Below are 288,358 nucleotides of genomic sequence, written 5' to 3' on the forward strand. Positions count from 1 at the left end.
GGGCATGTATCAAGGATTACTATACCCTGCTTCAGCTTACAAAGGATATAATCCTGACACAGTCGAGTACGGAGGGCATGGTTGAGGGGGAGGAGGTGCTGTGGGCAATACACACCCTTCGTCACTCTTCAACTCATACTTTCAGTTTTGATCTGCTCCTCCTCCTCAAGCATTTTTCATAAACTGAGTATGCTTAGCCTGCTCTATAATTTCTTTCCCTTGTGTGTAGCATGTACATATGTGTGTACAGGTTGAAGAAGATGCTTTGAGTGTGTCCCTTCTTTGGGCCGTTACTGGACCATTTTGCCAGCCATGTCTTTGAACCATTGTACGTGATATTTCAAAATCATTTTTTTTATATTGGGGAAGCAACTTACACAAATGAATAATGGGGGTGTCTACCATTGTAATAATAAAAACTGAATTTACCAATGATTTACAATACTCACTGTTTCAACACCCTTGCAAAGTTCTATCCACCCCTCTCACCCCCTCACCATTCTGCACAATAGTGACACAATATCCCTCCTAACTCACACCAACAATAAAGAACCTCAATTTATTCCATATTTACCTTCAAACAATCCTAACTGTTACTCTACCAACACAAAAAACACCTCTACCATCCTACAATACATCAAAACAACATCAACAACAATTAATTCCAATAAAATCAATTCTGCACATCTATCTTCCCTTTATACAGGGTATTTCCTCTTATCTCTTTGCTACCCCCGAAGGAGGCTGGGCTTTATGCCCTGCCATGTGGCCTTCTCCAACCACTGTCTCTCTTCTTCAATGCTCTCTACTGACTTAAAAAACGACAAAAAATACAATGCCATCCTCCGCAGGTATTTTTCATGCACAGATATACTCATACTCGTACGATTCTCAAGGTCTGTCAACATTGAGCCTCCTCTATCTGCCTACTTCTGCCCTCTATGCCGAGCATGCCACCTGCAAGACTGGGCAGGACTTTGCTGAAACTGGGCTCCTGTCAACCTCGTCTTTAGGTGCAAACTTGAACCACTCCCTGCAAGAGAACTACACTGTCCGAGGGAGTCACAGCAAGGAATCTTGACCCTCCGCCAGACACTGGGTATCCCAAATGTTAAGATAGGCCCAAGCATACCAATAAAGGAAAAAATAAACAGAGTAACTCCAGGTGCACCAGAAAACCCAGCTTCATTCCAATACAGACGGCTGCTGGAAGAGCGTACAATGACAATCTTAAAATGGCATTAGAAGAAACTTTTTAAAGGAAAGAATTGGCATATTGATGTCATTGTTTTATAGTTATCTATAAAGTAACCTCTTTATAATTGGTTCTTCTACAACTAATAACCCCTGCCTAAGTTCAGCCCTCTACAGATAATACATATACATCTATTGTGCTATTGGTTGGCATTCTACTACAACTGTTGATAAGGAGCACAATCTTGGTTGGTCGATTGTGTGTTCATCCAACCTTGAACACTTTTATGCAGTGCCAAATTACATGGTGAGGAGGGAGAGATGGATGAACTGCTATGAACCAATTTAAGGAAGCTACTTCCCTCTGTCCCCCGTCATGAAGTCTTACCCATCTGTTGGTTTGTGACCATGGCATGTCATCATGACGTCTGGATGCGCTAACGAATTGGCAGGTGTACTATCTAATTGGGCCTGGAATAAATGCCCATTGTTCAGATCATGTGGTATAGGACCACTGTTCAGAGCTGAATTTCATGTATTTACTGGATTTTCTGCCATCCTCACGTGTATGTGCATTCCTTTGGCAGCCACTTGGGGTGTTTTATATTTATTTGATATGTGACCACTTGGCACAGTAGCTACTTGCACCTGGCATTCAAGGATGTGTGTATTTCTCACTGCTACCAATTGAAACTAATTAACCTAATAATTGTATGCTGCAGGCCCTGGGAAATGTTACCTGGTGTAGTTTCAGCTTGCTAAGAAGAACTCCACTCGGTGCACTGACCTTGGTGTCTGTGGCTCGTCTGAACATTGTGGGGCAGGAAACTTGTTTTAAGAAATTTTATTTCAGACTGCATCTTTTCAGAATTGTGGCCTAGCAGAATCTGGTTGGAGCAATGCTGGTACTTCTGTTCATTCTCATGTTGTTTGCTTTGCTCCTTGCATGTTAGTGTTATTCGTGTCTACTGAAAGTGTTCTTCGTGTCTACAATTTGTTGCCGTTTAATTGTTTCCTACCTGGGTATGCAGCATCCTCCTACAGATGGGAATGCAACTATCTGTCACGCTACTTGTGTTGCACAACCTATTCTACTTTTAGTGGTGGCTATGTAACCCTCAGGGTTTGTTACTTTTTATAGGCCTGTTCTCAGCTTGTATTTTCGTCCATACTCAGGAACAGGGGGGAGCGTGGCCAGACCTGGTGCAACCCTCATCTCCATTATGTAATCAGGGTGTGCATGCATGCTCTGTTCCGTTTCGGCCATGGGTATTGAATATACTCTTTGGGTTAAACAAAAGTAATATAGCTGCAATCCAGATAAAACTGATTGGTACCTCATTACTGGTGTATGCCCCATGACAGAGTATTTTAGGAGCAAATGCTAACTGGGTCCAGAACATTCTGATGGTTCTCCAAGGGTATTGTGCAAAGAGCAAGACATGTGTGAACAATGACAAATCATAACATCTGCATGTGCTAAAATATGATGAAAACATTAAGGGGGTAATTCATAGAAATTGGCACACAAGTGGCGCACGCGTCTGTCGCATGGAGTGCGCGTGCGGCAGTCTGCCCCAGCCGTGTGCGCCAAAACCCTTTTAGGCGCACAGAGTATTCATGGATTAAAACATCCATAAGCAGCCGTGGCGCAGGGTGGCGCAGCGACTCTGCAGCAGCTCCAGTTACGCCCCAAACCCTGCACCGTGTGCCAAAGAAATTGCACAAATCCATCACCTGGCACAAAGGCTAGTGGACCAGCATACAGCCCCCCCAAACCACGAAAATGTGTGTAAAACTCCCCACGCATGCCCCAGAATACACATACCCCGCTCGTGCCAGGCCCATTGCGTATAAAATTCCCCGCGCACCCCACGGAATACACGTACCCCGCTCGCGCCAGCAAAAACACGTGTAAAACTCCCCGCGCACCCCTCGGAATACATGTACCCCACTCGTGCCAGCGAAAACACGTGTAAAACTCCCCACACACCCCTTGGAATACACGTACCCCGCTTGCGCCAGGTAAATTGCATAGAAAAAGCACCCGCCTGTGGCGTGGGCTGCCTGTGGGGCATGCCAAGGATGGATGGCCTGTCTGTGGGGAATGGGGAGGGTGAGTGGGCTGCCTGTGGGGCATGCCCAGGGTGGATGCCCTGCCTGAGGGGCATGGGGAGGGTGGGTGGGCTGCCTGTGGGGCATGCCCAGGGTGGATGGGGTTCGAGCGTGTATTTGGGGGTTCACTGGAAGTTTTACACGCGATAGGCCTTGGGTGAGCGGGAAACGTGTATTTGGGGGTACACAGGGATTTTCACACGTGATGGGCCTGGCGCGAGCAGGGAATGTGTATTTTTTAATTGGTGTGCAGGGAGTTTCACACGCAATGGGCCTGGCGCGAGCGGGGAACTTGTATTTGGGGGGTGCGCAGGAAGTTTTACATGTGATTTGGCATTGTGGGCCCTCCCGGGTGTGCGGTTCCCCCCTCCCCATGCCCTGCAGGCAGCCCACAGTAAGGGTTCTCCCTATACCGTATCTGTAATTGATATGGTATCAAAATCTCAAAGAGCACCTGATCCTCTGTATCATCGTCTTCAAAGAGCTTGTCATTAGTCATGCCACATAAACAGTGTGTTGAGTCCAGTGCTATAGCTGTGCGGCAGCTAACACTGTCCTTGTCTGTCCCATGTAATACTACTCTGTCCTCTCACACTACTGCTGCTTCTAAATGTATTGTGATGACCTCCCCTTCTGCCACATCTGTGGGCGCCTCTGCTCTGAACAAAAAAATCTGCAGGTAATTGCAACAATGTATCCCATATCCACGAAAGCCATCCTAGCAACACTTGTAATCCATAAAGGAATAGTTCTGAGTTTTGGGGCATCCCCACAAAGCTTTCCATCATCGGAACACTTGTAGAAACTCTCTTGCATTTGCATAATACATATCTTGTGTTGAACATATTATCCCTTTCTCTTTAAATTAAATTGTTATGCTTAATTTGGCTCTCCCCAATATGTTATCCAGTGTTTTGTCCAATCGCGCAGACATCGTATCCTCTCCCACTGCTACAGATCCATTGTGCGTCCATTGTTATTTGTGACAGTGGTAATCCTCCTTACCTGAAATAAGATCTTGGTGCCCCAGTGCCAACCAAAAAGGAAAATGTCCTATCCCCTATTGTCACCCCCATATGTAGTTCCTCTTGCGGGCCAGGAGTTAATGATAGCACTGGACACTTTAAGGTTCTCTGTTGGGTGTCCTATTGTGGGTATATGCTCTTTCCTGGTCCTGTGAAGGGGTTCCCCCCCACCACTGTCACACCCCCTGTCCTAGATACTGTAGTTTGAGGCAATATATTTCTGTCCCACTGCTGTGTTTGCATTTGTGAAGGATTGAATGATTGCTGTGGTTGTTGTGCTTGATGTATCTGTAACGTGTGCTACTGTGGTGTCTGCTGCTGCATCTGTGGCTGCATTTATGGCTGTGCCGTTGTTACATCAGTTGTGGGAATGGTTGCGGCTGTGTATATTGAAATGTGCCATATTCCTGCTGTGTCTGCACAGAATATTGCGGGGGGAATACAGAGCCCCCTCTTGGACTGGGTTGTTGCTATTCCTCCGTTCACTTCCCCTCGACTCCTACATGCTGGTGCATAATGCCCTATCTTCTCACTTGTCCTACACTGCTCCAAAACCTACAAATCATGGACCAGCTGTGCCAAAACCTCCTCCATATCAGCTTCCAAATCCATATCTTCTTCCCTCTGTGCATACCCCCTCCCCTTTGGATATTTACCTTCCCCTCTTCCTCCAGTATATCCACCCACCCCCTGCTGTTGATATTCCTGTTCATTATTTTCTCCTCCAGCATTCTTGATCATTGTCCCTTCTAACGTTACCTTTGATAATTTCTTCTGCACCAATGTGTCCTCCTCTATTAGCATGTCCTCTACCTTTATTCTTTCCTTTTCTTGACTCATTCGACAATAATTGACAATTTTCAACTTTATCTCGAGCCATTGCTTCAGATCAACCCCTACACTTTTCTTCTGCTGCTTTGGAATTTTGTTGGGGAGACCCCCACACAAGATGTAGTAAAATATATGTATATTTTTGTCCCAGCCTTCTTTTGTTTCTAAACACCACTTCTCTTGCATTTCTTGTTCATATGCTGGTGGAGCCTCATTTATCTTCATGTTGCATGTCATGATCATGCTCATGTCTGATGTGTCTGGGTATTGCTGGGTAATGGCCTCCACACGTCCGATCTACAATTGCTAAACAGCCAACCATCATGTGCATTATTTTGCGCAGTTTCACCAGATTAGCCTGCCCTTTAACTTACATCGGGCCTCATTACGACCCTGGCGGAAATCGAAAAACGATGGCGGAAATGCAATACCGCCATCGAATAGCGCTCGGTGCGACTATGACCCGTCACCGCAAAGTACGATGCCATTAGCGACACCGTAGTGAACGCCAACGCTAACTGCACCAAGTACGCGCGCGCGCACCATGCCAAACCGTAAATACCACCATGGCGCAAGGGTACGCGAATTCCGACCCTAGCGGACATGTACCTAACGCCATCAAGCACGGCGGAAAGTACCATTCCGCCATGGTGAGAAGTACGGCATCGCGAATCAACCGTAAACGGCCCCACTGAGTGCCTGTACACCGCTCCCTGGCCACATAGTACAACTCCCCGTAGGTGCAATGAAGTCACAATGCAACCAGTGAAATGTACAAGTCACCCATGCATGCCAACGAACAAAAGAATCTCAAGAGGGGCCAATGGGAGCTGCAGGGCACAGATGGCACGAATACAGAAGCCATTCCAATGGACATGACCACAGTCCCCCACCAAGAAACGCACGCAAACACAGGCACCTGTGACCAGCAATATTCCGAAAATCACATCATTCCACCAGTCCACCTGGCTGACCGGCATCTGTTACACAAAACCTAATCCCCCGCCCCTGAGCATGACATCATTCAAACAGTCATATTGGCAGCCCTCATCCCTGACCTCACTGGGCTTCGTAGGCAAACGCGCCCAGCACAGTACCACGCAACTATACTCCGAAGCTGGAACCCAATGCAGATCTCCTCACAATACATCGCTCCCCAAATAGGAATATGCCACAACACTTGCAAAGAAGAACGCTACACGGCCCATATCAGAATAGAAATTTAATGCACAACAAATACACCAAGCCCATACAGCCATTAGGCCATGAACTCCAAAACACATTTCACCATTGTGGGCTGCATCCGCAAGAAATGACCAGCTACTTCTTGTGTGATGCCCTGTTCCTTCATGGTACACAGACCACATTCTCGTACGAAAAGGCAACATGGAAGCGCACAGAACCGCAGGGCCGTCCCAATGGGGAGGCACTAGTCCAGCTGAAAGGCCAAAATGTTGCTCCAAGCCACTAGTACTGCGTAAGGGCATGTGGCCCATTGGCGATCGTCCCATAAGATCGTAATGCTGCTCCACTGATTAACACGAAGCAGCAGGTGTCGGGAGTAAAAGCCATCTGCAGGAGTGGCATACAGATGGCAGTGGCAAAAGGGGAGGAGATACCTGTCAACCAAAAGAAAAGAAAAAGAACAGAATGGCCATCAGAACTACATTCGAACAACTCACTTCAATGATCACACTAAATCCACAGCCATATGCATGCTAGCCCACTCCAAAGGATCATCACCACCCCAAAACCACTTGCGACTCATAACTATCTATATCGAGGTGTAAACACCATCACAAACGAGTGTACCTGTGCATGCGTCTGTGAAAACAGAATCCATCAGATGGGATTGGTAACGTGCATGGACACAAGTGTCTGAGGGCGCGTCGAGACAGGGAGGGCTCAACAAGGCCAGATAGACGATGGTCCCACTATGGCAGCCCTGCATCACATAGCGCAGGGGAGGCGGACAGATTCCAAGAAGCCCTGTACATGGCAAACACTGTATCAAATCATCTGTCCATGCATCCATTCATCATTCCCTCATCCCGTAATGATAACGCCTGTTTCCATACTCACATAACATGTGAGAATTCCATTGAGTCTGTGCGTTATGCAGCCTGCAAAATCCACTGTGCCCCAGCCCGTAATTCCAGTGTTGTGAAGTAACATGTATTTGGGAACGTCCGGCCTCACCGTCCACTTCGCTATTGCGCATCCCAAACTATTCATATCAATCATTGCATCCTCGCCATGGCCCCTGTCCCAAGGACATTGAACAATAGAACGTTATATTTGCAGTCAGACCTGTGGGCATCTCCTCGCCGCTAGCTGATAACCGAAAGCGCCGCCCTTCGAATTCCTCATTTGCAACATCACGTCGAAAAGGCATCTGTGGCCGCTTGAAATCACAAATTAATCCATCTAGTGCGGCTGTGTGTGAAAATGGCAACTGCCTTCACTCACAAATGGGACGCCCCGCCCGTCGTTGCAACTCGGTACAGTGATGCATGAGGGTCCACCGTTACTCGAGTACTACGTTCCACTGACCCTTCACAAGTCTGTTCGCGACTGCAAAGATTGTATGTGAAACAATGGGACCATAGCCGAATGAACATATCAACCAATATTACACGGCCATCGGGTACAAATACATGATTGCAATAGCAAGATGCCATTCCTCGAATTGCAGCGTTGTGTGCGGGACGTGCTCGGCCAAAGGGGAGAGCAGCTTGCACAGGTGGAATGAATCACCACAGGTGGAGGCCATACAGCCTGAAAACACATAAATTGCACACCCAGTCTCCTCCCACAACCACACCCACTCCGAAATGCTACCGGCAGGACTCGCGATGTTGGCCCTGGGGGACCTGATAGCACTGCAAGTACTCCAACTCCAAGAAGAAGACGAACACCAACTACAACCGGCCGCACGGAGGAGACGCAGGAGGAGGAGGAGGGCAAGGCAGGGCCAGCAAGGGCCGCCAGCACAGCCACTACCACCACGGAGGCAGCCCGCAATCCCACGCCTCCGAGCACATCCGTTCAACCTCACTGATGAGCAGATCCACACCCTCTACCGTTTGGACCGGGACACCATAGCCGCCATTGTGGACATGACACAGGCTGACCTTGTCAGCATGATAGATAGCCCAACCGCCATCCCACCCCTACTGAAGGTGGTGTCTGTACTCCACTTCCTGGCCACAGGCACCTACCAGCACACAGTCGGACAGTTGCATGGCATTTCTCAGCCACTGTTCTCACGGACACTATTGCAAGTGCTCGATGCCCTCCTGCAGCACGCAGACGACTACATCTCTCTACCACGCTCGGAGCAGGAAATTACCAACACAAAAGTGGGATTCCATGCACTTGCCGGCATACCGGGTTGCCTTGGTGCCATCGACTGCACCCATGTGGAATTGGTCGTCCCACATGCCATGGAGGCCCAGTACCGCAACCGAAAACAATTTCATTCTCTGAATGTACAAATGGTGTGTGACTCCAACAGGATCATTACACATTGTTGTGCCCGATTCCCTGGATCAACCCATGATTCTATGGTCTTGAGGAACTCAACAATACCACGCTACATGGAGCGACACGCAGGTTACAGATCCTGGCTACTCGGTGAGTCTCATTTCATGCATGATGATGTGGGGTATGTGATGCGGCAATGACCTGGCAGGAAGGGGGGGGGGTGCGTACGTAGCAATGGCATTCCACATAATTCGTTTATCGTCCACATACAGGTGATGCCGGATATCCACTGAAGAGATGGCTCCTCACACCAGTCCGGAACCCACGGGACCAGCATGAGGAGGACTACAACCATGCCCACTCACGTACCCGTGTAGTCATTGAACAGGCATTCGGCCTACTGAAGACTCGTTTCCGGTGCCTCAGCAGGTCTGGCGGGGCACTCCTGTACCGCCATGAGAAGTTTGCAAAGATGGTGATGGTATGTGTCATGCTACACAACATGTGCGTACGTAGAAATGTGCCCATGCCCCCTGACGCAGAACTGCAAGCACCTGAAGATGGTCATGATGAGGGTGGGGATGTGGCAGCACCTCAAGGAGTCCGCGAGGCACAGGAGGGCCGTGACATTCGTCAGCATCTCATTGATGCATGCTTCTAGCACTCACGCCTGGTGGCTGATACATGGACACGGGACTCGTGGCACTGTGTGTGTCTGGTACATGCACAATATGGACTGTACGCCTATGATGGCCTAGTACACAAAGATCATTGTCCACACATCTCATTGGTTGATCGTGCATTGTTTATGGCATATGTGATATCATGTTGAACACCCTATCGACCCGCCACCCAAGTGAGCCCAACACACCCCCTCCACCCTCCTACCTCCCCCCCGAACACCAGTGTCCAAAGATGCTCATTGTCAGTGGGCAGTCGCTATTGCAAGCCCCCTCTGCGGGTATCAGGGGCACCCCTGCCTGTGGAGTGCAGGTTCCTCCCAGATCTACGTTGGGGGCTGCCCTGGACGGAACTTGCAACGGATGATGTCTCTGCCTGCTCACGTCCATGCATGTCCCTAAGGGTTTGTGAGAGCTCAGTGAGCACACGGCGCACTGCGGCAAGTTCGGCACATACGTCTTTGGACGTCGCATGCAGTTCCCCCCTCAGGCTCTCGGTGCTTCTCTCCATTTGGACTCTCAGGCTCTCGGTGCTACTCTCCATTTGGACTCTCAGGCTCTCGGTGCTACTCTCCATTTGTACTCTCAGGCACTCGGTGCTACTCTCCATTTGTGCCCTTAGTGTCTCTGTACTTCTCTCCATTTCTGCCCTAAGTGTCTCAGTTGATGTTTCTATGTCTGCCTTAGTGCCCCCACATTCATCGGCATGGTCCTTGAGGAGCGTGGCCAGTTGCTGCTGTTGCACGATTAACTGGTCGAGGGACTGTTGCCTCTGCTGGGCCATGGCCATTTGCGGTGGTGTCACAGAGTGGCTGTTCGCCTCATGTTGCCCTGCCACAGGGCTTGTGGGGGATGGCCAGTCGTCGTCTTGTGGGTGCCCCTGCGTGGTATCCTCATGGTGTACGGGATGGAACAGACAGGGTGCCTGTTGATGTTCCCTCCTCTGTGCTGCCACCTGATTTGTGCTGCTGCCGTGTCTTGATGCGTGCAGCTGAGGTGGAGGGTCTTTGGCCGTTGGTCTTGGCCCTCTTGCAGGTGTGCTGGTAGGGGTGTCCTGAAGCTCGTCGTTTGGATCGGACCCTGTGGTGGAGTAAAGGAGGGCGAGCGTTATTAATGGGTCTGTGGGAATTGGAATGGCAATGTATCACATGCATTGGGGTGGTACCTGAGGGTGATTTGGGTCGGGGCCTTGGAGGTGCTTTCATTTGTGTGTGGAGTGAGGGTGCAGTTGTTTGGCAGCCTGCAGTTAGGGTGTGCCTGCTGCACGTGTAGTGGGTGTTTTTGGGGTTTTTAATTATTTATGTATTTATTGTGAGTTTTAAAGTGCGCTATCAGGCCAATGTGTGTGGACGTTCTCCTGGCCAAGTGTTGCTGTTGCGCTATGTGGACACATGTGATTCACATGATTGGACATTGTGGATTTGGCATGGTTTTATTTGGGCCACCTACCGGATTCTCCGGATGTCTGCACTCCTTTCTCCATCCCTCCGACTCCCTCTATGCTCTCCATTCCAATGGTGGAGGCACAGATTTCTTCCCAGGGGGTCAACTTGATGGGTGATTCCGATCCTCCCCCGGTGGCTGTGGCAATGTTGCGGTTGGCAGAAAGTATGCTACGGACGCGTATCCGCAGGTCGTCCCATCGCTTTCTGCATTGCTGTGGGTTGCGGGGTGCGGTCCCCACCGCACTTACCCGCTGTGCCACCAGGGCCCATATGGCCTTCTTGTTCGCAAGTGCCGTCCTGGTCATTTGCGTGGAGAAGACGGCGGCGGCATTCTCCTGGAGGGTCTCTGTAAGCACAGTGAGTTCCTCACGGGAGAAGTGGACCTGCCGCTTGCGGTCGCACGCTTTCTTCGCTACTTTTCCCATTTTTCTTGGTTTCGCTAGGGTGGATGACGGGTTGGGATGTGTCTCAGGGTAGTGTTTTTAGTGGTTGTGTGGATTTTGTGGTTTTATAGGTGTACGGCGTGTTGTTTCCAGTTCCGGGCCCATGTTTTTACTTCCGTTTCCGTATATTTACGGTCACCGTACTTTCCGGTTGGCGCTCACTGCGGTGTCCGCTAAGATGGGTGGCGGTATTGCACCTAGGGCGCCGTACGGCGGCGGTGTGGGCCGTTTTGGGGTCATTTCCGCCATCGCGGACTTTGCATTCCGCCATGCCGTGGTGCTCGTGCCCGATGGGTCGGAATGGGCCGCACTTTGCTCCATCGTGCAATGGCGGAAACGCTATTTACGCTGTGGCGGTCCGGTCAGTCACTTTCCGCCAGGGTCGTAATGAGGGCCATCATCTGTTTGTTCTCCCAGTGTCGATGCAAGTAAACTCTTTAGCTCCCCTACCGCTGTCATTCCTGCCATCCATTATTCAAACTCATAAATCCATTTTCCTGCCACTGCCATCAACAACGGTAAATTAGACATCAAATTATTTTTCTCTGTTTGTGGCCACAGTATATACTCAGTGCCCCCCCTGCCCTTTTGGAGCAATGGTAACTGCGCTGTCCCTGCCCTGCATTTGGGTGCAGCCGGGAACTTCATCCCTTTCGATGTTACCACCATGCAGATTGCTCGGCAGCCTGGCAAATTTCTCCATTTGTTCACATATGCTGTTTTCGTTCCTGTATTTATTGGGAGAAGCACTGGGGCCCGCTCAGTATTCGCTTGTCATCCCGCATATCTATTAGTGGATAGTCTGGTGTTTTGGTTGCTCCTGTTTTAGAAGTTTGTGTCTCCTCTTTCTCCTCCTCTTCTTCATCTACCCACTCTTCTTCTTCTCCCTCTGCCTCTTCTAACAGTGCGTTGTTTCTGCCTCTACTCACATATACTCCTCAATCTCCTCTATTATGTTTCTTCTGATGTTGTCAGCAACTCCTTTCATGCTCCCTTCCCCTTCTATATCCTTTGTCACCCTTTTACTGATGATGGCATTTACCTCCCTCCTATACTCTTCTCTCCTTCTCCCCTGTTTGTCCACTTTTTCCAAGACCTTGACATTGATATCATCACTTCCTGGTCCATCTATTTTAAACACTATCGTTCCTCCTACCCATTTATAGGGTATAAATGCTGCTCCATGTTCCCCTCCCTTTATGCTTTTCATCCCTTTCAATTGCGCTTTTGCTTCCGTGAGCTGCGCTTCTAACCTGCACTGTTTATTTTTCTACTTATGACTAATGTGCATTTTATTCCACTTTCTCTTTCCTTAATATAACTTTCCAGCTCTGTGGGCATGTATCAAGGATTACTATACCCTGCTTCAGCTTACAAAGGATATAATCCTGACACAGTCGAGTACGGAGGGCATGGTTGAGGGGGAGGAGGTGCTGTGGGCAATACACACCCTTCGTCACTCTTCAACTCATACTTTCAGTTTTGATCTGCTCCTCCTCCTCAAGCATTTTTCATAAGCTGAGTATGCTTAGCCTGCTCTATAATTTCTTTCCCTTGTGTGTAGCATGTACATATGTGTGTACAGGTTGAAGCAGATGCTTTGAGTGTGTCCCTTCTTTGGGCCGTTACTGGACCATTTTGCCAGCCATGTCTTTGAACCATTGTACGTGATATTTCAAAATCATTTTTTTTATATTGGGGAAGCAACTTACACAAATGAATAATGGGGGTGTCTACCATTGTAATAATAAAAACTGAATTTACCAATGATTTACAATACTCACTGTTTCAACACCCTTGCAACGTTCTATCCACCCCTCTCACCCCCTCACCATTCTGCACAATAGTGACACAATATCCCTCCTAACTCACACCAACAATAAAGAACCTCAATGTATTCCATATTTACCTTCAAACAATCCTAACTGTTACTCTACCAACACAAAAAACACCTCTACCATCCTACAATACATCAAAACAACATCAACAACAATTAATTCCAATAAAATCAATTCTGCACATCTATCTTCCCTTTATACAGGGTATTTCCTCTTATCTCTTTGCTACCCCCGATGGAGGCTGGGCTTTATGCCCTGCCATGCGGCCTTCTCCAACCACTGTCTCTCTTCTTCAATGCTCTCTACTGACTTAAAAAACGACAAAAAATACAATGCCATCCTCCGCAGGTATTTTTCATGCACAGATATACTCATACTCGTACGATTCTCAAGGTCTGTCAACATTGAGCCTCCTCTATCTGCCTACTTCTGCCCTCTATGCCGAGCATGCCACCTGCAAGACTGGGCAGGACTTTGCTGAAACTGGGCTCCTGTCAACCTCGTCTTTAGGTGCAAACTTGAACCACTCCCTGCAAGAGAACTACACTGTCCGAGGGAGTCACAGCAAGGAATCTTGACCCTCCGCCAGACACTGGGTATCCCAAATGTTAAGATAGGCCCAAGCATACCAATAAAGGAAAAAATAAACAGAGTAACTCCAGGTGCACCAGAAAACCCAGCTTCATTCCAATACAGACGGCTGCTGGAAGAGCGTACAATGACAATCTTAAAATGGCATTAGAAGAAACTTTTTAAAGGAAAGAATTGGCATATTGATGTCATTGTTTTATAGTTATCTATAAAGTAACCTCTTTATAATTGGTTCTTCTACAACTAATAACCCCTGCCTAGGTTCAGCCCTCTACAGATAATACATATACATCTATTGTGCTATTGGTTGGCATTCTACTACAACTGTTGATAAGGAGCACAATCTTGGTTGGTCGATTGTGTGTTCATCCAACCTTAAACACTTTTATGCAGTGCCAAATTACATGGTGAGGAGGGAGAGATGGATGAACTGCTATGAACCAATTTAAGGAAGCTACTTCCCTCTGTCCCCCGTCATGAAGTCTTACCCATCTGTTGGTTTGTGACCATGGCATGTCATCTTGACGTCTGGATGCGCTAACGAATTGGCAGGTGTACTATCTAATTGGGCCTGGAATAAATGCCCATTGTTCAGATCATGTGGTATAGGACCACTGTTCAGAGCTGAATTTCATGTATTTACTGGATTTTCTGCCATCCTCACGTGTATGTGCATTCCTTTGGCAGCCACTTGGGGTGTTTTATATTTATTTGATATGTGACCACTTGGCACAGTAGCTACTTGCACCTGGCATTCAAGGATGTGTGTATTTCTCACTGCTACCAATTGAAACTAATTAACCTAATAATTGTATGCTGCAGGCCCTGGGAAATGTTACCTGGTGTAGTTTCAGCTTGCTAAGAAGAACTCCACTCGGTGCACTGACCTTGGTGTCTGTGGCTCGTCTGAACATTGTGGGGCAGGAAACTTGTTTTAAGAAATTTTATTTCAGACTGCATCTTTTCAGAATTGTGGCCTAGCAGAATCTGGTTGGAGCAATGCTGGTACTTCTGTTCATTCTCATGTTGTTTGCTTTGCTCCTTGCATGTTAGTGTTATTCGTGTCTACTGAAAGTGTTCTTCGTGTCTACAATTTGTTGCCGTTTAATTGTTTCCTACCTGGGTATGCAGCATCCTCCTACAGATGGGAATGCAACTATCTGTCACGCTACTTGTGTTGCACAACCTATTCTACTTTTAGTGGTGGCTATGTAACCCTCAGGGTTTGTTACTTTTTATAGGCCTGTTCTCAGCTTGTATTTTCGTCCATACTCAGGAACAGGGGGGAGCGTGGCCAGACCTGGTGCAACCCTCATCTCCATTATGTAATCAGGGTGTGCATGCATGCTCTGTTCCGTTTCGGCCATGGGTATTGAATATACTCTTTGGGTTAAACAAAAGTAATATAGCTGCAATCCAGATAAAACTGATTGGTACCTCATTACTGGTGTATGCCCCATGACAGAGTATTTTAGGAGCAAATGCTAACTGGGTCCAGAACATTCTGATGGTTCTCCAAGGGTATTGTGCAAAGAGCAAGACATGTGTGAACAATGACAAATCATAACATCTGCATGTGCTAAAATATGATGAAAACATTAAGGGGGTAATTCATAGAAATTGGCACACAAGTGGCGCACGCGTCTGTCGCATGGAGTGCGCGTGCGGCAGTCTGCCCCAGCCGTGTGCGCCAAAACCCTTTTAGGCGCACAGAGTATTCATGGATTAAAACATCCATAAGCAGCCGTGGCGCAGGGTGGCGCAGCGACTCTGCAGCAGCTCCAGTTACACCCCAAACCCTGCACCGTGTGCCAAAGAAATTGCACAAATCCATCACCTGGCACAAAGGCTAGTGGACCAGCATACAGCCCCCCCAAACCACGAAAATGTGTGTAAAACTCCCCACGCATGCCCCAGAATACACATACCCCGCTCGTGCCAGGCCCATTGCGTATAAAATTCCCCGCGCACCCCACGGAATACACGTACCCCACTCATGCCAGCAAAAACACGTGTAAAACTCCCCGCGCACCCCTCGGAATACATGTACCCCACTCATGCCAGCGAAAAAACACTTGTAAAACTCCCCACACACCCCTTGGAATACACGTACCCCGCTTGCGCCAGGTAAATTGCATAGAAAAAGCACCCGCCTGTGGCGTGGGCTGCCTGTGGGGCATGCCAAGGATGGATGGCCTGTCTGTGGGGAATGGGGAGGGTGAGTGGGCTGCCTGTGGGGCATGCCCAGGGTGGATGCCCTGCCTGAGGGGCATGGGGAGGGTGGGTGGGCTGCCTGTGGGGCATGCCCAGGGTGGATGGGGTTCGAGCGTGTATTTGGGGGTTCACTGGAAGTTTTACACGCGATAGGCCTTGGGTGAGCGGGAAACGTGTATTTGGGGGTACACAGGGATTTTCACACGGGATGGGCCTGGCGCGAGCAGGGAATGTGTATTTTTTAATTGGTGTGCAGGGAGTTTCACACGCAATGGGCCTGGCGCGAGCGGGGAACTTGTATTTGGGGGGTGCGCAGGAAGTTTTACATGTGATTTGGCATTGTGGGCCCTCCCGGGTGTGCGGTTCCCCCCTCCCCATGCCCTGCAGGCAGCCCACACCACAGGGGACTACCCTACAACCCTCCCCATGCCCTGCAGGCAGCCCACATGGCACTTGTGAGCCCTGACTCATGTCCCCCTGTACACCCACCCACCCAGCAGTGACGGGCACCTGCCAGCAGGCTCCGACTCATGTCCCCCTACACCACCACCCACCCAGCAGTGACAGGCCACCTGCCAGCAGGCCCCGACTCATGTCCCCCTGCACCACCACCAACCCAGCAGTGACGGGCACCTGCCAGCAGGCCCTGACTCATGTCCCCCTGAACCCCCACCCACCCAGCAGTGACTGGCACCTGCCTGCAGGCCCCGACTCATGGCCCCCTGTACCCCCACCCACCCAGCAGTGACGGGCACCTGCCAGCAGACCCGGACTCATGTCCCCCTGCACCCCCACCCACCCAGCAGTGACTGGCACCTGCCAGCAGGCCCGACTCATGTCCCTCTGCACCCCCACCCACTCAGCAGTGACGGGCACATGCCAGCAGGCCCCGACTCATGTCCCCCTGCACCCCCATCCACCCAGCAGTGACGGGCACCTGCCAGCATGCCCTGACTCATGTCCCCCTGTACCCCCACCCACCCAGCAATGAAGGGCAATGCCAGCAGGCCCCGACTCATGTACCCCCACCCAACATGTCATCACACTCCAGACCCATGGGACTTATGGCCACCCAAATCCCACCCCAGGCCACTCCAGTCCAAACACCCCACATTGAATTCCCAAATTCATGATAGAACATACATAACCAGCATTCCCATGAATAAATGTCCCTCAGACCCACCCAACTGTGACACATGACTGTGAAAAACAACATTGTGACATGCACAAAACAAATGATACACAAGTATAGTATAGAAAAAAAGTGTATTGAAGAATCATCAAAATGAATAAAACAAAATCACACAATAATAAAAAGAAAGAATCCAAGTCTGGAACTCCAAAAATGATTAAAAAAAATAAATTCTGCAACCAATAAAATCCAAAGTAAAATGGCTCCTATGGGTCTGTCCATAAAAAAAAAAAAAAAACTCAGAGTTCAAAAAAAGCAACGTATTCCACCATGGGTCGAAGAAAATTAAATCCACATTGAAAACTATTTACAAAAGAACATCCTAGGGTCCATGAGCCCAACAATCCAAAGGAAACCTACAAAAAACCCAACCCAATTAATAAATATATACAAAAAGGTGGGGCATAGTCCATGCGCCCCAAATGAAAAAAAATAGAAAAGGAAACTTACACTGATGAACTCTATACAATGGCGGCGGGCAAGTCCAATGGTTCACTTGTTGATGTCCCAGGCAAGGGCATCATCGTACTCCTCTTCAACGTCCTGGAGGCGGGCCTCTTCCCTGGCCCCGAGGTCTCGCAGGAATAAAGCCATGTCCACCTCCAACTCCCTGCGAATTTCCTTGAGGCACTAAGCCCTCCTCAACGCTCTGCACATGGAGTTCTCCACCCTTACCATAGTGAGCCGTGCCTCTACCGCCCGCCACCGCTCTGCATCTATTTGCCGGCCCAACCGCTGCCACATGGAAGACACTCCCAATCCAGGGTCCTCCTGCCCTCTGGCCGATGCCTGCCCCTGCGATGTTGATGGCCCCGAGTCATCATTGCTCCCACCTTGAGCCTGCTGCTGCCATGCATGTGCCCTGCCTGTTGATGCCTGCATGTCCTCCTCCTGCTGGTGTCCAGTTGTTGTGGTGGTCACCCCTACTGGACCTCTGACTCCCGACTGTGGCAGGCATGTGTCCTCCACCAGCCTGGCCGCTGGGTCATGGGTAGCTCCACAGGGTGCCCAGGTGATACGTGTCAGGAAGATGGCACAGAGGATGACTGGCGCATAGGGGGTTCAGTTGAGGAGGGGGGTCGATAGAAGGTCCAGCACACAGAGGAACCCAGCACCAGTGATCCCTCCTAGCCAGTCAACGCGGTCAACAAGGCATCTGAAATAATGTGCAGCGTCCTCACGAAAACCCTGCATGTTATCCCGGATGCCAAGTTGACGCAACGCCACCTCAGCCAGGACAGGCTCAACACAGTCCCAGATTGCCACGTCCGCAGGGAGAGGAAGGCCAGTTGTTTTAGCACATGCCCTCACTGAAAACGGGTCTGGACGAAGGCATCCCTGCTGGTGCGGGATAATGCAGTCACAGGATCGGGGACAGGATTACACACAGGCACCTCTGTGGCTGTCTGTGCTGCCTCCTGTCACTGCCCCTGGACTGCACCACTAGCTCCAGTGGAATCCCCCCTCCACACCGTGTGTGTGGCCCTTCCATGGCCTCCTCCTCAACCAAACCCTCCACCAACCTGGATGACTCGGTGCCATCTTCCTCCATAGGCCCCTGTGGGGTCTCAGCTGCCGAGAAGTCCACCTCCGACCTCCGCCTCTTGGACCTACCCTAGGCAGCTGTGGCCATGGACACGGCACCAGACCCCTCACTCCCCGACGAGATGACAACATGGGAGAGGAGCTGGGCCTTGCGTGTCCGGATTTACACACACGGATTTGGCGCAATTCCCGGTGGAAAAATGTGCAGGGCCTTCCATGAATCGCACGCGAGTGCGTGCGCTTGCTTTTTCACGCTTGCGCCGGCTTGCGCGCCGAAATTTTCGGTGCACATTTCTTCCATGAATCGGCCCCTCAATGGTGTCTTGGAAAACAAATATTGTAGTGGAATAAGACTAGATGCGCCTAGATTTCAGGTTACATTCAAAAGTGTCCTTAAAAAGACTTTAGAATGAAAAAACAAAGCAAATACTACCAGCTTACATGTGCCACTAGCTTCAGGAAATGAACTACAGCGTCACTAGTAAAAGTATACAGGGGCAAGGGCCATCACTACTGTATTTATGAAATGTGGCATCAAACAGAATCAACAAATATAAAATTGCAGTATGTGCTGCCTTGAGTTCAAGAAAAGCATGGCAACTCAACACATCAGGCTGAAAATAGGCCTGTGATCCTTTGGCTCATTAGCATGGCAGACCCACCTATATTTCTGTCAATTAATATAGCTATCTTTCACTCGGCACCCCTGATGGTTTATTTCAGGCAGATCCTGTTCTTGTTCCCCATTTCAGGTTTAGAGTGTTTTTCAGTGGAGTATATGCATTGAACCTTGGGTAGGGGACGTGCCCCATCTGGGGATCTCAGCACTCCATAACATAGGAGAAAATGGAAGGAGAGTTTTCAGAATGATCGTAAATATCTCAACATGAAATCCATATGTAAAGACTATCTGGCGAATGATCAGAAAATGAAAGGGCAGCTACAGTATGTGTTTATGTTTGCCTAAAAGATGTGTGTTACTCTTATTTAATCAGTTGAATACATTAGAGATATTCAGATCCAGAAAACAAATTGCACATGATCAACGAATTATTTTACAATGCACAAGTTACATTGAAACTTTAAGGCCCTTTTAGTGGTTTGACTATAAACTAAGTTGAAATGTGAATTATTACCTTCAAAAATAATATCGTAGGAGGAAGATGTGGCACTAGATGTAAACATGTTAATCGTAATTAATTCTGAAGCTAACAATCAAATCTATTCTTTTACGAGGATGTGGGCAGCAGTAGAAGGGAACATTTGAATCAAATGGTCTCTTTATCAGATCAAATTTGTTCAGAAGAAATTATCATTAAATTAATCATATATGCAAGGGTACTGTGATGATAAGGAATTGTGTAAAGTTAGGTTTGAAATGGTATTTAAGCTTGAAGGTGCCATTGGGCCTCATTACAACTCTGGCGGAAGCCGTGCCGCGAATGGGCAAGAACCGGGTCATGCTGAGCTCAGCAGACCCGGTAATTGTCCATTTGCGGGCGCCGGAATCAAGGGCTTCCCGATCCACATTCTGCCCCATAGGGCTGAATGTGGATGGGGACGTCGGATGCACCGGCACATTCAGAGTTGTGCCGGTGCAGCCGACGTGCTCTGCTTGCGGGTGCCGTTACACCCACCAGGAAAAACCTGGCGGGTAAGACGGCACCCGTGAGCAGAGCTCATAGTATGGCGGCCCGGGAATTACGGTACCAGCATGCTTACCGGTAGAGTAGTTCCCAGACCGCCATGCTCGTAATGAGGCCCATAGAATGTATAAAAAGGGACATGCTTTACACACAGAATGTAATGAATTTGATAGAAATTACATGTATGTGTGTGGCTATGGGAAACAGGACATTGGAAAAACAACAGGAGTGTAGGTATACACAGGAAAGATTTCACATGAGATGTATAATTGGACTGTGAGTACAGCCACCAGACATCTTTAATTTATGTTTTAAAAGCAGTTTGCCTTTTCTCAACATGGTGTCAATGTACCAAACAAATTGAAAACCTGTGGCCAGAAAAGCATGCAACAGGACAAAAGAAAATCTATTTTGAAGAACGTGCCATTCGTTTCCAAGAAAGCAAATGAAAACGAATGTGTAAAGCAAAGCGTGGCCTGTTTAACTTCTGGGATGTACACGGTTACACCTCTGAAGGTCTATTCAAATCCAGTGATGCGTGCAGGACAGGCATGTAGGGTTTCCATCTTTACCTCGCGTCATGATCAGGGTGTCCTTTAAAAATGTCTGCAGGCATGGAGGCATGGAGGTCACCGGAATACAAGGTGGCAATCTTAATATGCTGAAATGTGCTCAATACAGCAGTGGATACCAGGATCTATGCATGGAGAAAGTTACATCTAAGATATCCAATCATGTGCATCCGGAGAAACCTTTTGAAGAGTGTTGCATGAAAGGAGACCTTGAGTGAAATATAGGATTATGTGTGATTTAATGTAGATTGTCCCCAGGCTTTGGCCCTCGTGAACTGGAGTTCACTGGGCAATATTTTTGCGCAAGGGTTGCAACAGAAAGAACCAGGATCTGGGGCCCCATGCGTGGGTTTTCGGGATAGGAAAAACAATCCTGAGAATTGCCATGCAAAGGGATTTCAATATTTTGTACTAGGGCATCATTACTGGTTTGAAGGTATACTGCTGGTAAATCTTGTGGGATACCACCAAACGGTAATACCATTACCGGCATTTATATACAAATGCTGTGAACGTAAATTAATCCCCATTCCATGAAGTCCCATAGGACTCCATGGGGGGATTATTGGTATTACTGCCACTGGTAATACCGGTGCTGGTAATACCAGCTATTTCTTGCTGGTGGGGCAGGGGAATTACCTCCAGCTCTTGGCTGCCAAGCAAGCCCACTGGCAAACTTGTAGTGCTCCAGTGCGGAAACATGCCGGTAAACAGAATTACTGTCATTAAATCCACACCGGCATACTTATGTATTTCAAGTTTGACCTAATGCACGCAGCACCTTTCACCAAAAGCACTCCTCATGTTTCAAAACTATGCATATTACATTTAAATATGTACACGTGTTATAAGGAGTCATGATAATTGTTTTTTAAACACATTTATATTGTGTATAGTTTGTTAAGAACTTTTCACAACATACAACATTTAACTATAGATGCATCTAATATAATACACACACCTCTAAATTGATTCTAACAAAAGTTAAAACATTCAATTAAACGGAATTCACATTTTATGACCACAATAACAAAACGTCTTAATAAATATATATGTACATAAAATACATTTAAAATACATATATATATATATATATATATATATACTTAAAACCTTTGTTCTCATCTTAAACTCTTCAAATGAATTCCCTTTGCTACTGCAAATTAGCTTACTTTTCACAGGTTCAACTGTCTTCAAATATCATGTCCAAAACCATTAATTCAAGTATATCACAATCTTTGGCCACAAATGTTAAATTGCAATGCGCATAGGGGTAGGGTAATTGTTCAGGCAATAATTCCAGAATTATTGAGATTTAAATCGCTTCATAGTTGTGTATGAAGTTGCCCAAAGTACACATGTAAAGTGAACCCAGTTTCAGGCCCTCTGTAAATACGTGTTTAGAAGTGTCAAGTGTGTGGGGCACCTTGCATAATAGACAACATCTCTGATGCTGTGTCAGTTTTAACTGGGGACTGTGACTTTCCAACAGCGGTAGCTGATTTATAGGTAATAGCAGCCTTCACCTGCGTACTGCAGGATCCGGGCACTGTAATAGATACAACTGATATTTCTTATATCAGTGTGTTACAGTCACCACGCTCACATAGATATTTACCTTAGATAGATGCAGATATTTGTTACTCCAATCCCATCTATCCAGCCTTCTTTTGAAAGCATCCTTTAGGAAGTTGCAGCTTTTCCCCCAATCAAAATGTGGGGTACAATGAATACACTTAAAGAGCTCAAGATTTAAATCTTGAAAACTCCTGCTCTTGACAACTGGCTTATCTTCATTATTTTTGCCAGTTTTTTGCCAGTACAGGGAATTTGGGGCAAGCTCTGGATTTACTAAAAAGGCAGAGGTGGAGGTGGATGGGGGAATGCCGCTAGTCCATATAGTATTGCCTTGCAAACTACTGGATCCAATCCGTGAGCTGCCTTGCTTTACTAATTATCCTTGCTTTTATATCTGCGCAATCTGCAGGGTTGTCATGTGAAGGCCCAACTTAGGATAGGAGTCAGCATAATCAAGGGCACCTAGATTTGTTGACATTGGACCACATTACGAGTTTGGAGGTAGCCATGCCATCATTACCGTCCGGGTCCTGTAAAAGGGGACTTACTGGGCCATTCCGACTTTGGAGGGCCCGGTAATTCCCTTTCGCGGGACCCAGACGCTGTACATCCACATTCCATTTGAGCCCCAGTAGGGCTCAATGGGAATGGGAAGGATGCTAACAACAGGCCCGTTAACAACGTTAGCATCCTGATCTGCTAGAGGGTCCCGCTCTGCATGTCTGGTCTGGCCAGGCGTACAGAGCGGGACCGGCTGCAGAACTCATAATGTGGCGGCCCAGAATGAACGGTGCCGGTCCCTTATCGGCACCATTCATTCCATGGCCGCCACAGTCGGAATGAGGCCCATTGTCCCCTTATTAACGTTCTTAGCGGCTACCATCATGACTCTAGTTGTATCCAAATTAATAGTAAGATCATTTTCCGGAGCATACAGTCCCAGTTCATTTAACATGTTTTTCATACCAGTGTGGGTCTGATCAAACATAACCAGGTTGTCAAACTATAGCACTGCAACTATTCACATGTGACCAATTTTCGGCAGGCAATTTGCTTTATTTCCCAGTTGTGTAGCTAAGTCAGGTAAATATAAGTTGAATAACAGGGGAGCAAGCACACATCCTTGCTTGACTCCCCTGTTAATTACCACAGGGTCAGACAGCAGCCCTTCATTATCTAACCAGACATTAGCCTGGTTTTACTATGTAATTAGACAATCATGTTCAGTAGCCAATTTGGCCATCACAGCTGTATTGATATTGGCTCTGGTCCAACAGAGGCGATTACCTGCATGGTTTATTTCAACTTCGCCTATGTTAGTTGATTTTATGGGTTTGGTGCCTAAAGTCAAACTTAAGCTAATGATTGCGTGATCACTATAGCAATATAAGTAGACTAAGGTACATCCAATTGTAAATTACACTGTTATTTTAAAAAAAAAAGTAAGCAAGTAGTTTTGTGCCCTATAAAGCATGATGTCACACCCTGGGTCCATTACACAAGCCCAGAACTCTTAGGTGATTCTTAATATTCGTATAACATACACTTTGGCAGAATGCGATTCTTTATAATACCAAAAGCCACCCAAATAAAACCTTTCTGTTGTTACCCAACACAGCATTTTAGTGGGACTGGACTTCGTTAGAATGTTCTAGATGAGCCATCCGTTGAATTAGTCACGTGTTCTATCCCGAGGGATAAGCCCAACTGAACCTTGGGTGGGTGGGTCATCACATTAATAACTGGCTCTGTGTCTCCAGGAGCCAACACTGAACAGAAGATTGGATGTATCTGAAGCGAGAGATGCTGAAAGTCTGCCTTGCTACATTGACTTGTGTTGAGCATTTCTTTAAATACTATCAAAAGGTGCACCTGTAAAATACAGGTAGTTAGTTACCTTTTTACCTGAGAGACAGACCAGATAAATTAAGCTGATTTTCCCCAGGAACTTTGAATCCATATTAAAACTGCTTATGCAAGGATGCGAGAGACTCCAAGGACTGGGTTCTGCCTAAGCTAAGGATGAGCTACGGGCGAGAAGCAGGGCAGATCCATGCATCATGTGCTAGGGGAAAGGCCCAAAGGGAAGAGGTGGATGGCGGGTATGGAGTGCAGCGAAACATTATATCTCGCGTACACTATGATGATGTCAAAGCTATCAGATTTCAAAATAGAGTACAGCAAGGACATGACCAGATGGCCAAAGGATGGTCAAAGGGTAAGAATTGTTAGAATGAAATGTGAAAAAAAGCATCAAGCTGCAGAGGTAATGCAAGGAATATTAATGCAGCCTTGCAATGCAGGGCATGCAGAAAAAGAATGCTGGTGCAGGGACACTAAGAATGAGAGATATGAAAGACCTACAAGAATTGAAAATGCCAATTCGCCTGGGGTCCTTAGTGTAGATATTCTTTGTCCTACCGTCCGCAGGGTAGGTTTAAAAATATATAAAAATGCCATCTGATTTAAAAATCCATGCCTCTTGGTTTTTCCTGTGCTTATGTTATCGTTAGAAAAACAGCCCAAACATAGTTGATATTTTACTTAAATTCATCTTTACAACATCCTACCAGAACGTTTATTTACTTGAAAATTTATAATGACCATAGTCGTTGCACTGTGCATGCACTGAACAGACAGTCTTCAAACCGTGTCTCCCCACCAAAAAGGTGAGGGACATTCATTCACTTTCGAGTTTATTTCAAAACAAGTGCAAGAGAGAAGGGAAGCGTATACAGTGAAACAAAAAAACAACATGACATGCATTTCATATTAGATATATAACATAACATAGATTTATCTTTAGACACTAGAAGAAGAAGGATTCATCTGGAACCTGGCTGGGAGTATACTCCAACGTCATCTGTCATAGAGGTGAAGACCAAGACTTCCAAGGAAAAGGCAAGAGCGTCCCGAACCATCCTAAGGGAATATTTGTGATGACCTGCTGCCAGGAAACGGTCTATTGTAGTTGAAATTACTGGTAGGCAGGAACCTGCTCACAGAAAGAGACAGAAATCTGTAAAAGCTCTCTGCAAACATTCCGGATTTGGAAGTGCAATCTAAAGGATTTACCATACCTCTGGAGACTCTGATTGGGGTTCCAGTGGCACCCTGAAGTCAAGAACCAGCTCTGGACCCTTTTTTCAGCTTGTATCCATCTTTGATTTGGCTCAAACTTCTCAAGGCACTTTGAGCTGCTGCAAGTAATCAGAACTGACTTTGACAGTCACCTTTTCAATTCATATTCAATCCATCTTGAAGCTGACTTGACCCAGTGGACGTCATCCACACTCCCCTCTCGATGCAACTGCACCCACTAGAAGCAATCATCTGCCTGAACACCACCCTCAACCCAGCAGAAGTCATTGGCGCATCTATCGCAACATGGCTAGATGCGCTGGAAGCCCTCGTCTCACCCCATCTCAACACCACTCAGTGGAAGACATTGACTAGTCAATCTCGACCAGACATGACCGACTGGAAGAAATCATCTCAACTCATTGCGATGCTGATTCTGCCTTCTGAAAGCCGTAGTCTTGATCTGTCTTGATGTTGACTGCTGGTAGCGATGGAATCGACTTGTCTTAATACTGTCTTGAATGGTGGAAAAGCACCTGGAAGCTCAGCTCAATGCTGTTGAACCCTGGAACAAACGTTTAATGGTTTTGGAAGTGTTTCGATCAACTTGGCGTACCTTAATTTGTAAGACCCCTGCTCCCTGTGTCTTTAAAGACATCTTCAGTCACCTTGTCATTGCTCAGACCTTTCAGGATTTTGCAGCATGAAATGGCAAATTTTGCAGCATGAAATGGCAAATATTGCGGCACAAACCTTTATTTATTGCGGCATTTTTGCAGGACATGTTGTATTAACTGGAGGGTGTAAGATTGCCACATTGCAGGAAATAGGCAGAGTGCAAGGCAACAAGAGAGCCAGGGTATCATTATTATGTATATTTTGTATTAATTTAAAAGGAAGAGTCCCAGAAGTCTGTGGCTTGGCAGAACCGTGTTTGATTTGGCTACATTTCTTAATAGTATTAGCTAAATTGATCATTATCAATTGTAATGCTGAACATATTCCCCTTTAATGATCTCCAATCCCCCAAACCCCCACACAAATCTCTCACCAACACACATCTCACCAACTCTCCATCACAACTTACATTCCTTAACCTCTCACTCTGCCTTACAAATATGTGCTGTGTCACACTCTCAAGTCACAATTTGCACTGCCCATCCCCTGCCACACTCCAAATCATACTCCCAACTCACACCTTACACTCTACAATTCCTCCCGCAATATACAGTCCTTCATTCTTTTGTGCTGCTTCTGCATCTTGCATCCTTTCTCCCATTCTATCGCACTCTTCGCTCATTCTTGTTCCCAATCTGCAGCTCACTGCCTCTTTCTGGCCAACCGCTTCCTTTCTGCTTTCTGGCTCACTGACCACACACTCCCTCTACTTTATGTACCTCTGCTCGCTCTCAGATTTTTGGCCCACCGCATCACTGCTTCCTCTGCTCTCTTGTGCAGCGCTTCCTCCTCTGACCCACTGCTGCTTTCTTGCCTATCACTTAACATCTCAACCATCAGTCTCCCTCTCTCTCATAGTGAACCATTTTTTTAATTTTTTTTTAAATGTAGATTTTGACCCAGTTCCTCAAATAATGGGGCATTTAAAAAAAGAACGGAGGATATGCTATTTTTAGACAACCCATTTTTGGAAAAGAGCAGATCACCTTATTCTCAAAGGTGACCGGCGCATTTCCACAGGTTTGAGCTGTAGCGCAAATTGTGTGCTGGCCAGCTGCCTTGAATGGTGTTCTGGGTTGTTTGACCGAAGTGTAATTATTTGCAGCGGAATTGACCGTAGTCAATTTCGCTGCAAATTGATTTGCATTTCAGCCAAACAACCCAAAATGTACCTTTCACCACCACCCCACTGCCTCCCCTACTTAACTGCTTGGTCGCTGCCGCTTCCCCTGCAACCCTGCGGTGCCAGAACCGTCCCTCCAACACGGGTCGGATCCGATTCCGCAGGGTCCCTTTTTCGTTATTTTCTTTTTTTTTCTGTCCCTGCCTCCAATTTTGAGGAAAAAGGGGAAAACACTTCTGTAACCACCCTAGACCACAAATACTGAACATGGGGAGCATGTGACACCCCCGCAACACATGTTCAGTATTTATAAAAATAGATCGAATAGTACTGGACGAAATAGGCCAAATTGTAACATTCTATTGATTTTTGTCATCAAAATGGGCAGTACTTTGAATAGAATCGCTCTCCCGACAGTGTTCTGCAAGCTCCTAGCGCCTTTCACAGGGACAGGCTCTCCAGGTCCCTGCCGCTGTAAAATGCGACCCAAAAAATGCATTTTTATCCTGTTTGAGGAACAGAAATGCAAGCGACACAGCAGCGGTTCATACTTTAAAAGAAATGCATGTCAGGGTCAAGAAAGACCCTGTCATGCAGTGGCAGCCCCACATCCCGTGCGCGTCTGGTTGCCTACAATTTCTGCACATTTAAAAGTGCATCTTGCTTGGAAATGAAGGATGCGCTTTTGAATTGACAGAAACGCCACTTTACTTGATCAAGGAGGTGAAAAAAGCCATCTGAATGGGCATGCATATAAAATGTGCCCATTTATGTGTTCCTTGTGGATTGGGCTGTACTTTTTTGGGGCGCAAGTAATGAGATGTGTTAGCGCATTTCATTTCTTGTGTAAAAAAAAGTTGAGAACCTGGCACCCTGAGTATTATTTTTTTTAAAACAGTAATTTTTGCAGATTACTTAAAAAAAATGTAAAAAAAACACATTTTTTTAAAGATGCTGTTTTTGCACAAAACGGCCGTTTTTGCAGCATTTTGCGCAAAACAGCCATTTTGGTGGCATTTTGCGGGATCGCAAAATCGCAATAAGATGGAGGGTCTGATTGCTGCTGAAAGTATTATACGTGCAGCCCTATCTTCAAATCCAGAATTCCCCTTTTGTCCAAAGTCTGCATTTTTTGCATAGGTAATTAAAATTTGCATTAATTGTGATGCATCCTCTAATTTAATTCAAGAATCTTATTTGTATTGAACTTAGGTTGGACCTCAATTATTTTGATGCCACAGGACTATTGTTATTTTGTCTGCTCCTGTACTGGCTCACACCTCTCAGGATGCCGTTGAGTTGCCAAAGACCTGAAACAAGGTACTTTCAACCAATAAGGGGCAGAGCTTTCTTCTGCCTTGGACTGCTCCTTCTTTACCTCAGTGGTTTAGGTCTTTGGAAAGTGCAACTCTCCCAACAGAGGTCCAATGAATACTTCCCAGCTGTTGTTCCTGGGTGAGCCAAAGACGTGGTGTGATACCCCTTCTTTTAAAGTTAAATGTGGACATCTAATTGGACAAAAGCTAGTCTGCCTTACTGGTCCAATGCCTGTTCTTGAAAGAAGTGAACTTTGCACTTCTGACAACACACCCAAAGTGCTTTTTGCTAGAGGAATTTGTGATACACGAATGAGAGGCAGAGAGAAATAAGATGGTGGAAATGTCCCTAAACTGTACAGATCTCTCCCTGTCTACACTAACCCCACCCCTCCACTTCTGGTGTGAGGCCCAGCCTTTTGTGAAGGGGAATTCACCTTAATTCCTGTTCCCAGATCATCCTCCTTTGGAGTGTCTGTGCCCCGGAAAGGGTGTTAGCTGCCCTCACCAAGGCACTAAGAGAGGCAATCTCCCAGACTACATTTATGCCAGGAGGGCAACGCCCAGCTTGTCTGGGGAGAATGTGCAGAACTCTTCCACAGCTGAACTGGGCCGACAGGTTTTACATATGTGTGCTATCACTTTGATGGGGCTGCAGTGATTACGAGCAGTGCCTTGTACTATACCCTAACTCAGGATTGGCTTATTTGAACGTTTTACCTGCCACCAGACGGGCTACTTATAATGATCACAGTTTTGGTACACGGGTGCACAGCCCCTGTGCTGCAGAAACTAGGCTATTGCAGCAACTGCAAAAAGGGCACCTGTGACCTCTCAACCTGCTCTGTGCCTCTGGTAGAGCAGGCAATGCCAGTCAGGATACTGGTGCATCAGGACACATGAGGACCAGGGTGGAGGTAGTGAGAGCCATCATATCCATATTGTTAATGGTTGCTCAGAAGTCAAGCTCTCTGTAAATGCATACACACTTATAAAAGCAGAAAGCCAGAGGATTGCTGGAAACCACCAAGGGAAAGATGGACCGGAACTGGAAAGAGGCCTGAAGAAGTTACTTGATCTGCAGAGTGAACGAGAGTGGTGTCTAAGCCTTGCTTAGCAGAAACAGAGTGAACCACTGAGGCTGAGAAGGAAGAAGTGTTTTAAACGTTATGTGATATCAGGGAGGAGCATGGAGAGCAGGGACAGCATCAGGGCCTTTCAACTTTTTTAAATGAAAGGAGAATCAGGACGCCTCCAGCAACTGCTCCCATGTTGCCAGTCAGCACTGTGTTTTCTTTGCTGACAAAGTAGGGTCTAGAGCTCTTAAGTTGGCATGTTGTGCTGGCTAATGTATGTACCCCACCAGTGTCTTAGCTGTTTTCGCTCTAAGCAGGGGCCCCCCAACCATCATGTTGAAATTGGCCCCAACACATCTTCAGGGGGCCTGGTGGAGAATTCATACGCATGAACATGTACGAGGGACAGAGGCATTTTTACACGGTACAACGTGTACCTTATGGAGCAGTCAGGCAGCTCCCTAGCCTTCCTCCTTCATGGCGCATTACACACTGACCTCAGGCAAGCAGCACTGCACACGCAAACACAGCCGGTGGAATGGGTAGTAAGACAGAGAATAGGAGTAAAGGGTGGGTGATGAGAGGGCACAAAAAGGGGAGAAACACAGAAATAGAGGAAAGAAGTTGGCCAGTTCGGGGAATACATTAAGGTATAAGTGGAAAAACATTATATAGAGTCGCGCAGGTGCATTGTTCGAGGGGGGGTATGTTAATATTTGCTAGACATCTGCGTGAGTGGACGAGCACAGTGCGCTAGCCCAAATCAACCAAGGGCATCTTGGGGAGGTAAGCGGGTTCTCCCCTCAGAACATTTTTTGATTCATGGGTTTACATGTTGCATTATACAGAGCACTTTGAAAAAATACATTGTGTGGAGCCTCTGCGTTTTGCTTTCTCTGAACTGCATTTTATGTAATATGTGTTTCGCTCATCAATGATTCTCGTTCTGTCTAATGCAGCGAGAACCCTATTCTTCTGATGAAAGGGAAATAACCTTATGCAGCTAAACACGTGAATTGAACTGCTGCGCAAGTGCTGTACGGGAAAGAGATGGTCCACTTTAAAGTATGTGACAGTCATGTAACTTTTGAATGACACATGCACAATGCTGACGTTTTGGGGAGGCAGCGTAAGGCTAATGAGCCAGGACCCCATGAATGACAGAGTATTGGCCACTCCTGCATGATACACACGTAGTCATTGGCTCTAGCCGTGTTGATGGAGGGCTGGAGTCTGCAGACGTCAGAATGATCAGCACCCCCCATACCAGAAGTGCAATTTATCATAAAGGAAATTAAACGGTGCATTAGGGTGAAGGGTGAAAATAAAACAAAAATCATATACATGTCTGTAACTAACAAACAGTAAAGCATTCATTTAGGACAGCAGCATCGTATGCAGCTGCTGTACCAATATACAGGGAATACATAGAATTACGCACAAAAGTGGCAAACGCGGCTGGCGCACAGTGTGCGCGTGCAAATGTCTGCGCCAGCCGCGTGCGCTAAAATCGTTTTCCGCGCATAGCGTATTCATGGATTTTAGCCTCCAAAACCAGCCGTGGTGCAGAGTGGCGCAGCGACCCTGCAGCAGCGCCAGTTACGCCCCCAAGAACGCCCTCGCGCAAGGAAAAGCCATCAAAATTCCCAATTCAGCGCAAAGTTTACAGGGCTGCCAAACAGCAAACGCCAAGCGGGGAACGTGTATTACTGGAGTGCGCATGAAGTTTCACACGCGAAAGGGCCTGTGCGAGTGGGGTACGTGTATTACTGGGGTTCGCGGGAAGTTTCACACACGATTTCAGCAGGGTACGTGTATTACGGGGTTCGTGGGAACTTTCACAAGCGAAAGGGCCTGTGCGAATGGGGTACGTGTATTACGGGGGTGCGCAGGAAGTTTCACATGCGATTGGGCTGGGTACGTGTATTTCAGGGGTGCGCAGGAAGTTTCCCACGTGAATGGCCTCGGTACGTGTATTTCAGGGGTGCGCGGGAAGTTTCACATGCGATTGGGCTGGGTACATGTATTTCAGGGGTGCGCGGGAAGTTTCACACGCGATTGGTCTGGGTACGTGTATTTCAGGGGTGCGCAGGAAGTTTCACACGCGATTGGCCTGGGTACGTGTATTTTAGGGGTGCGCAGGAAGTTTCACACGCGATTGGCCTGGGTACATGTATTTCAGGGGTGCATAGGAAGTTTCACACACGATTGGAGTAGGGTACGTGTATTACCGGGCTGCGCATGAAGTTTCACACACGATTTTGCTGTCAGAGCGGGGAACCCGCATTTCGGGGGTGCGCGGGGAGTCCTACACGTGAATTGGCAGTGTGGGTCCTCCCAGGTGTCCCCTCTACCCCCTCCACGGCCCCTGCAGGCAGCCCACTCCACAGGGGACTACCCCGCACCCCTGGTCATGTCCCGCAGGCAGCACATCCACCATGGGCATGCCCCCCAGCCAAGCCACATGTCACGTTGCAATATGATCACCAACTCATGTCTCCCAGCACCCCCACCCCCCAGCAGTGCAGGGCACCTGCCAGCAGGCCCCCACACATGTCCCCGAGCACCCCCACCCCCCAGCAGTCAAGGGCACCTGCCAGCAGGCCCCCACACATGTCCCCCAGCACCCCCACCCCCCAGGAGTCAGGGGCACCTGCCAGCAGGCCCACACACATGGCCCACACACATGGCCCACACATGTCCCCCTGCACCCCCACCCCCCAGCAATCAGGGGCACCTGCCAGCAGGCCCCCACACATGTCCCCCTGCACCCCCACCCCCCAGCAGTCAGGGGCACCTGCCACCAGGCCCCCACACATGTCCCCCAGCACCCCCACCCCCCAGCAGTCAGGGGCACCTGCCAGCAGGCCCCCACACATGTCCCCCTGTACCCCCACCACTCAGCAGTCAGGGGCACCTGCCAGCAGGCCCCCACTCATGTCCCACACATGTCCCCCTGCACCCCCATCCCCCAGCAGTCAGGGGCACCTGCCAGCAGGCCCCCACACATGTCCCCCAGCACCCCCGCCCCCAGCAGTCAAGGGCACCTGCCAGCAGGCCCCCACACATGTCCCCCTGGACCCCCGTCCCCCAGAAGTCAGGGGCACCTGCCAGCAGGCCCCCACACATATCCCCCAGCACCCCCACCCCCCAGCAGTGCAGGGCACCTGCCAGCAGGCCCCCACTCATGTCCCACTCATGTCCCCCAGCACCCCCACCCCCCAGCAGTCAGGGGCACCTGCCAGCAGGCCCCCACACATGTCCCACTCATGTCCCCTTGCACCCCACCCCCCAGCAGCGCAGGGCACCTGCCAGCAGGCCCCCACTCATTTCCCACTCATGGCCCCTTGCACCCCCACCCCCCAGCAGTGCAGGGCACCTGCCAGCAGGCCCCCACTCATGTCCCCCTGCACCCCCACCCCCAGCACATGGGGGCACCTGCCAGCAGGCCCCCACACATGTCCTCCAGCACCCCACCCCCCAGCAGTCAGGGACACCTGCCTGCAGGCCTCCACACATGTCCAACTGCACCCCCACCCCCAGCAGTCAGGGGCACCTGCCAGCAGTCCCCCACACATGTCCCCCAGGACCCCCACCCCCCAGCAGTCAGGGGCACCTGCCAACAGGCCCCCACTCATGTCCCACTCATGTCCCCCAGCACCGCCACCCCCCAGCAGTCAGGGGCACCTGCCAGCAGGCCCCCACACATGTTCCACTCATGTCCCCTTGTACCCCCACCCCCCAGCAGTGCAGGGCACCTGCCAGCAGGCCCCCACTCATTTACCACACATGTCCCCCAGCAGCCCCATCCCCCAGCACTGCAGGGCACCTGCCAGAAGGCCCCCACACATGTTCAGCACCCCCACCTCCCCATCATTGACAGGCACCTGCCAGCAGGCCTTGACACATGTCCCCCAGCCAACACGTCATCACAATCCAGATCCCTGGCTCTTATGGCCACACAAATCCCACCCCACAGCACCCCAGTCCAAACAACCAACCAAGCTTTACATCCACTCCAAATAGAAATCCCCATTATATGATAGATCACAAATAAGCAGTATGCGCATGAGTACAAGTCTGTCCGACCCACACAATGGCAACACATGACTGAGAAAACCCACTTTGTGACATGGATGAAACCAATGAGAGAAGACCACACATTGAAGTAAGAAACAAAAATGTAATCAAGTCAAAATGAAGGGAATGAAATAAAAACACACAATAATGCCAATAATAATGAAAATGCAGCATGTCCCAAAAAATGATTAAAAAAAAAAAGAGAATCCAAATTAATCCAAATGAAAATGTGTCCAAAGTCACCGTCCAACAAAGCAAATCCAAAGGGAAAGAAAAGCGTAATATCCATTGCTCCATGGTGAAGAAAAATAAAGATGAACGAGAAAAATCCACTGTAGAACTATGTACAAATAGCAAATCCAGGGTCCATGAGCCCAACGACATAAATGAAACCTACAATGAAACCTACCAAATTACTAACTATATACAAAAATGTGGGGCATAGTGCATGCGCCCCAAATGAAATAAAAAATAAATGAAACTTAACACTAATGAACTATATACAATGGCGGCGGGCAGGTCCAATGGCTCACTTGCTGATGTCATGGGCCAGGGCATCATCGAACTCCTGTTCAATGTCTTGGAGGCGGGCCTGTTCTCTGGCCCCGAGGTCTCGCAGGGATAACGCCATGTCCACCTCCAACTCCCTGCGAATTCCCTCGAGGCACTCAGCCCGCCTCAGCACCCTGCGCATGGAGTTCTCCACCCTGACCATCGTGAGCCGTGCCTCCTCCGCCCGCTGCCGCTCCGCACCTGTCTGCTGGCCCAACCGCTGCCACACGGAAGACACTCCCATTCCAGGGTCCTCCTGCCCTCTGGCCGATGCCTGCCCCTCTGATGTAGAATACCCCGAGCCATGATGCCTCCCACGTTGAGCCTGCTGCTGCCTCTGACGCAACTGCAGCTGCCAGCACGACGGCATCGAGGCTGATGGAATCCACCGACGCCGGTGTGCACGTGCCCTGCTCGATGATGCCGGCACATCCTCCATCTGCTGGAGTCCAGTTGCTGTGGTGTCCACCCCTGCTGGACCTCCGACTCCCGACTGTGGCAGTAATGGGATTCCCACCGAGCTGGCTTCATTGGTCAGGGCAGGTGTTACGCTCACCTGACTCCCACGGCAGCGCTGGCCTGGTTCGCGCTGCTGTGACCTCTTCTAAGGTGATGTGCAGGGTTCAGAAGACGGACTGGACCGGGCCCCCAAATCTGGCTTGCCTGGCTCGCAGAAGTATCCTGCTGTAGGCGAAAATAGGGGATTAACTGTCTGCGGGGTAATGCAATCGGCCTCCCACTTTCCCCTCTCACCCTCCTCGAAACCCTTCTGTGATTTCTCGTGGCGTCTCACCTTAGGGTCTGGAAGGACGAGCTCTCCATCCTGCTTCTGATGCAGGGGCGCGTTGGTATCCAGTTACTGCACTGGATTTTCGGATTGGTGAGAACCAAACTTGCTTGGCTTCCAGGTACGTTTTTTGATAAGAGGTTCCCCTTGTGTCCATGCATTAATGTACTAATGCTAGTGTCTTTTTCCCCATAGAGGCCGGGCTACGGAATGCCGGGGAACAGGCACCGACCCGAGATGAGAGGTGAAATCCTTGTAGAAATCAGGTAAGTCTTTAATGAGCGTTTTTTGGTAATGTCTTTTCATTCGCTCATTAACGCTGATGTCTCTTTTTCCCCTTAGGGGCCAGGGTCTGTAAATGCCAGGATGCGGCGCGGACCCGAAATGAAGAGGGAATGAATCAACAGGTAAGTCTTAACATGGAGATTTAGCTTTCCTTATTCCCTTCTCTCTCTCACCTTTTGTTCTGGTCTTTTTCTCCCTAGGCGCTGGGGCATGACTGCGAATCCGGATGATCCCTGCTGAACATGGAGGCGCCCTGTAAAGGTGAGTGGAATGCGGCGCTGCAGCGATCGACGCGATGAGCTTTTTAAATTAAAGTCTTCCTTTTCAGGATTGTCGGCGAGATGTCTCTGGGATGCAGATTTAGCAGGTAAGGACTTTTCCTTCTTCTGTTCTCTTCTTCTCTTCCTTTGCAGGTGATCCAGGATGCTGGCAGGCGTGGCAGAAGTCAGGATGCAGGAGCAGACACGGTGAGCGTCCAGCTGCTAGATGCAGAACAACGCGAAGCAGGTGTGGCTGTTCGGGTGGGGTATAAGTAGCCTTGGAAGAAGTTCCAGGTATGTATCCTTCCTCCAATCAGGTATGTATCTAAATTAGTCCCACAGGTAAAGTAGTTCCTTTCAGGCCTAACTTGAGGCCAGGATCCTGCAGCATGGTCTGCATCAGGTAAGTGCACCCAAGCACTCCCATAATGAGCCTGGCACCTATGGCGCCAGGACTGATGTCTTTTATGAGCCTGGCGCCATAGGCGCCAGGACACTGTCCAAAGGGCCCCTATATGGGGTTGCTGGGTCCTTCCTTGGGGACTGGATGTCCGCTTTCGGGGACGCAGGGCTTGAACCGGCTCCCCGGGAGCGGGCATCATGACAGCACTCCCCCCCAAGGCCCCTCCCAAGGTTGTTCCCTCCGGGGGTTTTGGTTTGTCTGGGAAGAGTCGGTGGAATTTCCTGACTAATCGAGGTGCATGCACATGGTCGCTGGGTTCCCACGACCTCTCCTGAGGTCGGTACCCCCTCCAATCAATTAGGTAGAACAGTTTTGACCTAAACATTTTTGAGTCTAAAATGTTCTTCACTTCGAATTCGGGCTCCCCATCTATTAGAATAGGTTCTGGAAGTTTGAGTAGTCGGGTTCCGGGTACCACTGGTTTCAGAAGTGACACATGAAAAAGAGGGTGAATTTGCATACTAGCTGGTAAATCAAGTTTAACAGCCACTGGGTTAATTATTGCCGTAATAGAATAAGGTCCCAGATATTTTTGGTTAAAAGTTCGAGGCCCTTTGAGTGGTAAATGTCTGGTAGCTAACCACACTTGATCCCCAATCTGATACGGAGGTGCTTCACTCCGATGTAGATCAGCATTCTCCTTGTATTTTCTCTTGGCTTGTTGTAAATGCGTAGTTGCCTCTTTGAAGGCTTGGGTAATTGTAGAATGCAGATGTTCTACTGCAGGCATTCCGAGGTTCTGAGGTGAGTCAAGGTTTGAGGTTCGAGGGTGATGCCCAAACAAAGTATAAAAAGGACTGTGGCCAGTTCCAGAGTGTACCGAATTATTATATGCGTATTCGGCTATCCAAAGAATGTCTTTCCAGTTGCTTTCAGATTGCTGTAACATACACCGTAAATGCTGTTCAAGGGTCTGAGTTGACCTCTCGGTCTGACCATCGGTCTGGGGGTGGTGACTGGTCGATAATCTTATGTCGATCTGCGCCATTTGACAACATTTGCGCCAGAAGTTGGAAATGAATTGACTTCCCCAGTCAGAGATTAGTATAGATGGGAATCCATGTAGCCGAACAATATTTTTGAGGAATTCTTTGGCTAGGACAGAAGCTGAAGGTAAACCTTTCAAAGGAATAAAGTGGGCCATTTTGGAAAACAAATCCACAATTACCAGAATAGTATTGTACCCCGAACAAGGAGGCAGGTCTTTAATAAAATCCATTTATAGGGTGTGCCAGGGTGCTGGTGGTATGTCTAGAGGTTGAAGGAGACCGGCTGGTCTTTTCTTTTGACTTTTATTTTGGGTGCAAACACCACAGGACATCACAAAAGATTTAACATCTTTTCACCAAGAGGGCCACCAAAATTGTCGTTTCACCTTTTCCTCTGTCTTGGCAATACCGGGGTGTCCCTCTGTTAATGTATCATGATAACCGGAAATAACTAGTTCGTGTAATTCCTTATGTGGCAGGAATAAGCGTCCTTGGAAATAAGGTAAACCATTATCTATGGTAAAGTCTGATCCCTTTTGTATCCATTCCTGTAAGGTTGTAGGGTCCAGGAGTTGTTTCACTCTGGCTTGAATGATTTCAAGCGTCTGTAACAAAGTCATGCCTAGAATCCTCTGTTCGGGAATTATTGGTACTGGTTCTGAGTTTGCATCAGATTCTCCCATTCCAATTCGGGATAAGGCATCTGCTTTGCCATTCTTGCAGCCAGGTCAATAGGTAATCACGAAATCAAATTCAGCGAAAAACAAAGCCCATCGGAGCTGCCGTGATGTCTGAGCCTTGGCGGTTTTCAAATACTGTAAATTCCGGTGATCAGTGATCACTGTGATGGTATGTCGAGCGCCAAGCAGATAATGCCGCCAGGCTTTAAAAGCGGACTTAATGGCTAACAGTTCTTTGTCCGTGATTGCATAATTAACCTCGGGTGCCGAGAATTTTCTGGACCAAAATGCTACGGGATGCAGTTGGTTGGTTTCGGGATCTCTTTGGGACAGGACAGCTCCCATGGCTAGGCTGGATGCGTCAGTCTCGACGACATAAGGGAGATCTGGAAGCAGGTGTTTCAATATAGGTGCGGAGGTAAACTTAGCTTTTAAATCCTGAAAGGCCTGCTCGGCTTCTTCAGACCATTCTTCATTCAAAACGTTTATTTTTCCTCAAGAGTTCAGTAATGGGTTGTACCACGCGTGAAAATTCCGGGATAAACCTGCGATAGAAATTGGCAAAGCCGAGCATGCTTTGAACCCCTTTTACAGAGCTAGGTGATGGCCTCAAATGGCATCCACTTTTCTTAAGTCCATTCGGACTCCTTTGGGTGTCAGGATGAAACCTAGAAACTCGACTTCTGTGGTATGGAAAACACATTTTTCCAATTTAGCAAATAGTTTGTGTTGGCGCAGTTTTTCAAGTACTGCCCTGACGTGTTTTCTGTGATCAGATTCCGAAGAGGAGTACACCAGAATGTCATTGATATATACGACAACGCAAACATCGATGAGTTCCCGAAGGACATCATTCATGAAGTATTGGAAGGCAGCCGGCGCGTTACACAATCCGAAAGGCATCACGTGGTACTCGAATAATCCGTATTTAGTACGGAAGGCAGTTTTCCATTCGTCGCCTTCTTTAACTCGTACCAGATGATAAGCCCCCCAGAGATCTAACTTGGTGTATATGCAAGCGTCCTTCACCTGGTCAAGGAGTTCAGGGATCAGAGGCAGAGGCAGAGGATAACGGTTTTTAACCGTTATCTGGTTCAATGTGCGGTAATCGATACAAGTTCTAGGGTCGCCTTCTTTTTTGGGCACGAAGAACAAAGCCGAGGATGCCGGGGACTTTGACGGGCGAATAAAACCATTAGCTAGGCATTGATCCAAATATTGTCTCAAATGCAGATTCTCAGGTTCGGTAAGGGCATAAATCCTGCTACAAGGGGGTTGTGCACCGGGCACCAGATCGATTTGGCAATCGTACGATCTGTGAGGAGGTAACGTGTTGGCCTGTTCTTTTTGGAAGACGTCATGAAAGTCTTGGTATTCCAGAGGTAGTTGCATGGAGGCAGAGGTTACAGATGCTAGATTAATCTTCAGGTTTTCTGGGTAGCAGGTTTGTGTACAATCCGGGAAGGTTATTCTCTTAGCTCGCCTATCAATTCGAGGATTATGTGTCTCTAACCAAGGGATTCCAAGAATAACCTGAAACTGTGGAGCCTTGATTACATCAAACACAACACCCTCCCGATGGCCGTCAGGACCAATAAGAGTCACCTCAGTAGTGGAATGTGTTACCGGTCCAGAGGCAATTTCAGTTCCATCGACTGTGGTGATGACATCTTTGCTGGTTTTAGGACGGAGAGGGAGGTTAATCCTAGAGACCAATTCACAATCCACATAGTTTCCAATAGCCCCACTATCGATGTATGCCTTTATTGCATGCAACCGCTTAGGCTGTTCTGGATCTACGAGAACCATTGGCACAATGAAATGCGAGGTCTGAGAGTTAGTTTTCAAGCTCGGCAAGCAGACCCCTACACTTGTCGGGCGGAGTCGTTTCCCAAAACAGAGTCTTCATGGTTTTTATCAGCAGCTCCTACTGCCTTTCGGGGCGGTTTTGCCGGGCAATCTCATAGAAAGTGTCCAGAATTCCCATAATAAAGACATAATTTTAACTGCCGCCTCCTTTCACGTGCCTTTTGAGTTAAGGGTCCTTTAACCCCTCCAATTTGCATAGGCTCAGAGACATCAACTCCCTTGGGATTAGCATGGGTCTTGACCAACACCCGGGTCTCAAACCTGGACCGATCTGTTTTTCTGTTTTGAAGTCTGTGATCCAATTGGACCACTAAGTCTATATACTCTGTGCATTCTTGGGGCGGATTTACAACTTGGGCCAAGACATCTTTAAGTTCTCCGCGAAGGCCTCGATAAAACAACGTGACTCTTTTATCCTCTGGCCATCCCGTTTCCACAATTAGTCTATTAAAGGTTGCAATATAGGATAGGAGGTCCTGATTGCCCTGTCGCAGGGATAGAAGTTCGTCATCCAGAGCCTGCCCCTGAGGGTGTCGAGCAAATAACCTTTCCATGCTTGCTTGAAACCTTTGAAAATCACGGAGAATCGGGTCATCTTGAGTAACCAGTGGAACTGACCAATCGGCAGCGCAGCCGCTGAGATATGACAATACAAAGGCTACCTTGGTCTGATCATTAGGGAAGGCCCCAAGTCTGCATAGGAAGTGCAAACGACACTGATTCATGAATACGGCGAATCGTTTGGGGTGCCCAGCAAAGCGTTCGGGTGGGGCCAGCAGCATGTTTCCAGGTAGATTAATCTGCACAGGGTTACTGGAAACCACAGGAGCGTGGTTCCCTCCGGAACCGGGTAGAGGAGTTTGCCCAGCTTGACCTTGCAAAAGCTGTCTGGCCAGGTCATCAGTTCTTTCCTTTGATATTATTAATTCCCTCCTGAGGGCATTAGTCTCTTGACGAGCGGCATGTACTTTGGCCCGTAATTCCCCCAGTAATTGGGCCAACTGATCAGTCTCAGAGCTTTCCATAGCGCCTGGGTGGGAATTTGTAGGAAGGCTTCGCGTTCTGTTACGCTCACCTGACTCCCACAGAGGCGCTGGCCTGGTTTGCGCTGCTGTGACCTCTTCTAAGGTGATGCGCAGGGTTCGGAAGACGGACTGGACCGGGCCCCCAAATCTGGCTTGCCTGGCTCGCAGAAGTATCCTTCTGTAGGTGAAAATAGGGGATTAACTGTCTGCGGGGTAATGCAATCGGCCTCCCACTTTCCCCTCTCACCCTCCTCGAAACCCTTCTGTGATTTCTCGTAGCGTCTCACCTTAGGGTCTGGAAGGACGAGCTCTCCATCCTGCTTCTGATGCAGGGGCGCGTTGGTATCCAGTTACTTCACCGTATTTTCAGATTGGTGAGAACCAAACTTGCTTGGCTTGCAGTTAAGTTTTTTGATAAGAGGTTCCCCTTGTGTCCATGCATTTATGTACTAATGCTAGTGTCTTTTTCCCCGTAGGGGCCGGGGTACGGAATGCCGGGGAACAGGCACCGACCCGAGATGAGAGGAGAAATCCTTGTAGAAATCAGGTAAGACTTTAATGAGCATTTTTTGGTAATGTCTTTTCATTCGCTCATTGACGCTGATGTCTCTTTTTCCCCTTAGGGGCCGGGGCCCGTAAATGCCAGGATGCGGCGCGTACCCGAAATGAAGAGGGAATTAATCAACAGGTAAGTCTTAACATGGAGATTTAGCTTTCCTTATTCCCTTCTCTCTCTCACCTTTTGTTCTGGTCTTTTTCTCCCTAGGCGCTGGGGCGTGACTGCGAATCCGGATGATCCCTGCTGAACATGGAGGCGCCCTGTAAAGGTGAGTGGAATGCGGCGCTGCAGCGATCGACGCGATGAGCTTTTTAAATTAAAGTCTTCCTTTTCAGGATTGTCGGCGAGATGTCTCTGGGATGCGGTTTTAGCAGGTAAGGACTTTTCCTTCTTCTGTTCTCTTCTTCTCTTCCTTTGCAGGTGATCCAGGATGCTGGCAGGCGTGGCAGAAGTCAGGATGCAGGAGCAGACACGGTGATCGTCCAGCTGCTAGATGCAGAACAACGCGAAGCACGTGTGGCTGTTCGGTGGGGTTTAAATAGCCTTGGAAGAAGTTCCAGGTATGTATCCTTCCTCCAATCAGGTATGTATCCTTCCCCGACCACGCCCGGATGGTAAATTAGTCCCACAGGTAAAGTAGTTCCTTTCAGGCCTCAAGGAGGCCGGGATCCTGCAGCATGGTTTGCATCAGGTAAGTGCACCCAAGCACTCCCATAATGAGCCTGGCGCCTATGGCACCAGGACTGATGTCTTTTATGAGCCTGGCGCCATAGGCGCCAGGACACTGTCCAAAGGGCCCCTATATGGGGTTGCTGGGTCCTTCCTTGGGGACTGGATGTCCGCTTTCGTGGACGCAGGGCTTGAACCGGCTCCCCGGGAGCGGGCATCATGACAGCAGGTCCACAGGGGGCCCTGGTGGCATCTGGGCCGGAAGACGGCATGGAGAACGACTGGCGCATAGTCTCCACAGAGGAGGAGAGGGCCGCCAGAGTGGCCGACACATGTACAAAACCCCCGACCATGGACACTCCCAACTGGTACACGTTGGCACGCTGCTCTTCGTGATGACGTGCATGCTCCCCCCGGGAAGCAGGCACGTCATCACGAATGTCACGCGTGCGCAAGGCGACACCAATCAGGACCTTCTCCATACGGCCAGGGGTCCCCTCATCCGCAGGTAGAGAAGTGTCAGATGACATGGACATCCCCCCTACCTGTGGACGGGCCTGGGATGGGGCATCCCTGCTGGTGCATGGTGGTGCAGTCAAGGGTCAGGGACAGCAACATGCACAGGCCCCTCCACAGTGACCTGTGCTGTTACTGCATGTGTTTTGCCTGCACTGACCCATGTGTTGTGGAGGGACATGATGGAAGTGATGTTTGACAAGGGACTCTTCAAACATACAATGCTGGTTTGAAACTCACATGCATCATGTGTCATGCCCATCACATGCACACACTTCACCCTAATTTCATCCATCTGGCCTCGTACACCCCAGACGCAGTGGATACAAGGATGAGTAGGCTGCATCAGTGAATCTGAACATTGTCACAGACATGTGTCATGCATCCATGGCATTTCCAAGTCACAGACACGCAAGTCAAACACCATACATGTCCATGACAGCAGCACCCATCTCTCACACCCCATCCATGTCCAATAACATTCCCCATGCTGCTCCGCATGTTGCATTGTAACCCATGCATCAACCATGTGGTTCACACATTACTGGTCTCACATGCATGACCATGATGTGCCTGCACACACACATACGTACATGGCCTATGTAACACATACAGGCAAGTATCAGAAAACCGGCACCCTGCAACATGCCCTGTCTCACACAGCAATGCTTGGCAACTTACCGCTCAACTCTGGACGGGTCTGCCTCCGAAGGATCTGGGCGTGGAGCGCCGGGGCTAGGCGTTCCAGGAGCCTCATCTGGATGGTACTCATGCTGCCCCGGCCCCCCTCCATGAAGCGCCGGGCCTAGTTGAGGGTCCTGGACCTGAAGTCCTCCCAGCGCTTCTTGACATGATGGAATTCACAGACTGCCACCCCCTCTGCGTTGATGGCAGTCACGATGTCCGTCCAGATCCTGGTCCGTCCTTCCTTGTCGACGCGCGACCTTCCGAAGAGGGCTTCATAATGCCCCAGGACATGCTCCACCAGGACACCAACTTCGGTGGCAGTGAAGCTGGTGGCCCTCTGCCTCTCTGGCTGGGGGTTGCCAGTGCCGCCAGATGATGTAGTGCTGCACATGGCAACCCCAGAGGCAGGAGTGGGTGGGCAACTGGGTCCTGGGGCTGGGCTGTGGAGCGATGGAATCCCAGTCGGGAGTCTTCGGTTCCAGTAGGGGTGGTCACAGCAACAGCACCCCTGGCTGACGTGCAGGCAGCAAATGGCAGGGCACGTGGGCAGCAAGCAATCAGGCAGCAGCAGATGGCAGGTGGGAGCGTGCTCGGGGCTCTGGGGGGCATTAATTCTGCCTTCTGGGCAGGAGCGTGGTCTTCCGTGTGTGAATGCGTGGCCAGCTTGATATGGAGTGATTTGGCACATGAAAATCTTGCACGTCAGCGTGTAATTCGAGGAAAGGCCCTTAGCGCATAAGCGCATCAGCGCATGTAGGCAATTTCATTGGACCAAAGGCCCATTGCGCGTAAGCGCGTCTGTGACGTGACGCGTGCGGGTGTTTCCCTCATAGCACATGATGACAGAGCACACATGGAAAAGCTGCACATCCGAGTGTCAGCGCGTGTAATTGGAGGAAAGGGCACGTACACGCGTAAGTGATGTGTACGTGTGGGCCGGTTTAAAAGGTACGTGTAGGACGCCATTTCCTTGTACATGCTTTTTGTGGAGAGCGAGTGGGTGGATTCTGTACTTCTTGTCGGTTCACACGCGATTACTTCACAGCGTCTCAAGTTCGTACTCCCTGTTACCTCTGACAGCTTTCATTTTTCTGCTTTTTTTGGGCCTGTTTCCTCAAACAGTGTTCACTTCTCCTTTTGTCCTGTCTCCTCAGACAGCGTACAATTCTTCTTTTGGCGGGGATGTTGCCAACGCGCACACGTGCATATTTTTCACGTTCTTGTTCCAGGCAGACAGTGAGTTCCGCACGTACTTAGCAACTGTGCTTGCCGCATGAGTCGCGTACCCCTTCAGAGGTCATTGTAGGCTGCGTGTATCATGCGTACGATTATTTTTGTGTTTCTGGGTGCCACAGCGTAGTGCGGGTTCATTTTTCCACACACGTGGTCTACGAGGGGTTGCTGGCACATTTATTTTTGTTTTTGGGCTGCCTGTGCGTTGCGTGACCCCTCATCTTCCCCCAGGGATCACAGACAGCCTTGTTAGAGCACTAGGGTACGAATTCCATCTAGTACCCTACCCCTTTGACCCCCAATTTCCCAGGACAATAGTTCACTGCTCCTCCCATACGCACAACAACATCAGTGCCATGGTTGGGAGGCGACCAAGCGGTAAGGGAGGCAAAGGTGGCCGACCTTCAAAAGGTGGACGTGGTGGGCACGGTAGGGGACGTGGCCAGGATTTGCAGGGTGCCCCTATACCCCCATGTGTGGAGGACCAATCAGGGACACCCATGACCCCCCTCATGGTTGAGGGAAACATGTCTGAGACCATCCCAGCTCAGCCCTTGTTGGACCAGCCCATTGTGGCACCTGACCTGGCACAGGATGACTCCCTGGCTGACTTCCAGGTCAGCAAGTCTAAGCCACGTGTGGCGGTGCATGTTGTCACCAAGCCACGTGGATCTGGGGCAGCTATGTCATCTGCTGCCCCAAGTATGCAGGGTGGTGAGGCTGCAGGGGCAGCTGCAGCTCCATCCGCCCCAGCTCTGACTCTCCCAGCCAGGAGAGTGTCGGCCCTGGTCCATCATAGTGATGTTCCCCCTGCCAACATAACACTTCAGACAATGCCTGCACCAAGTCCTATGGTCAATGTGCATTCGCACACTCCAACAACCCAGTCCACCAGTGATTCTGCCCCTACTGACCAGAGCGGCGTTAGCCACTCTGGCTCCGCTCCACCTTCTAAAAAGAGGAAGAAGGGTGCTCTGGCACTACAGGCTGAGACCCCAGGCACGGCTACACACTCCGGTACCTCAAGGAAGCCTTGCTTCAATGATTCGGAACTTAATGCACTTGTGAGCTATGTGTTGCAACATAGCTACGAAATGGTGGTGACTGCAGGGTCCAAGACCACACCTGGTCAACGTAAGGCACACTGGCAGAACATCGCCAACCACATAAGTGCCCTTGGATTTGTGAGGTGCTCAGCTGATGATTGCTACAAGCGGTGGAACGACCTGAAACGCAGAGCAAAGGACAAGCTGGCCTCAAGTCATGCCGCTACTCTGGTGACTGGCGTTGGGTCTCCACAAGAGGACAACGAACTCACTGAACATGAGTCTGTTGCTGGGACCTTCGTAACAGAGGAACAAATCCGAGGTGTGGGAGAACTACCCGATTATGACACATTGTCCGGTGAGTGCCCATGCGTGTGTGTGTAATGCATGTGTATGTTGTTTGGGTGACGGGTTCTGATTGAGTGCCAGGTGAGGGTGTGTGTGACTGAGTAGTATGGGTCACTGATGTGCTTCATCCAAAACATTCTGCGGCCTTGAATTTGGGTGTGACACTATCCCTTCTGCCCACAGTAGTAATTTAGCGCAACATTACGGCAGTTGCCCTTGAGGTGGCATCATGCAACAACATTGTTTGTATTTTTCAGTGTTCTTTCAGGCTGATTGTTTCAATTCTCCCACTTTTGCAACACATTCCTCAGCCCTATTGTGACATATGTGACATGCTTCTGTCATTGAAGAACCCCACATTGGCCCACAAGTTGAATGATTTGACCATTCAGGCTGAATGAGTATTGTCATGATCACATGATGTTTTGGGCCTGTTTGAATGTGGAACATGCTAGTTGTTTCCTGTCATGTTGAAGTACACAACCATTGATGTGTACATGGCCCTGCAATCACTGTATTTTTGTACACTGGATGTGTTGCCGTGTGTGGCACATGGCGTATCTTTTCACACTATGTGGCATTTTTCATCTCTTCATGTCCATCCCACATGGATGGGTGACAGTACTCATTCACTGACATATGGATCTACTTGTGGAATGTACCATGGCTATGGTACATGCCATCTGTGTGATGGCATGTGTCATTTATGTGCATAGGACATGCCACTCACAGGCCAATGTGTGATGGCAGTGCTACCCAGCATGCAGCAAATGTGTTGCTCTTCCATCTTGATGTCATCAGTGTCAGACTTTTGCCTCCCATTCCAACTCTGACAGTGCATGCATGGGAGGGTTATAGTCATGTGGGACATGTGTAAATCATGTACTGGCTCTGTAGCTTGTCAGGCCTATTTGTGTGCTATGGTGCTAATGCCTGTTTCCATTTTTTGTCTTTCATGTTTTTATAGGGGATGACGCACTTGATGCTGTTGAGGTTGAGGAGATGGTGCAGACTCAGGAGGAACCTGAGGCACAACCGGCCACCAGTGGGGGACGTGGTGTGGTGGTGGGTGAGAACCCACTCTTGCTGCAGATGATTCTGTCCAGGGGTGTCTCTGGGTGCACCTCCCCAGACCTCTATTCAGGTGTTGATTCGGATGATGAGACATATGTGGCGTTGCAGGTAAATGTTTCTGGAAGGGGTTCTGTTCTGTCCAACCCACCTGCACCAGGGGTAGAACCCTCTATGGGGATGTCAGTGTTGGTTAGTCAGCCTTTGGCAGTTACGGGTGCAGGGTCACACTCCACAACATCTGATCCTGTTCCTGGGCCAGCAGATCAGAGGGGGAATGCAGTCCTGCAGCCTCAGGCAGTGCCGGAACAGCAAGGCTCAGATCGCCTTGCCCCAAACAGGTGTGGTGCCCGCCGACGCGGCGGCCGTACGCCACCAGGCAATACCGCATGGGAACAATCCATTTACGGTATGGCAACCCAACAGGCAGCATCAGTTGAGATGATGGCTCAAGCAATGGAGAGGGTGGCCACTTCCATTGTCCCCCTTGAAAGGCAGATGGAGCTACAGACTCCATTTGCCAATCACACAGGGAGGACATGTTGGCGTCCAACAGGGACAGACGGGCGGCACTGGAGACTCTATGCCAATCGATATCAATAGAGTCCCAGGGCCACAGGGAAGCCCTGAGGGTAGAACTCCATCACCTCAGGGAGACTCTTGTTGACCTTGAGACTTCCACTAACTTGAGGACAGAACAGCAGCTGGAGCGGCTCACACGTTCGCTCTCAGCTGAGATGCAGGCAATTCGGGAGGAGATCCGGGCATCACGTCAGGTATGCATGGGGATCTCCGCACTATAATCCTCCAGAACGAGACCTTCCACACCCGCATGCTTGCTTCCATGGAGGACCATACCAGGGCTTTGCGTGGGCTGCCTCCCATAGCACCACCACCTCCTGTGGCAGAAGCAGAGGGTAACGAGAGCGACAGCAGCAGTTCTCCCACATTGGCATAGCTGTGCAGGCCATGAGCCCATGGAGGTGTTTTTTTTCCCAACATCCACACAGGCGGCTGTTGGTGCACACCCTGTCCTCGAACCACCTGGGTGGCCTCTTCCTCCGGCCCCCATATGGCCATCTTTGATTTTTTATTTTTTATTTTTTATTTTTTGATTTTTTATTTTTGATTTTTTATTATTTTTTAACGGTGTGTTGCCTTGTGTGGCTCCCGTGGGCATCCAATGTATTCCGGCTGGGCACATGCATGCCTGTCCTGAGTTTGGGTTCGATGCTTGGGTTCCTGAGACACACACCCCTCCTGCTTCCCGTTTCTATGGGCTTGCAAAGGGTGTGACCAAGTGACAGTGATGTACACAGTGATGTTGGGCTCCCATGAGCTGTGTGGGCAATCTGTAGTCAATACTGTGTAGACATTCCTTGTGTATATTGTTCTTGTATTGTACACTGCATGTTGGAATTATGTATGCTTCTGCTTCCATGTCTACCTCTGAATTTGCAGGTTCATTCCTCATGTCTTCACAAGGCCGTCTACTTTGGAGATGGAGTTCATGTTGTATGCAGTACACAGACAAGTTTTGAAGCCTGCAAGACTACAGTCGGAAGGGGGCGATGTGGTCTCATATTCAGTTTGTAAGACTATGACTACTTTAACTTAGTACTGTCATGTTTTAGTGATGTTTGAGCTTGTGTAGCTGCATTGTATTGTTGCTAAGTATTTGGTCACTTGTGTTGTTAGTTCCACATTACTGGGAGCATATTGTGTGTGGCCAGTTTCCATTAGGGACACTGTAGTTTGTGACACTTGTGTCAGGTTTTCGGGATTGCTTTGTTTGCTCTCACATAGCATGACATGCCATGGTGTGTTGGGTGGTGGTGCTCGGGAGGGGTTGGGTGACATGGCACTGTTCTCATGTTGTATTTTGCAAGGGGGTAATGCATTTAGTAGCATATGTGTCTTTTGATGACACAGCATTGGTGGTGTTTCTGTAGGTAGGGATGCACACATTGTGACACTTCCAGGTGACCAATCTCAGGCTGGTATGGTTGTTACAGTTCACTGTCCCTTGTGTCATCATCGATTGTCAGCTGGTATGTGGCAGGGCTGTGTGCACTCCACAGGGGTGTGATTCTAAGTGAAGTAATTAGCCACCAGCTGCGTTCGTGCTGCCTCACCCCATGCCCTGTCCCCTCCCATGAGCAGCGGGCGTGCATTTGGTTGGGGATGTGGGGGCACCACCATGTCCACGGGCAGACCCCGTCGTGTTGCAACGTTGTGCAGGACACATGCTGCCACTATGATCCTGCACACTACTGGGGGAGCATATAACAGCTGCCCGCCAGAACGGTCAAGGGAGAGAAAGCATGACTTGATGTTAGGCGGAAACCTGTGCACTTCCCTTTGGGACCACTGCAAAAGATTTAGGACTACAGGTGTTGGCGGTGAACCCACTTGGTAGCAGTCTGTACCACACAGATTCACTTGGTAGCTGTGGCTGAGCAGTCAGACTTCTCTCAAGAAAAGTTGAGCAGTATGTGGAGTATACAAAATAGGGCAATTCTTCACAGCAAGTCAAGCAAACACGCAACAAGGCTTAGTGTAAAGATATCAAGGTATTTATTTATAACAAAACATCTACGAAAAACACTAAAGCAAATCACGGCAAACAAATCAAACACAATTACTCTACGAAGTAGAAAACGATCAATCCCCCTAGCAAAATATCGACAACTCTAGGTTCTACTGGTACCACTTATTTTCAGACAGAGGTGTATACCTCAACCTAGATGACACTCGAATATTAGTTAGGAAGGGAGAGAAAAAGATAGGCAAGTTATGAAATCAACACAGTTCAATCCTACGCAGATAAAATGCAAGGCAGGAAGGCAAGAATCACAATAGATCATCAAGTTCAGAGGCCAGGCCCACTCAGAGAGAGGCAAGGCGCAATGTCCCAAAAAGTCTCTAGTGGAGATGCGTTCAAGTCTTTTTAGCAAATTGTTATCGGCAGATCGAACCAGTTCAGAACAAATAATGAGCAAAGCTTGGAGGCGACCCAGCGGAACGGAGAGGATTAAGACACCTCACTCGAACCGAATGAAAGGGAAGCCAGGCGGACATGGTACCTTGTTGTGGAGGGCAGCTCCGGCGGGGCAGTTGTTCCTGGTGGTGGATGCACGTCGGGTCTTTGCCAAGAGTAGAGCTGATCTCGTCGTCGAAGGAAAGTGAAGTCCGGTGCACCACCAGGGAAGAGACCAGCCGCGGAGTGCTCCATCACAAGGCACCACCTGTTGGTCGCGGTACAGGGGTAGTGGCTATCCGGTTGCCGAGGTGCTCTGCACGGGCAATTCGACCACTGCGTCCTGAGGCGAATAAAAAGCAAAAGGGACTGGTTGTTCCCACCAGTCAGGGGAAGAGACTCTCCGGCAGGGAGATCTCCTCTGTCGTCGGGAAGTGGTGAGTCGGCTCAGCAGGGCTCCACCGGAGGTGTCGTCGTTGCAGGTCGGCTCAGCGTTACCCTCGTTGGATTCTTAGGTCCTGTGGCGACTTCTGAAGATCCAGTCCCAAAAGCCCTGCTTTTATGCAGAAAACCCCCATTCATTCAGCCTAGCTGTCAATCAACACATGCTAAGTGGTGAGCGGGAAGGCTCACCACCTGGGCCAATCACTCCAGAGTGCGACCGGAATTGGCAAGGCAACTCGGTCCAGGGTGCATAAACCCTCTCCCACACCCCTGTGGTAACCCAGACAGAATGGCACCACTTTGGAGGGTCTCTGTACAGAGGCCCGCCAAAAGTGGAACAAAGGGATCGACCTTTGGTTTAGGAGTCACAGAGACGAACTCAGACGCCATTTTACAAACCGAGTTCTGGCAGAAAATACCACTCGATAAACTTATTTAAGATAAGTAGATCGGTGGTACGTCAGAGATTAATGAGAAAAAGTATCAATCTCGAACAATGGGACGAATCCCATAGGGTTATGTTCGGGGTCGAACATAACAAGTAGTTGCCACTGCCACCAGCCAAAACTCGACGAGGGGGGACGGGACAGTGCCCCCCTTGAGTAACAGATCCAGGAGTAATCGAATTACCCCTACTAGTACGTCCACAATAAGATGGTTGGTACTAGTTCTGTTAGTAAATTTAGGTCTAGTAAAGCCAATGGTGACTTTACATGCCCGGGGAGACAGTAGTCAGTCCCCGGGTATGGAGTCTATGGTGGGGGACCCGCTAGGGCGCCCCCGTGTTACGGCACGTAGGGTGCGGTGTAACACACATAGAAAAACATATGAGACCCTATGGAGTAAAATACCCCATAGCCTATCGAACACATTGACATTTCAAAGGAATTACACACATACATGTCCAAGAGTGTGAGAAAAAGAGTCTCACTCTTGGCAGGATGGAAAAATCCAGCAAAGCTGCTGGGGGACTCACTAGGTTAGGAAATTCAGCCTAAACCGAGAATTCTCCCTAACAGGGGTGCAAGGGGACATGAGTGGGACATGAGTGGGGCCTGCTGGCAGGTGCCCTGCACTGCTGCACTGCTGAGGTGTGGGGGGGCAAGGGGACATGTGTGGGGGCCTGCTGGCAGGTGCACCTCAGTGCTGGGGGGTGGGTGTGCAAGGGGACATGAGTGGGCCCCTGCTGGAAGGTGCCCCTCAGTGCTGGGGGGTGGGTGTGCAAGAGGACATGCGTGGGGGCCTGCTGGCAGGTGCCCCTCAGTGCTGGGGGTGGATGTGGAAGGGGACATGAGTGGGGGCCTGCTGGCAGGTGCCCTGCACTGCTGGGGGGTGGGGGTGCAAGGGGACATGAGTGGGACATGAGTGGGGGTCTGCTGGCAGGTGCCTCTCAGTGCTGGGGGGTGGGTGTGCAAGGGGACATGGGTGGGGGCCTGCTGGCAGGTGCCCCTCAGTGCTGGGGGTGGGTGTGCAAGGGTACATGAGTGGGGGCCTGCTGGCAGGTGCCCCTCAGTGCAGGGTGTGGGGGTGCAAGGGGACAAGAGTGGGACATGAGTGGGAGCCTGCTGGCAGGTGCCCATCAGTGCTGGGGGGTGGGGGTGCAAGGGGACATGAGTGGGACATGAGTGGGGGCCTGCTGGCAGGTGACCTGCAATGCTGGGAGGTGGGAGTGCAAGGGGACATGAGTGGGACATGAGTGGGGGCCTGCTGGCAGGTGCCCTGGACTGCTGGGGGTGGGTGTGCAAGGGGACATGAGTGGGACATGAGTGGGGGCCTGCTGGCAGGTGCCCATCAGTGCTGGGGGGTGGGTGTGCAAGGGGACATGAGTGGGGGCCTGCTGGCAGGTGCCCCTCAGTGCTGGGGGATGGGGGTGCAAGGGGTCATGAGTAGGAAATGAGTGGGGGCCTGCTGGCAGGTGCCCATCAGTGCTGGGGGGTGGGGCTGCAAGGGGACATGAGTGGGGCATGAGTGGGGGCCTGCTGGCAGGTGCCCTGCACTGCTGGGAGGTGGGGGTGCAAAGTGACATGAGTGGGACATGAGTGGGGGCCTGCTGGCAGGTGCCCTGCACTGCTGGGGGGTGGGTGTGCAAGGGGACATGAGTGGGGGCCTGCTGGCAGGTGTCCCTCAGTGCTGGGGGGTGGATGTGCAAGGGGACATGAGTGGGGCCCTGCTGGCAGGTGCCCTGCATTGCTGGGGGTGGGGGTGCAAGGGGACATGAGTGGGACATGAGTGGGGGCCTGCTGGCAGGTGCCTCTCAGTGCTGGGGGATGGGTGTGCAAGGGGACATGGGTCGGGGCCTGCTGGCAGTTGCCCGTCAGTGCTGGGGGGTGGGTGTGCAAGGGGACATGAGTGGGGGCCTGCTGGCAGGTGCTCCTCAGTGCTTGGGGTGGGGGTACAAGGCGACATGAGTGGGGGCCTGCTGGCAGGTACCCCTCAGTGCTGGGGGGTGGGGGTGCAAGGGGACATGAGTGGGACATGAGTGGGGGCCTGCCGGCAGGTGCCCATCAGTGCTGGGGGGTGGGGGTGCAAGGGGACATGAGTGGGACATGAGTGGGGTCCTGCTGGCTGGTGCCCTGCACTGCTGGGAGGTGGGGGTGCAAAGGGACATGAGTGGGACATGAGTGGGGGCCTGCTGGAAGGCGCCCTGCACTGCTGGGGGGTGGTTGTGCAAGGGGACATGAGTGGGACATGAGTGGGGGCTTGCTGGCAGGTTCCCCTCAGTGCTGGGGGTTGGGTGTGCAAGGGGACATGAGTGGGGGCCTGCTGGCAGGTGCCCCTCAGTGTGGGGAGTGGGAGTGCAAGGGGACATGAGTGGGGGCCTGCTGGCAGGTGCCCTGCACTGCTGGGGGTTGGGGGTGCAAGGGGACATGAGTGTGACATGAGTGGGGGCATGCTGGCAGGTGTCCATCAGTGCTGGGGGATGGGGGTGCAAGGGGACATGAGTGGGACATGAGTGGGGTCCTGCTGGCAGGTGCCCTGCACTGCTGAGAGGTGGGGGTGCAAAGGGACATGAGTGGGGGCCTGCTGGAAGGTGCCCTGCACTGCTGGGCGGTGGTTGTGCAAGGGGACATGAGTGGGACATGAGTGGGGGCTTGCTGGCAGGTTCCCCTCAGTGCTGGGGGTTGAGTGTGCAAGTGGACATGAGTGGGGGCCTGCTGGCAGGTGCCCCTCAGTGCTGGGGGGTGGGTGTGCAAGGGGACATGCGTGGGGGCCTGCTGGCAGGTTCCCCTCAGTGCTGGGGGTTGGGTGTGCAAGGGGACATGAGTGTGGGCCTGCTGGCAGGTGCCCTGCGCTGCCAGGGGGTGGGGGTGCAAGGGGACATGAGTGGGACATGAGTGGGGGTCTGCTGGCAGGTGCCCTGCACTGCTGGGGGGTGGGGGTGCAAGGGGACATGAGTGGGACATGAGTGGGGGCCTGCTGGCAGGTGCCCTGCACTGCTGTGGGGTGGGGGTGCAAGGGGACATGGGTGGGACATGAGTGGGGGCCTGCTGGCAGTTGCCCTGCACTGCTGGGGGATGGGGGTGCAAGGGGACATGAGTGGGGGCCTGCTTGCAGGTGCCCTCCACTGCTGGTGGGTTGGGGCGCAAGGGGACATGAGTGGGGGCCTGCTGGCAGGTGCCCCTCCGTGCTGGGGGGTTGGTGTGTAAGGGGACATGAGTGGGGGCCTGCTGGCAGGCGTCCTGCACTGCTGGGGGGTGGGGGTGCAAGGGGACATGAGTGGGACATGAGTGGGGGCCTGCTGGCAGGTGCCCTGCACTGCTGGGGGGTGGGGGTGGAGGGGGCATTGCGTTGGTGATCAGTAGTGCAAGCTGACATGTGGCTTGGCTGGGGGGGGCATGCCCATGGTGGATGGGCTGCCTGCAGGACATGACCAGGGGTGCAGGGTAGTCCCCTGTGCTGTGGGCTTCCTGCAGGGGCCGTGGAGGGTGTAGAGGTTACTCCTGGGAGGACCTGCACTGCCAATTCACGTGTAGGACTCCCCTGCACCCCAGATATACACGTACCCCACTCGCACAGGGTCTGTTGCGTGTGAAACTTCCCACGCACCCCCAAAATACAAGTAGCCCGCTCGCCCAATGCCAATCACATGTGAAAATTCCCGCGCACCCCAGATTTACACGTACCCAGGCCAATCGCGTGTGAAACTTCACGCGAATCCCATGAATACAGGCACCCTACCCGCACAGGGCCTATCGCGTGTGAAACTTCCCGCGAACCCCAGATTTACACGCACCCCGCTCGCCCAAGGACAATCGCGTGTGAAACTTCCCACGCACCCCAGATTTACACGTATCCAGGCCAATCGCGTGTGAAACTTCACACGAACCCCAGGAATACACGCACCCCACTCGTACAGGGCCTATCACGTGTGAAACTTCCCGCAAACCCCAGATTTACACGCACCCCGCTCGCCCAAGGCCAATCGCGCTATTTTTGACACAGAGGGTGTTCGTGTTTGTCGCATACCCCTTTGCAAGTCATTTGTCCTAGAGGGCCACAGTATGGGACAATCATCAGAGCTGTATATACGTGCTTTTTGTTAGCGCACATTTTGACTCACATTTTTTTCATGTGCAGGGACGCTACTGCCTGCCTTCGTGTGGCGGACGTGTTTAGGCCTGTGCATGTCTTCGCCCGTGCACTGGTTTGCCCTATTCGATTCCATGAATATGTGTTGCAGGCGAGCGTGTGGGCATTCCGTGCACTTGCCTCCTGTACTTCCCCCGTGACGCCCACATTTTCATGCGTTGTTCCTCATTCCGCGTGTCACGCCCCGTGTTACGCCTGCTTTTGTTATGTGTGCCGCGCTATGTGCGCTTTCGCTGTGGTTGTAGCGCACGCCGTTAGATGACCTGTGCGCCGGCGTGCGACACGCAGATTCTCAGCGCACATCCCAGATTTTACTCGCACACGGACTTCCATGAATCGATGTGCACGTTTTTTTCTGCGATTTTCGCACTTGCACTGCGATTCGCACGGTTTCGCACGCTTGCGCGGGAATTTTCAACGCACATTAATTTCATGAATCGGCCTGATAATGTAAATGTACAGAAGGGTCTGAAACAATTCTCTGGGCCGTTGTGGATTCTCGTGTGCCTGTGGCATCAGTAAGAAGGCATTTGCTTACATATGCGAGTTTATCACTATTTTGAATGCGAGCGGATGACACAAATGACAGATCGCAGCTTCCCAGCAAACCCTGTGTTGTTCTCATGTTCTTTTAAATACACTTTGTGAACATACTGCACAGTATGGAAGCTTTATCCAGTACTGAAACGGGATGACTCTGTAAACAAGCACTCGTCTGGGAGCAAAGGAGTATGATTATTTGTCGAAAGCAAAAGAAAGTGTCACTGTGAGCTCAGAATTCTCCATGACTGTCTTGACCAGTGGTCCATTTTTAAGAAGCACTGACCGACTCAATGTGTGTGTTTTTTCCTTTGTAAATGTTGATGTAGATAAATATTACTGCATAAGTGAGCACATGGGTGAACGGGTAAATGTGGTTGGAATAGTGGTTGCATTATTAGATACATATGGTTGCATGTATCGTTGGCAGGATGGATGATGGATAACATTGGTTGTATGAATGCATTAATACAGTTGTATGGGTGGATACGTCACTGTTTGTAATTAGGAGAAGAAGTTGCCAAGATCTTTGGGAGATTATCAGTCTTTAGGTCTCAGTTCAACAAACTTCCAAACTCTGCTTTTTCTGTGAGATGGTACAGAAGCTACATAGATATCTTTTTGGCAAGCACAAAAACCCACTGAGTTATCTTTTCACAATTGAAACCTAGGCCCTCCATGCTGTGGCATTCGCATGCACCTACTGAAATCCTAAAGCTAAAGGGTCTGTCTTCGTGCAGAATTCACTTTCTGCAGGAATTGGTGGTAATGACAGTTTACACCGCTCACACCACAAGCTACATTTTCTCTGGGAACATGAATAAATGTACTTTATAGACCGGTGCCAGAGAGAACTGTGGGATGTTTCAACCCACTAGTCCAGGCCCTGCAACATTCCTGTGCGCTGCTTGCATCAGGAATATCAGAATGGCCGCTGGAGAGCATTTTGCTCGCTAAAAATCATCCCAAAAGTGCGCAGTAAAAATTTGAAAAATAGGCTGCCATCCACTTTTGCCTATCTCTGTGTTAACACAGGAGACCACTGCCAAAACCCATCATTTGGCTGCCCACAGAGCAAGGCGTATGGCAAAAGAAACACAGAGCTGTGTGAAAATCTGTTTTTCTTGGTTGTCAAATTTGCAAAAATCATGGCTCACAAACTACCCAAAAGATCCAACCTCCTGTTGGGTGTTGAACATCATTCTACTTCAAGAATCCACATAAATATAATGTCAGCAGAAGTATATGTTATCTGAACAAAGTCCACTTTTGAAGATGGTTGCTGGAAAGAAATCTGTCAAAATGGGTGCAATACTGTTACTCGCCTCTATCAGACGCTGGCGATTTCTAAATCTGACAGGAGAAACTTGTGTCTCAAAAAGCTAAATATGCCAAGGAAGAGACTTCCATCAAATGCGATATAGGGTGCCACACATTGATTTTCATGTTGAAAAAGACTGGAATTGAAGATATGTTTGTTTATTTTAAATGTGTAACTCTAATTTTGCACAAGGGACAATGTTAAAATGGACTACAAGGTAACCTGATTCAGATCAACTTCCAAGAGGTTTCCCACACCTAGCTTCAAACACATTCCACACCTTCTTCCTAAACAAAGGAATCTTTTCTCCTGTACTCTGCTGAATATCTGACAGGCAAGTGTGAAAGGAAATGGGAGGGGCACTCTGGCATGTGGCTCTGGGAAAGAGACAATTGAGCCCTTGAACTGAATGGAAATGCTTATTCGGGTGTGACTGACATCAACTACCCTGGCAGGAAGACAAGCCATGTGACTCTCTGACTCAGCCAAGCTTTGGAGGCGGGCCAGACTGAAAATGTGGATTTGAAATTGGACTAAATATATGTTTAAGGAAAAGAATTATAAAATATTGTACCGAACTGACAAAAATATGAAACTTCGAGATTATTAAAATGAAAAATTCACTCACAGTTTAAAACTAATCTGGAAACTGTGCGACATTCAGCGACTGAACCACAAAATGTTTAATATTGTAGCTATTGTGATTATGCTAGGAACATAAAAAAAATTACAGGAATATGCCCAGATGGTATGTGCATGTATGTATAAAAAATTGTACCGATCCGAAAATGAGTAACCAACCAAAAGCACAAAAAATTGTCATTTATGAACCAAAACTAGTAGGAAGATAAGATTTGGACAAAACGTACCTTAGGCAATCTGTGATGTGTATATGTATTATTAACAAGTTGTGCATATTGAAATTTCTTGGGGGGAAAATAGATTTTCTGGGTAAAAGCAAATGGGAGGTTCTTCCCTAGATTGTAAATGGCAGCATCACTCTGACACATGATGACACCTCATGACACACTGCTCCTTTCTCAAATCAGGGGACAGGGAAGTCTCTGACCTATCAGATCCTTAGAGAGTTGGGCATAGACAATCAGCCTCCCCACCCACTTTGGAAAATGGATAAATAGGGACTGCTGAGGACAGGAAGGACACACACTTTTTCACTCAGCAACTGATCCACTGGCGAAGCACCCTGCAGGAAGATCCAGACTTCAGAACTTAGATCCAGACTCCAGAACTCAGATCCAGACTCTATAACCTATATCCAGACTCCAGAACACGGAAGCAGAGGCCTAATCCAAAGAGCTGAAACCTTTTCAGCAGACCTTTAAAAATCTTGCAAACCTAATTTAACCCCTAAATTCCACGGGGCCTAGCCTAACTGATCCTACAGCCTGGCTGACCTGTTTTGCTGCTACTGGCCAAGAACCGTGCTAGAACCCAAGATCCAGATCAGTTCAGCAGAGCTGTAACCCAGAACCCGTCAGATCCAGTCCAAGAAGCCGTGCAGTCCAGAGTGCCTTGCTGAGAGCAGAACCCAGCGCCTGAGACTTGTTCGGTGGTGAGCAGAGTCCAAGCCAAACCTTTGACCAGATCTTTGACAGGTCCATTCCATTTTAAACCAGAGTTGTGAGTATTTAGCGTAGAACTGTCCATAGTCATCTCTTAGTTTAAAGTAATCCATCCAACCCATTCCAACATATCCAGAGTGCATTGTAGAATCTATTTTGTCCATTCTGAATCCTTTCTTATCCATCTAATCCTGTGATAATTGTTAGTTTAAGCCAACCTGTCTGTAATTCAAAGCGCAATTTCACTAGAAATCTTGACTCCTTTTGAGAAAAATTGACCTGTACTAAAACCACTGTAACTTTTGAACCGTACGTGCTAGGAAAATTGAAATGTCATTTTGAAGCTAACATCCTCAGCTTTCAAACAAACCCAAATAAACAGGAATTCCTTATAGTTTTTCCATAATCACGTATCCCGGACGTGGAAAAGTTGCAGCGAATTTGCATTTGGCTAAATGTCACCACATGTAAAAACAACTATTTCTTGAATTCAACTTCTGAATTTCGTTTTCCATCTGCTAACCATTCAACAATCATTGCTAGTGTTGACCTGAACCAATCCAGAGCAACTCTCACTAGTTCTGAATCTCATTTAGCAAATTAAAATAATTTTAGCATTTTTCCCATTCAATTCATATTACATTTAAAAGCAATTGACCTGTTTTAAAATCATCCTGTTCTCTCTAAGCTTGCTGGGGGGAGGGGGATCGGGATTGAAATTGCAATTGTTGATTGTTATTCCTGAAACCTGTGTGCCCTCATTCCATATCTCCATATTGCATATTAGGGGGGATTGAGTCATATCAGGGGGAAAGAGTGATCGCATTGTTTTGATTGAAGTCATATCAAGTTTCATTTCTGTGCTGCATTAATTTCCTATCCTTGCATTCATTGAACCCATCCAAAGTTATTTTCTGCTACATTATTCTTCCTATTTATACTCCTAATTGATTAAAGAGAATGTTGATATTGTAATATTACCCATTGCTGATCATTGCATAAATATTCATTAGTGTGATATTCAGATATTATCCATATTTATAAAAGTGATATATATATATATATATATATTGTTCAATTCTTCAAATAAATCTTTTAATTTGCAAAACAAACCTATTTCTTGGTTCAGTGAGATCGGGGGAATTCAAAGAGAGCGGCGTTATATAAGGGTACATCATCCAGAATTAAAAGAACTTTTGACATAAAAATATATAAATAAGGGTTTCCATTGGGCATCCCATACTAGGTATTGACTTAGTTGGAGTGCTGGATTGAAATCACTTACAGATTGGGGGCTAGGCCGGGATTTCTGGATTAGCTATACCACTTATGCAGCTTAATACAGTGTGCTAACTGACAGGATACATAAATCCTGTTGGGTTACCACGCTGTGTTACACTGTAAAAACACCCCTCATAAGGGAACGCTCTAAGGAAACGGTCTGGTTTGCAAAGATAATATAATAAACTTCTGTAAGTCAGGAAGGAAATTAATATTTCTGAAATGGCGACATTGGTAGACATCAAGATAGCTAGAGAACACATTTTACATAAGTTATTTGTGAGAGGTGAGTGGATTGAGCAGGACCAGAATGTGTGGTTGCAGGCAATCACACAACAGATCACTTCAACAGGGTTAGATATCTGGAGAGATCAGGGTCCCTTGCATGTGGCCCTGAGTGAACTGTATATGGCCCCTAAGGCCAAGGATGAGCAAAATAAGATTGCCAAGATTGCGGCATATCGATATTTATCTGTGGGAGCCATAAAGGACAAATATGCTGAAGGCCAAGATCTGGCAAGTAGGCAACTGGCATTAGAAAAGGCCCAATCTGATCTGGACTCTTCTGAGCAGAGGCTGCAGAAGAGCCAGGAGTCAGAAAATGAAAGCAGACAGTATATAGTCAAAATAAAAGAGGATATGGGTATCCTGCAAGAGGAAAAGGCAGAACAGGATACCCGAATTCTGGCCTTGCAGAAGGAGTACCAAGAAAGTGTGGACTCTCTACTGCAGAGCCAGAAAAAGCTGGAGCAACAACTGGATTTCAACAGGGCATGTGCAGAGCAGATAGTCACCCTGCAAAGCCACCTAGATAAAGAGAAGGCAGAGAAAAACAAATTAATTCTGAAAGACCTGGATACCCAGGCAGCATTTGATGAAGAGCGCCAGAAAGCTCAGGCCCTTCAAAGACAGAGGGACGACATGGTGGCACAGAGGCAGGCTCTTGCTCTGGAAAGGGACACCTTATGCCAGGAAGTCTGTCACTTAAAAGGGAAACTGGAAGAAAATCACTTGGCCATCCAGGGAGTGGGTGACCTCCAAAAAGAGCATGATAGATTGTTAGAGCACACCAGGAGGGTGGAAGATGCTCTGGCAAGGAAGGAGCAGGCCAGTGTCATGAGCACTGCTCCCGAGAAGCCAAGTCAAGCCCAGCATCCCCGGAAGCAGGCTCACGACCCTCGTCCCCGGCTCCAGCAAACCCCTATTGGGGCCCTTTGGACCATGTCCTGGCGCCTCTGGCGCCAGGCTCATAAGGAACCTCAGTCCCGGCGCCAGGGGCACCGGGCTCATAATTCTTGCAAAGGTGCTTGGGTGGACCTACCTGTAGCAGACCATGCTGCAAACTCACCTTTGCAAATGCTGGCAGGATGAAGTCCCCAGCCTTCTGCTGGGAGAAACTATTCCCGGAACTGGGACTACTTTCTTACCTGGCTGGGGCTGGTGCCACTCCTTAGCTCTGGAACACAGGAACTCTTTTACTTGGGCGAGGCTGAGGAAGAAGACACCAAATCACTCCAACACTATTTAAACCACACCCGATTGGGAAAACGTGCTTCGCGTTACTCTGCATCTGCAGCAGGACACTCACTGAGTCAGCTCCAGCATTCCAGTACATCTCAAGCTTCAGCTCAGCAACCTGTGGAAGAAAGACACGAGAACTATACTTACCATCCAGGAATCCAGACACCGGCAGAACCTGCAAGCAAAAGAAACATAAGGTTAGCAAGTTGCAACACGTTCGCAGCCGCGCTCTCTTACCTGATCCATCTGTGCTTTCACAGATTCTTCGCGGCTTCTCTTCAGCAGCCTAACAGCACCTGTAAAGACAAAGAACATTGTTAAGTAGGAATCGGGTGAAGGCGGCCGCATTTACTTTTCTTACCTGCTTTTGTGCGCGTATTACGATCTCTTCAACCGCAGCAGCCCGGCACCTGAAAACAAGAAAAGACATTATTTAAGTGCCATTAAAGACTACAAGAAAGCCTAACACTTACGTGTTTCCCCACGTGCATCCACGACTGGGGAAAACGCCCGCAAGGTCCCGACACCTGCAAATAAGAAAAGAACATTGTTAGAGGTGCTATAATAAGGTCACAGATCATTATACTCACGTACTTTGCACGTGCAACGGCAACGGACGAACAACGCCCGCAACATCTCAAGACCTGAAAACAGAAAACAAGGGACATTATTGAGGTGTCATTGAAATTCCCATACCTACGTACAACCGCACGTGTCGCGCTCTCAGTGACCACGCCCTCAGCATCCAGGCACCTGAAAAAGACAATGCAAAGACTTCATTAAAGGTGCCCATCTCTTGAAGACTATAAACTCTTTATACCTATTGGCATCCGCTCGTGCAGTAACGGTGGCATCACCTTTTGGCATCTCAGCACCTGTGCCACTTCTAAGGCCACAAAAGACTTTGAGGACCTCCAGTGACGTAACTGGAACCCACGCACCCCTGCATAAGTCGCAGGATGGAGAGCCCAGCATTTATACGCCTAAGGTGAGAGCTCACCAGGACATTGGACTTTCGGAGAGTTGGCGATTAGTGAGGAGGAAGTCCAGCCAAACGGTCATTAACCCTTTTTTTCTTCCGCCTGCAGAAACCTTACCTTGCAAGCCAGACGGTCAATAAGAGGAAGCCCAGTTCAGAGAGTCATCCGAGCTCTACGCTTCTCAATTGAAGAGACTATAACAGTTCAGCCGGGACCAGCGCCTCCGTGGGAATCAGGTGAGCGTTACAGCCAGTATGGACAGGACAAAGGAGGTAACCCTCCTGCAGCAAAGACTGGCCCAGTACTGAAAGACAAACCAGGAAGCACAGAGAGAAAATGTGGCTCTCTGTGAGAAAAATGATAGGCTCCACAGGCAGGTAGCCATGCAAGAGAGACTGATAGAGACTAGTAAGGCCTTGATTGAGGAACAGAAAGCTCAGGTTCTTGCATGGCAACAGGGAGCAGGGGCTGAGAGAGATGAGGTTCGCTGGGAAAGGGAAACACCTGAGCATAACCTCAGGAACCCTGGTACCAGAGGCCTTCATCTCTCCCAGTCCCTGGACTCTGCCACCCCCATGTCCACTGGCGCACATGAGCCCAGGGCCATGGGGATGGTAGATTACTATCCAGTCAGAAGTTTGGAGCTCATAGACCAGCACCTCCCAGGAATGGATGGGCGGGCAACTGGGTATGGGTACCCAAGCACTGTGAAGTTTAGTGGGGAACCCCATGAGAGCAGGCCCACTAAGGGCATCTTGAAAACCTCTGCCCAGATAGGACAGTGGGGGGGTACCCATGAAATCCTGGGAGCAAGGAGGAATCAGAAGACTCCTCTGAGCATCCCAGGACACAGGAGACTAGGTCCGCACATTCTGCAGCCATTCCCAGGCTCACAGAATACGGGAGAACCTAGAAGACCAGACGGGCACCTCTGGGAGCAGTGCCTCTGAGTCAGAGGATGACTGGACCAGGGTTACCCGAACCAAGAAGGCAATAAGGCAAAAAGGGCCTTGCTTAAGGACCCCTTGAAACAAATCAAGGCCATAAGGAGCGTCATCACGCCTTATCATAAGAACACTAAGTATTCTGTTTGGGAGCACTTAGAGCTCTTTGAGCAGATGATGGAAACTTTCCATTTGAAAGACAGCAGTAGCTGCATTCAGTATGTGAAATGGACCTTCTCACCAGAATACTCCAGTTTCTTTGCGGGGCTGGAGGACCAAGATCATTCAAGATGGTCCACATATAGGGCGGCCATCTTGAAGCATTTTTCTGTTCACAGAAATCCCCAAGAGGCTCACAAGGCAGCCTACAACTTGCAATGTGGGGAGGATCAGGCCCCACAAGAATGTGTGCAGGAGTTAAAGTGTGCCTTTGCGCAGACTACCAGAAGGGTGCGCACGGACAGCAAAGAATTTGTTAATACTTTTTTCCATGATCTACCAAAATACATCATGACCCAGCTAGTGAGAGATTTTCATGAGAAAAGATCACTAGACTGGGTCATTGAACAGGCCACCCGAATCAATGAGGTGCAAAAGCCCATAGAAAACAAGAATGCTCAAAAAAGCGCCAAACCAATCAACACGCCTGCTGCTTCTAAGGTGGCAGAGGTAAAGGTTGCCCCCGTTTTGGATTTGGAGATGGGGGGCCTAAAAACCTGCCTGCACAGCAGAATAATTCCAAGCCCAGAAGGCCCTCAGGCCAGTAACAGACAGGGAGTCAAGGTGGTAGGCCCACAAATGGGATCGCTCACTCCCCTGACTATGTAAGTCCCCGCTACAAGGGGAACAGGCCCATCCTGGGTTATGTGCGGACTTCTCCAGCCCCAGGGAGGGGATCCAACCAAGCAGCACCTAACCCAGTGAACTTCCCTTCTCACTTCCCCCAGGAGGGCAGAAATTCCCCAAATCCTGGGCAGAACTTTTTCCCCACGTACCCACAAAACCTCCAACCCCAGAACAATCCATCCTTCTTTCCCCACTTTCCTGAGCCCAGACAACCTAATCCAGGAGAGGGGAGGCCAAGGGTGGAGGGGCACCCAAATCTTCCCAACCCGGGGTATTACCAGAGAAGGGATAGCTACTCTTCCCGGTATCAGCCCAGCAGAGAAATGATGACCCTGTATCAGCCTGAGCGGGTTTCACAGCTAGGGCGCCAGGTCCAAAACATGGCACAGGACCTGGGTCGCATTCTGAGGGCTCAGCAGAACCCTCAGATGAGCATGCCGGCCAGAACGCCCCAAGCTCTGGAATTGGTGCTCCAGAATAATGACGGGGCAGCACCCCGACAAACCACCGTTTCCCAGGGAAGAGGCACAACGGGAAGGGGGTGTAAAGCCTTGGAGGAAGCTTCCTTCCCCACTTGTAGAAAGCCCTTGGAAACCCAGGAACTGCAAACAAAATCTCCTGCCCCAGAAAGCCTGCCACCCAAGGAGCAGAGGGGACGTAGGAGAAACAAAGGATACAAACAGACCCATTTTGAGGAGGAGGTACAAATCTTCCAATTTGAAGGAGAGGGGTCCTCAGAGGATCCTGGGGAAAGGATCTTCTCCTTCAGAGATGGGGGAACTCCTCCCAAGGAAAAATGGGTCCCAAAGGATTCAAATCCAGGCTCGGTAGATGTGGGGACTGAGCTAGTGCCACCCATCATCCAACCCCAGAACCAACAACATGAAAATCCCCTGGTTAAAACCCATCCTGGTCAGTGCATCCAAAAAGGGGGGGCGGCCCAGAACCAGGGGAACTCAAACCTTCTCCCATCTCTAGTTGTCACCTTTTTCTTGCAGATTCCCAAGACTCTCCACAGAATTCTGCCCAAATCTCCTCTCTCTCAATGTCCAAAACTCAAAAACTAGCCCACCAGCTGTCCGAAAATGTGTATTATCTGTGCCCCCTTGTGGAGAAGGAAGGAAGATACTATACCCCAGTTCAAGTACAGGGGCAGGGTACAATTTTGGCACTGGTGGACACTGGATCCCAAGCTACCCTTCTGTCCAAAAAGACCTTTGATTAACTGAATTCAGGAAGTGGGGAGAAATACCAAATTGCTCTCACCTCTCTTCCTGGACAACGTCAGAACTTTGACGGGAAGGAAATTCCCGTTGAGGGGACTGCGGATTTGGACATTAAATTTGGGTGACACAGATGAAATACCCGGTCATAGTTGTGACTCCAGAGGGCACCCCTTGTTTACTAGGGAATGACCTCCTGCGAAGGTTGTCACCCCTAATAGACTGAGTAAACAAGGTCCTCTGGACCCAGACTAGCAGACCGAAAAAGTTAAAACAGAGTGTCAAACATGTTAGTTTAAACGGCACATGCCCCATGGTTGAACAAAAATTTGGCTAAGTAGAATTTCACTTCCAGACAACCAAATTCCAGACTTGACAGTAATAGCAGTAGGACAACAAACTGGTGATGGGGGGGTCATCTCTATTTCTGAAAATCAACCTTCCTTCCAGTGTAAGGTGGTATTCCACACTGGAAGGAAACACTCTGAAATTCTTTACCAATCCACAATCAGCGATTCCCACTCCTATAGTTCAGAAAGATGAGAAATCAGCTCAGAGCCTTGCTGATATTCAGCAAATTGGAGAGCAGTTGTATATCCCTGTGCAGTTGAATGAAGGGAAGGACTCTGTTCTCGCCCGAGTGTGTGTGAACAACGGTAAGAGTTTCATCAGCGAAGCCATGTTCCGCCAACTCCCAAAAAATCCAGCCATTCCCACATTTAGACTGATAGACACATGGCAAATGGATCTGGAAACACCCAATTCCAAACATCTCCTTCCAAGCAGGTGTATGCTCAAAATCTCCATAGGCAACAAGAGCATAGTCCATAATTGTTGGGTCATGCGAGACATCACTGCCGCCTTTTACTTAGGCGGTGACATTCTCAATCGCTTTGCCATCGGTTTGGACCTAATAAACTTCAAAGCTTGGCCCCGATTAGTGGGTAATCCCATGGGCTTTGATGACCCTGAGAAAGCATTTAGGTCAGCTCAACTGCTGCCTTATGCAGTTGAAATTCAGATTGGATAGGAAGTCACCATCCCAGCAAGGACCTGACAATTCTCCCTGGAAGTGAAAGTTAAAAGAGGACAGAAATTGAAAAACCCTGATGCCTATATTCATCTAAATGCTTCTCTCCAACAGCAAGGGTTGGGGGTAAACCCAACACCACTAGTCAACATAGAATATGACACCATTCCAATAGAGGTGGATAACAGCGACTTAAAGAGTATCACTCTAGCCGCAGGCACCACTATTGGAATGGCGGTTGATGACCGACATTTTTCCATTGATTTAGGCAATGAACTGTTAGGACCAATCCCTAAGGACTGTTTTGACAGTGACAGTGATGACAACACAACACCAGACAGGATCTTTACCCAGCATGGGGGGGAACTTCCTGGTGTACACTTCCTGCCCTTATGGTAAGGAAGATGTGACTTGTGACTTTAGGAGGGAAGAGGTGATTTTCCAGGTCCGTGAGGACTGCCTTTCCCACCTCAAGCCACCAGTCGAAATCAGCACTTTGACCAGGGACTTCTCCACCCAGCTTGAGGAGGCCGCTGAGATAGCGAAACCAGAGTCTTTCCAGGCTTCAGGCAGATGGTTGAAGAGAGAGTCAACCTAGCTGATGCCTGTTTGACTCTGGAGCAGAAGCAAAAGTTGAAACAAGTTTTCTTGGATTTTCAAGATCTTTTTGCAGTGGACTCATATGACTGTGGTCGCACCGACATCCACACAACAACAATTCCCCTGGACCCTGGCATGACTCCAGTGTTTGTGAAGCAATATCGCTTGCCTCTCGCATCAATGGAGTCCCTTACTGAAATAATTAAGAACCTTGAGTCCTGTGGGATAATACGTCCAGTTCACAGCACCTTCAATAATCTGGTGCTGGGGATACTGAAGCCAAACGGCCAGTGGAGACTCTGCGCCGACCTTAGGGAGCTCAACAAACGGCGTCCATACTTCCTGATGGCTTTTTCCATACATTGACCAAGGGCTGTCCCAGATCCAGGGGTCACAAATATTCACTGCAATAGACTTGACCAATGGTCAAGCTGGCTTTTACCTTTGGGGGGCAGCAGTAAACATGGACCCAGACTCTCTTCGGATACATCAACTCCAGCAATGAATTCAACAATCAACAATCTAAAATGCGAGAGAAATTCACTGCACGTGGATACAAGAAGGTAGAACTCGACTTGGCGACTCAAAGAGTAGATTCCCTAGACCGTGATACCCTACTGACGAGTACGTCTAAACCCAAGAGAGAACTTAAAACACCAGTATATGTCTCGAAGTTCTCCATCCAAAGTACCAAAATAAAAAACTCCATCAAAAAACATTGGAGCATTTTCAAAAATGATGTCAGGGTACATAATCTTTTTGAACAACTTCCAGTTTTCGCCTACCAGAGAAGCAAGAACCTACAAGACCAACTGGTCCACACACGACCCCCCTAAAGGAACCGAGTACTCTACGCACAGGAACGTATCCTTGTTTACACTGTACCAATTGTAATCTGGTAATCAAGGGCAACACTATATACCATCCTAGAACAGGCAATAAGATTTTTCTAAAAACATTTGGAACCTGTGATAGTGTGAACATTATATATGGTATCAAATGCCCCTGTGGGAAGTATTATGTTGGACAGTCCACAAGATCGGCCAAAGCACGGTGGAACGAACAGCGTTCTTGTATACCTAACTGTAACCCTAATTCAGCAGTGGCACGACACTGGCGGGATAAAAGCCATGATTTGAACCAAATCAGGTTCTTGATCCTGGAAGTATTGAAGAAAACCAATCCACACCAAGATTTGGGCCTGTGGCTCAATCAAAGAGAAACCTTTTGGATAGACAGACTAGGTAGTCTTTATCCGAATGGCCTGAATGAAGAGATCAACTACCATTGTTACATCTGAGTTGTTATGTTCCTATGTTTTACTCTTAGCGGTTCACTAGCGAAACTTTGCGAGTCAATATATTAATGGTACGAACATTGTGATCTGTCACCTGTACACCATTCTATCTGGTACATCAATCTTTGTGGTGAAACATTATATGTCCTTTGCATTGAGTAGTCTTGACTTCTTGGACGTTTCAACCTTGGCCATGTTTGGTATGGGTTGCTTCCTCATAGATTTGAGGGTATCCATGTTGTTCCATGATATTTGCACATATATTTGCCTTGTATCCTTATAATCTTATGTATTCTTACCTGGATACTGTTGTCCCCCCTCCCGAACTTCTGTTTGGGACCCAAGGTAGCACTTGTTGATGCTACCATTTGGGACCAGTGTCCATAGGTATTCCACACTCTGATGATTAATTGAAGGCATGGTCTTAATACAACTGTGCAGCACTATAATTGCTCCTTATATTTACAAGTTTCTTGTGTACACAAAGATGCGTCATTTAATTTTGATCTATTTACTTCTTCATTACTTTATTTTGTTATGCCTCTTTGCAGATATTGTCCTTTTTGTATATAGTATGTTTTCTATGTCTATTGACTATTTTTTTAATTTTTAATTTTTATTTGTTCTATGTTCCACAATAGCTCATTCACACTCACTAGCACTCATAATTAGTTTGTTTGTTTTCTAATGGCCCCTTAAGTCTCGCAACACAGTATACAAACCGCACCGCGCTTTTCACTAGATGGACACGTCACGGATTGCGGTCACGTGTCTATTTAAGCTTAAGTTCCCTAGGCAACGCTGTAAACTGGCGATGCGAAACGGCGCACTACTGCCACCCGCATTTCCAGCCTCTGTGCACTCGCAGCTACGCGAGCGCAGGTAAGCACATTGCTTCTTGTCTCCTTGACATTTTCGGATTCTCGTCTGATCGGATCGAGTCCCTAGACCTCTGATCCCTCGTGAACCGGACATTTTGTCCTTCTTCTTACTACTGACTACCACAATCCCCGTAGGTAACTTCTAATTCTTCTCTTCACATTGTATATATTTATCTTTCTGTTTTCCCACTATTCATTTTACTTGTTCATCTCCTTTTCCCACTATCTCTTTACCGCGTCCTGCATTCCAACACGCTCTGGTATGTGACCTATTATATATTTTTTATGATTATGTCTTGATTTTGTATTAATTGATTTATGCATGATGTGTTATATATTTCATTGTTTGCCCTTCTGACAATTATGTGATTTTATCAACACTCCGTTTATTTTTGTTACATTATGTAATACAGACTTGCCCTGATGAAGGAGCGTCTAGCTCCGAAATGCATTGGCACCATTAGTTGATTGTAACTGTGGGAGATGGTAGCCGGGTCCTGACTAAGACTAAATTAGTCATTACCTTTAAATCTTTTTGCTTTATAAACAAATGAGACCTTGATTCAGACTGGTGATTTATTCTACGCAACCACATTTTTTTTACTAAAGGAACCATTATTACTGAAAACAGTATCATCCTTGTAAATCACACTGTCCCTTATTTGGGACAATATACAGAGAGTGGCTACGTGGTCAGGTTGGTTTACCTGGTCTATTCGGACTTTTTGTGCATCAAGCCATCCTCACTGCTGTCCAACATCAACTCCACAAACTGGTCATAATCACAGATTCGGATTATGTACGGAACGGGTTCGTGGAGCACCTGGTTAATTGGAAAACCAGAGGCATGTTATGTGCTACTAACAAACCCTTGAAGCATGGGAAGTTAATCCAAAATATTGATAATCTGGTCACCTCAAATGGGATGACCATCCACTGGAAAAAGATCAAGGGTTATTCTAAAGTAGAGGGACCAGACAAAACTGGAAATGATTTAGCTGATCAGCTGGCCAAAACCGGAGCCATCCAAGGGGATCTAATTGAGATCGAGTCCCTGTTGGGGGAAATCCAGGTCTGCTATCACTAGGTCGCAGACAAATGCTCACAATGGTCTCTCAACTGCACAATGGAGTACGGAGACCCCAGATGGTGATTTGGTACAGCTCAGAAGGGCGATCCAATAGTTGTTAAGTTTTATCAACACATTGAGGACCCTGAGAAATTTCCCTTTACGGATAACGATTACATAGGGAAAGAGGACCTCAGAGTGTTGATGAAATGTCCAAAAATGTTCAGAATCCAAGACGGTTTGTTGGTAAGGAAATCCCTAGCTGGACATGATCAGTGCCTCATTCCGAAGCCTGATGTTAAGTCACACCCATGATGCGGCCACAGCCGGTCATAGGGGGTTTCATACAACACTTGAAATCTTAAGAGATGTTGCATACTGGCCACACATGGGGCAGGACCTCGACCAATACTTGAAGGGGTGTCTTGTGTGTGCACAATGTCAGCCAACATCCCTCACACACCGTGTGCCTCTCCAAAAGAGGTGGATGACACTGCCATGGTCACATTTGCAAGTCGACTTTATCGGGCCCGTGATTTACTCCTCTAGGGGAAACAAGTACATGTTGACCGTGGCATGCTTGTTTACTAAATGGGTGGAATGTCTCCCGGCCCCAGACTGCAGGGCAGAAACAGCAGCTGCCCTGATGATCAACCACATCTTTTCGCGTTTTGGGCTACCCCAAAGGATCGAGTCAGACAGAAGTAGCCATTTCACCAGCGAAGTAATGACAAAGATGTGGGAGATAATTGGGGTTAAAAGAAAGCTACACATTGCTTACCGGCCAAACCTCTAGTGGTGCAGTCGAGAGATACAACAGAACAATTATGAGCATATTAAAAAACTTTGTGGCAGATTCTGGGCCAAGTTGTGATATTCGATTACCTCTTGTCGTAATGTCCATCGGATCTACCCCTTCATCTGCAACTAAAATGTCACGGTTTGAGCTGATGACTGGAGGCTGGATGGTGTTTCCCCAGCATCTGCTCTATAGAACCCAAGAGCAGACATTGATCAATGCCTCCACAACTCATGAGTATGTTGAAAATCTGAGAAAACACCTTCAACATACTTTTGCCTATGCTCGGCGAAATCTAGAAAGATCAGCCGACAGCATGAAGGCCCACTATGACTTGAAGACTACCAGAAAAGAATACAATGTACGAGACCGGGTCTACTTATACAATTTCCAAGGGAACCAGGCCAAACAGCGAACATTTTTGCCTACCTGGAGGGGTCCTTTTGAAATTTTAGACAAAATCTCACCAGTCGCCTACAAAATCTGCACCCCCAAAGGCAGTTTGGCGGAGGAGGAAGATAAGTGGGTCCATATTAACCAACTAAAGTGCTGCCATCCTAGGCACACTCTGCAGCAACTGGAGGAGTCTTCTGGAACCCCAGAGAGGGCCATTCCAGATCCATAAAATTCCAACTCTAAAAAATTCCATATATAGTCTATATAATACAATAATAAAAATGTGTCCTGATTTATCAAAATGTGTGTGTCCGCCCCACTACATTAATAGTGGTGGGGAAATGTCTATGAATATGTTTTTGCTTTGTCATCCTAGGATTGATAAACCATGGAGACAGAAACCAAGGAGGACTACCCGGGGACCAGGAGCAAAGATCCGAGGGGCCCGGAATATCACCGAATACTCACATCAGAACTGGCGAGGAGAACCGATCGATCCACCCCTGATGGAGGAAAAGATGAAGAACCTTGCCATTTGTGGAACCAGAAGAGATGAAACTGACATCCCAGTCTTGCAAATTCCTATTGATGGAAGATCAACGCCAGATCGCAACAGGGGGGGCTTGTGGGATGTTTCAACCCACTAGTCCAGGCCCTGCAACATTCCTGTGTGCTGCTTGCATCAGGAACATCAGAATGGCCGCTGGAGAGCATTTTGCTCACTAAAAATCATCCCAAAAGTGTGCAGTAAAAATCTGAAAAATAGTCCACCATCCTCTTTTATCTATCTCAGTGTTAACACAGGAGACCACTGCCGAAATCCATCATTTGGCTGCCCACGGAGCAAGGCTGATTGCAAAAGAAACACAGAGCTGTGTGAAAATCTGTTTTTTCTTGGTTGTCAAATTTGCAAACATCATGGCTCAGAAACCACCCAAAAGATCCAACATCCTGTTGGGTGTTGAACATCCTTTTTCTTCAAGAATCCACATAAATATAATGTCAGCAGAAGTATATGTTATCTGAACAAAGTCCACTTTTGAAGATGGTTGCTGGAAAGAAATCTGTCAAAAATGGGTGCAATACCGTTACTCGACTCTGTCAGACGCTGGCGATTTCTAAATCTGACAGGAGAAACTTGTGTCTCAAGAAGCTAAATATGCCAAGGTAGGGACTTCCATCAAATGAGATATAGAGTGCCACAAATTGATTTTCATGTTGAAAAAGACTGTAAATGAAGATATGTTTCTTTATTTTACATTTGTTACTGTAATTTTGCACAAGGGACAATGTTAAAATGAACTAACCTGATTCAGCTAAACTTCCAAGAAGTTTCCCACACTGAGCTTCAAACACATTCCACACCTTCTTCCTAAACAAAGGAATCTTTTCTCCTGTGCTCTGCTGAGTATCTGACAGGCAAGTGTGAAAGGAAATGGGAGGGGCACTCTGGCATGTGGCTCTGGGAAAGAGAGAATGGAGTCCTTGAACTGAATGGAAATGCTAATTCGAGTGTGAATGACATCAACTGCCCTGGCAGGAAGAAAAGCCATGTGACTCTCTGACTTAGCCAAGCTTTGGAGGCGGGCCAGACTGAAAATGTGGATTTGAAATTGGACTAAATATATGTTAAAGGAAAAGACTTATAAAATATTGTACCGAACTGACAAAAATATGAAATTTAGAGATTATTAAAATGAAAAATCACTCACAGTTTAAAACTAATCTGGAATCTGTGCGACATTCAGAGACTGAACCACAACATTTTAAATAATGTAGCTATTGTGATTATGCTAGGAACATGAACAATTACAGGAATATGCCCAGATGGTATGTGCATGTATGTATAAAAAAATTGTACCAATCCGAAAATGGGTAACCAACCAAAAGCGCGAAACCAAAACTCGTAGGAAGATCAGATTTGGACAAAACGTACCTTAGGCAATCTGTTATATGTATATGCATTATTAACAAGTTGTGCATATTGAACATATGTTTTTTGGGAAAAATAGATTTTATGGGTAAAAGCAAAGGGGAGGTTCTTCCCTAGATTGTAAATGGCAGAATCACTCTGACACATGATGACACCTCATGACACACTGCTCTTTTCTCAAATCAGGGGACAGGGAAGTCTCTGACTTATCAGATCCTTAGAAGTTTGGGCATAGACAATCAGCCTCCCCACCCACTTTGGAAAATTGATAAATAGGGACTGCTAAGGACAGGAAGGACACACACTTTTTCACTCATCAACTGAGCCACTGGCGAAGCACCCTGCAGGATGATCCAGACTCCAGAACTTAGATCCAGACTCTAGAACCTAGATCCAGATTCCAGAACTCGGAAGCAGAGGCCTAACCCAAAGAGCTGAACCCTTTTCAGCAGACCTTTAAAAATCTTTTTTAAAACTGATTTAACCCCTAACTTCCACGGGGCCTAACCTAACTGATCCTACAGCCCGGCTGAGCTGTTTTGTTGCTACTGGCCAAGAACTGTGCTAGAACCCAAGATCCAGATCAGTCCAGCAGAGCTGTAACCCAGAACACGTCAGATACAGTCCAAGAAGCCGTGCAGACCAGAGTGCCTTGCTGAGAGCAGAACCCAGTGCCTGAGACCTGTCCGGTGGTGAGCGGAGTCAAAGCCAAACCTTTGACCAGATCTTTTATGGGTGCATTCCATTTTAAACCAGAGTTGTGAGTATTTAGCGTAGAACTGTCCGTAGTCATCTCTTAGTTTAAAGTAATCCATCCAACCCATTCCAACATATCCAGACTGCATTGTAGAATCTCTTTTGTCCATTCTGAATCCTTTCTCATCCATATAATCCTGTGATAATTGTTAGTGTAAGCCAACCTGTCTGTAATTCAAAGCGCAATTTCATTAGAAATATTGACTCCTTTTGAGAAAAATCAACCTCTACTAAAACCTCTGTGACCTTTGAGACATACATGCTAGGAACGAAATGTAAACATCAATTTGAAACTAACATCCTCAGCTTGCAAACAAACCCAAACAAACAGGAATTCCAATTCCTTATTGTTTTTCTGTAATCGTGTTTCCCACACGTGCTAAAGTTGCCACGAATTTCCATTTGGCTAAATTTAACCACATGTAAAAACAGTTATTTCTTGAGTTCAACTTCTGAATTTTGTTTTCCATTGACCTGAACCAATCCAAAGCAACTCTCACTAGTTCTGAATCTCATTTAGTGAATTAAAATCATTTTAGCATTTTTCCCATTCAATTCATATTACATTTAAAAGCAATTGACCTGTTTTAAAATCATCCTGTTCTCTCTAAGCTTGCTGGGGGGAATCAGGATTGACATTGCAATTGTTGATTGTTATTCCTGAAACCTGTGTGCCCTCATTCCATATCTCCATATTGCATATTAGGGGGGGATTGAGTCATATCAGAGGGAAAGAGTGATCGCATTGTTTTGATTGAAGTCATATCAAGTTTCATTTCTGTGCTGCATTAATTTCATATCCTTGCATTCATTGAACCTATCCAAAGTTATTCTCTGCTACATTATTCTTCCTATTTCTACTCCTAATTGATTAAAGATATTGTTGATATTGCAATATTACCCATTGCTGATCATTGCATAAATATTCATAAGTGTGATATTCAGATATTATCCATATTTATAAAAGTGTGATATATACATATATTATTCAATTCTTCAAATAAATCTTTTAATTTTCAAAACAAAACCTATTTCTTGGTTCAGTGAGCCGGGGGAATTCAAAGAGAGGGGCATTATATAAGGGTACATCATCCAGAATTAAAATAACTTTTGACATAAAAATATATAAATAAGGGTTTCTATTGGGCAGCCCATACTAGGCATTTACTTAGTTGGAGTGCTGGATTGAAATCACTTACAGAACATCTCTGATATGTGTGCACATTGATGAACGTGACTGTGCATCATCAGTCTTGCTTTGGTTGTGTACACAGGAAAGCATTGTGTTGCGAACACTAAAACCTGTTGCCCCATAGAACCTTTTTTATTCTTCAGGTATAGTGGCTTGGGGTTGGGGAGGAGGGTGCAATGGTCTACCGTGATTGGGGTCTGAGGGGGTCAGTGCAACAAATAGTACACCTGCTGCTCCTGTTGAAGGGAAAATATTTAATGGAAGTATAGTACCAAGGGCATAGCCATATGATCTGCCTGAAGGGCATCCAAGAAACACATAAGCATGATTACGCCAGAAGAAAGGTTGAGATGCCAATAGAAACAGATGATCAGGTGTCCCTGTAATAGTGCGATACACTTTCTAAGGCAGGAACTGGCATACGTACAGGCTAATAAGGCAAACATTCAGCTCAGAAGCAGCAGGAAATTAAAAAAAGAGCTGATGTCCTCGTTTAGTTCTAATTTACAAACATGACGTGTGTTTTCGGGTGCTAAAAAAGCTCAATGCAATGTCGTCCGACACACACATTAATGAACAATGCAGCAGGGAAACAAAACATGTTTTTAAAGTGACTGCTGTTGGGACTGAGCTTTCAGCAGGATTCAGAAGTTCTGCATGACCGAGAAGATGGCATCGCGCCCAATCCGAACATTCAAGAGGTTGGCAGAGAGCAACCTCTCTCTCACCAGACCTAAAAGCCGAATATCACAGTTAGCAGGGTTTAGTTTGACTTCTAATGAAAGAGAGATGAATGTATAAAAAACGAAATATTGGGGCTCATTGCATGTTTGCCGTTCCAGAACTTAAGTGCTGGTATTTCCATATACTGCCATTTTTCAGGACCAGCAAACTACAAGTTTGCCAGTGGGGGTTCACTGATTTACCTCCAGCCAAGAGCTGAAAATAAATCAGGACTTCACTGGCAAAAAAACAACCAGCATCTCCCCCCATTGAATGCGGAATAACAGCCGTTGCCAGCACCTGGAATATACTGCAATTACCGGAATATCAGTCGCAGGTAACAGTATGTCTATTTCCCAGTATCCCACCAGAATTACCGGGGATATCGGGAAACCTATAATAATTGCCATTGTTTTCTATCATTCTAAAACAGGTGTAACTTAATTAATGCTACTTCTAAATGCAAGTTTTGTGCTGGTATTTAGAATATATCTTTTGCTCAGTCAAGCAGACCATTGTGTATTGGCCGTACAATGCCAGGCTTGCTTCAACATTCCTCCAACTGGTCCGCTATAGCCCTTAAAAACACAGTAGAATTACCCTACTTTGCAACATTCAAAGTTGGCTATAACAAGAAAGCAGCTCACATCTGACTATTTATTCTTTGGATCTGAAATGCCAGGAGAGTCTGAGCTCCTTGTCTTGCATACTGATGATAACAGCCACTTTTGTGGATATGATCTGATAGGTTATTTATAACGTGCTTAATACCAATAGGTTTCAAAGTGTGGACCCAGGGATTGAACCTGTGGTGTTTGTGTTGTCTTGCTTCTAAGGCAATCACATTGCCCCTGAGCTATCCTCCCGAGAGGATGTGAATGTGAATTGGGATGAAATTAGCACTACACAGACTGGATAGGCAGGTTGCACTGCTAGAAAATCTACCTGGGCAACATACATTCTTGTCAACTAGTCTTTGGAGAGCTTTTTGATTTTAGTAAAATCACTCAACCATTAACCCTCACCTCATAATACCCAACACACTTCTGCCTTGGCAACTCACTCCACTCACCAGCTACTCTCACATAATTCCCACCATTATGTCCACAACTCTCCTAGACTCACCTATCTCCAGTCCCCACATGAAACACTCCCTACCACTATCACTGAAAAGGCTTGAACAATGAGCCCTCTCCATCCTGCCCATGAGTGACAGACAGTATGAGTTGGCCTGTCCCAGATGTGGACATTATGAATGAACTACATATGTGCACTGTGGAATTCCCGTCTGAAAACTCCAACCACATATGTGCAGTAGCTCTCTGGCTAGGCTGAATCTCATGTATCAGAGAATGAGGCCACTGGCCATGGCTACAAGCCATAGACTGTGGCCCATGGTCCAATTATGTGGGCATAGGGCCACAAGGCCAGGTCACAGGCCTTGCCCAATGCCTACTGCGGGTTGATTCATGGATTGATTCCTGGGGCAGGCAACATGGCTGAATCCCATGCCCCAGGGAGTTTGGCCATTGGCAATGGCCATAAGTCTTGAACAGCACATCCCACAATATTGCCCTATTGCTAAGGCATGAAAAATGATACTTTGCTTAAAGCGCTAGCATAAGAATACAGCATTGATCTGTTCTCTAATTCTGCCCACATGGCAGAATTTGAATCTCTCATATTACCTTCAACCCCTTACAAAATGGCAGATTTGCTCAATCCAGGAGAGAAAGCCTTTGGCCCGACCTGCCTCCGAGATGGTGCATGCTAATTGGTGCAGCCACCTTACTTCTGCCCAATCACAGCACCAGCAGGCGTAAGCCGGCCCATCTCCTCGAAGGCCCGGCTCTCAAAGGCCCCTGTCTGTGCCTGTCCATGCCAACAGTGCTCCAGCTGTGACTATGTTTTTGCAAGGAGGAACCTTTGCCGCGGCAACTTCACAGCACCCCACAGGTCCCTGCAGATTCCCTTAACCTTTGCAACAGAGTCTTCATACACATGGAACATTTGAACTTCCAAAAGGTCACCTAAGAGAAGAGACAGTGAGTGCAACATTAGTGATTGCAAGTGCTAACTTAACGAGTTTGTCAATTGCTGCTTATATTTGACAATATTGTCGACCTTGTTCTTTCCTGTATTCAATGAGAACAACTCAGACCTGCCTACCAAGAACAGAAATAATTTATGGCATTGGACCTCAGACTTTAATCTGTTTACTAGTGTTAAAACAGTCACACAGCTTGTTTGCTTTTAATTATTGCCGCTCTACGCCATGAGATATTGCACATGCTAGCATTAACAATAACGTTGCCGTTTGCGCAGGCACCACCTGCAATCCAGACCTTGCTGTGAGGAATAGCATGATACACTACGAGCCTTGACCTGTATTATTGCCGGCTCACCACGGGGCCACAGTCCTCTAGCGCTGCCCACGCAAGGTTAACGTGATATTATTATGCAATGCATGCCGCATTATGGTATTAGCTGTGTTTGTATAGGCAGTTGAAATATTATGTAATGTAAGCTGTATCATTATATTACCCATGCATTGATAAGTGTGCTAGTTTACAACCTCCTTTGTACCTAAAATATGCTAATACACTGCCAATATAGCTTACAATACCAACCAGGCTGTTAGCAACATAAGCATGGGCCTTGCAGAGATAATAGTCATTACTACTTGGATCGCTAATGTTGTGGGCTGTGCGTTGAACACCTGACACTATTACACTAGCCCCATCCAGGTGATTTCACTCCTGATCAACAGACGGGGAGACGACAGTATAAGATGGAGAGCCCAAGCATTAAACCTTATGCTAGTATCTGCCGGCACCACTACATGGCTAATACCCACATCGTATCACTAACCATGTCCACATCACTACCACCAACACACACCATAACACCCACTAAATACCTCCCTGTGCTTCAGTATGAAAATACCACAACTAACATAAAACAAGGGACCACACTGATTACCCATTGCCCTTTTACTCCCAACCAATGGATTCTGCAACATACCACTTGGCCTACACCTAATCAACCATGCCCAGTAAACATTAGAAACTCTAGACTAGGATCCTGACTAAAGAATGGCCACTGACCTATCACACAATAAGATCAAGTACAAAGGACACCACCACTAAGACAAAAAGAGATGACCACAACCTTTACAAAGTCAGAAGTAGCTCACCTATTCCCGCTAGTAATCCTCTACATACAGACACCCCCAACCCGGATGTCCCATTAATTAAGGTGCACTAATTAATGCAAGATCACTCCCGACACATGCGTTAGATATTGCAGACTTTATTGTGACTAACAAATTGGACTTCTTAGCAATTTCTGAAACCTGGCTCCACTCAGCAGTACCAGCTCTCTTGTTAGCCATACCTGAAAATTACACCATTCTCAGAATGGACAGAGAAGCCTCTAGAGGTGGAGGAGTAGCCATCATTGCAAAAAATCAGCTTGGCTTAAGAGAACTCCCAAACAAGCAGTTCCCTTCAGGAGAACTCCTGTCCTTCAAATTACCTCTTACTGGCTCCCGTTCCTTGACAATCCACCTTATGTATAGACATCCAGACCCAATATCCTCATTTGAGGAAGATATCACACAACTCCTCACATGGAACACTAAACCAGGCTCCCAAATCATGCTGCTGGGAGACCTAAATCTTGGCCTCAACGACGCCAACAATGATAATGCCTTAGCGTTAGCTAACACGATTACTGAGCTGGGATTTTCGCACTGCATCACCAACCCTACTCATAGTAAAGGTAGAACTCTGGATTGGCTAGTGGACCTAAATTGTGAGACTAAGATTCTTTCCAAAACACATTGTGCTTGGTCCGACCACCACATTATTGCCTTAACCATTCAGGACAACCCTCTCCTAGACTCTTGTGCCATACAAGGACCATCAACTCTTACTGAAATAAATGTACCATTACAGTTGACAGATTACTGCCATTATTACACCCAATTACCAAAACCCACAACTACACTAGAATGGATCCATCGGCACTGGTAGAGTTACACAACCACACCCTTCTTCAGGCTGTAAAGTAGTACCTCTAAAAATGTGCAAAGCTAAGCCGCTTGCACACCTTAACACTTGGAGCACCTCCAACCTTAAAACTATGCATACCAAAAAAACAGTAAAGGCAAATTGGTAAAAAACTCCAATAGTCCTGCACAAAGAAAAGTTAACTACCGCTTCCAATAACTAGAAAGCTGCCACCCTCCAAACAAAAAGTGACACAACAATAGAATTACGAATGCCAATTCTGGTATGAAAGAGTTGTTTACCATCCTTCGAGAACTAGAATCTCTTGTACCTCCTCAATAATCTTGTACTAAAGACTTGGCCTGGTGTACAAACATTCAAAAAGCATTGCTGGACGAAATTTCACTTCTACGAACAAAAATGTAAGTACAATATGTAAGCTTGTCATTCGATATCTAATTCCCAGAGCAAATTGACTACTCTTCTAAACCCTTCACTCCATTTGAGTTTGCCCCTGTCTCTGTAAAGAAAGTAAAAAAAAATAATCACTAGTCTCAAACCATCCAGATGTCAAGCAGACATATGACCAATCGTAATCGTTAAAGAGGCAGTGGAGGAGCTTGCTCCATTCATCATCTCCTTAATAAATGCCTCCTTTGAAACCAGCACTGTCCCGACCAACTTTAAAGATTCTTGGGTCCTACCACTACTCAAAAAATCTACCCTTGACCCTAGCATCCCCACTAGTTATCGGCAATAACAATTGTACCATTCTTACTCAACATTTTGGATAAGGCGGCATACTTGCAAATTCAAAGCCATTTGGAATCCAATAATCTCCTGGGCCTTCGCCAGTCAGACTTCAGACTGGGTCACGGTCTGAATCAGCCCTTACAGACTTAAAAATCCAAACGGATGAACTAAAAGTCAAAGGTATTCTAGCTCTCTTCCTCCTACTTGACCTTTGAGCGGCCTTTTGCTTGGTCAACCATAAAGTCCTCTGCAAACATCTGACCTCTGTGGCCCACTTATCATCTAAAGCCTCTCTATGGATACAGTCCTTCCTCTCAGCGTAATGTGAAAAATCTACAGGTGCTACAAAATAATGCCTTTATGGCAGCACTCAATATCCAGAGAGCCAACCACATTACCTGAGCAAGACAAAATGTCCACTGGCTTCCAGTTCAGGATAGAATCGCCTTCAAAACATTATCACTAACACATAAGTGCCTCTCAAACTCAGCCCCAAAATATCTTGTGATCAAATTCACAAGAAATCAGTCTAACAGACTGAGCAGGTCCACACATGCTCGTCTTCTAAAACTTCCTAGATTTAAGCTACAAAAAGCAGGGGGCAATAGCTTCCGGTATTTAGAATTCCATGTCCATCGATCTAAGAGCCAAACTGTCCTTCTGGATTTTCAGCAAAAAACATGAAAACCTTGCTCTTTGCACATGTGCGGGAATGTCTCTCACACTGGTATCCTTTTTTTGCCTTGAAATGTCTCTTGCTATTTGTACCACTACTGCAATGAACTGTCCCTACTTTGTAACATGATCATAACCTTCAAGTAATGCGCCCAGATACGTTTGGTTTAGGTGCCCTCTACAAATGAACAAATACATAAATAAATAAATAAAGTGTCCCACAGTCTCATTATGGTATAGAGGGCACTGATCCAGACCACAAGCCAGGTCCAATGGTTATCCAGGGTGGGTTGGTGGGTTCTGGGGCATGGCTGAACCTCATGTCCTATGCATTTCAGCCATAACTTGAATCCAAAACATCACTTGCTCAAAGTTACCAGGGTCAATGTGTGCTGGAATTTTATAGTTGTTTCATATATGTTAAAGAGCAATTTTTAATAACGTACGTCGAGTGCTGGAAAATAATGAAACATCTTCAGTTATAGAAAGTATTGAAATTCACTGAACACATTTGTTGAAGGCGCATTGTGGCTAAGTTGCTCTGTCCAATTTCTAGTGTAGATTGCGTGGCGGGGCATGCAACATGGCTGGAGCCCATGCCACAGGGATTGCCGCCAGTAAGCAGGGCTTCAAGTCATGGGCAGTGGCACACACTTCCATTATGAGAGTATAGTGGAAACTGGATCAGTCCAGTTGATACTGAGGGTGTTTAGTTGGGCGTGGGGCCATGGTCAAGCCTAAATTCAGCCATAACTTGAATCACCAGCATGTGCTGCTCAAAATGGCTTACATCAGAATGTGCTGCAAAAATTATGTTTGTTAAAGAAGTGTTATAGTGTTAAAATGTAAACAACGAATAACTCACGTACATTGCTGGATCATAATGAAACATTTTCATTTACAACAACCCTTGTTAAAGGGACATTATAGTTAAAATGCTCTGATAAAAGAGATCAGTGAAAAATCTTTGTTAAAAGGATGTTATGGTTACAGGATAAAACCAAAGAAATCCACCAGTTGTGGGCAGTTATGAAACCATAAATCGCTCAGTCATCATGTACTGCCCAGACTAAAACATAGGACACTTAAGATGGGATCACAAATGGCATCATTGATAACATCATCACATATCCTACAAAGTTATTTTTGTCTAGTGACAGTAATACGTTTAAGCAGAACACCTAACCTGGAGGTACTGCACTCAAAACATGATAAACATCCTTTAGACAATGCATTTTGTATACTTGATATGCATGATTACGGACTCCAATCTTAGTTTTATACTCTGGTCATTGTATTTGTTTTGCCTTTACTAAATATTACCTGTCTGTGGATCAGATGTTTATGCATTGATGCTCTAGGCATACTCTCTATATCCATACATGTATACTTAGGCCTTTTTAGAATTCAGGAAAATTTGGTTTAATGTTATTTCTGCCCCTCGCCCCCATGTTCCATTCCCTTTTAGGGGTTTATCCCAAAATTTTCAAAAAGAGAATGTCAAGTAGATGGCAGCACTGACCTTGCTACTCATGGATTCCTATAACAAAATAAAACAATATTAAAAAGGAGTGTGGAGACCTGCCTGATGAGAATGATCATGGGTCAAATACTCTCCTATACCTGTACAGAATGTCATCAACTCAAGAGAGTCTACAACCATGTTTTAGCTCACTGCACCCTTAAAAGACCAGAAATATCCATTTGCGTATCAGTCTGGTGACATCCTCAATGGCAGTCCAGCATTGAAGTGCCATGCAATTCTCCTCTGAACAAGATTACCATCAGCAAACCCAGACACGTGTTTCAGCCTTGCTGGGCCTCCTCAGTGAGGTGAAGCTGAGGTTTTCTAAGACACAGTGAGCAAGGGGTCCACGTCTGAATTAAACTAATTCAAAAGGAGTGTGGCAGCCCTTCTACTAAGAACGAATATGGGTCACATAACCAGTTCTATGGAATTTCTTCCACTCAGCGTTGCCACCTAATGGAAATGTTCATTCATTTTCGGGCGAAAAATGATATAAACTGACATAAACCGCATTCTATGTTCCCTTAGTCATTATTTATTGTCTGACCAATGCATTTTTATAATGTATATTTTTGGAGTTTAATATTGTATTCCCAAAGCTACAGGGATGAAAAATATCAGTTAGCAAATTGTCAGAGAAGGTCCAAGTGGAGTATACAGTATACCTACCCGTTGACTCCATGTTTAACGTTATTCAAGATTCTGATAGGCTTGGACTGATAATTCTACTGACCAAGTCTACCAGATTAGGAATTCTTCTATGGTCTATGTTGCAGCCATTCCGTAAGTTAATGCATTTCTGATTGCTTATTGCCAACAGAACTTCAGGAGACAATTTGTGTAATACACAGATTTTTCAACCGAAGACAGATATCTCTCAAAGATGCAGAGAAGCTCTAATGTATACCACCTTTATTAGCAATCATCAGTGCAGTATCATCTGACCCCCATGCAATGACACCTTTCGAGTACATTTAGCAAACACCCTCAATATTATGGTTGGTTTAAAAAAGCATGAAAAAATCCTCTGACCTGAAATGTTAGAGTAGAATAGGTTATTCCATGACCCAGTATCCATCACCATAGTACACATGCAGTTCAGAGCCACTGAGCAAATGGATCTGCGTGAAAATATCAAGGTGCTAAAAATCGTGGCAGAATAGTGTGAAGTCAAAATGTTCTAATTACTCAAAATGTCGAGTCCTGCATTTTATATTCCCTACCTGTGACCCCCACTCCCTATTTACCTTGTGTTCCACATACCTGACTTCGCTACAGACTCCACTCGCCCTGCCCATCCCGCTGCGATGTAAGTTTCTTACCCCTAAAGTGGGTAGAGACCTGCCTTCGCTACAGACTCCACTCGCCATGCCCAACCAGCTGCAATGTAAGTCTCCTACCCCTAAAGTAGGTAGAGACTTTTGTCGCAACTTCCTGTTTTTTTGTTTTTTTTTTTGTTTTTACTTTATTATTCCCCATTCCACACTTTGAAACGTTTAAAGTGGGGACATCCCTGCAGCCCAGGATCCCATTATACCGAACGTTGGGGAGAGGGGACACCCTTGCAAACCCTGCTCACTATAATTCAATTCAGCTTTTTCATTCGTGCCGAATGTGCATTAAATGAGCATTCAGCATTGTTATTCAACAGTTTCGGTTATTACGAAGAAAAGCTTCGTGGGCATTCACATTAATTCGAAATCATTTATTTGTTGCTCCAGAAAATGGTATTTCTCTTATAGAACAAAGAACAGTAAAGTTAGGTTGTGTTTTAAAAAGCCTGTAAAACATACATCCACCTGAAATTTGAAAACAAAAGATTCAATTTGAGCCAAGTCACACATGCCACCTAGTAACTATCACTGAAATGTCTTGAGTATTACATCTACAAGGCATTGTGGGTATGCAAACAAGCTCAAATGCTATCAATTTACTCCAGAAAATTCTTTGTCTTACAGGGCTGTTCTACTTTATACATAGCTTAATCAACCCAAAACAGACATGTTTCAGACTGCTGACAACTTAATAAAGGTGTCACACTTACTGGAATAATTAGTGTACTATAGTCAAACAGTTTTGTGGATAGAGGGTGGAGGCATGATTAACAAACACCAGTAAACTTATGGTGGGTTTAAAAAGGCTTGAAATACATGAATGTGAAGGTAGAATATTCCATTGGAAACAAGTCAAACATGCCACAATACAACTTAGTAATCATCACTGGAAGTTCACCTCGTGTTCAGTGCCATATCAGCAAAGCATTGTGGGTTTGCATATGAGCTCAAATGCAAGGCTTTTACTCCAGAAAACTGCCTTTATCGTATTGGGTAGTGTTACTTTGTACATCCCTTAATCAAATAGCTTAAACATAGTTGAAATAGAGCTGGGCAGGCTACTTGCATCCAACCTCAGTGGACACTAGCAAACTGCTGCTAGCCATTCTCCATCCCGTGGAAAAGCTGATTGAATACAAGCCTCACTCGAAGATAACTGTGAAGCCCTGGCTTATCCTTTTCTAAAGCTAGAACCAAAGGATGCTGCTGCATGTATCAGCACAGCTCAAAACCCTATATACCAAGAAAGCACCTGCGCTACTTGAACTCTGGATGATTTTGTATGAGCTAAAAACGCCACTCATAACAAAACATAAATAATCCCAATGCCATGGAACAATATTTAAACTCCTGTTGATTCCTGTTTTGGTGGTGTGGAGCTTCTTGCCCCATTTTAACTAAATCTGCTGTGCCTCCACTTGCTGGGGAATCCTTTGGATGGAAAATATGTCAGAGGAATCTGTGCCTTTCTAAGTCAGCTGCGAAACCATATGGGCCCAGGTGTCAAAATGCAAGCTTCTTTTGTTTTATAAGCATCAACAGTGCCTTGATATTGCATGGTGCAAATGCTATCTTTTTCTCTGATTAGATTTTGAGAAGTAACGTTAATACTAACACTTCATAAATTAGAATTTAAAAAATGAATGAAAACGTTATTGCTTATAAGAAAGTGGAAAACATTGATTAATAAAAAAGAAATGACATATGGCTGGATCTTTATATTTCTCTGAAGCTTAGTGTGGGCTGTTAATTCATAACCCTACTCTCTTTTGGGGAAAAAGAAACACATTCAGTGTGATGTTATAGATAGTGTTTTCTTGGTTTTCATGAATTCAAAAAAATCATAGTCCTTTAGAAATTTAGAATTATTGATGAATAGAAACTGATTTTAACAACATCAATTACATGGCACTGGTAAAAAGTACACTAGTGTCCTGAATATAAATTGAGATATTCTCATTGTAATTTGCCTTCCCATAGTTTATAATATGTTAGAATAGTATTCTTTTTTTTAATTTACACATCACTTGGTTTTAATTAAACCTTAGATGCAAACATGTACAAAACATAAGCATATAAAACAGATAAAAATCATCATCGTCCACAAAGGCCCATTCTACAAGACAAGAAAAGGAAAGAGGAACAACAAAGAAAAAAGAAAAGATGAAGAAGGAGAAGGAGAAATGTGAATCAGTCTTGGGCTGGTTTCAATCCACAGCCAGGCTTGTAGTGTCCTCCATAAGAGTGAAGATTCTTCTAACCAGCTGTAGTACGGCTAAAGACAAAGAAAGTCGTCCACCCCATCTTATGGAATCCCACCTATCCTCCTGCGATTTCGTTGATGATTCCTCTATAAATCTCCCCAGGAGATTATTTCTTATAGAGTTTAGGGGCTCACATACTAGTACTAGATGCTGCAAAGTCTCCTTACTTCTATTGCAAAACCGACAATTTAAAACTTTTCCTTCATGGGCCTTTGTTCTCCTTGCTGTAAGCTCCCTTGTTGGGTAAAGATTTAAAAGGAATCTCAGGAAGTTTTGCTGCTCCAATTTTGAGGGAAATCTGGCTAGGTGGGCATTACATGTCCTCTTTTATAGTGTTCCTCGGGATCGTCAACAAACGATTTGTAGGACTTCACTTTTTGCTCTGTCCGGATCCAATCCAAATCCAACAATTTATTCTTCACCCTCGTTGGATTTTCTGTGAGAGTCTTTTCAGTAAGAGCAATGTTTGTCAATATGGAAGAGCAGGCCTCATGCCAGGAATTTAGAATTGCTATCTGCTGCCCCTCCATAGCCTCCTTGATCATCAAGAAGCCGCTCACTGCTGGTGGTTGCAGGCAATTCCTCATTAAAGATAAGGATTTCCATTCCATATATGAGTATAAAGAAGTCAGGCCCAATTCCCTTCAAACCCGTTCAATAGGTAATGAGTTGGGCAACGCCATAACCCTCTTCCAGAAGAGACTTTCCAATTGATTCCAAGTTTTGGGATCCATAAATAAATTGGCTTCAGCAGCATAGGTTAGTATTGGCGCCACTTTCATTTTATAGAAATCCAAAATAGGTACCATGGAAAATTTACAGTATCGTTTTTTGATGAGTAAAGTTTGCGATGCCAAATTTTTAGATTTACTTCTCAAATTTGCTATTCCTGGGGCGTCATTCAAGCTGTTATTTAGAGACAACCCCAGATACACCATAGAATCGACTACTGGTATCTGTTCTCCATTTAGTGTCCAGGTCCATTTCTTCCGCTTTCTCGCCCTTCCACTGTCTCCCAGAATCAGTATTTTGGATTATTTTGCATTTATCTTTAGGGCATTTTTATCGATGTAATGAGACAAATCCATTAGTTGTCTCAGCAGCCCTATTTCCGTCTGGTGAAGGAGCAGCAGATCATCTGCGAATAGTAAGCGTCCCACAGAGTGGCCAGCTATTTTCGGTAAGATCTAGTTTTTATAAAAGCTTCTGCCATATCAGATATAAAAAGACAGAAGACCGCTGGTGCCAGGCGACAACCCTGTTTTAAGCCGTTTTCCGAGGGAATTTCATCAGACAATAATCCCTTTCTGTCCAGTCTGATTTTTAAAGTGGTGCCCTTATGTAGTGCTTCCATTGGTTCTCTCAGGGCTCGAGGACAGCCCCATTTCTTCAATTTGTCCCACAGAATTCTGCGGTCAACTGAGTCGAAAGCCTGTTCCAGGTCATTTGAGGCGATGTAAATTGCCCTTATCTTCTTCTGGTGGACCAGGCACTTAAGTATATTTATGATGACAATATTTAAATTGGTGCCTATCCCTTTACGGAAACCGGACTGCCACTGATCCTGATGGTTGAATTTGGCACTCCATTCATTAAGATGTCTCAAAATGATTGCTGCAAACATCTTGCCCACCACATCTAGAAGGGTGATAGGCCTATAATTGCAGGGGTTTGACCTATCACCCTTCTTAAAGATGGGGACAATTATGGAACAGGTCCAAGATTGTGGTAATTTCTTCTCCCTTACCACAGTTATAAATAGTTTTAACATGAACGCAGCCCATCTGTCCGGATCTTTCTTTAGGATCTCGTTGGTCAGGCCATGCGGGCCTGCTGCCCTTGACAAACTTGAATTTTTTATCAAGTCAACTATTTCTCGGTGGTCAAATTTAAAATCCCATGGAGATTCTGTGTGTAATAGTGGCTCCATTTGCTCTCCACCTTTTGCTGCATATAAAAGTTTGAAATGAGTCTCTCATGCATGAGCAGGAACTGAATTTATAGTTCTTGAATCCTCCGGGGTATTTAGTTCATTGATTAATTTCCACACGCCTGCTGTATTTTTACTAGTGGCGAGCTGCAGCATATTTTCGCCTTCTTGCTGAATGATTAGTTGTTTGTAATGGTATAAACAATTCTTAAAATTAATTTTAGCTTTTTTAAACAAAGTGAAGTTATAAATGCATACAAAGGGGGGTCTGGGAATCTCTCTACCAGCACGAACACAGCCCAATGACCTGTTCTTGGGTGAATAACCCCTGGGAGAGACTCTACCAAGTCTTTAGCTCACTGTCCTTTTCACAGAGAAGACATTTCCCCACATATCAGCCTTTGTCCTGCCCAGGGGCAGTTCAGCGCCGAAATGCTAGGCAATTCTCCTCTGAACAAGAGTACCATCAGTAACCCCATACACGTGTTTCAGCCTTGTTGGGCATCATCAGTGAGGTGAAACTGTTGCCTCTCTAAGAACAGTGAGCAAGGGGTCCACGTCTGTATTGCCCTGTTAACTTAGGGTGAAACCCAAAGTTAATGTATGCATACAAAGGGGGGGTCTGGGAATCTCTCTACCAGCACGAACACAGCCCAATGACCTGTTCTTGGGTGAATAACCCCTGGGAGAGACTCTACCAAGTCTTTAGCTCACTGTCCTTTTCACAGAGAAGACATTTTCCCACATATCAGCCTTTGTCCTGCCTAGGGGCAGTCCAGCGCCGAAATGCTAGGCAATTCTCCTCTGAACAAGAGTACCATCAGTAACCCCTTACAAGTGTTTCAGCCTTGTTGGGCATCATCATTGAGGTGAAACTGTTGCCTCTCTAAGAACAGTGAGCAAGGGGTCCACGTCTGGATTGCCCTGTTAACTTAGGGTGAAACCCAAAGTTAATGTATGCATACAAAGGGGGGTCTGGGAATATCTCTACCAGCACAAACACAGCCCAATGACCTGTTCTTGGGTGAATAACCCCTGGGAGAGACTCTACCAAGTCTTTAGCTCACTGTTCTTTTCACAGAGAAGAAATTTCCCCGCATATCAGCCTTTGTCCTGCCCAGGGGCAGTCCAGCGCCGAAATGCTAGGCAATTCTCCTCTGAACAAGAGTACCATCAGTAACCCCATACACGTGTTTCAGCCTTGTTGGGCATCATCAGTGAGGTGAAACTGTTGCCTCTCTAAGAACAGTGAGCAAGGGGTCCACGTCTGGATTGCCCTGTTAACTTAGGGTGAAACCCAAAGTTAATGTATGCATACAAAGGGGGGTCTGGGAATCTCTCTACCAGCACAAACACAGCCCAATGACCTGTTCTTGGGTGAATAACCCCTGGGAGAGACTCACCAAGTCTTTTGCTCACTGTCCTTTTCACAGAGAAGAAATGTCCCCGCATATCAGCCTTTGTCCTGCCCACGGGCAGTCCAGCGCCGAAATGTTAGGCAATTCTCCTCTGAACAAGAGTACCATCAGTATCCCCATACACGTGTTTCAGCCTTGTTGAGCATCATCAGTGAGGTGAAACTGTTGCCTCTCTAAGAACAGTGAGCAAGGGGTCCACGTCTGGATTGCCCTGTTAACTTAGGGTGAAACCCAAAGTTAATGTATGCATACAAAGGGGGGTCTGGGAATCTCTCTACCAGCACGAACACAACCCAATGACCTGTTCTTGGGTGAATAACCCCTGGGAGAGACTCTACCAAGTCTTTAGCTCACTGTCCTTTTCACAGAGAAGAAATTTCCCCGCATATCAGCCTTTGTCCTGCCCAGGGGCAGTCCAGCGCCGAAATGCTAGGCAATTCTCCTCTCCCAGGGGTGAATAACCCCTGGGAGAGACTCTACCAAGTCTTTAGCTCACTGTCCTTTTCACGGAGAAGAAATTTCCCCGCATATCAGCCTTTGTCCTGCCCAGGGGCAGTCCAGCGCCGAAATGCTAGGCAATTCTCCTCTGAACAAGAGTACCATCAGTAACCCCATACACGTGTTTCAGCCTTGTTGGGCATCATCAGTGAGGTGAAACTGTTGCCTCTCTAAGAGTATCTCCCAGGGGTTATTCACTCAAGAACAGGTCATTGGGCTGTGTTCGTGCTGGTAGAGAGATTCCCAGACCCCCCTTTGTTTGCATACATTAACTTTGGGTTTCACCCTAAGTTAACAGGGCAATCCAGACGTGGATCCCTTGCTCACTGTTCTTAGAGAGGCAACAGTTTCACCTCACTGATGATGGCCAACAAGGCTGAAACACGTGTATGGGGTTACTGGTGGTACTCTTGTTCAGATGAGAATATAGATTCATTCAGATTTCTTTGCAAAAAAATCATATTCACTTAGTCACAACAGGTTCATAACTTCAAATTGTGTCAAATTAACATCAAATGAACCACTCTCAATGTTTTCCCTGTTAAGCTGGCCACAGGTAGATAATTTTGCACAATGGATTTCAGTCAATTTTTCACCTATAAATGGATAAATAAATACGTATTAATATGTGATATATCCAATCCTTGTGTATTTCTCTATGCGGTTCAGGGTCATATGTCTCCTTTCTTCAAGAGTTGTCTATCCACATCTCTGTGTCTTTAACATATCTACAATGGTTAATTAATAATCAAAATGTTGTATATTTTTTGCATACAAACTTCTCCATCAATACTCTGTCATGATTCTTATTCAATAATTCAAATTCTTATATTTTTTGCATACAAACTTCTCCATCAATACTCTGTCATGATTCTTATTCAATAATTCTTATTCAATAATCACCTGGATGTATCTTCCTTTGAATGATTCTTTCTGTCTTAGACAGATTGTTTCAAGGTTACTTTTTCTATCTGATTATCATGCTCTGGTAGGTGGATCTTCCTAAAAAGTCAAAAACCAAAGAACTATATGTAAAATACTAGCTAACTTTAATTAAAAAAAACAATAAAAAACAATAGCTCCATTCGACCTTCCTAATTAAAGCAATTGGCATTCAGAACTCGTAATTATATAAAAAAAATGGGGATTCTAAGTTCCCTCATTTGTTGAGACAATAACCTGTATGTTGTACTCAATGGGCCTCATTACACGGATGGCAGTAAGGATATACCTTTATACTTTTTGCAGGCGTTAAAAAACAACCCGCAAAGGGACCCAGGGAGCTAATTACGGTACCGCAATTTGCGGTACCGTAATTAGCGCCTTCCCCATTCCCATAGAGCCCTATGGGCCAAAAATGGGAATGGGGAAGGGCAATGTCGGAAGGGGGAATTACCGCCCCGCCAACCTTGGAATGGGGCGGTAATTCCCCTTTCCGCCAAGGCGGTGCCAGTATTTTACCTGCATGAACCATGGCGCTAACAGCGCCATGGTTCTCCGCCATCCGTGCAATGAGGCCCAATATCTTTCATTCAGTCCATGCTGAGTACCGATAATCAGTTTTTCAAAATTCTGTGCAGAGGCTACCACCCTTACACGATGTGTCTGTAAATATAAGATGTTACATGGTGACTATGGAGCTTATCTCCATCTCCTCTAATTGTATCAATGTTTTCTAATAGATCAAGATGAATTAGTATCTTCACTTAGTGAAGCGGTCTTACCCCATCGTTTCTTGTGGGGCCTGTATGGTTCACGTTGAGTTTTAGATTCTTCACCAGCGTACTGTATGTAATCATCCCATATTCCCATCTGTCTCCCTTAACCTAATATACCATTGTGCAAAGTTGTTTACCTGTCAGCAGTTTAACAGGAAAAACGTTGAGAGTGATTGATTAAAACTAAGTTACTTTGGTGTTGATTTGACATGATTTGAAGTTATGAACTTGTTGTGACGAAATGAGTATGATTTTTTTTTGCAAAGAAATCTATATGAATCTATAAATTGAAGTAAATTATTTTTTACCAAAAATTTGGTCAGAAACTTAATTATTGAACATGACTGATTGATAATTAAATGATTGTTTGTTTATACAATAACAATTGGGTCTGCAGTGAAATGAGAATTCCACAAGTTTGTGGACATCTGCTGTCTTTACATTTGTTTGTACAACCCAGTGTCAGGGTTGGTTTTCTGCCTGGCACCCCACTACCTATCTAAAGATAACCAATATTTTCTGATAAACCAGGTGTGCATTTGGCTGAGTAGGACATGACTACACATTTTGCTAATTATCATGACCAAATAAGAATGCTATTACGTATTTTATTCTAGCCATGTGTGAATTCCTCAGTCTAACATTTCAAGCACAGGACATTTAAGTATAGAGCGAAATAGAAAGACGGTATGAGGCATTGTGCCACTCTAAGGAGAGTAAACTGCAATATTTAAAGTGGCTGACTTCATTTGTAAGAATGAACCATGCTACATTTGAAAGATAGGCTAGAGACTGTAGTGTTTGTTTTTTCTCAGGGAATACGGCAAGCCATGGATTTGCAAGCTTCATGCATTTGATTTCTTCACTTATCCTTCTAATGCAGACAGCATGTGTAAAGGGGCTTTCCTTACAGCAAAGTTGTATTCCCAGTCAAATTAGATCAGTCATTATGTAATGTATTACTTTAGTCTGCTATGTTAGTAATTCATGTCAAACTATGTGGTGGTAACACTTAAGAATAGGACCGAAAATGCTATTGCATTTTGTTTTGCTGTGTCATGTTCATTGAAAAGGCATATCAACATTGCAAATAAAAAGACATTAAACCCAGAGGGGCTGAAATGAAAGAATAGAATTGAAATAGTATGTAAGTTTCAACTCTCACTTGCAGGGCATGCTGAAGAGCACAAAAGCCTTCAGTCTAGTTGGAGTGGTCAGGCGAGTATTACATGTAATGGTCAGGCCAGATGGCTTTTAGACCTCCCCAAAAGGTTATTCTGTTATATGGAAGGTAGGTTTTCAAAACAGATAAACTCTGTTAATTTACCTTAGGCATTCACTAATGGAAAAAGCCTTACAGCTTCAAAGACTCTGTCACTTGCTTTAATTCACATAAACACATAGATAAAATCCACTAGCATTGAGAAGTTAACAGAAAGGTGCCTGACATTCGGATGCCCAAAACCAGACATCTACGTTGGATGAGTCAGGGTGAAAGGTCATTGAGAAAAAAAACACCAAGCGAATTGTACTTTGAATAGTGGTAATGTGGAACGGAAATATTTAGGTGATGTGTTGTCTCTGCTCTCCACTGGTGAACAGCTTCAATTCTACACAAAAGAAATACATGCATTTTAAATGAAGAGAAAAGTACCTAAAATGCATAACCACGAAATTAAGTGATGCATCACAATGAAAAATCGGATTGACACCAGAGTTGGACAATTTGTAGATAATAGTAACCTCTTTCAAAGACTTTAATAAAAACTACATGTCGTCATATTTCAAATTGCCGTAAATTGTAAAAATGTGTACAATCATCAAATGTTATCAGAATTCTATTTTTCAGCATCTTTAAACGTTCTTCCCGGATTGTAGAATCGAAAATATAAATGTCATACATCTCACATATTTTAGTCAGAAATTGGTGTATGAAATGAAATTAGTATTTCTTTCTGCCACCTTTTCTTGTCAGGTGGCTGAAAAACCATACCTCTGGCAAACCAGGGCTGGGGTTAGAGGGAAATATAATGGAATACAGATGGGACAAGGGGAATTATGGAATATTGGGTGAGAAAGATTCATAAGGGTGATGAAGTGGAGATTGGAGAGCAGAAGGTCTAATTTTACCCATATGGTAGATCTGTGGATAAAAGAAGTGAGGATAAAAGCCCAAAGACTGAAGACCAGTCTGTGCTGTGTGATTGATTTCCAAATTCACCACCTGAGCTGAGGGTTTGATGAGAACAATGTCTGGCTGAAAAGGTCCCTTCCTGGTTCTCTAAAAACCCAAAGTTACATCTCAAAAGGTACATCAAACCCAATCCCCAAATTGTCCAATTTTTATAAGAGTAATATCTGTGAAGATAAAAGGACTGAGAATACAGGTGGGTGAGCAATTTGACACAGATACTAACATCCCTATATTCTGTGTTCCTTGTATATTCCAAATACACAGTGAGATGTGGTTTCGTTAGGGTCCTGTCCACTTTGTAGTGAAAAATAAAATGCAAATCTGAAAGCATTATGGCTGCCACTTTAAAGTGGAATTGTATTTGTAAAGTTAAGTGTTATTCTTGCGAATGTAATCAGTGTTTGAAGCTGGTGTTGATTCATTTAGATCATAGCGGAATCATGACCCATTATTGCTCAAGAGATATCATGTAGTATGAGTCAACGCTGGAGACCATAGTTTAGACTAGATGTTTCTGAACAAAATGCACATTGAAAGAATTAATTCTATTAATTAAGAACTCTGTGAAGTGCAAACTCTCTGCATACTCATGTCTTTAAATGCATATGCAGAGGCAGGTGTAATGTGGAAGTGAAGGTTGGCTCCAACTAAATATCTGTAGCTGGAGAATAGTAAATCTCTATTCCAAAAATACAAAGATATTTGAAAACATGTTATGCAAGGCCCTTTCAAACCAGGCATGCATGTAGATTAAAAATAATGCATTCATGCTCAGGTAAAATCACAATACACTAAGGGGGTAATTCATAGAAATCAGTACAGAAGTGGCGCACGCGGCAGGCGCGCAGTGTGCGCGTGCGGCAGTCTGCGCCAGCCGCGTGCGCTAAAATACATTTCCGCGCACAGTGAATTCATGGATTTCAACATCCATGACCAGTCGTGGCGAAGAGTAGCGCAGCGACCCTGCAGCAGCACCAGTTATGCCCCTCCCCGTGCGCCATGAACAGCGCACAAATCCCGTACATGGCGCACAGCCCAGTGGACTAGCATACAGCCCCCCAACCACGAAAATGTCCGTAAAAATCCCTGCCCACTCCTCCGAATACACGTACCCCGCTGGATGGGAAGTTTTACACGCGATTGGCCCTGTGCGAGTGGGGTATGTGTATTTCGGGGGTGCGCGTGAAGTTTTACATGCGATTGGCCCTGTGCGAGTGGGGTACGAGTATTTTGGGGGTGCACAGGAAGTTTTACACGCAATTGGCCCTGTGCGAACGGGGTACGTGTATTTCTGGGGTGTGCAGGAAGTTTCACACACGATTGGCCCTGTGCGAGCGGGGTACGTGTATTTCAGGGGTGCGCGGGAAGTTTCACACACGATTGGCCCTGTGTGAGTGGGGTACGTGTATTTCGGGGGTGTGCGGGAAGTTTCACACACGATTGGCCCTGTGCGCGTGGGGTACGTGTATTTATGGGGTGCGCGGGAAGTTTCACATGCCATTGACCCTGTGCGAGCGGGGTACGTGTATTTCGGGGGTGCACGGGAAGTTTTACACGCGATTGGCCCTGTGCGAGCGTGGTACATGTATTTCTGGGGTGTGCAGGAAGTTTCACACACGATTGGCCCTGTGTGAGTGGGGTACGTGTATTTCGGGGTGTGCGGGATGTTTCACACGTGATTGGCCCTGTGCGAACGGGGTACGTGTATTTATGGGGTGCGCGGGAAGTTTCACATGCCATTGACCCTGTGCGAGTGGGGTACGTGTATTTAGGGGGTGCGCGGGAAGTTTTACACGCCATTGGCCCTGTGCGGGGTAGGTGTATTTCTGGGGTGCGCGGGAAGTTTCACACGCGATTGGCCCTGTGCGAGCAGGGTATGTGTATTTCGGGGGTGGCCCAACGAATTGGCAGTGTGTGTCCTCCCAGGTGTGCCCTCTCCCCCCACCACAGGGCCTGCAGTCAAACCCCAACACAGGGGTACACACTGCACCCCTGGCCATACCCCACAGGCAGCCCATCCTCCCTGGCGAAGCCCCCCCAGCCAGCCCACATGTCACCACACACAAGTGATTTTGTACTCTCATATTTTGACACTGTTTCATCCTGTGTTGCTGTTCTGTGTTGCTGGTAAGTATTTGTTCATGTGTGCTGTTCCTTATTGATTACTGGGAGAATATTGTCTGTGGCCTGTTTACATTTGGAACAGTGCACTTTGTGACACTTTTGTCATGTGCTGTGCATTCATTTTGTTGCTTTCACATTGCATGACATGCCATGGTGTGTTGGGTAGCTGAGATGGGGAGGGGTTGGGTGACATGGCACTATTTTCATGTAGGATTTTTCAAGGGGGTAGTTATTCATGCAGCATGAATGTGTGTCTTTTTGTCACACAGCATTGGTTGTATTTAAGTAGGTAGGGATGCACAAAATGTAACACTTCCAGGTGACCAATCTCAGGCTGGTATGGTTGTGACAGTCCCTTATGTCATCATCATAGATTGTCAGCTGGTATGTGCCAGGGCTGTGTGCACTCCACAGGGTTAGGATTTTAGGTGAAGTAATTGCCCACCAGCTGTGTACGGGCTGCCTCACCACGTGCCCTTTCATCTCCCATGCTCAGCGGCCGTGCATGTGGTTGGGGATGTGGGGGCACCACCATGTCCACCGCCAGGCCCCGGCGGGTTGCAACGTTGTGCAGGACACATGCTGCCACTATGATCCTGAACACTACTGGGGGCGTGTATAGCAGCTGCCCACCAGAGCGGTCAAGGGAGCGAAAGCGCGACTTGAGCACTCCGAATGTGCGCTCCACTATGCCCCGGGTTGCAATATGGGCTGTGTTGTATCTTACCTCAGGTGGTGTGGTGGGATTCCGAATTGACATCATCATGTGGGTGCTCAGAGGGTAGGCACTGTCCCCTTGGGAGGTGATGATGGGTATCATTAGAGGGGTTGTGACATTACTCAGTATCTGACATGCATGCATGTGCAGAGGCATTTATACTCACCAAGCAGCCATGTATCGCCATGCCGCCCAGCTTCTAGGTCCCGGTTTAAGGGTGACATTCTGAAAATGAAACTATCATGGGTGGACCCTGGATAGTTGGCATATACTGAGCTGATGATTCCCTTGGCATCACATACTGCCTGCGCGGTGATGTAATGCCAGTGCTTGCAGTTTCTGTAGATGTGCTCAGTTGCCCTGGGTGGACGTAGAGCCACATGGGTGCAATCAATGGCACCTAGCACTTTGGAGAAGTGTGCCGCCCCGTAAAAGTCCTGGACGGCAGCCTGCCTTTCTGCAGGTGTTCTGGGCATGTATATGTGCCTGCAGACTGAGGAGCGTGCAGTCATGATGGCCAACACCTGGTGTAGGCTGCGTGAATGTGTGGCCTTTAACACCCCGCCCACTATGGATCTTGTCCACTGAAATGAACCAGTGGCCAAGAAGTGCAGTATGTTGAGCACCTTTTCCAAGGGGCTCAGTGCTTGGGAGCACAGGGTGGGTGATGTGAGGTCATCCTCCCACTCACTCACCAGGTAGAGTATTATGTGTGGTGGAAACCTGTACCTCCCATACACCTGGTCATCAGGCATCCCAAAAAGGCTGGTCCTGGGTGTAAAAATTCAGGGCCTGGCTATCTCCTCCTCCTCCTGCGGTGTCCCACGACCACTTCTGCAAGGAACGGTATATTCATCGTAGCGTCTGAGCTTGTTTGTTGTTTGCGTGCACTTTTATGCTGCATGAGGCCAAGTACACCTGCTTCCTGCTGGCATACGTGTTTCCGGATTAGCGCGTCTTTTTTGGTGCACGCGTTTTCCCCTGTTCGATTCCATGAATACGTGCTGTAAGCGCGCGTGTGAGCATTTACCACCTGTACTTCCCCCATAACGCCCACATTTTCACGCGTTGTTCCCCATTCCGCGTGTTACGCCCCGTGTTACGCCGACTTTTGTTGTGTGCGCTGCGCTATGTGCGCTTTTGCTGTGCACGTAGCGCACGCCGTTTGATAACGTGTGCGCCCGCATGCACCACCCACATTTTTAGCGCACATCCCAGGATTTACACATGCACGGACTTCCATGAATCGCTGTGCGCGGCTTTGGCACGCTTGCGCTGCGATTTTCACGCTTGCGCTGTGATTTTCCGCACACATTAATTCCATGAATCGGCCTGTAATGGTCAGGTGTGTGTGGGTAACTGCAGCAACGAAATGTCACACGCTTATCAGCAAATCATAGTATCATCATGTCACTATAGACAATACATTTAAAAATGTAAAAACACTTTTTATTCATAATGTTTCAAATAGCCAAAATGTCAATTACAAAATGGATCATCCTTTAAAAACTAAATCAAAAATGATTTCCTAAGGTTTCAAAAGCAGCTATGCAAAATACATCCATTTGTATTCATCACTATGCAGCCTTTTAATCCTACATTAAACATATGTGGAATAGTTTGTGACTGACACACCAGTCAATAACATGTCTTTATCCATTTCAAGATCAGTCAGTCAATGATGGACCCTTGCTACATAGAACATTCTATGACCCAATGCTCAACATGTTTCTGTTCTTATGCCAACTAAATGCTGAATATTCCTCAGGAGCTACTACTCTCTTAGTCAACAGTCACAATCAAATGAATACAATTTTTGTAAATAAACACTCTTTATTGAGGTTAGACCTCATGTTCCTCTTGAAAACTGCAAGAAAACAACACATAAATGACCATTAGTGCTATCAATTTACTGTATCGAAGTGAATTACCAAAGAGATGAATTTCCATGAAACCACATACAGCCCATCAAATATATCCCTTTCAGTCTTCCACTATGCCTTCCAAACCAAGTTAAAATGATCAGAACCATAAAAAAAGTGCCGTAACACGTTTTATGCCTCATTGTTACCTTTTTCATTTCTCTGTGGGGCTTGAAATTCACCCACTAAGGAGAGTTATACAGACAGGGAAAGACTTTTCATTCATGTATATTTGCCATATGTGTTCAAGCAGTACTAATCACAATATATGACAGATGCTTTTCATAATCAAATTAAAAAATCGTCCTGCTGGTAAAATAGAACAGTGAATTCAATGCTTGCTGTAGGTACATGCGTACGACCTGCGGTCAGATTTTTGCAACGGGACAGACCTCTCTTAACCCTTCATCTTTTTGAAGGCAATACATCAAGGTGAATTTCTTTGGTTAATAATAACACCGTATTACACATCATGTAGAAAAAGAAGTAATCCACCATGAAGATCGATATGACACTGACACTGGTCTTTTTTTGATGCATTGATCTTAGATTACCTCTATTGATTTGAGTTTGTTTGAGATTTTACCTAACTCTATTTAATATTTTTCCCCCATAAACCTATACAAAATGTTATTTAAAACGATTACAAATTTTAGACACAATTTCAAAACAACTCAAAATGACATAGAAGAAAAAAACAAGAAAAAAATAAAAAAAATGTTTTCAAACAATGGGAAAGAGAAAACGCAATACTTACATTTCTAGTTGGTTAAAATCTAAAATTATTCCAGAAAGATGAAACAAAACATGACATATTTTTATCTTCAAACACCAAACAATGATAAAACTCAGGACACATGTCGCGTTCTTCTAACCGAAATTCAACTGCGATAACATAGCAAGATTAATTATCGTAATCAATGGAAAGTTGAAAATAATACTAAAACAAGGGGACAAACCTGTGAGCTTTAGAAAAACAGAGTATCTTTGAGGGAATTAGGTATTTCAATTGGAAAAGTCCACAAACATCTGACAAAAACCTGACCACTGCTCTCTTTAGGGCCACTGAGTTTCCATACAGCATATCCCACCATATAGAGTCTAGGATTCTCTCTGTATAGGTGACAAATTTTCCAAATTTAGATATACGATTTGCGGTGATTGTTTCACATTCCAAGGGAAGATGTCTCAGAGTTTCTTTGGGCCTCATTTCGAGTTTGGAGGCAGCCATGCCCTTAATAAGCGCATGGTTGCCTCCAAATTTAAGTCTGGGTCCGTGGTCCCTGAATGGGAAAATACCGGGCCATTCCGACTTTGGAGGACCCGGTATTTCCCCATTCAGGGAACCCGGATCCGGACCATCCCCATTCCCATTGAGCCCCACAGGGCTCAATGGGAATGGGGAGCATGCTAACAACAGGCCTGTTAATGACAGGCCTGTTGATAGCATGCTGGTCCCCTCGCGGGGCCCGCAAAGGACGTCTGGCCTGCCCAGACTTCCAGAGCGGGTCCTGCGAGAGGGGACCTCGTAATGAGGCAGTTCAGGGTTAACGGCACCTACACCATTACCGGCGCCGTTAACCCCTTACCGCCTCTTTTGTAATGAGGCCGTATAACTTTTTCACTTTTACAGAATATACAAAGTACAGAGCCTCTAGACAATTGATCTCGGATCTCCATAATTTCTCCCGTTGACAAGACTTTAATTCTAAAACTCATGTAAGTGCTTCGCCACACAATATCCGGAAAGCGTACCAAATAAGATTCTGATGTGCCCACATGTTTATAGTTCGATACCAATCGGTAATAAAGTTTGGAATTAGTCACAATATCCATAGTATCTGCCCAGTCCACATATTGCAGTAAGCATTTAACTCACATCAGAGTCTGTAAGAGAATTTACCTGGTCAGGCCAATTCTTTCTAAAGAAATTTGATTTGGCATGCAGCACACAAAAAGGACATACATTGGGATTCCTAGGTACCGTGTCTTAGCCTAATTCTCCAATCAAAATACAGACTATTTCCTGTCTCCATAATGAGTTTCCTATAAAGGGAAAGGCGCTTCCATTTAACCAGGTTGACGACGGATTGAAGGCCCAATTCATACCTCAAGGCAGCCACTGGGATACACTTTGGCAGACAAAACAATATGGCTCTCCAAATTCTCGACTCTATCGTAAACAGTTCTATCTTCAGCCTAGCAGGAGACAGTTCCAAGCTGTAACACAATTTAGAAATGGCGTTAAGCTTACAAAAACATAATAACAGAGACAGAGAATATTTGCACAATTTAAGTTCAATTTTTCTCATTTGTACTATCAAACAACCGATCCTCTCCAATAAATAATTCCGAAAATGACCTTTCTTAGGATTATCAAACAATGGAAAACCCAAGTAACGCACTAAAGCCCTTAGTGACAGCGTTTCTTTGTTCAAAAACCAACTATAAGCAGTTGGCTTTTTCCGATTACTTAAACTCATGATCACTGCTTTTTTAGCATTTATGACCAGGCCATTGGAACTAGTATACTTGGAGAAAGCCGTTATTAGATGCTAAAAACCTATTGGTTTACAATCAATGAGCAAAAAGTAATCAACACAGGTACTCCAACATAACTTAAACCCCTCATTTTTACGAGAAACAAAAGAAGCATTTTCCAAATTTACTCAACATCAGACAAGTACAAATTAAAGAGCGCAGGGGCGAATATGCATCCCTGACACAATCCATTCATGGTTTTAAACATGGAGAAAGGATGCATTCACTATTTAGACAGACCTGCACTAAAGAGCCTTCATGCAGGTGAATTAAAGTAGCTAAGATACCAGCATCGATCCCTAAAGACGATACTTTGTACCATAGCACAGATAGATCTTCAAGGTCAAAAGCTAAGGACAAATCCATAGCTGCAATGTAAATAGGGGTGGCATCTTTTTTCCAGGCCTTCTCTTGTAAAAGAGTAACAATTAGTCTGCCCACCTGTGTCCCCACCAGCTTTCTGAAGCCGAACTGCTTGTTTGACAGGATGGAATTGCATTCGGACCATTCCTTTAGTTGTCTCCGTACAAGCCTGGCAAATATTTTCGAATCAGCATCAAGCAAGGTGATGGGTCGATAATTTAGTGGTAAACTCCTGTCCCCTTTTTTGTATACTGGCACAATTAATGACAAGTGGCAAGTAGATGGAATGTGTCTAGATTTAACAATGTCAGAGAATAATAATTCTAGAGCTTTAGCACACATTTCTGGGTTGACCTTCAATATGAGATTCGCCAGACAATTAGTTCCGGCGGCTCTTGACGAACTAGGCTTTTGAATTTTATGTGTGATCTCTGAAACTGAAAAATTACAATTCCAATTTTGATCCCTAATAGAATCTAGAGTCACTAATGTTAAACATCAGATTTCTTGCTGCATAATGGCTGCCAAAGTGACCTGCCGAAGTTTCCTCTGAAATACTGTTGGATTGAACTGAAATTATGGAGGACTCTTTGGCAACGCCAAAATTGGTGAAATGAGCCATCTTTCAGTGCTGATAACATAGATTTGTTATCTGCCTGAAACATGTCTACCCTATAGCCCTTAAGACAATTTTTCAATTTCTGTTTCTGTTTCCGTATTCCTGCCCTCTTGCATCCCCAAGGGAGGCCGCGATTAAAACGCCTTCTCACCTCCCTATTGCATGTATTTGTATGTAGCTTAACCAAATTATCATAGGCATGGAGATGGGTGGCTCTGGATACTTGCTTACCCCAGCTTTTAATAGATTTGGTAATCAGCATATCTACATACAAAGGGAATTTGGAGTGTGTAAAAATAGAGCACCTCAAGTCTAATAGATTGCTATGGAAATCAGAATCAAAAACCATATTGAATTTCTTTACATTACCATTGTGCCAGGTGATTCTGGTTTTGGAGCTATTTTACTCCAGGTTCAAAGGGAATGAGCTGCATGCGTAGCTATCCAAGTCGACACGTATCGCTTCTTCCAGAATTTGGGGGGAAGCCTTGATAGTAAACGAGTGACAAGCGTTGAAAAGATGTTGGGACATACAAATATGGTCAATTATCGAGATCCGGCAGCCATCCAACCATGTGTGGGGGTCTATACCAGGTCCTAAAGTAGTATTTGCGGAGGATAGGCCCCAGTTTATGAAATTAATATACCAATTCTGACCATTTAATCTCTTCCTAGTACTACCTGGGGGGCCCCAATTATCAGATATTTCCCTCCATCTTCTATAGATGTCAGAAGCCCCAGGTCCGGCTCTTGCTGCAAAGCCGAAGAGGGGGAGAATGGAATATCAACATTTAAATCTCCCATCACCAAAATTTGTAGCCCTATATACTTTAACATCAGTTCCAAGATCAACCTGTTAATCTTCTGAATGGTCTCCTGAATATTTAAGGCAGGATTTCAATAGATGTTTAAGAGAAGGATAAAGAAGGGGGAGCAGAGTGACTTAATCTCCACAACAACTGCCAAGATGCAAGGGGAGAGGCAAAAACTATCCAGTATATGGAGGTCCTCACCGTTCTCAATGGCAGTCAAGAGACCTCTGGAAGGACGGCCACCCTTCTTAGCCAACTCATAGCGTGAATCAAACCCATCCAGATGAAACGAGGAGGTCATCCAGGTTTCCTGGTTACAAACAATGTTGCATTTCATTAGTTTTGCTCATAGTTCAGGGGAAGAGGTCAAATGGGTGTGTCCGCAGGAATTCCATGATAATAACAAGAGGTCTGTGTTATGGTCAAAGATTCTGCTTTAAGGATTTCAGCTGCAAGATGGATTCACAGAATGTTAATGCCAACCATCTCCAACTGGAATCCTCCTCTGCCTTTGATTTGTGATGAGAGCTGAATGTGGATCATCTCTGCCCCTGCATGTCTTTAAAAGTTGTTCTAGCTTCCACACCCTGATTAGACAGCTTCAAACCCGGGCTAAAGATCAAAATATCATACCCTAGTCGATTGAATTGGTGGGTTTCTAAAAGAATGGCATTGTAGATGGAACAGGAATTAAATACCAAACGTACACGGTCATAGCACTCTGAGTGACTACAATCCACCAACTTTATGTCAGCAGAGGATAAAAGCCTAAAGGAAGGAATCTCATTTATTAAAGCTAAAACTCAACCTCTAATTAGTGACGCAGGACATCTAAAGCCGAACAGATAATGTCGAATGACACTGGAATCATCCAGATAACAGGGTTACCTCCACTGGATAGATTTTAGATCACTATGAAATAAGAAATTGGGTACCTTCCCGTGCAGATCTGTCGGGATTTTCAGCCCTGACATTCCTTGATTATGGTCAATGTCAAGGCACTTGTTGTCAATGTTAGCTACCATAGGTATGAGGTGTCCAGGGCATGTAGGTACGTTTAGCATTTGTAAAGTAACCCTTGTGCTCAAGGCACACCCATCCCTCAAATAACCCTCTTCATGCTGGACAGACTCCTTTACTGGCCTAGTGGGAGAGGGGATATCTAATGGACTTGATTGCTTGACCATCATCTGAGCACTGTGGGTATTATGAAAGCCTGTAGGTACATTACTTTTGTAAAGCAGCCCTTGTGCTCAAGGTACACCCCTCCCTCAAATAACCCTCTTTGTGCTGGATAGACTCCTTAACTGGTCTAGTGGGAGGAGCGATATATAATGAATGTGGTTGATGGTCCATCATCTGAGCCACTGTGGTTCTGATGAAAGCTTCCAGTGTAGATTTTTTTTAATCAAGTTCATCTTATTCCAACTTGATTGCTTTAGAGGGATTGGCCAGACCTAGAAGTGCTAAGGGTAGACTAAATGCCATTACTCCCAGCGAAGCATTAGGCAAATCTGCTCGATCTGTGGCAACATCAATGATTACGAGCAGCAATCTTGTGGTGCTCTGGACTCAGGTGTAAGGGTGACGGCACAAGTTCCCTTTCTAGTGCTGGTGGAGTCCCAGAGTCATCCTCTAGGACTAGTGGCGCTATTACTATCTCTGTGTTTACCATACTAATTTTATCTGGAAACAATAAAGATATAACTTGTTTGATGGGCTTCTTAGAAAAGAGTTGATACACACCTCTTATTTCCGGGCATTTTTCCAAATCCTGCTTCTCAGCTGTCATCTGATCATTAACCCTCATATAATTGGGAGATTTGTGAGGATTTTTATTTTTATTTGTCCCTTTATGGGAAATTTCTTCAGAAAGGGTATTTTTTGCTGTGTGTCCTGTTGGCACCAAACACTAGCCTTCCAGTCTTACATGACGCGCTCACAATAACCACTGGAGCCAGGTATAGAGTCGACCTACTCTTTGTTAATACAACCGTTAACTGCCCAAAACATTTTCCTGTCCCTCCCCTTCCACCCTCCTCTCGCTCCCTCCTGCCCTAGCATGCTCTCCTTTATTAAAGGGGCTGATTGCCTTTATTCACCCACAACATCTCCCCCATGCATAACATGGAAGCTCAGAGTCTACATTTGCTCAATGAGCCTCAGGGGTCTTTGCAATGTTCTTTGAAGTCTGCCCGGGGACTCTCTGGTTTCACCAGCTGTTTCGGCCGGCGGGCTTACATTTTCTTTGGGCTCCAGCTCCTCTGCTGCAGTCTCTGGCATTTCTGGGTCTTCTAGGTATAGGCTCTTGAAGAACGACACAATTCAGGTTATCTTGCCAGGTTCTCCTATGGCTGTTATCATGGGTCCTTTAACGGCGGTGACCATTCAGGGTTCAGGGCTGTAGCAAGTGTCAGTTTTCCTGAGTTACCTTTGTCGTACCAGAACTGTCTGTCCCACTTCGAGTTGTGGTTCTTTTGCCTTCCTTTTCCTGTCAGCCCATTCTTATGCACGTCTCTTTTTCTCAGTGTCTCGTTCTCTTATGGCTGCGTCCTGTTCCCGGGTAGAATCTTCACATTGGGGAATGCGAGTTCAGGGTTTGTATTTCATCATCAGTTCGACAGGTGTTTGACCCGTCGCATCATGCAGAGCATTTCTGTAGCTTCTGAGCATGCAGCAGATCACCTGCGGGTGTGGTATTTGGTATGCAAGGGCCTTCTGCCAAGTTAATTTGATGGTTGCCATAAAACGTTCCACCATCATGTTGGCCTGGCCCATAATGGTGTGATATTTTGGTGGTGGAAGCCTAGGTGGTCTGCTACTTTTGTGAATTTGGGTCCTTTTAATGAGGGACGATTGTCTGTTTTTACGATGGCGGGTATGCCCCATTCGCTGAATAGTTCATCTATGATTGGTGCTACCTCATAGAACGTTGTCGACAGTGCCTGCTTGACGAATGGGAAGCGTGAGTACTAGTCAATCACTATGAGAAGGTATCCTCCTTCCTCTAAGGGCCCATAGAAGTCTATTGCAACCCGTTGCCATGGTCGTTCAGGTAGCAGCATCAGTTGCATCGGGCTTTGGTTTGTATTTTTTGCTGCTTGTTGGCAGGGTCCACAGTGGGCTAGGATGTCTTCTACTATTATGTCCGTATAGGGGTACCATATGTGATTTATAAAGATTTTCTCAGTGTTCTCGATTCCTCTGTGTCCTTCGTGGGCTATTACTACTAATGTTTTCCAAAGATCTTTTGGGGCTACTAGTCGGTTGACCTCTTAATAGTATTCCTTGGTCTGTCGCCACTAGTTCTGAGTGTATTTTGGCTATGCAGGTTATGTCCTTCTTGTCAGCTCCCTCCCCTCCGTTTCCTTTCCCATGTATGTATTTCCATCTGTTCTTGCTGGTGACGTCTAGTGCTGCCTTGACGGTGGAGTCAGCTCTGCTTCTGGCTGCAAATTCCTCCGTTGAGATGGTGGGGGGCATGGCATTGGTGGATAAGTATGCAATGTATTTCTCTGCTTCACAGACTAGTGAGTTATCATTATTTGCAGTAGGGTGCCTTGATAGATAGTCAGCTGGGTTGGCATCTCCCCCTGCTTTATGTATGATGATGTAATTTTTTTCTTGGAGCCTTATGCCCCATCGTTCAATCCAGGGAGGCATTCTCATTTTAAAGTTCCCGGATAGGGACAGTAGCGCTTGGTGGTCTGTGACCAATGTGAACTCTCTGCCAATCACAAAGTGGTGGAACTTTTCACATTCCCATACGGCTGCCAGGCTTTCCTGTTCAGCCTGTGAGTAAGCCTTTTCAGTGGGGGACAGGGCTCTGCTGGCGTAAGCCACGACCACATGTAGGGTGCTGTCCTCTGGGTTGGTTTGGGCCAGGATGGCGCTGAGGCCCACTGGGCTGGTGTCGACAGGGATGATGGTGTCCCATTCAGGGTGGAAGTAGGCCAGTTGGCGGTGGTTGGCCAAGCTTTCTTTGATGGTTTGGAAGGCTGTCTGGTACCGTGTATCCCAGGTGAAGGGTGTGTCCTTTTTGAGCTGAGCTCTTAGTGGGTCGGTGGTGGTAGCGTAGTTCTGGAGGTATTGGGTGCAGTATCCTGCCATCCCTAGAAATCTCAGCTCTGCAGTGTTTGTGGGGGCGTGAAGGTCAGTGATGGCTTTGATTTTCTCTAGGTCGGCCGTGATGCATCTGTTGGAGAATATGTGTGCGAAGAACTGTAAGCTGTTTTTTTTTATATCACATTTAGGTCCTTTGAGTGTTAATCCCGCCTCGTGCAGGATCTTGCATATCGTGAGGAGTGCTTTGTCGTGTTGCTCTTGGGATCTTCCAAAGCCGAGGATGTGGTTGCTGTAGGTTAAGGCATTGATTTCTGATGATATTTATCTTCTGATCGTCTCTTGAAAGATCTCAGCCACTGAGGATATACCAAAGTTGAGGTGTTTATCTTGGAATAGCCCCTTGTGGGTGGCAAAGCTGGTTATCCCAGCCTCGTTTCCTTTGCAGCTGGGTAACAGGTGCAAAAGGATTTGGGTCACCTGACCTAAAGCCCCACCCACCTGGTACCTTCCTGGTTGCCGCTCTTTTTCACCACTTAGCAAGCCCCGTCCACCTGGTGCCTTCCTGCTTGCTGCTCTTTTTCACCACTTAGCAAGCCCCGTCCACCTGGTGCCTTCCTGCTTGCCGCTCTGTTCCATACTTAAGGAGCCCTCCAGCCTCTTTTCCTTTGCAGCTGGGGAACAAGTGCAAGTGGATCTAGGTCACCTGGTCTAAGCCCCAACTACCTGGTGCCTTCCTGGTTTTCTGCTCTTTTTCACCACTTAGCAAGCCCCGCCCACCTGGTACCTTCCTGCTTGCCGCTCTTTTCCCTACTTAAGGAGTCCTCCAGCCTCTTTTCCTTTGCAGCTTGGGAGCAGGTGCAAGTGGATCTAGATCACCTCGCCTAAGCACCACCTATCTTCTTAGCCCTGCCGCTTCCTTCCTGCTCTTAACCCTTAGATCAAGGGCATCTCCCGCCCGGGAGTCCGAAGTGAAGGGCAAACAAAGAAAAGGGCAATTCCTGTTTGGACCTGTTTGGACCACGAGAACCCAGGGGCCGACCCCCTGCTCAGACAGCAGGTTAGCATGCACCAACATGTGTTTACACCCTCTGTCCCCACAGGCCATCCCCACCCCCTCTGGTCCCCCTGTGATGTGCCCTTGTGCCCCCCTTCTCACACACAGATGTTGCCTGTTTTGCTTGATTCTTCTACCCGGCTTCCCCCCCTGACCCGCTCCAGCCTACTTCTGCAGGAGTCTGTCCTGATACATTCTGGTTTCACCATCAGTGTCTTTTGGCGAATGCTGGATTTTACTTTTATGGACTTCATTGTTTCACGGTGTGTCACCCTTTCTCAACTCTCATTCTGGACTTCCTTTGCATCTTGTACTCATGGTGGCCCTGAATCATGCTGTTCCTGTCTTCATCTTGTATCCTGACTTGCAACATGATGTGTTACTACTGACTTCTGCAATTGTATTCGCTCTGCCCTCTTGCTCCTCCACTCTTTTTGACTGTTCTCCCCTCCTCTCCCTTCTCCTATCTGCTCCCCTCTTCCCCTTACTTTCTTCTATGCATTTACTCTATTAGAATTGTCCCTGGACCTAGTATGATAGCAACCTTGTCTGTTTCCTCCCACCTGCCCATACTATCCCCCCACCCCCCATCCAGCACTATCTGAAATGTTGTCAGGCCTATTACGAAAGTCACCTGTTTTGTTCCTCCCCTCCCTTTCTGCACCCCTCTCCCTCACCTTTTTTTTTCTCTGGCTCTACCAGAAAAGTCATCAGGCCTAGTACGGTAGTCGCCTGTCTGTTTTCATTTACTTCCCACTCTCCCCCTCCCTTTCTTATCTATGTTTTAGCTCTTGCACTATCTGAAATGTCGTCAGGCCAAGTATGATAGTTAATTTCACATCCTTACTGTTCATGGCCTGTAAGAATGTCATTGTATTTTCCCTTGTTCCCTTCCCTTGCCTTGAAGCGCTTTGAAACACATTGTGTATAGGCGATATATAAATAAACTATCATATCTTATCATATCATTGGTTAGGAGGCCTGATCTATGACGAGCTGATGGTGGTATCCCTGGTTAAGAACCAGTTTGGAAAAGTGCATTGTTTGATTTAGTCTGACAAGCATTTCTTCTAGGCTGGGTCTGGGATGCCTTTTCCTCTGTATGGCGGCATTGGGAATGTGCATTTCGATGCATATGCGCAGTCGCCCGTTGTCTTTGGGGACAATTGCGATGGGGGACACCCAATGTGTGGGTCTATCGGCTTTCACAATGTCATTCTGTAATAGGAGTTGCAGTTCCTTGGACACCTGTGCTTGGAGGTGGAACCCACTTTGCGGGGGTGTTGTGGCACTGGCGTTATTGTGGGATTGACGTGTAGTGTGATGACAGAGTCTTTTAGCTTCCCTACCCCTTCAAACTGCTTCGGGAAGCAGGTTTTGAGGGTTTCCTTTGAGATGGGCTAGTGGGCTATTCATTGTATTTCTTTTCTGTCCGACGGGTAGCCTTTGATGATTTCTGTTGGTTCATATTGTAGGTCAATACGCGCCAAGGCTCTGGCTGTCCTGTAGCTGGGGAAGCATCGCCCAACTGAGGGGCTCTGTGTGATGTGTATGGTTGTTGGCATGGTAAGGCATCTATGGGATAAGTTGCAGAGAAACTGGCCTTTGCATGTGAGGGGTAGTGCTGCGCCCCATTGGAACATGTGGGTTCTTGATTGGCGTAGTGGGTAGAGGTCCGCTATTGTGTGGTGTAGTTCCTTATTCATCACGTTGACAGTAGCCTCGTGTTGACAACAAATTGATTCTGTGTGTCTCCCATTTGCACCATCACTCTGGGGGCTGGTGTGTCGTTGATGGCTGCACTGAGGAGTCTGACGTATTCTCTGTCATACAGTGGATACAGTGGATACAGTGGATATTGGTCCTTGGCAATTAGTGTCCTTGGTGGAGAGTTGTTGTAGGGGTTGTAGTCAGGCATTGTAGTGACTATGGTACCTTCTGGTTCTTGGGTTGTTGTATGGCCTCTCGTGTAAACGTCTTCAGGGGTACCGATGAGTTGTTGAGGGTAGTGCTGTTAGTCATATATTTTTTGTGATTTTCTGTCGGGTTCAATTTGGAGGCCTTCAAGGGCTCTGACAGTGTCTGAGTGGGAGGTGGGTGCTGTGGGGTAGGTCATCCCCATTTCAAGTGGTCGCCGGTCATATTGTTCGTCGGAATGATTGATTCCTCTTTGCACATGGCCTGGAAGTGGTTTTCTTGGCCACAGCACATGCACCTCTGACCCATTGTGGGGCATGAACCTCTGTGGGGGTATTCAAACCTGCATCAGTAACATTGTCTATCATTTTGGGATCATGGTTGGGGATTTCTGAAGGACTGCCGGCCTTGGGGGCCCTGGTATCTTGGGTATGGTGTGACGGCTGCGATGATATCTCCCTTTTTTGGATTCTCGATGGCTGCGGCCTGGACGTCTATCTTTTCATATGCCCTTGCCAAGTGAAGGATTTCTTTGAGGGAGAAAGTTTTTTTCAGGTGGTGTTTCCTAAAGAGTGATGATATGCATCCCTCAATTATTCATAGTTGTATGGCCTAGTCATCATTGAAGTTGGCAAAGTCACATTTCAGGATTTTTCTTTGCAGGTGGATGATGAATTCGCCCATGGACTTGTGAGGTAGTTGGGCGCATTGGGTGAAGGCCTAGCGCTCATGGTCTCTATTGGGATTTACCACTAGTTTGCCATTTATGGCTTCCAGGAGTCACTGATAGGTGGTTCTTTCCAGTTGCGGAATTGTTCTTATGATGTTCTTTATCTCTCTTGCAGCTATATTTGTGAATATGCTGATTTTGTGAGGGGGGGTCCTGGGTTCTTATGGCACCTACAACGTCCTCCAATTCCTCGACCCATTCCTCCCACCTTTGACCTTGGTCATGATGTGGGTTGAGGTTAAATGGTGTGGGGTGTCTCATGAGGCTGGTGTGGGTTGTGGGGCCTGTGTTGCCGTGGGTGGTGCCCCGGCATCAGCAGCCATTTGTGCCTGATCGGTCATGGTGTCTTTGGTCATGTCGCTTTAGCGAGGCAGGTGTGTACGGGCTGTCGGCCTTCGCTGGTGTTGGTCGTGTATTTTTTTTTCAGTCGTGGTTTGGGCTTGAGCTTGCTCTTCGTTCTGTTGAGGTTGTTGGTGGTATTCAAATTGGGCCACGGCTGGCGTAGCGTTTTGCTGCCTTTCCGTTGCATGAGGGGTTTGGTCGTGGCCTTGCTGGGTCTGCCTGTTGAGCCCTGTGTGTGGTTGGTTGGCGCCCTGATCAGTGGTCAGGTTGCCCTGTTAGCGGCTTGAACTACTGCTTCCTTGCAGGGTTTATGCACTTGCCCTCCTGGCAGAGTGTTGTTTCTGGTGTTTGTTCAATGGGACCTTTGATTTTTTTTTTTTTCTCCAATGTTCACATACTGGGCCACCTTTTGTGTTGGCCTCTCCGTGCTGCACTTCTGACTAGGGTTAATTTGCTGGGCCGCTCTCTGTGTGAGCATTGACATGCTCTGGCTGTGTTTTGGGCCTGGGTGGCAGACCTCAGCGTGCGTTGGAGGGGGTCAGGGCTCCTTAACGGTCCATTGTCTCCCCTCCTGTTCTGCCATGGGCCCTTCTGGCTCCTCCTTTCCTTTTGATGGCTGTCACAGTCTTCCTGGACTATCTCGTTTGTGGCGCGGCTCTGCGTCGGCTTCTACCGTTCAGGTGCCTGCTTTGCTGCGACACAGGATTGGATTGCGGGTCGCTTCTCTTCTTTCTTGTGGATGTCTTCGTCATGGTGTGCTCTGGGGACACCTACTGGGCATGTTTCTGTCACGGTGACCCTCCAGTCAGCTGCAGGTTATGATCCTCCTCTGCAGCAGGCGGTGATATCTGCAACCTCCGTATACTGCTGGGCTCCTCACCCGTCCTGCAGCACACCGTGAGTGTGGCAGCAACCTCTGTACACTGCTGGGCTCCTCACCCATCCTGCAGCATGCCGTGGGTGCGGCGGCAACCTCTGTACACTGCTGGGCTCCTCACCCGTCCTGCAGTCGCCGGTTTCTGGTACCAAACACTAGCCTCCAGTGTTACATGACACACTCACAATGACCACAGGAGCCAGGTATAGAGTCGACCTTCTCTTCATTACTACAACCGTTAACTGCCCAAAGCCTTTTCCTGTTCCTCCCCTTCCGCCCTCCTCCCACTCCCTCCTGCCCTGGCGTGCTCTCCTTTCTTAAAGGGGCCACTTCCCTTTATTCACCCACAACATGTCCTTCTCCATCCTCCTCAAGATCGATATCTGGCCCGTGGCCAAGAATATCACTATCCACAACCTCCTCTTTTATAAGGGGTTGCCAAGAATTGTCAGTGGGTTTATTCAAGGCTTTACTCATAAAGGATTTTTGGTTCCTCAAATTCTTTTTATTCCTTTTTTTGGGGTGCAGGAAAGGAACTCTCTGGTATCACAATCGCCTTATCAGTTGGGTGCGACCCTCCAGACACAGGTAATTTAAGATTAGAGCTTAAAGCTAACATTTCTGCATTTGGGCCTCCCCGTTTCATACCAGCCCCGAGGGAATCCACAGATTACAATTTACAGGGCGCTAAGCCTTCAGTCTCTGGACAATTTACTGCCACTGATATCCTTTCCAGAAGAATTCTTATTTCATTCAGGCTAGTAGTATGGATTTTAAGTTCAGCTAGTATTGGGCCCAATATGTCGGAGACCGAGTGCAAACCCGGCCCCTCGAATGGGGCAACCAGCGCCTGAGTGGACGATATGAGGTCCTCCACCAACTCGGCCTCAGCGGATTCTGGGACAGGTCGAGGAGCGAGCCGTCCCCGACAAGAAGGCCGGGGGGTATCTAAAAAGGACTGATCCAGGGTTGGACGTGCGGTTCCTCCAGCTCCCCTGTTAAACTGTGATCATATAGTGCTTCCTTATTATGAATATTGGCCTAAGCCCATTCGCGTTAAGAAGAAAACTGCATTGCAAAGTTCCGATTTTGGGTTAACTTCGCCGCCATTTTAAGACTCATCCGCCATTTTGATTTCAACTCATGTTTCAAGTTCTAAAATGGTGGACTTGTGGTCGAGCTGAACGACCTTTGGGTTTCGTTAATGTTTAGGTTTACCGAGAGCCGACTGTTTAACCTATGCAAAGAAATCTTGAGCTTCATACGAACTGTCATTCATGTGTTGTCTGCGCTCACAAGCATCATCCTTGTATAAACACCGAAACAATGAAGAGTAAACTTCGATTGTATGTTTTAGCTGAACTGCATTGTAATGACTCTTGGAATAAGGCTTACCGTGGGTGCGAGAACGAATAGTTCCATTGAATGTTCATGGACATGTAAACCTGTTTTAATCCTTTATATAACATTGTAACATCTGTCATGTGAACTAGGCACAAACTCTATCCCGCAAATTAATAGCATGGAGAGAGGCCGGACAGTATTGCAAAAATCGTATAAATATTTCTGTGTTTAAATGTAGAGCACTCTCACTCCTCACTGTGTCGGCTGGTACACACTGCGAGGTGTTGGGAGCCAGATAGATATCTGTTTTTCTTTGTAACCTGTATAGTAATAAAAGATACTTGTATCTTTTTAGCCTGTGATTGGTGTATTTCATTTGTGGTACTCAGCCCCGATAACATCTCCTCTTCCTGTCCATACAAAGAGACACCAGACTCGATGAGAATAGGCAACCTCCCCTCCTCCCCCTGCTACAGCATTGCAGAATCTCTAGAATCAGTGGGAGAGATGCAAAGTGGCATGGCAAGTGCCATTCTCATTATGTTCATTACGGTGGTGAAGACAACAGATAGTATATCATCAGACATCCGCGCCCCCAGCTTCTTCATGCTCCGAGTACGGGGACCCGACTGCAGTGAGTAAGGAGAATCAGTGCGTTCACTCACCAAACAGCCAGTCAAAACTAAGCCAATTTTACCACCTACTACAAATACAAAGCAATGAATCCACAGATAAAGAGTGATTTGTCAATAACGAGTTGTAGAATGACTGGCCTCTGCCACCTGCAAGCTGGCAAACAGGCCAACAGGCACTCCCGAGGCACTCCTTGTAGTGCACGCGCAGTGGCATGTGGCCCGGTGTATTTGAAAGGCGGGAAGGAGCTGGTGAGCATGGCAAATCTAAACAACTAGGAAAGGGATTAAAGAATAAATAAATATGTAATTTAAATTGTAGAAAACACCAAAACTATATAAAATTAATTATAACCTGTGAAAACGGACTCCAAACAATGAAAGTCCAGTTATACAGCAGGTCAATACAACGTGAGCATACATTTCTCTGATAGGGTCCCCGGCCAACAGGCACTCCCGAGGCACTCCTTGTGGCGCATGAGCGGTGGCATGCCGCCCATTGTATTAGAAATGCAGGAAGGAGCTGGTGGGTATGGCAAATATAAACAACTTACTACAGTATAAGGCGTGAAGTTGCCCTCTTTTTTGATCAGGGGGGCCTAGATCATGAGGGAGTAAATATAATAGTAACAGGGACCTGGGCTACCCCACCCCTATGACTCTGGCCCGGAATGGATTGCAGCACACTTAGTACAGATCCCTATTGGTGATCTGTATATCAAAAGACACCCCAATTACTTTTTATACATAAACAAATGTATTCTTATGTCTTCTATAAAGATTACAACGTTATCCTCTGATACCCTTTGTTTGCCCGTATTTTCCGGGTGAAAAATACACTGTTCAAGGCTTCTCACATCAACCTTATGCAATTGAACTTTATCATACAACTAATTGCAGTGTGGGTTAGTACACATGTTGACTTTCAAATGTGGTGTGATTGTCTTCACATTTGTCTGGTCGACACTTAGTGTTGTTTCTGGCACCCTATGGATTGTTGATCTTCAGGTGCCGTCTTCAGGACAAGTATAAGGGAATTGGTAGTGTCCGCAAAGTCTCACAGTGATGGGCCATCTAAAGGTAAGGAGGTACAAATCAAAAATTCGGGGTGCCTTTAAAGGGATTTCTATGCCTGGAGAATGTGCTGAGCTATATCCTATCCGAGACATTCTTATACAGTGTCACAGGTTCGCCTACAAAATGGTTCGTAATCATCGCTTAAAAGCGCCTTCTGTGCGCTTGTTGAAATCACTTCATGTATGTCTCCGATTGGTGCCACAGCTCCTATGCTGCGGGGCAAGATAATGAATATCTATTGGAGTTCTTTATTATTTTTCCAAACAAGTTTTAAAATCGTGCCTGCACAAACATTATTTACAGTGCACGTACTACTATAGATGTATCAAATTGTCAGTGCTTAAGTCTAGATTATTTAGCAGCTGACAATTGTGGTGCCAAAAAGCGTGGTTGCTAAGTGACTCCTTATCTAAAGGGCCGGTTGGTAAACTGTATTCCCTTTATTTACTATGAGCTGTTCTATTTTTTCCTCTACACACTCTCTGAAGATTTTAGAGAATTCCTGTGGGTGGCCTGTAAGACCGGAAAAATTGCTTTTCGATCTATCAGTGCTATCATGCAGGAGTCAGAGTTATCGCTCTCAGTGCAGGCCGAGCAAGTGCTCAAAAAGTGATCAGTTACTAGAGGCAGTGTTTCGCTAACCTTACCGTGTCGCTACCGAACACTGTGTGATTGGCGTAGTGTGTGGCCGCGCGCATGCGTCTCTATTTTTATTATTGTGTCCACGTTTGAGTGTGAAATGGGCCTGCGCGCCTGATCAGTGTTGTGTATGCAACTCCAGCGGGGGGACTAGTGTCTCGGCCGAAGAGAAACTTCGGTGCTGGATATGGTGTATGTAAATCCACTGTACAGTTGTCTTTGAGAGTTAAACTTGGCAGGAGAGGCACTATACACTAAAAGTTGTCTCAATCAATTATGGTATAATGCTGACATTTTGGCAAAAACGAAAAAAACAACATCGTGGTACATTGTACGTTGTGTACGCGACAAACATTTTGTGTGTCCAATGGTGTGTATCTCTGGCACCGGATATTATTAAGGACATACCAACACAGCAACGTAATTTTACATCAAATTCCCATTGGTCATCATATTGAAACATTGTTAAAGCACACGTGTTCTCATTTTTTCCATTCTTTTGTGACATGGGACTCCATTTTTTATTCACGCCCTTTGTAACTCATTATTCAGTTTTTTATTCCCACATTTTTGTTGCTAAACCTTGCCATATTGATATACCTTTATTGACAGTGTCCATTGTGCCATAGTTCAGGGTACTGTGCCCTCTTATTGACTTAATTTACATGTTACTTCGTATCATCTGGGAAAAGGCAAAAAACCACCCGATATTGGATAGTTATTTGAGAACAAGCCATCATTGTTAGGTACAGATCTAAAGTTGTTTTACATATTCAAACTTTCAATGGCAGGTCATTCAGTTGTCCCTTATACCCATTATTATTGCAGGACCTTGTCATCTATATAGAAGATATATTTGGGAACCAAGAGATTTATTATAATTAGGGTATTTCTCGGGTCTTGCTGTATTTTCAGCAGCCATTACAGGGATGAAATCAAAAAAACAAATTCTACTCAATGCACACGTTGAGACCATTTTGCACTGTGTCTAAATGGTGTATCCATTTTTGCTCAAATTTCTCAGTTCTAAATCTCTGTCTCCCCCTCGGGCTTTTGCTTCTAGTGTTTGTATTACACACCATCTCAGTTCTGTGTGTTTATGTCCTTTTTGTGCGAAATGGGCCACCATAGGTTTGTCCTCTATTTTGTTTTTCAGGCAAGATCTGTGCTCACAGATCCTTTGTCTCACTTTGCGTTTACCTTTCCCTATGTATAGCAAATTACATGGGCATTTGATCATGTACACACTCCATTTCGTGAGGCAATTTGAAAAGGTTTTGTACTTCCATGTTATGCCGTTTAGAGAGACTTATTTTTGGTCTTGGGTTAGATGACAGACTGAGCACTTTCCACAACGGTAATGTCGAACCACTGGAGGTAGATGCCAAAGAGTCGTTTGAGTGGTTGTGGCCGGTTTCTCCGTGGGGTACGTGTGGACCAAATGATCTTTGATGTTTCTGCTCCTTTTAAAAGCAAAACGTGGTGTCGTTGGTTGAAATGTATGTGTTTGTAGTAAGTGCCAATTTTTTATCATTGTTTTTCTCAGTGCATTACTGACTGATGAGAACTTGGTGACGCAGGTGATCTTGTTTTTGTCCTCTGTTCTCATCTGTTTGGTCAAGCAGTCTGTTCTCTTCCGATTTCTTGCGGTTTTTCGCACTCTCCTTATGATTGCTGCTGGGTATCCTCTGTTTTTTAGTCGGTCTTCTAGATCTTTTCCATGGCGGTCATATTCAGATAAAGAGGAGCAGTTCCTTCTAATTCTCAAAAACTGACCAAATGGTAAGTTTTCTTTGAGCCCTTGTGGGTGGAAACTTGTGAATTTCAATAAAGTGTTTTTGTTCATTGGTTTTCGATACAATGTAGTTGTGATTGTGCCATCTTCTGCCCTGAGTGTGTTGAGGTCCAGAAAGGCTATACATTTTGTGTCATGGTGCATCGTAAACTTGATGCATGGGTCGACGTGGTTAAGCCATCTGTGAAATTGTAGCAGTTCTTCAGTGCCTCCTGTCCAAATTGTAAAGATGTCGTCTATATACCTCACCCATCTGACTAATTTTCGCTTGTGTTGGTTCATGTCGCTGTATATGAATTGGTTCTCTAGATAGTCCATGTACAGGTTTGCAACATCTGGTGCGAAGGTTGATCCCATGATGGTCCCTCTGATCTGTTGGTTGTATTGTCCCTTGTGTGAAAAATAGTTCTCTGTGAGGGCCAGTCAGATCCATTCCTGGATAAAAGACGTAGGTGTAGAGGTATTTTTACGTTGGTCTAAGTTATCCTTCAGGATGATGATACATTCTGTTTGGGGTATACTGGTGTATAACGCCTTGACGTAGAAGGTAACCAGAATGTCTTGTTTTGATGTGGGGATGTTGTTCAGGTGGTGAATCATGGCTGTGGTATCTTGAATAAACAATATCATTTTTCTAACACATGGCCTCAGAAATACATTTGTGTATATGGACAGGGGTTCCAAGATGGATCCTGTGGCAGAGAGTATTGGTCTGCCTGAGGGTTTGATGGTATCTTTGTGAATTTTTGGAATACAATAACATGATGGTGTTATTGGATGTTCTTTTGTCAGGAAGGCTTTTTCATCTTCGTCAATCCATCCTTGTGTGGTGGCATACATCATGAGGCTTTTGATTTCCTCTGCAAGGCGTGGTGTGGGGTCGTTGTCCAGTTTCTTGTAAAACCGGGTATCATTAAGCTGTCTGGCAGTTTCTTCTTCATATAAATCTTTTCCCCACAGAACAATGACACCTCCCTTGTCTGCGGGTTTCACTAGGAAGAGGCTGTTGGTTTCTAAGTTCTTCAGGGCTTTTCTTTCTGTGTTGGTAAGGTTGTCTATGTAGTGGTTTTTGGTTTTGAATATAATGTCCATTTCTCTGAGGACCCTGTTCTCAAAAGTAAGGATCTCTGGGCATATCATCGATGTCACGGGTGTAAAGGTCGACTTGGGTTTTAGGCCCGTCGTGTTAGAGTCTGGATCTTGTGTACTTCTCGAATCTCGGAAAAAATATCTCAGCCGGATCAATCTGAAAAACTTTCTGATTTCGACTTGCGTGTTGAATCGATCTGCTTTATTTTTTGGGACAAAACTCAGTCCTTTGCTAAGGACTTCGATATCTTCTGGTGTTAGGCGATATTGACTTAAGTTGAAGATTGGGATCAACAATTTTGTTGTGGTGTGGGATCCACTGTCGGGTCCGCATACTGTGGTAACCTTGCTGTCTGGGTCTGCCCCGTTTGCCTCGCCCTCAAAAAAATGGTTGTTGTCCTCTTGGGTCATTTGTTGCCGCTCCTCTTGGAGGTGACTCTGAACCACTGCTTTTTGATGAATTTGAAAAAGATACAAACTTTCTTGGTGGTCTTCCGCCTGATCGATTAGAATTACCACTGTTTTGTTGCTGATAGAACCCTGGAACTAGATAGTGATATGTTCTTTCCTTTTTGTAGTTTTGGATGTCTTTTTTGAGTTTCCAAATGTTTTTGTCCAATGTGAACTCTTTGAATTTTTTGATTTCTTCTTCAATCTGTTCCAGTTGTTTCTTGATATCTGGGATGATGGAGTCTGTTTTGATCTTGTCTTCTAATTGTTTTAACTCCTCTGTTTGTTTCTTGCCTTCTTCCTCTGCTGTCTCTATTATTAACATTACCCAGTCTCTCTAGCATTTATTCCCCACACCACTAAATTTGGCTTGGAATTTGGGATTGTCAATGAAGACCTGCGGTATATTCTTTACCTGGAGGCCCTCCGGAATAACTCCAGCTTTTAGGTATTCCAGCATAAGGAGTCCATGGGACTCCGTACGTACTAACCTCTTCTTTTTCTGTAACAATATGTCCAGTTCTGTTGTGGAGGTGCTTGTTGCCTCTACTGCTGTCGGCGGCAGTTGTCCCAGCAGTGATGATTTGTCTAAGAATAGACGGTATTGGTCATCAGTGAATGACACTACATTTACATTCTCCATTGGTTATTTGTATGTGTTAGTGGAACCCACCAACCGTACGGTTGTCCAAGAACGTACTACAGTATAAGGGGGTGAAGTTGCCCTCTTTTTGATCAGGGGGGCCTAGGTCATGAGGGAGTAAATATAACAGTAACAGGGACCTGGGCTACCCCACCTGTATGACTCTGGCCCAGAATGGATTGCAGCACACTTAGTACAGATCCCTATGGGTGATCTGTATATCAAAAGACACTCCAATTACTTTTTATACATAAACACATTTATTCTTATGACTTCTAAAAACATTACAACGTTATCATCTGATACCCTTTGTTTGCCCTTAGTTTCCAGATGAAAAATACACTGTTCAAGGCTTCTCACATCAACCTTATGCAATTGAACTTTATGATACAATGAATTGCAGTGTGGGTTAGTACACATGGTGACTTTCAAATGTAGTGTGATTGTCTTCACATTTGTCTGGTCGATACTTAGTGGTGTTTCTGGCACCCTATGGGTTGTTGATCTTCAGGTGCCGTCTTCAGGACAAGTATAAAGGAATTGGTCGTGTCCACGAAGTCTCACAGTGATGGGCCATCTAAAGGTAAGGAGGTACAAATTGAAAATTCGGGGTATCTTCACAGGGATTTCTATGCCTGGAGAATGTGCTGAGCTATATCCTACCTGAGGCATTCTTATACAATGTCACAGGTTCGCGTACAAGACGGTTCGTAGTCATCGCTTAAAAGCGCCTTCTGTGCGCTTGTTGAAATCACTTCATGTATGTCTCCGATTGGTGCCGCAGCTCCTATGCTGTGGGGCAAGATAATGAATATCTATTGGGAGTTCTTTATTATTTTTCCAAACAAGTTTTAAAGTCATGCCTGCAAAAACTTTATTTACAGCGCACGTGCTACTATAGATGTATCAAATTGTCAGTGCTTAATGCTAGATTATGTAGCAGCTGACAATTGTGGTGCCAAAAAGCGTGGTTGCTAAGTGACTCCTTATCTAAAGGGCCGGTTGGTAAACTGTATTCCCTTTATTTACTGTGAGCTGTTCTATTTTTACCTCCACGCGTTCTGTGAAGATTTTAGAGAATTCCCGTGGGTGGCCTGTAAGACCGGAAAAATTGCCTTTCGATCTATCAGTGATATCATGCAGGAGTCGGAGTGATCGCTCTCAGTGCAGGCCGAGCAAGTGCTCAAAAAGTGATCGATTACTCTGCGAGGCAGTGTTTCGCTTACCTTGCCGTGTCGCTGCCGAACACCGTGTGAGTGGCGTAGTGTGTGGCCGCGCGCATGCGTCTCTGTTTTTATTACTGTGTCCGCGTTTGAGTGTGAAATGCGCCTGCGTGCCTGATCAGTGTTTTGTATGCGACTCCAGCGGGGGGGACTAGTGTCTCGGCCGAAGAGAAACTTCACAATAACAAATGGGTGCTAAGCACCCAGGGGAAGCAAGGTCCGCCATGCACTGGAACAACAAAGATAAGACCCCCAGGGGCTCAGACAGTAGGCTGCAAGCCGGCCTGGGGGCTGGCTCCACAGCCCCCACAGAAACACTACAAAGACCCAGGGGCAGCCTGGGTCCTATATAAGGAGCTGCTTTCAACTCAGAAATACCCAAGCTGTTTGTGGACCCTGAACGGGGAACCAAAGAGCCAGAGAGTTTGCTGTGTACTCAGCGTCTCTCTCTTTTTCTTTTCTGCAAACCATGCCACCCATGAAAAAGGGAAAGGAACAATGGAAGGAAAACCAGGACACCATACAGTGACCACAACAAGTCGTGGGACAAAGAAGGCGGCAAGGGCCTGAGAGGGTAACCTCAGGACACGGTGCCCAAAAGTAATATGTGATTACTGATATGCAAATATTGTTTATTTCCATAACCATATCTGTAACAACAAAGACCTACAGCCTTTTATTGCCAACACTTGACCAAATGTTGTGGTGTAATAATTCATGGTGAGGGAAGGGGTCGACCAGACATGCACCAACACCCCAACACAACAAAGGTAAGGTTGCCTGCATATGAGTCCAGCAGTTATACAGTAGGCCAATCCAACATGAACAGACAGGTCTCCGACAGCGTCCCAGGTCAACAGGCACTCCAGAGGCACTCCTTGCGGCATGCGCGCAGTTGCACGTGTCCCGGTGTATTTGAAATGCAGTAAGGAGCTGGTGGGCGTGGCAAATATAAACAACTATGAAAGGGATTAAAGAATAAATAAATATGTAATTTAAGTTGTAGAAAACACAAAAACTATATAAAATGAATTATAATCTGTGAAAACGTACTCCAAACAATGAAAGTGCAGTTATACAGCAGGTGAATCAAACATGAGCAGATAGGTCTCCGACAGAGTCCCCGGCCAACAGGCACTCCCGATGCACTCCTTGTGGTACTCCTTGTGGCGCGCACGCAGTGGCGCGTGGCCTGGTGTATTAGAAATGCGGGAAGGAGCTAGTGCGCGTGGCAAACATAAACAATCCAAACAATGAAAGTACAGTTATACAGCAGCTCAATCCAACGTGATCAGACAGGTCTCCAACAGCATCCCCGTCCAACAGGCACTTCCGAGGCACTCCTTGTGTGTGTGTATGAGATCTTAAAGTTAAATTGCACCTTGATCAATTGATGATTTACAGATTGTTTGTAACATATTTTTACCATTGTTATTAAGATTGTGATGGATTAAATGATGTGAAAGGATTTAAATGGAAAGTAAATCACAATTAAAAAAAAGCTTGTTATAAAAATGTGATCTTTTATATTTTGTTATATTCGCATCCGCAAAAAACCCCCAAAAAAAATACTTTAGGATTACTTTAGATTCCCAAGGTCACAAACAATGGCCAAGTTGACACAAAGTTCGTAATCACGGGATCCTCGTGTAAATACATCTCATATGCTAATTCCTACCTTGCATTCCCAGAAAAATATTAAGAAAAGTTACAGAACAAATGCAAGGGTTTGCAAGGGCACAGTCCCATTAAGTGTCTTTGCATTGTTTACGACAGAGCCTCGGTATTCAAATATAACTTGGCACAACTTTAAATCTTCTGCAGCCATTGTCCTCTTTTCTATAAAATGTCAGAACACACTATACTTTATCCAGCAAAGAGTTTGTGTACAAGAAAACTGAATGTCTGTGCCATAAGGACATTTCACTTAAGCTAGAAATACACAATGGCATGGAGGGTGCCACAATTGTTCTCTTCGGATGGCAACGAAAGAGGAATTTCAGGGAAAGAAACCCCATAGATGTGAGACAAATTGCGACCGAAAGTAGAACCGATTAACTCATTAGGATACAGATGTGAGAGTCTACATTAATAAAAATGATTTGAGTACTAATACCAGGGTTCGACTGGGACATAAAAATGCCACGGGCACCCATAAAAAAGTGACCCAGAATTGCAAATTGCAATTTGTTACATGTCTCAAAATGATTTAATACTATTTAAGAGGCATTTTTGGTCCATTGTGTTGCTGAAAGGGCCTTATAATTACATCGCGTTTTATCAGTATTAATTGTCAAAAGGACCTTCTGCAAAATGCGGTAACTGCTCAAACTGGCCGTTTTGCCCTAAATATCTGGCCAAGACTAGTATGTTAGGCAAACCCTTTGAGCATGCAAAGGTAGCTGTTCTGGCTGTTTATGCTTTATGAGTGGGGTGTCAGGGGCGTGGAGGGCGCTACTTGGGTATATGGTTATTTGCGCTATAAATTCCATGAATACGCATTGTGCGCATTTATCTTTCTGCGCGCAGGCTCGCGCAGTGTCCTTTTTGGCGTGCGCCCTTGCAGGATTTCTGCGCACATTTCCATGAATCAGGCCCTATGTACTAATGAGCCAAAATACAGAGAGATTAGCAAATGTCCTCCACAGGGTGACTAATGGAAGAGATCCAACGGATGTGGGCCAAATTCACAATTTAAAATGTTCCACTCACAGGATATGGTACTCTGAAGAAATTACCAATTGCGTTATTTACAATAAATGTTCATGGTTTTATTTTCTGCCCCTTTTCTCTTTTTCGGGGATACTCCACAACACATCGTAAATTCTACTCGGCCCATCTCTTTTTCCCCTTAACCCTAACATTCATGCACATGTTGTAGGCACCTGTGAAATTCCCATTACAGACCCATCTATGTAATGAAGGATCGTTTGCTAATTTTCATTAAAAAAAAAGGGGATTATTTTCCACGGAATGCGTAAATGCATGCAGTAACAATTTTAAACATTCAAAGGGCTGGACTGGAAAATTAAAGCGTACAATGGGGGTGCTCTTTAGTTTTCTTCTCCGTCTTTTGAAGAAATAAATACTACAAATTATGCTTTGGAGGTGGCATTTATTAAATGATTCCTATAGGATCCTCGTATTCTTTAGCAGGTGCACAACCGAGGCAGAATCCACACGAATCCCTTCATTTTGCATCTGCATGAAAAGCACATGCAGTGTAAAATTAAACACACTTCCAAGTCGTACGAGGTCAGCACGGCAGAGATACTATTTCCGCTCTCTGTACCTCCTCTGAGGTGGAAGCAAAAAGGGGCAAAGCTGGAAATGGAGGCGTAATAGCATTATGCCTCGCTTTTATGTGCAAATTTGCTGCTTTGCGTGACCCATTACAAATGAGGCTGCAGATCACTTAACAATGTATATAGCCTTATATTACATTGAATGTAAATTGCATGCAGGAGACCAACAACGATTGCACTTACGTGCTGCATGGTCCCCTGCATAGAATTCTTTTTTTTATTATTCAAATTTTGTTTTATTTGATTTTAAGCAAGGAAAAAAAAGGATGTATAACATATATTTGGCATTTCAGTCAAACTACAACCAAACAATATTCTCCCCTCCCTCCTACATAAATGCATAACCAACAACATAACTACTACCCACCTTACCCCCTCCCCACTCCCCAGGACAGGATTTCTTCACTATATATTTGCATTGTCATGCATTCTTATTTGTGTCATGTGAGGACCACTGTTCGAGTTTGTCCATCCAATGTGTCCAATCAGAACGTCTCATTACTAGCAATAGGTTAGCTCATGGATTGCTGGGACGGCACATCATATTGATCCTGGGGTATATTACTATCCTTCATCCCTCCCATTGTCACTTTGTGCTGGGTTCCTTGCGGGAGTGTAGGGACGTATACAATTGTGAAGTCATTCCACAAGACCTCGTGTTGAACAGCACTCTCGTGTAGGGCTGCCGTGATCCTTTCCATTGTATGTATATTTGTGGCCACTCCGATCCACTCTTTCTTAGAGGGGATTAGTTTTGCTTTTTACCTGATCACCAAGCAGGCACGTGCGGCGAGCAGTAAGGGGACCACAATTCCGCTTGCTTTCATCTCCCCATCATCACCTTTTTCTAAGCCAAACAATATGGGGAGAAGTGTTACATCCCGGGAGATCCCATCAATCTGCCTAATCCAACCCAGAACTTAATTTCAGTATACTCGGACCCGGGGACATTCCCACCACATGTGCCAGTAATTGGCTCTTTCCCCACATAATCGCCAGCATAGGGGTCTGGTAGTTTGAAACATTTTTGACAATCTGTAAGGGTTGTATTGCCACCTACGTAACAACTTAATGGCATGCAATTTGTATTGTGCAGCAATCGATACCTGTGAGGGTCCTTTACATATCTTTACCCATGTGCATTCATCTAACTCTTTGCCGAAATCCAGCTGGAACGTGTGTTTGAGCTTGGCAGTCAATCTCCTCCCATTATCTAGCAGTGCCCTGTACATGCCCGTGATCAAGCCCTTGGTTTCGGTCACTGTATTGAGCAGTCTTTCAGATGGCGTGACTTCCCTTTGTGTTTTCATTTGGCAGACTTCTCTCAGGAATATACCCTTAAGCCGCACGTAAAGGAACACCAGGATCGGACGTATTTGCAGCGCATCCTCACATTCCGGGATTGTTAAAAAGAACCCCCCTTGCCACAACTGTCCCACCCTCTCCAGACCCGCGTCAAAGCAGGATTGATATCGTGGATGGTCGGGAATCTCCTTACGAAGCCATAGGGCCCATATATGGCTTAGGGGCGATGGCCACATCTTGACACCTTTCATACTCACCTCTTCCTACCATATGTTCCATATCGTGCCAAGTATGGGGTGGTCTTGGATTCTCTGAAGGAGTTTAACTCTGGGCACCCACAGCCATTCTGAGACGGTAGCGGGGGCCAGGTTGTAATTATCTAGTAGACCCATTGCGAGTCTTTTCTCCCACTCAGGCGAGGAATCAATACTCACAATTGGACTGCTTGGTAGTATAGATTGACATCTGGGAGGCCCATCACCTTTATCTTTGGGCTTTATGAGTACCTCATACAGTATTCTCGCTTTCTTCCCCTGCCACAGGAAATACAATATAACACTTTTCACTTTTCAAAAAAATACATCTGGCATTTTCAAGGGAAGAACCTGGAACAGATACAGGAATCATGGGAGGCATACCATTTTGATTGCGTTAATGCCGCTCCATCCAGAAGATTATGAACGTCTGCCATTTTGCCAAGTCTGCATCGAACGAGGAAAGAATGCGGGGGAAGTTTGATTCATACATGTCTTCAATGTTCCTCATCAGATTGATCCCCAGGTATCATAAGGTCAACAATCCCCCCAATACAAGACCCAGCTGAGAGAATTTTCTGGAGGATTCAGGGGTGGGTTCATGTAGCGGAAAGAGTACAGTCTTGGACCTATTGATTTTAAAGCCTGATAGTGTCCCATAAGCCTCTATCAGTTGTATCACTCTCGGTATTGAGGTCATAGGGTTTTTAACATGAAGTCAAATGTCGTCAGCATAGAGGGGTAATATGCATTCTTTTCCATCTACTCGCACACCCTCCACCTGACAGTCAGCTCTGAGTGTTTGGACGAGGGGCTCTAGGGAGAGAGCGAACAGTATTGCCGAGAGGGGGCAGCCCTGTCTCGTGCCTCTCCCAAATCAAACCATCTATTGTATTCTGAATTGACCATGACAGATGCTTGGGGGATGTGTACACCACCCTGACTCCTTTTCTGAATGTGGGGCCGAGTCCTACTTTCCATAACACTGATTCCAAAAAGCTCCACTCTACTCTGTCAAACGCTGTCTCAGCATCAATGGAGAGTAGCGAGGGGTGAACTATCATTTTCTTTGATTCATGTATTAAGGGAAGAGTCTTACGAGTCATGTCGGCACCCTGTCATCCCAAAATAAATCCGACTTGGTCGGGGTGTATCAAGAGGGGCATATGGATCTCCAACCTAGCTGCCAATACACAGGTATACATTTTTGCATTGCTATTTAGGAGGGAGATAGGGCGGTATGATCCACATTGTTTGGTATCCTTGGTCTCCTTAGGAATCACAGAGATTAACGCTTGTGAGAATGATTCAGGAGCTACTCCAGTTTGTAGAATATCATTGACTAGCTCCACCATGAAGGGGAGGAGGGGCCTGAGAAAGGCCTTATAAAACCCTGCAGTATGCCCATTATTTCCAGGCGCATTCCCCATTGGCAACCTCTTAATCGCTCTCTCTATCTCATCAGAGGTTTCAGGAGACTCTAGCGTCTCCATCTTGTCTTGGGAGAGTTTCGGCTGGTCTATTTCTTCCATGTATCGATCTATGTCTACTTCTGCACGTGCGGTTTCAGATCTGTAGAGATGCTCATAAAAGTCTGCAAAGACCTTATGGATGCTCTTAGAGTTTCCCGATTGGGGATCACTATCTTCTTCAACAGCCGCGACCAATCTCTCACCTCACTGCCCCCGCAATCTAGCATCCAGGAGCGCATCCGCCTTGTCACCCTTTTCATAGTGTTTTTGTTTGAGAAACTGGAGCTTGCGTATGACTAACCCCTCTTCCAATCACCGGAGTTCCTCTCTTTTTTGTATTTCTTCAGCAATACTCTCTCTTCTCCCTTCTCTAGCATTGTGGGCTGCAAGATCTACCTGTGCAATCTCAAGCCTCAGTCTATTTTCCTCTATTGTCCTCTCTCTTTTCTTATCAGTCCCCTCCTTAATCCATGTCGCCTTCCCTGTGTCATGGCCACAGGCCCCAGAACACAAAAACCACACCATCTAGTGATGGGGGCAATGGGTCACTTGACTCACTATTGTCTCTTTAGGACCCATGAACATAGGGGTCCTGGCTGGACTCAGTCCTGGCGCCTTTGACTTTATTTCAGTGCAGGAGTGCTTTTATTTTACAAGAACTTTCCAGGAGCTGAAAGCCTTTATTCCAGAGAACATCCTCATGTGCTGACTCCTCAGGTGTGGATCCCTAGGTCTGGTCTTCATGTGCTGACTCATCAGGTGTGGCAGTGTGTGGCAGGCAGGCTGAACCTGGTGGGCGCAGCTTCAGAAGCTCAGCTATAAAAGCTGCTCCATCCTTAAGGCTGGTGCTTCGCATTACTGTGCACTCATGCACAACGTGACGCTCACTGCCCCTTGGACTAGTTTACTTACCTTTGAAACAAGGCATTCTCCTGCATACTCACCTCCAGGAAACCGGTGCTTCATCGCTTCATCTGCAGACTCATCTCCTGACATCCAGTGATCTTGATCCCGATGCCGCAACATCGAACTCTGCATCCACGAACTCGGAACCTGTGAAGAAGATGAAAGACAAGGTTAGAACATCCATCCTAGGGCTGAGCCACATTTGAACTCTGCCCGCCCCCTAGTTAAAAACTTACCAGCTACTGTACCGCTGCAGCTTTGTTCCTCATTCCCTCTGGCTGCCGCCTTGAGCTCTGCAGCTTCTGCCGGGCCGTCAACATCACCTGCAAGGGAAGAAAGCAAAAGAACGGGCAGCAATACAAGACAACAAACTTTACAATACAACAAAAACAGACGAGGAACGTCAAATGCATACAGGAACAATTACCTGAAGTATAGTGGCTTAGTCGCAGCAGGACTGGACTACCACCTGCAATGGACCAGAAAAGGAAAGAGGTCCAGATCATACAAGCGCCCCTGCCAGAAGCAGGACGGAGTGCTTGCCAAAACTAATCAACAGGTGATCTTCCCAGGGACAGCGCATCCCATGGGTACCACTGTTTGGGAGAAGGGGTCTGGAAGGGGACCAGGCGCACAAGCTGGCATACTCACGCCCCCTATTCTCCATGCATGAGCAGTCCCGAGCAGCATCACATATTACCACCAGTCACCACATAAGTGCAGAGGGCAAAATCGGACCCGAGCGACCTCACCCCCGGGAGGGCTGTAATCGTGCCCCAATACCTGCGCAGAGTCCAGGTGAGCGTGACACCCTGCCTCCCACACTATACTTTTGGATGCTTCTCCCGTGTCATTTGTTCTGAAATATTCTGTGATCTCATCTGCTAATTACTCACGAACGGCAGGGTCCTTCTACAGCTTCTCATTGCAGCGCCATTTCGAATTATTTTGAGGAAACGCACGGAGACACATATCGAAGGTGACCATATCATGATCCGACCATGAAATCGGAATAATCTCTGAGGCAGCTGCGGCCTTACACAAACCAGTAGAAAAATATATGTAATCTGTTCTGGTGAGTGTGGAGTGTGCTGAAGAATAAAAGGTGTATCCATTTGATTGGGATGGAGATATCGCCATATGTCCCGTAATCCATACAAGTCCATCATTTTGGCCACCTCGGCCCGGCCACTCTCAGGCGGCTCGTTTGTTTCCGAGTTGCCAGCTTGTCTGTCAAGTGTAGGGTCTGCCCGTATGTTAAAATCCCTGCCCAAAATGACTTATGCTGCGGCCTCAAGCATGATCTTCTGAACCAGACGCTGCAGGAAGCAGGATTGTCCAGCATTAGGGGCATATAGCGAAGCAAGAGTGAGGGTGGTGTTGCACATTCTGTCTATGAGTACAATGGCCCTACCCTCCACGTCAGACCAAACCTTACTGACCTCAAAGTTGAGTCCCTTCCTCACTAGGATACCCACTCCTGCTTTCCGCAAGGGACCAGAACCCCAATATTCAAGTTCTACCCAGGAGTACAGTATGTTGCGTTCCTCCCCCATCCGTATTTAGTCTCTTGAAGGAAAAGCACGTCCAAATTGAATTGGCCCTCCTGAATTCCCGAGAGACCAGGGACTGTTTTATGGGGGAATTTAGTCCCTTCACATTGAGTGTGCCTGCCCTAAGGAATCCGGATCTACCCAATGTATCATCTATTGCCGTGGCCATATCTGTAATCTAGTCGCTCACCAAGGGGCCTCAACAAACCACTTTTCAGCTTAGTTACTATGATTTTGCATGCATCACTGTTAAAACCTGCCTCAGTCTCACACCCTCCCCTAGCCAATTACCACCCCACCCTCCTCATGCAACGCCCGGTCTCAGTTATCTTCACCCAGTCAGTCTCGGACCACCAGTGAGGACCATACAACTCACAGCCCCAGAACATAACACCTTAACCAACATTGAGCCCTCTGTTTCCCCCATCTCCCCTTTTCCATACTGCAGACATGTTCTTTTGCTTCATGACCTTTGTTTCCTGTCCCATGTGAGCTGATCTCCTCTAGCGAAAGGTGTTCCGTCCATCCGGATTTCCAGCTCGGTGGAGCCAGGTCACAATAGTGGGGAGTTCAATGTTCCATTTCCGGAGACGCATTCATCCTACTAAACTTTCTGGATCCCGAAATCTGCCACCGTCACGGCCCTTTAATACATCATTCTCTGTCCTCTGCTCTTCTCTGGTCCCAGTTTGCTCCACCCCCCTGATCACCTAAAAGCTTGGTTGTGCAATTGTGGATATCCCTCTCAGATTTCAGCCTGATCGTGCTTCCTTCCCATTCAAATGTGAGCGAGAATGGGTAGCGCCAATGGTGCCATACTCCCTTTTCTTTTAACCATTTAGTGAGTGGGATGCACTTTCTCCGCATGGCCAGTGTCAGAGAGGACAAATCTTGGTAAATCGCAACCGTCGCTATATCCATAGTGATCTGTGTGCTGTGTCTTACCTTCTCAAGGACCCTAGCTTTGTCAGCGTAATTATGGAACCGTGCCAGAACCTTCTTTGGACCACTTGCAACACATCCGGCTCTGTGTATATTGTCTATTTTGGGCTCATATATGGAATCCTTTTTGAACAAGAGTTTCTAGAACGTGTGGAGGGTCCTTTTCAGATCTATCTCAGTTTCCCCTTCTCTTTCTGGGATGCCAAAAATGCATATATTATTACGTCGTTCCTGGTTCTCTAAGTCATCAACTTTCAGGTGGAACTCTTCTTCCCTGGCATCGAAGTCTGCACGGGTGATCAATTGTTTGTGTCTCATGTAACCCGGAGAACCACTTTGTCCATCCTCATGGAGAAGAGGGCACGCGCACCAAGAATGTGGGCCCAGCCTTTTCAGTAGTAGCTGGGGCAAGGCCAGCAGGGAGGGCCACACTCCGTATGAATATTGTGTTCAAGGAGAAAGTTGAGGCACACCAGATCCCACTTGTTCCTCTCAATGGTGTTCTGACTAATGCGAGCAGTGTGCGTCGTCAAGTGGTCTGCTGAACGTATTTCAGGAGGAGCCGGGTCCAGCTGGTGTATAATCCTAATTCCAAGGAGTGAACATGCCCTGTGTGACAGGGGCCCAACCCTCTAAGTGTGGGTCTTGATGGGGACCAAACTGGATCCGTATTGGTGTTAAGGATCAACCCCTGCTCCTCGGGTGCGGCGTTGCTCTCTATTGGTAACGTTGCAACTGCCTTAAGGTCCCTGCGGGCTTTGGGGCCTGCATATACTTCTCGGGGGAGTGTGTCCACCACAAGGGGCAAATAATGTGGCTAGTCAATGTTGAGGGATGTTAGGCTAATTTCAGTGGCTCAAGTAGGTTGCCTGCCGATGTTGTTTGTGTTGTCAGTAGCTGGGTCTCTTTACCGCCTTTTCCTTCTTTGTAGTATACATAGCACTGTAGGAACACAGGGCCCGACTTGCCAGATCCAATATGGATTTGGATGTATTTCAGAATGATTCCAGGAGTAAGGGTCCTGTCACAGCTCATACATTGGGTGTAATGTGGGGACCCACTCGGCCCTGCTCTGTGCTCATACAGAGCCCCTCAAACCTCGTCGGCCGTTCGGCGGCAGCACACCACCTCTGATGATGAGCTAGTACGTTTCGGTGGATCGGGTGCTGATCAGCCAGTATTAGTAAAATTTGGTGCTTGCTTTGCAAGGGGGTACCGCAGAGGAAGGCTCGGGCCACTCGTCCGGAGAGGCCGGGTTGGGGTGTGAGTTAATGCAGGCCACATGTATTGAATCCACCAGACAGGGCTACCGAAGATATTCAGGATGGAACATATGGGTAGTGGATTCGTGCAATGGCCAAATGGGCAATGTGCTTAGTAATCGTGGCTCTAGAACCACCATCAGTTTTCTCACTCCTTCTGTTCAGTCGTGGGCAGGTTCCGAGTCGCAGTGTGCTGCTGGCAGTTTTTGGAACGTTGTGCAAGTGTTCCGTATGGGGTTGGGTTGTTGTGTAGGCCAGGCTGCCTAGAAACAGTGACCAGCCTGTATCGCACGGTTTCCGAGTGGGCTTTGGTCGCAACTGCAATGGGGTGGAGAGTCTCTGGGGGGAATGCAAGTTGCGGCGTCGGGGGACAGCGGAAGGCCGACCTGTTGTCTGAGACGCAGAAGGGTATGCTGTAGCTTTCTGCTCCGCAAGGCCACGTCTTGAGGAAGCTCAATTCACGGGACACCATGTCTGCTTTCCAGAAGTTATTTGATCAGGAGGCACCAAACACTTTAGCTGGTGGTGAAAGACGTTCATCAATGACACTGGCCACGCCTGGCACAACAGCACCGCCCGGATGAGCCCAGCTGACCTGCCCGGGCCACATTGGCAACCAGTGACGTCCGCCAACCACAACGCACCACATCACAGATTCACCTATAGTTAGTCGTCGCCACCCAATCCCCACGAACATGTGCCCCCTATAGTGTGTAGGTTCGTATGACGTATTTTGTAAATATATACACCTGTCTTTACTAATGTCAGACAGTGCGCTCTCGGAGTCCTTTGCATGCCCTATTTATATAAACTCCCATTAAGCTCACCCGCACTTTGTCTTAGCCTTATTCCCGCTGGGAGAGTCCATTATTGTCTCTCATTGGGGGGAGGATCGTGCTAACAGGGGGACGTTCGCCATCAGCCTGTACACAAATGTTTCTAGGCGCGACAAGACAAGGGAGGAAAGTCAGATGGAGGACAAGAAAAAGGATCATACTAGGTCTTATGTAATTCAGATCATGCAAGTGCGACAATGCCAAGTGCAGGGGGAAGGAGAAGGGGAAGCGTCAGGGAGAGGGGAGGAGAAAGTGCAATAATGGCAGCAATGCTCTGAGTAAGTGCAGCCAGGGCAGCTTGGCTCTAGGTAAGTGCAGGAGGCAGGGACTGTAGAAGTTACACTTACAGCCCGTAGGTGAACGGTAGGCCCGGAGGCAGTGCAGGGGAGACTGATCATGGAGAAGCCTGGTAACCAGTGAGACTCTGAGGGTAGCCAAGCAACCAGTCAGCACCGCAGACAGTTGGTCAGCAGGGTATGGAAAGAGAGAAATCAGAGGAGAAGAGAAAAGTCTTATGCTGCTTCTGGAACTTCAGGTGGTCCAGTTTAAGTTTGAGAGGGGCAGGGAGGCCTTTCCAGAGGGAGACACCTGCAGCGGGGAGCGATCTACCCCCACTCTCTGCCTGGACAACATTCCGACCCTCAGAGAGTTGATGGTAACTGAGCAAAGGGCTCCAGGAGGAAGGTATTTTGGAAAAGAGAGCTGGAGTTAGGCTGGGCCCTGGCCCGGGAAGCCTTGAGGGTGCTGCAGAGGGTCTGAACTTGATCCTTGCAACCACTGGGAGCCAGTGGAGATATTTCAAGACTTTAGAGTTAGGGCCCCTGGGCTTAAGGCCAAGGATAAATCTCGTAGTCCTGTTCTGGATTGGTTGCACAGGGTGAAACGTAGAGGAAGGAAGATTGAGAAAGAGGCTTTTGCAGTAGTCCAGTGCCAGAGAGATAGTGAGCTTCGAGGGAAAAGTGAGAAAAGGAAGAATGCCTCTTTGGAGTCAGGGATGCATTGATCCACTAGGCTCTGCCCTGCAACATCACTGTGTGCTGGTGGCACCGGAACCAACAAAATGGCCGCAAAAAGCCCTATGCGTGCTAAACCTCTGAGAATTGGAGAGAAGTCCATCTCCTCAGAAAGTTGGCTGCCAATCTACTTTGCCTGTGTCAGTAGTGGAACAGGAGACCACACTACTGAAATCTGTAATTGGGCTGCCCACAGAGTGAAAATGGAAACTACATAAAAGGCAGTGCTTCATTGCAAGGAAACCCAGAAGTGCTCTGAAATCCGTTTTTCCTTGGTTGCTGAAATTACAAAATAATGGTTCCCAAACATCAGAAAAGATCCAACATCCTTGCTGCATGTTACCCATAACTTATTTAAAGAATCCACATAAGCTCACAATGTCAGGAGAAACAGATTCCAAATACAAGAATATCCACATTAAAAAAAGGTGCTTGCCTGGGAAAATCTGTCAGATATGGGCACAGTACCACTGACCGCCTGTATGAAACCTGTCAGTTAATTACATTGAAAGCTTAACTTGTGCAGTTAAAATCAAATGGTTGTAATTAAGTGACTTACCACCAAAAGCAATATAGGTTGCAACTATTTAATCTCTATGTTTAAAAAGACTGGAATTAGAGATGTGTTTGCCTGTTTTAAAAATTGTAACTTTAATTTCAACAAAGAACAATGTGACAATTTACTTTAAAGTAACCTGATTCAACAAAACTTCAAAGAAGCTTCCCCCACTGGGAAACACACCACCCTTCTGATTCCCACCAAACGGACAGGAGCTCACATTCAGGTGTTGATTGAAAGTGGAGGGGTATTGGCTGCTGCTCCTGGGAGTGAGACAAAGGGATTCCTGGATTGAAAGCGTATGCAAATTCAAGTGTCAACAGAAACTCCTGCCCGAGGAAAGAGGCAGGGATTGCTCTTGACCCGCCAAAACTTTAGAGGTGGGACAGACAGTTATGTGTATTCTTAAAGCACAAGAAAGACTATTTTTGAAAAGGACTGACAGAGGACTGTGCAAAATTGTAAAAATTTGTAAATTGACAGTATTGTTAATATGAAAATTCTGATCATATTTTAAAACTACTCAGAACTCTGACTACATGATTTGTGGTTTTGCACCAATTGTGGTGATGCCAGAAACATGAAACTTCACATGATTATGCCCAGATATCATGCGCACATATGTGTAAAAATGTGGACAAATCTGACATTGGGTACCGCACCAAAAGTGTGAAAAATTGCCAAATCTAGACCCAAGCTCTCACCGAGACGGGGCAGGGGTGAATACTTGCTCCACCAAATCTGTGATAGCAATATGCTGTTGCTAGCAAGTTTGTAAAATTGTAAATATGTCTTGTATGAAAAATAGATTTCATGTGCAGAAACAAAGGGAAGGTACTCCCTGCATTACAAAATACAGCATCATCATGACACCATGTTTTCTTCTCAAATCAGGGGAGAGGAAAGACCCTAACCAATTGAATACCAGGGGGTGTGCCTTGTAGAATTCAGCATACCCATCCTTTTAGAAAATACATAAATAGAGATAGCTTAGGACCTACAGGGACACACACATTCACCCACCATCCGATTGCTAGCAGAGCACTTTGCAAGAGAAATCCATATTCCAGACTCCAGAACTTTGAAAGCAGAAAGGCCCACTTCCAAAGCTGAACCATTCTCAGCTTGGCCTTTAATAAATCCTGAAACTAGATTTTACCCCAGACCTCCAAGGGGAACAAAAAAGAAGAACAGCCTGGCTGAGCTGTGCTGCTTTCTTTCTAAAAATTCTTGGCAGAATCCAGAGATCCGACCCAGTAGAGCAGAACTGTGACCAGATAGCTGCGAACCAGAACCAACCCATCAGATCCAGTCCAATCCCACTGTGCAGTGTCCAGAGTGCCGTGCTGAGTACAGAACCAGAGCACCTTGAGTCCAGTCCGGTGTGCTAGCAGAATTCCAGTCCAGAAAGTATCCCTGACCAGATCTCTGACGGGTCCATTCCAAACAGTGGTAGTGAGTATCCATAGCATAGGATTGTCTATAGTATATGGATTATCCACATGTAATCCTATCCAAACCCATTCAATTTTATCCAGAACTGCATTGAGGAAATCTTTTGTCTTACCTGAATCTTTCTCTCATCCCTATAGTCCTTTGGTAATAGTAGTGTTAAAATCATCTTTGCGCTAATATATTTGATGAAGAAAGGAAAGCGTCTCGGCGGGCATAAACCATCCAGAGGCGTCGCTAGACTGGTGACTGTGCTGTTGTGTATTTTGTGGCTTCATAGGCTCCCTAGCGTAAGAAACCTTGTTTGTAATTTTAAAAAGCGCAACCTTGTTTTACAAATTTTGACTCTTTCTGAAAAGAACCGACCTCTACAAAAACCTTCATAACTTCTTCACTGTGTATGCTAGAAACGAGATTTAAGTGTCTACTTGAAGCTAACATCCTCATTTCCATCAAACCCAAAACCGTATCCCAACTCCTTATAATTTGTCCGCAATCGCGCTTACAGCGCGTGGAAAAGTTTGCCACAAATTCTTTGTTTGGCTCAAATCTATTACGTGTGAAGCAGCTGTAGATTGCATCCGACCTAAGGATTACGTTTTCAATCTGCTAGTTACTCAATAATTATTGCTAGTGTTTATCTGAAACTATACAAAGTGGCTCCCACTAGTATTAAATCCATGTTAGTGAATTAAATCCAATTTCAGTGTTTTCCCCATTCATTCAAAGCCACATTCTAAACCATTTTGATAAGTTGCAATCATTCCTGTTTTTCTCTGTGTTTGCTGGGGGGAAATTGGGATTGATTCTGTATATGTTGAGTGTGTATTCCTGAAACCTGTTTTCTCCCCTTCCATCTTTTTATACTGCATATTGGGGGGATTGATTAGTGTGCAGGGGGAAAGAGTGATCAGATTGCATTTTGATTGAACTCACACCAAAGTATTATTTCTATGCTGCATTATGTTTCCTATAAATACTCTGTGTAACCCTCCTGCAGCAAAAACTGGCCCAGTACTCTAAATTGACACAGGAAGCACAGAGAGACAATGAGGCTCTTTGTGAGAAAAATGACAGGCTCCACAGACAGGTAGCTATGCAAGAGCAATTGATAGAAACTAGCAAGGCCTTGATAGCGGAACAGAAAGCTCAAGTTCTTGCATGGCAACATGGAGCAGGGGCTGAGAGAGATGAGGTTCGCTGGGAAAGGGAAACACCAGAGCATAACCTCAGCAACCCTAGTACAAGAGGCTTTCATATCTTCCAATCCCTGGACTCTGCCATCCCCATGTCCACTGGCGAACATGAGCCAAGGGCCACGGGGATGCAAGATATCAATCCAATAAGGAGTATGGGGCTGATAGATCAGCACCTCCCAGGAATGGATGGGAGGGAATCTGGGTATGGGTTACCAAGTACTGTAAAATTTAGTGGGGAACTCCATGAGAGTAGGCCCACTAAGGGCGTCCTGAAATCCTTTGCCCAGCTAGGACAGTGGGGGGGGGGTACTCATCAAATCCTGGGAGTAAGGAGTAATCAGAAGACTCCTCTGAGCGCCCCAGGACACAGGAAACTAGGCCACCACATTCTGCCTGCCATTCCCAGGCTTGCAGAATCCAGGAGAGCCTAGAAGACCAGACGGGCACCTCTGGTAGCAGTGATCCTGAGTCAGAGGAGGAGTGGACCAGGGTTACCCGAACCAAAAAAGCAAACAAGGTCAGATGGGCCTTGCTCAAGGATCCCTTACAGCAAATCAAAGCGAAAAGGAGTGTCATCACGCCCTATCATAAGAACGCAAAGTTTTCAGTTTGGGAGCACCTAGAGCTCTTTGAACAGATGATGGAAACTTTCCATTTGAAGGACAGTAAAAGCTGTATTCAATATGTGAAATGGACCTTCTCTCCAGAGTACTCCAGCTTCTTTGCAGGGCTGGAGGACCAGAATCATTCTAGATGGTCCACCTATAGGGCGGCCATCTTGAAACTTTTTCTGTGCACAGGAATCTTCAGGAGTCTCTCAAGGCAGCCTACAACTTGCAATTTGGGGAAGATCAGGCCACACAAGAATTTGTTCAAGAATTAAATCGTGCCTTCGCGCAGACTACCAGAAGGGTGCGCACTGACAGTAAAGAGTTAATTCTTTCTTCCACGTTCTCCCCAAGTACATCATGACCCAGCTAGTGAGAGACCTTCATGAGAAAATATCACTAGACTGGGTCATCGAACAAGCCACCCGCATTTATGAGGTGCAAAAGCCAGTAGAAAACAAAAATAATCCAAAAAGCCCCAAAACAACCAACACCCCTGCTGCTGCTAGGGTGGCAGAAGTGAAGGTTGCCCCCATTTTATATCTAGAGATGGGGGGGTGTAAAAACCTGCCTGCACAGAATCAAAGCAACCCCAAGCCCAGAAGGCCCTCGGGACAATCACAAACAGGGAGCGAGGGAGGTTGTCCCACAAATGGGACCCCTAATTACCCAGACGACATCAGCCCCCGCTACAAGGGGAATAGACCCATCCTGGGTTATGTGTGGACTCCTCCAGCCCAAGGGGGGGGATCCAACCAAACAGCAGCTAACCAAGGAAACTTCCCTCCTCACTTTCCCCAGGAGGGCAGTAATTGCCCAAATACTGGACAGAATTTCTTCCCCAGGTACCCGCAAAACTTTCAACCCCAAAACAATCCATCCTTCGTTGCCCACTTTCCTGAGCCCAGACAACCCAATCCAGGAGAGGGAAGGCCAAGGGTGGAGGGGTACCCAAATTTTCCAAACATGGGGAATTTTCAGAGAGGGATAGCTACCCTTCCCGGATCAGCCCAGGGGAGACAGCAGAACCCTGTATCAGCCTGAGCGGGTGTCACAACTAGAGTGCCAGGTCCAAAACATGTCACAGGATTTGGGTTGCATGCTGAGGGCACAACAGAACACTCAGAAGAGCATGCCGGCGCAGAATGCCTCAAACCCAGGACCTGGTGCTCCAGAGCAATGACGGGGAAGAACCCCGACAACCCACTGGTTCCTTGGGAGGAGGCACAAAGGGAAGGGGGCTGCAAAGACTTGGAGGAAGCTTCCTTCCCCACTTGTAAAAAGCCCCTGGAAACCCAGGAACTGGAACCAAAATCTCCTGCCCCTCAAAGTCTGCCACCCAAGGAGCAGAGGGGGGTAGGAGAAATAAAGAGCCCAAACAGACCCATTTTGAGGAGGAGGTACACATCTTCCAATTTGAAGGAGAGGGATCCTCAGAAGATCCTGGGAAAAGGATCTTCTCCTTCAGAGATGGGCGAACTCCTCCCAAAGAAAAATGTGTCCCAAAGAATCCAAATCCTGACTGGGTAGATATGGGGACTGAGTTAGCGCCACCCATCATCCAACCCCAGGATCAACAGCATGAAAATTCCCTAATTCCCTGGTTCAAACCCACCCTGGTGACTGCCTCCAAAAAGGGGGGGGCAGCCCAGAACCAGAACCAGGGGAACCCAAAACGTCCCTCATAAATGTCACCTTTTCTTTTCAGATTCCCAAGACTCCAAACAGAATTCTGCCCAAACCTCTTCTCTATCAGTGTCCAAAACTAAGTGTGCAGGTTTCCCGTAGTCGAATCCATGAATACGGGTTATTCGCGTGTGTGTGGGCATTCCGTGTAGTTCCCTGCAGTACTTCCCCAGTTACAACTTCTTTTTCATGCGTTATTCCCCATTCCGCGTGTTACGGCCACTGTTCCACCCACTTTTGTTGTGTCCGCCACCCTATGTGCACTTTTGCTGTGCGCATAGCGCACGCCGTTTGATGACGTGTGCGCCCTTGTGCCCCACACACAGATTTGGTGCACAACCAGTGGTATACACGCGCAGTGCCTTCCTTGAATCGCACGCGTGCACCTGCGCTTGCTTTCTCATGCTTGCGCCAACTTGCGCCTGCTTGCGCTGGGATTTTCGACGCACGTTTGTTCTATGAATCGGCTCATGAATGCGGAACATATCTCCTTAAGCATTGCTATGATCAAAATTCTTGTGAAATTACAACTGTGCTGAAAGTCTGGACATCCAAGGTCTCACTTTTCATGGTGCTCTAACGTCGAAATGGCAAGCAATCAGATATTTTTAGTACAATAATGAAATAGTGCTTACAATAGAAATGAGCCAATGATCCTTTTAAATTAAATATGCCCATTCAGCAAAGATAATGTAAAATTTGTTCTATGCTCTGACAAAGTATTTTAATTTTCATTTTACTAATTTGTATTGCTCATTAATGTAAATACTTGTATGTTGAATGTCTATGTTGAATGTTCATATTCGAAAAGTTGTAATTGCTACTAAACAAAATAAATTAAAAAAAAGACAAAAAAAGAGGATGGTTTTCTTGTTATTTGTTTGCACAATAGCGAGTTGGTGGACCTGGGAGCATAACAACATTCAAAGTTGAAGGAGTTTGTAAAGACCACTTAGGCCCCGTGGTAAGATATGGAATATTAATTTACTGTATAATGTGTATAAGGGATTATTGATGGAATCACAGAAGAGTCAATTGGAGACATAGTAATTAAATGAAAATGTTTTATTTTTCAAGGTACAAGGCTAAAATTGAGATGCACTGAACATATTGAGCACGACACACGTACACAATTGTCAGCCTCTGATGAATGTCCAGCCTAACAAAGCTTGAAGGACAGAAACTTGGACAAGTTGGGCTTGTAAATGAGCAAGAAACTGCACATTGCGTGTATTTGGTTTATAAACCCTGAGAAAAAGACAGTGAACAGTGACACAATTCTTTAGGTTTTAAAAATGTGTGTGTTATATGAAATTGATTACATGTTTTTAACTGTATGTTTGTATACATGTTTTATGATCAAGTGCATATTTGTTTAATAAAATCTATTGTAAGATAAAGAATATATGTTTTGATAATTCTAATCACATAGAGCGCCCTGAGATGAATTAATTGTGGAGCTTTCCTTTTTTTTTGATTAACCTCCATTACCCTAAACATTTGGCTATATTTGTATCCTATTGCTCTGATTATAAAGCATTGCTATGATTCACGTTATTCCCAAGCCTAGCAAATACCGCCATTTGGTCAAGAATCAAATCCCTATTTCCTTGATTAATGCAGAAGCAAATAATTTTGCTAAAATTCTGGCAATGCACCTTGAACCACTAATACCTAAACTGATCTATAAAGACCAAACAGTGTTTGTTAAGGGGAGACTTTCATCTGCAAATATTTGCTTACTCTTTGATATTATTGACTTGACTAGGAAAACCAATAAGCCGTGGGCAGCAGTCACTTTGTATTTTGATATGAATTTCTATTTTTATAGGAACTTTGTATTTGTAAGGAATCATTCGAAATGGTTATGTTACTTGCTGGTGAGGTCCCGACTTCAACCTCAGAAGTTGTTGTATGTGAAATTGTTTTTCTTTAAACCCTGTACTTTGCTCTGTATATCACTTGTTGATAAGCTCCGCACTGTATACAGGAATAAAATAAAATAAAAAATGAATTCCATCTGAAGGACTGGGATGGCAGAAGTGGCTGCAGATCTGATCTTTGGCGGATTATGTATCAACCATAACACGAGCAGCTCAGTAGGATGGTATAGAAAAAGGACGGCTATTACCATTTATCAGGATCTGTACACCTTTGTAAAATGGGCAGGAGATTGTTAGATCATGTTAAAAAAGTGTACATGTACATGATAATAACACACAATAAGGCATGGTACTTCCGAGTACAATTCAACAAAAGCATACAGTAGGTTATTTATATTAATACCCAGAGGTTTCTTAGCGCAGACCGTCGATCGATCCGTGGTTGCTCTGTGTTGTTTTGTTTCCAAGGCAAGCACGTTGCCGCTGAGCTATCCTCCCAAGACGATGACAGAGTGCGTAGCTCATAGAAAAAAAGGTGAACATGAAGGAGCAGTGTCCCAGGGGTGTGTGTGTGTGTGTGTGTGTGTGTGGTGTGTGTGGGTGCGTGCGTGCGTGCGTGCGTGTTCCGTTCACAAACTAAGTCGGGATCTGCGTGTGTGTCCGCCATGACAGAGAGCATTCGCGTACACGGTCGGTGCAGTGGGGTTCAGCGTGAGGCAGGCAGGCGATCAGGAAAGTCTCAGATATGGCTTGAGGAGGGGATACCTAACAAGTGGTGCCATGACCTGGGCGGACGATGTCAATGCCTAGCAAAAGATGTAATTCATTGGGCATGCAATAGCATTAGTTGGCAAATGAAGTTAGTGCCAAAGCATCTGATGGCAATGCTTACAAAATGGTGTATGCAGCTGGACTCATGATGCCAAGATGCAATGCCTAAATCTAGCAGATGCGTTCACTGTGTGGGCATATGGTGACAGTATCTGCCATATGATAGGTGTAACTGGCATGAGATGGAAGCACCTGACAAAATGTCAAATGTTGGGAGCTACTAAGTATATAATGAACATATGTGGCAAATGGTGTGAATATCTGGGCATGTTATGTGCATAGTACAAACACAGGACGTGTCATGTTGCTATGCGGGTAGAGGAACTGTGCTGGAATGTCGTTTCTTTCATCTAAATACAAATGGCAATTCCTGCTGACATTGAGCTGGAGGCTAACTCTGATGGGGTGTGGCCTTCAGACATGCAACATGGCAATTATGCAGCAGGCATAGCAACATGTTTTCACTCTGCAAACTGGGGACAAGTGCACCGCACAAATGGCATTGATGCATGGTATACACCATGGGCCCGATTCATGGAATTTTCGCAGGGTTCGAAGTGACTTTGCACTGCTGAAAAGTGACTTTGCACTACTGACACAAACCCTGATTCATGGAACTGTGCAAAGTGTATTGTTGCTGTGCAAAGTCAGTGCATGGTCATTTTGCAGTACAAAATGACTGCACAGACTTTGCCCTGCAGAAATACACGTAGGTAATGATTCCATGCCATCCCCTAAGCAAAGTTCCTACAGTCTGTACCTTTGCAGGTACTGGTGCTAATTTATGTCAGTATATAAGGATACCCTCATGACTACACATGTTAGTAAGTATAGGCACCTGCATGTATAGATAGTTATACTGTGAAAATTATGCTTTCTGAGATACACAAAACAATTAGAACACATATATAACAATGCAAGCTAAAAAAAGACACTATTATTGAAAATGACAAACTACATGCAATGAATATTCATACAAAGTTAATGCAAATGTTCACAATTAGTGTTTGTTTTAATTGGGCACTGGTACACTTTCATTGTGGAGAAAATTCATTTACATTGTTTTGTGCATCATAACTAGTTCGTCCATTTAAAGAATATTGTATATTTATTTTTTTTGCATTAATTGTTTCTGCAACACCGTATCAATCCTCTCATTAAATACTGGTGGTCTCAATGTGTCTTTGTTATGTCTACAGAACAAAAATAAATTCTATGTAAGGGCTACATTCTGATTCATCTTTTGTTGATAGCATATGCAGGTGTTATTGAATTACCATGCAGTGGCCATTTCTAGTTTGGTTAGAAAACAAAGGGGGCCAGTCTTTCCACTGATGTAGTTATGGCATACACTTAGTCTCAGTATGTATTATTTCCAGTGAACAATGGATTATAATAAATTAGCCTGAAAAGTGAAAGAACTCTGCAAGTGCCCTGGACAAACCAGGTCAACAGCAGGGAATGGCACATATATTCATTACACTACACTAGCATACACCTATATAACATTCCACATGTGTTTTTCTCAATGAGCGGTTTAACTTGTAGCCGCTATTTATTTTTGCTTTTTTGGGATTCATTTCTGAAGAGTTAATCTTTAACAAACATTGTAAAAACATGATTGCAAAGAATCACAAAAACATACATTAGTGAGTGCATTGTGAAACAGTGAGTTTGCATACATAGAGTACAAAACATCCTGTTTGCAAATAAACATGATATAAGGACTTCAATTCAGTCAAAAAGTACATTCCTGAAATGTATCATATGAGCAACCCATAGTGCTAGCGCCTATTTAGTCAGAACAAGAGTACATGTGTTTCTAAGGATGTATACGAATTGTTCGAACTACAATTGTTCGAATCACAATTGACCTTTGCACAATTGACCGAATTGTGAAGGTCAATTGTTACATATCTGCGGGGGAAACCCCCCACAGCCCTCCATTATATATATATTATATATATATATATATTTATACGGTAAATTGTGCAAAGGTCAATTCGGACCCTTGACTTTCGATCAATTGGGTCATTCGAACAATTGTGTTCGAACAATTTGGGTAATACCGTTTCTAACTATCATCCATACCAATCATTGCCACAAAACCAGTTTGTGAATTTGTTCCGGATGCAAATGTGGCCAATCCATAGCCACTATGAGTAATGAAAGACCAATCCAAGGTCATTTTTAGTTTAAGCTTTTATCTGGCACATTAGCAACACCTATAAGCCAAAACTATAGCATTCGAGTACTGCTATGGAGAAATGGCAAATGAGGGACACAAAGCTTGTGGTGTTGTTTGGCTATTTGCCCACCCATTTACTGCCCATGGCCATGCTCATCAGTTTCTACCCCTCCCTGCCCAAATATCCTCCTCATAGGAACTCTGAGCTCACTTTAATCAAGCCTTACCATCATGCTATGCTAATATTTATGTTATCTTTACATCAAATGCTGATACTCTATCGTCTGACTACAAAGAGAAGTATGCAAAAAATGCACCATCCGACCAGCATTTCATGTTTGGTCAGTTTTTCTTGCCAACAAAAGTGCCTATGTATGTTAAAATACCCTATAGCCTTGCTCGGCCGGAATAATTGACATTGTATTTCCCTGTTCTTACACTATCTTCACCATAAATATGGCACATCATGAAAACTTTCTGTAAGGTCTTTCCGAGGGGCACCATGATACAATATGATATAAGTAATTTATGACGCGCCTTGTATGGGAGGATAGGTCCAAGGGACCCCCCCTCCCCTGCAGCCCCCCCTCATGGAGTCCATGGCTCGTCAGGGGTCCCCCCTGCCACCAGGGCCCAGGTGGCGGGTGAACCACTGGCTGAAAACATTGACCAAACATGCTGTATTAAGCTAGGCCCTGGAAACCATTTTGTGAAAACAAAATGGCATGAGCCCTGTGCGCCGCAGCGCGGCCCCCACCCTTGGAGAGTTCTCACTTCTCCCCGCGGCCGCAGCTCCCTGGCAGATCCGCTGAGAGCCCGTTCCCACGAACAGACGGACATGAGCTAGTGCTAGATGCAAACACTGTAACATTCACCTTCCGCAGTGTATCACTGTCCTCAGTATGACCCGGCCAGCAGGGCCGGGGTGGAAAAGAACTGTAAAATGGTCCCCCGACAAAAGTAGAGCCCCCAAATACTAATGAGCAAACTGCCTGTGATGAAACTCTTCTCTCCATGACCTTTTTGATTAAAACATGTAACATCCATGAAGATGGCAGAATGTGTGTTTATATGGCATTCTGGTTGAAGTACCCACATCCCCGTAGCTATGCGCAAATGGTAAAAGTGTCCCGGGTTTTCATGTTATATGTTTCGCCGAGAAGAATGCACTCCAAGGTCCTATGCCATAACTGAACTAATGCTGCTAGAGTGCAAAGGAAGACAAGTGCAACCACATTGGGAGCTCATGTAAATTGTGCACGAAAATGCACAAAATATATTTGAATGTCCAAGCTCACCATGTGTCACTGCCATCAGTCTCATTGGCCAGTTGTTCCTGCGTGCTCCACCAACCTTACTACTACCTCGCTTACCGTGCATGCATAGAAATGTAACAAAATGTTGTGGTTGTTAAATACTTAACATATAGTTATCAATTGCAAAATGGGTATAGGTAACGCATTTGAAATGGCCATGTAAAGGCACTAACAATTTAGAAAACATAAGCTTTGAAAAGACTCAATGAGTATTGTACATTATATTAATGTTTATGCCTCTTCCACATAATCTGCAACACACGAGGAAAATACCATTGTGGGCATATCCAAGGCCATTCCCCCTTCCTCCCAATTAAAGCCTGCCAGACGGAAAGCAGAGGCCTGTGCTGCTCTGCCACACCTCCCCCAATTCGGCTGGAGCCGCTTCAAGCATTCAAGTTCCCCCGCAGCTCCCAGGGCCGCGGCCAGCCACCTGAATATTTTACAACCCAGCAGTAAACCCCGGCCATAAACGCAGGCCAGAAGGTGCCCTTTCTTAGGCTCCATGACCCACCATGGCCCCTGTAAAATTAGGACACCCAATATTATAGCAACACTGTAGGAACACATTCATAATGACTTCTAACGACACATGATAACTTGGACAGCTCGCCCCTTGCCCTGAGACCCAACCTCGAGACCTATGATACCCGGTCAACAGGACGATGGTAACCATGTATTGATGTATTACCAAAGGACCCCACTCTAGGTGCATTCCTCCTGTGTTGCATTAACCTGTAGAATAACCTATTGGAAGATTTACCGGGGAAGATAATATTGCAATATTGAATGAATGCGGTGTGTGTGGCCTTAGGGCAGAAAGCCAAGAAAGACGTTCATCACTGACACTGGTCACGGCTGGCACAACAACACTGCCCGGATGAGCCCAGCTGACCTGCCAGGCCCACGTTGGCAACCAGTGACGTGCGCCAACCACATCGCACCACATCACAGATGCACCTATAGTTAGTCGTCGCCACCCAATCCCCACAACATGTGCCCCCTATAGTGTGTAGGTTCTTATGACGTATTTTGTAAATATATACGCCTGTCTTTGCTAATGTCAGACAGAGCACTCTCAGAGTTTGCAGAGTCCTTTGCATGCCCTATTTCGACTTATATAAACTCCCATTAAGCTCACCCGCACTTTGTCTTAGCCTTATTCCCTCTGGGAGAGTCCATTATTGTCTCTCATTGGGGGGAGGATCGTGCTAACAGGGGGACGCTTGCCATCAGTGGTGACCCCGACAGCGTGATTATTTTTCCTTAATATATATCCCTACCGTCCCCTTTGGCACAAAAATCTCATGTCGAAAAGGGATACGCACGGTGCGCCGGCTCCGGAAGGCTGCCCGCCAACGGTGACCGGTACGCTCAGAAGTGCGCACTCAACAGAGAGAGGGTACGGGATCCCGGTTGAAAAATCCCCTTTGCGTACCGCTCGCCGGGGCTGACCGTTGAGCGTACGTCAACACTGCCTGGACAGACCCAGTTCGGAGACTCTCGGTTCAAGACGGGCACGTGAGTATTAAGTGCGAGCGTCCATAAAGGGAGCGGGGGAGGAAAACAGGACAGGGAACGAGGTTGTTTGAAAAGGGACACTTTGGGACTACTAAGAACCACTCTAGGCTTTCTTTACTTTTTCTTTGCATATGGCCATTAGGATCACAAGGTGATAAGAGATAAAGAGACGGGAACCTAGCTCCACGAGGGGGTAGAAGGCGGCGCCGCATAGTGCTATCTTGACTAGTACTGGGAATATATGAAGAAGTGGAAAATGAGATAAAGGTGTCTGGTAAAGGAAGACACGGTGAACACATTAGTAACTGCTATTCTTTCTATTCTTCTCTCTGGGTTTATGGGGAAAAAACAGGGTTAGTACCAAAAAGAAAAAAAAAAGGAAGATAACCTAAGTAAAAAGACGAGTTTATATCAAAACTACAAGACAAATTCATATCAGATTAAGAAAGAAAGGGACAGCTAGCAAGGGAGGAAAAGGATTACAAATTGAGCTGTGAATAGAGTGTTGCCTATTGGTGTGTACTCATCACATGTGTCAGAACATATTTGTCAAGATGAATGTGTAAAAGTGGTAAAAAGTGCAAAATTATGGTGTGGTCATGGTAAGTGTGACCAGAAGAAATTTTACGGGGAAGAGCCTGTTGCAGTAAAGTGACTATTTTTTTAATACATGTGCTGAAGATATTGGTGGTGTACAAAGGGTGGTTTGCTTTTGTATGTGCCCCCTAAATTATACGGAATAGAGGTTGTGCACGACCATTCTCATATTGCCCAGGTGGCGGAACCACACACACAGGTCCCTACACGCAGAGATACACAAATACATAGATATATCTGGTGATATATCTATATACATATTTATACATCTATATCGAGCAACCACAAACCATGGGGGCAGAGACACCATTGGCTCATATTTGTAAGAATCTGCCTGGGTACGCTGAGCGCATTAAGAAATATCACGATCAGTGGATTACAGAACTAAAGGGCGAAGGGTTACCCCAAATATGGCCAGAAGGGGGATCGTTTTACAAGAGTGTCCTAGATATGGTATCTACATGCATTTGTTTAAAATACAAGGGGAAGCAGTTACATAATAGGAGATAAATATAAGATATATGAAGATTGTTTAAAGAAGTACCCCCTCCCAAAAAAAGAGAGCTAGGTACTGATTTGCCATCTACTACTGACAACCCCTTACTGATACCAAAAGACGACAAGGTATTGCAAGAATGGGAACCACCAGTAGAGGTAACTAAATTGTACCCAATATTAAATAAACCAGTGCCCGCAGAAGGATACATTGATCCCACACACGTGCCCCCAACATCAGTCACTGTGACTCGAAGGGCCAACGGCACCCCCACCGTATGAGAGCCATAGAGAACGCAACCAGGTAAGTACACCAATAGTGAACATAGATAAACTAACAGAAGACCTAGAGTCTAGGCTCTCTGTAGCAAAAGACGAGCTCTCGAGGATAAAAAGCATATGTGAACAGACTGGGGCTAATGCTGCTTGGTCAGAGCTGACATCAAGAGCACAGAGTCATGATAAAACCATTGAGGAAGTGTGGAAGAAGGGGGAGATATTGTTCAGGATACAAGAAGAACCATCTCGAATAATTGAACTGGAGGAGAGGGAGGAGCGTACTGACAATGAGATAAGGACCACAGGAGGTAGAGAGGAACTATTATGTGATATAGAAGAGGGCTTAGAGGAAAGTGAATGATTAAGCATGGCAATGGGAGGAGGAAGTGAGGGGGTGGATGGCGCATGTTCCGGAAGAACTATGGAAGAAGAATGGACAGGACGACTAAGGAATAGGTTGGGGAAAATGGCGCCACTAGGAAAGAACGGAATGAAGGTGAGTACAGATAAGACAACAAAGGGGAATTTACAACTCCCACTAATACACAGGGGAGGAGGGAGGTTGAATTACATACCCTGGGCTCAGATGGACAAGGCCAATCTGTTAAAGCTATTACCACCGCTATCAGGAGGGGCATGCAAGCGGATATATGCATTTGAGAAACACACAGCGGGGGTACCTCTAGCAATAGGTGATGTGAAAAGTCTGCTAGTATCAGCAGTCGGGGATCAAGCTGACAGAGTATGGGTAAAGGCTGGCTTCCCGGGAGTAACGTTAGACTGTGATCGCCATGATGGGGCCTCTTTTAACATAGTACGTGCAAGGGTGTGGGACGCATTAAGAGAGACATTGCCAGACACCCCAGATTTGCAATCAGTCATGCAATGTACGATGAATGATGGGGAAGATGCTATGGATTACATTTTTCGGGTCTAGGAGATGTGGAGAGCGGAAACGGGCACGTCCTGGTATCAGTCAACCTTCTTATTTTATTTTATAATAAAGATAGGGCTCCCTAAAGAGGTACAAGAGGCACTTGACAAAAAAGCAAAAGGGTGGCCCGAAATACAGAGCATAATAGTTCACCACTGTAAACGAATAAAGGAGAGGGAAAAGGAGATAGCGCAAAAAAGATTGGCAGATGAGGCAAAGTTAGTACAAACAAAACTGGTGAAGGTCGCTGCAGCAGTAGCCAAGCTCCCACACAGCAGGGAGGGAGAAGAGGAGGAGGAGGGGCTGGTAGCAATACAGGGGAGGATGGCAACGAATTGGGCAGGAGCAGGGCAACTACAGTGGAACGAGCAGGAGCAGAACGGAGGTCCGCAGTGACAAGATTGGGCCCCTCGAGGGGGACGAGGTGGGTACAGGGGTCACAGAGGGGGTGGACTAGGGTACGGGGGAAATGGAGAAAATGGATGGCTGGGTCCCAGAGGTGCGCAGGGAAGCTGTTGGAACTGCGGGAGGTGGGGGCACTTTTCCAGAGAGTGCAGGAGTAGATCGAACAACGGATTTCAAGAGATGGAACACTATGGTAACCCTCACCCGGGAAGCCCATACGGTCTTCCAATGGGACGACAACAGAGGGAACAAGAACAGGGGTACCCAGAGCAAAGGCAAGCGCACCATTACAGAACACAGAATCACCCACAAAACAACGATAATATGCACTACATCCCCGGCAACCCTTTCGCAACGAATGCCAATGGAGCACCAGCCCCGGCCCCCTATAGTGGTGTGTCAGTAGTTTCAGGAAGTGTCTTCAGCCAGGGGGGGACAATGAGACAACCAGCATAGGACAGCCCACAGAGAACACTTGCGTGTCCTGTTCTATCTACCACCTACGATGCAACGGAGGAACCATTGGTAGAGGCGCAGATAGGAGACAAGCAGTTCATATTTATGGTAGATTCGGGAGCCGAGAAATCATGTATCCTTGAGGGCCGGTTTCCGCTATCTAACTGGAAGTTAGAGACGCAGGGGTTCTCTGGGGCTGTAATTGAAGTTCCTTACACAGAAGATTTGGATGTGACAGTGGGGGGTAAAATGGTAAAGACACCCTTACTGTATTGTGAACAATCGCCAATAAACCTGCTCGGAAGGGACCTTCTTAGAAAGCTTAACATGACAATATCATTTACAGAAAGAGGGATAGTGTGCTCAACCCCAGGAATATGCCCATTACGCATAATGCTGGTGGTACATGCTCGGGCAACAGCACCAGAAATACGCGGCATGCCAGTGGACGAAAGAATGTTCATCGAAGGTTTAAAAACACTGGCCCAAGTAGTTCACTAGTTAAAAAGTTAGAGTGGAGGATACCAGCAGAATTTATCTTCCGCCCAATAGTACGCCCAGACATAGCACCAGGTTCAGTGGTATCCTTAGACCTGCATGCTGTACAGGTATCAGCGAAAAGGATTGCAGTAATTGGGATGGACATAGACGGGTGTGAATGGCGCACTGTACTGTGCATCAATGCTGATATTGCCCCACGAGACTTATCTGATGAGTATCTCTTTTCTGATTCGGAGAGTGATGGCGAGATAAAAATGGAAATAGCAATGCCCTGTGACATTTTGATTCAGACAAGAGAAGTGCCCGTCCAGCTGATGGCTGTGGTGGGAACACCACCGTCCTTCTTTGATGATGACATGCGACTGGTGCCAAACAATTTGTGGACAACAGGCCCCCATGATGTAGGCTTGTTGCATGGAGTGACACCAGTGGTAATAAAACTCAAACCAGGGGCAATTGTGCCCCGAGTGAAGCAATACCCATTGTCCCGCGAAGCTGAGGAAGGGATAAAAGAGACAATAAATGCATTGCTAGCACAGGGGATAATAGTGCCCTCAAACTCCCCATGTAACACCTGTATCTATCCGATCAAAAAAGCAAAGGGAGGGGCTTGGAGGATGATCCAAGATTTACACCCCCTAAATGACGTCATACAAAAAGAATTTCCTTTGGTCCCGAACCCTGCATCCACACTGTGCAGTATCCCTAAAACAGCATCTCATTTCACAGTGGTTGATTTGAAAAATGCATTCTTCTCCATCCCCTTGGCGGAAGAAAGCAGATACGTGACAGCATTCACACTAGGGGGGAAGAGATACGAGCATTGTAGGCTACCTCAGGGGTACTGTGAAATTCCAAGCATATTCAACCGCATACTACACAAAGACCTGGGTAATTTATCAGTTGAAAGCACGATCATTCAGTACGTAGACGATTTGCTCGTCTGTGCACAGAGTAAAGAGATGTGCAGAAGAGACACAGTTACCCTCTTGACGCTGCTGGCGAATAAAGGGTACAAAGTGGACAAAGGGAAGCTACAATACTGCCAGTCAGAAGTGCTGTACCTGGGACAGCTGATATCAAAGGACGGGAAAAGAATAATACCTGACAGAGTGGAAGCAATAAGGGCAGTGAGAGAACCAACCACAGTGAAGGAGATGCAGAAATTCTTGGGAATGTGTAACTATTGTAGAGCATGGATACTAGATTATGCAGCCTACACCAGACCATTACTGCAAGCACTCAAAGAGGCCCAGAAAGAGAACAGGAAAATAGAGTGGTCAAAAGAAATGAGTGACTCGTTGGGTCGCTAAAAGAGCTGATCTCGAGTGCTCCAGTATTCGCCAATCCTGACTGAGCGCAAATTTTACCTGTTCTCACATTGCAAGGGGACTCTTATGACGGCTATACTGACACAAAAGACTTCTCTAGGACACATACCATTGGCTTACTATAGTGCCACATTAGATGCAGTGATGCAAGGCCACTTCGCGTGTGAGCAGTCTCTCGCCGCCGCCGCCGCGTACGCCATTGAGAAAAGTGCCACAATAGTAATGGGGTGCCCTGTCACGTTGTTTGTGGAGCACTCATTATTTGCAATACTTGAAAGATCAAAAAGTACACTGACTACACAGCGAGCAACTGCCTATGAGATAATATTGTCCAGCGCCAACATACATGTAGTGAGGTGCAGGACAGTAAACCCAGCAATATTCATCACAGAACTGTGCACACTAGAGGACATGCAAGAACACAATTGTGCAACGTACACAGGGGAAACGGGAGAGGGCACGGTGGTGTGTGAAAATGCCCTGAGCTAGGGAGAGGTGTACTTTGTAGATGGGTCAGCGTCAATTGACATGGACACAGGAGAGAAACATGTGGGACTAGCAGTAGTGAGGCTAGAAGAAGGCGAGTATGAAGTATTAGTACAATATCGCCTTCTGTCCCATTTCTCAGCCCAAGCAGCAGAACTTATCACCCTAATAGAAGCATTACATGCAGATAAAGGATGTGCAGTAACGATACACACAGATTCAGCCTATATGGCGACCACCGTACATGGAGGTCTAGCACGGTGGGGGAGGAGAGGGTTTCGAAGGGCGGATGGGACCCCAGTGCAACCTGCTGAACTGTTGAAGGAATTGATTGAGGCCCTGAAAGATCCAACAGTGGTAGCAATAGTGAAGTTCCAAGCACATATGTCCAACACCGACGTTGTGTCTTTGGGGAATGCGGCAGCAGATGCTGCTGCCAAGGAGGCTTCGTATTTTGAAAGACATGGAACAGGCGAGTACCTATTGCAGCGCCAGACGAACAAAGAGCTTCCAGAAGGATACAATTCCAGGCCCATATCACATATACTAGAGCTACAGGAAGGTGCCAGTTGTGACGAAAATATGGTGTGGGAAAAAAGGGGGTGCAGCCAATCGGCAACAGACTTATTGTGGCGCCAAAATAACTCAGGAAAAGTAGTAATGCCCATCAAACTGTTAGAGATAGCATTCCAGCAATTACATTTTCCAGCGCATAATACTAAACAACACATTGCAGCAGAGATACAGGAAGATTGGTTCGTGCCATGTCTCCAGGAACACATATCTAGATTGACAAATATATAACTGTGGGATGACCCTACGGACCTCAGGGGGACAATTCCAAAACCAATAGGGCCCTTCAGAGAACTGCACATTGATTATGCAGACATGGGGGAGAGGTGTAATGGGGCACGCTACATGATAGTGGTTGTATGTCCGTTTTCCAGGTGGGTGGAAGCTGGTCCATGTGCGCGACCTGATGCTAAGAGCGCTGCAAAGTTCCTAGTAAGGGAAGTGTTTCCACGCTGGGGAATTTGCGACGTAATTCGCTCAGACAACGGCACTCATTTTGTGAACGAACTCTTCAAAGAAGTGACTGCGTTATTGGGAACAAAGCATATACTCTGCTCGATTTATCATCCTCAAAGTAACGGCGTTGTAGAAAAGATGAACGGCCTGTTAAAAGGGAGATTGTCTAAATTGTGTTTTTCGTTGAAGAAAAACTGGATCTACTGCTTACCCCTTGCACTGTTTGAGCTGAGGAACCAGCCGAGCAAGGATCACCATCTGTCTCTGCACGAAATTGTGACAGGGAGACGGATGCACACAGCACATTCCCCACTGCACCAACACTCAGATGAACACAGAAGCGCCACACTATTAGGAGATGAATTCACAGAGTACCTGAAGAAGCTAACTAGGGCAGCACGTGCAATCTCAAGGCAGCTCTCACCACCATTCACAAGGGAAGAAGGGAACACAATGGTGTCCTTTGCGGAACCTGAAACACAAGTACAATTAATGCCAGGAGAGTTCATTTATGTCCGGAGCTTTGTGCGCCGGTGGAATGCCCCAAGGTTCCATGGGCTGTACGAAGTAGTATTTTGTACACCCACAGCTGTAAGGGTAAAAAAGCTCAGGTATTGGATACATTTGACAAATGTGCGAAAGGCATATAATAGTGTACAGGAAGAGGTGGACGGGGAGGCACAGACAACAGCAAACCAAAATAATGAAAATGATGAGTGAACATGAACAGATGAATGGAGGAGTGTATCTGATAGATAAAACTGTTAACGAAAGAATTCTATTACAGGTTATTGATCGAGATAAATGAAAAAATAAATGTGTGTTAAGTGAAAATAACAGTATAAAATATATGTATTGTCTGCTCCCTACTGTGTGCAAAGCCCCCCCCCAAACCATCTCCCTTTTATGACCTCCTGGTACATACAGTGCCAACAAAAATGTTTACATGCACGTACTTAATGCACTTTTATATCTCAAACAGGAACTACAATGGCAACAAACAGGCAGCCTGCAACAAATAGATTGATTAGATATAGAGACGTTTTAGCTGAAAGGTGTAGATATTCGTATGAGTGTAGGTTGTCTGTATGCATTACATTATTTTTTACAATGCTGTTTGGCTTGGTTACTTATTGGTTTATAGCGTTCATCTCTATCGAGATGAATGAGGGGGGAGGGAATAACGAGATAAATGTAACAAATCAAACTACAGCTCCGGATACTAAAGAAGGTGATTTTTTGAGGTGGGACGGATCTAAACTTGTATGGGGATATTACACAAAACCGCCCAATGTTGTTACCCCGCCAAATGAAGGAATGCAGGATAAAATGCAAAATAGCACAACTTCCCCACCAAATGTCTCCGATTACAATGCCCACAGTTTAAATGATCGCAACCCCTCTGTTATATCATGGATGTACAACACCCCCACTAGCGTGCCCACACATGTAACCACCCCCACAATAGAGAACACACTACCTGATAGAATAAAGAAAGAGAATGAAGAGATGGCGGTGAGATACACAGCATTATATAATGAATGGGAAAAGGGGGGCGGGGGAGAAAGGGGGGCCTACACTGTTCCTCGCCCATGAAGCTTTGAGATATCTTAGAAATAGTAGGAGGAAGAGGGAGGTGGGAAGGAGAAAATACGACGAGTATTACGGGTTGGGACTCGACAAAATGGAAGACCCACGACACCCCCACCAGACAAATAAATGGTATGCAGACATGAGTGCAAGTGCAAAGCAAACAACAAATGAGAGTTGTTATGTCTGCTCTCTCATTCCCCATGCTTCAGGTACACCCAAAGTATTGCTGCCAAAAGAGTTGCTTATTGTGGATGCCCAATGTCTCCTTCATCTCACGTTGTGCAGAATTAAGAACACCTTCCAGGCACACGAGGTAACTTTTAAAATGCTGCAGAATGAGAAGACCTGCTACCCGAAAGCGGAAAGAGTGATATGTTTGGAAGAACCATTTTTTGTAATACAAGGGACATTATTTTCAGAAAGTAAGTGGAAAGATGAAGAAATAACATGCAAAGCTAAAGCGCTGCGAGGTGAGGCAGCAGAGAAACTACAGTGGATAGAGAAAACATGCACACCAGTATGGAAGGAGCACATCTCAAAATTGACCTGGGTGACTGCCATTGAAAAGCCCTTCAAGCTACAGAAAGAAATAAACTATGAACTGTGTTTCAAGGGAGAGGGGAAAAATATCATGGGGGTAAACAAAAAGTGCAACAAGACCCTCACCATCCCAGATATGAGAAAAGGAACAGCGGCCCTCATGGACACTTATTGGGTATGTGGCAACCAGGCATACCTGCACCTCCCAAAATCCTGGAGTGGCAGCTGCTCATTGGCCACCCTACATTATGCACTAATGGTGATACCGGAAAGCCACATTGATGGGAGCAAGAAAATGCGAGAGACCCCTCAGCAGAATAAGGCCCAACCAACTGCAGAATCACAAGTATATGTCCTGTCTTCCGGTAATAAGGGGGAGATGTTGTCACGAAACAGACGATCGTCGAACTACATAACAAAAGCATCCTCAGAGCTACTGGCACAGATCCCGGACAGATATCGAATATTCAGCTCTGCAGAGACTTTCTTCGCCTCACTCATCCCCAGCATCCAGGCACGGGCAAATGCAAAATGGCTCCAAATTACACGCTGGGAGCTGATCCTGCTGGCGAATGACATTGAAGAAGGATTTAACGTAATAAAAGTGGAACTGCGAGCACTGCGGCTAATGACCATGCAAAATAGGTATCTCTTAGACCTGTTAACAGCGATGGACGGAGGTGTTTGCCGAAAAATTTGAAGTGCCTGCTGCACTTTCATACCTTCCGAAGATGCAGATAATGGTTCCTTATCCCACGTGATCGAAGCCATACATAACCTAGCAGAAAGAATAAAAATGGAAGGTGGAGCAGAAGCAAGCACATGGTTCGACAACATCTTCTCCTGGGTCCCATCGTGGCTGGGAATGACTGTTACATTTCTAATGCCGGCAGTAGTGTTCCTCCTCTTTATTTTTTGTATGTGACAGGTGGGTCTTCGATGTTGTGCAAACGCAGTACCAAACAATGCAATGATGATGGTGACAATGGGCAACGCTCGCGGTACGATACAAAATATGCAGGAAGTAGAGGTACGAACAGGAGCAGAAAACACATCAAGAGTCCAGATGGTGCCCATATACCATAGCGGGGATGTAGAAGACAGGCTATGGCACACTACAATTAAAGAGCCCCATGAACTCGAATGGTATGAGGAGGTGTGGGTGGATTTGGAAGGGGATGGAGGTTGTATATATATGACCTGCACCCCGGACGAGTATGCTAGAAGGGGGGAAAGCCTGCGAGAAGTGTGTAGGGCATGGATGTCCATAAAAGGCACCCCTGCATGGGATGAGGCTGTAGTTGAAGAAGAAGAACGCAAGAGGTTGAGGGAGTTACAGTATTCATTACTTAAGTAACGAAAGGGGGGAAATGTATGGGAGGATAGGTCCAAGGAACCCCCCTCTCCCCTGCAGCCCCCCCCTTGTGGAGTCCATGGCTCGTCAGGGGTCCCCCCTGCCACCAGGGCCCAGGTGGCAGGTGAACCACTGGCTGAAAACATTGACCAAACATGCTGTATTAAGCTAGGCCCTGGAAACCATTTTGTGAAATCAAAATGGCATGAGCCCTGTGCGTCGCAGCGCGGCCCCCCCACCCTTGGAGAGTTCTCACTTGTTCCCGGCGGCCGCAGCTCCCTGGCCGATCCGCTGAGAGCCCATTCCCACGAACAGACGGACATGAGCTAGTGCTAGATGCAAACACTGTAACATTCACCTTCCGCAGTGTATCACTGTCCTCAGTATGACCCGGCCAGCAGGGCCGGGGTGGAAAAGAACTGTAAAATGGTCCCCCGACAAAAGTAGAGCCCCCAAATACTAATGAGCAAACTGTCTGTGATGAAACTCTTCTCTCCATGACCTTTTTGATTAAAACATGTAACCTCCATGAAGATGACAAGACAAGGGAGGGAAGTCAGATGGAGGACAAGACAAACGATCATACTAGGTCTTATGTAATTCAGATCATGCAAGTGTGACAATGCCAAGTGCAGGGGGAAGGAGAAGGGGAAGCGTCAGGGAGAGGGGAGGAGAAAGTGCAATCAGGGCAGCAATGCTCTGAGTAAGTGCAGCCAGGGCAGCTTGGCTCTGGGTAAGTGCAGGAGGCAGGGGACTGTAGAAGTTACACTTACGGCCCTTAGGTGCGCGGTAGGCCTCGAGGCAGTGCAGGGGAGACAGATCATGGAGAAGCCTGGTAACCAGTGAGACTGTGAGGGTAGCCAAGCAACCAGTCGGCACCGGAGACAGTTGGTCAGCAGGGTATGGAAATAGAGAAATCAGAGGAGAAGAGAAAAGTCTTAAGCTGCTTCCGGAACATCAGGTGGTCCAGCTTAAGTTTGAGAGGGGCAGGGAGGCCATTCCAGAGGGAGACACCTGCAGCGGAGAGCGATCTATCCCCACTCTCTGCCTGGACAACATTCTGACCCTCAGAAAGTTGGTGGTAACTGAGCAAAGGGCTCCAGAAGGAAGCTATTTTGGAAGAGACAGCTGGATTTAGGCTGAGCCCTGGCCCGGGAATCTCTGTGGGTGCTGCAGAGGGTCTGAACTTGATGCTTGCAGCCACTGGGAGCCAGTGGAGATATTTCAAGACTGGAGAGATAGGGCCCCTGGCATTATGGCCAAGAATAAATCTCGTAGTCCTGTTCTGGATTGGTTGCACAGGGCGAAAAGTAGAGGAAGGAAGATTGAGAAAGAAGCTTTTGCAGTAGTCCAGTGCCAGAGAGATAGTGAGCTTTGAGGGAAAAGTGAGAAAAGGAAGAATACCTCTTTGGAGTCTGGGATGCATTGAACCACTAGGCTCTGCCCTGCGACATCACTGTGTGCTGGTGGCACCGGGACCAACAAAATGGCCGCAAAAAGCCCTATACGTGCTAAACCTCTGAGAATTGCGCAGTGAAAATAGAAAGTTGGCTGCCAATCTACTTTGCCTGTGTCAGTAGTGGAACAGGAGACAACACTACTGAAATCTGTAATTGGGCTGCCCACAGGGTGAAAATGGAAACTACATGAAAGGCAGTGCTTCATTACAAGGAAATCCAGAAGTGCTCTGAAATCCGTTTTTCCTTGGTTGCTGAAATTACAAAATAATGGTTCCCAAACATCAGAAAAGATCCAACATCCTTGCTAGGTGTTACCCGTCACTTATTTAAAGAATCCACATAAGCACACAATGTCAGGACAAGCAGATTCCAAAACAAGAATATCCACATTAAAAAAATGTGCTTTCCTGGGAAAATCTGTCAGAAATGGGCGCAGTACCACTGGCCGCCTGTATGAAACCTGTCAGTTAATTACATTGGAAGCTTAACTTGTGCAGTTATAATCAAATGTTTGGAATTAAGTGACTTGCCACCAAAAGCAATATAGGTTGCAACTATTTAATCTCTATGTTTACAAAGACAGGAATTAGAGATTTGTTTGCCTGTTTTAAAAATTGTAACTTTAATTTCAACAAAGAACAATGTAACAATTTACTTTAAAGTAACCTGATTCAACAAAACTTCAGAGAAGCTACCCCCACTGGGAAACACACCACCCTTCTGCTTCCCATCAAAAGGACAGGAGCTCACATTCAGGTGTTGATTGAAAGGGGAGGGGAACTGGCTGCTGCTCCTGGGAGTGAGACAAATGGATTCCTGGATTGAAAGGGTATTCAAATTGAAGTGTCAACAGAAACTCTGGCCCGAGGAAAGAGGCAGGGATTGCTCTTGACCCACCAAAACTTTAGAGGTGGGACAGACAGTTATGTGTATTCTTAAAGCACAAGAAAGACTATTTTTGAAAAGGACTGACAGAGGACTGTGCAAAATTGTAAAAATGTGTAAATTGACAGTATTGTTAATATGAAAATTCTGATCACGTTTTAAAACTACTCAGAACTCTGTGCGATGTTCAGGGACATGACTACAGGATTTGTGGTTTTGTAGCAATTGTGGTGATGCCAGAAACATGAAACTTCACATGATTCTGCCCAGATAACATGCGCACATATGTGTAAAAATGTGGACAAATCTGACATTGGGTACCAGACCAAAAGCGCATAAAATTGCCAAATCTAGACCCAAGCTCTCACAGAGATGGGGCTGGGGTGAATACTTCCACCGAACCTGTGATATCAATATGCTGTTGCTAGCAAGTTTGTAACATTGTAAATATGTCTTGTATGAAAAATAGATTACATGTGCAGAAACAAAGGGGAGGTACTCCCTGGATTACAAAATACAGCGTCATCATGACACCATGTTTTCTTCTCAAATCAGGGGAGAGCAAAGACCCTAACCAATTGAATACCAGGTGGTGTGCCTAGTAGAAGTCAGCATACCCACTCTTTTAGAAAATACATAAATAGAGATAGCTTAGGACCTACAGGGAAACAAACATTCACCCACCATCCGATTGCAAGAGAAATCCATATTCCAGACTCCAGAACTTTGAAAGCAGAAAGGCCCACTTCCAAACCTGAACCATTCTCAGCTTGGCCTTTAATAAATCCTGAAACCAGATTTTACCCCAGACCTCCAAGGGGAACAAAAAAAAAGAACAGCCTGGCTGAGCTGTGCTGCTTTCTTGCAAAAGATTCTTGCCAGAATCCAGAGATACGACCCAGTAGAGCAGAAATGTGACCAGATAGCTGCGAACCAGAACCAACCCGTCAGATCCAGTCCAAATCCCCCTGTGCAGTGTCCAGAGTGCCGTGCTGAGTACAGAACCAGAGCACCTTGAGTCCAGTCCAGTGTGCTAGCAGAATTCCAGTCCAGAAAGTATCCCTGACCAGATCTCTGACGGGTCCATTCCAAACAGTGGTAGTGAGTATCCATAGCATAGGATTGTCTCTAGCATATGTATTATCCACATGTAATCCTATCCAAACCCATTCAATTTTATCCAGAACTGCATTGAGAAAATCTTTTGTCTTACCTGAATCTTTCTCTCATCCCTATAGTCCTTTGGTAATAGTAGTGTTAAAATCATCTTTGCGCTAATATATTTGCTGAAGAAAGGAAAGCGTCTCGGCGGGCATAAACCATCCAGAGGCATAGCTAGACTGGTGACTCTGCTGTTGTGTAGTTTGTGGCTTCATAGGCTCCCTAGCGTAAGAAACCTTGTTTGTAATTTTAAAAAGCGCAACCTTGTTTTACAAATTTTGACTCTTTCTGAAAAGAACCGACCTCTACAAAAACCTTCATAACTTCTTCACTGTGTATGCTAGAAACAAGATTTAAGTCTCTACTTGAAGCTAACATCCTCATTTCCATCAAACCCAAAACCGTATCCCAACTCCTTATAATTTGTCCGCAATCGCGCTTACAGCACGTGGACAAGTTTGCCACAAATTTTTCGTTTGGCTCAAATCTATTACGTGTGAAGCAGCTGTACATTGCATCCGACCTAAGGATTAAGTTTTCAATCTGCTAGTTACTCAATAATTATTGCTAGTGTTTATCTGAAACTATACAAAGTGGCTCCCACTAGTATTAAATCCATTTTAGTGAATTAAATCCAATTGCAGTGTTTTCCCCATTCATTTAAAGCCACATTCTAAACCATTTTGATAAGTTGCAATCATTCCTGTTTTTCTCTGTGTTTGCTGGGGGGAAATTGGGATTGATTCTGTATATGTTGAGTGTGTATTCCTGAAACCTGTTTTCTCTCCTTCCATCTTTTTATACTGCATATTGGGGGGATTGATTAGTGTGCAGGGGGAAAGAGTGATCCCATTGCATTTTGATTGAACTCACCCCAAAGTATTATTTCTATGCTACATTATTTTTCCTATAAATACTCCGTGTAACCCTCCTGCAGCAAAAACTGGCCCAGTACTCTAAATTGACACAGGAAGCACAGAGAGACAATGGGGCTCTCTGTGAGAAAAATGACAGGCTCCACAGACAGGTAGCTATGCAAGAGCAATTGATAGAAACTAGCAAGGCCTTGATAGCGGAACAGAAAGCTCAAGTTCTTGCATGGCAACATGGAGCAGGGGCTGAGAGAGATGAGGTTCGCTGGGAAAGGGAAACACCTGAGCATAACCTCAGGAACCCTAGTACCAGAGGCCTTCATATCTTCCAATCCCTGGACTCTGCCATCCCCATGTCCACTGGCGAACATTAGCCAAGGGCCACGGGGATGCAAGATTTCAATCCAATAAGGAATATGGGGCTGATAGATCAGCACCTCCCAGGAATGGATGGGAGGGAATCTGGGTATGGGTTACCAAGTACTGTAAAATTTAGTGGGGAACTCCATGAGAATAGGCCCACTAAGGGCGTCCTGAAATCCTTTGCCCAGCTAGGACAGTGGGGGGGTACTCATCAAATCCTGGGAGTAAGGAGTAATCAGAAGACTCCTCTGAGCGCCCCAGGACACAGGAAACTAGGCCACCACATTTTGCCTGCCATTCCCAGGCTTGCAGAATCCGGGAGAGCCTAGAAGACCAGACGGGCACCTCTGGTAGCAGTGACTCTGAGTCAGAGGAGGAGTGGACCAGGGTTACCCGAACCAAAAAAGCAAACAAGGTCAGATGGGCCTTGCTCAAGGATCCCTTAAAGCAAATCAAAGTGAAAAGGAGTGTCATCACGCCCTATCATAAGAACGCAAAGTATTCAGTTTGGGAGCACCTAGAGCTCTTTGAACAGATGATGGAAGCTTTCCATTTGAAGGACAGTAAAAGCTGTATTCAATATGTGAAATGGACCTTCTCTCCAGAGTGCTCCAGCTTCTTTGCGGGGCTGGAGGACCAGAACCATTCTAGATGGTCCACCTATAGGGCGGCCATCTTGAAACATTTTTCTGTGCACAGGAATCTTCAGGAGTCTCTCAAGGCAGCCGACAACATGCAATGTGGGGAAGATCAGGCCCCTCAAGAAATTGTTCAAGAATTAAAGCGTGTCTTCACGCAGACCACCAGAAGGTTGAGCACTGACAGCAAAGAGTTAATTCTTTCTTCCACGTTCTCCCCAAGTACATCATGACAAAGCTAGTGAGAGACTTTCATGAGAAAAGATCACTAGACCGGATCATCGAACAAGCCACCCGCATTTATGAGGTGCAAAAGCCAGTAGAAAACAAAAATAATCCAAAAAGCCCCAAAACAACCAACACCCCTGCTGCTGCTAGGGTGGCAGAGGTGAAGGTTGCCCCCATTTTATATCTAGAGATGGGGGGGCGGAAAAATCTGCCCGCACAGAATCAAAGCAACCCCAATCCCAGAAGGCCCTCGGGACAATCACAAACAGGGAGCGAGGGAGGTAGTCCCACAAATGGGACCCCTAACTCCCCTGACGACATCAGCCCCCGCTACAAGGGAAATAGACCCATCCTGGGTTATGTGTGGACTCCTCCAGCCCAAGGGGGGGATCCAACCAAACAACAGCTAACCAAGGAAACTTCCCTCCTCACTTTCCCCAGGAGGGCAGTAATTCCTCAAATACTGGACAGAATTTCTTCCCCAGGTACCCGCAAAACTTTCAACCCCAAAACAATCCATCCTTCGTTCCCCACTTTCCTGAGCCCAGACAACCCAATCCAGGAGAGGGAAGGCCAAGGGTGGAGGGGTACCCAATTTTCCAAACCTGGGGAATTTTCAGAGAAGGGATAGCTACCCTTCCCGGATCAGCCCAGGGGAGACAGCAGAACCCTGTATCAGCCTGAGCGGGTGTCACAACTAGAGTGCCAGGTCCAACACATGTCACAGGATTTGGGTTGCATGCTGAGGGCACAACAGAACCCTCAGAAGAGCATGCCGGCGCAGAATGCCTCAAACCCAGGACCTGGTGCTCCAGAGCAATGACGGGGGAAGGACCCCGACAACCCACTGGTTCCTAGGGAGGAGGCAAAAGGGGAAGGGAGGTGCAAAGACTTGGAGGAAGCTTCCTTCCCCACTTGTAAAAAGCCCCTGGAAACCCAGGAACCGGAACCAAAATCTCTAGGAGAAATAAAGAGCCCAAACAGACCCATTTTGAGGAGGAGGTACAAATCTTCCAATTTGAAGGAGAGTGATCCTCAGAAGATCCTGGGAAAAGGATCTTCTTCAGAGATGGGGGAACTCCTCCGAAAGAAAAATGTGTCCCAAAGGATCCAAATCCTGACTGGATAGATGTGGGGACTGAGTTAGCGCCACCCATCATCCAACCCCAGGATCAACAGCATGAAAATTCCCTGGTTCAAACCCACCCTGGTGACTGCCTCCAAAAAGGGGGGGGGTAGCCCAGAACCAGGGGAACCCAAAAAGTCCCTCATATCTGTCACCTCTTCTTTTCAGATTCCCAAGACTCCAAACAGAATTCTGCCCAAACCTCTTCCTTATCAGTGTCCAAAACTAAGTGCGCAGGTTTCCCGTATTCGAATCAATGAATATGGGTTATTTGCGTGCGTGCGTGTGGGCATTCCGTGTAGTTCCCTGCAGTACTTACCCAGTTACACCTTCTTTTTCATGCATTATTCCCCATTTCGCGTGTTACGGCCACTGTTCCGGCCACTTTTGTTGTGTGCGCCACGCTATGTGCACTTTTGCTGTGCGCATAGCGCACGCCATTTGATGACGTGTGCGCCAGCCTGCGCCATGCACGGATTTGGCGCACAACTAGTGGTATACATGCGCAGTGCCTTCCTTGAATCGCACGCGTGCGCCTGCGCTTGCTTTCTCATGCTTGCGCCACCTTGCGCCTGCTTGCGCTGGGATTTTCACCGCACGTTTGTTCTATGAATCGGCTCCTGAATGCGGAACATATCTCCTTAAGCATTGCTATGATCAAATTTCTTGTGAAATTACAACTGTGCTGAAAGTCTGGAACATCCAGGGTCTCACTTTTCATGGTGCTCTAATGTCGAAATGCCAAGCAATCAGATATTTTTAGTACATAATGAAATAGTGCTTACAATAGAAATGAGACAATGATCCTTTTAAATTAAATATGCCCATTCAGCAAAGATAATGTAAAATGTGTTCTATGCTCTGACAAAGTATTTTAATTTTCATTTTACTAATTTGTATTGCTCATTAATGTAAATACTTGTATGTTGAATGTCTATGTTGAATGTTCATATTCGAAAAGTTGTAATTGCTACTAAACAAAATAAATTAAAAAAAAGACAAAAAAAGAGGATGGTTTTCTTGTTATTTGTTTGCACAATAGCGAGTTGGTGGACCTGGGAGCATAACAACATTCAAAGTTGAAGGAGTTTGTAAAGACCACTTAGGCCCCGTGGTAAGATATGGAATATTAATTTACTGTATAATGTGTATAAGGGATTATTGATGGAATCACAGAAGAGTCAATTGGAGACATAGTAATTAAATGAAAATGTTTTATTTTTCAAGGTACAAGGCTAAAATTGAGATGCACTGAACATATTGAGCACGACACACGTACACAATTGTCAGCCTCTGATGAATGTCCAGCCTAACAAAGCTTGAAGGACAGAAACTTGGACAAGTTGGGCTTGTAAATGAGCAAGAAACTGCACATTGCGTGTATTTGGTTTATAAACCCTGAGAAAAAGACAGTGAACAGTGACACAATTCTTTAGGTTTTAAAAATGTGTGTTATATGAAATTGATTGCATGTTTTTAACTGTATGTTTGTATACATGTTTTATGATCAAGTGCATATTTGTTTAATAAAATCTATTGTAAGATAAAGAATATATGTTTTTATAATTCTAATCACATAGAGCGCCCTGAGATGAATTCATTGTGGAGCTTTCCTTCTTTTTGATTAACCTCCATTACCCTAAACATTTGGCTATATTTGTATCCTATTGCTCTGATTATAAAGCATTGCTATGATTCACGTTATTCCCAAGCCTAGCAAATACCCCCATTTGGTCAAGAATCAAATCCCTATTTCCTTGATTAATGCAGAAGCAAATAATTTTGCTAAAATTCTGGCAATGCACCTTGAACCACTAATACCTAAACTGATCTATAAAGACCAAACAGTGTTTGTTAAGGGGAGACTTTCATCTGCAAATATTTGCTTACTCTTTGATATTATTGACTTGACTAGGAAAACCAATAAGCCGTGGGCAGCAGTCACTTTGTATTTTGATATGAATTTCTATTTTTATAGGAACTTTGTATTTGTAAGGAATCATTCGAAATGGTTATGTTACTTGCTGGTGAGGTCCCGACTTCAACCTCAGAAGTTGTTGTATGTGAAATTGTTTTTCTTTAAACCCTGTACTTTGCTCTGTATATCACTTGTTGATAAGCTCCGCACTGTATACAGGAATAAAATAAAATAAAAAATGAATTCCATCTGAAGGACTGGGATGGCAGAAGTGGCTGCAGATCCGATCTTTGGCGGATTATGTATCAACCATAACACGAGCAGCTCAGTAGGATGGTATAGAAAAAGGACGGCTATTACCATTTATCAGGATCTGTACACCTTTGTAAAATGGGCAGGAGATCGTTAGATCATGTTAAAAAAGTGTACATGTACATGATAATAACACACAATAAGGCATGGTACTTCCGAGTACAATTCAACAAAAGCATACAGTAGGTTATTTATATTAATACCCAGAAGTTCCTTAGCGCAGACCGTTGATCGATCCGTGGTTGCTCTGTGTTGTTTTGTTTCCAAGGCAAGCACGTTGCCGCTGAGCTATCCTCCCCAGACGATTACAGAGTGCGTAGCTCATAGAAAAAAAAAGGTGAACATGAAAGAGCAGTGTCCCATTGCTGCTGTCAGACCCCAGAGCATATGATCCTGCATTAAGAGTGGCCAGGAGAGAAAGGATAGAGAGGTACATTTTCCAGTCAATCCAATTCATAATTAACATATTGATTTCAGTAGCTACACTGCTATAGCAGAACAATTCTCGTAGACCAATCAGTACAATAAGTTAAGTTATAAAAGACTTAAGTTCTAAACATAAGAATTTGCCTTGCTTCTCTTAGAGAAAACAGTTTTACAAACGTCGGACTCAAGTCAGAAGCCCTTGCGCAGAAATTGGGCTTCTTTGGGCTTCATTGTGGCCTTCGCAGTTGCACAACATTCTAGACGAGGACCTTGCGCAAGACCAAACTGGTGAAGCAGCTCTGTTTGGGGGTGGGGGGGGGGTGTGTGTCAAGCAGCTCTGTTGGGGGGCTGGGGCGGTGTCAGGGGGTCATTGGGGGAGGGGGGTGCGGTGTGTGTGTGTGTGTGTGTGTGCGTGCGTGCGCGCTCCGTTCACAAACTAAGTCGGGATCTGCGTGTGTGTCCGCCATGACAAAGAGCACTCGCGTACACGGTCGGTGCAGTGGGGTTCAGCGTGAGGCAGGCAGGCGATCAGGAAAGTCTCAGATATGGCTTGAGGAGGGGATACCTAACAAGTGGTGCCATAACCTGGGCGGACGATGTCAATGCCTAGCAAAAGATGTAATTAATTGGGCATGCAATAGCATTAGTTGGCAAATGAAGTTAGTGCCAAAGCATCTAATGGCAATGCTTACAAAATGGTGTATGCAGCTGGACTCATGATGCCAAGATGCAATGCCTAAATCTAGCAGATGCGTTCACTGTGTGGGCATATGGTGACAGTATCTGCCATATGATAGGTGTAACTGGCATGAGATGGAAGCACCTGACAAAATGTCAAATGTTGGGAGCTACTAAGTATATAATGAACATATGTGGCAAATGGTGTGAATATCTGGGCATGTTATGTGCATAGTACAAACACAGGACGTGTCATGTTGCTATGCGGGTAGAGGAACTGTGCTGGAATGTCGTTTCTTTCATCTAAATACAAATGGCAATTCCTGCTGACATTGAGCTGGAGGCTAACTCTGATGGGGTGTGGCCTTCAGACATGCAACATGGCAATTATGCAGCAGGCATGGCAACATGTTTTCACTCTGCAAACTGGGGACAAGTGCACCGCACAAATGGCATTGATGCATGGTATACACCATGGGCCCGATTCATCGAATTTTCGCAGGGTTCGAAGTGACTTTGCACTGCTGAAAAGTGACTTTGCACTACTGACACAAACCCTGATTCATGGATCTGTGCAAAGTGTATTTTTGCAGTGCAAAGTCAGTGCATGGTCATTTTGCAGTACAAAATGACTGCACAGACTTTGCCCTTCAAAAATACACGTAGGTAATGACTCCATGCCATCCCCTACGCAAAGTTCCTACAGTCTGTACCTTTGCAGGTACTGGTGCTAATTTATGTCAGTATATAAGGAAACCCTCATGACTACACATGTTAGTAAGTATAGGCACCTGCATGTATAGATAGTTATACTGTGAAAATTATGCTTTCTGAGATATACAAAACAATTAGAACACATATATAACAATACAAGCTGAAAAAAAGACACTATTATTGAAAATGACAAACTACATGCAATGAATATTCATACAAAGTTAATGCAAATGTTCACAATTAGTGTTTGTTTTAATTGGGCACTGGTACACTCTCATTGTGGAGAAAATTCATTGACATTGTTTTGTGCATTGTAACTAGTTCGTCCATTTAAAGAATATTGTATATATATTTTTTTTGCATTAATTGTTTCTGCAACACCGTATCAATCCTCTCATTAAATACTGGTGGTCTCAATGTGTCTTTGTTATGTCTACAGAACAAAAATAAATTCTATGTAAGGGCTACATTCTGATTCATCTTTTGTTGATAGCATATGCAGGTTTTATTGAATTACCATGCAGTGGCCATTTCTAGTTTGGTTAGAAAACAAAGGGGGCCAGTCTTTCCACTGATGTAGTTATGGCATACACTTAGTCTCAGTATGTATTATTTCCAGTGAACAATGGCTTATAATAAATTAGCCTGAAAAGTGAAAGAACTCTGCCAGTGCCCTGGACCAGGTCAACAGCAGGGAATGGCACATATATTCATTACACTACACTAGCATACACCTATATAACATTCCACGTGTGTTTTTCTCAATGAGCGGTTTAACTTGTAGCCGCTATTTATTTTTGCTTTTTTGGGATTCATTTCTGAAGAGTTAATCTTTAACAAACATTGTAAAAACATGATTGCAAAGAATCACAAAAACATACATTAGTGAGTGCATTGTGAAACAGTGAGTTTGCATACATAGAGTACAAAACATCCTGTTTGCAAATAAACATGATATAAGGACTTCAATTCAGTCAGTAAGTACATTCCTGAAATGTATCATGTGAGCAACCCATAGTGCTAGCGCCTATTTAGTCAGAACAAGAGTACATGTGTTTCTAACTATCATCCATACCAATCATTGCCACAAAACCAGTTTGTGAATTTGTTCCGGATGCAAATGTGGCCAATCCATAGCCACTATGAGCAATGAAAGACCAATCCAAGGTCATTTTTAGTTTAAGCTTTTATCTGGCACATTAGCAACACCTATAAGCCAAAACTATAGCATTCGAGTACTGCTATGGAGAAATGGCAAATGAGGGACACAAAGCTTGTGGTGTTGTTTGGCTATTTGCCCACCCATTTACTGCCCATGGCCATGCTCATCAGTTTCTGCCCCTCCCTGCCCAAAACTCCTCCTCATAGGAATTCTGAGCTCACTTTAATCAAGCCTTACCATCGAACTTTGCATTCAAAGTGACTGCCAGTGGTTTTCAAAGCAGTCTTTTGAGAGGTACTTAGAGCTGTAAAGGCGCTACTGGTAACCAGGTCTGGCTTCTGCCACTCTATTTTTAAGCTCTATTTGTGTCCTTGTCTGAAATCTTGATAAAACATGAATTGTCAAAGCCAACAGTTTTGGCTTGTGTATAAGTATTATGCATTTGCCAGGCACTGCTCTTAGATGCCCAGGAGCATGCCCCTTCTACCATCAGTGGCCAGTTGATACCACGACGCAAGTGCCTGTGAAGTGCCTTTCCCATGCCTACACAAAAGCCCAAACTGTTGGCATTCCGCATGCTTGTTTCCGGTAGCACACAACCCTGACAAGGCTTCTTTTGTACCTTAGAATCATTTACTGCTGGTAGGACCCTGTCACATCTTTTTTATTTCTTCTCCTAGAGATGTTAATAACCCATTTGCATCTTGCCTTTACACTTTCATATCTGCTTTATATGAAGGACTTCAAAGATCACACTGTTCATGCACGTGTAAACAAACAACTTAGTCATTCAGGGCGTTTCTATTGCCTCAGCTTGGCCCTGAATTCTAAGGAAGGATGTTTATTGGTTTGAACCGCCATGCTAATATTTATGTTATCTTTACATCAAATGCTGACACTCTATCGTCTGACTACAAAGAGAAGTATGCAAAAAATGCACCATCCGACCAGCATTTCATGTTTGGTCAGTTTTTCTTGCCAACAAAAGTGCCTATGTATGTTAAAATACCCTGAAGCCTTGCTTGGCCCGAATAATTGACATTGTATTTCCCTGTACTTACACTATCTTCACCATAAATATGGCACATCATGAAAACTTTCTGTAAGGTCTTTCCGAGGGGCACCATGATACAATATGATATAAGTAATTTATAACGCGCCTTGTATGGGAGGATAGGTCCAAGGGACCCCCCCTCCCCTGCAGCCCCCCCCTTGTGGAGTTCATGGCTCGTCAGGGGTTCCCCCTGCCACCAGGGTCCAGGTGGCGGGTGAACCACTGGCTGAAAACATTGACCAAACATGCTGTATTAAGCTAGGCCCTGGAAACCATTTTGTGAAATCAAAATGGCATGAGCCCTTTGCGCCGCAGCGCGGCCCCCACCCTTGGAGAGTTCTCATTTGTCCCCGCGGCTGCAGCTCACTGGCAGATCCGCTGAGAGCCCGTTCCCACGAACAGACGGACATGAGCTAGTGCTAGATGCAAACACTGTAGCATTCACCTTCCACAGTGTATCACTGTCCTCAGTATGACCCGGCCGGGGTGGAAAAGAACTGTAAAATGGTCCCCCGACAAAAGTAGAGCCCCAAATACTAATGAGCAAACTGCCTTTGATGAAACTCTTCTCTCCATGACCTTTTTGATTAAAACATGTAACCTCCATGAAGATGGCAGAATGTGTGTTTATATGGCATTCTGGTTGAGGTACCCACATCCCCGTAGCTATGCGCAAATGGTAAAAGTGTCCCGGGGTTTTCATGTTATATGTTTCGCCGAGAAGAATGCACTCCAAGGTCCTATGCCATAACTGAACTAATGCTGCTAGAGTGCAAAGGAAGACAAGTGCAACCACATTGGGAGCTCATGTAAATTGTGCACGAAAATGCACAAAATGTATTTGAATGTCCAAGCTCACCATGTGTCACTGCCATCAGTCTCATTGGCCAGTTGTTCCTGCGTGCTCCACCAACCTTACTACTACCTCGCTTACCGTGCATGCATAGAAATGTAACAAAAAGTTGTGGTTGTTAAATACTTAGCATATAGTTATCAATTGCAAAATGGGTATAGGTAACGCATTTGAAATGGCCATGTAAAGGCACTAACAATGTAGAAAAAATAAGCTTTGAAAAGACTCAATCAGTATTGTACATTATATGAATGTTTATGCCTCTTCCACATAATCTGCAACACACGAGGAAAATACCATTGTGGGCATATCCAAGGCCATTCCCCCTTCCTCCCTATTGAAGCCTGCCAGATGGAAAGCAGAGGCCTGTGCTGCTCTGCCTCACCTCCCCCAATTCAAGCATTCACGATCCCTCGCAGCTCCCAGGGCCGCGGCCAGCCACCTGAATTATTTACAACCCAGCAGTAAACCCCGTACATAAACGCAGGCCAGAAGGTGCCCTTTCTTAGGCTCCACGACCCACCAGCACACCCCAGGTTAATGGCCCCTATAAAATTAGGACACCCAATATTATAGCAACACTGTAGGAACACATTCATAATGACTTATAACGAGACATGATAACTTGGACAGCTTGCACCTTGCCCTGAGACCAAACCTCGAGACCTATGATACCCGGTCAACAGGACCATGGTAACCATGTATTGATGTATTACCAAAGGACCACACTCTAGGTGCATTCCTCCTGTGTTGCATTAACCTGTAGAATAACCTATTGGAAGATTTACCGGGGAAGATAATATTGCAATATTGAATGAATGCGGTGTGCGTGGCCTTAGGGCAGAAAGCCAAGGAAGACGTTCATCAATGACACTGGCCAAGCCTGGCACAACAGCACCACCCGGATGAGCCCAGCTGACCTGCCCGGCCCACGTTGGCAACCAGTGACGTCCGCCAACCACGGCGCACCACATCATAGATGCACCTATAGTTAGTCGTCGCCACCCAATCCCCACGAACATGTGCCCCCTATAGTTTGTAGGTTCTTATGACATATTTTGTAAATATATCCACCTGTCTTTGCTAATGTCAGACAGAGCGCTCTCAGAGTTTGCAGAGTCCTTTGCATGCCCTATTTCGACTTATATAAACTCCCATTAAGCTCTTAAGCTCAAACGCACTTTGTCTGAGACTTATTCCCGCTGGGAGAGTCCATTATTGTCTCTCATTGGGGGGAGGATCGTGCTAACAGGGGGACGCTCGCCATCAGTGGTGACCCCGACAGCGTGATTATTTTTCCTTAATATATATCCCTACCATCCCCTTTGGCACGAAAATCTCCAGTCGAAAAGGGATACGCACAGTGCGCCGGCTCCGGAAGCCTGCCCGCCAACGGTGACCGGTACGCTCAGAAGTGCGCACTCAACAGAGAGAGGTTACGGGATCCCGGTTGAAAAATCCCCTTTGAGTACCGCTCGCCGGAGCCGGGGCTGACCGTAGAGCGTACGGCAACACTGCCTGGACAGACCCAGTTTGGAGACTCTCGCTTCAAGACGGGCACGTGAGTATTAAGTGCGAGTGACCATAAAGGGAGCGGGGGAGGAAAACAGGACAGGGAACGAGGTTGTTTGAAAAGGGACACTTTGTGACTACTAAGAACCACTCTAGGCTTTCTTTACTTTTTCTTTGCATATGGCCATTAGGATCAAGAGGTGAAAAGAGATAAAGAGACGGGAACCTAGCTCCGCGAGGGGGTAGAAGGCGGCGCCGCATAGTGCTATCTTGACTAGTACTGGGAATATATGAAGAAGTGGAAAATGAGATAAAGGTGTCTGGTAAAGGAAGACACGGTGAACACATTAGTAACTGCTATTCTTTCTATTCTTCCCTCTGGGTTTATGCGGAAAAAACAGGGTTAGTACCAAAAAAAAATAAAAAATAAAATAAAAAAGGAAGATAACCTAAGTAAAAAGACGAGTTTATATCAAAACTACAAGACAACTTCATATCAGATTAAGAAAGAAAGGGACAGCTAGCAAGGGAGGAAAAGGATTACAAATTGAGCTGTGAATATAGTGTTGCCTATTGGTGTGTACGCATCACATGTGCCAGAACATATTTGTCAAGATGAATGTGTAAAAGTGGTAAAAAGTGCATAATCATGGTGTGGTCATGGTAAGTGTGACCAGAAAAGTTTTTACGGGGAAGAGCCCGATGCAGTAAAGTGACTGTTTTTTTAATACATGTGCTGAAGATATTGGTGGTGTACAAAGGGTGGTTTGCTTTTGTATGTGCCCCCTAAATTATACGGAATAGAGGCTGTGCACACCCATTCTCATGTTGCCCAGGTGGCGGAAACACACACACAGGTCCCTACGCGCAGAGATACACAAATACATAGATATATCTGGTGATATATCTATATATATATTTATACATCTATATCGAGCAACCACAAACCATGGGGGCAGAGACACCATTGGCTCATATTTGTAAGAATCTGCCTGGGTACGCTGAGCGTATTAAGAAATATCACGATCAGTGGATTACAGAACTAAAGGGCGAAGGGTTACCCCAAATATGGCCAGAAGGGGGATTGTTTTACAAGAGTGTCCTAGATATGGTATCTACATGTATTTGTTTAAAATACAAGGGGAAGCAGTTACATAATAGGAGATAAATATTAGATCTATGGAGATTGTTTAAAGAAGTACCCCCTCCCAAAAAAAGAGAGCTAGGTACTGATTTGCCATCTACTACTGACAACCCCTTTCTGATACCAAAAGACGACAAGGTATTGCAAGAAGGGGAACCACCAGTAGAGGTAACTAAATTGTACCCAATATTAAATAAACCAGTGCCCGCAGAAGGATACAGTGATCCCACATATGTGCCCCCAACATCAGTCACCGTGACTCGAGGGCCAACGGCACCCCCACCGTATGAGAGCCATAGAGAGCATGACCAGGTAAGTACACCAATAGTGAACATAGAGAAACTAACAGAAGACCTAGCGTCTAGGCTCTCTGTAGCAAAAGACGAGCTCTCGAGGATAAAAAGCATATGTGAACAGACTGGGGCTAATGCTGCTTGGTCAGAGCTGACATCAAGAGCACAGAGTCATGATAAAACCATTGAGGAAGGGTGGAAGAAGGGGGAGATATTGTTCAGGATACAAGAAGAACCAGCTCGAATAATTGAACTGGAGGAGAGGGAGGAGCGTACTGACGATGAGATAAGGACCACAGGCGGTAGAGAGGAACTATTGTGTGATATAGAAGAGGACTTAGAGGAAAGTGAAAGATTAAGCATGGCAATGGGAGGAGGAAGTGAGGGGTTGGATGGTGCATGTTCAGGAAGAACCATGGAAGAAGAATGGACAGGACGACTAAGGAATAGGTTGGGGAAAATGGCGCCACTAGGAAAGAACGGAATGAAGGTGAGTACAGATAAGACAACAAAGGGGAAGTTACAACTCCCACTAATACACAGGGGAGGGGGGAGGCCGAATTACATACCCTGGGCTCAGACGGACAAGGACAATCTGTTAAAGCTATTACCACCGCTATCAGGAGGGGCAAGCAAGTGGATATATGCATTTGAGAAACACACAGCCGGGGTACCTCTAGCAATAGGTGATGTGAAAAGTCTGCTAGTATCAGCAGTCGGGGATCAAGCTGACAGAGTATGGGTAAAGGCTGGCTTCCCGGGAGTAACGTTAGATTGCGATCGCCATGATGGGGCCTCTTTTAACACAGTACATTTAAGGGTGTGGGACGCATTAAGAGAGACATTCCCAGACACCCCAAATTTGCAATCAGTCATGCAATGTATGATGAATGATGGGGAAGATGCTATGGATTACATTTTTTGGGTCCAGGAGATGTGGAGAGCGGAAACGGGCACACCCTGGTATCAGTCAACCTCCTTATTTTACTGTATAATAAAGAGAGGGCTCCCTAAAGAGGTACAAGAGGCACTTGACAAAATTGCAGGTACTGAAGCAAAAGGGTTGCCCGAAATACAGAGCATAATAGTTCACCACTGTAAATGAATAAAGGAGAGGGAAAAGGAGATAGCGCAAAAAAGATTGGCAGACGATGCAAAGTTAGTACAAACAAAACTGGTGAAGGTCGCTGCAGCAGTAGCCGCGCTCCCACACAGCAGGGAGGGAGAAGAGGAGGAGGAGGGGCTGGTAGCAATAAAGGGGAGGATGGCAACGAATTAGGCAGGAGCAGGGCAACTACAGTGGAACGAGCAGGAGCAGAACGGAGGTCCGCAGTGGCAAGATTGGGCCCCTCGAGGGGTACGAGGTGGGTACAGGGGTCGCAGAGTGGGTGGACAAGGGTACGAGGAAATGGAGGAAATGGATGGCAAGGTCCCAGAGGTGCGTAGGAAAGCTGTTGGAACTGCAGGAGGTGGGGGGACTTTTCCAGAGAGTGCAGGAGTAGATCGAACAATGGATTTCAAGAGATGGAACACTATGGTAAACTCTCACCCGGGAAGCCCATACGGTCTTCCAATGGGACGACAAAAGAGGGAACAAGAACAGGGGTACCCAGAGCAAAGGCAAGCGCACCATTACAGAACACAGAATCACCCACAAAACAACGATAATATGCACTACACCCCAGGCAACCCTTTCGCAACGAATGCCAATGGAGCACCAGCCCCGGCCCCCTATAGTGGTGTGTCAGTAGTTTCAGGAAGTGTCTTCAGCCAGGGGGGACAATGAGACAACCAGCATAGGACAGCCCACAGAGAACACTTGCGTGTCCTGTTCTATCTACCACCTACGATGCAGCGGAGGAACCATTGGTAGAGGCGCAGATAGGAGACAAGCAGTTCATATTTATGGTAGATTCGGGAGCTGAGAAATCATGTATCCGTGAGGGCCGGTTTCTGCTATCTAACCGAAGTTAGAGACGCAGGGGTTCTCTGGGGCTGTAATTGAAGTTCCTTACACAGAAGATTTGGATTTGACAGTGGGGGGTAAAACGGTAAAGCCACCCTTACTGTATTATGAACAATCGCCAATAAACCCGCTCGGAAGGGACCTTCTTAGCAAGCTTAACATGACAATATCATTTACAGAAAGATGGATAGTGTGTTCAACCCCAGGAATATGCCCATTACGCGTAATGCTGGTGGTACATGCTCGGGCAACAGCACCAGAAATACGCGGCATGCCAGTGGACGAAAGAATGTTCATCGAAGGTTTAAAAACACTGGCCCAAGTAGTTCCCTAGCTAAAAAAGTTAGAATGGAGGATACCAGCAGAATTTATCTTCCGCCCAATAGTACACCCAGACATAGCACCAGGTTCAGCGGTATCCTTAGACCTGCATGCTGTACAGGTATCAGCGAAAAGGATTGCAGTAATTGGGATGGACATAGATGGGTGTGAATGGCGCACTGTACTGTGCATCAATGCTGATATTGCCCTACGAGACTTATCTGATGAGGATCTCTTTTCTGATTCGGAGAGTGATGGCGAGATAAAAATGGAAATAGCAATGCCCTGTGACATTTTGATTCAGACAAGAGAAGTGCCCGTACAGCTGATGGCTGTGTTGGGAACACCAACGTCCTTCTTTGATGATGACATGCGACTGGTGCCAAACAATTTGTTGTCAACAGGCCCCCATGATGTAGGCTTGTTGCATGGAGTGACACCTGTGGTAATAAAACTCAAACCAGGGGCAATTGTGCCCCGAGTGAAGCAATACCCATTGTCCCGCGAAGCTGAGGAAGGGATAAAAGAGACAATAAATGCATTGCTAGCACAGGGGATAATAGTGCCCTCAAACTCCCCATGTAACACCTGTATCTATCCGATCAAAAAAGCAAACGGAGGGGCTTGGAGGATGATCCAAGATTTACGGCCCCTAAATGACGTCATACAAAAAGAATTTCCTTTGGTCCCGAACCCTGCATCCATACTGTGCAGTATCCCAAAAACAGCATCACATTTCACAGTGGTTGATTTGAAAAATGCATTCTTCTCCATCCCCTTGGCGGAAGAAAGCAGATACTTGACAGCATTCACACTAGGGGGGAAGAGATACGAGCATTGTAGGCTACCTCAGGGGTACTGTGAAAGTCCAAGCATATTCAACCGCATACTACACGAAGACCTGGGTAATTTATCAGTTGAAAGTACGATCATTCAGTACGTAGACGATTTGCTCGTCTGCGCACAGAGTGAAGAGATGTGCAGAAGAGACACAGTTACCCTCTTGACGCTGCTGGCGAATAAAAGGAAAAAGAGTGGACAAAGGGAAGCTACAATACTGCCAGTCATAAGTGCTGTACCTGGGACAGCTGATATCAAAGGATGGGAAAAGAATAATACCTGACAGAGTGGAAGCAATAAGGTCAGTGAGAGAACCAACCACAGTGAAGGAGATGGAGAAATTCTTGGGAATGTGTAACTATTGTAGAGCATGGATACTAGATTATGCAGCCTACACCAGACCATTACTGCAAGCACTCAAAGAGGCCCAGCAAGAGAACTGGAAAATAGAGTGGTCAAAAGAAATGAGTGACTCGTTTGGGTTGCTAAAAGAGCTGATCTCGAGTGCTCCAGTACTCGCCAATCCTGACTATGAGCTCGAATTTTACCTGTTCTCACATTGCAAGGGGACTCTTATGATGGCTGTACTGACACAAAAGACTTCCCTAGCTCACAAACCATTGGCTTACTATCGTGGCACATTAGATGCAGTGATGCAAGGCCACTTCGCATGCGAGCAGTCTCTCGCCGCCGCCGCGTTTGCCATTGAGAAAAGTGCCACAATAGTAATGGGGAGCCCTGTCATGTTGTTTGTGGAACACTCATTATTTGCAATACTTGAAAGATCAAAAAGTACACTGACTACACAACGAGCAACTGCCTATGAGATAATATTGTCCAGCGCCAACATCCATGTAGTGAGGTGCAGGACAGTAAACCCAGCAACATTCATCACAGAACCGTGCACACTAGAGGACAAGCAAGAACACAATTGTGCAACGTACACAGGGGAAACGGGGTGGTGTGTGAAAATGCCCTGAGCTAGGGAGAGGTGTACTTTGTAGATGGGTCAGCGTCAATTGACATGGACAGAGGAGAGAAACATGTGGGACTAGCAGTAGTGTGGCTAGAAGAAGGCGAGTATGAAGTATTATTACAATATCGCCTTCTGTCCCATTTCTCAGCCCAAGCAGCAGAACTTATCGCCCTAATAGAAGCATTACATGCAGCTAAAGGATGTGCAGTAACGATATACACAGATTCTGCCTATATGACGACCACCGTACACAGAGGTCTAGCACGGTGGGGGAGGAGAGGGTTTCGAAGGGCGGATGGGACCCCAGTGCAACATGCTGAACTGTTGAAGGAATTGATTGAGGCCCTGAAAGATCCAACAGTGGTAGCAATAGTGAAGTGCCAAGCACATACATCCAACACCGACGTTGTCTCTTTGGGGAACGCAGCAGCAGACGCTGCTGCCAAGGAGGCTTCGTATTTTGAAAGACATGGAACAGGCGAGTACCTATTGCAGCGCCAGACGAGCGAAGAGCTTCCAGAAGGATACAATGCCAGGCCCATATCACATATACTAGAGCTACAGGAAGGTGCCAGTTGTGACAAAAATATGGTGTGGGAAAAAAGGGGGTGCAGCCAATCGGCAACAGACTTATTGTGGCGCCAAAATAACTCAGGAAAAGTAGTAATGCCCATCAAACTGTTAGAGATAGCATTCCAGCAATTACACTTTCCAGCGCATAATACTAAACAACACATTGCAGCAGAGATACAGGAAGATTGGTTTGTGCCATGTCTCCAGGAACACATATCTAGATTGACAATGGAGTGCACGATGTGCCAAATATATAACTGTGGGATGACCCTACGGACACTCAGGACGACAATTCCAAAACCAACAGGGCCCTTCAGAGAACTGCACATTGATTATGCAGACATGGGGGAGAGGTGTAATGGGGCACGCTACATGATAGTGGCTGTATGTTCATTTTCCAGGTGGGTGGAAGCGGGTCCATGTGCGCGACCTAATGCTAAGAGCGCTGCAAAGTTTCTAGTAAGGGAAGTGTTCCCGCGCTGGGGAATTTGCGACGTAATTCGCTCAGACAATGGCACTCATTTTGTGAACGAGCTCTTCAAAGAAGTGACTGCGTTATTGGGAATAAAGCATAAACTCTGCTCGATTTATCATCCTCAAAGTAACGGCGTTGTAGAAAGGATGAACGGCCTGTTAAAAGGGAGATTGTCTAAATTGTGTTTTTCGTTGAAGAAAAACTGGATCTACTGCTTACCCCTTGCACTGTTTGAGCTGAGGAACCAGCCGAGCAAGGATCACCATCTGTCTCTGCACGAAATTGTGACAGGGAGACGGATGCACACAGCACATTCCCCACTGCGCCAACACTCAGATGCACACAGAAGCGCCACAATATTAGGAGATGAATTCACAGAGTACCTGAAGAAGCTAACTAGGGCAGCACGTGCAATCTCAAGGCAGCTCTCACCACCATTCACAAGGGAAGAAGGGAACACAATGGTGTCCTTTGCGGAACCTGAAACACAAGTACACACAATTGATCGAGATAAATGAAAATAAAAAAATTGTGTTAAGTGAAAATAACAGTATAAAATATATGTATTGTCTGCTCCCTTCTCTGTGCAAACCCCCCCCCCCCAACCATCTCCCTTTTATGACCTCCTGGTACATACAGTGCCAACGAAAATGTTTACATGCACGTACTTAATGCACTTTTATATCTCAAACAGGAACTACCATGGCAACAAATGGGCAGCCTGCAACGAATAGATTGATTAGATATAGAGACGTTTTAGCTGAAAGGTGTAGATATTCGTATGAGTGTGGGTTGTCTGTATGCATTACATTATTTTTTACAATGCTGTTTGGCTTGGTTACTTATTGGTTTATAGCGTTCATTTCTATCGAGATGAACGAGGGGGGAGGGAATAACGAGATAAATGTAACAAATCAAACTACAGCTGCGGATACTAAAGAAGGTGATTTTTTGAGATGGGACAGATCTAAACTTGAATAGGGATATTACACAAAATCGCCCAATGTTGTTACCCCGCCAAATGAAAGAATGCAGGATAAAATGCAAAATAGCACAACTTCCCCGCCAAATGTCTCCGATTACAATGCCCGCAGTTTAAATGATCGCAACCCCTCTGTTATATCATGAATGTACAACACCGCCACTAGCGTGCCCACACATGTAACCACCCCCACAATAGAGAACACACTACCTGATAGAATAAAGAAAGAGAATGAAGAGATGGTGGTGAGATACACAGCATTATATGATGAATGGGAAAAGGGGGGCGGAGGGGAGAAAGGGGGCCTACACTGTTCCTCGACCATGAAGCTGGGAGATATCTTAGAAATAGTAGGAGGAAGAGGGAGGTGGGAAGGAGAAAATACGACGAGTATTACGGGTTGGGACTCGACAAAATGGAAGACCCACGAAACCCCCACCAGATAAATAAATGGTATGCAGACATGAGTGCAACTGCAAAGCAAACAACAAATAAGAGTTGTTATGTCTGCTCCCTCATTCCCCATGCTTCAGGTACACCCAAAGTATTGCTGCCAAAAGAGTTGCCTATTGTGAATGCCCAATGTCTCCTTCATCTCACGTGGTGCAGAATTAAGAACACCTTCCAGGCACACAAGGTAACTTTTAAAATGCTGCAGAATGAGAAGACATGCTACCCGAAAGCGGAAGGAGTGATATGTTTGGAAGCACCATTTTTTGTAATACAAGGGACATTATTTTCAGAAAGTAAGTGGAAAGATGAAAAAATAATGTGCAAAGCTGAAGCACTGCGAGGTTTGGCACCAGATAAACTACAGTGGATAGAGAAAACATGCACACCATTATGGAAGGAGCACATATCAGAATTGACCTGGGTGACTGCCATTGAAAAGCCCTTCAAGCTACAGAAAGAAATAAACTCTGAACTGTGTTTCAAGAGAGAGGGGAAAAATATCATGGGGTAAACAAAAAGTGCAACAAGACCCTCATCATCCCGGATATGAGAAAAGGAACAGCTGCCCTCATGGACACTTATTGGGTATGTGGCAACCAGGCATACCTGCATCTCCCACAATCCTGGAGTGGCAGCTGCTCATTGGCCACCCTACATTCTGCACTAATGGTGATACCGGAAAGCCACATTGATGGGAGCACGAAAATGCGCGAGACCCCTCAGCAGAATAAGGCCCAACCAACTTCAGAATCACAAGTATATGTCCCGTCTTCCGGTAATAAGGGGGAGATGCTGTCACGAAACAGACGATCGTCGAACTACATATCAAAAGCATCCTCAGAGCTACTGGCACAGATCCCGGACAGATATCGATTATTCAGCTCTGCAGAGACTTTCTTCGCCTCACTCATCCCCAGCATCCAGGCACGGGCAAATGCAAAATGGCTCCAAATTACACGCTCGGAGCTAATCCAGCTGGCGAATGACACTGAAGAAGGATTTAATGTAATAAAAGTGGAACTGCGAGCACTGCGGCTAATGACGCTGGCCGGACGCTGGCACGGACATGAGCTAGTGCTAGATGCAAACACTGTAACATTCACCTTCCGCAGTGTATCACTGTCCTCAGTATGACCCGGCCAGCGGGGCCGGGGTGGAAAAGAACTGTAAAATGGTCCCCCGACAAAACTAGAGCCCCCAAATACTAATGAGCAAACTGCCTGTGATGAAACTCTTCTCTCCATGACCTTTTGGATTAAAACATGTAACCTCCATGAAGATGGCAGAATGTGTGTTTATATGGCATTCTGGTTGAAGTACCAACATCCCCGTAGCTATGCACAAATGGTAAAAGTGTCCCGGGGTTTTCATGTTATATGTTTCGCCGAGAAGAATGCACTCCAAGGTCCTATGCCATAACTGAACTAATGCTGCTAGAGTGCAAAGGAAGACAAGTGCAACCACATTGGGAGCTCATGTAAATTGTGCATGAAAATGTACAAAATGTATTTGAATGTCCAAGCTCACCATGTGTCACTGCCATCAGTCTCATTGGCCAGTTGTTCCTGCGTGCTCCACCAACCTTACTACTACCTCATTTACCGTGCATGCATAGAAATGTAACAAAATGTTGTGGTTGTTAAATACGTAACATATAGTTATCAATTGCAAAATGGGTATAGGTAACGCATTTGAAATGGCCATGTAAAGGCACTAACAATGTAGAAAACATAAGCTTTGAAAAGACTCAATGAGTATTGTACATTATATGAATATTTATGCCTCTTCCACATAATCTGCAACACATGAGGAAAATACCATTGTGGGCATATCCAAGGCCATTCCCCCTTCCTCCCCATTGAAGCCTGCCAGACGGAAAGCAGAGGCCTGTGCTGCTCTGCCTCACCTCCCCCAATTCGGCTGGAGCCGCTTCAAGCATTCACGTTCCCCTGCAGCTCCCAGGGCCGCGGTCAGCCACCTGAATTATTTACAACCCAGCAGTAAACCCCAGCCATAAACACAGGCCAGAAGGTGCCCTTTCTTAGGCTCCACGACCCACCAGCTCACCCCAGGTTAATGGCCCCTGTAAAATTAGGACGCCCAATATTATAGCAACACTGTAGGAACACATTCATAATGACTTCTAACGAGACATGATAACTTGGACAGATCGCCCCTTGCCCTGAGACCCAACCTCGAGACCTATGATACCCGGTCAACAGGACGATGGTAACCATTTATTGATCTATTACCAAAGGACCCCACTCTAGGTGCATTCCTCCTGTGTTGCATTAACCTGTAGAATAACCTATTGGAAGATTTACCGGGGAAGATAATATTGCAATATTGAATGAATGCGGTGTGCGTGGCCTTAGGGCAGAAAGCCAAGAAAGACGTTCATCAATGACACTGGCCACGCCTGGCACAACAGCACCGCCCGGATGAGCCCAGCTGACCTGCCCGGCCCACATTGGCAACCAGTGACGTCCGACAACCACGGCGCACCACATCACAGATGCACCTATAGTTAGTCGTCGCCACCCAATCCCCACGAACATGTGCCCCCTATAGTGTGTAGGTTTTTATGACGTATTTTGTAAATATATACACCTGTCTTTACTAATGTCAGACAGAGCGCTCTCGGAGTTTGCAGAGTCCTTTGCATGCCCTATTTCGACTTACATAAACTCCCATTAAGCTCACCCGCACTTTGTCTTAGCCTTATTCCCGCTGGGAGAGTCCATTATTGTCTCTCATTGGGGGGAGGATCGTGCTAACAGGGGGACGCTCGCCATTAGCCTGTACACAAGTGTTTCTAGGCGCGACAAGACAAGGGAGGAAAGTCAGATGGAGGACAAGAAAAACGATCATACTAGGTCTTATGTAATTCAGATCATGCAAGTGCGACAATGCCAAGTGCAGGGGGAAGGAGAAGGGGAAGCGTCAGGGAGAGGGGAGGAGAAAGTGCAATAAGGGCAGCAATGCTCTGAGTAAGTGCAGCCAGGGCACTGGGTAAGTGCAGGAGGCATGGGAATGTAGAAGTTACACTTACAGCCCCTAGCTGCACGGTAGGCCCGGAGGAGGTGCAGGGGAGGCTGATCATGGAGAAGCCTGGTAACCAGTGAGACTCTGAGGGTAGCCAAGCAACCAGTCAGCACCGCAGACAGTTGGTCAGCAGGGTATGGAAAGAGAGAAATCAGAGGAGAAGAGAAAAGTCTTATGCTGCTTCCGGAACTTCAGGTGGTCCAGTTTAAGTTTGAGAGGGGCCGGGAGGCCTTTCCAGAGGGAGACACCTGGAGCGGAGAGCGATCTACCCCCACTCTCTGCCTGGACAACATTCCGACCCTCAGAGAGTTGGTGGTTACTGAGCAAAGGGCTGCAGAAAGAAGGTATTTTGAAAAAGAGAGCTGGATTTAGGCTGGGCCCTGGCCCGGGAAGCCTTGTGGGTGCTGCAGAGGGTCTGAACTTGATCCTTGCAACCACTGGGAGCCAGTGGAGATATTTCCAGACTGGAGAGTTAGGGCCCCTGGGCTTAAGGCCAAGGATAAATCTCATAGTCCTGTTCTGGATTGGTTGCACAGGGTGAAACGTAGAGGAAGGAAGATTGAGAAAGAGGCTTTTGCAGTAGTCCAGTGCCAGAGAAATAGTGAGCTTCGAGGGAAAAGTGAGAAAAGGAAGAATACCTCTTTGGAGTCTGGGATGCATTGACCCACTAGGCTCTGCCCTGCGACATCACTGTGTGCTGGTGGCACCGGAACCAACAAAATGGCCGCAAAAATCCCTATGCGCGCTAAACCTCTGAGAATTGTGCAGTGAAAACAGAAAGTTGGCTTCCAATCTATTTTGCCTGTGTCAGTAGTGGAACAGGAGACCACATTACTGAAATCTGTAATTGGGCTGCCCACACAGTGAAAATGGATACTACATGAAAGGCAGTGCTTCATTGCAAGGAAACCCAGAAGTGCTCTGAAATCCGTTTTTCCTTGGTTGCTGAAATTACAAAATAATGGTTCCCAAACATCAGAAAAGATCCAACATCCTTGCTGCATGTTACCCGTCACTTATTTAAAGAATCCACATAAGCACACAATGTCAGGAGAAGCAGATTCCATCACAAGAATATCCACATTAAAAAAATGTGCTTGCCTGGGAAAATCTGTCAGATATGGGCACAGTACCGCTGGGCGCCTGTATGAAACCTCTCAGTTAATTACATTTGAAGCTTAATTTGTGCAGTTAAAATCAAATGGTTGGAATTAAGTGACTTACCACCAAAAGCAATGTAGGTTGCAACTATTGAGGGGTCGATTCATGGAGCAAACGTGCGCCGAAAATCCCAGCGCAAGCAGGCGCAAGGTGGCGCAAGCGTGAGAAACCCAGCGCACGCGCACGCTTGCAATTCAAGGAAGACGCTGCACGTGTTTCCCGCTGTCCGTGTGCCAAATCCTGCCATGGCACACACGGGCACACGCGGCGTGCGCTACGCGCACAGCAAAAGCGCACATAGCGCGGCGCACACAACCAAAGTGGGCGGAACAGTGGGCGTAACACGCGGAATGGGGAATAACGTGTAAAAAAGAAGGCGTAACTGGGGAAGTACTGCAGGGAACTACACGGAACACCCACATGCACGCAAACAACCCGTATCCATGGATTCGAATATGGGAAACCCGCGCACGGCAAAAGACACACACAGGCGTCAACGCGTCCTCCACACGAAGGCAGGCAGAAGCGTCCCCGCGCACAGTATAAAAGTGCGCGCAAACAACAAACACGTATATACAGCTACGATGAATGCCCCATTTTTCGCAGCACTGATCGTGGGACACCGCAGGAGGAGGAGAATAGCCTGGGCATGCATTTTCGCACCACAGACAAGCCTTTTTGGGATGCCTGACGACTAGGTCTACGGCAGGTATAGGTTTCCACCCCATATCATCCTAGACCTGGTCAGGGAGGGGGAAGATGACCTTACATCCCCCATCCTTTGCTCCCAAGCATTGAGCCCCTTGGAAAAGGTGCTCAATATCCTGCATTTTTTGGCCACTGGGTCATTTCAGCGGACTACTGCCATAGTAGGGGGGGTCTCAAAGGCCACGCAGTCACGCTGCCTACACCAGGTACTGGCAATCATGACAGCACACCCCTCAGTCCGCAGGCACATATACATGCCCAGAACACCCGCAGAAAGGCAGGCCGTTGTCCTGGATTTTTTCAGGGTGGCACACTTCCCCAAAGTGCTCGGTGCCATAGATTGCACCCATGTGGCCCTACGTCCACCTAGGGCCTCTGAGCACATCTACCGAAACCACAAGCACTGGCATTCCATCAATGTACAGGTGGTATGCGATGCAAAGGGAATCATCACCTCTGTCTATGCAAACTACCCTGGCTCCACCCATGACAGTTTCATATACAGAATGTCTGCCCTGAGCCGGGCCCTGGAAGCTGGGCAGCATGGCGACACATGGCTCCTAGGTGAGTACAAATGCCCTTGCACATGCATGCATGTCACACACACACACACACACACAAATACACAAACCCCAATAATCACAACCATTTACACCTTCCCAGGGGACAGTGCCTACCCTCTGAGCAACCACATGATGACGCCAATCCGAAACCCCACCACACCACCCCAGGTAAGATACAACGCCGCCCATATTGCAACCAGGGCCATAGTGGAGCGCACATTCGGAGTGCTCAAGTCACGTTTCCGCTCCCTTGACCGCTCTGGCAGGCAGCTACTCTATGCACCCCCAGTAGTGTGCAGGATCATTGTGGCAGCATGTGTCCTGCACAATGTTGCAACACGGCAGGGCGTACCGGTGGACATGGTGGTGCCCCCACATCCCCAACCACAGGCACAGGCGCTGCCCATGGGAGGGGACAGGGCACGTGGCGAGGAAGCCCGGACCCAGCTTGTGGCCATATTTTTCACCTAAACTCCCACCCCTGCGGAGTGCACACAGGCCTGGCACATACCAGGTGACAATCGATGATGACAAAGAGACAGTCAACTGTCACAACCCTATCACCCTGAGATAGTTGCCATGGAAGTGCCACATTGTCTGCATCCCTAGCTACTTAAACACAAGCTATCCTGTGTGACCAAAAGGCACACATATGACATGGCACTTATACACACGTATTTCAAGGTGCGATGAGGCAGGGAGGGGGGAACAAGGGAAGAAAGACAACGATACTACTAGGCCAGGTGTCATTTAGATTGTGCAAGTGCAAGGGTAGGGGGAAGGGAAAAGTGCAAGGGGAAGGGGAGGGGGGAGTGCAGTACAGGGTAAGTAGACTAAAAAACAAATAAATAGGCCAGCTGGTGGCAACTGCAAAGGTAAGTGCAGACAAGTGCTGGGAAGGGGGGGCTGTAGGGATAGAGAGACAGTCCCGCAGTGCAGGGGTTGCCAGGTAGGCAGTGCAAGTTGAGAGTGGCTGGGCCAGGCACGGAGGTCGGTGAGAGTGGCCCAGTTGCAGATCCAGTGCAGTTCCAGTGAAGAATTTTGCAAGGGAGAGGCAGAGAGAAAGCAGAAGCAAAGAGGAAGGTCTTGAGGTACTTCTAGAACCGGAGATGGTTCTCCTCAAGTTCCAGTGAGGCAGGAAGGCTGTTCCAGATGGAGGCCCCTGCAGCGGAGAGAGAGCTACCCCCAGCTAGTTGCTTTGAGAAGCGGATGACCCTGACATGCAAGGTGTGAATCACACACACCTGGAAAACAGGCCATGACCATCACTGTTATGTCACTCAAACCCTCCCAAACCACAACATGACATGGCAAGCAATACCCATACACCAACACAGTACCAATAAGGTACACATTGCCATGTCAAAAATGTACAGTGGCATCAGGCAATGATGCCTGACATGGAATCAGATGAAATGACTGACCAACAACCTCCCACCCAAAATAAGTCATTTCCAAATGCATTACAAAAGTTGTAGACGTAACATAACAATGAATGCGTGTCTACATGCACATTGTGCATTGCAAAATCAACACTGCAGCTTCTGTGTGCTGTGTCCAACTCCTGCAACACACTGCTCAGCGCACAGCACAGTGAACAGCCATTGTGTGTGATGCACACCCTGAGCATCACATCTAAGCAACAGACCACATCAAAAAGCAAATTAGGCATGTACAGGATCCATAATTGGTCACAGAACATGTGCTGCAGGGACACAGTGGGCACCAGAAGGCAAACAGAGTGTACACGTGGATATGCAAGGGTGGTTGTACATGTAGTGCATTATAGTGCAAGTGTGTGGGTCAGTAAGGACATGCACTAAACATATGCATGTGCAATCAAGTGACCATCAGTGTCCTCTACACATCACATGTGAACATACACCATGTGTACACCCCAGCATATAAAAACAACAACTATCCCCTCACACCTGAAAGGTAAACACAACACATGAACAGGCATTGATCAGCAGAACACAACATGTACATAGGATACCACCATTACAATGTCCGGGTTTCCATCACACTGCAGGGCAAGGCAACTATCAACAACAAACCACCCCCCCCCCTCACAAATGACCATGACCCACTGAGCAACTGCACCTGGGTCATGGAGCCTTCAACCCTCAGTTTCACCTGGCCACAGGATCACCCTTCCCCTTCGTCACCATCTCCCACCTTGTGTGTAAAAAGGTGCCTGCACCCTCAGAGTCCAACCTCATTTGCAAAATCACAAAATCCAAGCCAGAAAAACGAACCAGAACACCCTCCAGTAGATGACTTGACGTTGCAGTACCTCACAAAGGCCAAGTACTACCACAATGATGTAACAACCAAGATAGCACAGTAAAACAATGTCACAACAGGATGTGAACCATGTGTGGTACATAACATAGAATGATGCACCATGAACGGATGTGTACTGTCACAGGTCCCGTGTACAGGCGCGGGAGTGTCGCGAAACAACCACCCCCACTGTGTCCCGGGTACCTGCAAGGTCAAACTCACACAGGCCTCTGAGACCCTGGTGGGGAAGGAGGGTCAGGGATATGCAGTCGGGACAGTTGTTGGCACACTGGATAACTGGAATGAGTGGCAGGAGAGGGGAGGAGGAATGACACATGAAAGTAGGGAATGCACGAAAATGTACTACCTGCATGAACACATACACAATCCGAACAAACTTGGACATCATTGTCATGGCCTTCTGTAGTCCAGGCTTAGGAGTGGCACGAACCAACCACCCCCACTAGGGTTTTGGCGCCTGCAAGTTTGGGGCTTACACAGGCATCCGCAACCCCAGCGGGGAAAGATGGTTAGGGAACGTTGCTTGGATAGGTACGGGAAGCAGGAACACCGGGTAGAGGGTACAGGGTTTAAAATTGGATAGGACTCCGGGTGATTAGGGGAAAACAAACATACCAAATTGAATTACACATTCATCCAGGCATTAGTGCACCCCCCAGCAAGCCTATGCAGAGCAGTCTGAAAGAAAAACAACAAGACACTTAGCTCCGGTTTTGAGTGCTGGCCTCCTGCCTGCGCACTCTCAGGTCCGGTTACAGGAGCACTGCAATGCTGCAAAGAGAGCCACAGTTAATAATCTGTACGTGCCCATTACACAAAAACACACCACCAAACATGCCCCATAGCAACAAACTACTCTACAAACAGACCATCTGGTGTAGATGCTTCGTACCCAAATATAACATTACCCCTGTGATGGGTCATACACAGTCAATGCAGTAAGTCAGCCGCCGCTGGGTGCGTGGCAAATGGAACACCAATCTGTCACAATTCACACAACATGCAATGTTCCCTGGGTAAGCAGACAGACCCATATAGCAAGGCATGACTTCAGAACAAGTCATGTTCCACCATGACCAAAACAAAGTTGGCAGTGCATGTATCAAAATGTACATGGAAATGAAATGCATTGCACCCGAGTATGTCCCTTGCTGTATGTCCCTGTGAGCTGCCCCTTTCCATGTCTTGGAAGGCTACATGGTTGATACAAGTGCCTCAATGGACCTTGGTGTACCGGAGGGTATGTGTCACTGCCCCTGCAGGTGTCCCAGACAACCTTACAATCAACAGCCATCAGTCCACCAACACATCTGAGCTGCATTGTGTGCTTCAACACCAATATTCGTCCAAGCTCACCTTCAGTGCTGTGACTAAGCCTGCATGTGCAACTCGCCTGGTGCAAGCTTTTCTGTGTTGTGGCCCCCCTGTGCTGCTCACCTTGCCTGGAGTTCCTTGGAACACGTCAGCAGTTCTAGGATGTAGGTCTGCAATCCCTGTGCTTCTGCTTGTGCACACATGTGCATGTGGGCACCAACAAACGTGTCCAGAATTCAGACGTCCAATGGGGCATGTCTGTTGGCAAAGGTGCTCTGGAGGCTCTCCCCCTGCAGAAAGGGCATGAAACACATGATTAATGCTTTAAAGTCATCTGTGTGTGTCTCTTCAGGCATCTCATTACTGGACCATGTCAGAGGCTTACATCAGAAATCACACCATCAGTCCGTCTTTCACATCCAAAGTGTGGAACACACTATCTATGGCATGAATTGCAACAAGCACGTGTACAGTAAAGATAAGAAACATACTACACAATGCATAGCAATGAATGTACACATTAATCATGAAACACCCCATCTAGCAAAAGCTGAACAGTGGACAATAACACCACAATCATCCCCACTAGGGGTGTCAACACAAGTCACACAGCACCAGACATGCCACAGATATGACAGTCCAAAGCCCTTGTGTAATAGGTTGTCACACCGAACCATCCTTGCGAGCCCATGGATAAGGGAGGCAGGAGTGGCATATGTGAGTCAAGGACCCCAAGCAGCAAACACATACAAAAGACAAGCCTGAAGGGCCCAGCTGGAACAGACAGTGGATGCCTTCAAAAGCCACAAAGCACTGCACCGTCACATGAAAGCACAATAGACAAGCAATTTTAAACTATATTAACTAATTACACTAACTATGAAATACCTACATTACCTAATTAAACTAACTATCAAACAGAAACTTAACTAACTAAACTAAAAGAAATATAAAAAATGGCCACATACGACCCAGGGGGAGGGGAGGCACCCTGGAGTGGGGAGGTACAGGGTGCTGCTCAACACCCACATGCGATGATGCTGAGCCAAAAAAAAAACCTCCATGGGCTCAACGCCTGCACAGCCCGACCTATGTGGGAGATAGATGGTCGTCTGAGTCTGGCTCATCCTGGAAAGGAGGACGTGGCACAGTAGCCTGGCCACGCCTAGCCGCAGCTTGCCCCTCGTCGGCAGCAAGTCTGCCGGACGGTTGAGCCTGGTTCTGTGTGGCAATGTGACGTAGGTCTGCATGCAGAACCTCACGTGATACACGTGCTTCCTCTTGCAAGGTAGCATGTGTAACACGGAGTTCCTCCTGCAAGGCCTGGCTGGACAACCACTGCACCTCCCGGCAAGCCTGTAGCTCAGCCGAGATGGTACGCTCAAGCTGTGCAAACCTCTCCTCTGCCCGCTGCCTCTGGGACATCATAAGGACACCCAGAGTGGATTTGAGGGAAGCATACTCTTCCCTCAGGGCATCCATGGGCGCCTCTGCGTGAGCAGCAATTGCTTGACGCAGAGACGACATTTCAGCCTGACGTGCCCTGTCTGAGGCCGCCATGCCCAGCCTGAGCGAGCGGGCCATGGACCGTGCCGCCTGCTGCTGGAGAAGCACCTGCCTAGCAGGGGGGAGCAGAAATGAGGCCTCACGCTCCATGCTCTCAGCGATGTTATCCATTGCTGCCCCCTGCCGTTCTGAATTGGCAGTCATGTCTTGCTCCCACTCAGTATACTGTGGTTGCGCGCAGCGACCGCGTTGCCGGGCTTGACCCCTGCGGGACCCAAGGACCGGGGGTCCTCGCTGTGTTGGCACCGCCCGCGGCTGCACGACTACATGCCCCCGTCGACGTGATGTCCCAGGCACACGGGCGGAGGAACCAAAACTGTCTGATCCCTCAGTGCAGGTGTCGCAGACAGAGGAGTGTCCACATCAGAATCACTCACCCCTGACACATGGACTTGATGCTCATCCAACTCAACATGGACGTCAGAGTCGGCATCAAGGCTGGACTCATAGGCAGCCAGAGACAAGATAGACTGTAGCACTTGGGGGTTTTCGTGACCTACGACCCCACGACCCCCACTTGTGCCGGGTTGATGTAGTGGTAACAACCCTGTGTCTGGCATGACAACACCATCCTCCGCCTCCATTGCATCATCACCTGAAAAATAGAGAGAAAAAGGTCACTACACATGTCAGAAGCACACAACACACACACACACCGACAACAAATGCATCAGGCAGACATGTGACACACAACATATAACCTGGCATGCATGCTGGGTCAACTTTGAATTGTTTCTGTGATCAGACCTGTTGAAAGGTGGCAGTTTCCATGGAAGTGGGTCTATGCAGTGCAGAAAATGTGTACGCCACTCACTACCTACATGTACAAGGACTCCATGGTGTGTGCAAGGAAATGTGAAGGCAGTGCAAGGTCAAATTCAGGCATCATGTGCATTGTGCATTCAATGTGTACCATATCTAGAAGCCAAGCACCCCTCCACCCCAGTACAAAAGCAGGGATGCCTAGCATTGTATCAAAAGGCTGACCATACACCTGTGTATTGACAGGCAGTGTTGACTGGCATCAACAGCTTAATGTGATTCAAGTGACAGCACTGCAAATGATGATGGGACAGTAAGCAGGACACATGATGAAAACTCTGGAGGCTGCCCACGTGTGAAGAAGACACAACAAGAGTTGGACAGAGTCATTGGCCATTGAACAGGCTGAGGCCTGTGAGCCACACAGATTGTCAGATCCTAAACATGTGTGCAACGCAGTACTGAGCCACAGTTCACATGGGAAGGCTGATGAGATGCCATGCAATGTATGTCACCCAGTACTTGTATTACAGTGATCATCCAGTCAAGGACACATAGGGGCATGCGTGCAATGCACATGGAGCATGAATGGGCACTCATGTCCCTGCGGGACATCTGACCTATGCACAGTACAAGTGAGATACCCTGCATCAAGTACTAAGGCTGTATCACGCGGCATATGTCTGGCAGATTGTACGCTGGAAGTTAGCATCTACATAGGACGCATGAACAGGAAAGTACACATTGGCAAGATTGAAGCAGACCAGTGCAAAGGTGGAACTGGGGTGCAGAGTGGCGGAGGAGGGGCAAGGGAGCATGCCTACATGGAGTCCCCGCATGCAGGCAGAGGAGACATTCACGTCAGTCATGCAATGACATTGTGCCTGGGCTGAGAGGAAGGTCACCCCACGCCACATGCAGGAGGGCCAGTGAGCTGGAACATGGACCGGAGGGGCATACTTGTAACCAGCATGTCAGTAGGGTGCAATAGTGGTGATGCGGACAGTCCCCGTCTGCTCCACATGTCCACCATCCAGCAGAGCAGACATGCATCACAGAAGCATTGCATTACTTACACATCAGAACCATGTACACGTCACATGTAGTGGCAATCATGCAATCAACACTCACTGGACTGGGCATCAAAGTCCAGCATCTCTCCCACTCCTTCGACCAATTCAGGTGTTATGAACTCCGCAACGAGTGCCTCATGCGGAGTGAGCTCGTCCTCCTCTGGTGCAGGGTCACCGCCAGTCACCAGAGTCAAGTTGTAATTAGAGGCACGCTTAGCCTTAGTGCTGCGTTTGATGTAATTCCAACGCTTTTTGCACTCTTGCGCTGTGCGCACCTCATGGCCGAATGAACTGACATGTTCCGCAACATGCTTCCAGTGGGTGTCACGTTGGGCAGCCGTAGTCTGACTATTGGCACCCACTAGCATGTCACGGCTGTGGCCCCGCACGTAGCCCACGAGGAAGTCCAGTTCCTGCTTGCAGAAAGGCTTCTTCCTCGACGTGCAGGAGGTCGTGGCTGTGTGTGGGGTCCCAGCCTGTGCTGCAGGTGCAACCTTCCTCCTCTTGGACTGTGGCGCAGACCCTGGCTGGCTAATGCCGCCCTGACCAATATGGCCAGTGGGTGCAGTGGATTGAGCCAAGGGAGTGGCAGGTGGAGGGACGACCAAAGGCCTGACTTGTGTCAGTGGCATCTGGGTGCCCTCTAATGGACCATGCGCAGCAACATCAGCTGTGGCAGGGTCATTGACCGCAACGGTCCTGGTTGGCAGACTCACAACCGGGGTGTTGTTGGGTGCATCTGCCCCTGCACTTGCCAACACCCAGCTGTTCGGGGCAGCAGATGACATAACTGCCCCAGGGACACGTGTCTTGGTCTGAGCAGCCCGGCCTGCCCCTATGGTTTCCCTCCTGGCCTGTTGGAAATCTACCAAGGGCTCCTCAATTGCCAACGCAGCCTGCGCTGGCAGACCCTGTGCCTGGGTGGCGGTGTCCACAGCTGCACCTGCAGCTATCACTACCCTTGGGCCCGTGGCAGTCGATAGAACGGACTGCCGGGTCACATGGGCGCCAATGCCAGATGCAGAAGCTGCATCCCCCGGAACCACAGGGGGTGGTGGCATGACTGCACCGACACATGGCACAACATTGTGCTCAAGTGGCGCACCCCTGCCTCTTCCCCCTCTGTGGCCGCCCTGGACACCCTGGAGTCCCCCTAACCCCTGGGCACCACGGCCACGTCCCCGACCACGCCCGCCACGAGAAGTACGCCCAGCTGAGGCGCCCCTCACCTTTGGTGTCCTCCCAACCATGGCACAGATGTAGTAGTGCCGGCACAGAGGCAGTAGTGCCAATGGGAGGTGTACACCACAATTGACCTGGGCAATTGGGGTGAAGGGGGTGGGAAGCAAGATGTTAACAGCCCCCCTGCACCTGCAAGGCTGCATGTGACCCCGGTGATGTAGAGAAGGGTCACGCAATGCTCAGGCACCCAAAAACTTCAGTAAAATCGTGCACCAACCCTGCAGCCTACGTGCGTGGATTCAACCTCCCGCAGTACGCGGTGGCACCCAGTAACACGAATAACGCGTACGCGTGGGGCACGCAGGCTACTATGACATCGAAAATGGGTGCGATACACAGGGGCACCCATAGTGGGAAAAATAGTGTGTGCGACTCACTGTCTGACTAGCGCGATGCAGAAAAACACGCATAGCCAATACCCCCGCCAAAAGAAGAGATACGTCCTTGATAGCTGTGAAGTTGTGATGGCGTGCGAAACAACAGGAAGCAGCAACACACGTCGGTCTCCACGAAAGGCATGTGTGGCGAACTGCTGGCCCCGCTCACCTTTAACCTGTGCTGAGGGAAACGCCCACGCGCGTCACGTCACTTACGCGCATGGGCCCTTTCCTCGGATTACACGCGGACGTGCAGTTTTTCACGCGCGCTGATAAGCCCATGCACGCCTGCGCGCGTCACGTCACAGAGGCGCTTGCGCTTGAAGGGCCTTCTGTCCAATGAAATTGCGTATGCATGCAGATGCGCTTACGCGCTAAGGGCCTTTCCTCGAATTACACGCTGACGTGCAGAATTTTCACGTGCCAAATCACTCGGTATCAAGCTGGCCACGCGTAAGCACACGGAAGACCACACTCCTGCCCAGAAGGCCGAATTACTGCCCCCCAGAACCCCGAGCACGCTCCCACCTGCCATCTGCTGCTGCCTGACTGCCTGCTGCCCACGTGCCCTGCCATTTGCTGCCTGCACATCAGCCAGGGGTGCTGTTGCTGTGACCACCCCTGCTGGAACCGAAGACTCCCGACTGGGATTCCATCGCTCCACAGCCCAGCCCCAGGACCCAGTTGCCCACCCACTCCTGCCTCTGGGGTTGTCATGTCGGGCACTGCAACATCTGGCAACCCCCGGCCAGAGAGGCAGAGGGGCACCAGCTTCACTGCCACCGAAGTTGGTGTCCTGGTGGAGCAAGTCCTGGGGCAGTATGATGCCCTCTTCGGAAGTTCCCGCGCCGACAAGGAAGGACGGACTCGAATCTGGACGGACATCGTGACTGCCATCAACGTGGAGGGGGTGGCAGTCCGCGACTTCCAACATGTCAAGAAGCGCTGGGAGGACTTCAGGTCCAGGACCCTCAACAAGGCCCGGCACCTCTTGAAGGCAGCGGATGCTAAGGGGCGCCGGGGCCACTTGTCAGAAGATCAGATGAGGGTCCTAGAACGCATATCCCCAGCGCTCCACGTCCAGGTCCTTGAGAGGCAGACCCGTCTGGAGTCGAGCGGTAAGTGTACATGCATCATGATTGTAAACTGTGCGTGTGGTGATGTGCCAGTAGTGTGCAGGTTGCACATCTGTTTGTATGGGGCCGAGTATTGGTGGGGGTGTACAGGGCCGTGAGGCTAACACATGCGAGGGCTGTCATATGTTAGACATGGATGGTGCTTGTGTGTGTAGGCTTGCATGCCAAATGCAGTTGTGTGGGCACACATGTTTGGATGAATGTGTATGTAAGTAGGCATGTTCGTGATGTCACGCATGTATGTTGTTTTCAGCTGCATGTATCAGCACTGTGTACATGTGCATGTGTGTGTATTTGACAAGGGTGCAACAGTGATGCAACATGGATGCATGTGACAACGGGATGTGGAAGCCTGATTGGCAGATGTGACATGGATGCCCATCTGAACACTGCGACAGTTGGCAGAGGTGTACACATGCATGCAAGTGTGGTGGTGTGCGTGCATGTGTAGTGCACTCCCTGTGTTGCATGTGATGTCTGGCTCACCTTTGCCTGCTCATGCTGTTGTATGTGTATGGATGGTGCTGGCAGTTGCGATATGGCTGTGGTATGGCTCATGTGTGAAAGTTGAAATGACATGTGTGTTGGCGATTGTGATGCCATGTCTGAGGTTTGCCAATGCCACTCATCTACAACTGTCATGTGTGTATGTGTCCATTGTACAGTGCCCTGATGCCTGTGTTTTATTTCTCCCTGTCTGCAGCGTCAACTGATGAAGAGGGCGGAGAAGGTGCTGTGGAGCAAAGCGGCGGGGATCCCACCGCCAGCCAGAGACGCAAGGCCCGGCTCCCCTCCCATGTTGTGATCTCGTCGGGGAGTGAGGAGTCCGGTGCCGCGTCCCAGGCCGCAGCTGCCGGGAGGAGGTCCAAGAGGCGGAGGTTGGAGTTGGACTCCTCGGCAGCAGAAGGGGCAGCTGGGACCCCACAGGGCCCAACGGGGAAAATGGCACGGAGTCATCCAGGTTGGTGGGGGGTTTGGTGGAGGAGGAGGCCGTGCAAGCAACAGAGACGGGGTCTGGAGGTGGGGATTCCACTGGTGCTAGTGGTGCAGTGAAGGACCAGGGACAGGAGGCAGCACAGGCCACCGCGGAGGTGCCTGTGTGCAATCATGTCCCTGATCCTGTCACTGCATCATCTTGCACCAGCAGGGATGCCTACGTCCAGACCCGTTTTCAGGCAGGGGATGAGCTCACACCAACTGGCCTTCCTCTGCCTGCGGACGTGGCTATCCGGTCCGGGTTGAGCCTGTCCTGACTGGTTTGGCGTTGCGTCAACGGGCCATGCGAGGTGACCGCGTCGGCCTACTGGAACAGGTCACCCAGGCCGGATTCCTCCGTTTGTTGGGGCCTGCTACGACCCCCTCCTCAACTGAACCCCCTATGCGCCAGTCATCCTCATGCCATCTTCCCACCCATTAGTCACCTGGGTGCCCTGTGGAGCTGCCTCTGACGGTGTGGCCAGGCTGGTGGAGCAGGCATCCCTGCCACAGTCGGGAGTCGGACGTCCAGCAGGGGTGGCCACATCAACGACTGCACCCCAGCCAGCGGAGGAGGTGCAGGCAGCAGGAGGCATTGTACGGGCAGAGGCACAGCAGCAGCAGCAACGTGGTGGGAGCCATGATAGCTCGGGACCTTCGACATCGGAGGGGCAGGCATCGGCCGGAGGGCAGGAGGACACAGGATGGGAAGTGTCTTCCGTGTGGCAGCGGTTGGGCCACGCCATAGATGTGGAGCGGCAGCGGGCGGAAGAGGCACGGCTCACGATGGTCAGGGCGGAGAACTCCATGCGGAGGGCCCTGAGGCGGGCCGAGTGCCTCAAGGTAATCCGCAGGGGGTTGGAGGTGGACATATCAACGGCCCTGTGGACCCTCGGGGCAATGGAGGAGGACCGCCTCTCGGACATTGAGCAGGAGTTCGATGATGCCCTGGCCCGGGGCATCCAAAAGTGAGCCGTGGGACTAGCCCGCTGCCCTTGTAAATAGTTCTGTAGTTAGTGTTAGTTTTCCTTTCGTTTAGCATTTTTTTTGGACCTTTTGGACAATGGGCCACATTTTTGTATATTAGGTAGTGTTATTAGATAGGTTTCATTTCTTCTGTTGGGATCATGGACCCTGGATTGTTTATCTGTATATAGTTGACTGTTGGATTTTCATTTTTTTAATGATTTACCCATGGAGCAATGGTTTTCGATTTTAATTATCCATTGGATTTACTTTTGTGGACTGTGACTTTCGACACCTTTCCTTTGGATTATGATTTGTGGTTTTGCATTATTTCACGGACATGCTGGTTTTTATTTTTTTAAATTCCCATTTTTGTTTGTTTATTTTTGATTCAATTTAAGTTGCTTTTAATACATATTTTTTGTTCAAACTTCAATGTGTAGTATCATCTCATTGATTTCATGCATATCATGATATGGGTTTTGAAATTCACTGACACCCATTGGGTGTACGTGAGGAACATGTGTTCATTTCCAAACTTGCAATTGGGGTTCTATTATGTTATTGCCATTTCTAAGTGGGTGGATGCAATACTCGGGTGGGTGTTTGGCATTTGGAGGCTGACCATAAGGGCCAGGGATCTAGATTGTGATGACATGTTGGCTGGGGGACATGTGTGGGGGCCTGGTGGAGGGTGCCCTGCACTGCTGGGGGGTGGGGGTGCAGGGGGACATGAGTTGGGGGCCTGGTGGAGGGTGCCCTGCACTGCTGGGGGGTGGGGGTGCAGGGGACATGAGTTGGGGGCCTGGTGGAGGGTGCCCTGCACTGCTGGGGGGTGCTGGGAGACATGTGTGGGGGCCTGGTGGAGGGTGTCCTGCACTGCTGGGGGGTGGGGGTGCTGGGGTACATGTGTGGGGGCCTGGTGGAGGGTGCCCTGCACTGCTGGGGGTGGGGGTGCTGGGGGACATGAGTTGGACATGAGTGGGGGCCTGCTGGCAGGTGCCCCACAGTGCTGGGGGGTGGGGGTGCAGGGGGACATGAGTTGGAAATGAGTGGGGGCCTGCTGGCAGGTGCCTCACAGTGCTGGGGGGTGGGGGTGCTGGGAGACATGAGTGGGGGCCTGGTGGAGGGTGCCCCACAGTGCTGGGGGGTGGGGGTGCAGGGGGACATGAGTTGGACATGAGTGGGGGCCTGCTGGCAGGTGCCCCACAGTGCTGGGGGGTGGGGGTGCAGGGGGACATGAGTTGGGGGCCTGGTGGAGGGTGCCCTGCACTGCTGGGGGGTGGGGTGCTGGGAGACATGTGTGAGGGCCTGGTGGAGGGTGCCCTGCACTGCTGATGGATGGGGGTGCTGGGGGACATGTGTCGGGGCCTAGTGGAGGGTGCCCTGCACTGCTGGGGGGGGTGGAGATGCTGGGGGACATGAGTTGGACATGAGTGGGGGCCTGCTGGCAGGTGCCCCACAGTGCTGGGGGGTGGGGGTGCTGGGAGACATGAGTGGGGGCCTGGTGGAGGGTGCCCCACAGTGCTGGGGGGAGGGGGTGCAGGGGGACATGAGTGGGGGCTTGGTGGAGGGTGCCCATGGATGCTGGGGGGTGGGAGGGCTGGGAGACATAAGCGGGGGCCTGGTGGAGGGTGCCCCACAGTGCTGGGGGGTGGAGGTGCAGGGGGACATGAGTTGGACATGATTGGGGGCCTGCTGGCAGGTGCCCCACAGTGCTGGGGTTGGGGGTGCTGGGAGACATGAGTGGGGGCCTGGTGGAGGGTGCCCCACAGTGCTGGAGGGTGGGGATCAGGGGGACATGAGTTGGACATGAGTGGGGGCCTGCTGGCAGGTGCCCCACTGTGCTGGGGGTTTAGGGTGCAGGGGGACATGAGTTGGGGGCCTGGTGGAGGGTGCCCTGCACTGCTGGGGGGTGGGGGTGCTGGGAGACATGTGTGGGGGCCTGGTGGAGGGTGCCCTGCACTGCTGCGGGGTGGAGGTGCTGGGGGACATGTGTGGGGGCCTGGTGGAGGGTGCCCTGCACTGCTGGGGGGTGGGGGTCCTGGGGGACATGAGTTGGACATGAGTGTGGGCCTGCTGGCAGGTGCCCCACAGTGCTGGGGGTGGGGGTGCAGGGGGACATGAGTTGCACATGAGTGGGGGCCTGCTGGCAGGTGCCCCAGAGTGCTGGGGGGTGGGGGTGCTGGGAGACATGAGTGGGGGCCTGGTGGAGGGTGCCCCACAGTGCCGGGTGGTGGGGGTGCAGGGGGACATGAGTGGGGGCTTGGTGGAGGGTGCCCCTGGATGCTGGGGGGTGGTGGTGCTGGGAGACATGAGTGGGGGCCTGGTGGAGGGTGCCCCACAGTGCTGGGGGGTTGGGGGTGCAGGGGGACATGAGTTGGACATGAGTGGGGGCCTGCTGGCAGGTGCCCCACAGTGCTGGGGGGTGGGGGTGCTGGGAGACATGAGTGGAGGCCTGGTGGAGGGTGCCCCACAGTGCTGGGGGTGGGGGTGCAGGGGGACATGAGTTGGACATGAGTGGGGGCCTGCTGGCAGGTGCCCCACAGTGCTGGGGGGTGGGGGTGCTGGGGGACATGAGTTGGGGGCCTGGTGGAGGGTGCCCTGCACTGCTAGGGGGTGGGGGTGCTGGGGGACATGGGTTGGGGGCCTGGTGGAGGGTGCCCTGCACTGCTGGGGGGTGGGGGTGCTGGGAGACATGTGTGGGGGCCTGGTGGAGGGTGCCCCACAATGCTGGAGGGTGGGGGTGCAGGGGGACATGAGTTGGACATGAGTGGGGGCCTGCTGGCAGGTGCCCCACAGTGCTGGGGGGTGGGGGTGCTGGGAGACATGAGTGGGGGCTGTTGGAGGGTGCCCCACAGTGCTGGGGGGTGGGGGTGCAGGGGGACATGAGTTGGACATGAGTGGGGGCCTGCTGGCAGGTGCCCCACAGTGCTGGGGGGTGGGGGTGCTGGGAGACATGAGTGGGGGCCTGGTGGAGGGTGCCCCACAGTGCTGGGGGGTGGGGGTGCAGGGGGACATGAGTGTCGGCTTGGTGGAGGGTGCCACTGGATGCTGGGGGGTGGGGGTGCTGGGAGACATGAGTGGGGGCCTGGTGGAGGGTGCCCCACAGTGCTGGGGGTTAGGGTGCAGGGGGACATGAGTTGGACATAGTGGGGGCCTGCTGGCAGGTGCCCCACAGTGCTGGGGGGTGGGGGTGCTGGGAGACATGAGTGGGGGCCTGGTGGAGGGAGCCCCACATTGCTGGGGTGGGGGTGCAAGGGGACATGAGTTGGACATGAGTGGAGGCCTGCTGGCAGGTGCCCCACAGTGCTGGGGGGTGGGGGTGCTGGGGGACATGAGTTGGACATGAGTGGGGGCCTGCTGGCAGGTGCCCCACAGTGCTGGGGGGTGGGGTGCAGGGGGACATGAGTTGGACATGAGTGGGGGCCTGCTGGCAGGTGCCCCACAGTGCTGGGGGGTGGGGGTGCTGGGAGACATGAGTGGGGGCCTGGTTGAGGGTGCCCCACAGTGCTGGGGGGTGGAGGTGCAGGGGGACATGAGTTGGACATGAGTGGGGGCCTGCTGGCAGGTGCCCCACAGTGCTGGGGGGAGGGGGTGCTGGAGGACATGAGTTGGGGGCCTGGTGGAGGTTGCCCTGCACTGCTTGGGGGTGGGGGTGCTGAGTGAAATGAGTTGGACATGAGTGGGGGCCTGCTGGCTGGTGCCCGACAGTGCTGGGGGGTGGGGGTGCTAGGAGACATGAGTGGGGGCCTGGTGGAGGGTGCCCCACAGTGCTAGGGGATGGGGGTGCAGGGGGACATGAGTTGAACATGAGTGTGGGCCTGCTGGCAGGTGCCCCACAGTGCTTGGGGGTGGGGGTGCAGGGGGACATGAGTTGGACATTAGTGGGGGCCTGCTGGCAGGTGCCCCACAATGCTGGGGGGTGGGGGTGCTGGGAGACATGAGTGGGGGCTTGGTGGAGGGTGCCCCTGGATGCTGGGGGTGGGGGTGCAGGGGGACATGAGTGGGGGCCTAGTGGAGGGTGCCCCACAGTGCTGGGGGGTGGGGGTGCAGGGGGACATGAGTGGGGGCTTGGTGGAGGGTGCCCCTGGATGCTGGGGGGTGGGGGTGCAGGGGGACATGAGTGGGGGCCTGGTGGAGGGTGCCCTGCACTGCTGGGGGGTGGGGGTGCTGGGAGACATGAGTGGGGGCCTGGTGGAGGGTGCCCCTGCATGCTGGGGGGTGGGGGTGCAGGGGGACATGAGTTGGGGGCCTGGTGGAGGGTGCCCTGCACTGCTGGAGGGTGGGGGTGCTGGGGGACATGAGTGGGGGTGCAGAGTAGTCCCCCATGGTGTGGGCTGCCTGCAGGGGCCGTGGAGGTGTAGAGCGAACACCTGGGAGGACCCACACGGCCAATTCACGTGTAGTACTCCACGGAACCCCTGAAATACACGTACCCTGCTGATATTGCGTGTGAAACTTCCCGCACACCCCGAAATACACATACACAGGACATTCGCGTGCGGTACTTCCCGCGCACCCCTGATATACACGTACCCTGATGGAATCGCGAGTGGATCTTCCCGCGCACCCCTGATATACACATACCCTGATGGAATCGCGTGTGGAACTTCCCGCGCACCCCTGAAATGCACGTACCCTGCTGATATCGCGTGTGAAACTTCCCGCGCACCCCGAAATACACGTACACAGGACATTCGCGTGTGGAACTTCCCGCGCACCCCTGATATACACGTACCCTGATGGAATCGCGTGTGGAACTTCCCGCGCACCCCAGTAATACACGTACCACGCTCGCACAGGGTCAATCGCGTGTGAAACTTCCCGCGCACCCAAGTAATACACGTACCCAGCTGAAATCACGTGAGGAACTTCCCACGCACCCCAGTGATACACGTACCCCGCTTGCGTGCTGGTACAGGGTTAGCGCAGCCCTTTGCGCTGGATTGGGGATTTGGATGGCTTTTCCCTGCACAAGAGGCGTTCTTGGGGGCGTAACTGGCGCTGCTGCAGGCTCACTGCGCCACTGTGCGCCACAGCTGGTTTTGGTGGCTGGAATCCATGAATACGCTGTGCGCGGAAATGTATTTTAGCGCACGCGGCTGGCACAGGGATTCGCACGCGCACACTGTGCGCCAGCCGCGTGCGCCACTTGTGCTCTGAATTCTATGAATTACCCCCTTAATCTCTATGTTTAAAAAGACTGGAATTAGAGATTTGTTTGCCTGTTTTAAAAATTGTAACTTTAATTTTAACAAGGAACAATGTGACAATTTACTTTAAAGTAACCTGATTCAACAAAACTTCAAAGAAGCTTCCCCCACTGGGAAACACACCACCCTTCTGATTCCCACAAAACGGACAGGAGCTCACATTCAGGTGTTGATTGAAAGTGGAGGGGTACTGGCTGCTGCTCCTGGGAGTGAGACAAAGGGATTCCTGGATTGAAAGGGTATGCAAATTCAAGTGTCAACAGAAACTCCTGCCCGAGGAAAGAGGCAGGGATTGCTCTTGACCCACCAAAACTTTGGAGGTGGGAGAAACAGTTATGTGTATTCTTAAAGCACAAGAAAGTATATTTTTGAAAAGGACTGACAGAGGACTGTGCAAAATTGTAAAAATGTGTAAAATTACACTATTGTTAATATGAAAATTCTGATCATATTTTAAAAATACTCAGAACTATGTGTGATGTTCAGGGACATGGCTACATGATTTGTAGTTTTGTACCAATTGTGGTGATGCCAGAAACATGAAACTTTACATGATTATGCCCAGATATCATGCGCACATATGTGTAAAAATGTGGACAAATCTGACATTGGGTACCGCACCAAAAGTGTGAAAAATTGCCAAATCTAGACCCAAGCTCTCACCGAGACGGTGCTGGGGTGAATACTTGCTCCACCAAATCTGTGATAGCAATATGCTGTTGCTAGCAAGTTTGTAAAATTGTACATATGTCTTGTATGAAAAATAGATTTCATGTGCAGAAACAAAGGGGAGGTACTCCCTGGATTACAAAATACATCTTTGTGCTAATATATTTGCTGAAGAAAGGCAAGCGTCTCGGCGGGCAAAAACCACCCAGAGGCATTGCTGGACTGCTGGCTCTGCTGTCGTGTAGTTTGTGGCTTCATAGTCTCCCTAGCGTAAGAAACCTTGATTGTAATTTTAAAAAGCGAAACTTTGTTTTACAAATTTTGACTCTTTCTGAAAAAAACTGACCTCTACAAAAACCTTCATAACTTCTTCACCGTGTATATTAGAAACAAGATTTAAGTGTCTACTTGACGCTAACATCCTCAGATTTCCAACAAACCCAAAACCGCATCCCTTATAGTTTTTCCGTAATCGCGCTTACCGCAAGCGGAAAAGTTTGCCGCAAATTTTTTGTTTGGCTCAAATATATCATGTGTGAAACATCTGTACATTGCATCCGACCTCAGGATTAAGTTTTCAATCTGCTAGTTACTAATAACAATAATAATAATCATTGCTAGTGTTTATCTGAAACTATACAAAGCGGCTCCCACTAGTATTAAATCCATTTTAGTAAATTAAATCCAATTTCAGTGTTTTCACCATTCATTTAACGCCACATTCAAAACCATTTTGATAAGTTGCTATCATTCCTGTTTTCTCTGTGTTTGCTGGGGGGGAAATTGGGATTGATTCTGTATTTGTTGAGTGTGTATTCCTGAAACCTGTTTTCTCCCCTTCCATCTCTTTATACTGCATATTGTGGGGATTGGGTAGTGTGCAGGGGGAAAGAGTGATCCCATTGCATTTTGATTGAACCCACACCAAAGTATTATTTCTATGCTGCATTTTTTTCCTATCAATACTCTGTGTGATTAAAGAGATTTGTTGTGACATCACCTCATTATTGATGGTATAATCATTAAGTAGTGTGATATGAATATATATATTGTGAAAATACCTAAAATAAATCTTTTTAACTTTGAAAAACAGCCTGCTTCCGGGTTCAGTGTGACCGGGAGGGATTCAAAGAGAGGGGTGTGATATAAGGGTATATCATTCAGAAATAAAAGAATTTATAGACATAAATACATAATTAAGGGTTCCAGCTGTGCATCATACGCTAGGCATTGACTTAGGTGGAGTGCCAGGTTGAAATCACTTACAGGAGGTGCTGCTGGTAGTGGGCCTTCTTGGCAAGGTTCATGATGTGCAGAGAGAATGCGAGGGTGTAGTCGAAGATGACATGAAGGTTTTTTGCCTCAAAGGAAGGTGAAGGAAGAGGGCCCATCGAGGGCAGCCAGAGTGAAAAAGGAAAGGCGGGAGCAGGGGTCCCAACAAGAAAGATCTCTGTCTTACTGGCAGAGGTCGTTTGTGGCACACCGATTCTTTATCAAAGACAAACAGTCCAGAATGAGCGAGAGAGCACAGGAGACTGAAGGGAGCCTGAAGGAGAGCTGAGTCTCAGCCGCATAATACTGAAAGTTAGAGGAGAAGGTAGAGATCAGGTGGGCCAAGGGGACCAAGTAGGCATTAAAGTGATAAGTTAGAGCCCTGGGGAACACTACAAGTGGATAGAGAAGTGGTGGAGAGAAACCCAGGTTGGATCTGGGAGGGTCAGTCCAGGAGGAAGGAGGTTAGCCACTCCAGACGCTGGTCCGTGATGCCCAGGTTCTCACGGAGTCACTTGGTCAGGATGGAGTTGTTGACTGTGTCACAAACAGAGGAAAGGTCAAGGAGTAGGAGGACAGAAAGAAGGCTGAAGTCAAGATTAGTGAGCAGATCTTCAGCATATGCTGTATCCTTTGTGTTTCAATGTGTCTAACACAAAAACAAAAACACATGAAGGTAAGTTCTCATCACAATGAGCACCTGGGACCAGAGCTCCAGATAAGAGTTTGAAGTGGAACTGTTTTGTTCCTTGTTTTTCGACATCAGGAGTACATATTTCTTTTTGTAGCAATTATTATGCAGAAATAGTAGTCACATAAACATATTGAAACATAATTTTATAATCCATAAAAACATTTATTTTTACCCCAAAGTTCCTCTTTAGGTCAGCGTTTGTTCCCAATATTTTTTGGAAGTAGTTTTACTCCATTTATTTGTTTGGGTTATTTACCTATTTAGAGGGAGTAAAACAGGCTGGTATGCTGCTTATCTGTTTGGCTACTTCGAAGCTTATAGGACATTTGCATGGGTGTAAGTGCATTTAAAAAAAAGTGTTATTGTGTATTTGGTTAAACAGCAAAACCCTCAGCACATTTAATTACATGTAGGATCACAGAAGTAGTACGTCATAAAAGAATACCTAACATAATGTAAATACAATGCATATAATCATGTACAGGCTAAAATGTGATTATTTACACCATTTACAATCAGACGTCGTATAACAATTAATGAAAGGCAGCATACATCCTCTTTACAAATATAAAAGCTGAATAGGTCACAACAATTGAATTGGTACAGTAGATGTTATTCTAAAATAAATATGATTCGATAAACTCCATATTGGTTAGTATAAAAGTTTATCCCTTGATGTAGGCATCAGATAGAACCGAACAGCCAGTAAGACTATAGCCCTGATTAATGGATTATTTGCAGAGAAAAAAACGGGTAGTGCTACCAGCACCATTGTTACCTCTCCACCACACTACGAATTCTGCTCGCTGGTGCTGGACTGCACGCCTAGTCTGACCAGGCGTGCATACCGGCACCCGCAAGCAGAATTCATGATTGCACCAGCACCGTTATAAAGGGTGCTGGTGCAACCATGCTCCCAACCCCCATTCTGCCCGATGGGGCAGAATGGGGATCAGGAGGCCGGCCATAACGACACCCGCTAATGGGCAATTACTGGGTCCGCCAAACTCGGCATGACCCGGTTACTTCCCATTCGTGGGTGCCGGAAAAAAAAAAACAACTCCAGCGGCAGCCATGCCCTTAATAAGGGCACAGCTACTGCCAGAGTTATAGTGAGGCCCAGTATAAATTTACAACGCTGCACCAAACAAACAGACCTTAAAGATGGAAGCCTAAGTTCAACTCTCATGGCTTCCGCTGGAACAGCCAAAGGGACACCTAAAAGAGATCTCAAAAGTTTGCCTCCAAGGATCTCTAACCATATTCAGTTTAGACTCGGGTAACAAAAATGATACCAAAATTCCCAGTATAATGCTTTTGCGGTAAATACGGTAAATGGAAAGTAAGCCTTCAATATTAAAACCACCATGTTTACAAATTCTTTTATTTTTAAACCAGCCATTTCATAAAAATCTCAGGTATATAAAAATCCCCATAAAATGTACTGTAAGGGTAAAAAGTGACAGGAACCCCAAAATAAACATAACTAAACACAGTTTCCAGAGGAGAGTCCTTTATTTTACATACAAAGGAAGACATGGGGCCTCATTCCGAGTTGGGTGGTAAGGGAAAAATGATGCCGGTAAAGGAATACCGGCATCGTTTCCCGTTACCGCCCATTCTGACCCACCAGACCGTTATTTACGGCGTCGTAAAGTACGATGCCGTAAATAGCGGTTTAGTGGCGCGCGCCCGACACGCCATGCCGTAATTAGCGGCATGGCGTAAACCGGAGCTGATCCCAAGTAAAGCGGACATGGAAAAAACGGCCTCCACAAGACCGCAAAGTACCTTACCGCCATGGAGTAAATACTGGCATCGCTGAGAAGGTGTTAAGGACCCTGAGCAGTGTTTCCAAGAGGAACAGGTGCACTCAATCAGCACAGGTGGAGGCAATGGAGTCTGGCACAGCACAAAAGGAGCACACCCACACACCACACCCCCCCCCACACCAAGATGATACCAAGTGTAGCAGCATTCCTGGAGCTGGAGGCCCTGCTTGCAAGGCAGCAACTACAACAACAGCAACTACAACAACCACAACCCCCACCACAGAGGATACACAGGAGGAGAAGGAGGGTGAGACAGGCCCAGCATGCCCTACCGGTGCAGCCACCACTACCATGCCGGCAGCCCCTAATCCCCCGCATCAGAGCCACCCCCTTCAACCTCACACCAGAGCAGATCCACACCCTGTACCGGCTTGACTGGGACACCATTACCAGCATAGTGGACATGATACATCATGATACAGTGAGCCGCATAGAAATCTGCACTGCCATCCCCCCTCTACTGAAGGTAGTGTCTTGCTCCACTTCCTCGCCACAGGCAGCTACCAGCATACAGTGGGGCACATGCATGGCATTACACAGCCCATATTTTCACGGATACTCAAACAAGTGCTGGATGCCCTCCTCACCCACACAAGGGAATACATATCCCTACCCCGTACTCCCCAGGAGATATATGACACCAAAGCTGCCTTCCATGCACTGGCAGGCATGCCAAATTGCATAGGTGCCATCGACTGCACCCACGTGGAATTAGTGGTCCCGCATGCCATGGAGGTGCCATATCGCAACCGCAAGCAATACCACTCCATCAACGTCCAGATGGTGTGTAATGCCAGTAAAGCCATCACACATTGCAATGCCCGATACCCCGGATCAACTCATGACTCCTTGGTCCTGCGGAACTCAACACTACCACGCTACATGGAGCGACATGCCGGACGACGTGCCTGGCTGCTTGGTGAGTAACCTGAATGGGCCATGCCACTGCATTGGGGCTGTGAGTAGGTCGCCTGCATACTCCACCTGGGTGGGAAGGGGGGGGTGCATACCCCACCTGGGTGGGAAAGGGGGGGGGATGCATACCCCACCTGGGTAGGAAGGGGGGGATGCATACCCCACCTGGGTGGGAAAGGGGGGGGGTGCACACTCATCCCAGTAATCATCTGCGGCCATGTAAGACTAGTACAATTCTCTACCATGAATGCACGCACAATTACCTCCTTTCCACTTCCATGCAGGTGATACTGGCTACCCTCTGAAGTCGTGGCTCATGACCCCGGTCCGCAACCCACAGAACAGGCACGAGGATGACTACAACAGATCCCATACCCGTACACGGGTGGTGATAGAGCAGACCTTCGGCCTGTTGAAGGCACGATTTTGTTGCCTCAGCCGGTCTGGTGGGGCACTCATCTACAGCCACGAGAAGGTGTCCAAGATCGCCATGGCATGTGTAATGCTACACAACATGTGCATCCGTCGGAACGTGCCACTGCCCCCTGACGTGGAACTGCTACCACCAGATGATGATGAGGGGGAGGAGGAAGGAATGGCAGGACAGCAGCACGGTGCCGATGCACAGGAGGGACGTTCAGTGCGTCAATCATTGATTGGACAATATTTCTGACTCACAAGTCAGCTGAGGGTGTGAGGGTGAGAGGACATTGGGCACTGGGTGTGGAGATACATGTACACCATGCAATGTGCGACATCAAAAGACACAAGCAAAATGAGCAATGTCCACTCTGTTTTTTGGGAATGAACAACCAGTGTATTCAACATTTATGTAGGAACGTGTACAACAAAACCACCACCCTCACCCCCCTCCCCTCCCCCACAACTCCCACACACACCCTCACCCCCATCCCCCCAACTCCCACACACGCCCTCCCCCCTCCCCCTCCCACCTCCCCTCCCCCCCTCCACCCCCTCCACCCCAACTCCCACACACACCCTCCCCCCACAAAAACCCTACAATAGTCCCATCAGTGCAACATATGCCACTTGTGTGTGGCAGTATGGTCATTGTGTGCTTCCAAAGCCAGGGGTATCCATGTTCTGGCGGCGGAGTGTGCGTATTGACCAATGGACAGGGCTGGTCGATGTGGAGGAGCACTGTGAGGGTGGGCACTCCCACTGGGGCTGTGGTCTGGGGGGTGCTGCCTCCAGGGCATCAGCGATCCGGCCCAGCACCTCACAGAGCCGGTTTATGTTGGCAGTCATGACTTCGCCCAGAGCCTGCAGGTCATTGTGCCACTCCGACCTGGATTCACGGTTGTCCCGGATGAAGTCCTAAATCAGGCCGTGAGGCGCTGGGAGTGCAATCCATCCATGGCCGGTGTGGCAGATGTGCTAGGCAGCCGTGGTGTTGAGCCTGCAGCCCTTTCGGGGCTTTCTGCAGGGGAGGTGGATCCAGGACTGGCAGGTGGTGCTCCTTGGCCTGGGAGGCCTGGGGTGTCACTCTCCCCGGAGTCGCTGTGTGCAACTTGACTGTAGGATGGGGTGTCTGGGCTGTGCACGATGTCATGGGGCTCCTCCACGTCGGATACGGGAACTGATGTCGGGCTATCTGGCTCCTCGGGGAGGCACATGGCAGCATTCTCCCCTGCCACACTGGACTCCTCTGAGTGCACCGTGGGGCATGTCTCCGTCGGCAGTGCAGGCATGGGTAGGGGTGTGGGTGTGGGTTGTGCAGCCTCCATGGGGGTTGCTGGTGCAGGTGGTGTTGCCTGTGCCTTCTTCCTTCCTGCAGGTTTACGCTGTCCCCTGGCTGTGCCCCTGGAGGTACAGGGCTGTGTGGTTTCCTGGCCCTCACTTTCATGGCCGCTGCCTGTGGGGGGAAGAGAGAGATGGCATGAGCTATGATTTGGGGGTCAGCATTTCTTCACGCCTATGGTATGACAATGGGATTGCAGCGTTTTGTTGACATTTGGGTTGGGAGTGGGACAGTGATGTGGGTTTGGACGGTAAATGCATGCAGGTGTCTGGGTCACTCATGTTGGTGGAATACTGTGCTGACTCACATTGACTGCCTCTTTGTGTGCTCTGGCCAATATGGGTTGGAGCCTTGCACCTGGCATCAGCCTGGGTCTTACTTGTGACGGCATGATTTGATGGGGGGGGGGGTTCCCATACGTGATGTGACTGCTTGCCCAGCCCTTGGCGGTGCCTTACATTGGGAATGCATTTACTATCTTCACTCATGACACTCACCTCCATCTGCGGATGACGGGGCACCGCACTCCATCTCGCCGACCTCCTCTATGGCTTCAGTGCCCATCATGTCCGCACACGTTTGCTCCCAGGGTCTCCTCCTGTCTCCAGGGCCTGTGTTCGGTTGGCCGATAGGATGGCCCGCACCCTGAGACGGAGATCATCCCACCGTTTCCTGCAGTCCCTCGTCGTACGGGGGTGTTCCCTACGGCGCTCACCCTCTGTGCCACCAAGTCCCAGATCTCCTTCTTCCTGGCAATGGTCGGCCTACGCATGTCGCTGCTGAATACTGTCTCAGCATTTGCGTGCAGGGTGTCCACCAGGACCTGGAGCTCGTCCTGCGTGAAACGCTCCTTCCTGATGCGGGCGGCACCTTTCTTCAGTGCTTTCGGCATGATACTGGTCACTGATGGGTTTTTTGAGGGTCGAAATATACCTCCAGGTACTGTATTAAGAGGATGGCAGTGGATTGTGTTTTTAAAGATGGCCGCCGCGCTCCTTCCCGTTCCTGTGCGATGGCGTAATTTCCGTATCTGTTAATTAGCGGTGACCGTAATTTACAGATACCGTAATTTATGGTCACCGCTAATAACGGAGAGCGAAGCTTCGGTGGCGGTGTTGTAATGACCGTCTTGCTTCATGCCGCTAAGGGGTTTTACGGGCCCTTTAGCGGTATGCCGCCAGGGGATTTACCGGCATGGCGGAAAGCTTGTGCCCGCGAAGTCGGAATGGCCTGTAAATTGCGGTGTCGTACCAGACCGGACTCGGTCTTTCCGCCATGCCGGTAAAAACCCATACTTACCGCAAAACTCGGATTGAGGCCCACGCTCTTCTGCCTGAAATCAGACCGAACAAGCTTGGTTTTTACTAATGTTGATACTTAGCTACTTCTGCCATAAAGGGACAACGCATCTATCGAGGGTACGATCCAATAAGACAGTGCCATCTGGTTTATAAAGCCAGGGAACAGGTGCACCACCAATAGTAGGGGGGAAGGTGTGAGCTGATTCAATTGCTAAAGCCATATCTGAAATATATAAATTGAATAATAGAGGAGCAAGGAGGCATCCCTGCTTCAAGCCTCTGTTAGTGACAATAGGAGGAGTTAGCTGGCCCTGTTGGTTAAGTTGTAAAGTTACCGAAGTATCTGTATATAGGGCCATAAAAAAGTGTAACAATTTGGCATCAATGCGCCAGGAATGCAATTTCCCCCAGAGACGGGAACGATTGACCATATCAAAAGATTTGGAGAAGTCGATAAAATAGAGATATACATTCTTCCCCTCCTAATTAATGACTCCAGATATTATACTTCATAAGGCACAAATATTATGTGTCATAAAATGGGCCTTACGGAATCCACTTTTTAATCTCCGTAAAAGACCTTTACTCTCAGCCCAAGCATTGAGATGTTTTAGCAGCAGCATCGAGAAAATGTTAGAGCTGCTTCCAGCATGGCTAGGAGTTGATGGTGACTAGGATTGCATCTATCAACCTTCCTAAATATGGCAATCAGCATAGAGGTCCGCCAACTGGGAGGAATCATTTCAGACTGTTGAATTTTAGAAAAGCGGCACACTAAGGTAGAAGACCAAAAATAAGCATTGGCCCGAATTACGGCATTAGCTATCCCATCTGGGCCAGGGGACCCGGACATTTTTCAGACTCTTAATAATAAGATGAATGTCTAATAAATAAAAATCCAATGCCTCAGTCCCTACAAATGGTCCACCAGGGATTCATCTAGCTTCACAAGCAGAATCAGCATAGAGAGCAGTAATGGCCTGAACCCACTGAGCCTCAGAGACCAAATTATCTTCTCATGGCTGTGGTGTGGTGAAAAATCTCCATAATCTAACATTTCTTGTTATTATTGTTGAGTAAAACCTAAATAAGAACATCCAGTTTGTATTAGTAGTAGAGGCCTTATGGGTCCTTAGCCAGTTTTTATAACAAGTAACAAGATTAGCTAACTGCCTGTTCCTATTCGTAGCAGATAAAGAATATTTTTTTTTAATTAGTTGTCTGGGCCATCAGAGTTCCCTCTTCCTGCACTTCATCAGTGCATCATAAGGGCAGTCACGGTCATTGGTAATTGCAGCAGGGTTAGGCTTTTGTCTTAACTCATTCCCCAAGACATTCATCAATAGGCAAACATTCCAATTATGAAATAATAACCAATTAGAGATAAAATCTTCATATAGAAGAATGAAACAGTATTTTGATGTTACACTCAGTCCAGCTAATTGTGTTACCTTGAAGGTTAATCAAAATCTTAGTTTCAGAGGAAGACCTGACAATAGAATTACCCAAAGTTAGCGACCAGATCAACATTGCATGGTCACTAATGTCAGTATGTTTGATTGTACGTGCATTGCAATTAGACAATAGTCTCCATTCTATGAGTACATAGTCCAGACAAGTAGAAGAGCCACCATTTGACTAGTTAATATGAAGAAGAAGAGCAGAATGATCCCTACAGTTCAGACAGGCTAAATTGTAATAATAGAGTAGTGCTCCCCATTTCGAGCACCAGGTGGTCTGCCTACCCTCAGTGTCACAATTCACTGTTCCGGAGTCCAGTGTAGCATGTTGTATCGGGAGTGTATGAAGGGAAGGAGAGGTGAAATCGCCTGCCACAATGATGTTACCATTAGGGAAGAGTTCCGCCAAAGATGTCAACCTGGTATCAAGAATATCAAAACCTTTTAGAATAAAGTCATCCACGAGTGGAAGATATATATTAATAAACAGATACAGGGGTGAACTTTTTTTGGAAAGGAGATAATAGCAGATAACAAAAATGGTGAATTAGGATCCAAAGGAATGTGCAAGTGCATTTTACAAGTGAGGCAAACTCCCTTCTACGCTTTCATTTTCCTCCCTGTCTTGCAAAAAATAAATGCAGACGTCACAGTACGCTTTGCTGGTAATAGCTATTATTGGATGGCTGGATGACTGGAATCCTCCTGACCGTGAGCAGTGTAACACTGAGGCAGATTTTATGAGATCTACAGGCCTGATTTACAAAAACGTTTTCAATGGGAAGATTTTTGAGACTTCCTTCTAACTGTGTTGTGCAGAAACAATTTGGTGTGAACAGTGGACTTTTGCTTTGATAGTTTCTGCCTTGTAGAATCTCCAATGCTAACAGTAAGCTGGCTTATATTTATTTAGGATTCTTCCCCCAGATTTTCTCTAGATCCTGGTTTTCCGTTTGACTCTCCACACCAACCAAGATACACATAAATACCCAAATACAACAACTCACCAAACACCATACAGCGATGATCAACTAAAAACATGCAAGCACATTGTGGACCACCATTAGGCATCAAAGCTCTCTTGCGCTTTTCTCTCTCTATCCCACTAACTAACCCATCCCAACCCCCCTTTGTTATCAGATCTACCTGGGAACCTAGAGACCATGAAAATGGCAGCGCTGTACGGTATAAATCACACATAACATATTGATTAGGGCTTTGCACAGATTCAGGGTTCAAAAGTACATATTACCCTGTAATTTAGTAATGTATATTGGACTGTCACAGTAATCGATGAACACCAGTATACATATTCCCTGTACCTTTGGGAGGAAGTATGCATGGACCAGAACTCCATTTGGGTGCATTAAAAGCAGAAATTAGTTCAATATCTTTCTTCATAAGGCCCTTCTTGACCTTCTCGAAAGAGGGAATTTGGCTTATGTGGAAAATCCATACATCAAATGTCAAGCTGTTGACAAGCACTTGGAGGAAATCTGCCATATGATGACTCAGCTAAGACAATCAGGTGCAAAGTTTGCACTTCAGAATGCACAGTGGTGGAGAACTAAAGTAACATTTCAAGGCCATAAAATCACTATAGATCTTAATTTTCAGAAGAAGAAGGTTAAAGCTCTCCTGAAATTGAAAACACCAACATATATATATAAATTACACATCCTCTTAAGATTGAATAACTATAGTCATAAATTCATAGATGATTACATCAAAATCACTCAACCCTTGGTATGTCTTTTGAAGCGGGGTCAGGTTGGAGTGGGGTCAGTCTCAACAGGCTGTGAAAAATCTAAAAAAGAAGTTAATTTCAAACTCCATGCTTGTCCTATCCCACAAAAACTAGGAATTCTTCCTGGAAACATGATTTTCTGATATATGTTTAACACCAGTTCTGTATCATCAGCATGACCAGGTAAATTAATTGAACTCTTAAATGTCATCCCCGTGGAGATCAAATTTAAAGAATGTGTGAAATGACACCTGCCATTTGTATGGGCATTGCATTGAAAAACTACCATTGTTTGATCCTTTGAAAAATATAATAGTAGAGCCTACAAAACATTGCACAAAAACATTGGAGATCCTAAGTAAGGTCGCTTATTGGCCACACAGGGGTCAAGACCTAACATTTACTTACATCGGTGTCTAGTGTGTGTTCAGCTCTAACTGAGTTCTCCAATTGTACGGGATCCTCTCCAAAATAGATGAATGACCTTACTATGGTCTGATCTTCAAATTGACTGCATTGGTCCAGTGATTTGTTCTGAATGCGGCAATAAATATATGTTTATTGTTACATGTCCTTTCACCAAGTATGTTGAGGGTCATCCCGCTTCAAATTGTACACCGGAAACAGCAGATATGTTATTGATGGGAAACTCTTGGAGCAATGGGAAAACTTCATAACGCCTATCATCCGACATCCAAGGACACAACAAAACAAGTTTCTAAAGTTTCTACCAGGAGACGGATCCAGGTTATTTAAATGTTTCAAATGGCTTTATTTTTTTTAATATATAGGCATCAAATCCAATTTGGTATTTTCAGGTATATTCAGCACACAAATTATGTGAGCAAACTTTTACCATTTTGACTTAATCAAAATAGTTTTTTATTAAACAGTTTGGGACATGGAGTACTTAGTAAACATCACATACTCAATTACATCGTTATTTACATTATAAAATCAAAATAAATGGTATGTCCATGAAGGGACATCTTATGTAAAGAGAAACGAGACAAAGTGACAAACAAATGAAGTATACTGTCAAAGAAGTAACTAACTACAGTGTATCATAAGAAAATCAACACAACATAATTGTGAAGTGGCCGGTGCAGAGGAACAACACTGCGTTTCATTGGGATTAGGTGTACCACCTATTAAGTATCAAAAGCAATAAAGGACAAGGAGATTATATTATACTCTAGACTGTAAACTGATAACAATAGTTCCCAACATAAAAGTAACAGAAACTGGATATCTCACCAGTAATTCTAGGGTTCCAGGCAACCCAGTAGTGAGAGGTTGGCACTATGAATGTAGAGGGGGTGTTCTCCATATTTCTAGAAAAAACAAGTATTGAAAGGGAGAGTTCGTTTTGTGGGCCACATTAGATTTGTTTTTTGGATTGTCTCAATGTATACAAAAAATGTATTTAAAAGATATAGAACATTCCGGGAGGTAATCTGAGTTAGGGCATCATCACATCAATTATTTTGTGAATATATAGATAAAAGCCACAGCTTGCACATAGCAGCAGGTAGGAGGCACCAGAGGGTAAGCACCTGTGGTGTAAAGAAGAGCCAAGGGGGAGACATAAAGGTCTCAATAGGTATTATTTGCATTGGAACTAACTTGCAAGTTACCCTGTAATCAGGGTCTAGAATGGGTCAGAAGAATAAAAGTAAAAGAAAACAAACATAAGACAGGTCTGGGGTAATAGGGCTGCTTCAGGCAGGGTGTTGAGAAGGATTAATCTTTTTCCTATTTGGATGTCAGGACAGTCCTTCCTGGGTGATCGTGCAGTGGCAGGATGTACGGCGAGAGGAAAATGTAAATATGCCTTCTCAGACAGTTAAGACGTTGCTTAAAGGTATAGAAGGGATCACGCCGTAGTATTAGAGAGGCATATTACTTACTGTCTCAGACTGGAGTAGAAAGAGGAGCACGTAGAGAAATTGCAGGGTTGGGCAGACCGGGTTGCTGAAATACAAAGCTTGCAGCTGCACGTTTTGACTAATGATGGAATCCACGGCAGGTCCGTGCATTTGTATACCAGTTGCTATGACAACAGCATGCATGGGGGTAATCACGTTGTGATGTGATGGTGCTTTAGTCAGGAGATTGTGTTGGAAGCTTGTAATACTGTATTGTTGCACCAAAAGAAAGGTTATGTTATGAGGGACAATCGAGAGGAGGTCCCTATTTAAGCAATATGCCCCAAGCGGCGGGGGCATTACCGAGTCAGGTAATGCCCCGGGGCCCATAGTTATAATGAAGGCCCTGGGGCATTAACTGACTCAGTAACGCCACTGCAGCGAGGGGCATATTGCTATTAATACCCTGGCCCACAGGATCTGCGTGACTGGAGCACTAAAAGCACTTGTTTCTGTTCCGAAATGCTTTTTTCGGGACAGAAAAAAAGAACAAGAAAATGGCCACCGAAAAAGGGAAAACGCAGTCCGTATTCCTTTTCCATGGCAGCCATCGGGAGCGGATGCGCTGGAAACATGTCTGTTCCCAGCACGTCCTCTCCTGAAAAAATAAAGAGAAGAAGGTAAGTGGGGTTGGGAGGGAAGGAGGGGAAAAATTGGAAAAATATAAAACCTACCTGGATCGGCGGCGGGGGACGATTCAAGCCTACAGCCGTGTGGAGGCTTGAAGTGGGGATGGCCCTGCTTCGAGTCTCCACATGGCTGTAGGCTGCCATCATCACCCGCCAGGGACAAAGCAGGCAGAACAGAAGGTAAGTGGGGTTGAGAGGGTGTGGAGGAGGGAGAAAAAAACAAAAAAAAAAAAACATACCTGAATCCCCAGCAGGGGAACGAAGTCGGCCTCCAACCGTGTGGAGACTCGGAGCAGGGATGGCCCTTCTTCGAGCCTCCTCATTGGCTGAGGGGCTGCCATGCCCACTGCCAGGGACAAAAGCAAGGAATCTGAGGGATTCCGGGCCGGGTAATGCCCCAGTGAGGGCCAATCAGAATGGTTCTTTCATTTTGATTCTCCTTCGCTGGATACTAATATTGGTAATAGTGTAGGTAAAGCTAAAAGAAGGACTGGAAAGATTATATTTGTATAATAGATAGGAAAGAACAGAGCTGAGCAATCTCATCCTATTCAGATTATTGAACGGTTGCATACAGTGACACTAATTGAAAGGACAACTTTATATTTGGCAAAATTGGTAAGATTGCCAATACAAATACAAATAAACCATAAATGCATGCATGTTATGTATGTAGTTTACTTATGGGGAGCACCTCTATGTACCTTAATATAATTAATAATGTACATGATATACATCCACCTATAAATTGAAAACATTGCCATACAACATCTGTAGAGCAGTACACATGTGTACGGGTCCTTGGGTATCGTTGATGTACCAGCACAATATGTAAATTACAAAGTTATCTGAATTTGGCCGAGATATTCAATGTACAACATTTCCTTTGAGATCATGCATAGGTGAATTCAACTGATCTTGATTTTGGAAAAGGCTGTCTCTATTTAGGCTAATAACAGACATAAAGAATATTAACATCTTTCTAAATGTTATATCACAGGGCCTGTTGTAGCGCCCCTGTAGTTATGGTTAAGTTCCTCAACCCAAAGGAAGAGCACTTTTGGGTGGCTTATACCTTTTACCCCCATGGACAAATCCTTACCAAACTTTGCAAAAAAAAAGTATATTGTCCCGTCAGAATTTTTCAGGGAAGGTTGGTGAGGTTTTGTCAAAGTGAGACAAAGTGGTAGGGGGGGTCTCAAAATGTCTGTTTTTTCCATAGAAGCATTGGAAACAATGTTTTGCTTATGCATACAGCCCAAACGGTTGGACGGATTTTCACCAAATCTGTGGCAGGAGCGGTGGCTTGGTCCCGAAATCATTCTTTTGTAAATTTTGTGTAAATCTGTCTAGTAGTTTTTTAAAAAATAACCCAAAAAGCAGGTACAAATAAATAGTGATATCTGGGTTTGGTCCACAGACTCACTTCCCTGTTTGCTCTCCGGAGGAGTCTCTGACTGGCCCATGGGCCAATGAGATGTCCGTGGACATCAGACACGCCCACTGATTGGATGGAGAAAAGCATGAGGTGCGTCATATTTTGCGAAATGCCTTCCATGTTGGATCTGCGGATAGCCGCACTGACTGGATTTTTTGGTAATCAGAAGAGGGCTTGGGTGGACAGGTTCATACACACATTTGGGGTTATTTTGTGACTGCAAGAGGGCTTGGTCTGGGTAAGGGACTGGAATCTAGATGATATTGAGGTATTTTCAGATGTGGAAAATAGTGTAGGTGGTCCAATTCCATGTCTGCAGACGTCATCTGAATTGGGAGGTTCAGGGCAAGTTGTGGTGCGTGGTTGTGGCCAGTGGCCAGATTCTTGGGTGCATGCCCCTATTATGCTGTGGTGGTTGCGGCCAGTGGTTAGATTTTTGGGTTCATGGCTGTAGGCTGCAGACAATGCACCCAAGAATCTAGCCACTGGCCACAACCACCACAGCATAATACGGGCATGCACCCAATAATCTGGCCACTGGCCACAACCATTACATTAATATGTCTACATAAATGTAATCCAGTCATTAAATGCAATCATTATAATAATATGTGTGCAGTAATTTTAGATTGTGTGTGGGCTGTATATAGTATTTGTAAGATGGTGACACAATACAGTTGAAGTGCAAATAGTACTTATAATTGCTGTACCATTGGAACCCACATGTTCTGCTCACTTGCATCTGCTTGCCATGCCTAGATACAAACTACAGAAAGCCGTAGGCAGCAGACTCCCTTCCATAGCCGCTAGACACTGGAATACCCTTCCCACCAAACTTAGATCTGAAGACTCGTTCTGGACCTTCCGGAGACAGTTGAAAACGTGGCTCTTCTCGGAGGAAACACGCAACTGACCCCCCAACCGTAACAGGCCAGCCAACATTACAAGTACCACTACAGCTGTATCTGACCCTACCTATACTTTCCCTTGTCTGACGCTATCCATTCTCCCCTTTTAACCATTGCTATACTCCTTTGCTTCCTTCTCCACTTAATGACACCTTTGTGTTATCCTGTAACGATGCAACTATATACATTTGTGCTACTGTATTTATTGTTATGTCCCTTTACCAAGTATGTTGAGGGTCATCCCGCTTCAAATTGTACACCGGAAACAGCAGCAATGTTATTGATGGGAAACATTTGGAGCGATGGGAAAACTTCATAACGCCTATCATCCGACAACCAAGGACACAACAAAACAAGTTTCTAAAGTTTCTACCAGGAGATGGATCAAGGTTATTTAAATGTTTCATATGGCTCCATTTTTTTAAATATAGGCATCAAATCCAATTTGGTATTTTCAGGTATATTCAGCACACAAATTATGTGAGCAAACTTTTTCCATTTTGACTTAATCAAAAGAGTTTTTAATTAAACAGTTTGGGACATGGAGTACTTAGTAAACATCACATACTAAGGGGGTAATTCATAGAATTCAGCGCACAAGTGGTGCACGCAGCTGGCGCACAGTGTGCGCGTGCGAATCTCTGCACCAGCCGCGTGCGCTAAAATCCATTTCCGCACACAGTGTATTCATGGATTCCAGCCACCAAAACCAGCCGTGGCGCACAGTGGCGCAGCGACCCTACAGCAGCGCCAGTTACGCCCCCAAGAACGCCTCTCGCGCAGGGAAAAGCCATCAATATACCCAATCCAGCGCAAAGGGCTGCGCTAACCCTGTACCAGCACGGCAAGCGGGCTACGTGTATCACTGGGGAGCGCGGGAAGTACCTCACGCTATTGGCCCCGTGCGAGCAGGGTACGCGTATTTCAGGGGTGCCCGGGAAGTTCCACACACGATTTTTGCAGGGTACGTGTATTTCAGGGGTGCGCGGGAAGTTCCACACGCGATTTCAGCAGGGTAGGTGTATTTCGGAGTGCGGGGGAAGTTCCACACGCGATTTCAGCATGGTACGTGCATTTCAGGGGTGCGCGGGAATTTCCACACGCGATTGGGCCCGTGCGAGCAGGGTATGCGTATCTCAGGGGTGCGCGGGAAGTGCCACACGCGATTTCAGCAGGGTACGTGTATTTCAGGGGTGCGCAGGAAATTCCACACGCGATTGGGCCCGTGCGAGCACGGTACGCGTATCTCAGGGTTGTGCGGGAAGTGCCACACGCGATTGCAGCAGGGTACATGTATTTCAGGGGTGCGCAGGAATTTCCACACGCGATTTCATCATGGTACGTGTATTTCAGGGTGCGGGGGAAGTTTCACACGCGACATCAGCAGGGCACGTGTATTTCAGGGGTGCGCTGGAAGTTCCACACGCAATTTCATCAGGGTGCGTGTATTTCGTGGTGCGGGGGAAGTTTCACACGCAACGTCAGCAGGGTACGTGTATTCCAGGGGTGCGCGGGGAGCACCACACGTGAATTGCACGTGTGGGTCCTCCCAGGTGTTCCCTCTACACCCTCCACGGCCCCTGCAGGTGGCTCACACCACAGGGGCCTACCCTGCACATGTCCTGCAGGCACCCCATCCACCATGGCCATGCCCCCCAGCCAACCCACATGTCAACTTGCACTACTGCCCACCAACGCATGTCCCCCTGCACCCCCAGCCACCAGGGGCAGCCTCCACCAGGCCCCAACCCATGTCTCCCACCACCCCCACCGCCCAGCACTGTGGGGCACCTGCCAGCAGGCCCCCACCCATGTGCAACTCATGTTCCCCACCACCCCCACCCCCCAGCACTGTGGGGCACCTGCCAACAGGCCCCCACCCATGTCCAACTCATGTCTCCCACCACCCCCACCACCCAGCCACCAGGGGCAGCCTCCACCAGGCCCCCACCCATGTCTCCCACCACCCCCACCCCCCAGCAGTGCAGGGGCACCCTCTACCAGGCCCCCACCCATGTCTCCCACCACCCCCACCCCCCAGCAGTGCAGGGGCACCCTCCACCAGGCCCCCACCAATGTCTCACAGCACCCCCACCCCCCAGCAGTGCAGGAGCAGCCTCCACCAGGCCCCCACCCATGTCTCCCACCACCCCTACCCCCCAGAAGTGCAGGGGCAGCCTCCACCAGGCCCCCACCCATGTCCAACTCATGTCCCCACCACCCCCACCCTCCAGCAATGTGGGGCACCTGCCAGCAGGCCCCCACCCATGTCTCCCAGCACCCCCACCCCCCAGCAGTGCAGGAGCAGCCTCCACCAGGCCCCCACCCATGTCTCCCACCACCCCCACCCCCCAGCAGTGCAGGGGAATCCACCACCAGGCCCCCACCCATGTCTCCCAGCACCCCCACCCCCCAGCCACCAGGGGCAGCCTCCACCAGGCCCCCACCCATGTCTCCCACCACCCCCACCCCCCAGCAGTGCAGGGTCACCCTCCACCAGGCCCCCACCCATGTCTCCCACCACCCCCACCCCCCAGCAGTGCAGGGGCACCGACCACCAGGCCCCCACCCATGTCTCCCACCACCCCCACTCCCCAGCAGTGCAGGGGCACCCACCACCAGGCCCCTACCCATGTCTCCCAGGACCCCCACCCCCCAGCCACCAGGGGCAGCCTCCACCAGGCCCCCACCCATGTCTCCCACCACCCCCACCCCCCAGCAGTGCAGGGTCACCCTCCACCAGGGCCCCACCCATGTCTCCCACTACCCCACCCCCCAGCAGTGCAGGGGCAGCCTCCACCAGGCCCCCACCCATGTCCCCCACCACCCCCACCTCCCAGCAGTGCAGGGGCACCCTCCACCAGGCCCCCACCCATGTCTCCCACCCTCCCACCCCCCAGCACTGTGGGGCACCTGCCAGCAGGCCCCCACCCATGTCCAACTCATGTCTCCCACCACCCCCAACCCCCATGTCCAACTCATGATCCCCACCAACCCCACCCCCATCACTGTAGGGCACCTGCCAGCAGGCCCCCACCCATGTCCAACTCATGTTCCCCACCACCCCCACCCCACAGCACTGTGGGGCACCTGCCAGCAGGCCCCCACCCATGTCCAACTCATGTCTCCCACCACCCCCACCCCCCAGCAGTGCAGGGGCACCCTCCACCAGGCCCCCACCCATGTCTCCCACCCCCCCACCCCCCAGCAGTGCAGGGGACCCTCCACCAGGCCCCCACCCATGTCTCCCACCCCCCCACCCCCCAGCACTGTGGGGCACCTGGCAGCAGGCCCCCACCCATGTCCAACTCATGTTCCCCACCCCCCACCCCCCAGCACTGTGGAGCACCTGCCAGCAGGCCCCCACCCATGTCCAACTCATGTTCCCCATCCCCCCACCCCCCAGCACTGTGGGGCACCTGCCAGCAGGCCCCCACCCATGTCCAACTCATGTGCCCCACCACCCCCACCCCCCAGCAGTGCGGGTCACCCTCCACCAGGCCCCCACCCATGTCTCCCACCACCCCCACCCCCCAGCACCATGGGGCACCTGGCAGCAGGCCCCCACCTATGTCCAACTCATGTTCCCCACCACTCCCACCCCCCAGCACTGTGGGGCACCTGCCAGCAGGCCCCCACCCATGTCCAACTCATGTCTCCCACCACCCCCACCCCCCAGAACTGTGGGGCACCTGCAAGCAGGCCCCCACCCATGTCCAACTCATGTTCCCCACCACCCCCACCCCCCAGCAGTGCAGGGGCACCCACCACCAGGCCCCCACCCATGTCTCCCAGCACCCCACCCCCCAGCTACCAGGGGCAGCCTCCACCAGGCCCCCACCCATGTCTCCCACCACCCCCACCCCCCAGCAGTGAAGGGGCACCCTCCACCAGGCCCCCACCCATGTATCCCACCACCCCACCCCCCAGCAGTGCAGGGGCACCCACCACCAGGCCCCCACCCATGTCTCCCACCACCCCCACCCCTCAGCAGTGCAGGGGCACCCACCACCAGACCCCCACCCATGTCTCCCAGCACCCCCACCCCCCAGTCACCAGGGGCAGCCTCCACTAGGCCCCCACCCATGTCTCCCACCACCCCCACCCCCCAGCAGTGCAGGGGCACCTGCCAGCAGGCCCCCACCCATGTCCAACTCATGTTCTCCACCACCCCCATCCCCCAGCAGTGCAGGGTCACCCACCACCAGTCCCCCACCCATGTCTCCCAGCACCCCCACCCCCAGGCAGTGCAGGGGCACCCTCCACCAGGCCCCCACCCATGTCTCCCACCACCCCCACCCCCCAGCAGTGCAGGGTCACCCTCCACCAGGCTCCCACCCATGTCTCCCACCACCCCACCCCCCAGCAGTGCAGGGGCACCCACCACCAGGCCCCCACCCATGTCCCCCAGCACCCCCACCCTCCAGCCACCAGAGGCAGCCTCCACCAGGCCCCCACCCATGTCTCCCACCCCCCCACCCCCCAGCACTGTGGGGCACCTGGCAGCAGGCCCCCACCCATGTCCAACTCATGTTCCCCACCCCCCACCCCCCAGCACTGTGGAGCACCTGCCAGCAGGCCCCACCCATGTCCAACTCATGTCTCCCACCACCCCCACCCCCCAGCACTGTGGGGCACCTGCAGGCAGGCCCCCACCCATGTCCAACTCATGTTCCCCACCACCCCCACCCCCCAGCAGTGCAGGGGCACCCACCACCAGGCCCCCACTCATGTCTCCCAGCACCCCCACGCCCCAGCCACCAGGGGCAGCCTCCACCAGGCCCCCACCCATGTCTCCCACCACCCCCCAGCAGTGCAGGGGCACCCTCCACCAGGCCCCCACCCATGTCTCCCACCACCCCACCCCCCAGCAGTGCAGGGGCACCCACCACCAGGCCCCCACCCATGTCTCCCACCACCCCCACCCCTCAGCAGTGCAGGGGCACCCACCACCAGGCCCCCACCCATGTCTCCCAGCACCCCCACCCCCCAGTCACCAGGGGCAGCCTCCACTAGGCCCCCACCCATGTCTCCCACCACCCCCACCCCCAGCACTGTGGGGCACCTGCCAGCAGGCCCCCACCCATGTCCAACTCATGTTCTCCACCACCCCCACCCCCCAGCAGTGCAGGGTCACCCACCACCAGGCCCCCACCCATGTCTCCCAGCACCCCCACCCCCAGGCAGTGCAGGGGCACCCTCCACCAGGCCCCCACCCATGTCTCCCACCACCCCCACCCCCCAGCAGTGCAGGGTCACCCTCCACCAGGCTCCCACCCATGTCTCCCACCACCCCACCCCCCAGCAGTGCAGGGGCACCCACCACCAGGCCCCCACCCATGTCCCCCAGCACCCCCACCCCCCAGCCACCAGAGGCAGCCTCCACCAGGCCCCCACCCATGTCTCCCACCATCCCCACCCTCCAGCAGTGCAGGGGCACCTGACATCAGGCCCCCACCCATGTCTCCCACCACCCCCACCCCCCATCAGTGCAGGGGCACCCTTCACCAGGCCCCCACCCATGTCCAACTCATGTTCCCCAGCCAACATGTCATCACAATCTAGATCCCTGGTCCCCATGGTCAGCCTCCAAATGCAAAACACCCACCCGAGTATTGCATCCACCCACTCATAATTGGCAATTACATCACAGAACACCAATTGCAAGTTCCGAAACAAACACATTTCCCTCACATACACCCAATGGGTGTCAGTGAATGTCAAAACCCATATCATGAAATGCATGAAACCAATGAGATGATACTACACATCGAAGTATGATAAAAAAAATATGTATTAAAGCAAACATAAATAGAATCAAAAATAAAGAAACAAAAATGTGAATGTAAAAAAATCAAAAGAAGCATGTCCGTGAAAAAAAGCAAAACCAAAAATCATATCCCAAAGTAATGGTGTCCAAAGTCACTGTCCACAAAACAAAATCCAATGGGAAATAAAAAAGAAAGCCATTGCTCCATGGTTAAAATGTGAAAGAAAAATACAATCCAACAGTTAACTATGTACATGGGAACAAGCCAGGGTCCATTATCCCAACAAAAGAAAGGAAACCTATCTAACTACACTAACTAATAAAATAAACTATATACAAAAATGTGGCCCATGTCCGAAAGGTCCAAATAAAATCCAAACAAAAATGAAACCTAACACTACCTACATAACTATGTACAAGGGCAGCGGGCTAGTTTGACGGCTCACTTGTGGATGTCCCGGGCCAGGGCATCATCGAACTCCTGCTCAATGTCCCGGAAGTGGTCCTCCTCCATGGCCCCGAGGGTCCGCAGGGCCGTCGACGTGTCCACCTCCAAACCCCTGCGGATTGCCTCGAGGCACTCGGCCCCCCTCAGGGCCCTCCGCATGGAGTTCTCTGCCCTGACCATTGTGAGCCGTGCCTCTTCCGCCCGCTGCCGCTCCGCATCTATGGCGTGGCCCAACCGCTGCCACACGGAAAACACTCTCTGTCCTGGGTCCTCCTGCCCTCCGGCCGATGCCTGCCCCTCCGATGTTGAAGGCCCCAAGCCTTCATGGCTCCCACCACGTTGCTGCTGCTGTGCCTCTGCCCGTGCACTGCTTCCTGCTGCCTGCACATCCTCCGCCGGCTCGGGTGCAGTCGTTGATGTGGCCACCCCTGCTGGACGTCCGACTCCAGACTGTGGCAGGGATGCCTCCTCCACCAGCCTGGCCGCACCGTCAGAGGCAGCTCCATAGGGCACCCAGGTGACTGATGGGTGGGAAGATGGCACGGAGGATGACTGGCGCATAGGGGGTCCAGTTGAGGAGGGGGTCGTAGCAAGCCCCATCATACGGAGGAATCCGGCCTGGGTGACCTGTCCCAGCAGGCTGACGTGTTCAACGAGCCATTCGAGATGACGTGCAGTCTCCTCATGAAAAGACTGCAGGTCACCTCGCATGGCCCGTTGACGCAACGCCACACCACTCAGAACAGGCTCAACGCGGACCCGGATAGCCACGTCCGCAGGCAGAGGAAGGCCAGTTGACGTGAGCTCATCCCCTGCCTGAAAACGGGTCTGGATGTAGGCATCCCTGCTGGTGCAAGATGATGCAGGGACAGGATCAGGGACAGGATTGCACACAGGCACCTCCGAGGCGGCCTGTGCTGCCTCCTGTCCCTGGTCCTGCACTGCACCACTAGCACCAGTGGGATCCCCACCTCCAGACCCCGTCTCTGGTGCTTGCACGGCCTCCTCCTCCACCAAACACCCCACCAACCTGGATGACTCCGTGGCATCTTCCCCTGTTGGGCCCTGTGGGGTCCCAGCTGCCCCTTCTGCTGCCGAGGAGTCCAACTCCAACCTCCGCCTCTTGGACCTCCCCCCGACAGCTGCGGCCTGGGACGCGGCACCGGACTCCTCACTCCCCGACGAGATCACAACATGGGAGGGGAGCCGGGCCTTGCGTCTCCGGCTGGCGGTGGGATCCCCGCCGCTGTGCTCCACAGCACCTTCTCCGCCCTCTTCATCAGTTGACGCTACAGACAGGGAGAAATAAAACACAGGCATCAGGGCACTGTACAATGGACACATACACACATGACAGTTGTACATGAGTGGCATTGGCAAACCTCAGACATGTCATCACAATCCCCAACACACATGTCATTTGAACTCGCACACATGAGCCATACCACAGCCATATCGCAACTGCCAGCACCATCCATACACATACAACAGCATGAGCAGGCAAAGGTGAGCCAGACATCACATGCAACACAGGAAGTGCACCACACATGTACACACACCACCACACTTGCATGCATGTGTACACCTCTGCCAAGTGTCGCAGTGTTCAGATGGGCATCCATGTCACATCTGCCGATCAGGCTTCCACATACCGCTGTCACATGCATCCATGTTGCATCACTGTTGCACCCTTGTCAAATACACACACATGCACATGTACACAGTGCTGATACATGCAGCCGAAAACAACATACATGCGTGACATCACGGACATGTCTACTTACATACACATTCATCCAAACATGTGTGCCCAAACAACTGCATTTGGCATGCAAGCCTACACACACAAGCACCATCCATGTCTCACACATTCCAGCCCTCGCATGTGTTAGCTCACGGCCCTGTACACCCCCACCCATACTCGACCCCATACAAACAGATGTGCAACCTGCACATTACTGAAAAATCACCACACGCACTGCTCACAATCAGGATGCATGTACACTTACCGCTCGACTCCAGACGGGTCTGCCTCTCAAGGACCTGGACGTGGAGCGCTGGGGATATGCGTTCCAGGACCCTCATCTGTTCTTCCGACAAATGGCCCCAGCGCTCCTTGGCATCCGCTGCCTTCAAGAGGCGCCGGGCCTTGTTCAGGGTCCTGGACCTGAAGTCCTCCCAGCGCTTCTTGACATGTTGTAAGTCGCGGACTGCCACCCCCTCCGCGTTGAAGGCAGTCACGATGTCAGTCCAGATCCGAGTCCGTCCTTCCTTGTCGGCGCGGGAACTTCCGAAGAGGGCATCATACTGCCCCAGGACTTGCTCCACCAGGACACCAACTTCGGTGGCACTGAAGCTGGTGCCCCTCTGCCTCTCTGGCCGGGGGTTGTCAGTGGTCTCAGATGGTGTTTGCCCCGACATGACAACCCCAGAGGCAGGAGTGGGTGGGCAACTGGGTCCTGGGGCTGGGCTGTGGAGCGATGGAATCCCAGTCGGGAGTCTTCGGTTCCAGCAGGGGTGGTCACAGCAACAGCACCCCTGGCTGATGTGCAGGCAGCAAATGGCAGGGCACGTGGGCAGCAGGCAGTAGCAGATGGCAGGTGGGAGCGTGCTCGGGGCTCTGGGGGGCAGTAGTTCGGTCTTCTGGGCAGGAGCGTGGTCTTCCGTGTGCTTACGCGTGGCCAGCTTGATACGGAGCGTTTTGGCACGTGAAAAATCTGCACGTCAGCGTGTAATTCGAGGAAAGGCCCTTAGCGCGTAAGCGCCTCTGCACGCATACGCATTTTCATTGGACAGAAGGCCCCTCAAGCGCAAGCGCCCCTGTGACGGGACGCATACAGGCGTGCATGGGCATTTCAGTGCGAGTGAAAAACTGCACGTCCGCGTGTAATACGAGGAAAGAGCCCATGCGCGTAAGTGACGTGACGCGCGCGTACGTTTCCCTCAACACGGGTTAAAAGTGAGCGGGCCCAGCAGTTTGCTGTACGTGCCTTTCGTGGAGACCGACGTGTGTTGCTGCTTCCTGTTGTTTCGCGCGCTATCACAACTTCACAGCTATCAAGGACGCATCTCTTCTTTTGGCGGGGGTATTGGCTACGCGTGTTTTTCTGCATCGCGCTAGTCAGACGGTGAGTCGCACACGCTCTTTTTCCCACTGCGGGTGCCACTGTGTATCGCAACCATTTTCGATGTCATAGTAGCCTGCGTGTCCCACGCGTACACGTTATTTCTGTTACTGGGTGCCACCGCGTTCTGCGGGAGGTTGAATCCACGCACGTAGGCTGCAGGGTTGCGTGCACAGTTTTACTGCAGTTTTGGGGTGCCTGAGCGTTGCGTGACCCGTCACCATATCACCGGGGTCACATACAGCCTTGCAGGTGCAGGGGGGCTGTTAACATCTTGCTTCCCACCCCCTTCACCCCAATTGCCCAGGTCAATTGTGGTGTACACCTCCCATTGGCACCACTCCATCTGTGCCAGCACTACTACATCTGTGCCATGGTTGGGAGGCCACCAAAGGTGAGGGGCGCCGTGGTGACCAGGGAGTAGGGGGACTCCAGGGTGTCCAGGGCAGCCACAGAGGGGGAAGAGGCAGGGGTGCGCCACTTGAGCACAATGTTGTGCCATGTGTCGGTGCAGCCATGCCACCACCCCCTGTGGTTCCGGGGGAAGCAGCTCCTGCATCTGGCACTGGCACCCGTACGACCCGGCAGTCTGTTCCATCGACTGCCACGGGCCCAAGAGTAGTGGTAGCTGCAGGTGCAGCTGTGGACACCGCCAGCCAGGCTCAGGGTCTGCCAGCGCAGGCTGCATTGGCACTTGAAGAGCCCTTGGTAGATCTCCAACAGGCCAGGGGGGAAACCATAGGGGCACGCCGGGCTGCTCAGACCAAGACACGTGTTCCTGGGACAGTCATGTCATCTGCTTCCCCGAACAGCCGGGTTTTGGCAAGTGCAGGGGCAGATGCATCCAACAGCACCCCGGTTGTGAGTTTGCCAACCAGGACCGTTGCGGTCAATGACCCTGCCACAGCTGATGTTGCTTCGCAGGGTCCATTAGTGGGCACCCAGCTGCCACTGACACAAGTCAGGCCTTTGGTCATCCCTCCACCTGCCACTCCCTTGGTTCAATCCACCGAACCCACTGGCCATACTGGTCATGGCGGCATTAGCCAGCCAGGGTCTGCGCCACAGTCCAAGAGGAGGAAGGTTGCACCTACAGCACAGGCTGGGACCCCAAACACAGCCACGACCACCTGCACGTCGAGGAAGAAGCCTTTCTGTAAGCAGGAACTGGACTTCCTTGTGGACTACGTGCAGGGCCACAGCCGTGACATGCTAGTGGGTGCCAATAGTCAGACTACGGCTGCCCAACGTGACACCCACTGGAAGCATGTTGCGGAACATGTCAGTTCATTCAGCCATGAGGTGCGCATGGCGCAGGAGTGCAAAAAGCGTTGGAATGACATCAAGCGCAGCACTAAGGCTAAGCGTGCCTCTAATTACAACTTGACTATGGTGACTGGCGGTGGGCCTGCTCCAGAGGAGGAAGAACTCACTCCGCATGAGGCTCTCGTTGCGGAGTTCATACAACCTGAATTGGTCGAAGGAGTGGGAGAGATGCTGGACTTTGATGCCCAGTCCAGTGAGTGTTGATGCGTGTTTTTTGAGGACGTGTGTGTTTCACTTGTGGGATGTGTTGTGCATGATTGCTGCTACATGTGACGTGTACATGGTTCTGATGTGTAAGTAATGCAATGCTTCCGTCATGCATGTCTCCTCTGCCTGCATGCGGGACTACCCCAGTTCCACCTTTGCACTGGTCTGCTTCAATCTTGCCAATGTGTAGTTTCTTGTTCATGTGTCCTGTGTAGATGCAAACTTCCAGCGTAGAAACTGCCAGACATATGCCGTGTGGTACAGCCTTAGTACTCGATGCAGGGTATCTCACTTGTACTGTGCATGGGTCAGATGTCCCGCAGGGACATGAGTGCCCATTCATGCTCCATGTGCATTGCACGCATGCCCCTATGTGTCCTTGACTGGATGATCACTGTAATATGAGTCCTTAGTTACATACATTGCCTGCCATCTCATCAGCTTCCCCATGTCAACTGTGGCCCAGTCCTGCGTTGCACACATGTTTAGGCTCTGACAATCTGTGTGGCTCACAGGCCTCAGCCTGTTCAATGGCCAATGACTCTGTCCAACTCTTGTTGTGTCTTCTTCACACGTGGGTGGCCTCCGGAGTTTTCATCATGTGTCCTGCCTACTGTCCCAGCATCATTTGCAGTGTTGTAATTTGAATCACATTAAGCTGTTGATGCCAGTCAACACTGCCTGTCAATACACAGGTGTATGGTCAGCCTTTTGATACCATGCTAGGCATCCCTGCTTTGGTACTGGGGCGGAGGGGTGCTTGGCTTCTAGACATGGTACACATTGAATGCACAATGCACGTGATGTGTGAATTTGACATTGCACTGCCTTCACATTTCCTGGCACACACCATGGAGTGCTTGTACATGTAGGTAGTGAGTGGCGTACACATTTTCTGCACTGCATAGACCCACTTCCATGGAAACTGCCACCTTTCAACAGGTCTGATCACAGAAGCTATTCAAAGTAGACCCAGCATGCATGCCAGGTCATATGTTGTGTGTCACATGTCTGCCGGATGCCTTTGCTGTCGGTGTGTGTGTATGTGTGTCGTGTGCTTCTGACATGTGTAGTGACCTTTTTTCTCTCTATTTTTCAGGTGACGACGCAATGGAGGCAGAGGATGGTGTTGTCATGCCAGACACAGGGTTGGTAACACCACATCAACCCGGCACTAGTGGGGGTCGTAGGGTGTTAGGCCACGAAAACCCCCAAGTGCTGCAGTCCATCTTGTCTCTGGCTGCCTATGAGTCCAGCCTTGATGACGACTCTGACGTCCATGTTGAGTTGGATGAGCATCAAGTCCATGTGTCAGGGGTGAGTGATTCTGATGTGGACACTCCTCTGTCTGCGACGCCTGCACTGAGGGAACAGACAGTCTAGGTTCCTCCGCCCATGGTGGATCGGGACGCAGGGTCACCCTCCACACCAGTCACTGATGTGCCTGGGACATCACGTCGACGGGGGCATGTAGTCGTGCAGCCGCAGGCGGTGCCAACACTGCGAGGACCCCCGGTCCTTGGGTCCCGCAGGAGTCAAGCCCGGCAACGCGGTCGCCGCGCGCAACCGCTGTATACTGAGTGGGAGCAAGACATGACTGCCAATTCCGAACGGCAGGGGGCAGAAATGGAGAACATCGCTGAGAGCATGGAGCGTGTGGCATGATCTGTGCTCTCCCCTGCTAGGCAGGTGCTTCTCCAGCAGCAAGCGGCACGGTCCACGGCCCGCTCGCTCAGGCTAAGCATGGCGGCCTCAGACAGGGCACGCCAGGCTAAAATGTTGTCTCTGCATCAAGCAATTGCTGCTCACGCAGAGGCGCACATGGATGCCCTGAGGGAGGAGTATGCTTCCCTCAGATCCACTCTGGGTTTCCTTATGATGTCACAGAGGCAGCAGGCAGAGGAGAGGTTTGCACAGCTTGAGCGTACCATCTCGGCTGAGCTACAGGCTTTCCGGGAGGTGCAGCAGTTGTCCAGCCAGGCCTTGCAGGAGGAACTCCGTGTTACACGTGCTACATTGCAAGAGGAAGCACGTGTATCACGTGAGGTTCTGCATGCAGACCTATGTCACACCGCCACACAGAACCAGGCTCACCCGTCCGGCAGACTTGCTGCCGACGAGGGGCAAGCTGCGGCTAGGCGTGGCCAGGCTACTGTGCCACGTCCTCCTTTACAGGATGAGCCAGACTCGGACGACCATCTATCAGGTTTTTTTTTTGGCTCAGCATCATCGCATGTGGATGTTGAGCAGCACCTTGTACCTCCCCCCTCCTGGGTGCCTCCCCTCCCCCCCGGGTCGTATTTGGCCATTTTTGATTTTTCTTTTAGTTTAGTTAATTTAGTTTCTGTTTGATAATTAGTTTAAATAGGTAATGTAGGTTTTCCATTGTTAGTGTAATTAGTTAATAGTTGATTTAGTTTAAAATTGCTAGTCTATTGTGCTTTAATGTGACGGTGCGGTGCTTTGTGGCTTTTGAAGGCATCCACTGTCTGTTCCTGCTGGGCCCTTCATGGTTGTCTTGTGTATGTGTTTGCTGCTTGGGGTCCTTGACTCACATATGCCACTCCTGCCTCCCTTATCCATGGGCTTGCAAGGATGGTTCGGTGTTACAGAATATTACACAAGGGCTTTGGACTGTCATATCTGTGGCATGTCTGGTGCTGTGTGACTTGTGTTGACACCCCTAGTGGGGATGATTTTGGTGTCATTGTCCACTGTTCGGCTTTTGCTAGATGGGGTGTGTCATGATTAATGTGTACATTGATTGCTATGCATTGTGTAGTATGTTTCATATCTTTCCTGTACACGTGCTTGTTGCAATTCATGCCGTAGATAGTGTACCACACTTTGGATGTGAAAGACGGACTGATGGTGTGATTTGTGATGTGACTCTCTGACATGGTCAAGTAATGAGATGCCTGATGAGACACACACATATGACTTTGAAGCATTAATCATGTGTTTCATGCCCTTTCTGCAGGGGGATGAGCCTCCAGAGCACCTTTGCCAGCAGACATGGCCCATTGGATGACAGAATTCTGGACCCGTTTGTTGGTGCCCACATGCACATGTGTGCACAAGCAGAGGCACAGTGATTGCAGACCCACATCCTAGAACTGCTGACATGTTCCAAGGAACTCCAGGCAAGGTGAGCATCACAGGGGGGCCACGACACAGCAAAGCGTGCACCACGCGAGTTGCACATGCAGGCTTAGCCACAGCACTGAGGCTGAGCTTAGACGAATATTGGTGTTGAAGCACACAATGCAGCTCAGATGTGTTGGTGGACTGATGGCTGTTGATAGTAGGGTTGTCTGGGACACATGCAGGGGCAGTGGCACATACCCTCCGGTACACCAAGGTCCATTGAGGCACTTGTATCAACCATGTAGCCTTCCGAGACATGGAAAGGGGCAGCTCACAGGGACATACAGCAAGGGACATACTCGGGTGCAGTGCATTTCATTTCCATGTACTTTATGATAAATGCACTACCAACTTTGTTTCGGTCATGGTGGTACGCAACTTGCTCTGAAGTTATGGCTTGCTACATGGGTCTGTCTGCTTACCCAGGGAACATTGCATGTTGTGTGAATTGTGACACATTGGTGTTCCATTTGCCACGCACCCACCGGCGGCTGACTTACTGCATTGACTGTGTATGACCCGTCACAGGGGTACTGTTATATATGGGTACGAAGCATCTACACCAGATTGTCTGTTTGTAGAGTAGTTTGTTGGTATGGGGTATGTTTGGTGGTGTGTTTTTGTGTAATTGGCATGTCCAGGTTGTTGACTGTGGCTCTCTTTGCAGCATTGCAGTGCTCCTGTAACCGGACCTGAGAGTGCGCAGGCAGGAGGCCAGCACTCAAAACCAGAGCTAAGTGTCTTGTTGTTTTTCTCTCAAACTGCTCTGCATAGGCTTGCTGGGGGGGTGCACTAATGCATGGATGTATGTGTGATTCAATTTATTATGTTTTTTCCCCCTAATCACCCGGAATCCTATGCAATTTTGAACCCTGTACCCTCTACCCGGTGTTCCTGCTTCCCGTACCTATCCAAGCAACGTTCCCTAACCCTCTTTCCCCGCTGGGGTTGCGGATGCCTGTGTAAGCCCCGAACTTGCAGGCGCCAAAACCCTAGAGGGGGTGGTTGGTTCGTACCACTCCGAAGCCTGGACTACAGAAGGCCATGACAATGATGTCCAAGTTTGTTTGGATTGTGTATGTGTTCATGCAGGTAGTACATTTTCGTTCATTCCCTACTTTCATGTGTCATTCCTCTTCCCCTCTCCTGCCACTCATTCCAGTTATCCAGTGTGCCAACGCCTGTCCCGACTGCATATCCCTGAACCTCCTTCCCCACCAGGGTCTCAGGGGCCTGTGTGAGTTTGACCTTGCAGGCACCCGGGACACGGTGGGCGTGGTTGTTTCGTGACACTCCCGCGCCTGTACACGGGACCTCTGACAATACACATCCGTTCATGATGCATCATCCTATGTTATGTACCACACATGGTTCACATCCTGTTGTGACATTGTTTTACTGTGCTACCTTGGTTGTTGCATCATTGTGGTAGTACTTGGCCTTTGTGAGGTACTGCTACGTCAAGTCATCTACTGGAGGGTGTTCGGGTTTGTTTTTATGCCTTGGATTTTGTCATTTTGGAAATGAGTGTGGATTCTGAGGGTGCAGGCATCTTTTTACACACAAGGTGGGAGATGGTGACGAAGGGTAAAGTTGATCCTGTGGCCAGGTGGAATTGAGGGTTGAAGGCTCCATGACCCAGGTGCAGTTGTTCAGTGGGTCATGGGCATTTGTGAGGGAGGGGGGGGGTTGTTGTTGATAGTTGCCTTGCCCTGCAGTGTGATGGGAACTCTGACATTGTAATGGTGGTATCCTATGTACATGTTGTGTTCTGCTGATCAATGCCTGGTCATGTGTTGTGTTTTCCTTTCAGGTGCGAGGGGATAGTTGTGGTTTGACATGCTGGGGTGTACACATGGTGAATGTTCACATGTGATGTGTAGGGAACACTGATGGTCACTTGAGTGCATAGGCATATGTGGAGTGCATGTCCTTGCAGAACCACACACTTGCACTCTGATGCACTACATGTACTCCCACCCTTGCATATCCATGTGTACACTGTTTGCCTTCTGGTGCCCACTGTGTCCCTGCAGCACATGTTCTGTGACCGATTATGGATCCAGTACATGCCTAATTTGAAGTTTGATGTGGTCTGTCACTTAGATGTGATGCTCAGGGTGTGCATCACACACAATGGCTGTTCACTGTGCTGTGCGCTGAGCAGTGTGTTGCAGGAGTAGGGCACTGCACACATGAGCTGCAGTGTTGATTTTGCAATGCATAATGTGCATGTAGACAGGCATTCATTGTTATGTTACGTCTACGACTGTTGTAATGCATTTGGAAATGACTTATTTTGGGTGGGAGATTTTGTTGGTCTGTCATTTCATCTGATTCCGGGTCAGGCATCATTGTCTGATGCCACTGTACATTTAGGACATGGCAATGTGTACCTTATCGTTACTGTGTTGGTGTATGGGTATTGCTTGCCATGTCATGTTGTGGTTTAGGAGGGTTTGAGTGACATGACAGTGATGGCCATGGCCTGTTTTGCAGGTGTGTGTGATGCACACCTTGCATGTCAGGGTTTTCCGCTTCTCAGAGCAACTAGCTGGGGGTAGATTTCTCTCCGCGGCAGGGCCCTCCCCCTGGAACAGACTTCCTGCCTGACTTGAACCTGAGGGGAACCATCTCCAGTTCTGGAAGCACCTCAAGACCTTCCTCTTTGCTTCTGCTTACTCTCTGCCTCTTCCTTGCAGAATTCTTCACTGGAACTGCACAGGAGCTGCAACTGGGCCACTCTCACCGACCTCGGTCCCTTGCCCAGCCACTCTCCACTTGCACTGCCTCCCTGGCAACCCCTGCACTGCAGTACTGTCTCTCTATCCCTACAGCTCTCCCTTCCCAGCACTTGTCTGCACTTACCTTTGCAGTTGCTACCAGCCAACCTATGTATTATTTTTGTTGGGCTACTTCCCCTGTACTGGACTCCCCCCCCCTTCCCCTTGCACTTTTCCCTTCCTCCTACCCCTGCACTTGCACGATCTCAATGACACCTGGCCTAGTAGTACCGTTGTCTGTCTTCCCTTGTTCCCCCCTCCTTGCCTCATCGCGCCTTGAAATACTTGTGTATGGGCCATATCATGTCATATGTCGTATGTGTGCCTTTTGGTCACATAGGATAGCTTGTGTTTAAGTAGCTAGGGATGCAGACGATGTGGCACTTCCATGGCAACTATCTCCCGGTGGTAGGGTTGTGACAGTTGACTGTCTCTTTGTCATCATCGATTGTCACCTGGTATGTGCCAGGCCTGTGTGCACTCCGCAGGGGTGGGAGTTTAGGTGAAAAATGTGGCCACAAGCTGGGTTCGGGCTTCCTCGCCACGTGCCCTGTCCCCTCCCATGGGCAGCGCCTGTGCCTGTGGTTGGGGATGTGGGGGCACCACCATGTCCACCGGGACGCCCTGCCATGTTGCAACATTGTGCAGGACACATGCTGCCACAATGATCCTGCACACTACTGGTGGTGCATAGAGTAGTTGCCCACCAGAGCGGTCTAGGGAGCGGAAACATGACTTGAGCACTGCGAATGTGCGCTCCACTATGCCCCTGGTTGCAATATGGGCGGCGTTGTATCTTACCTGGGGTGGTCTGGTGGGGTTCCGGATTGGCGTCATCATGTGGTTGCTCAGAGGGTAGGCACTGTCCCCTGGGGAGGTGATAATAGTTGAGATTATTAGGGTTTGGATATTTGTCTGGGTGTGACTTGCATGCATGTGCAAGGGCATTTGTACTGACCTAGGAGCCATGTGTCGCCATGCTGCCCAGCTTGCAGGGCCCGGCTCAGGGCAGACATTCTGTATATGAAACTGTCATGGGTGGAGCCAGGGTAGTTTGCATAGACAGAGGTGATGATTCCCTTTGCATCGCATACCACCTGTACATTGAAGCCAGTGCTTGCGGTTTCGGTAGATGTGCTAGGTGGACGTAGGGCCACATGGGTGCAATCTATGGCACCGAGCACTTTGGGGAAGTGTGCCACCCTGAAAAAATCCAGGACAACGGCCTGCCTTTCTGCGGGTGTTCTGGGCATGTATATGTGCCTGCGGACTGAGGGGCACGCTGTCATGATTGCCAGTACCTGGTGTAGGCAGCGTGACTGCGTGGCCTGTGAGACCCCCCCCACTATGGCAGTGGTCCGCTGAAATGACCCAGTGGCCAAAAAATGCATGCCCTGTCTATTCTCCTCCTCCTGCGGTGTCCCACGATCAGTGCAGCGACAAATGGGGCATTCATCGTAGCTGTATATACGCGTTTGTTGTTTGTGCGCACTTTTATGCTGTGTGCGGGGACGCTTCCGCCTGCCTTCGTGTGGGCGGACGCGTTGACGCCTGTGCACGTCTTTTGCCGTGCGCGGGTTTCCCGTATTCGGATACGTGGTAAGACTGTACGTCTGAGTGTCATCGCGTGTGATCCGAGGGGAGTGAGCGTACACGCGATTGGCCTGGGTACGTATGTTTCGGGGTGCGCAGGAAGTTCCACACGCGATTAGCCTGGGTACGTGTGTTCCGGGGTGCGCAGGAACTTTCACACGCGATTGGTAGAAATCCATGTGTGTTCTGTCATCACGTACAATGAGGGAAACACCCGCGCGCGTCACCTCACAGACGCGCTGACACGCTAAGGGCCTTTGGTCCAATGAAATCGCATATGCGTGCTGCCGTGCATATGCGCTAAGGGGATTTCCTCGAATTACACGCTGACGTGCAGATTTTTCACGTGCCAAATCACTCCGTATCAAGCTGGCCATGCGTAAGCACACGGAAGACCACGCTCCTGCCCAGAAGGCCGAACTACTGCCCCCCAGAACCCCGAGCACGCTCCCACCTGCCATCTGCTGCTGGCTGACTGCCTGCTGTCCACGTGCCCTGCCATTTGCTGCCTGCACATCAGCCAGGGGTGCTGTTGCTGTGACCACCCCTGCTGGAACCGAAGACTCCCAACTGGGATTCCATTGCTCCACAGCCCAGCCCCAGGACCCAGTTGCCCACCCACTCCTGCCTCTGGGGTTGTCATGTCGGGGCAAACACCATCTGAGACCACTGAAAACCCCCGGCCAGAGAGGCAGAGGGGCACCAGCTTCAGTGCCACCGAAGTTGGTGTCATGGTGGAGCAAGTCCTGGGGCAGTATGATGCCCTCTTCGGAAGTTCCCGCGCCGACAAGGAAGGATGGACTCTGATCTGGACTGACATTGTGACTGCCATCAACGCGGAGGGGGTGGCAGTCCGCGACTTACAACATGTCAAGAAGCGCTGGGAGGACTTCAAGTCCAGGACCCTGAACAAGGCCCGGCGCCTCTTGAAGGCAGCAGATGCCAAGGGGTGCCGGGGCCACTTGTCGGAAGAACGATGAGGGTCCTGGAACGCATATCCCCAGCGCTCCACGTCCAGGTCCTTGAGAGGCAGACCCGTCTGGAGTCGAGCGGTAAGTGTACATGCATCCTGATTGTGAACAGTGCGTGTGGTGATTTTTCAGTAGTGTGCAGGTTGCACATCTGTTTGTATGGGGTCGAGTATGGGTGGGGGTGTACAGGGCCGTGGGCTAACACATGCGAGGGCTGGTATGTGTGAGACATGGATGGTGCTTGTGTGTGTAGGCTTGCATGCCAAATGCAGTTGTGTGGGCACACATGTTTGGATGAATGTGTATGTAAGTAGACATGTCCGTGATGTCACGCATGTATGTTGTTTTCGGCTGCATGTATCAGCACTGTGTACATGTGCATGTGTATATATTTGACAAGGGTGCAACAGTGATGCAACATGGATGCATGTGACAGCGGTATGTGGAAGTCTGATCGGCAGATGTGACATGGATGCCCATCTGAACACTGCGACACTTGGCAGAGGTGTACACATGCATGCAAGTGTGGTGGTGTGTGTACATGTGTGGTGCACTTCCTGTGTTGCATGTGATGTCTGGCTCACCTTTGCCTGCTCATGCTGTTGTATGTGTATGGATGGTGCTGGCAGTTGCGATATGGCTGTGGTATGGCTCATGTGTGCGAGTTGAAATGACATGTGTGTTGGGGATTGTGATGACATGTCTGAGGTTTGCCAATGCCACTCGTGTACAACTGTCATGTGTGTATGTGTCCATTGTACAGTGCCCTAATGCCTGTGTTTCATTTCTCCCTGTCTGCAGCATCAACTGATGAAGAGGGCGGAGAAGGTGCTGTGGAGCACAGCGGCGGGGATCCCACCGCCAGCCGGAGACGCAAGGCCCGGCTCCCCTCCCATGTCGTGATCTTGTCGGTGAGTGAGGAGTCCAGTGCCGCGTCCCAGGCCGCAGCTGCCGGGGGGAGGTCCAAGAGGCGGAGGTTGGAGTTGGACTCCTGGGCGCCAGAAGGGGCAGCTGGGACCCCACAGGGCCCAACAGGGGAAGATGCCACGGAGTCATCCAGGTTGGTGGGGAGTTTGGTGGAGGAGGAGGCTGTGCAAGCACCAGAGACGGGGTCTGGAGGTGGGGATCCCACTGGTGCTAGTGGTGCAGTGCAGGACCAGGGACAGGAGGCAGCACAGGCCGCCGCGGAGGTGCCTGTGTGCAATCCTGTCCCTGATCCTGTCCCTGCATCATCTTGCACCAGCAGGGATGCCTACGTCCAGGCCCGTTTTCAGGCAGGGGATGAGCTCACGTCAACTGGCCTTCCTTTGCCTGCGGTCGTGGCTATCCGGGTCCGGGTTGAGCCTGTCCTGACTGGTGTGGCGTTGCGTCAACGGGCCATGCGAGGTGACCTGCAGTCTTTTCATGAGGAGACTGCACGTCATCTCCAATGGCTCGTTGACCACGTCAGCCTGCTGGGACATGTCACCCAGTCCGGATTCCTCCGTTTGCTGGGGCTTGCTACGACCCCCTCCTCAACTGAACCCCCTACGCGCCAGTCGTCCTCTGTGCCATCTTCCCACCCATCAGTCACCTGGGTGCCCTGTGGAGCTGCCTCTGACGGTGCGGCCAGGCTGGTGGAGGAGGCATCCCTGCGACAGTCGGGTGTCGGATGCCCAGCAGGGGTGGCCACATCAACGACTGCACCCCAGCCGGCGGAGGATGTGCAGGCAGCAGGAGGCAGTACACGGGCAGAGGCACAGCAGCAGCAGCAACGTGGTGGGAGCCATGAAGTCTCGTGGCCTTCAACATCGGAGGGGCAGGCATCGGTCGGAGGGCAGGAGGACCCAGGACAGAGAGTGTCTTCCGTGTGGCAGCGGTTGGGCCACGCCATAGATGCGGAGCGGCAGCGGGCGGAAGAGGCACGGCTCACAATGGTCAGGGCGGAGAGCTCCATGCGGAGGGCCCTAAGGCAGGCCGAGTGCCTCAAGGCAATCCGCAGGGGTTTGGAGGTGGACACGGCGACGGCCCTGTGGACCCTCGGGGCCATGGAGGAGGACCGCCTCCGGGACATTGAGCAGGAGTTCGATGATGCCCTGGCCCAGGACATCCACAAGTGAGCCGTCAAACTAGCCCGCTGTCCTTGTACATAGTTATGTAGGTAGTGTTAGGTTTCATTTTTTTTTTTTGATTTATTTTGGACCTTTCGGACATTGGCCACATTTTTGTATATGGTTTATTTTATTAGTTAGTGTAGTTAGATAGGTTTCCTTTCTTTTGTTGGGATAATGGACCCTGGCTTGTTCCCATGTACATAGTTCACTGTTGGATTGTGTTTTTCTTTCACATTTTAACCATGGAGCAATGGCTTTCTTTTTTATTTCCCATTGGATTTTGTTTTGTGGACAGTGACTTTGGACACCATTACTTTGGAATTTGATTTTTGGTTTTGCTTTTTTTCACGGACATGCTTCTTTTCATTTTTGTACATTCACATTTCTATTTCTTTATTTTTGATTCTATTTATGTTTCCTTTAATACATATTTTTTTTAGTGAACTTCAATGTGTGGTATCTCATTGGTTTCATGCATTTCATGACATGGGTTTTGAGATTCACTGACACCCAATGTGTTTGTTTCGGAGCTTGCAATTGGTGTTCTGTCATGTAATTGCCAATTATGAGTGGGTGGATGCAATACTCGGGTGGGGGTTTTGCATTTGGAGGCTGACCATAGAGACCAGGGATCTAGATTGTGATCACATGTTGGCTGGGGAACATGAGTTGGACATGGGTGGGGGCCTGCTGGCAGGTGCCCCACAGTGCTGGGGGGTGGGGGTGGTGGGGAACATGAGTTGGACATGGGTGGGGGCCTGCTGGCAGGTGCCCCACAGTGCTGGGGGGTGGGGGTGGTGGGAGACATGGGTGGGGGCCTGGTGGAGGCTGCCCCTGGTGGCTGGGGGGTGGGGGTGCTGGGAGACATGGGTGGGGGCCTGGTGGTGGGTGCCCCTGCACTGCTGGGGGGTGGGGGTGGTGGGAGACATGGGTGGGGGCCTGCTGGCAGGTGTCCCACAGTGCTGGGGGGTGGGGGTGGTGGGAGACATGGGTGGGGGCCTGGTGGAGGCTGCCCCTGGTGGCTGGGGGGTGGGGGTGCTGGGAGACATGGGTGGGGGGCTGCTGGCAGGTGCCCCACAGTGCTGGGGGGTGGGGGTGGTGGAGACATGAGTTGGACATGGGTGGGGGCCTGGTGGAGGGTGCCCCTGCACTGCTGGGGGGTGGGAGTGATGGGGAACATGAGTTGGACATGGGTGGGGGCCTGCTGGCAGGTGCCCCACAGTGCTGGGGGGTGGGGGTGGTGGGGAACATGAGTTGGACATGGGTGGGGGCCTGCTGGCAGGTGCCCCACAGTGCTGGGGGGTGGGAGTGGTGGGAGACATGGGTGGGGGCCTGGTGGAGGCTGCCCCTGGTGGCTGGGGGATGGGGGTGCTGAAGACATGGGTGGGGGCCTGGTGGTGGGTGCCCCTGCACTGCTGGGGGGTGGGGGTGGTGGGGGACATGGGTGGGGGCCTGCTGGCAGGTGCCCCACAGTGCTGGGGGGTGGGGGCGGTGGGAGACATGGGTGGGGGCCTGGTGGAGGCTGCCCCTGGTGGCTGGGGGGTGGGGGTGCTGGGAGACATGGGTGTGGGCCTGGTGGAGGGTGCCCCTGCACTGCTGGGGGGTGGGGGTGGTGGGAGACATGGGTGGGGGCCTGCTGGCAGGTGCCCCACAGTGCTGGGGGGTGGGGGTGGTGGGAGACATGGGTGGGGGCTTGGTGGAGACTGCCCTTGGTGGCTGGGGGGTGGGGGTGCTGGGAGACATGGGTGGGGGCCTAGTGGTGGGTGCCCCTGCACTGCTGGGGGGTGGGGGTGGTGGGAGACATGGGTGGGGGCCTGGTGGAGGCTGCCCCTGGTGGCTGGGGGGTGGGGGTGATGGGAGACATGAGTTGGACATGGGTGGGGGCCTGCTGGCAGGTGCCCCACAGTGCTGGGGGGTGGGGTGGTGGGAGACATGGGTGGGGGCCTGCTGGCAGGTGCCCCACAGTGCTGGGGGGTGGGGTGGTGGAGACATGAGTTGGACATGGGTGGGGACCTGGTGAAGGGTGCCCCTGCACTGCTGGGGGGTGGGAGTGGTGGGGAACATGAGTTGGACATGGGTGGGGGCCTGCTGGCAGGTGCCCCACAGTGCTGGGGGTGGGGGTGGTGGGGAACATGAGTTGGACATGGGTGGGGGCCTGCTGGCAGGTGCCCCACAGTGCTGGGGGGTGGGGGTGGTGGGAGACATGGGTGGGAGCCTGGTGGAGGCTGCCCCTGGTGGCTGGGGGGTGGGGGTGCTGGGGGACATGGGTGGGGGCCTGGTGGTGGGTGCCCATGCTCTGCTGGGGGGTGGGGGTGGTGGGAGACATGGTTGGGGGCCTGGTGGAGGCTGCCCCTGGTGGCTGGGGGGTGGGGGTGGTGGGAGACATGAGTTGGACATGGGTGGGGGCCTGCTGGCAGGTGCCCCACAGTGCTGGGGGGTGGGGGTGGTGGAGACATGAGTTGGACATGGGTGGGGGCCTGGTGGAGGCTGCCCCTGCACTGCTGGAGGGTGGGGGTGGTGGGAGACATGGGTGGGGGCCTGGTGGAGGGTGCCCCTACACTGCTGGGGGGTGGGAGTGGTGGGGAACATGAGTTGGACATGGGTGGGGGCATGCTGGCAGGTGCCCCACAGTGCTGGGGGGTGGGGGTGGTGGGGAACATGAGTTGGACATGGGTGGGGGCCTGCTGGCAGGTGCCCCACAGTGCTGGGGGGTGGGGGTGGTGGCAGACATGGGTGGGAGCCTGGTGGAGGCTGCCCCTGGTGGCTGGGGTGTGGGGGTGCTGGGAGACATGGGTGGGGGCCTGGTGGTGGGTGCCCCTGCACTGCTGGGGGGTGGGGGTGGTGGGGGACATGGGCCGGCGCCTGCTGGCAGGTGCCCCACAGTGCTGGGGGGTGGGGGTGGTGGGAGACATGGGTGGGGGCCTGGTGTAGGCTGCCCCTGGTGGATGGGGGGTGGGGTGCTGGGAGACATGGGTGGGGGCCTGGTGGTGAGTGCCCCTGCACTGCTGGGGGGTGGTGGGAGACATGGGTGGGGGCCTGCTGGCAGGTGCCCCACAGTGCTTGGGGGTGGGGGTGGTGGAGACATGAGTTGGACATGGGTGGGGGCCTGGTGGAGGCTGCCCCTGCACTGCTGGAGGGTGAGGGTGGTGGGAGACATGGGTGGGGGCCTGGTGGAGGGTGCCCCTGCACTGCTGGGGGGTGGGAGTGGTGGGGAACATGAGTTGGACATGGGTGGGGGCCTGCTGGCAGGTGCCCCACAGTGCTGGGGAGTGGGGGTGGTGGGGAACATGAGTTGGACATGGGTGGGGGCCTGCTGGCAGGTGCCCCACAGTGCTGGGGGGTGGGGGTGGTGGGAGACATGGGTGGGGGCCTGGTGGAGGCTGCCCCTGGTGACTGGAGGGTGGGGGTGTTGGGAGACATGGGTGGGGGCCTGGTGGTGGGTGCCCCTGCACTGCTGGGGGGTGGGGTGGTGGGAGACATGGGTGGGGGCCTGCTGGCAGGTGCCCCACAGTGCTTGGGGGTTGGGGTGGTGGAGACATGAGTTGGACATGGGTGGGGGCCTGGTGGAGGCTGCCGCTGCACTGCTGAAGGGTGAGGGTAGTGGGAGACATGGGTGGGGGCCTGGTGGAGGGTGCCCCTGCACTGCTGGGGGGTGGGAGTGGTGGGGAACATGAGTTGGACATGGGTGGGGGCCTGCTGGCAGGTGCCCCACAGTGCTGGGGGGTGGGGGTGGTGGGGAACATGAGTTGGACATGGGTGGGGGCCTGCTGGCAGGTGCCCCACAGTGCTGGGGGGTGGGGGTGGTGGGAGACATGGGTGAGGGCCTGGTGGAGGCTGCCCCTGGTGACTGGGGGGTGGGGGTGCTGGGAGACATGGGTGGGGGCCTGGTGGTGGGTGCCCCTGCACTGCTTGGGGGTGGGGGTGGTGGGAGACATGGATGGGGGCCTGCTGGCAGGTGCCCCACAGTACTGGGGGGTGGGGGTGGTGGGAGACATGGGTGGGGGCCTGGTGGAGGCTGCCCCTGGTGGCTGGGGGGTGGGGGTGCTGGGAGACATGGGTGGGGGCCTGGTGGTGGGTGCCCCTGCACTGCTGGGGGGTGGGGGTGGTGGGAGACATGGGTGGGGGCCTGTTGGCAGGTGCCCCACAGTGCTGGGGGGTGGGGGTGGTGGGAGACATGGGTGGGGGCCTGGTGGAGGCTGCCCCTGGTGGCTGGGGGGTGGGGGTGCTGGGAGACATGGCTGGGGGCCTGGTGGTGGGTGCCCCTGCACTGCTGGGGGGTGGGGGTGGTGGTAGACATGGCTGGGGGCCTGGTGGAGGCTGTCCCTGGTGGCTGGGGGGTGGGGGTGGTGGGAGACATGAGTTAGACATGGGTGGGGGCCTGCTGGCAGGTGCCCCACAGTGCTGGGGGTGGGGGTGGTGGGAGACATGGGTGGGGGCCTGCTGGCAGGTGCCCCACAGTGCTGGGAGGTGGGGGTGGTGGAGACATGAGTTGGCCATGGGTGGGGGTCTGGTGGAGGCTGCCCCTGCACTGCTGGGGGGTGGGGGTGGTGGGAGACATGGGTGGGGGCCTGCTGGCAGGTGCCCCACAGTGCTGAGGGGTGGGGGTGGTGGGAGACATGGGTGGGGGCCTGGTGGAGGCTGCCCCTGGTGGCTGGGGGGTGGGGGTGCTGGGAGACATGGGTGGGGGCCTGGTGGTGGGTGCCCCTGCACTGCTGGGGGGTGGGGGTGGTGGGAGACATGGGTGGGGGCCTGGTGGAGGCTGCCCCTGTTGGCTGGGGGGTGGGGGTGCTGGGAGACATGGGTGGGGGCCTGGTGGTTGGTGCCCCTGCACTGCTGGGGGGTGGGGTGGTGGGAGACATGGGTGGGGGCCTGCTGGCAGGTGCCCCACAGTGCTGAGGGGTGGGGGTGGTGGGAGACATGGGTGGGGGCCTGGTGGAGGCTGCCCCTGGTGGCTTGGGGGTGGGGGTGCTGGGAGACATGGGTGGGGGCCTGGTGGTGGGTGCCCCTGCACTGCTGGGGGTGGTGGGAGACATGGGTGGGGGCCTGCTGGCAGGTGCCCCACAGTGCTGGGGGGTGGGGGTGGTGGGAGACATGGGTGGGGGCCTGGTGGAGGCTGGCCCTGGTGGCTGGGGGGTGGGGGTGCTGGGAGACATGGGTGGGGGCCTGGTGGTGGATGCCCCTGCACTGCTGGGGGGTGGTGGTGGTGGGAGACATGGGTGGGGGCCTGGTGGAGGGTGCCCCTGCACTGCTGGGGGGTGGGGGTGGTGGGAGACATGGGTGGGGGCCTGGTGGAGGCTGCCCCTGGTGGCTGGGGGTGCAGGGGGACATGCGTTGGTGGGCATTAGTGCAAGTTGACATGTGGGTTGGCTGGGGGGCATGGCCATGGTGGATGGGGTGCCTGCAGGACATGTGCAGGGTAGGCCCCTGTGGTTTAGCCACCTGCAGGGGCCGTGGAGGGTGTAGAGGGAACACCTGGGAGTGGTGGGGAACATGAGTTGGACATGGGTGGGGGCCTGCTGGCAGGTGCCCCACAGTGCTGGGGAGTGGGGGTGGTGGGGAACATGAGTTGGACATGGGTGGGGGCCTGCTGGCAGGTGCCCCACAGTGCTGGGGGGTGGGGGTGGTGGGAGACATGGGTGGGGGCCTTGTGGAGGCTGCCCCTGGTGACTGGAGGGTGGGGGTGTTGGGAGACATGGGTGGGGGCCTGGTGGTGGGTGCCCCTGCACTGCTGGGGGGTGGGAGACATGGGTGGGGGCCTGCTGGCAGGTGCCCCACAGTGCTTGGGGGTTGGGGTGGTGGAGACATGAGTTGGACATGGGTGGGGGCCTGGTGGAGGCTGCCGCTGCACTGCTGAAGGGTGAGGGTAGTGGGAGACATGGGTGGGGGCCTGGTGGAGGGTGCCCCTGCACTGCTGGGGGGTGGGAGTGGTGGGGAACATGAGTTGGACATGGGTGGGGGCCTGCTGGCAGGTGCCCCACAGTGCTGGGGGGTGGGGGTGGTGGGGAACATGAGTTGGACATGGGTGGGGGCCTGCTGGCAGGTGCCTCACAGTGCTGGGGGGTGGGGGTGGTGGGAGACATGGGTGAGGGCCTGGTGGAGGCTGCCCCTGGTGACTGGGGGGTGGGGGTGCTGGGAGACATGGGTGGGGGCCTGGTGGTGGGTGCCCCTGCACTGCTTGGGGGTGGGGGTGGTGGGAGACATGGATGGGGGCCTGCTGGCAGGTGCCCCACAGTACTGGGGGGTGGGGGTGGTGGGAGACATGGGTGGGGGCCTGGTGGAGGCTGCCCCTGGTGGCTGGGGGGTGGGGGTGCTGGGAGACATGGGTGGGGGCCTGGTGGTGGGTGCCCCTGCACTGCTGGGGGGTGGGGGTGGTGGGAGACATGGGTGGGGGCCTGTTGGCAGGTGCCCCACAGTGCTGGGGGGTGGGGGTGGTGGGAGACATGGGTGGGGGCCTGGTGGAGGCTGCCCCTGGTGGCTGGGGGGTGGGGGTGCTGGGAGACATGGCTGGGGGCCTGGTGGTGGGTGCCCCTGCACTGCTGGGGGGTGGGGGTGGTGGTAGACATGGCTGGGGGCCTGGTGGAGGCTGTCCCTGGTGGCTGGGGGGTGGGGGTGGTGGGAGACATGAGTTAGACATGGGTGGGGGCCTGCTGGCAGGTGCCCCACAGTGCTGGGGGTGGGGGTGGTGGGAGACATGGGTGGGGGCCTGCTGGCAGGTGCCCCACAGTGCTGGGAGGTGGGGGTGGTGGAGACATGAGTTGGCCATGGGTGGGGGTCTGGTGGAGGCTGCCCCTGCACTGCTGGGGGGTGGGGGTGGTGGGAGACATGGGTGGGGGCCTGCTGGCAGGTGCCCCACAGTGCTGAGGGGTGGGGGTGGTGGGAGACATGGGTGGGGGCCTGGTGGAGGCTGCCCCTGGTGGCTGGGGGGTGGGGGTGCTGGGAGACATGGGTGGGGGCCTGGTGGTGGGTGCCCCTGCACTGCTGGGGGGTGGGGGTGGTGGGAGACATGGGTGGGGGCCTGGTGGAGGCTGCCCCTGTTGGCTGGGGGGTGGGGGTGCTGGGAGACATGGGTGGGGGCCTGGTGGTTGGTGCCCCTGCACTGCTGGGGGGTGGGGGTGGTGGGAGACATGGGTGGGGGCCTGCTGGCAGGTGCCCCACAGTGCTGAGGGGTGGGGGTGGTGGGAGACATGGGTGGGGGCCTGGTGGAGGCTGCCCCTGGTGGCTTGGGGGTGGGGGTGCTTGGAGACATGGGTGGGGGCCTGGTGGTGGGTGCCCCTGCACTGCTGGGGGTGGTGGGAGACATGGGTGGGGGCCTGCTGGCAGGTGCCCCACAGTGCTGGGGGGTGGGGGTGGTGGGAGACATGGGTGGGGGCCTGGTGGAGGCTGGCCCTGGTGGCTGGGGGGTGGGGGTGCTGGGAGACATGGGTGGGGGCCTGGTGGTGGATGCCCCTGCACTGCTGGGGGGTGGTGGTGGTGGGAGACATGGGTGGGGGCCTGGTGGAGGGTGCCCCTGCACTGCTGGGGGGTGGGGGTGGTGGGAGACATGGGTGGGGGCCTGGTGGAGGCTGCCCCTGGTGGCTGGGGGTGCAGGGGGACATGCGTTGGTGGGCATTAGTGCAAGTTGACATGTGGGTTGGCTGGGGGGCATGGCCATGGTGGATGGGGTGCCTGCAGGACATGTGCAGGGTAGGCCCCTGTGGTTTAGCCACCTGCAGGGGCCGTGGAGGGTGTAGAGGGAACACCTGGGAGGACCCACACGTGCAATTCACGTGTGGCGCTCCCTGCACACCCCTGTAATACACGTACCCTGATGAGATCGCGTGTGGAACTTCCCCTGCACCCCGAAATATACGTACCCTGATGAGATCGCGTGTGTAACTTCCCGCGCACCCCCGAAATACACGTACCCTGCTCAATCGCGTGTGTAACTTCCCGCGCACCCCCGAAATACACATACCCCGCTCAAGCGTGTGTGTAACTTCCCGCGCGCCCCCAAAAGACACGTACCCCGCTCAATCGCGTGTGTAACTTCCCGCGTGCCCCCGAAATACACGTACCCCGCTCATGCGCGTGTGTAACTTCCCGCGCGCCCCCATAATAAACGTACCCCGCTCAATCGCGTGTGTAACTTCCCGCGCGCCCCCGAAATACACGTACCACGCTCAAGCGCATGTGTAACTTCCCACGCGCCCCCGAAATACACGTACCCCGCTCAATCGCGTGTGTAAGTTCCTGCGCACCCCCGAAATACACGTACCCCGCTCAAGCGCGTGTGTAACTTCCCGCGCGCCCCCGAAATACGCATACCCCGCTCAATCACGTGTGTAACTTCCCGCGCGCCCCCGAAATACGCGTACCCCGCTCAATCGCGTGTGTAACTTGCCACGCACCCCCGAAATACACGTACCCCGCTCAATCACGTGTGTAACTTCCCGCGCACCCCCAAAATACACATACCCCACTCAATCGCGTGTGTAACTTCCCGCGCACCCCCGCAATACACGTGCCCCACTCGCACAGGCCCAATTGCTGTATGTTGCCACTTTTGTAATGCGCAGGGACTCTACCGCCTGCATTCGTGTGGTAGACGTGTTTCAGCTTGTGCGTGTCTTCGGCTGATCGTGGCTTTGCCCTATTCGATTCCATGAATACGTGTGGTTCGAGTGCGTGTGGGCGTTCCGTCTGCTTCCCTGCAGTACATCCCCAGTTACGCCCTTATTTTCGCGCGTTGTTCCCCATTCCGCGCGTTACGCCCCGTGTCCCGCCCACTTTCTGGTGTATGCGCCGAGGTTGTGCGCTTTCACTGTGCGCGTCGCGCACGCCTTTCGGGATGTTGCAGTGACTTGTGCGCACATCCCGAGGTAAACACGCGCAGGGACTTCCATGAATCGCACGCGTGCGCCTGTTTTTTTGCGCTTGCGCCTGCTTGCGCCAAGATTTTCGGCGCACGTTTGTTCCATGAATCGGCCCCTAAATTACATCGTTATTTACATTAAAAAATCAAAATAAATGGTATGCCCATGAAGGGACATCGTATGTAAAGAGAAACGAGACAAAGTGACAAACAAATGAAGTATACTGACAATGAAGTAACTAACTACAGTGTATCATAAAAAAATCAACACAACATAATTGTGAAGTGGCCGGTGCAGAGGAACAACATTGCGTTTCATTGGGATTAGGTGTACCACCTATTAAGTATCAAAAGCAATAAAGGACAAGGAGATTATGTTATACTCGACTGTAAACTGATAACAATAGTTCCCAACATCAAAGTGACAGGCACTGGATATCTCAGCAGTAATTCTAGGGTTCCAGGCAACCCAGTAGTGAGAGGTTGGCACTAATAATGTAGAGGGGGTGTTCTCTATATGTTATTTCTAGAAAAAACAAGTATTGAAAGGGAGAGTTTGTTTCGTGGGCCACATTAGATTTGTTTTTTGGATTGTCTCAATGTATACAAAAAATGTTTTTAAAATATATAGAACATTCGGGGAGGTAATCTGAGTTAGGGCATCATCACATCAATTATTATGTGAATATATAGATAAATGCCACAGCTTGCACATAGCAGCAGGTAGGAGGCACCAGAGGGTAAGCACCTGTGGTGTAAAGAAGAGCCAAGGGGGAGACATAAAGGTCTCAATAGTTATTATTTGCATTGGAACTAACTTGCAAGTTACCCTGTAATCAGGGTCTAGAATGGGTCAGAAGAATAAAAGTAAAAGAAAACAAACATAAGACAGGTCTGGGGTAATAGGGCTGCTTCTGGCAGGGCTGTTGAGAAGGATTAATCTTTTTCCTATTTGGATGTCAGGACAGTCTTTCCTGGGTGATCGTGCAGTGGCAGGATGTACGGCGAGAGGAAAATGTAAATATGCCTTCTCAGACAGTTAAGACGTTGCTTAAAAGTGTAGAAGGGATCACGCCGTAGTATTAGAGAGGCATATTACTTACTGTCTCAGACTGGAGTAGAAAGAGGAGCACATAGAGAAATTGCAGGGTTGGGCAGACCGGGTTGCTGAAATACGTAGCTTGCAGCTGCACGTTTTGACTAATGATGGAAGCCACGGCAGGTCCGTGCATTTGTATACCAGTTGCTATGACAACAGAATGTGTGGGGATAATCACATTGTATTGTGATGGTGCTTTAGTCAGGAGATTGTGTTGGAAGCTTGCAATACTGCATTGTTGCACCAAAAGAAAGGCTATGTTAAGAGGGACAATCGAGAAGAGGTCCCTATTTAAGCAATATGCCCCAAGCGGCGGGGGCATTACCGAGTCAGGTAATGCCCCGGGGCCCATAGTTATAATGAAGGCCCTGGGGCATTACCTGACTCAGTAACGCCACTGCAGCGAGGGGCATATTGCTATTAGTTCCCTGGCCCACAAGATCTGCGTGACTGGGGCACTAAAAGCACTTGTTTCTGTTCCAAAATGCTTTTTTAAGGACAGAAAAAAAAGAACAAGAAAATGGCCACCGAAAATGGGAAAACACAATCTGTTTTCCCTTTCCATGGTGGCCATCGGGAGCGGAGGCGCTGGAAACACGTCTGTTCCGAGAACGTCCTCTCCTGAAAAAATAAAGAGAAGAAGGTAAGTGGGGTTGGGAGGGAGGGAGGGAAAAAAATAGGACAAATAAAAAACCTACCTGGATCTGCCTGCAGGGGACGATTCAAGCCTCCAGCCGTGTGGAGGCTCGATGCGGGGATGGCCCCATTTTGAGTCTCCACATGGCTGTAGGCTGCCATCGTCACCCGCCAGGGACAAAGCAGGCAGAACAGAAGGTAAGTGGGGTTTGGAGGGTGTGGAGAAGGGAGGAAAAGAAAAACAAAAAAAAACATACCTGAATCCCCAGCAGGGGAACGAAGACGGCCTCCAACCGTGTGGACACTCGGAGCAGGGATGGCCCTTCTTCGAGCCTCCTCATTGGCTGGGGGGCTGCCATGCCCCCCGCCAGGGACAAAAGCAAGGAAACTGAGGGATTCCGGGCCGGGTAATGCCCCAGTGAGGGCCAATCAGAATGGCTATTTCATTCTGATTCTCCTTTGCTGGTGACTAATATTGGTAATAGTGTAGGTAAAGCTAAAAAAAGGACTGGAAAGATTATGTTTGTATTATAGATAGGAAAGAACAGAGCTGAGCAGTCTCATCCTATTCAGAATGTTGAAGGGTTGCATACAGAGACACTGATTTAAAGGAAAACTTTATATTTGGCAACATTGGTAAGATTGCCAATACAAATACAAATAAACCATAAATGCATGCATGTTATGTATGTAGTTTACTTATAGGGAGCACCTCTATGTACCTTAATATAATTAATAATTCACATGATATACATCCACCTATAAATTGAGAACATTGCCATACAACATCTGTAGAGCAGTACATATGTGTACGGGTCCTTGGGTTATCGTTGATGTACCAACACAATATGTAAATGACAAAGTTATCTGAATTTGGCCGAGATATTCAATGTACAACATTTCCTTTGAGATCATGCATAGGTGAATTCAACTGATCTTGATTTTGGAAAAGGCTGTCTCTATTTAGGCTAATGACAGACATAAAGGACATTAACATTTTTCTAAACGTTATATCACAGAGCCTGTTGTAGCGGCCCTGTAGTTATGGTTAAGTTGCTCAACCCATAGGAAGAACAATTTTTGGGTGGCATATAACTTTACCCCCATGGACGAACCCTTACCAAACTTTGCAAAAAAAAGTATATTGTCCCGTCAGAATTTTTCAAGGGAAGTTTGGTGAGGTTTTCTCAAAGTGAGACAAAGTGGTAGGGGGGTTCCCAAAATTTCTGTTTTTTCCATAGAAGCATTGGAAACAATGTTTTGCTTATGTATACAGCCCAAACGGCTGGATGGATTTTCACCAAATCTGTGGCAGGAGCGGCGGCTTGGTCCCGAAATCGTTCTTTTGTAAATTTTGTGTAAATCTGTCTAGTAGTTTTTTAAAAAATAACCCAGAAAGCAGGTACAAATAAATAGTGATATCTGGGTTTGGTCCGCAGACTCACTTCCCTGTTTGCTCTCCGGTCTCCGACTGGCCCATGGGCCAACGAGATGTCCGTGGACATCAGATACGCCCACTGATTGGATGGAGAAAAGCATGAGGTGCGTCATGTTTTTCAAAATGCCTTTCATGTTGGATCTGCGGATAGCCGCACTGACTGGATTTTTTGGTAATCAGAAGAGGGCTTGGGTGGACGGGTTCAGACACACATTTGGGGTTATTTTGTGACTGCAAGAGGGCTTGGTCTGGGTAAGGGACTGGAAACTAGATGATATTGAGATATTTTCAGTTGTGGAAAATAGTGTAGGTGGCCTAATTCCATGTCTGCAGACATCATCTGAATTGGGAGGTTCAGGGCAAGCTGTCGTGCGTGGTTGTGGCCAGTGGCCAGATTCTTGGGTGCATGCCCCTATTATGTTGCGGTGGTTGTGGCCAGTGGCTAGATTTTTGGGTGCATGGCTGTAGGCTGCAGACCATGCACCCAAGAATCTATCCACTGGCCACAACCACCACAGCATAATACGGGCATGCACCCAATAATCTGGCCACTGGCCACAACCATTACATTAATATGTCTACATAAATGTAATCCAGTCATTAAATGCAATCATTATAATAATCTGTGTACAGTAATTGTAGATTGCGTGTGGGCTGTATATAGTATTTGTAAGATGGTGACACAATACAATTGAAGTGCAAATAGTACTTATGATTGCTGTACCATTGGAACCCACATGTTCTGCTCACTTGCATCTGCTTGCCATGCCTAGATACAAACTAGAGAAAGCCGTAGGCAGCAGACTCCCTTCCATAGCCGCTAGAAACTGGAATACCCTTCCCACCAAACTTAGATCTGAAGACTCGCTCTGGACCTTCCGGAGACAGATGAAAACGTGGCTCTTCTCGGAGGAAACACGCAACTGAGCCCCCTACCGTAACAGGCCATCCATCATTACAAGTACCACTACAGCTGTATCTGACCCTACCTATACTTTCCCTTGTCTGATGCTATCAATTCTCCCCTTTTAACCATTGCTATACTCCTTCGCTTCCTTCTCCACTTAATGACACCTTTGTATTATCCTGTAACGATGCAACTATATACATTTGTATTACAAAATCTGTAACCATGTAACTCTCTAGCTATGTAAGACCAATTCTCTAAGTAAAGCGCCCAGATACCTCTGGGTTGGGTGCGCTACATAAATGGTAAAATAAATAAATAAGTACATTGGGGTACAGGGTGAGTTTGTTGTACATGGTAATGAAGAAGAAATCACAGTATACTATGTTAGGAAGGATAGTTTACAATTTCACATTGCATACAATCTCACATATTCATATACTTTTTAGACCCTCATAATCAGCACATTCTAAGTACTATGTTTGAAATAATATTACTGTGTGTTTTGCACAGTTTCTGTTTCTGTTTGCATAATCATTGGGTCATTGGGAAAAAATGCATACAGGATTTTAAAAAACCTGCTACATTTATTTGACGTTAAGTGTCACAGTTTGGTAGTTTAAACTTTGCAGTACTTAAGGGAATGTTTAAGGTGCACAAAAAAGTGTATTAGTTGTTACAAGCAGAGTTACAGTAGGAAGAATCGTAATGGTGTATTTGCAATGAAGTGTAATAAAGAGGATTTTTGAAGTAGTTAGATACCTGTTGGTGTATTTTAACTGTGTTGCTTTTCAAAAGTGATTTTGTACTGTTTTTTAAAGGTGCTTTTGAAGTACGAAGATGCCTGTTGGAGTATTCTAACTTTTTTGGTATTCAAAAATAAATATTGCACTATTATGGATGCAGTTAGATACCAGTTGGCATATTCTAACTGTTTCCAGTTCTACAGGTTAGTGACAAATCTTTGTAGACCTTCACAATCAGTGCATTCTAAGTACTATTTTTGAAACAACATTACTGTGTGTTCTGCACAGTTGTTGTTTCTGTTTGCATAATCATAGGGTCATTGGAAAACAATCTATACAGCATTAAAAAAGACTACATTTACGTGAGTGTAACTTTCACAGTATGTTTGTTTGAAGTGTGCAATACTTAAGGGAATGTTTCAAGTGCACTAACTGTTGATCGTTTCACAGGTCAGTGACTAAATTTAGGTTTAAGGAATATTAAGTAGGCATTTGTTAGATTTGCTGGTATTCTCTGTTTTAGAGTAATGGAATTGTTGTTGCTTTCAAAACCAACCACATATTTTTAAATGTATGCAGTATAGTTACCTGCAGTGGTTGTAGCACCAGTGTGGTAGATTATGCCTACTGTTGTGATGGTTTTCTTGCCAAGAGATACTTGCCTGTGTGTGACGCTAGTAAGCTTGCAGTTGTTTTTTGTACCATATGCGTTGTACCTTACAAACATTAGTATTACATATTGCCTATGTGAGTTTGAATGCAAGATTGAACGATCTGAATTGCAAAAAGTGCATAATATGGCATCATTCACAGTGCACCAGCTGATGGAATGAATGGATTCACAATTTGGTATAGCTACATACACAAATTGTTCATGAGGGATGTGCTCTTGTGCAACATGGTTGCAGAGAGTACATGTATGTTTCCACGTTATGAAACTCTGGACAATTTAATTTATAGGTATGTTTTTGGTTTCCATTACTTACAGTAAGTACATTAGAAATTCTTGTGGATCGTCCTGAGCGTTTATGGTGAATTTTACCATTCCTGCACAGTAGTCCCATTCTTGCCTTATTCCTGACACACTGTAAGTGTTGTCAGGATTATTTGTGGCATTTCGATGAAGGACGAGCATTTGTAAACACAACTGTTCTGAGCCGTTCAAGTAAATATTTTGAACAATTGGTGGCAATTGAAACATAAGATTGATTGCTTCATTTGAATAGTAACTTACACCAGTTGTGTTGGAAAATTTAAATGGACCAGAGAGTTAGTTCTGTCTCTGTGTCATTTGCTGGACCTCCACATTTTTTTAGAAGAAATATGTCTCTCTATATCTGCTGATGGATGCATAGTTGGGTTTGCACTAGATACTTGTGTGGCTATATGTAACGCTCACCTGGTATCCACGGGGATGTCACTCAGCCTGTTCTGACCTCTTACGACCTCAAACCCTTCCCTGGAGTCTACTCGACTGCAGACTGGGCCTGAAACACAGGATTGGTACAGTCTAACTCCCTATTGTCTCTGTGTGCTTGAACCCTTTCTTCCCCGGGGTCCAACCCTTCCCTTTGATCCACAGCTCACCTTGTTTTTTTGGAAAGTGTGCTCTCCTTCCGCTCTGCCCTTGATTGATGAGGGCTCTTTGCTGCCTAGTTACTTCACTGGCAAGAGTCTGACAGGTAAGTATAATGAGTCTTTTTAACAGTTCTCTAACTTCATTCCTTTCCTTCCTTAGATGATGGCCGGCGTCCGGGGATGGCGACGTGCTACTGAGATGAGTAGCACTGAAGGTGAGTGAGAGCGCGATGCGCGATGCGACCCTTTCGTATTTGTATTGAACTGAGTTATTTTTCTGTGTCTTTTAGGTGCTGCAACGTTTTCAGCATGGATGCCGGTTATGAAGAAGAAATGCAGTGAGTAAGCACAGTATGCTGCACCTCTAGATGTTTCCACGCTAACCTGGAGTGTCTTTTCCCTCTTGCAGATGGATGAGAAGTTCCGGAGACAGAGTTCCCCCAGAGCAGCTGGGATTCAGGTAAGCGTTTGAAGCTGGTACAGTCTTTAAAAATAAGCGAAGATTTGCTGAATGCTTACTAATGCCTTTTTTCTGTTCTTTTCCCTTTTCCTTAGGAAGCGGTTTGCCGGGATGGGAATAACACCCCTGAAGATGCCCGCAGAACAGAAGAAGCGATGAATGATGGGCAGAAGCGCCGCAAGGTAAGGCTGTTCCTAACAGTGTTCTTGTTCTTGCAGGAGCTGAGCGCAGAAGAAAGATGCAGGCCTCCTGGAGACCGATCCGAACACGGTGAGTGTCACGCTGCAGGTGCAGAAAACACAAAGCATGTTTCTCAGCCTGGGTGAGGCTTAAATAGTCTCTGGGTATCCCAGGTGTCTCTGGGCTCAACCACACCCAAAAGACTAGACTGCACATGCAGTTCTGGGAACTGAAATATGTGGGGGTATCCATCTTGTCCCTATCAATGCACTACAAGTCCAATCTCCAATGTTATCCTATGGGAGTGAGTGAGTCTGGTGCCACAAGCGCCAAGTCTGACTCCAAGGGAGTCTTTGGAGGGATGGAGAGGCCCTTGAGGGCCATGTAGGTGATTGTGGCCTGGCTCCAGCCTGACATCTTGGAGGGCTGGGGACATGAGGGGCAGGAATCATGACAGCATACTACTTAATGGAGTAGCAGTTGTTTTTGGTGGTATTGTTGGGGGATCTGTTATACATTCTGTTTGCATAAATTTTCTTTTTAAAACATTACCTTTTTAGGAACAGGGTACACAAAGAGATGGGGCCTCATTACGACCCAGGCGGTAAGTTACCGCCTGAGCCGTGACTTTACCACCATGGCGTAAACTACGTTTACCCCATGGTGGTTGGCGGATTTACCGCCCCATTCCGACCTAGGCGGGGCGGTAAGTCCCCAATCCCCATTTACCCTTCCCCATTCCCATTTTTGCCCCATAGGGCATAATGGGAGTGGGGAAGGCGTTAATTACGCCACCGTAAATTACGGTGGCGTAATTAACTCCATGGTCCCTTAGCGCCATGGATTTTAACACCTGCTAAAAGCAGGTGTTAAAAGCACCATGGCGCTAGGGGACCTCGTAATCAGGCGGTAAGGGTCGGCGCTGTTAACGCTGCCGTAAACCCCTTACCGCCTGAGTTGTAATGAGGCCCATGGTGTTTGTAGTGTGCACGTAGTCTGTTGTACTTTAGGATGCAAAGAATGTCAACCTTGACTTTGTTTGCATCCAAATTGACTAGAAATAGTCCTTCGAGTGTATGTAGACGTGAATGTGCTAAATAACTCATACATTCTTTCAAGACTGTGCTGCCAATGTCAATCAATGCCGGAACTAGGGTTAGACCTTGCAATTTGTGAATAGTGACTGCATATGTAAGAGACAGAGAGAATTGTTCTCTGCATACATACATGTCTTTGAAAAGAAGGAATCGTGCTGTTGAGTTTTCTATCCTTCTAGCTTCTGAAAGTTTGTCAAAGTGAATTTTGACAAACTGAATGTTTTCGTCATGTGGATACGTTTGGAAGTGAACAACTGTACCAATTGCTCCATTGATTAAACCTTGCTACACGTCAGGTTATTTTTCAGAATTACTCTGCAGTTTAAACACAACATTAATATTTTCTCCAAACCAGCTGGTTTGGAGATACATTTTTCTAAGCTATTTAGTTGTGTTGTTGCTTGTTGACACATAGGGAGTCTTATGTTGTGCACTTCTAGTTTGTCTCTGGAGCTAATATGCACTATTGGTTGCATTTCTTTTTTTAACAGTGCCTCAATCGAGTACCTCATGCTAGGGTTGGCATTAAGGACATACATTTTACTTTATTTGTTCAATGACATTAGAAGCAGATGTGTCATGCACATATAGGTCATGGATGAGTCTTCTATTTAAGATGGGTTGTGCATCTTTAGAAAGAAAACCAGTTCCAATGCTTTTTAAAATATTAGCATAGGTGAGGTCTGCAGACTGACACATGTTTTGAGTTAGTTCTCTGTATTGGAAATGTTGCCAGAGATTTACATTGTCTATGCTGCCAAGCTTGTTGTGGCACTGTTTGTGTCCTAAGGTTTTAAAAATAGGTTCACCTTTCACTGGTGTTAATTGTAGGAGATCTCCAAAAACAATAATGTGTTTTCTTCTAAAGAGTTGTTTGTAGTGCGTTTTAAGGAGTTCTGAGATGAATTAAAGTCAACGTTAGGTTGGAAACCATGCGTACCTCATCTATAAGAAGCATTTTCATTTGTTTCAGAATTCTGAGTACTTCAGTAGCAGCTTCTGTTGATAGGTTGTAGTACTCTAATGTGTTTTGGTGTGCTACTGGAAGGAGCAGTCCTCATGGTAAAGTAACACCTGTGTTGTAGACAGCCAAATCTGTGGGGGCTGTTACAACAGCTGAGAGGTTGTTGTTTATTAACTTTTGTAGGAATTTGCTGATGATTTTAATTAAGAATGTTTTTTCCAGAACAGCTTCACCACTTACATAGTGGAGTAGAGGTTTATAAATTTGACAGCTACACATTTTACCTTCATGCTTCAAACCATGTTCAATTTATTTAGTCACTTCTAGATAAATGCTAGGTTGCTCATCATTTAGCTGTGATTTCAGCACTGACCGGCTTTCTTCTGATTTTTCATATTGATATATGGTGTTCTCTACTTTAGTCATGGCTAGTTCTGCTTCATTACAGTAAGTGGGTCTCCAAGTGGTTCTTGGCTTCCTATAGCAGAAGGTTGACTGCCTTCAGGAGTGTCTTCATTTAGGTGTTCTTGAACCTCTGCCTCTTGTTGGCATTCATTGTCCAACATGGTTTTGTATTGCTTGAAATTGACATTTGTTATACTGCTTTCATTTGCATTAAATGCAGCTTCAAATGAGTCATGGTTATATACTAAATCCTTTTCTTTTCTGCATGGTTTAAAAAGTTTCACTAGGGCCATGTAGTAAATTTCTCTATGTTGAGGAGTTTTAATTGATAAGTTTATATGATTAATTAGGCTGGGTTTGGTAAGTTTGACGAGGATTCCTTCACAAGCTGAGACCACGTATTTTCCACATTTTTTATCTGGTTTCACACTATTTTTGTGGGAGACATTTTGGGCTATGTGGTACAGGTACATGTTTTCTTTTTTCTGTATGCAGTTGGACCAAGGCTTATGTGTCAGATTTGCCATATAAAGCTGTGCCTGTTAAACGGTCTGCAGCATTGTAACATCCCCATTCGCTTTGTATTGCAGTATGTGTATTGAGGGGTCACTTATTTTTTATTTATTTTCTTTTATAAGATATAAAGCTAATTTGAACCATTTTGATTCCTAATTATCCTCTATTTTGTAAGTTATAGCTACAATCTTTTTTTCTCTTTTTATTAAAACAACACACAGATACTTGATTTGGTACTTCAGCAGTGGTGGTGGTGCAAGTTATGGTTGCTTACCATACCATAACTGGAGAATTTCTGTTTTTTTTGATTTTACAAGTAACCATAATATCTCTTTAACTAGGTTTTTTCACTGATTTGATTACAACTTAACCATAATGTCCCTTTAACAATGGTTTTTCACTGAATCTATATATACTGAATTACATGGCCACGTTAGTGGCCATGTAGTTATGGTTAAATTGCTGTTTCCATAGGAAGAGCACTTTTTGGGCGGCTTATAACTTCGCTCTCCCTGGACGGATCCTCACCAAACTTTGCAAAAAAAGTATTCGGGTCACTCTGAATTTTTTTGCAAGGTTTGGTGAGGATTCGTCCAGGGGGGGAAAAGTTATAGGGGGGGTCCCAAAACTTTTTTTTTTCCCATAGACTGAATGGGAAAAAACTTTGCGCACGGCTACAGCCCGAACCGCTGGACGGATTTACACCAAATTTGCGGCAGGAGCGGCGGCCTGGTCCCAAAAGCGTGCTTTTGTAAATTTGGTGTAAATCTGTCCAGAAGTTTTTTTAAAAATGACCAAAATGTAAGGCAAAGAAATTAGTGATATCTGTGTTCGCTTTGCGGACGGACTTCCCTGTTCGCTCCGCGGACAGCACCACGATTGGCCCATGGCCTTGCGTCATGTCCGCGGACATGCAACGTGTTCGCTGATTGGACGGCGAGGGGCGTGGAGCGCGTCAGATTTTCTGTGGCGCCCGCCATCTTGTATTCGCAGTCGACCGCGTACAGCGCAGTGAAACGTGGATAAAAAATTGTATTTAGTGCCGTGTGTTGGTGTGTAAGAGTGTTTGGGGAGGGTGGGGGAGTATGAGATAGGTTCAATGTTTTTTTTTTGTTTACGTGCTAGTCGTTTTTGTTGCGTTCGATTTGTCCGCGAAGAACACGGCTGTTCTGACATTTTGTAAATAAACTAAATGGTGGGGTGTTTAGAGGACGGAGTATGTGTCATTTTTGTTCGCAAGGAAGGTAAAAATGAGCTATGAACACTCGCGGTGTACTTAATTGTTCGTAAATACACAAACTGAGGGTGTCCTCAGGACGCTGTCCGTATTGTAATCTGTCTAGTTGAATGTGTCCCGAAATGGTTGCAATTACACAAAATGGGGGTGTTCTGAGAACGTTGTTTGTATTGTTCGTTGTCACGGTGAAAGTGTTTTAAGACCACTCCTTTTGTCCGCTAATAGTACAATTTCCTAGGGGCGTCAACCGACTTTTTGTCCACTAAAGAAACGATAAATCCGGCTGGTGTGCACCGACATTATGTGATAATCCTATGACTGGTGCTATTGACCTGGCTGACTTGCTTTTGCGACACTAAATCATATCTCCCGCCCCTAAGCCTGATATTATCAAAGCATTGATATTCCCCGCCTCTCTCCGTGACATTACACGGTGCGTAATCAAACACGCCCAGTTCTCTGCAGTCCTAAGTGACTTTACACAGAACCCGGAAGACAACACATATTATGTCACAACACAGCGCGCCACAATTCGGAATATGAAACAGTGATTTAAAAGCAAACAGCAAGATTGTAAATGTTGTAAAGTACATTTATTTGACAACAAATGTTTAGAGAATATTCAGCAATTTGCATTTGTCTTTGTTGTCGATCTGCAAAAGTTCATGTTGAGGCACGCGATGTTCCTTTGCGGTACAGAGGGTGTTAGATCAGCTTACAACTCAGTGTGCCACAATTCGGAATATGAAACTGTGGTTTAAAAGTAAACAGCAGGATTGTACATTTGGTAAAGTACATTTATTTCACATGAAATGTTTAGTGAATATTCAGCGATTTGCTATTGTCTCTGCTGTCGATCAGCAAAAGTTTATTTGGAGCCACGCGTTGTTCCTTTGCGGTAGATAGGCTGTTGGTTTATGATAAAAAGCAGTAAATGGTCGCTCTGATAATCGGAAGGTTGCTCCAACAACGAGCCATTAGACCACCCTATTGGTTGGTATGTTGTTTGTAGCCGCTAGTACTGCGTAAGGGCATATTGGTCCTTGGCGATTGTCCCATAAAATGGTGAGGGTCATGAAGTTGCATATTTGGACCTGCACCTGGCAGTTAAAGACCCCATCCGCTGGAGTCTGTAAATCGTGACATAGGCAAAATGGAGCCACATACCTGTTTTAAAAAACATAAATTAGTCTCACCAGCCGATCTTCATTAAAAATCATCATTTTATTTATTAGGGCGTGAAACTATTTGCTATCGAAGATAGTGCAACAGAGTATGTTAATAATAAAATAATAATAATTTCCCATTCATATAGCGCTAAGAACCGTGAGGTATCTAAGCGGTGCTTATTATTAACCACGGTGTGTGGTGCTCATTTATCGACCAAGGACTGATGAAAGGCTGAGTTTGCCTTGCCGGGATTCAAACTTGCGTTAGCAAGCTGTGCATGGATGTCAAAGCGAGCGCTGTGCTCGCTGTGCCACTTGACAGGCTACAGTGAAGTGGCACAGCGAGTAGAGCGCTTGACCGCCTATAGACCGGTTAAATTATTTCTATTAACCCACCCTGTGTCGTCTGCCTTTTTCAGAGCCCTCTAAACGACAGGGGATCAATTCGGCGGTGATAGTGCGTGGTAGAAAACATTATGCCACTTTCAACAACAAGTTTAACTTGAGTGGTCTTTAATGCTACGCTATTGTAATTATATTTGGTATAAAATAATCTAAAGGGTTACTTACAGTACAATTGCAATTACCATTGTCTACGAGTGGTGCAGTCCCAAAATACGACTCCGCGTGTGCCAACGATCTTTCGCATAGTGATATAATATATAAAAGTGGTTTCGTTTCAGAAATTTCATCTTTATCTTCTCTTACGTTTTAGCAACACTCCTTCAAGAGAAGTCTTTCATCACAATCTCTGTCTGTCATGGTCAAAACACAATACAACCTTATAGTCCGCTTCGTGAGCCTCTCCGGGGCCCGAGAAAAAAATGGAAGCAGCTGACCTTCACTGTGAACAAGCATAAATTCTTACTTTGCAACATTCTGTGTAAAGCCATCTGTAGAAGTTGGTTTTTGCACGCCATGTTTGTATATTGTTTGCGTGATATTAAAAAAAGTTTGTTTAAAGGACATTATGGTTCTAAGTACAGCCAAAAGACCCCTGAAAATCGCAAGTTATGATAAGCTATGAAAAATAACTGGCGCCACCACCGTGCACTGCTAAGACTAACACCCAGGACATCAAAGATGACATTGCAAATGTCATTGATGAAATCAATGATGACATCACGTGTATGTACTTTTCATGGAATTTGTGTACTAGGGATTTTTATTATAATGTTGCAAAAAAAGTGTCAAGGATATTGCAATAAATATCATACCGTTATTAGTGCTTTGAACGATGCATTGATATAAATAGCATTGTATTATGGGATTCTATCTAGTATACTGAGCTACTAATGGAGAAACATAGCATTGTGTGCAGAGTACAAGATGAAAGTATAATATTTGTAATGTTAATATGTTGAATAATGAAATAATAATTGTCCTGAAATGTTCGAAAATTCACAAAATGGGGGTGTTCTGAGGACGTTATTCGTATTGTGTGATTGCTTAGCTGTATGCAATGAGGGAATGGCACAGAGAGTAAAGTGGACGCCGTCCGCGGACACCGCGGCTGTTCGTGGACAGGGCGTGCTACATCCGGGTTTTTCCAGGAAATCCAACATGGAAAGAAGACTGTAAGGATCAGCCAATCAGATGTCGAGGTTGTGGATTTGTGTTGAAAGAGACTGTGTGTGGTGAAGATGGCAGAAGTGGAGAAAGTCAGGGTGTTGGTGCTCGGAGATATGTTTGTGCATGGTTTACAGCAGTACGCTGAATGCAGGCATGTTGCAAAGAACTTTGATGTGAAAGGAGTGGAGGTGGTGTGGAGCACTGTGCCTGATTGCAATGTACAGGGAATTGTACAAGTTTGTGAGGATATGGCCACGATGAACAGTCCGCATGTGGTAGTTTTGCACTATGGTGCTTTCCATTTGGGCAACGTCAGTGCCCCTACTTTGTTGGCTGATTTGGAACGGTTGGTTCAAGCCATAATGAAGATCCTTCCAAATGCGAAAATAATTTTTTCTGGATTACTACCTAGGGCAATATGGGACAATAGTTCAGTTTTTTGTCCTCAGCAAAATATTGCTAGGTGTGTCATGAACCGAGGCATGTGTGCCTTCATGCTTAGAGCTGGTATGTTCTTCTGTAACAATGAGAATATTGATGCCAGTAATGCTGTTAATTTTAAAGAAGATGGCATTTCTTTATTTTTTACGGGAAATGCCTTTCTATTTTGGAATGTAAGGGTTGCTTTGGATAAGGTTATGTGAAGATTTTAGGAGTAAAGTAAGAAAAAAAAACAAGAAAAAAAATACAAAATAACAGGTGTCTGTCAAGCATCTGTAAAAAAAAAAGAAACGTCTCTTTTCAGAGCCATCTTCAAAGGGAAATGGGGCACACTATTAAAATTTACATTCACCACGCTCAGATTTTCGATGTGTCCGCGGACATGGCGGTAGTCCGCGGACATAAAAACCACTACGAGGGGGTCAGTATGTTCTATGTTACATGTATATGAAGTCAGGGATATTATGGTTAAGTTGTGCTACTAAAAACCTATGAAATTCAGTGAAAAAACTTTGTTAAAGGGACGTTATGGCTCAAAGTAAAACCGAAAAACCCCTGAAATTCGGCAGTTATGGTAACATAAGCAACCATAACTCGCGCTACCGTGCACTGCTAACACTAACACCCAGGACATCAAAGATTGGCCAATCGTCTTGCGTGATGTTCGCGGACATGCAACGTGTTCGCTGATTGGACGGCGTGGAGCGTGAAGCGCGTCAGATTTTTCGGTAGCGCCCGCCATCCTGGATTCGCGGACGTCCGCGGACAGCGCGGTAAAACTTTGTTCAAAATGTTTATTTTGTAGAGTGTGTTGGTGTGTAGGAGTGTTTGGGGAGGGTGGGAGTGTATGAGATATGATGAAAGTTGTGTTTTTTATGTGTTAGACATTCTTTTTGTGTTTGATTTGTTTGCGGACATCACGGGTGTTCTGAAATGTTCTAAATAAACTGACTAGGGGGTGTTCTAAGGACTCAATATGTGTCCGTTTTGTTCGCAAGCAAAGTGAAACTGTTCTAAGAACACTCGCGGTGTCTGGGGAGTGTTCGTAGGGGGTGTCCTGAGGATGCTGTCCGTATTGTTCTCTGTCAAGTTGAATGTGTTCTAAGAACACCCGCGGTGTCCTGAAATGTTAGCAAATAAACAAAATGGGGGTGTTCTGAAGATGTTTTTGAGAACACTCCCGGTGTCCTGATATGTTCGTAGGGGGTGTCCTGAGGACACTGTCCGTATTGTTCTCTGTCAAGTTGAATGTGTTCTAAGAACACCCGCGGTGTCCTGAAATGTTCGCAAATAAACAAAATGGGGGTGTTCTGAAGAAGCTTCTAAGAACACTCGCGGTGTCCGGGGAGTGTTCGTAGGGGGTGTCCTGAGGACGCTGTCCGTATTGTTCTCTGTCAAGTTGCATTTGTCCTAAGAACACTCGCGGTGTCCTGAAATGTTCGCAAATAAACAAGCTTGTGGTGTTCTGAAGACGCTTCTAAGAACACTTGCGGTGTCCGGGGAGTGTTCGTAGGGGGTGTCCTGAGGACGCTGTCCGTATTGTTCTCTGTCAAGTTGAATGTGTCCTAAGAACACTCGCGGTGTCCTGGAATGTTCGCAAATAAACAAGATGGTGGTGTTCTGAAGACGCTTCTAAGAACACTCGCGGTGTCCGGGGAGTGTTCGTAGGGGGTGTCCTGAGGACGCTGTCCGTATTGTTCTCTGTCAAGTTGAATGTGTCCTAAGAACACTCGCGGTGTCCTGAAATGTTCGCAAATAAACAAAATGGGGGTGTTCTGAAGACGCTTCTAAGAACACCTGCGGTGTCCGGGGAGTGTTCGTAGGAGGTGTCCTGAGGACGCTGTCCGTATTGTTCTCTGTCAAGTTGAATGTGTCCTAAGAACACTCGTGGTGTCCTGAAATGTTCGCAAATAAACAAGATGGTGGTGTTCTGAAGACGCTTCTAAGAACACTCCCGGTGTCCTGGAATGTTCGTAGGGGGTGTCCTGAGGACGCTGTCCGTATTGTTCTCTGTCAAGTTGAATGTGTACTAAGAACACCCGTGGTGTCCTGAAATGTTCGCAAATAAACAAAATGGGGGTGTTCTGAAGACGCTTCTAAGAACACTCTCGGTGTCCGGGGAGTGTTCGTAGGGGGTGTCCTGAGGACGCTGTCCGTATTGTTCTCTGTCAAGTTGAATGTGTCCTAAGCACACTCGCGGTGTCCTGAAATGTTCGCAAATAAACAAGATGGTGGTGTTCTGAAGATGCTTCTAAGAACACTCCCGGTGTCCTGGAATGTTCATAGGGGGTGTCCTGAGGACGCTGTCCGTATTGTTCTCTGTCAAGTTGAATGTGTCCTAAGAACACTCGCGGTGTCCTGAAATGTTCACAAATAAACAAGATGGGGGAGTTCTGAAGACGTTTTTGAGAACACTCCCGGTGTCCTGGAATGTTCGTAGGGGGTGTCCTTAGGACGCTGTCCGTATTGTTCGTTGTTAAGTTGAAAGTGTTCTAAGAACTATCGCGTTGTTCTGAAATGTTCGTAGGGGGTGTCCTGAAAACAGTGTCCGTATTGTTCGCTGGCAAGTTCAAAGTGTTCTAAGAACACTCACATTGTTCGCGGACATTAAAAGTTTCCCATAGATCATAGTTGAAATGTTTGACTCTATGGATGTTATATGCTGCGGTGGTTGTTGCCAGGGCATAGAGTCTTGGGTGCATGGCCGTTTGGCCATGCACCCAAGACTCTATGCCCTGGCAACAACCACCGCAGCATATCACATTCATATTTGCTTATAACTTTGGGTGAAAAACAAATGTATAAGGAACAAAGGTATTAGATACTATGGATGTGATATGCTGCTATGGTTGTCCTTATTATTGTATACTTACTGTTTGGTCTAGTAATGGGAGTCCATGTTTTTCTTCTTCATTTCTGTGATAAAAGAAAATAGCATGTTAGTATTAGTATTTTGTAATGACTTATTACATTGCAAAAAGCAATATACTTTTATTTTTTTTCGACCCTCATATTTAGTAGAGTACAAATCAGAGTACTGTGCAATTTGCTCAGTTTCTGTATTTGTTGCTAAAATCATTGGGTCTGTGGGAGAAAAAAAAATCCATGTTGGATTAAAAAAAAAACCTTTTTCTGTTATGCTACAGTTTATTTGTTTGTTTGTTTTCAGTGTTCACTTGCTGTTTCTGGCTAATGCTTTATACTTTGCTTTGTTGTATTTTTTTTGGAGCAGTAACAGGTTCTTCATTTGTTTTGATATTATAAAATTTTGGAGCAGTTAGATACCAATTGGCGTATTCTAACTGTCTATTTTTTTAATATGTTTTAGTGGTTTTGATTTATCTACTTGGATATTGTTAAATTTTGGGACAGTTAGATACCAATTGGGGTATTCTAACTGTGTATTTTTTGGCCTAATTTAGTGGTATTCATTTATCTGATTAGTTGTAGAATCTCTGAGCTGTTAGATAGCTTTTGGAGTATTCTAACAGTTTATATTATTTTAACACAAATTTATAATTTTGGGACAGTTAGATACCAATTGGCGTATTCTAACTGTGTATTTTTTGGTCTAATTTAGTGGTATTCATTTATCTGATTAGTAGTTGTAGAATCTTTGAGCAGTTAGATAGCTTTTGGAGTATTCTAACAGTTTATATTTTTTTAACACAAATTTATTTAAAGGTTTAAATACAGTTTATTTATCAAATTTTGGTTTTAAGAACATCAAATAAGCGTTTGTAAGATTTGCTGGTAATCTCTGCTTTAGAGTAATGGTACTATCATTACATTCAAACCATCCACATTTCTTTTTTATATATGCAGTGTAGTGCCCTGAATTGGTTGTGGCTCCTGCGTGGTAGATTATACCTATTGTTCTGAAGGTTTTCTTACCAAGTGATATTTGACCATGTGTGAATCCAGTCAGCTTGCAGTTGTTTTTGGTACCATCTGCATTGTAACGTAGAAGCATTAGTATAACGTATTTACTATGTGTTTGTATTACTAACGTGGAGCGATTATCTGAATTGCAGGTAGAGCATAATCTACCATGGTTTGCATTTTGTACAAGTTGCTGAAATGGAATGGATTCACAATTTGGTATTGATATAAATATGAAGCGTTCATTGGGGGTTTCTTCTTGTGTCACATTGTTGCAGAGAGTGCATGTATGGTTCCACATGTATGAAATCTGAAAGATTATATTTATAGGTATGTTTTTGTTTTCCAGTACTTGTAGTAAGTACATTAGAAATTCTTGTGGATCTTCCTGTGAGTTTATAGTGAATTTCACCATTCCAGCACAGTAGTCCAATTGTCGTCTTATTCCAAAAACACTATCAGGGTAATTCATAGAATTTCGCAGAAAAGTGTCGCAAGCGGCTGGCGCAGAGTGTCCGCGTGTGATTGACTGCGCCAGGCACGTGCGCTAAAACCGATTTCCGCGCACAGCGTATTCATGGATTTCAGGCTTCCAAACCAGCCGTGGCGCAGAGAATCGCAGCGACCCTGCAGCAGCGCCAGTAACGCCCCCAAGAACGCCCTCGCGCAAGGAAAAGCCATCAAAATCGCTAAATCATCGCAAAGGGCTGCGCTAACCCTGGACCAGTTCACCGGGCTGGCAAACAGCAAACGCCAAGCGGGGAACGTGTATTGCAGGGGTGCGCGGGAAGTTCCACACGCGACTGGCCCCGTGCAAGCAGGGTACGTGAATTTCAGGGGTGCGCGGGAAGTTGCACACGCGATTTCAGCAGGGTACGTGTATTTCAGGGGTGCGCGGCAAGTCCCACACGAGATTTCTGCAGGGTACGTGCATTTCAGGGGTGCGTGGGAAGTTCCACACGCGAATGGGCCAGTGCGAGCAGGGTACGTGAATTTCAGGGGTGCGCGGGAAGTTGCACACGCGATTTCTGCAGGGTACGTGCATTTCAGGGGTGCACGGGAAGTTCCACACGCGAATGGGCCAGTGCGAGCAGGGTACGTGTATTACATGGGTGCACGGGAAGTTCCACGCGCGAGTTCATCAGGGTACGTGTATTTCAGGGGTGCGCGGGAAGTCACACACGCGAATGGGCCAGTGCGAGCAGGGTACGTGTATTCCATGGGTGCGCGGGAAGTTCCACACGCGATTTCAGCAGGGTACGTGTATTGCAGGGGTGCGCGGCAAGTTCCACACGCGATTTCTGCAGGGTACGTGCATTTCAGGGGTGCGCGGGAAGTTACACACGCGAATGGGCCAGTGCGAGCAGGGTACGTGTATTACATGGGTGCGCGGGAAGTTCCACGCGCGATTTCATCAGGGTACGTGTATTTCAGGGGTGCGCGGGAAGTCACACACGCGAATGGGCCAGTGCGAGCAGGGTACGTGTATTCCATGGGTGCGCGGGAAGTTCCACACGCGATTTCATCAGGGTACGTGTATTTCAGGGGTGCGCGGGAAGTTCCACACGCGATTGGCCCAGTGCGAGCAGGGTACGTGAATTTCAGGGGTGCGCGGGAAGTTGCACACGCGATTTCAGCAGGGTACGTGTATTTCAGGGGTGCGCGGCAAGTTCCACACGCGATTTCTGCAGGGTATGTGCATTTCAGGGGTGCGCGGGAAGTTCCACACGCGAATGGGCCAGTGCGAGCATGGTACGTGTATTACATGGGTGCGCGGGAAGTTCCACACACGATTTCATCAGGGTAGGTGTATTTCAGGGGTGCGCGGGAAGTTACACACGCGAATGGGCCACTGCGAGCAGGGTACGTGTATTTCAGGGGTGCGCGGGAAGTTCCACACGCGATAGTCCCAGTGCGAGCAGGGTACGTGTATTTCAGGGGTGCGCGGGAAGTTCCACACGCGATTTCATCAGGGTATGTGTATTTCAGGGGTGCGCGGGAAGTCACACACGCGATTGGACCAGTGCGAGCAGGGTACGTGTATTTCAGGGGTGCGCGGGAAGTTGCACACGCGATACCAGCAGGGAATGTGTATTTCAGGGGTTCTGGGGAGTACTACACCTGAATTGGCCGTGTGGGACCTCCCAGGTGTATGCTCCACAACCTCCACGGCCCCTGCAGGCAGCCCACACCACGGGGGACTACCCTGCACCCATGCTCATGTCCCGCAGGCAGCCCATCCACCATGGGCATGCCCCCCAGCCAACCCAAATGTCACCTTGCACTACTGATCAACAATGCATGTCTCCCACCACCCACACCCCCCAGCAGTGCAGGGGCAGCCTCCACCAGGCCCCCACTCATGTCTCCCACCACCCCCAGCAGTGCAGGGGCAGCCTCCACCAGGCACCCACTCATGTCTCCCACCACCACCACCCCCCAGCAGTGCAGGGGCAGCCTCCACCAGGCCCCCACTCATGTCTCCCACCACCCCCAGCAGTGCAGGGGCAGCCTCCACCAGGCACCCACTCATGTCTCCCACCACCCCCACCCCCCAGCAGTGCAGGGGCAGCCTCCACCAGGCCCTCACCCACGTCTCCCACCACCCCCACCCCCCAGCAGTGCAGGGGCAGCCTCCACCAGGCCCCACTCATGTCTCCCACCACCCCCACCCCCCAGCAGTGCAGGGGCAACAGGCAGTCAGGCAGCAGCAGATGACAGGTGGGAGCGTGCTCGGGCCTCTGGGGGGCAGTAGTTCGGCCTTCCGGGCAGGAGCGTGGTCTTCCGTGTGCTTACGCGTGGCCAGCTTGGTACGGAGTGATTTGGCACGTGAAAATCCTGCACGTCAGCGTGAAAACCGAGGAAAGGCCCTTAGCACGTAAGCGCGTCTGTGACGTGACCCGCACGGGTGTTTCCCACACAGCACGTGATGACAGAGCACACGTGGAAAGACTGCACGTCAGAGTGTAATTGCGTGTGATTGGTGGAAATGGCCCTACACGCAGAAGTGACAAAGCGTGTAATTGGTGGAAATGGCCCTACACGGAGAAGTGACAAAGCGTGTAATTGGTGGAAATGGCCCTACACGCAGAAGTGACAAAGCGTGTAATTGGTGGAAATGGCCCTAGCGCGTACACGCCGCGTAAGTGACGCTGGACGTGTGGGCCTGTATAAAAGGTACGCGTAGAACACCATTTCCTTGTACGTGCTTTTCGTGGAGAGCGAGTGGGTGAATTCTGTACTTCTTGTCGTTTCACACGCGATTTACTTCACGGCGTTTCAAGTTCGTATTCCCTGTTACCTCTGACAGCTTTTTCTCTTTTTTCTCTTTTACTGGTTTACCTGGGCCTGTTCCCTCAAACAGTGTTCCCTTCTACTGTTGTCCTGTCTCCTCAGACAGCGTACAAATCTTCTTTTGGCGGGGGTGTTGCCAACCAAACGCGCTCCTTTTTCACGCTCTTTTACCTGGCAGACGGTGAGTCACGCACGTATCTAACATCTGTGCTTGCCCCGTGTGTAGCCTACCCCTTCAGAGGTCATTCTAGGCTGCGTGTGACATGCATACGTTCATTCTTGTGTTACTGGGTGCCACAGCGTAGTGCAGGTTTTTCTTTCTGCACACGTGGTCTAGGAGGGGTTGCGTGCACGTCATCTCCCTTTTTTGGGGCTCCTGTGCGTAGCGTGACCCGTCATCTTTCCCCAGGGGTTACAATCAGCCTTGCAAGAGCACTAGGGTACAATTACCATCTGGTACCCAACCCCTTTGACCCCCAATTGCCCAGGACAATATTTTACAGCCACTCCCATACGCACATTAACATCAGTGCCATGGCTGGGAGGCGAGGATTCCGTAAGGGTGGCAAAGGTGGAAGAGCCACAAGTGGTGGCCGTGGTGGATCCGGTAGGGGACGTGGTCGTTACTTGCAGGGTGAGCCTGTCCCCCCATGTGTGGAGGACCAGTCAAGGGCACCCATAATCCCCCCCCCCTCCCGTTGAGGCTGATGTGGCTGACACCATCCATGCTCAGCCCTTGTTGGACCAGCCCATTGTGGCACCAGACCTGGCTGACTCCATGGCTGACTTCCAGGTCAGCAGGCCTATGACACGTGCGCTGGTGCACGTTGATGTCACCATGCCACATGCATCTGGGGCAGCAAGGTCATCTGCTGCACCAAGTAGGCAGGGCGGAGAGGCTGCAGGGGCAGCTGCGGCTCCATCCACCCCAGCCCTCACACACCCAGCCCGGAAAGTGTCGGTCCTAGTCCATGCTGCTGACATTCCCCCTGACACCATCACACTAGAGCCAATGCCTGCACCAACTCCCATGCTGAGTGTGCAATCCCACACTCCTGATACAGAGTCCACCAGGGCTCCTGCCCCTAGTGTCCAGAGCGGCGCAGGACACTCAAGATCACCACCACCTTCCAAGCGGAAGAGGAAGAGTGCTCGTCCGGCACAGGCTGATGCCCCAGACACGGCTACACAGTCCGGCCCATCCAGGAAGCCCAGCTTCACGGATGACGAACTGAATGCACTTGTCGAGTATGTGTCCGCACATGACAACGAGATGGTCATTGTTGCAGGATCCAAGACCACACCTGCACAACGCCAGGCACACTGGCAGACCGTTGCTGACATCGTAAGTGCCCTTGGAATCGTGAGGCGCACAGCCAATGATTACTATAAGCGCTGGAATGACCTAAAGCGCAGGGCAAAGAGTAAGATGGCCCCAAGTCATGCCGCAACTCTAGTGACTGGAGGTGGGTCTCCAGTAGTAGACATGGAACTCACTCCACATGAGTCAGTCGCTGGGACCTACGTCACGGAGGAACAGATCCAAGGCGTGGGAGATTTGGCTGATTACGAGGCATTGTCCGGTGAGTGCACATGCATGTGTGTGTCATCCATGTGCATGGTGTGTGTGAGGGCTTCTGTTTGTGTGACAGATGAGAGTGTGTGCGCCTGAGTCGTATGGGTCAGCCATGTGCTTCATGCAATACATCCTGCGCAGCTGCATTTGGCCATAGCAGTATCCCTTCTGCCAACAGTAGACATCTAGCCCAACTGCACGCCAGTTGCCCTTGAAGTGTCACCTTGCCACAACATTGTTGCTTGATTTTTCACTGTTCATTTAGTCAGATTGTTTGCATTCCACCACTATTACTAGGCATGTCGCAGTCCTCTAGTCACAGGTCTGACATGGCTATGGTAAAGTGGAGTGACTTTGTTACCTGGATATCATTTGTTCAAACATGTCCCTGTGCAATTGCACCATTTCGGACTGGCAGCTCCAGGTGAAGAATCTGACCTGTTTGAATTAGAAAAGCTATTATATGCAGGAACTGGACTGAATGAATAGGTGCTGCCCTCCTCTCCATCTTCACTCAATAGCAATGGTACATGCCATCTGTGTGATGGCATGTGTGTTTCACCTGCCAATCACAGGCCAATGTGTGATGCCACTGCCAGGCAGCATGCAGAAAAAGTGTTCATCTTCCATCTTGGTGTCATCAGTGTGTGCCATTTGCCTGCCCTTCATACGCAGTGAGGGTGCATGCATGGGAGGGTTTTAGTCATGTGGGACATGTGTCAAACAAGTACTGGTTCTCTTGCTTCTCAGCCCTCATTGTGTGCCATGGTGCTAATGCCTGTTTCCATTTCTTTGTTTTTATGTCTTTGAAGGGGAAGACTCACCTGATACTGCTGGGGTTGTGGAGATGGTGCAGACCCAGGAGGGGTCCGAGGGCCGACCAACCACCAGTGAGGGACGTGGTGTGGTGGTGGGTGAGAACCCACAAGTGCTGCAGGTCCTGCTCTCAAGGGGTGTCTCTGGCTGCACCTCCCCCGAGCTGTACTCAGGTGTTGATTCGGATGAGACCTACGTGCCGTCGCAGGTGAGTGTTCCAGGGAGGGATTCTGTTCTGTCTCACCCACCTGCACCAGGGTCAGAACCCTCAATGGGGATGTCAGTGTTGGCAGCTACGCCTTTGGTGGTTACGGATGCAGGGTCACACTCCGCGACATCTGATCCTGTTCCTGGGCCAGCAGATCAGAGGGGGAATGCAGTCCTGCAGCCTCAGGCAGTGCCGGCACAGCAAGGCACAGTACGCCTTGCCCCAGACAGGTGTGGTGCCCGCCGACGTGGTGGCCGTACGCCACCTGGCAATACTGCATGGGAGCAATCCATTTACGGTATGGCAACCCAACAGGCAGCATCATCCGAGATGATGGCTCAGGCCATGGATAGGGTGGCCACTTCCATTGTCCCCCCTGAAAGGCTGATGGAGCGACTAGAGCAGGCAACCGACTCCATCTGCCAGTCACACAGGGAGGACATGTTGGGGTCCAACAGGGACAGGCGGGCGGCACTGGCGACTCTGCAGGAGGCCATCTCCATTGAGTCTCAGGGCCACAGGGAAGCCCTGAGGCAGGAGCTCCTTCACCTCAGGATGACTCTTGTTGAGCTTGAGGCTTCAACACACCAAAGGACAGAACAGCAGCTGGAGCGTCTCACCCGTACGCTCTCAGCTGAGATGCAGGCAACGAGGGCGGAGGTCCGGGCATCCCGTGAGTTGTTGCATGGGGACCTCCGCACACTCATCCTCCAGAACCAGACCTACCACACCCGCATGCTTGCAGCCATGGAGGAGCAGACTAGGGCCTTGCCTGGGCTGCCTCCCATAGTGCAACCACCTCCGGATGCAGCTGCACAGGGTGATAATAGCGACAGCAGTGATACTCCCACAATAGGGTAGCCGTGTGGGCCATGAGCCCATGGAGGTGTTTTTTTTTCCCAGGATCCCCGCAGGTGGGTTCTGGTGTGCATCCTGTCCTCGGACCTCCTGGGTGGCCTCCCCAACCCCCCCCGGGGCCCTTCAATGGCCATTTTTGATTTTTTTTATTTTTATATTTAATTTTCATTTTTATTTATTTTATTCCCAATTTTTTTGGGACGATTTGTTGGCTTCCGTGGTTCCTGTGGGCATACGCTGCATTGTGGCTGGGCACATGCAGGCTTGTAATGTATTTGGTTCAGATGCTTGGGTTTGAGTCACACACACCCCTCCTGCTTCCCGTTTCCATGGGCTTGCAAAGGGTGTGCCCAAGTGACAGTGAATTACACAGTGACGTTGGACTCCCATGAGCTGTGTGGGCAGTCTGTAGTCAATACTGTGTATACATTCCTAGTGCATATTGCTGTTGTGTTGTACACTGCATGTTGCATTGATGTGTAACTCATCTTCTGTGTCTACCTCCCAATTTGCAGGTCCCTTCCTCATGTCTACACAAGGACCTCTAGTTGGCAGCAGTGCACCTACAACTCTACATTGCGCCAACACTGCACAGTTGGTAGTGGTGGGAGTGCAGGCATTTCCAGGTGGTGAGACTACTAATATTTAACATTAGTGATGTCATGTTAATGGTAGTACGTGCTCAAGTTTGTTGTTGGTCCGGCATTACTGTGAGCATTTCAGGTGTTGCAAGTTTCTAATAGGGACACTGTACATTGTGACACTAGTGTCATGTTGTGGGGATTACTTTGTTTACCTGCAAATAGCATGACATGGCACGGTGTGTGGTGTGGCGGTGCTGAGGTTGGGTTGGCTGACATGGCGCTGTCCTCTTGTTGCATTTTGCAAGTGGGTATTCATTTTAGCTGCTTGAATGTGTAACTTCACAAAACTGCATTGGTGGTGTCTGTGTGGGTAGGGATGCACACATTGTGACACTTCCAGGTGAACAATCTCAGGCTGATATGGTTTTCACGGTTCTTTCTCCAGACATTCAGGGTCAGTGTCAGGTTGAGTCATCATTGATTGTCAGATGGAATGTGCCAGGGCAGTGTGCACTCCACAGGGGTGTGATTTCTATGTGAAGTAATTAGCCACTAGTTGTGTATGGGCTGCCTCCCCCCGTGCCCTTTCCCCTCCCATGCGCAGCGGCTGTGCATGTGGTTGGGGATGGGGGGGCACCACCATGTCCACGGCCAGGCCCCGGCGTGTTGCAACGTTGTGCAGGACACATGCTGCCACTATGATCCTGCACACTACTGGGGGAGCGTACAACAGCTGCCCGCCAGAACGGTCAAGGGAGCGAAAGCGTGACTTCAGCACTCCGAATGTGCGCTCTACTATGCCCCAGGTTGTAATGTGGCCTGCGTTATATCTTACCTGGGGTGGCGTGGTGGGGTTCTGAATTGGCGTCATCATGTGGGGGCTGAGAGGGTAGGCACTGTCCCCTGTGGAGGTGGTGATTGGTATCATTGGTGGGGTTGTGACCTTGCTCAGTATCTGACATGCATGCATGTGCAGTGGCATTCATACTCACCAAGCAGCCATGTATCGCCATGCCGCCCAGCTTCTAGGTCCCGGCTTAGGGTGGACATTCGGTAAATGAAGCTGTCGTGGGTGGACCCGGGATAGTTGGCATATACTGAGGCGATGATTCCCTTGGCATTACATACTACCTGCACGTTGATGGAATGCCAGTGCTTGCGGTTCCTATAGATGTGCTCAGATGCCCTGGGGGGACGTAGAGCCACATGGGTGCAGTCGATGGCACCTAGCACTTTGGGGAATCATGCCACAGCGTAGAAATCCAGGGCGGCAGCATGCCTTTCTGCAGGGGTTCTGGGCAGGTATATGTGCCTGCGGACTGATGGGCGTGCAGTGATGATGTTCAAGACCTGGTGTAGGCAGCGTGACTGGGTGGCCTGTGATACACCACCCACAATGGCACTTGTCCGCTGAAATGATCCAGTGGCTAAGAAGTGCAGTACATTGAGGACCTTCTCCAGGGGGCTGAGTGCTTGGGAGCACAGGGTGGGTGATGTGAGGTCATCCTCCCACTCACTCACCAGGTCCAGTATGATGTGTGGTGGAAACCTGTACCTCCCATGCACCTGGTCATCAGGCATCCCGAAAAGGCTGGTTCTGGGTGTGAATATTCTGGCCCTGACTATCCTCCTCCTCCTCCTCCTTTGGTAGGCCACGCCCACTGCTGCTAGGAACGGTATGTTCATCCTGGGTCTGAGTTTGTTATTTTTTTAGCACGCAAATTAATGCGTTGCGCGTGTTGTAGGCGAGCGTGTGACCCGCGCACCCCTGAAATCCAGTACCCAGTCCAAATTCCCGCGCACACCGGGATACAGGTGCGCTGACGTACTTGCGTGTGTAAGTGTCCGCGCACACCTGATATACACGTACATAGGCCAATCGCGTGTACGCGCACTTTTTTCCAATTACACGCGATGACACCCTGACGTGCTGTCCAATTACACGCAATGAGACTCTGCCGTGCTGTCCAATTACACGCGATGAGACTCTGACGTGCTGTCCAATTACACGCGATGACACTCTGACGTGCAGTCTTTCCACGTGTGCTCTGTCATCACGTGCTGTGTGGGAAACACCCGTGCGGGTCACGTCACAGACGCGCTTACGCGCTGAGGGCCTTTGGTCCAATAGATTCGCATATGCGTGCTGACGCGCTTACGCGCTAAGGGCCTTTCCTCGGTTTTCACGCTGACGTGCAGGATTTTCACGTGCCAAATCACTCCGTACCAAGCTGGCCACGCGTAAGGACACGGCAGACCACGATCCTGCCCAGAAGGCCGAACTACTGCCCCCCAGAGCCCCGAGCACGCTCCCACCTGCCATCTGCTGCTACCTGACTGCCTGCTGCCCACGTGCACTGCCATTTGCTGCCTGCACATCAGCCAGGGGTGCTGTTGCTGTGACCACCCCTGCTGGAACCGAAGACTCCCGACTGGAATTCCATCGCTCCACAGCCCAGCCCCAGGACCCAGTTGCCCACCCACTCCTGCCTCTGGGGTTGTCATGTCGGGGCAAACACCATCTGTGACCACTGACAACCCCCGGCTAGAGAGGCAGAGGGGCACCAGCTTCAGTGCCACCGAAGTTGGTGTCCTGGTGGTGCAAGTCCTGGGGCAGTATGATGCCCTCTTCGGAAGTTCCCGCGCCGACAAGGAAGGACGGACTCGGATCTGGACTGACATCGTGACTGCCATCAACGCAGAGGGGGTGGCAGTCCGGGACTTACAACATGTCAGGAAGCGCTGGGAGGACTTCAGGTCCAGGACCCTGAACAAGGCCCGGCGCCTCTTGAAGGCAGCGGATGCCAAGGGGCGCCGGGGCCTCTTGTCGGAAGAACAGATGGGGGTCCTGGAACGCATATCCCCAGCGCTCCACGTCCAGGTCCTAGAGAAGCAGACCCTTCTGGAGTCGAGCGGTGAGTGTACATGCATCCTGATTGTGAGCAGTGCGTGTGGTGATTATTCGGCATAGTGCCGGTTGCACATCTGTTTGTATGGGGTCGAGTATGGGTGGGGGTGTACAGGGCCGTGGGTCTGACACATGCGAGGGCTGTAATGTGTGAGACATGGATGGTGCTTGTGTGTGTGGGCTTGCATGGCAAATGCAGTTGTGCGTGCACACATGTTTGGATGAATGTGTATGTAAGTAGACATGTCCGTGATGTCAGGCATGTATGTTGTTTTCGGCTGCATGTATGAGCACTGTGTACATGTGCATGTGTGTGTATTTGTCAAGGGTGCAACAGTGATGCAACATGGATGCATGTGACAGCGGTATGTGGAAGCCTGATTGGCAGATGTGACATGGATGCCCGTCTGAACAGTGCAACACTTGGCAGAGGTGTAGACATGCATGCAAGTGTGGTGCTGTGTGTACATGTGTGGTGCACTTCCTGTGTTGCATGTGATGTCTGGCTCCCCTTTGGCTGCTGATGCTGTTGTATGTGTAGGGATGGTGGTGGCAGTTGCGATATGGCTGTGGTATGGCTCATGTGTGTGAGTTGCAATGACATGTGTGTTGGGGATTGTGATGACATGTCTGAGGTTTGCCAATGCCACTCATGTGCAACTGTCATGCGTGTATGTGTCCATTGTACAGTGCCCTGATGCCTGTGTTTTGTTTCTCCCTGTCTGCAGCGTCAACTGATGAAGAGGGCGGAGAAGGTGCTGTGGAGCACAGCGGCGGGGATCCGACCGCCAGCCGGAGACGCAAGGCCCGGCTCCCCTCCCGTGTTGTCATCTCGTCGGGGAGTGAGGAGTCCGGGGCCGCGTCCCAGGCCGCAGCTGCCGGGAGGAGGTCCAAGAGGCGGAGGTTGCAGTTGGACTTCTCGGCAGCAGAAGGGGCAGCTGGGACCCCACAGGGCCCAACAGGGGAAGATGGCACGGAGTCATCCAGGTTGGTGGGGGGTTTGGTGGAGGAGGGGGCCGTGCAAGCACCAGAGACGGGGTCTGGAGGTGGGGATCCCACTGGTGCTAGTGGTGCAGTGCAGGACCAGGGACAGGAGGCAGCACAGGCGGCCGCGGAGGTGCCTGTGTGCAATCCTGTCCCCGATCCTGTCCCTGCATCATCTTGCACCAGCAGGGATGCCTACGTCCAGACCCGTTTTCAGGCAGGGGATGAGCTGACGTCAACTGGCCTTCCTCTGCCTGCGGATGTGGCCATCCAGGTCCGGGTTGAGCCTGTCCTGGCTGGTGTGGCGTTGCGTCAACGGGCCATGCGAGGTGACCTGCAGTCTTTTCATGGAGAGACTGCACGTCATCTCGAATGGCTCGTTCACTACGTCAGCCTGCTGGGACAGGTCACCCAGGCCGGATTCCTCCGTCTGATGGGGCTTGCTCCGACCCCCTCCTCAACTGGACCCCCTACGCGCCAGTCGTCCTCTGTGCCATCTTCCCACCCATCAGTCACCTGGGTGCCCTCTGGAGCTGCCTCTGACGGTGCGGCCAGGCTGGTGGAGGAAGCATCCCTGCCACAGTCGGGAGTCGGAGGTCCAGCAGGGGTGGCCACATCAACAACTGCACCCCAGCCGGCGGAGGATGTGCAGGCAGCAGGAGGCAGTGCACGGGCAGAGGCAGAGAAGCAGCAGCAGCAACATGGTGGGAGACATGAAGGCTCGGGGCTTTCGACATCGGAGGGGCAGGCATCGGCCGGAGGGCAGGGGGACCCAGGACAGAGAGTGTCTTCCGTGTGGCAGCGGTTGGGCCACGCCTTAGGTGCGGAGCGGCGGCGGGCGGAAGAGGCGCGGCTCACAATGGTCAGGGCGGAGAACTCCATGCGGAGGGCCCTGAGGCGGGCCGAGTGCCTCGAGGCAATCCGCAGGGAGTTGGAGGAGGACACGGCGTCGTCCCTGCGGACCCTCGGGGCCATGGAACTGGACCGCCTCCGTGACATCGAACAGGAGTTCGATGATGCCCTGGCCCGGGACACCACGGAGTGAGCCGCTGGACTTGCCCGCCGCCTTTGTATATAGTTCTTTAGTTTTAGGTTTCCTTTCTTTCTTATTATGATTTGGAGTCGACGGACACTGCTCCACTTTTTGTATATAGTTGATTTTTAGGTAGGTTTTTTAGTAGGTTTCCTTTGTTCAGTTGGGCTCACGGACCCTTGGTAGTTTTTTACATAGTTCTTTATTGCATGGAGATTTTTTAACTTTTGACTTTGGGCAAATATTTTTTGGATTCTGATTTGCAGTTTTGTGTTTTTATACGGACATGCAGCTTTTTTTTCTCATTCACATTGTAGTTTGTTTTCTTTCTTTAGCATTCTTTATTTTTTTCAATACAATTTTGCTTCCATACTTCACTGTGTGGTATCATCTCATTGGTTTCATGCATGTCATGTTGTGTGTTTTCCCATTCAATTGCAACCATTGTGTGTGACGGACATGGGTTCATTAGCTTAATGCACATTGGGGGTGTAACATGTGATTTCCATTTCCATGTGGGTGAATGGGTTACTTGGTAGGGCTTTTTGGCTGTGGAGGCTGTGCATTACGCACATGATTGGGGATTGTGGGGACCTGGTGGGGGCTGCCCATGGTGGCTGGGGGGTGGGGGTGGTGGGAGACATGAGTGGGGGCCTGGTGGAGGGTGACCCTGGATGCTGGGGGGTGGGGGTGGTGGGAGACATGAGTGGGGGCCTGGTGGAGGCTGCCCCTGCACTGCTGGGGGGTGGGGGTGGTGGGAGACATGAGTGGGGGCCTGGTGGAGGGTGACCCTGGATGCTGGGGGGTGGGGGTGGTGGTAGACATGAGTGGGGGCCTGGTGGAGGCTGCCCCTGCACTGCTGGGGTGTGGGGGTGGTGGGGGACATGAGTGGGGGCCTGGTTGAGGCTGCCCATGGTGGCAGGGGGGTGGGGGTGGTGGGAGACATGAGTGGGGGCCTGGTGGAGGGTGACCCTGGATGCTGGGGGGTGGGGGTGGTGGTAGACATGAGTGGGGGCCTGGTGGAGGCTGCCCCTGCACTGCTGGGGTGTGGGGGTGGTGGTAGACATGAGTGGGGGCCTGGTGGAGGCTGCCCCTGGTGGCAGGGGGGTGGGGGTGGTGGGAGACATGAGTGGGGGCCTGGTGGAGGCTGCCCATAGTGACAGGGGGGTGGGGGTGGTGGGAGACATGAGTGGGGGCCTGGTGGAGGCTGCCCATGGTGGCAGGGGGGTGGGGGTGGTGGTAGACATGAGTGGGGGCCTTGTGGAGGGTGACCCTGGATGCTGGGGGATGGGGGTGGTGGTAGACATGAGTGGGGGCCTGGTGGAGGCTGCCCCTGCACTGCTGGGGTGTGGGGGTGGTGGGGGACATGAGTGGGGGCCTGGTGGAGGCTGCCCATGGTGGCAGGGGGGTGGGGGTGGTGGGAGACATGAGTGGGGGCCTGGTGGAGGGTGACCCTGGATGCTGGGGGGTGGGGGTGGTGGTAGACATGAGTGGGGGCCTGGTGGAGGCTGCCCCTGCACTGCTGGGGTGTGGGGGTGGTGGTAGACATGAGTGGGGGCCTGGTGGAGGCTGCCCATGGTGGCAGGGGGGTGGGGGTGGTGGGAGACATGAGTGGGGGCCTGGTGGAGGCTGCCCATGGTGGCAGGGGGGTGGGGGTGGTGGGAGACATGAGTGGGGGCCTGGTGGAGGCTGCCCATGGTGGCAGGGGGGTGGGGGTGGTGGTAGACATGAGTGGGGGCCTGGTGGAGGGTGACCCTGGATGCTGGGGGGTGGGGGTGGTGGTAGACATGAGTGGGGGCCTGGTGGAGGCTGCCCCTGCACTGCTGGGGTGTGGGGGTGGTGGGGGACATGAGTGGGGGCCTGGTGGAGGCTGCCCATGGTGGCAGGGGGGTGGGGGTGGTGGGAGACATGAGTGGGGGCCTGGTGGAGGGTGACCCTGGATGCTGGGGGGTGGGGGTGGTGGAAGACATGAGTGGGGGCCTGGTGGAGGCTGCCCCTGCACTGCTGGGGTGTGGGGGTGGTGGGGGACATGAGTGGGGGCCTGGTGGAGGCTGCCCATGGTGGCAGGGGGGTGGGGGTGGTGGGAGACATGAGTGGGGGCCTGGTGGAGGGTGACCCTGGATGCTGGGGGGTGGGGGTGGTGGGAGACATGAGTGGGGGCCTGGTGGAGGCTGCCCCTGCACTGCTGGGGGATGGGGGTGGTGGTAGACATGAGTGGGGGCCTGGTGGAGGGTGACCCTGGATGCTGGGGGGTGGGGGTGGTGGGAGACATGAGTGGGGTCCTGGTGGAGGCTGCCCCAGCACTGCTGGGGTGTGGGGGTGGTGGGGGACATGAGTGGGGGCCTGGTGGAGGCTGCCCATGGTGGCAGGGGGTGGGGGTGGTGGGAGACATGAGTGGGGGCCTGGTGGAGGGTGACCCTGGATGCTGGGGGTGGGGGTGGTGGTAGACATGAGTGGGGGCCTGGTGGAGGCTGCCCATGGTGGCGGGGGGGTGGGGGTGGTGGGAGACATGAGTGGGGGCCTGGTGGAGGCTGCCCATGGTGGCAGGGGGGTGGGGGCGGTGGGAGACATGAGTAGGGGCCTGGTGGAGGCTGCCCATGGTGGCAGGGGGGTGGGGGTGGTGGTAGACATGAGTGGGGGCCTGGTGGAGGGTGACCCTGGATGCTGGGGGGTGGGGGTGGTGGGAGACATGAGTGGGGGCCTGGTGGAGGCTGCCCCTGCACTGCTGGGGTGTGGGGGTGGTGGGGGACATGAGTGGGGGCCTGGTGGAGGCTGCCCATGGTGGCAGGGGGTGGGGGTGGTGGGAGACATGAGTGGGGGCCTGGTGGAGGGTGACCCTGGATGCTGGGGGGTGGGGGTGGTGGTAGACATGAGTGGGGGCCTGGTGGAGGCTGCCCCTGCACTGCTGGGGTGTGGGGGTGGTGGGGGACATGAGTGGGGGCCTGGTGGAGGCTGCCCATGGTGGCAGGGGGGTGGGGGTGGTGGGAGACATGAGTGGGGGCCTGGTGGAGGGTGACCCTGGATGCTGGGGGGTGGGGGTGGTGGGAGACATGAGTGGGGGCCTGGTGGAGGCTGCCCCTGCACTGCTGGGGGGTGGGGGTGGTGGTAGACATGAGTGGGGGCCTGGTGGAGGGTGACCCTGGATGCTGGGGGGTGGGGGTGGTGGGAGAAATGAGTGGGGGCCTGGTGGAGGCTGCCCCTGCACTGCTGGGGTGTGGGGGTGGTGGGGGACATGAGTGGGGGCCTGGTGGAGGCTGCCCATGGTGGCAGGGGGTGGGGGTGGTGGGAGACATGAGTGGGGGCCTGGTGGAGGGTGACCCTGGATGCTGGGGGGTGGGGGTGGTGTTAGACATGAGTGGGGGCCTGGTGGAGGCTGCCCCTGCACTGCTGGGGGGTGGGGGTGGTGGGAGACATGAGTGGGGGCCTGGTGGAGGCTGCCCCTGGTGGCTGGGGGGTGGGGGTGGTGGGAGAAATGAGTGGGGGCCTGGTGGAGGCTGCCCATGGTGGCAGGGGGGTGGGGGTGGTGGGAGACATGAGTGGGGGCCTGGTGGAGGGTGACCCTGGATGCTGGGGGGTGGGGGTGGTGGGAGACATGAGTGGGGGCCTGGTGGAGGCTGCCCCTGGTGGCTGGGGGTTGGGGGTGGTGGGAGACATGAGTGGGGGCCTGGTGGAGGCTGCCCATGGTGGCAGGGGGGTGGGGGTGGTGGGAGACATGCATTGTTGATCAGTAGTGCAAGGTGACATGTGGGTTAGCTGGGGGGCATGCCCATGGTGGATGGGCTGCCTGCGGGACATGAGCATGGGTGCAGGGTAGTCCCCCGTGGTGTGGGCTGCCTGCAGGGTCCATGGAGGTTGTGGAGCGTACAGCTGGGAGGGCCCACACGGCCAATTCACGTGTGGTACTACCCAGAACCCCTGAAATACACGTACCCTGATGAAATCGCTTGTGGAACTTCCCGCGCACCCCTGAAATACACGTACCCTGCTGAAATCGCGTGTGGAAATTCCCGCGCACCCCTGATATACACGTACCCTGCTGAAATTGCGTGTGGAAAATCCTGCGCACCCCTGAAATACACGTACCCTGCTGAAATCGCGTGTGGAAATTCCCGCGCACCCCTGAAATACACGTACCCTGCTCGCACTGGGCCAATCGCGTGTGGAACTTCCCGCGCACCCCTGAAATACACGTACCCTGCTGAAATCGCGTGTGGAAATTCCCGCGCACCCCTGAAATACACGTACCCTGCTGAAATCGCGTGTGGAAATTCCTGCGCACCCCTGAAATACACGTACCCTGCTCGCACTGGGCCAATCGCGTGTGGAACTTCCCGCGCACCCCTGAAATACACGTACCCTGCTGAAATCGCGTGTGGAAATTCCCGCGCACCCCTGAAATACACGTACCCTGCTCGCACTGGGCCAATCGCGTGTGGAACTTCCCGCGCACCCCTGAAATACACGTACCCTGCTGAAATCGCGTGTGGAAATTCCCGCGTACCCCTGAAATACACGTACCCTGCTCGCACTGGGCCAATCGCGTGTGGAACTTCCTGCGCACCCCTGAAATACACGTACCCTGCAGAAATCGCGTGTGGAACTTCCCGCGCACCCCGGAAATACACGTACCCTGCTGAAATCGCGTGTGGAACTTCCCGCGCACCCCTGAAATACACGTACCCTGCTGAAATCGCGTGTGGAAATTCCCACGCACCCCTGAAATACACGTACCCTGCTCACACTGGGCCAATCGCGTGTGGAACTTCCCGCGCACCCCTGAAATACACGTACCCTGATGAAATCGCGTGTGGAACTTCCCGCGCACCCCTGAAATACACGTACCCTGCTGAAATCGCGTGTGGAAATTCCCGCGCACCCCTGAAATACACGTACCCTGCTCGCACTGGGCCAATCGCGTGTGGAACTTCAGCGCACCCCTGAAATACACGTACCCTGCTGAAATTGCGTGTGGAAATTCCCGCGCACCCCTGAAATACACGTACCCTGCTGAAATTGCGTGTGGAACTTCCCGCGCACCCCTGAAATACACATACCCTGCTGAAATCGCGTGTGGAAATTCCCGCGCACCCCTGTAATACACGTACCCTGCTCGCACTGGGCCAATCGCGTGTGGAACTTCCCGCGCACCCCTGAAATACACGTACCCTGATGAACTTGCGTGTGGAACTTCCCGCGCACCCCTGAAATCCACGTACCCGGCCAAATCGCGTGTGAGACTTCCCGCGCACCCCGGTATACACGCACACATATTTTTTGTCAGCGGGTGTCCGTGTTTGTGGGTACCCCTTTGCACGTCATTTGTCCTGGAGGGCCACAGTATAGGACATTCATCATGGCAGTATATAGGTGCTATTTGTTGGCGCACCTTTTGGCGCACATTTCTTACAGCCGCAGAGACGCTACCGCCTGCTTTCTTGTGGCGGTCGTGTTTGTGCCTGTGCGCTGGTTTGAGCGTGCGCTTTTTTGCCCTATTCTATTCCATGAATACGTGTTGTAGGCGAGCGTGTGGGCGTTCCGCGCACTTGTGTCCTGTACTTCCCCCGTGACGCCCACGTTTTGGCAAGTTGTTCCCCATTCCGAGTGTTACGCCCATGTTCCGCCTACTTTTGTTGCGTGCGCCGCGCTATGTGCGAATTTCGCTGTGGCCTGTGCGATTTTCGCTGTGACCTGGCGCACGCTGTTAAATGGCCTGTGCGCCAACGTGCGCCGCGCACTTTTTTATCGCACATCCGCTGGTTTTCTCGCGCACGGACTTCCATGAATCGACGTGCGCTGCTTTTCGTGCGATTTTCGCACTTGCACTGCGATTTTCGCTATTCCACTGCGATTCACACGTTTTTGCCCACTTGCGCCGCGCTAATTATTCCATGAATCGGCCTCTATATGTGTTGTCAGGATTGTTTGCTGCATTTCTATGAAGTACTAACATTTGCAAACACAATGGGTCTGTACTGTGTAAGTAAATGTTGTCAACAATTGGTGGTAATTGAAATAGAATATTCATTGCTACATTTGCATAGCAACTTACACCAACTATATTTGAGAATTTAAATGGTCCAGGTAGTCCTGTATCTAACTGCTTTTTTTGGAGTTTGTCTTCCTTCTTTAAAGAAGTACCTGGTTTACTTTCTCTAATTGATTCTTTTTTGTTTGTGGTACTTGATGAAGTATTAGTTTCTTTTACTCTCTTTGGAGGATTTGCAGTGACGTCCTGTTGCATTTCTGTTTCATTTAGTTTTCTTTTACAACGTTTTAGTTTTTGTGGAACAGAATATGTGTTTAGATGGGGAGTGTATAGTGAGTGAAGTCTATTATATTCTAAAATGCAAGGAATATCAGAGTTTACTTTACTTGCATCAAAGTTGATTAGAAATAGACCGTCAAGTGTACGTAAGTGTGATAGTGCTACGTAGTTCATGCCTTCTTTAAAGACTGTGTTACCAATATCTATCATTGCTTTGTCTAGGGTAAGACCTTGTGATTTATGAATCGTGACTGCGTATGCAAGAGTTAGAGAAAATTGTTCTCTGCGTACATACATATCTTTGAAGAGAAGGAATCTAGCTGTTGAGCATCCTATCTGTTTTACTTCTGAAAGTTTGTCAAAGAGTATATTGACAAACTGAATTTTGTTGTCACGTGGGTATGTTTGAAAGCCAACAACTGTACCCAGTGCTCCATTAACTAGTCCTTGGTCCACGTCAAGGTTACGTTTAAGCATTACTCTGCAATTTAAGGATAATTTTAACATCTTTTCTAAGCCTGCTGTGTTTGAGATTGATTTTTCTAAATTATTTAGTCTTGTTGTGGCTTGGTCACACATGGGTAGTGTCATACCATGTACATCTAGTTTGTCTGTGGCGCTAATTTCCATTATTGGTTGCATTTCTTTACTTAACATTATTTCATTGAATTTGAGACAGCTTGCAAGAGTTGGCATTAAGGCCATACAATTGACATTTTTGTGGGCTAATTGTTCCATAACATCTGTAGCACATGCATTATCACCATAAAGTGCATTAATGTGCCGGGTTTTCAATGTTGCTTCTGCTTCTTTAGAAAGTATACCAACTCTCAAACATTTTAAAATGTTGGCATAAGTTAGATCTGCAGATTGGCGCATGTTTTCTGTTAATTCTCTGTATTGGAAATGTTGCCAAAGGTTGACATTTCCAATGCTGCCAACAGTTTTACGGCAGAGTTTGTGCCCTAATGTTTTAAAAATAGGTTCACCTTTTACTGGTGTTAATTGAAGCAGATCTCCAAAATCAATAATGTGTTTTCCTGCAAAGAGCTCTTCATAGTCTGTTTTGAGTACTTCTTGTAATCTGAGGTGAATCAAAGCTAACATCAGGTTGGAGACCATGCTCACTTCATCTATTAGTAGCATTTTCATTTGTTTCAATACTCTGCATAATTCCATTGCAGCTTATGCAGAAAGTTTGTAATAGTCTAATTTGTTCTGGTGTTCTACTGGTAATAGTATTAATCGGTGTAATGTAACACCACCTATGTTGTAGGCAGCTAAACCTGTGGGGGCAGTGACAACAGCTGACAGTTTGTTGTTTGTCAATTGTTGAAGGAACTTACTAATGATTTTGATTAGGAATGTTTTGCCAGAACCAGCTTCACCACTGACGTACAGTAGTATAGGTTTATAATTATGGCAGGAACATTCTTTATTTTCATGTTTTACACCATGTGCAATTTCTTTTGTTACTTCTTGAAAAATGCTACTTTGCTCATTGTTTAGTTTTGATTGTAGTATAGTTAAGTCTTCCTTATCTTCATACTGACACATGGTGTTTTCTACTTCTGTCATAGCTAATTCTGCCTCATTTGTTATTCGTGGTTCTCCCAGTGGTTCTTGGCTTTCTGTTACAGAAGGTTGACTACTGTCATGAGTATCCTTATCTAGTTGGGCTTGGAGTTCTTCTTCATGTTGCTGTTCATTGTGCAACATTGTTTTGTACTG

This window comes from Ambystoma mexicanum, chromosome 1p, assembly GCF_040938575.1.
Source record: "Ambystoma mexicanum isolate Mex_15411 chromosome 1p, UKY_AmexF1_1, whole genome shotgun sequence".
NCBI lineage: Eukaryota > Metazoa > Chordata > Amphibia > Caudata > Ambystomatidae > Ambystoma > Ambystoma mexicanum.